This window comes from Mobula hypostoma, chromosome 2 (genome assembly GCF_963921235.1).
Source record: "Mobula hypostoma chromosome 2, sMobHyp1.1, whole genome shotgun sequence".
NCBI lineage: Eukaryota > Metazoa > Chordata > Chondrichthyes > Myliobatiformes > Myliobatidae > Mobula > Mobula hypostoma.
Window position 1 is genome coordinate 235,473,379 of NC_086098.1, and position 236,844 is coordinate 235,710,222.

Sequence of the window (236,844 nt, forward strand, 5' to 3'; positions counted from 1 at the left end):
GGGAGATTTTCCCTGTGTCTGACCCTGGTTGTGTGTGATGGGATAGTGCAGAGGGAGCTTCACTCTCTGTCTGACCCTGGTTGTGTGTGATGGGATGGTGTAGAGGGAGATTATCTCTGTGTCTGACCCTGGTTGTGTGTGACGGGATGGTGTAGAGGGCGATTATCTCTGTGTCTGACCCTGATTGTGTGTGACGGGATGGTGTAGAGGGAGATTTTCCCTGTGTCTGACCCTGGTTGTGTGTGATGGGATGGTGTAGAGGGAGATTTTTCCCTGTGTCTGACCCTGGTTGTGTGTGACGGGATGGTGTAGAGGGAGATTTTCCCTGTGTCTGATCCTGGTTGTGTGTGATGGGATGGTGTAGAGGGAGATTTTTCCCTGTGTCTGACCCTGGTTGTGTGTGACGGGATGGTGTAGAGGGAGATTTTTCCCTGTGTCTGACCCTGATTGTGTGTGACGGGATGGTGCAGAGGGAGATTTTCCCTGTGTCTGACCCTGGTTGTGTGTGACGAGATGGTGTAGAGGGAGATTTTTCCCTGTGTCTGACCCTGGTTGTGTGTGACGGGATGGTGTAGAGGGAGGTTTTTCTCTGTGCCTGACCCTGGTTGTGTGTGACAGGATGGTGTAGAGGGAGTTTTTCTCTGTGTCTGACTCATTCTCTCCTTGAGAGAAGATTCCAAGTTCTGGGGAGTTTGTATCTTCAGGACCTGACATCTTTAATAAATCTGTTTAATTTTCACACTTAGATATTTATCTCAGATTCTTTAGCACTACCCTAAGAGGGGCCCTAGAATTCTAATGGTAAACAGCCTGCGAATAGCTTTACTGCACCACTCCCTGACTATCTGTTCTTTGGAACAAAATCTGTCAACGCTCCATTCCCATAATTCTGTTGCCTGATTGTGGTGTTGCCGTTTCTCGTGTCGTTGCCAAGACACAGTTTCCTTTTGAGCATTTGCCAGGGTGTCCCTGTGACGGTTGGCGTCCTGTAGTCCAGGTCAGCCTTCTGTTTCCTGCCGCAGATTTAACCCCCGGTGTCTCCCCCGCACCCCTGGGTGGCAGGTGTTAGAGGGAGCCTCCCTCTGGTGACTTGTTGCTAAAGCGACTCTCCCCCCCCCATACCCCCCCCTCAGATGCCGCACAGTCCGAGGTGGTGTCATTTGGCAGGACGCTCGGGGCAGAGGCCCTGCCCGCCCTCGTCAGATCCCAGCCACCATCACTCCTCAGGAAGGGGGCGTGGGAGGAGGAATAGGTGACTGTGAGGGGGTTGGCGGGGCGGGTGCAGGGAGATCATTGGGGAGATTGCAACCACACGGGCCACAGATGCGGTTTGTATGTTATTGTGATCTTCCCCCTCCCCCTTTCGTCAGGCAAAAGATACAAAGGCCTGAAAGCACATACCACCAGGCCCAAGGTCACCTCCTATCTCGCTGTTATCAGACCCTTGAATGGGCCTTTTGTACAAAAAGGTGGACTCTTAACTTCATCCACCTTGTTGTGACCTTTCCCTGCTCACACCACACTTTCTCTAACTGTAACACATTATTCTGCATTTTATAATTCTCTTCTACTTCCTCAGTGTACTTCTGTTTTGAAATGGTATTTTTGCACTTTGAGCACAAGAATCCTTCTGGCCCAATGAGTCAGTGCTGTCTGGTTACCTCCCTGTGACCAGTTAAGCTATTAACCTCAACGTCTTTGGAATGTGGGAGGAGACCAGAGCAGGTGGAGGAAACCCCTGCTGTCAGGGGGAGGAAGTACAAACTTCTTAGAGACAGGGGCGGGAATCGAACCGGGGTCCCCGGCGACGTAACGGTGTTAAACTGCTGAGCCACTGTGATGCCCTGAACTGTGAGGACGGCTTAGAAATCAAACTATTCTCCACTGTCTCTCAGTACTTGACATTAATAAACCAATTCAAATTCATGTGGACCGAGACACAAAAGCTCTTGTCTGCGTACACTGAGTTAGTGGAAGGGAAAAGCAACAATCTCGTGTTACAATTACAGAGAGAGTGCGGGGCAAACTGCAAGAGCTGTGGCGAGGCGCATGGGAGAACTGGAGCTCAGCTTCAGTGCGTGAGCAGTTCATTCAGGGGTCTGATAACAATGGCGCAGAAGTTGTCCAAAGAGGGGGTCCTGGAGCCTGAAGACACACAGTCAATGCTTCTTCCCCTCCACCATCAGATTTCTCAATGGACGATGAACTCGTGAACACTACCTCATTACTTCCCTCTCTTTTTGCACCACGTATTTGAGTTTTTAAAAATATTTACTTCCTATTGGAGTTTATAATTTTTATTACTGCGAACTGCAGTGAACTGCTGACACGAAACAACAAAGTTTGCAACAGATGCCAGAGATATTAAACGTGATTCTGACTTGGTGGCACATGCTGATTTCATTCTTTGCCTTCTTCACTCAGGGGATGGAGCAGTTAAGGAACGAGCTGCCAGAAAATGTGGTTCAGGTCAGTATAATTACACTTGGACAGATACATGGATAGGAAATTCAGTGGAGGGACCAGCCTGTCTGAGAGAGAGAGAGAGAGAGAGAGAGAGAGAGACAGAATGAGAACACAGAGGAGAGATTTCCTCACTTAGAGGGCAGTGAATCTGTGTGGCTCTCTCCCCACCCAGGCAGGAAGGTTGGTGTGAACACGCTGGGACAAAGGGCCTGTTTCTACACTGTCCAGCTCTATGATTTGGTAACTTCAAGCCCTGGACCAAAACTTTCTTGGACACAAAGGGAATCAAGAGAGCGATCTTAAGAGGTAACATACGCATGACAGGGAGAATGTGGAGGCTTTGGGGAAGATGCTACCTGGATTAGAGGGTATGAGCTGCCAGACCTGCACAGGCAGGCACCTCCCAGTCTCCACCCAGCTAACAGGAATCACCTGCCACTCATCACCTGCAGCCTATTGAAACCCCAGCTCTCACCCAGAGTGCTTGTTCACTCATCGAACTAGACAGCCTCAACCGGTTGCTCCTAGCACTCAGTTATCTTGCTGCCTATGTGTATTTAGTATCTGTTCTCTCTTGTTTTGTGGCCCCTCATGGCGTGTAATTTTGCAGTTGATTATTAAAGTTATCAGCTACCGCTACATCGCCTCCGCTGCTCTGTGCTTGGGTCCTCGACAATCCCTGACATGTGCTATCAGGAGAGGCTGGACAAACTTGGGCTGTTTTCTCTGGAGTGTGGAGGCTGAGGGGAGATCCCTTAGGAGTTTATAAAACTATGAAAGGCAGAGATCTGGTGGGCGGACAGAATCATATCCCCAGGGTAGACACGGCAAACACCAGAAGACATGCTTTTACAGTTAGAGGGAAAAATTTAAAGGAGACGTTGAGGGGCAAGTTCTTTGGTACATAGAGAGTGGTAAGTGGGTTACCAGGGCTGGAGGGAATGGAGGGAGGGGGATGAGACACAGGAGGAGGACATGGCATAAAGATTGGCTTAGCATCATGGCCAGAATTGCCTGTCCAGCACTGTGCTGTTCTGTGGAGAAGGTGGATCAGTCTGACTGTAATCACAGATAGAGCTACCTTAAAGAATCCCTTTGCCTTCCCCTCGTCCCCCTCATTCACAAACCCCTCCTACCCCTATATCCTCCCTCCCCCATCTCCTCCAGCCTCGCGTCCCCCCTCCCAACCACCACCCCTGCCTGAAGGTTCCAGTCACCCACCAATCTCTGTTCAAAAATAATCTGCCCCGGACATGTCCTTTAAACTTTGCCTCTCTCAACTTGAATGCTTTTTTTCTAGTATTAGACATTTCCATCCTGTCAGAAAGATACGGCTATCTACTCTGTCTGTGCCTCTTATAACCTTAGAGTCTTGTATTTGAGATGCTTTCTAGAGCAATACGCAAACACAATGCTATTAAAGCTCCAGGCATCAGAGTTCAAAGTTCAATTCTGATGCCGTCTGTAAGCAGCTTGTACGTTCTCCCCGCGACCGCGTTGGTTTCCTCCGGTTGCTTGGGTTTCCTCCCACATTCCAAAGACGTACTGATTAGTTGGTTAATTGGTCATTGTAAATTGTCCTGTGATTAGGCTGGGGTTAAGTAAGTGGGTACTGGGTGGTGTAGCTTGTTGGACCTGAAGCTCCCGTTCCGTGCTGTATCTTTCAGTAATAAATAATTAAAAATTGAAACGTAGTTTGGGAAAAGGTCTTTTGGATCTTGCTTTGTACAATGAGGAGGGGTTGCTGCCAAGCAGCCTTTGGGGAAGAGTGATCACAACGTGACAGACTTTGACAGAGTTCGAGAGGGACGCAGTTCAATGTGAGACCTGTGCCTTTGAATGCATGGAGCTCTGCGAGGAGTGGCGGCTGGGTGGGAAGGTAAGGCACTGGACAGGCAATGGTTAGCACGCAGTACTGCAGAGGTTGCAAAGAAGCAATTCCAGAAACTCAACAGGAAACATGATTCATTGGTGGGTGACGAGATATTGAAGATAATGTTAAATCAAAGGAAGAGGTTTTTAAAGTTGCCAGAAGTTTCAGTGTGATCCAAAGATTAGAAGTATTTTAAAACCCGGCAAAGAACGACCAACGAATTGGAGATAGATTGTGAGAACTGACTGGGAGAACACATGAAAAATAGACCATAAGAGATTTTATATGAATATAAAAAGGAGTGACTAAAAAGGGTGAATATACTGCCCTCACAGAGATAGAACTTTTCTCAGGGGATGAGGAAATTGCATAGCCAAAGTACGTTTATTATCCAACTATTTATATGTCAGTACAATACTATCTTTAGATTCATTTGCTTGCAGGCATTTACAGGAAAATAAATGCAATAGAATTTATGAAAAACTCTGCATGAGGGAAGACTGACAAAGAACCGATGTGCGAAAGAAGACAAATTGTTCAAATGAAAGATATATCAATGATACTGAGAAGATGAATTGTAGAGTCCTTGAAAGTGCGTCTGTGGGTTGTGGGAGCAGTTCAGTGTTAAGGTGAGTGACGTTATCCACGCCAGTTCAGGAGCCTGATGGTTGTAGGGTGATAACTGCTCCTTAAGCTGGTGGTATGGGATCTGAAGCTCCTGTAACCCCCACCCCCGCTTGATGGCTGTTATGGGAAGAGATGTTGACTCCCCGATGACGGATGCTGATTTTTTGTGGCAGCGCTCCATGTAAATGTGCTCGGTGCTGTGGAGGGCTTTGTCTGTGATGAGCTGCGTTGCATCCTCCATTTTCTGTAGGCCCTTCCATTCCTGAGCATTGGGTGTTCCATTCCAGGTCATGACGCAACCTGTCAATATCCGCTCCATCACACACCTGCAGAAGTTTGTCAGAGTTTTGGACGACGTGCCAAATCTGCGCAAAATTCTAGGAAAGTAGATGCTCTGCAGCGTTTTCTTTCATGACTTTGCATTTGCCTTAACAGAATCTGTGGCAGTTGCCAGGGAACTGGGTGCCTGACGAGGGAGGGGCTGAGCGACGGTCAATAGATGGTACTGGAGAGTGTGAAATCCGCTGTCCCAGGGATCTGCAGGAACAGCAGACGCTTGTGATAATTTCAAAGTCAAAGTCAGGTTTATTGTCACATGCATACACACATGCACAGATACTGCTGCAAGATTCTCATTACACCTGAGCATGCAAATATGTGATGATAAGCTCAACTTTGTAATTTTCCAAAGTTCTATAAATTCTGGAATTGTTCGAACAGGGGGTTTGAATGTGAGGGAAAGTAAACAGTTGGGATCATGTGCGCCTCGAGTCGGTGGGCAGGAAGGTGCAGGCATCGACAGTGAACGGCGGAAGAACAGAACACCCTGAGTAATTATGGGCCTCTGCAGACGGTGACAGGTTTATGAAGGATAATCAGGTTTGACTAATCTTTTATGAGCAGAACGAAGAACCTGAGCCAGTCAATGTGGAAGCCACTCACTGTGACGGTATGAGAAGCGGAGCTCTGTGGGTAACACTGGCCAGTGTGCAGAGTGGGACAAAGCGCTGACTCTCAAGAGGGAGGCTGGCACTGTGCCTGTCGTATAGATCAGTACTCAGAGTTTCTCATCACCCATTAGCCTGATGTTGTATTTCCAAGCAGTGAACTGGGCTGAATTCTCAGTAGAGCCATAAATACATACTGCACATAATCAGACCCTTCGACCCACCACATACATCCTGGCCTTTTTGCCCATCTGTACTCATCCCTTGAGGTCCTTGGCCATCTCTGCCTTGTCAGTTCCACACGTACCTCACACACGCAGGCTCCACCACCATCCCTGACGGTTCCTGCTTCTGCATGTGTTCTTTGTAAAGAAAGTTATCCACCCCCTACCAATCCTCTTCAAACTCCTCCTCACTCACCTTAAACAGTACCCTCTTGTTTAGACAATAGACAATAGACAATAGGTGCAGGAGTAGGCCATTTGGCCCTTCGAGCCAGCACCGCCATTCACTGTGATCATGGCTGATCATCCACAATCAGTATCCAGTTCCTGCCTTATCCTCATAACCTTTGATTCCGCTATCTTTAAGAGCTCTATCCATCTCTTTCTTGAAAGCATCCAGAGACTTGGCCTCCACAGCCTTCTGGGGCAGAGCATTCCATACATCCACCACTCTCTGGGTGAAAAACTCCATTCTAAATGGCCTACCCCTAATTCTTAAACTGTGGCCTCTGGTTCTGGACTCACCCATCAGCGGGAACATGCTTCCTGCCTCCAGCGTGTCCAATCCCTTGATAATCTTATATGTTTCAATAAGATCCCCTCTCAGCCTTCTAAATTCCAGAGTATACAAGCCCAGTCCCTCCAATCTTTCAACATATGACAGTCCCGCCATCCCGGGAATTAACCTTGTGAACCGACGCTGCACTCCCTCAATAGCAAGAATGTCCTTCCTCAAATCTGGAGACCAAAACTGCACACAGTACTCCAGGTGTGGTCTCACCAGGGCCCTGTACAGCTGCAGAAGGACCTCTTTGCTCTTGTACTCAATTCCCCTTGTTATGAAGGCCAGCATGCCATTAGCTTTCTTCACTGCCTGCTGTACTTGCATGCTTGCTTTCAGTGCCTGATGTAACTGATGTTACCACAGAACATAGAATGTTACAGCTCAGTACAGGCCCTTTGGCCCACGACGCTGTGTCGACCTTATAATCAATCTAGCCCCTCCCTCCCACATAACCCTCCATTTTTCTATCATCCACACGCTTATCTAAGAGTTCCCTTAAATGTCCCTAAAGTTTCTGCCTCTACCACCATCACTGGCAGGGCACCCAGCACTCTCTGTGTGAAAAAAAACTACCCCTGACATCCCCCCTATACTTTCTTACAATCACTTTAAAACGATGCTTTCTCATATTAGCCATTTCCACCCTGGGAAAAGTCTCTAGCTCTCCGCTTGACCTTCTGCCCTGTCTATGCCCCTCGTGATTTTAGACACCCCTATAGGGTCGCCCCTCAACTTCGTTCCTCGGTAGAGGGTTCAAGCCTCTGCTATCACTCCTCATAACTGAAGTTCTCCTCTGATTGAACCTCCTCTGCATCTCCTCAACATGACCACATCCTTCCCTACAGTATGGTCAGCAAAATTGCACACAGTACACAGGCAGATGGGGCTTTGCAGCTCATCTAGGAGAAAGAAGGAATACTCTTGCTCTCAAACCTCTGCTCCTTTATGGCTAGACCCACTTCACGGGCAAACCTTTGGGAGTAAACACCGAGAGAGACATCTGAAGCTGGAGTTCCGAAGACAGTCTTGCATTGAGTTCAACGCTGACTGACAACTCCTGCGGAGCCGCTGGTGTCAAACTGTATCGGTCCCTGCTGTTCCCTTTGTACTCATCAGTGGAAAGGGGGTGCCTGATGCTTTCTCTCTGGTTCGTGCTGCCCTGGTTTGTGTGCTGGCTTGTGTAGACAGTGCTAACGTAGACAGCCAGGACGCAAAATCCATAGTTTGATGACCAGAGAGCCTCACCATGAGTCTGGTCAGAACAATATTTTGTAAAGTTATAATGTTACATCCCAGTGTTTATACTAGTCCATAAGATCGTAAAAGGTAGAAGCAGAATTAGGCCATTCATCCTATTGAATCCGCTCCACCATTCAATCATGGCTGATTTATTACTCCTCTCAACTCCATTCTCCTGCTTTCGCCCTGTAACCTTTGACAACCCTATTAATCAAAAACCTATCACACTCTGCCTTAAGGATACCCAATGAACTGGCCTGCACAACTGTTTGTCGCAATGAATTCCACAAATTCACCACCCTCTGGCTAAAGAAATTCCTCCTCACCTCTGCGCGCCAGCCAACGAAAGCTTTCTTTAACGCCCTGTCCAGCTGTGTTGCCACATTCAGAGAAGTTCTTCTCTTTATCAACATTCCTGAATACCCAACCTTTTTTACTGTATATGGCCTGGCCCGATTTCATTTCCCTTTCTTTCTCTTTCACTCTTCTGTAGTTCTCTTTTCCTCCTGACCCGGCCGCACTCTCCCATACGGCGTTGCTCAGTCCCCCTCGTTCATTCTGACCAGGTCCCTCTCTCTTCACCATCACCCTAATCCAGAGACCTGCTCGTTCTCTGACATCATGCCCCAGTTGGTCTCTCTTGTCCTCTCTGCATCTCTTTATCTCATCTCTCTCTCCGTGTACTCGGTCTCTCGCTGTCTCCTTCTGTCTGCTCTGCCTCTCTCTCCTTCTCCCTCTCTCTCACCCTGTCTCTCTCTACCCCTTCTCTCTTTATTTCTCTCTCCCTCACTGTCTCTCTCTCTTTCCCTCTCTCTTCCTATCACTCTGTCTCCCTCTGTCTCCTCCCTCTCTCTCTCTCTGCCCCTCTCTCCCTTCCCCTCCCTCCTCCTTCCCCCACCCTGCAGTCGTTGTGTGAATGATCTCTCCCTGTCTCCCTGTTTCTCCTTCTGCCTCTCTCTCCCTCCCTCCCCCTCCCTCTCTCCCTCCTCCCCCCACCCTGCAGTCGCTGTGTGAACGACCTGTCCTGTCCCTCTCTTTGCTGAGCTGCGTTGCTCAGCTCCTGACGTCAGAGAGTGCTGAGGTTAATATGTGCTGAGAGTGGGCGGCGAGGCTGCTGCCGGGCAGACAGTCCCTGCCTGTGGAATGTTTCCTCGGCGTTTGGGTGGGAAGGTGATGTTAATGGGTGCACTTGGCAGCTCAGGGCTGGTCGGGATTGTGAATCTTCTCACACTGACGACCAGTGACAGACTATGCAACTGATATCCCCGGTTCACCACGGGAACTCTGCATTTCTATAGCATCCTTCTTGCAGTACGGCGCTGCAGGGTGCCACACGGGGGTTGAGATTGCCAGACTGTGCCCCACTGGCATATCAGAGCCAGAGACAAGGAGGGAATTCCAGAGCATTGGCTCCTGCGCATGAAGACACAACCACCGATGGTGAAGAGCTCCTTCCCTGAGAAGAGGAACTCCCTCTGGACCCGATACCCCTCCTCGTTTCTGTGACCTCCCTCTCCTCATTTCCCTCCCCTACACCCTGCCTGTCTATTTTACCCCCCCCAGCCCCCACACCCCTCCCTTTCCCCATTCCCATTCTGATCCCGCTGGCGGCCATGCCTGCAGCTGCTGTCAGAGGGTGGGAGAGGGGAGAGGTTCTGGCGAGAGAGGGAGGTGGTGAAGGGGTGAATCACACTTGGGATCTTGTTATCCTGGCTATTTACATTTCTGATGTTCCAGGGCATTGTTTCAGTCTAAATAAATAGCTCCAAATGTTGCTGGGAGAGTTCCAAGACAGATTCCAAAGGAGAAATCTGTCCTGGCAGAATAGAACATAAAACATTACATTACAGTACAGGCCCTTTGGCCGAGGAACCTACTCCTAGATCAATCTAACCCTTTCCGCCCTCCATTTTTCTATCATCCATGTTCCTGTCTAAGAGTCTTTTAGATGTCCCTGAGGTATGCGTTTCTACCACCACCCCCGACAGTGTGCTCCATACACCAATGACCATCTGTAAAAAATCTACCTCTGACAATCCCCCCCATACTTTCCTCCAATCACATTAAAATTTATCCCCTTGTCGTAGCCATTTCTGCCCTTGGGCAAACTCTCTGGCTGTCCGCTCGAGGTATGCCTTTCATCGCCTTGTAGTAGTGCGAACACTCGAGTCGAGCATGATGTTGTCCTAAGGGGTTGTCTGTTGGTGCGTGCTCGTAGGGGACCGACCCGGGACCCACATATTCTGCTGCAGTGTGGGCGAGATTTCCTCCACTGCATCTGTTGAGGACAATGTCTTCCCAGTTTTTAGATGTAATCACGAGGAAATCTGCAGATGCTGGAAATTCAAGCAACACACATAAAAGTTGCTGGTGGTTGCAATTTTAATGTGTGTTGCTTTCAGATGTAATGTTGAATTTCTCCAGGTTGATTGCGATGTTTATCTTTGAAGTGTTTCCTTTGCCCACTGGGACCTCACTGACCTTCCTTCAAAAGGCAGTAAAGGATCTGTCCGGGGAGACATGATTTAGGCATCCAGGTAACCTGACCTGTCCATCGGACTTTGTGTTGCTTTATCACGGTGGAGATGCTGTTCATGTTGGTCTCCTCCAGTACGCCTGTGTTAGTTCGTCTATCCTTCCAGCTGATCCTCAAAATCTTTCGTAAGACTCCTTGGTGGTATTGTTCCAGAATCGGTGAGTGGAATTCATTAGAAAGGGCGAATAGAAATAAGAGAGGGGCAAGCTGAGTGGCTATTGTGTGAGTGGGCCGGTGTTAGAGTTGGGAGTTGGCTCATCAGGCTTGGGCAAGGTAAGTATCTGGTAAGTTTCCTCTTCATCTTCTTTATTCTTAATTCCTCGTCTGTTAGGGCGCAGCCAGTGTCAGGAGAACGGCTCCAGCGGCTCTGTTGGGTTCCGAGTGTGAGATGCGGGAATTCTGGGAGACCTCCAGCCTCCGGGATAACCACATCTGCACCGAGTTGCAGCTCTTCAGAGAATATGTTGGGGAACTGGAGCTGAGGCTTGATGGCCTTTGGCTCATACGGGAGATCGAAGAGGCGATAGCCAGGAGCTACAGGGAGGTAGTCACCCTTAAGTTCCAGGAGCAGGTAACCGGTGACTGTCAGGAGAAGGAAATGGGCAGCCAGTGCAGGGTACCGCTGTGGACATTCCCCTCAATAATAAGTGTGGATACCGTTGAGGGGAACAGCCTACCTGGGGGGATGATTTGGCAGATGAGTGCATGGATGAGGATCTTGTGCAGGGGGCAGGGTTTCAGATTTCTGGATCACTGGGATCTCTTTTGGGTGAGGTATAACCTGTACAAATGCGACCAGTTATCGCTGAACCCGAGGGGGACCCAGTAATCTTGTGGGAAGGTTGAGGAGGGTTCAAACTAACTCAGCAGGTGGATGGGAACCGGAGTGGGGATGGGGCAGCTGGTATACAAACAGAGGCAGTGTGTAGCGAGACCACGAGTAAGGAGAGACTGACGACAGGGCAAAATTGCAGTCAACGGGATAAGTTGCAATGTAAAAGGGGACAAAACTGAAAAGGGTGATGAATCCCAGACTGAAGGTGTTATATTTGAATGCACACAGTATGCGGAATAAGGTGGATGAATTTGTAGCACAGTTAGAGATTAACATGTATGACATCGTGGGCATTATGGCCGAAATAAGATTATACTGGGAGCTTAACGTTCAAGGATACGCATTATATCAGAAGGACAGGCAGGTAGGCAGAGGGGGTGGGGTGGCTCCGTTGGTAAAAATGAAATCAAATCATTGGAGAACGGTGACATAGGGTCGGAATGGTTGTGCTAGAGCTAAAGAACCGTAAGGATACAAAGACCCTGATCGGAGTTATACACAGAACCCCCAAACAGTAGTAAAGATGTGGTTTACAGTGGGTGCAATTCGGAAGGCGCAGGGTAGCTACGTCCCAAAGAAGAAGAAGAACTTTAATGGCAAGATGACACAACTGTGGATAAAAAGAGGAGTCAAAGCCACCTTAAAGGCCAAAGAGAGGGCACATAATAGAGCAAAAATTAGGAAAGGTTAGAGGATTGGGAAGCTTTTAAATACCAACAGAAGGCAACTAAAAATGTCATAAAGAAAGAAAAGATGGAGTATGAAAGTGAGCTGGGCAACAATATTAAAGGGGGTACCAAAAGTTCCTTCAGATATATAAAGTGTAAAAGAGAGGTGAGGGTGGATATCGGACCACTGGAAAATGACACTGGAGAGGTAGTAATGGGGGACAAGGAAATTGCAGATGAACTGAGTAAGTATTTTGCATTAGTGTCCACGACATAAAGCACTTCTACAATGCACTTAAGGCTGTATACGGACCCCAGTCCTCCGGCAGTGCTCACTGTAGAAGACACGAACGGTGTGTTGGAGGTCCGAGAGTGTCGGTGGTGGGGGGAGGCAGAAGTGTGTGAAGTTGCCATTACTAGGGAGAAGGTGCTTGGGAAACTGAAAGGTCTGAAGGTAGATAAGTCACCTGGACCAGATGGTGTGCACCCCGAGGTTTGGAACAAGGTGGCTGATGAGTTTGTAGAGGCATTAGTAATGGTCCTTCAAGAATCACTAGATTCTGAAATGGTTCCAGAGGACTGGAAAATTGTAAATGTCACTCCACTCTTCAAGAGGAGAGAAGCAGAAGAAGGGAAATTATAGGCTAGTTAGTCTGATCTCAGTCAGCATGGTTTCATTTAGGGAAAATCTTGCCTGACAAATGTGTTGGAATTCTTTGAAGAAATAATAAGCAGGAAAGACAAGCAGTGGATGTTGTGTACTTGGATTTTATGAAGACCTTTGACAAGGTGTCACACATGAGGCTGCTTAACAAGTTGCAGAAAAGATATTAACATGGATAGAGCATTGGCTGATGGGCAGGAGGCAAAGAGTGTGAATAAAGGGAGTCTGTTCCAGTTGGCTGCCAGTGACTAGTGGTGTTCCGCAGGTGTCGGTATTGGGACCGCTTTTTTTTTACATTATTTATCAACGATTTGGGTGGCTTTGTGGCCAAGATGTGGATGATACGAAAACATGAGGAAATCTGCAGGTGCTGGAATTTCAAGCAGCACGCATAAAAGTTGCTGGTGAACGCAGCAGGTCATGACGAAGGGTTTCGGCCCGAAACGTCGACTGTACCTCTTCCTCGAGATACTGCCTGACTTTTATGTGTGTTGTGTGGATGATACGAATATGGGTGGAGGGCCAGGTTTGAGGAAACAGAAGCTACAGGAGGACTTAGATAGATTAGGAGAATGGGTAAAAGGTGGCAGATGGAATACAGTACTGGGAAGTGTAAGGTCATGCACTTTGGTAGAAAATTCAAAAACCTGAGGAGCGAGGGGACTTTGGAGTCATCGCACAGCATTCCTTAAAGGTTAATTTGCAGGTTGAGTCTGCGGTAAGGAAGGCAAATGTGATGTTAGCATTCATTTCAAGAGGACTAGAATATAAAAGCACAGATGTAATGTTGAGACTTTATAAAGCACTGGTGAGGCCTCACTTGGAGTATTGTGAGCAGCTTTGGGAACCTTATCTTAGAAAGGATGTACTTACATTGGAGAGGTTTCAAAGGAGGTACACAAAAAATGATTCTGGGATTGAAAGACTTATCATATGAGGGGTAGCTGCATGGAGCCATAGGTCCCACAATTTACAGGGAAGATTGAAGATTGAACAGGTTAGGACTTTATTCCTTGGAGCGTAGAAGAATGAGGAGAGATTTGATAGAGGTTTACAAAATTATGAGGGGTATAGACAGAGTAAATGTGAATAGGCTCTTCCCACTTAGATTAGGAGAGATAAATATAAGAGGACATGGCTTTAGGGTGAAAGGGGAAACGTTTAGGGGAACATTAGGGGGAACGTCTTCACTCAGAGAGTGGTGAGAGTGTGGAACAAGCTGCCATCTGACGTGGTAAATGCGGGCTCACTCTTAAGTTTTAAGAGTAAATTGGATAGGTGCATGGATGGGAGAGGTCTGGAGGGTTATGGACTGGATACCGGTCAATGGGACTAGCAGAATAATGTTTCGGCACAGCCTAGAAGGGCCGAATGGCCTGTTTTCCGTGCCGTAGTGTTGTATGGTTCTATTTGATAGCTCTGGGCCCATACTCACTGGAGTTTAGAGAATGAGGCGGGATCTCATTGAAACCTATCGAACATTGAAAGGCCTTGATAGAGTGGATGTGGAGAGGATGTTTCCTATGGTGGGAGAGTCTAAAGCTAGAAGTCACAGCCTCAGAATAGGGCGATGCCGACGCCCATTTAGAATAGAGTTGAGGAGGAAAGCCAGAGAGGTGAATCTGTGGAATTCGTTGCCACAGGTGGCTGTGGAGGCCATTCAAAAGTTCAAAGGTCCAATTTAATATCAGTGAAATGTATACAATATACATCCTGAAATGCTTTTTCTTCACAAACATCCACGAAAACAGAGACGAGCCCCAAAGAATGAATGACATTTAAACGTGAGAACCCCAAAAACCCCCAGCTCCCCCCTCCCTCATGTAAGTGGCAGCAAGCAACGATCTCCCCTCCCCCCCCACAGCAATTGGGTATATTTAAGGCAGAGATTGATAGATTCTTGACTAGTCAAGGTATGAAGGGATTCAGGGAGAAAGCAGGAGACTGGGACTGCGAAGGAAATGGATCAGCCCATGATTGAATGATGGAACAGACTCGATGGGCCGAATGGCCTAATTCTGCTCCTACATTTTATGGTCTTATGGCTTTCAGGTGCCTACTGTAGGTGGTCCATGATTCAGCTCCACACAGTAGTGTAGGAGGAACAATCACTCTATAGTCTAAAAGTTTTGTTTGGACATGTTCGTCATGGTCTTCAAAGATTCTTTCCCCTAATGTTTCAAAGGCTCCACTAGCACTGCTCAGACGGTGGCTGATCCCTGAGCCGATGCCGGCTTTTGAGTTGAGAAAGCTGCCAACGTTGGGTGATATCATCAACTTTTACGGCGGGCTGGTTGGGCAATGGCTGATTTAGGGTCTGCGTCTTTTATATGTTCAAAACAAGACCCAGGGCACTAATGCCTTGGCAAAGGCAGACAGGATACATTGGGGGTCTTCTCCCGAGCATGCTGCGATGGCATTGTCGTCAGCAATCTGAAACCCCCTGGTGCTGACCTTGTGCTTGGTCTTGAACCGGTTGAGGTTGAGAAGCCTGTTGTCCATTCTACACACGACTGGGATGTCCTGTAGCAGGTCTTGACCAATGAGATGAAGAGTGGCTGCAATAAAGATGACACATCGGGTGGGCACAATGTGTGACTCCTGCCTAGACAGTGAAGGGCCACTTTTGCTGAGTACTGAAGCTGCCATGCCTTCATGTAGCGGTCCCACCTTTTGGTAGTAATCACCTCTGGCTGTCCACTCAGTCCATGCCCATTATCATCTTGTGCATTGCTAACAAGTTACCTCTCATCCTCCTCCACTCTAAGTTGAAAAGCCCTTGCTCACTCAACATCTGTGCCAACGCTATCGCAGGAAAGCAGCATCCTTCGTCAGGGACCCCAGCACCCACGTCATGCTCTCTTCACCCTGCTGCCAATCAGGATGAAGGCACAGGAGCCTCAGGATCCACACCACCAGGATCAGGAACCGTTTTTACCCCTCAGCCAATCGGCTCCTGAACCAGAGGGGATAACTTCACTCACCCCAACACTGAACTGTTCCCATAGCCCGTGGACTCTTCAACTCCTGTTCTCCATATGTATTGTTCATTTACTAATTATTATTGTTTTTTCTTTTGTAGTTAGTTTGTTGTCTTTTGCATAATGGTTGTCAGTCCTGTAGGGTGCAGCCTTTCTTTGATTCTATTAGGGCTCTGGGGTTTACCGAGTATGCCCGCAAGAAAATGAATGCCAGGGTTGTATGTGGTGACATTAATGCACTTTGATAATAAATTTACTTTGAACTTTGATATTGTCATAAGATTCAGGATGTAAATGTGGGGCAGAAGGACTGTACTGGAATGGCTGAGGGCTCAGTCCATATCTGAGTGGACCTGGGCCAGGCTGAAACAGGAGAGTCAGGGGGTGTTGCTGGGTTGTTGTGGGTTACTCATGGGACGCAGTGTTCGGCTGAGGAGTGGCAGATGGATTTCAATCAGGAAAAGTGTGAAGTGATTCCCTTTGGAAGGTCGAATTTAAAGGCAGAGTGCAGGGTTAATGATAGGATTTTTAGCAGCGTGGAGGACCAGTGGGAGCTTGGTGTCCACTTCCACAGATCCCTCAAAGTTGTTGTGCAAGATAATAGGGTTGTTAATAAAGTGTTTGGTGTGTCAGCCTCCATTAGTCAGGGGAATGAGTTCAAGATCCCCGAGGTAATGTTGCAGCCGTATAAAACCCTGGTTAGACCACACTTGGAGTACTCTGTTCAGTTCTGCCCATCTCGTTATAGGGAGGATGCAGATGCCTTGAAGACGGTGCAGATGCTGTCTGGCTTAGAGAGCCTGTTTTATGAAGATAGGTTGTGCGAGCTTGGGCTTTGCTCTTTGGAGTGAAGGAGGATGAGGGAAGACTTGAAAGAGGTGTACAAGATGGTTAGAAGCATTGATCCCAGTGCACAGCCAGAGACTTTCCCCCAGGGCAGAAATGGCTAATACGACGGGGCATAGTTTTAAGGCGATTGCAGGAAGGTATGTCAGAGGTAAGTCCTTTACACAGAGATGGGTGGTGCCAGAGAAGGTGGGGGCAGATACACTCGGGACGTTAAAGAGACCCTTATACAGGCACCTGGGTGGAAGAGAAATGGAGGGCTATGTAGGACGCAATGGTTAGGTTGATCTAGGAGTAAATTATAAGTTCGGCACAGCATTGTGGGCCGAAGGGCCTGTACGGTGCAGTACGGTTGCACGTTCTGTGTATCTGTGCCAGGCTGAACCAGGACAGTCGGGGGATGAATCCCGACCAATCTGCAGCTGAGCAGCAAACAAGAAGTGGGAGGAACTCACTGAGCCTGCCAATGGGTCTCGTCCGGGAACGCCTACTGTCCATCTCCCTCCACAGACGCTGGCTGGCCCGCGAAGTAGTTCCTACAGCTTCTCGTCTCAGGTGTCAGGGTCGAGAATTATCCCGGACCCCTCTGACCCAGGACAAACACGGGAGAAACAGAACTGGGCGAGGCGCGGTTAATCCCTCCTCAGAGTGCAGGAAGATGAGGCAAAAGCGCTGAAGACTGGAGGGCTGACCCGGGTGGAAGCGCCTGACCGCACACTGACACCGTCTGATCCCGGACACTGCCGCGGTCTGATCCGGGTCAGACAGAGTGAGAATACTGTAAGGGGAACCCTCGTTAATCCGGTTCGAAGTGGGCCGAGCCAGTTCGCGAGAAGAGCAGTCCGGAATACTGGGGGTTCACGGCGGCGGAGCGGCCCGGAACACAGGGGGTTAACGCCGGGGAGCGGCGGCGGAGCGGCCCGGAACATAGGGGGTTAAGGCAGTCTCGGACTGGGGCTGGTAGTCGGCGAGGGGACGGACAGGGAGAGAGTGGCTCCGCGCAAAATCGGTAAGAAACACTAAAGAATTTTTTTCTGTGATTTTTGTCAAAGACAAACGGAACGGTGGGGTCGTGCTGACGAGGGAGTGGGGAGCGATTTGTAGCCGGCCGTCGGGTCCCCTGTAGCCGATTGAACGTGCCTGCGGAGTTCGATTTAAAAACTTCTTTCCTGCAGTTTTGAAGGTTACTTCTCTCTGCAGAATCACCTTCGATTAATGTGGGGGTGCGGAACGCGCGGCAGCAAAACTCAGCCAAGTTCAGTGTAAACTTTTTCTGAAAATTTTCAAAGACCCCACACTCTCAGTAGAGGGAGATGGGGGTTCTGTGTGTTAGTGTGTATGTTAGAGAGCGGAGCTGCGGCTCTCGGGGTTACCAGCAGTGGAGACGGCTCAGAGCGGAGCTGGACCCCTGCAACCGGCCGTGTGTTGGGGATCGGTGCGAGATACAACTCTTCCCCCGTCCGGGGTACCCGCAGTAACTGCAATCTGACAACCAGGCGCTTTGTAAACGTGCGGAAGTTGTTCTTCCTTTCTCCCTCCATCTCTCTCTCCCTCCCTCCCTCCTTCTCCCTCCCTCCCTCCCTCCCTCCTCCCCCCTCCCCCTCCCTCCCTCCCTCCCTCCCCCTCCCTCCCTCCCTCCCTCCCTCCCTCCCTCCCTCCCTCCCTCCCTCCCTCCCTCCTCCTCCTCCCTCCCTCCCTCCTCCTCCTCCCTCCCTCCCTCCTCCTCCCTCCCTCCCTCCCTCCTCCTCCCTCCCTCCCTCCCTCCCCCCTCCCTCCCTCCTCCCTCCCTCCCTCCCTCCCCCCTCCCTCCCTCCCTCCTCCCCCTCCCTCCCTCCCTCCTCCCCCTCCCTCCCTCCCTCCTCCCCTTCCTCCCTCCCTCCCTCCTCCCCCCTTCCTCCCTCCCTCCCTCCTCCCCCTCCTCCCTCCCTCCTCCCCCCTTCCTCCCTCCCTCCTCCCCCCTTCCTCCCTCCCTCCTTCCTCCCTCCCTCCTCCCCCCTTCCTCCCTCCCTCCTCCCCCCTTCCTCCCTCCCTCCTCCCCCCTTCCTCCCTCCCTCCTCCCCCTCCCTCCCTCCCTCCCTCCTCCCCCTTCCCCCTTCTTCCCCCTCCCCCCTTCTTCCCCCTCCTTTCCCCTCCCCCTTCTTTCCCCTCCTTTCCCCTCCCCCTTCTTCCCCCTCCTTTCCCCTCCCCCTTCTTCCCCCTCCTTTCCCCTCCCCCTTCTTCCCCCTCCTTTCCCCTCCCCCTTCTTCCCCCTCCTTTCCCCTCCCCCTTCTTCCCCCTCCTTCCCCCTCCCCCCTTCTTCCCCCTCCCCCCTTCTTCCCCCTCCCCCCTTCTTCCCCCTCCTTCCCCCTCCCTCCCTCCCTCCTCCCCTCCCTCCCTCCCTCCTCCCTCCTCCCTTCCCCCCTCCCCCCTTCCCTTCCCCCTCCCCCCTTCCCTTCCCCCTTCCCTCCTTCCTTTGCCCCAACCTCCTACCATTTCTCATTCCCCTTCCTGGACTCACTTCCCATTCCCCCCTTCCACCCTTCCATTTCCTGGAACCTCTTTCCCTCCTCCCCCCTCTTTCCCTCCTCCCCCCTCTTTCCCTCCTCCCCCCTCTTTCCCTCCTCCCCCCCTCCTTCCCTCCTCCCCCCCTCCTTCCCTCCTCCCCCCCTCCTTCCCTCCTCCCCCCCTCCTTCCCTCCTCCCCCTCTCCTTCCCTCCTCCCCCTCTCCTTCCCCCACTCCCTCATTCCAATTCCCTCTACTCTTCCCCTTCCCCCCTCTTCCCCCTCCCCTCCTTCCTTCTCCCATCCCACTCCCCCTCTCCACCCTTTCCCCTCCCTGTCACTCCTCCACCACTCCCTCTCTGCACTTTCCCCCCTCCCCCTCCTACCCTCCCCTCCCTCCCTTCCCTGTCCATCACTCCCTCTCCTTCCCCACCTTCTGCTCGAATGGGGTAGAGGGGGCCAATGAGTCAGCCATGATGGATTTGTGTCTTATGGTCTTATGGTTTTATCAGTTCTCCCCTCAGCCTCTGGCAAGCCAGAGGAGACAACCCAAACTCTTCTAGCACGTGGCCTCTACTCCAGGGAGGATGCCAGGGAACCTCTTCCTCACCTTCTGCAGAGGGTCCTGGCTCCCCTGGAGAGGTTTCACAGGGTGTTCCAATGGAAGGGAAAAGTTTGTCCCGGTGTTGGGGAGATGCGAACGGACTTGGGCAGTGAGTTTGGATGGGAGAAGGGGAAGAAGGCAGGTGGAGGGGAGTGGGAAGAGATCTCCATGTGAGGGGTGTATCAGTCCCTGCGCTCTGGGAGGGAGGGTCGTGCGCTCACCAACTGACTCGGCACTCACGACCAGAAGTCCTCAGGAACAGGAGCAGGACTTCAGGCTGAATGGCCTGCCTCACCCCTGCCCTCCAGGTTGTGGTGGGTGCAGAAGAGAAGCTGTAGGTGTGTCCAGCTCCTGAGATTGGAGCCGGGATTAGGATGGGAAAGGCCCCTCGGCATCCCCCACCCATCTCCACAGGTCCAACCACAGCCCCGCCTAACAACAAGGCCTTTATTTTTATGTTATTTTCATGTTCCTAAAGTGCTCAAAAGCACTTTGAGCTGTATCATCTGTCTGAAAAGTGCTGTACAAATAAAGTTGTCATTATTATTATGGTGAATGAGGCTGGTCTCATCTCCTCTCTGATGTCAGACTCGTCGCTGCCCCCGACCATTTGTCAGCACTGTAGTGATTCATCCCGTACAGCCCTCCGTGGGTGTGAGAATGTCCCCAACAACTCGTTCCCCCGCCCCCAGGAGAGGAGATAGGCCAATTAACCCACTCATTCACACTTGTTGTTGGGATGTGGGATGGAACTCGTGGTCACAGAGAGAAGATACACACACGTGTGCACGTGCATACACACACACGCCCACACACGTGCATACACATACACACACGCACAGCCAGAAGCTGGGTTTGAACCCAGATCTCTAGCACTGTGAGGTAGCAGCTCTCCCCTCTGCACCACTGCTACCCCAGGCTCACGCTGAATTCCCGTGTCAGCTGTGTACTGCTGGAGTCCCAGTGGGGTGAGGTATCAGACCCTATTCTCCCCGGACATTCTCACCTCTCCCAATGTACAGAAGCCTGAAAGCACATCCCACCATGGCTCAAAGACAGCTTCTATCCCACTGATATCAAATCCCTGGTGCAATAATCCGGGCCCCCCGCTTCACTCTTCAATTGCCCTCTCTGATCTCTCACCTGCCCCTGGTGCCCCTCCTCCTTCCCGTTCTCCCATGATCCACTCTCCTCTCCAATCAGCTTCCTCCTTCTCCAAACTTTACCTCCTCCACCGTTCACCTCCCAGCTTCTTACTTCATCCCCCTTTCCCCCACCCACCGGGTTTCACCTGTCACCTTCTAGCCTGCACCCTCCCTCTCCACTCACCAAGTTATTCCGGCATTTTTCCCCTTCCTTTCCAGTCCTGATAAAGAGTCTCAGCCGGAAACGTTTATCCCCCTTTGTCGATGCCACCTGACCAGCTGAGTTCCTCCAGCGTTTAGTGAGCATTACTCTTGACCTCACAATCTGCCTCGGTGTGTCCTTAGTTGTCTGTCTGCATTGCACTTTCTCTGTTACTGTAACACTCTATTCTGCCTTCTCTTATTGTACTACCTCAATGAACTGCTGTCACGAACTGATCTGTATGGAGAGTCTACAAGACAAGTTTTTCACCGTCTCGCTGCATGTAACAGCAAGAAACCACTTTGGCAGACTCGCTGGCTCTTCGAGCAGAGCTGAAGATGCCCACAATCAGTATCGAGGCCCTCTGTTACTCAGGGTTGACCGTGGACGTTGCGTCGCAGCTGTCCATGTGATACGCAAACCAGGGCGGTACGATATGGAGAGGAAGCTGTTGCCCGTGCTGCAGGCTCCCCCTCTGCACGCGGCTGAATCCAGAGGAACAGCAGAGACCAATGCGGCTTAGCACCTGCGTTGCCGTGGGAGTTGGCGCCTGTGTTGATGCTGGAGTTGCCGGTCAGCGTTGAACTCCAGCTTTGGGTTTTCCCTCAGGGCTCACTCCCGAGGCCGTCCCCGTGAGTGGGTATGCCCGCAAGGCAGCAGAGTTTTGAGACCTGAGTTTTCCTTCTCCTAGACGAGCTGCCAGCCGTGGCTGAGGAGTCCCATCTGCTCGAAGTGACAGTACCCTGCCTTCGCCCCTTCTCCCGTCAGTAGAAATGGTTCCACCGGCTTCGAAGCTAAGCCACACGCCAAGGCCGGGAGCTGGACTTGGTTGTCAATTTGCGACGCGTGCCATTGGGAGCATTTAGTAGGTGGTGGGATCTTATCCCCACTAATGAGCACCCCCCCCCCACAGTATGACAAACTTAAGGAAACGTGGAGTATCACTGAAGCAGTTTTCCCCAGCCTACATTCAGCTGTTGTGCTGCTGTGTTGGGGAGCTGAGTGCCAGGTGAGCAAGGAACACTGACACTACATAATACTCAAAGCCCTAACAGGATGTGAGCGTATACACACCTCATAGATGACAGCAGTTCAAGAAGGCAGCTGCCCCCCACCCAGCTTCCCAAAGGATGGGAAATTAAATGCTGGCTCAGCCTCTGAAGCCCACGTCCCCTGAGCTAATATCAAAAGAAATAATTGGCTGAAAGTGCACTGGGACTTTGCTTTGGAGATGAAGGGGAAGGTGGCCCAGGGACCAGAGCCCAGGCTGAGAAACAGCTCTTTAGTGCCCGCTAGACTGCAGGGTGCTGGGCACGGTGGCGGGGTGGGGAGGGAGGCGTGAATGAAAGGCGAAGATGGTGCTGTCAGTGACAGGCCCAAACTGAAGCTCTTTCCACACCCCCCCCCCCCCAGCAGAGCCAGGGATAAGCTTCACCAGAGCAGGAACCTCACCCTGTAATTACAGCCGGATAGGGATCAGACCAATGAAATTCCAAGCTGGTGGTGGGTATCGGAGAGGGGAGGGTCTGCAAAAGAAATTGAAGACTGGGGAAGGGGACCTGTGGGTAGTCCAGAGGCAGTGGCTCTCCAGCAGCGAGAGCTTTCTGAGAGGACTGCGTCACCACGTGACAGAAAATTAGAAGTTTTTTTGGCTCCAGATGGACGACTTCTCCCAGCTGGGACACTCCACCAGGGGAATCTGTACATCTGCTTGTTGCTGTCTACAGTAGAAACTTGCTCAGAGTTCCCTGATGCATCTCTTCCTCTTGGGCAATTTTAGTTCCGCTGGCTTTGCGAAGACAGTGACCTAGAGGCTGATTGTGGGGCTCTGAAATCACTCCCTCCTTGTTCATGTTCGCTCCCGCTCCCACTCCCAGCCGAGATTCATGTCCAGACTTCCCACTGCTGGTGGGATAAGTCACACAGCATACAAACAGGCCCTTCAGCCCACTCTTCCGTACTGGCCCAGATGTCCACCCAGAACGTTCATCCACCGGTCAGCTCTCTGGGCCTGTACTTGCTGGAGCTTAGAAGCATGAGGGAGATCTCACTGAATATTGAAAGGCCTAAATAGAGTGAATGTGACTCAGGGAGTCTAGATAGAGTGGATGTGACTCCATGGTGGGGGAGTCTGGGACCAGAGACGCCCATTTAGAGCAAAGAAGTGGAGGAATTTCTTTAGCCAGAGGGTGAATCTGTGGGCTTCATTGCCTCAGAGGTCAGTGGAGGTCAAGTAATTGGGTATATTTAAAGCAGAGATCGATAGATTCTGGATTAGTCAGAGCGTTCAAGGTTACGGAGAGAAGGCAGGAGAATGGGATTGAGGGATAATAAATCAGCCATGATGGAATAGTGAATATTCGATGGGCTGAATGGCCTAATTCTGCTCCTAGGTCTTGTGGTGTTATGGTCGCCCAGCTTCGGATACCATTCTCACTCTCTCATCTCTGTCCCCCCACCCCTCTTTATTCTAACCGTCATCTCTCAGTCCTGGCGAAGAGAATCAGCCTGCAGTGCTGGCTATCCGTTTCACATCTGGCCGTGTGCCCAAAGAGCAGGAGGGTCAGGCGGCATCTGCAGAGAGAAGTGAATGGCTGAGACCCTTCGCCAGGACTGAGAGGTGGAGGTGGTTAGTACATTCAGTGCCGTAAGCACTGTTTAGAAATCTGGCCCCGGAGATCTCGGCCAACCTGATGGGACTTCCCGGGATCACAAGTGGGCACTTTGGATCGTCGGCTTTGTTTTGAGGTTCATATTGGAACTGTCACCTTACCAAGATGCAGTGAAAAGCCTGTTCTGTTTACACAGATCATTGAGCTCGAACAAGGTAAAACAATAACAGGTATAAAAGCTACAGGAAAAAATGCAGTGCAGGTAAATGATAAAGTGAGGTAGGTTGTGAGGCCAGGACATCTTCATTGTACAAGATGTCAGTTCAAGAGTCTGATAACACTGGGGTATGATCTGGCTTCGAGCCTGGTGGTCTGTGCTTTCAGGCTTCTGTATCCTCTGCCTGATGGGAGAGGGGAGAAGAGAGAATGTCGGGGTTGGTGGGGTCTTTGATTATGCCGGCTACTTTCCTGGGAAGTGTAGACAAACTCCATGGAGGGGAGGCTGGTTCTGGTGATGTGTCCACGACTCTCTGCTGTTCCTTGCGGCCACATGCAGAGCAGTTGCCGTACTAAGCCGTGATGCATCCGGACAGAATGCTTTCTCTGGTGCATTGATAAAAATCGGTAAAGGGCTGACAGGGACATGCTGAATTTTTTTTTAGCCTCATGAGGAAGTAGAGGTAAGCTTTCTTGCTTTCTCACACCGGCCATGTTTGATCAGGGCAGAGGGAGAGGCCTTGAGAGGTAGTACTGGTGGAGCCCCATACACCAGATGTCGGTGGCTGAGAGTCTGGGGCCGAGGACTAAGGGGCCCCAGAGGTGGCCTGTCCTTGGGGGTTGTAAGCCTGTCTGTGTGTGTGAGTGGGTGGGAAAGGGGCTTGCTTTGCTGTTGTTCTGCCGAGCATGGTGAACGTGCAATATTAGCACTGGAATGTGGGGTGACACTTGAAGACCGTCCCCAGCACATCCTTAGCTGCGTTGGTCCTTAACGCAAACGATGCATTTCACTGGTTTCTAGGTCTGTTGCCAAGGAGACCGATTCTGATCTGGTGTCTGGCCAGTCGGAGTGAACTGGGCTCCAGTGCAGAGGGGCCTGGTGTCAGGGGAAAGGGCTTTTGCTGGACTGGACGACGGGAATTGGGCAAGACCGTTGGACCCTAGTGGACCCATGTCACGCACAGGCACTCTGCCAGTGGTAGGTCCCTGAGCAGATAGGGTTGCTGTCATCCCAATCTCCCCCGTCTCTTCGTCTCCGAAGTGGGTCAGGGCCTGAGTGCTCTCTCTCCCTGTGGTCTACACAGTTTATGTTGAAATCTCCTGAGCTGCTGAGCAGCTGGGGGATGGCGTAGACCTCAACCTGGGCATGGTGGGATTGAGAGTCCTGGCACCTGCCAGCCTTCTCCTTCCCACCCTCCCCCCACCTTCTTTATAGGGCTTCTGCCCCTTCCCTCTACAGTCCTGACGAAGGGTTCCGGCCTGAAATGTTGACCGATTTTTTTTTCCATGGATGCTGCCTGACCTGCTGAGTTTCTCCAGCGTGTTGTGAGGATTTTTGACTTTTCTCCCCATTTAGAAAATAGTTTCCGCTTTTGGTCCTTCGACCGAAGTGCATGACCAGACATTTCCCTGCACTTTATTCCATCTGCCACCTCTTTGCCCATTGTCCTAATCTGTCTCAGTCCTTCTGCAGCCTCCCTGCTTCCTCAACACTACCTGCCCCTCCACCTATCATCATATCATCTTCCTCAACACTACCTGCCCCTCCACCTGTCATCATATCATCTTCCTCAACACTACCTGCCCCTCCACCTATCATCATATCATCTTCCTCAACACTACCTGCCCCTCCACCTGTCATCATATCATCTTCCTCAACACTACCTGCCCCTCCACCTGTCTCTGTATCGTCCACAAACTTGGCCATAAAACCATCAATTCCATCATCCGAATTATTGACATGTAACCGAAAAAGAAGCGGTCCCAACACAGACCCCTGTGGAACACCACTGGTTACCAGCAGCCAATCAGAAAAAGGCCCGCTTTATTCCCACTCCTTGCCTCCTCCCAGTCAGCCAATTTTCTATCCATGCTGGTACGTTTCCTGTAATACTATGGGCTCTTATCTTGTTAAGTAGCCTCATGTGCAACATCTTGTCAAAAGCTTTCTGAAAATCCAAGTAAACAACATCCACTGACTCTCCTTTGTCTATGCCTGTTACTTCCTCAAAGAATTTCAACATTTTGAAAATCGTTGACTTTGGCCTATTTTTTTTCCATGGGTCTCCAAGAACCCTGAAACCTCATCCTTAACAATCAACTCCAACATTTTCCCAGCCACTGAGGTCAGGCTAACTGGCCCATGATTTCCTTTCTTCTGCCTCTCTCTCTTTTTGAAGAGTGGAGCGACATTTGCAATTAACCAGTTGGAGGTAGTGTTAGGTTCTTCAGGCCAGTTCAGGAGCCAGATGGCAGTGGGGAAGGAGCTGTTGTTCAACCTCGAGATGTGGGTCTTCAGCCTCCTGTATCTCCTGCCTGAGGGCGGCATTGAGAAGAGGGCATGGGTTGGATGGCGAAGGGTCCCTGATGATTTATGCCCTCCTGTAGGTGTTCCTTGAGGATGGGGGGAGCTGTACCTGGGCTGGAACTGGCTGCGTTCCATCGCCCTTTTGATCCTGCGCGTTGGAGTTCCCATGCAGCCGGTTAGACTGGATGCCTGTGCAGTTGCCACTGTGGGAACAAATGCCACTTTCCCTCTGGGAATACGGACAGAAGTTCATGCTAAATTCCTAACTGGATTTGTTTGGGACTGCTTTAGAACTTTGGTGCATGTGATCCGGTCTGGCCCACAAGGGACCATCCCCTCCCTGCATTTGAATGGTCTAACATATTCAGTGTTTGCAGCCGCAGTGTCCCGATGGAAAACAGCCCAGTCTATATCGAGCGACCTGTATCACTCCTGGTGAATCTTCTCTCACAGTCTCTGTGGCCTGTTCATTGTTATGTGGAGAGAAGCCTCACTTAAATGTGGTCTAGTGGGAGGAAACGCACCACTTAACTGTACCTTGGTAACACCCCATGGCAGAGGGTGTGGTCAGCAGTGAAATTCTCCATTGCACCAACACGGTATTCAGTCACTCGAGGAAAGGGCTGGTTCAAGGCCTTAACGTGAGGAAAATGTTTGCATTGTGACCCTCCCCCAACCTCTTTGCGTCACTGGGGCCTAGAATGTCTACACCAGCATCACCTCTTCCAAACCCTCGGTCTGTGTCTCCTCCCAGCCCAGTATCCTGGCACTGGATCCCTGCTCTGGGCCAGATGACACATTGTTCACGTCCCAGACGTCCGTCTGCTGATGCAGACGCTCTGTTGAGCTTCCTCGTGGCTGGAGGTCAGCAGGCCAACAGAGAATAGAGTTCGTGGATGGTGCTCGAAGCCTCCTTCAAGAAATACAACACTCTCATTGTCTCCTGACAGCCCCTCACGGTGGCAGAGAAGCGTTCAGGATGGATCTGAGAAGTTTGAGCTCCCAGTGTTAGCATTGTAAGGATGGTGCCCACACCCAAACTACCACCAGATGTTCTGTGAAAGTTTCTGTGCTCCAGCCTTGGCCTCATCAGATAAATTTGAACTCGCCGAAACAGGGTGGATGCAAATCTACTGTGAGCCTGAGTAACTTCTGGAGAGAACTGAGTGATCAGAGCCGTGCATGGTTGGTCTGACTTGGGGATAGTGATACAGAAACTACGCACGGTGATCCTGGTGTGTGTGACTGACCCAGGGATATGGCGATGGGAACTGTTCATAGTGCTGTTGATGTGGGTCTGACTGGGATACGGAGACGGGAACTGTACACGGTGTTCCCCATATGGGCCTGACCCAGGTATATGGAGATGTGAACTGTATACTGTGCTTCTGGTGTGGGTCTGACCCAGGGATATGGAGACAGAAACTGTACACAGTGCTCCCAGTGTTGGTCTGACCCAGGGATACGGAGACGGGAACTGTGCACGGTGCTCCCAGTGTGGGTCTGACCCAGAGATAGAGATAGGAACTGTGCACGGTGCTCCTGGTGTGGGTCTGACCCAGGGGTATGGAGATGGGAACTGTGCACGGTGCTCCCGGTGTGGGTCTGACCCAGGGGTATGGAGGTGGGAACTGTGCACGGTGCTCCCGGTGTGGGTCTGACCCAGGGGTATGGAGATAGGAACTGTGCACGGTGCTCCCGGTGTGGGTCTGACCCAGGGGTATGGAGGTGGGAACTGTACACGGTGCTCCCAGTGTGGGTCTGACCCAGGTATATGGAGACGGGAACTGTGCACGGTGCTCCCAGTGTGGGTCTGACCCAGAGATAGAGATAGGAACTGTGCACGGTGCTCCTGGTGTGGGTCTGACCCAGGGGTATGGAGATGGGAACTGTGCACGGTGCTCCCGGTGTGGGTCTGACCCAGGGATACGGAGACGGGAACTGTACACGGTGCTCCCAGTGTGGGTCTGACCCAGGGATACGGAGACGGGAACTGTACACGGTGCTCCCAGTGTGGGTCTGACCCAGGTATATGGAGACGGGAACTGTGCATGGTGCTCCCGGTGTGGGTTTGACCCAGGTATATGGAGACGGGAACTGTGCACGGTGCTCCCGGTGTGGGTTTGACCCAGGTATATGGAGACGGGAACTGTGCACAGTGCTGTTGGTGTGGGTCTGAAGCAGATACAGAGATTCTGACCACCTCCCTCTGCCTGGCCTTTTCTTGTCACCTTTGATGCCCTTCACTGTATTTTCTATCAATCTCAACTTCTCTTCCTCCCTATCCCCATGCCCCACCCTTACCCACCCCTCCATTCTCCAGCTCTCAAGTGATCTGGGGAACAGAGATGCACTGGGAATTTGGGAATTTCTGTGCCGATACCAGAGCTGGCCCTAATCACGGGATGCTGACCTGGTGATCTGGTGTGCGGGTGAGGTTACCAAGAGCCGGAACAGACACAGGATGGGGCGGCAGAGACCACAACCCCCCTACCCCCACCCCCCCAATCCCATCCTAACGTCCCAATTAAGTGAACGGAAGGAATCAACCCAACACTGTGGTTTTAGCTGATCCCTCCCTCTCGACTTCTTCCTCCAGGGTGGTCCCAGGCGGGACAGCAGTGATTCCAGTTCCGACGCTCCCTGCTCCCGATCTACATGTAGACAGGAAGTGAAGGCGGTGCCTTGCCACAGTCGGGATCCAGGCTGAGCCTTCACGGGAGTATGAAGGACGGGCAGCGATGGACGTGTAGGTGAGGACATCTCCATCTCCACGACCTTGTTTTAAATTGTAGCCGCTTCTCCTGAGGCACCTGTGCTAACCGGTCTGCGCGATCTTAACTTAACATTGGACTGGCAATTTATCATAAAATCATGTCCTTACTCTGTGTCTGACCCCGGGACTGTGTGATGGGACAGTGTAGAGGGAGCTTCACTCTGTGTCTGACCTCGGGATTGTGTGAAGGGATGGTCTGGAGGAAACTTCACTCTGTGTCTGATCTCGGGATTGTGTGATGGGACAGTGTAGAGGGAGCTTCACTCTGTGTCTGACCCCGGGATTGTGTGAAGGGATGGTCTGGAGGGAGCTTCACTCTGTGTCTGACCCTGGGAGTGTGTGACGGGACGGTGTGGAGGCAGCTTCTGATCCCGGTAGTGTGTGATGGATGTTGTGGAGGGAGCTTCAATCTACGTCTGACCCAGGAGTGTGTGATGAGAGTGTGCAGAGAGACCTTCACTCTGTGTAAGGGTTATGGCTACCCCCCCTAAACTTTACAGAACCCCCTCTTGCCCTCACAAGCTCAGTAGGTCGGGTAGCATCAATGGGGAGGAATAAAGAGATGGCATTTTGGGCTGAGACCTTCATCGGGATTAGTGTAGAATTAGTGTAGCCCTGTTCCTGTCCTTCTGTGAACTATGCAAAATTCTCGTTAATAAAGCCTTTAACCTGCCTCCAGGACAGCGCCTGAATCACACTGATCTTATCTGCACTTTTGACTCCCTTCCCAGAACCATGGGCAAATATCCTAGCGGGAAGAAGGTTTGTTAATGCCGCACGGGGTGGGGGGGGAGAGTTTAAACTAGATCTGCAGTAGGATGGGAACCAGAGTGTCAGAACAGATTGTGGGAGGTTGTGGAGACACGCTGTCAAGACCGCAGCCAAAGTCTGGGAGCAAAAGGTTGAGCATGGTGGGGCTAACGTTCTGAGTTGCGTATATTTCAATAGGTATTTAGATTATGAGGACATGCAGTCCTCTTTTATTGTCATTTAGTAATGCATGCATTAAGAAATGATACGATGTTTTTCCAGAATGATATCACAGAAACACATGACAAACCGACCTAAAAACTAACAAAAACCACATATATAGTTACAACAGTGCAAAACAATACTGTAATTTGATAAGAACAGACCATGGCACAGTAAAAGTCTCAGAGTCTCTCAAAGCCCCATCGTCTCACGCAGACGGTAAACCTCCAGCACTGCAAACTTGCCGATGCAGCATCCTGGAAGCATCCGACCACAGTCCGACTCCGAGTCCGTCTGAAAACTCCCAGCCTCCCACCAGCTCTCTGACACCGAGCACCATCTCTGCTGAGCGCTTTGACCCCATCCCCGGCAACAGGCAAAGCCAAGGATTTGGGGCCTTCCCCTCCGGAGATTCTCGATCACACTGTAGCAGCGGCAGCGAAGCGGGCATTTCAGAAGTTTCTCCAGGTGTTCCTCCGTGCTTCTCACAGCTGTCTCCATCAAATCCAGATTGTGCACGGCCCCCTAGTTAACACATACGATATTCATTCAGAACGGCCGCGCGCGCTGCGTCGCGCCGCCATCTTCTCCTCCCTCCTATTGTAGATGTTCTCAGGGCATAGATCAGCTCATGGAATTATGATACTGTAGCCATTGTGAGTCTTGGTTGCAGGAGGGGCAGGACTGGCTGCTCGATATTCCGGGGTTCAGTTTTAGACACAACAGAGCAGGAGGGATTAAAGGAGGAGGGTGTGTTACTAGTCAGGGAAAATGTCACGGCAATGTTCAGTCAGGATAGACTGTAGAATTTGCCTTGAGAGGCTTTATGGGTGGAACTGAGGAATAAGAAATACATCACGTTAATGGGATTATATTACAGACCAACCGACAGTCCACGGATTTAGAGGAACAAATTTACAGAGAGATCGCAGACTGTTGCAAGAAACGTAAGGTTGTTGTAGAAGGTGATTTTAACTGTCTAAGAATCCCATACTATAAAAGGACTAGATGAAATGGAGGTTTTCAAATGTGTTCAGAAAAGTTTCCTTAATCAGTACGTAGAAGTCTCAATGAGAGAATGTGTAATACTAGATCTCCCGTTAAGGAACGAGACAGGGCAGGTGACAAAAAGTTTGGGTACGGGAACACTTTGCATCTCACAATCATAAGGCCATTAGTTTCAAGGTAATTATGGATAGATCTGGTTCTTGGAAGAGATTTTAAATTGGAGAAAGGCCAATTTTGATGTCATCAGAAAGATCTGGCAAGTGTGGATCGGGACAGGCTGTTTTCTGGGGAAGGTAGTTGAAATTTTGAGAGTACAAAGCTTGTATGTGCCTGCCAGAATAAAAGGTAAGGATAGGGGAGAACCAGTGGATGTGGTATATTTGGATTTTCAAAAGGCTTTTGACAAGGTCCCACACAGGAGATTAGTGTGCAAACTTAAAGCACACGGATTGGAGGTAAGGTATTGATGTGGATAGAGAATTGGTTAGCAGACAGGAAGCAAAGAGTGGGAATAAACGGGACCTTTTCAGAATGGCAGGCAGTGACTAGTGGGGTACCGCAAGGCTCAGTGCTGGGACCCCAGTTGTTTACAATATATATTAGTGACTTGGATGGGGGAATTAAATGCAGCATCTCCAAGTTTGCGGATGACACGAAGCTGGGTGGAAGTGTTAGCTGTGAGGAGGATGCTAAGAGGATGCAGAGTGACTTGGATAGGTTGGGTGAGTGGGCAAATTCATGGCAGATGCAATTTAATATGGATAAATGTGAAGTTATCCACTTTGGTGGCAAAAATAGGAAAACAGATTATTATCTGAATGGTGGCCGATTAGGAAAAGGGGAGGTGCAACGAGACCTGGGTGTCATTATACACCAGTCATTGAAAGTGGGCATGCAGGTACAGCAGGCGGTGAAAAAGGCAAATGGTATGCTGGCAATTATAGCGAGAGGATTCGAGTACAGGAGCAGGGAGGTACTACTGCAGTTGTACAAGGCCTTGGTGAGACCACACCTGGAGTATTGTGTGCAGTTTTGGTCCCCTAATCTGAGGAAAGACATCCTTGCCATAGAGGGAGTACAAAGAAGGTTCACCAGATTGATTCCTGGGATGGCAGGACTTTCATATGAAGAAAGACTGGATGAACTGGGCTTGTACTCGTTGGAATTTAGAAGATTGAGGGCGGATCTGATTGAAACGTATAAAATCCTAAAGGGATTGGACAGGCTAGATGCAGGAAGATTGTTCCCGATGTTGGGGAAGTCCAGAACGAGGGGTCACAGTTTGAGGATAAAGGGGAAGCCTTTTAGGACCGAGATTAGGAAAAACTTCTTCACACAGAGAGTGGTGAATCTGTGGAATTCTCTGCCACAGGAAACAGTTGAGGCCAGTTCATTGGCTATATTTAAGAGGGAGTTAGATATGGCCCTTGTGGCTACGGGGATCAGGCGGTATGGAGGGAAGGCTGGTGCAGGGTTCTGAGTTGGATAATCAGCCATGATGATAATAAATGGCGGTGCAGGCTTGAAGGGCCGAATGGCCTACTCCTGCACCTATTTTCTATGTTTCTATGTTTCTATAACAGGTTTAGGTAATGTTTTTTGAGAGATATTGAGGCCCCTAGTTCAGAAAAAGAAGGAGGTGTATGGCAGGTATAGGCAGGTAGGAACAAATGAGGTGCTTATGGAGTATAAGAAATGCAAGAGAACACTTAAGAAAGAAATCAGGAAGGCTAAAAAAAAAATGGTATGAGGTTGCCCTAGCAGACAAGGTGCTAAGAGATTCTACAGATATGATAAGAGCAAAAGGATTGCAAGGACAAAAATACCATTCCGATCTCTGGAAGATCAGGATGGTATTATACGCATGGAGTCAAAAGAGATGGGAAGACCTTAAATGGATTTTTTGCATCTGTATTTACTTAGGAGACGGATGCTGAGTCTATAGAAGTGAGGCAAAGCAGTATCAACTTCATGGACCCTGTATGGAATACAGACGAGGAAGTGTTTGCTGTCTTGAGGCAGATCAGGGTGGACAAATCCCCAGGGCCTGGTTGGAGGATAGCTAACGTTGATCAGCTGTTTAAGACAGGCTCTGAGAATAAGTCAGGAAATTATAGGCTGGTGAGCCTTTCGTCAGTCGTGGGAAAGTTACTGGAAGGTATTCCAAAAGACTGGATATCTAAGCATTTGGACAGACAGGGACTGATTAGGGATTGTCAACACGGCTTTGTGCATGGTAGGTCATTAATGACTGGTCTTAGAATTTTTTCAGGATGTTACTAGGAAAGTCGATGGAGGTAAGGCAGTGCATGTTGAACCTCAGCACTTAACAAGGTTCCGTATGGGACATTGGTCAGGAAGTTTCAGTCTTTGACATTCAAGATGAGGTAGTAAATTGGATTAGAGTCGACATTGGCTTTGTGGGAGAAGCCAGAGAGTGGTAGTAGATGGTTCCCTCTTTGAATGGAGGCCTGTGACCAGTGGAGTGCCACAGGGAACAGTGCTGGGTCCATTGTTGTTTGTCATCTATGTTAACAGTCTGGCTGATAATGTGACTAGCTGGATCGGCAGATTTGCAGATGACACCAAGATTGGGGATGTAATGGACAGCAAGGAAGGTGGAAGATTATCAAATCTTGCAGGACCATCTAGAAAAATGGCAGATGGAATTTAATGTAGATAAGTGCGAGGTTTTGCACTTCAGTAGGACCAACCAAGGTAGGTCAAGGTACCACACAGAGCAGTGTGGTAGAACAACGGGATTTAGGATGCAGGCCCATAATTCATTGAACGTGATGCCACAGGGAGACAGAGTCATAAAGAAAGCTTTTGGCACATTGGCCCTCATAAATCAATGTTTTGAGTCCAGGAAATTGGATGTTTAAGTTGTGTAAGAGGTTAGGGAGGCATAATTTGGAGTATTGTGTGCAGTTTTGGCCACCTCCCTACAGGAAAAATGTAAATAAGATTGAAAGAGCACAGAGAAAGTTTACAAGGCCGTTGCCAGGACTGGAGGATCTGAGCCATAAGGAAAGATTGAATAGATTAGAAGTTTATTTCCTAGACTGTAGAAGATTGAGAAGAGATTTGATCACGATATACAAAATTGAAGTGTTTAGATAGGGCAAGCAGACTTACTCCACTGAGGTTGGGTGAGACTACAACTGGAAGTCATGGCTTAAGAGTGAAAGGTGAAATGTTTAAGGGCAACATGAGGGGAGACTTCACTCAGAGGATGGTGAGAGTGTGGGATGAGTTGCCAGCGAAAGTTGTGCATGCGAGTTTGATTTCAATTTTTAGGAGAAGTTTGGATAGGTACATGCATGGAAGGGGGTATGGAGAGATATGGTGCAGGTCAATGTGATGAGGCAGTTTACATGAATTGGCATGGATTAAATGGGCCGAACAGTCAGTTTTCTGAGCTGCAGTGCTCAATGACTCTATGACAACAGAGAAACTTGTTGCTGTGGTCTTCTTGGGGTCCCATGGTGGATCTGACAGTCTACAGCATAGGGTTGGCAGTAGTTACCCATGTGTTTCTATTATTAGTTGGACTCCCCAGGGAACTGAGCAGGAATATCGGTGAGCAGACTTGGACGATGGGCAGTCAATGGGCTGAATGGCCTAATTCTGCTCCTATCTCTTTAGCCAGAGGGTGGTGAATCTGTGCAATTCATTTCCACCGTCGGCTGTGGACACCAAGTCACTGAGTATATTTAAAGATGAGTTTGATAGTTTCTTGGTTAGTCAGGACGTCAAAAATTCTGGGACGAATGGAACTGAGAGGGAAAATAAATCAGCCATGATGGAATAGCAGAGCAGATTTGATGGGCCAAATGGCCGAATCCTGCTCCTGTGACAGCGTACTGATGAAGGGTCCTGGCCAAAACATCGACAGGGTCCTGACGAAGGGTCTCGGCCCAAGATGTCGACTGTTCACTCTTTTCCTTTTTTTTTAATTTTATTTTTATTTGGATAAGGAATTCACAAATATCATGTACTTTTTTCACACATATAACCTTTTCCATTTTTTAATATGTATAAAACTATAATTATTTATACATTCTTAAGTACACATTGAGATGATATAAAAGGAAAATAAACACTTAAATAGATAATTATGTACTGTGGTAATTCTAACCTATTAGGCTAAGTAATGGTATTAGTTGTTAAGAAAAATGGTAATAATAGTTTCCATATAACCCTTCTGGACCATTTCCACTGGTCCAAAATGTTGTATATAAGCCTATGTAACAACCATTGTCGGTGTTTATATCCTAATTTGTTCATGCTTGCTCCTGCCCGCAGACATAATTATACAATCCCTATGTACTTATTTACTTAATTTTTTCATTTTTTTTTATCCCTTTCCCAAATCTTTCCCTTTACTAGTGTTAATTCTCTATTTTCCAAAAGAAAACAAAAAAAAAGACATTTAGACTAGGGGTGCTGACGTTAGCAATATTACTGTGTTGATGAGAAGAGCAGTATAAATCATTAGGAGAGTCATCTAAAGTCTGCTCGCATTGGGGTTATATATTCAATCCATTTAATCCAGATTTGATAAAATTTTTCTTTTTGAATTCTCAGGGAGTAAGTCAACTTTTCCATTTTAAATATTTCCAAGATAATTTCGTACCAATCTTCTAATGTAGGTGGTATTGGATTTAGCCATTTTCTAGTGATTGATTTCTTACTTGCCGCTAAGAGGGCCTGCAGCAACTTTATATCTTCCTTCTGTTCAAGAAACAATACATGCCCCAAATAGAGCGTCTCAAAGTTCAGAGGTATCTGGGACCTAAGTACCTTAACTAATGTTCTATGAATACTTTCCCAATATAGACTTAATTTAGGGCAATCCCAGAAAATATGAAAATGATTTGCCTCCTTGGAGCCGCACCTTCTCCAACACGTCACGTTTCTATCTTTATATTTTTCCTGATATGGGGTCTTGAAGTATCTTATAATATTTTTCCAACAATGTTCTCTCCAAGTCAAAGAATTAGTCGAGGACCATGGAAAGCTGCAGATTTTCCCCTAAGCCTCCTCTGAAAGTACCAACCCCGCTTCTTTCTCCCACTTCTCTTTAATATACAGTGTATTTACATTTTAAGCATGGGAGAGTGCATTATATAATCGAGAAACTGATTTACAAGGTATTGAACTGCAAGCCGAATTCAGAATCTTGAAAAATTCTAATTCTACTGTTGATAGGTCTGTATATCTACAACTCTGGTTAACATAGTTTCGTACTTGAAGGTACCTAAAAAAGTCATTATGTTCTAGGCCATGTTTGTCCTGCAGGATTTGGAAACTTTGTAATACTTTTTTATCTATAAATGAGAGGTAGGTTGTAAGACCTTTCTTTATCCATAGCTCAAATTTTTTATCTCCTCTGTTGGGAAGGAATTCGGTATCATATGCACACCATCTAAAGAGTTTTAACATGTTATTAATTCCACATGAATTAACCAGTTTCTGCCATACTTTTAATGTAAGATTTATGCAACTGTTTTAAAATTTTTCCAACTGGGCCATCAATCCTTTGTCAGCTATTGAGGCCTGTAGAGGAAAACTGTCAACTAATCCAAATTCTATTTCCTTCCATCTAGCCTTATATTCCCTATTACACCAATATAACAGAGGGGTTATCTGTGAGGCATAAAAATAATTTCTCAGGCAAGGAAGAACCATACCTCCTCGTTCCTTCCCTAACTGTAAGGTGTTATATCAAATTCTAGGTTTCTTTCCTTGCCAAATGAAGCGGAAAATCCATTTGTCCCATTCCCTGAATTGATTATCATCCATCTCCACCGGCAAAGTACGGAAAAGATACAATAACCGAGGAGGAATATTCATTTTGTTCACTCTTTTCCATTGATGCTGAGTTCCTCCAGCATTTTGTGTGTGTTGCTTGGGTTTCCAGCACCCACAGAACTTCTCATCTTTGTTCCTGCGTCCTGTGGTTGGTTGTAGACAGTCTGCTGGAGGAACTGGGTGATTAACCGGCAGCCTTGAGGGGGTAGGGTTGGTGTGTCTGGTTGAAGTCCTGCATCAGACGCGGATAGTTCCTGCCCCTCCACCCTCCCACCAATTCCCCACACGGTAGCGCGGTGCGACGCTATTACAGCTCGGGCGTCCTCTGTAAGGAGTCTATACGTCCTCCCTGCGGAACGCTTGGGGTTTCTCCCGGTGCTCCGGTCTCCTTCCACAGTCCAAAGACGTACCGAGCAGGTTAATTAGTCATTGTAGATTGTCCCGTGATCAGCTTAGGGTTAAATTGGGCGCTGCGGCGAGGGACTGGAAGAGCCAACTCTGTGCCGTATCTCTAAATAAATGAAGTGAAATAGAATAATCTACACACTGCTTGACGTGCTGAGACCCTGCGGCAGGCTGCCCAGTCTCCCTCGTCTCTGAGAGCGGACGTGTGTCCGCGGGGAGGAACCGTGGTACTCTGGATCCCAGGTGGCGGAAGGCCGGGCCGCTGCGGACATGATGAGTGAGTGGCCGGCCAGGGGAAGCGCTGAAGCTGCTGGAAGGAAACCCCTCCGCTCGCCCCGCGGGTGCCTCTCGTCTGCCAACCTCGCCGGGCAACCTGCCCGTTATCCTGAACACACTGAGAGTTAACGAAGCTTTCACATGGTGGTGGAATATTTGTCAGGATTGATTTATCTTTGGCCGTGTCACAGAGCCTGAGCGACTTGGACAGTAGGTCGGGTGGTGGGGGTGGTGAGGAAGACAGAGAAAGAAAGGAGTGAGATAAACAGCCCATGGCCAGCACACACACCAGAACTGTGTTCCGAATCAATAAACAATGGACCAAAGTTATTTTCCAGTGGAAAACAGAAACGGGCATTCATTATTTTTAAATGAAGGATGTAACTTATTTATAGAATTGGGAGCAGCAAACTGTAGTGCGCGAAAGGTCACTTTACTGTCAGGTTCATGCGGAAGGTCAGTTAGACTGTCTTTATTCTCTGTGGGTGAGACAGTGTGGTTGCATAACACATACTCTGTAGTCCCTCAGAGTGGTAACCTGGAGATGGCAAACACACGAGATTCCGCAGCAGTGCACACACAAAACGCTGGAGGAACTCAGCAGGTCGAGCGGCATCTATGGAGGGGAAGAAACATTTGATGTTTCAGGCTGAGGCCCTTCATCAGGACTGGAGAGGGAGAGGGGGAGGAGGGCGAGCTGGAAGGTGATGGGTAAAGCCAGGTGGGTGCGGGAGGGGGAGAACGAAGTAAGAGCCAGTCTGGGTGAGCAGAGGTCACAGAGGAGAAGAGGTGAGAGGATTCCCGTTGAAGAGGAGATTTAAACCTCTTCATCCCTCAAAGGGACTTCATAGTGGAGCAGCAAATCAGAAATGGAAAAGATGGCCTGAATCATCGACTGTTTGATCCCCTCTGTAGATGCTGTCTGACTTGTTGTGTTCATCCAGCATTCTGTGTGCGTTTCTCTGGAAAAGGTGCTAGGATGCTGCAGGACTTGAGGGACTGATTCTAGGGGGAGGCTGGACAGTCTAGGGGTTTATTCCTTGGAACATGAGAGGTGACATTATACAGTAGAGGGGTATGAAATCACAGGGGTGTAGATAGTGTGACCAAGGTCAAATTACGTATATGTCACCATATACAACCCCGAGATTCATTTTCTTGTGGGAATTCACAGGAAATATGAGAAACACAATAGAATCGATGAAAGATCACACTCAGGGTTGGGGAATCAAGAACCAGAGGGCATAGGTTTAAGATGAGAAAGGATGGATGTAATAGGAAGTTGAAGGACATTGTTTTTACGCATTGGATGGTATCTATGTGGAACGAGCTGCCAGAAGAAGTGCTTGGGGCAGGTACGATTTTGACACTCGGATAGACATGTGGATTGGAAAGGTTCAGAAGGTTTTGGGCTGAACACTGGCAAATGGGATCAGCTTAGATGGGTATTTTGGTTGACATAGACTAGATCCATGAACTGGAACTGGACTCTCTGACGGTGGTGTCTGAAAAGAGGATGCTGTCTAAGTTGCATGCCATCTTGGACAATGTCTCCCATCCACTACATAATGTACTGGGTGGGCACAGGAGTGCATTCAGCCAGAGACTCATTCCACCGAGATGCAACACTGAGCGTCGTAGGAAGTCATTCCTGCCTGTAGCCATCAAACTTTACAACTCCTCCCTTGGAGGGTCAGACACCCTGAGCCAATAGGCTGGTCCTGGACTTATTTCCTGGCATAATTTACATATTACTATTTAACTATTTATTACTATTTTCTATTACTATTTATTATTTCTATGACTATTACTATTTACTAATAGTAATATTACTATTACTATTTCTGTTACTATTTATTATTAATGGTGCAACTGTAACGGAAACCAATTTCCCCCGGGATCAATAAAGTCTGACTATGACTAGATGGGTCGAAGGGACTGTTCTGTGTGACTCTGTTGAGAGGGCTGTGTACACGTACGTACACAGACACACACACACACACACACACACACACTCTCTTTCTCTCTCTGTGACTCTGTCTCTCTCTCTCTCTCTCTCTCTCTCTCTCTCTCTCTCTGTGACTCTCTCTGTCTCTCTATCTCCAATAAAATGGGTGTGCAGATCTATCTGTTGGCCACACGCGAAGTCTTTACGGTGGCATGTGCTGGTCTCGGGGACATACACAATCCTGGCTGGGGCGCGCAGTCCCAAATCTGCTCCTCCTCTCCCTGGGGTGCTGTGTCTATCACTCTGTGCCCTTTGCCAACCTCTACCCCCACCTCCCCCCCCCCCCACCCGGACCTCCCAGTGTTCAGTGCTGTCCTCTGGGGCTAGTCAGCTTTCTCTGCAGACCATTTAAGTGGGACAGTTGCATTCCACGTTAATGGGCTCTTTTGTACGTCTGCCAGGCCATCGGGGACTGTATTACAACCCATTAACAGAGTGGACAAAGGAACTGCTTGGCCCATTGTCTCCGGTACCTAACACTGCAATATGAATGCCAATCAGGTTTAATAACACCAGCATTTGTCGTGAAATTAGTTATTTTATGGCAACAGTACAGAGCAATAAAAAACTATACACTAGGTGTATATTTAAGTAGTGTAAGAAGAGAGGAACAAAATCCTGACGTCGTGTTCACGTTCATGGGTCGAGGGTGGATAGTCCTGTGGCTTGAAACAGCCCAAACCCGACCGGGAGAATCCGAATCAGGTTTGTTGTCACCGGCATACATTGTGAAAGTCGATGTTTTGTGGCGGCAGTGCAGTGTACAATGCATAAATTATAATAAAAAGTATAAATTATAATAAATATATATCAAAAAGTTAAATAAGTATTGAGTGGACGTGCAGGCTGACACTCCCAATGTGTGGGGCCCCGACTCGGAGGGGTTGCTGGGGAAGAGGGGGGCGTGTTTAGGGAGGGGAGGACCTTTACTCAGAGGGTTTGGCGGGGAGGGGGTCTGATTGGAAGGGTTGGGGAAGGGCCAGTTAGCGGTGGGGGTGGACCCAATGTAGGAGTTGGGGGGGGCTCCGGACAGAGGGGTTGTTGGGGAGGGGGTGTCCCCAGCTCAGAGGGGTTGGTGGGGAGGGGAGGTCCTGACTCAGACCGATTGTTGGGAGGTCCCCAATTAAGAGGGGTTGGCGTGGGGGAAGTGTTTCGCAGGGGAGAGAGGTCGAGTCAGATTCGGTGGGGATGGCAGAGAGCGAGTTTGGGGGTGAGAGAGAGTGGGTGGACTGATTCAGAGAGTGCCTGTACGCAGGAAGGGTCGGTGCCCGGGGTGCACTACTCAAATTGGTCCCACGTGGCAGTGTTTTTGTACGCTTCCTCACATTGGCACGTCGAGGTTGTACAAGGTGCGACAATCACAGATCATTTTAGAGATTAGCTTTCATGTGCAGCGAAATGTGACGTTAGAGTCAACGGCCAGCACAGTCTGAGGGTGTGCTGGGGGCGGCCGGCAAGTGTTGCCACGCTTCCCGTGCCAACGTACCATGACCACAGCTCACTAACCCTATCCGGTACGTCCCGGGGTTGTGGGAGGGAACCAGAGCATCTGGAGGAAACCCCAGTGGTCACATGGAGAATGTAGAAACAGTGGCAGGGATTGGAGCCTCTGTGCTACTCTTTCTGCAGCAACTCTGCAGAATGAAGTCTCTCAATTTCAGAGAAGGTGCTGTGCAGGTGGACAGATGATAGGGTGCAAGCTGACGACGAGGTGGACTGTGAGGTCAAGAGTCATTCTTATTGCACTGGGGAGCCGTTCGATCATCTTGTAACAGCAGGATAGATGTTGTCCTTGATCCTGTGCGTGTTTAGGTTTCATTCTGCCTAAGGGACCGCGTTACGGAACTGGAGCTGCAGCTCGATGACCTTCGTCTGGTCAGGGAGAGCGAGGAGGTGATAGAGAGGAGTGGAAGGCAGGTGGTCACGCCGGGGCCACGGGAGGCAGACAAGTGGGTCACGGTTAGGAGGGGGAAGGGGAAAAGGCAGGTGATGGGGAGTACCCCGGCGGCTGTGCCCCTTAACAACAGGTACTCCTGTTTGAGTACTGTTGGGGGGGACAGCTTACCCGGGGGAAGCGACAGTGGCCCTGCCTCCGGCACAGAGTCTGGCCCTGTAGCTCAGAAGGGTAGGGCAAGGAAGAGGAGGGCAGTTGTGATAGGGGACTCGATAGTAAGGGGGTCAGATAGGCGATTCTGTGGACGCAGTCCAGAGACTCGGATGGTAGTTTGCCTCCCTGGTGCCAGGGTCCGGGATATTTCTGATCGTGTCCAAGATATCCTGAAGTGGGAGGGTGAAGAGCCAGAGGTCCTGGTACATATAGGTACCAATGACATAGGTAGGAAAAGGGATGAGGTCCTGAAAGAAGAATATAGGGAGCTAGGAAGGGAGTTGAGAAAAAGGACCGCAAAGGTAGTAATCTCGGGATTACTGCCTGTGCCACGCGACAGTGAGAGTAGGAATGCGATGAGGTGGTGGAGGATAAATGCGTGGCTGAGGGATTGGAGCAGGGGGCAGGGATTCAAGTTTTTGGATCATTGGGACCTCTTTTGGCGCAGGTGTGACCTGTACAAAAAGGACGGGTTACACTTAAATCCTAGGGGGACCAATATCCTGGCAGGGAGATTAGCGGGGGCTACTGAGGTGACTTTAAACTAGAATGGTTGGGGGGTGGGAATCAAATTAAAGCGGCTAGGTGTGAGGAGGTTAGTTCACAACAGAGGGATGGGAACCAGTGCAGAGAGACAGAGGGGTGTAAAGTGAGCGTAGAAGCAAAAAGTACAAAGGGGAAAAATAAAAGTGGCAGGCCGACAAATCCAGGGCAAGCATTAAAAAGGGCTAAGAGAGTTGTAAAAGAGCGCCTGAAGGCTTTATGTGTCAATGCAAGGAGCATTCGTAATAAGGTGGATGAATTGAAAGTGCAGATTGTTATTAATGATTATGATATAGTTGGGATCACAGAGACATGGCTCCAGGGTGACCAGGGATGGGAGCTCAACGTTCAGGGATATTCAATATTCAGGAGGGATAGACATGAAGGAAGGGGAGGTGGGGTGGCGTTGCTGGTTAAAAAAGAGATTAACGCAATAGAAAGGAAGGACATAAGCCGGGAAGATGTGGAATCGATATGGGTAGAGCTGCGTAACACTAAGGGGCAGAAGACGCTGGTGGGAGTTGTGTACAGGCCACCTAACAGTAGCAGTGAGGTCGGAGATGGTATTAAACAGGAAATTAGAAATGTGTGCAATAAAGGAACAGCAGTTATAATGGGTGACTTCAATCTACATGTAGACTGGGTGAACCAAATTGGTAAAGGTGCTGAGGAAGAGGATTTCTTGGAATGTATGCGGGATGGTTTTTTGAACCAACATGTCGAGGAACCGACTAGAGAGCAGGCTATTCTGGACTGGGTTTTGAGCAATGAGGAAGGGTTAATCAGCGATCTTGTCGTGAGAGGCCCCTTGGGTAAGAGTGACCATAATATGGTGGAATTCTTCATTAACATGGAGAGTGACGTAGTTAATTCAGAAACAAAGGTTCTGAACTTAAAGAGGGGTAACTTTGAAGGTATGAGACGTGAATTAGCTAAGATAGACTGGCAAATGACACTTCAAGGATTGACGGTGGATATGCAATGGCAAGCATTTAAAGGTTGCATGGATGACCTGCAACAATTGTTCATCCCAGTTTGGCAAAAGAATAAATCAAGGAAGGTAGTGCACCCGTGGCTGACAAGAGAAATTAGGGATAGTATCAATTCCAAAGAAGTAGCATACAAATTAGCCAGAGAAAGTGGCTCACCTGAGGACTGGGAGAAATTCAGAGTTCAGCAGAGGAGGACAAAGGGCTTAATTAGGAAGGGGAAAAAAGATTATGAGAGAAAACTGGCAGAGAACATAAAAACGGACTGTAAAAGCTTTTATAGATATGTAAAAAGGAAAAGACTGATAAAGACAAATGTAGGTCCCCTGCAAACAGAAACAGGTGAATTGATTATGGGGAGCAAGGACATGGCAGACCAATTGAATAATTACTTTGGTTCTGTCTTCACTAAGGAGGACATAAATAATCTTCCAGAAATAGTAAGGGACAGAGGGTCCAGTGAGATGGAGGAACTGAGCGAAATACATGTTAGTAGGGAAGTGGTGTTAGGTAAATTGAAGGGATTGAAGGCAGATAAATCCCCAGGGCCAGATGGTCTGCATCCCAGAGTGCTTAAGGAAGTGGCCCAAGAAATAGTGGATGCATTAGTGATAATTTTTCAAAACTCGTTAGATTCTGGACTAGTTCCTGAGGATTGGAGGGTGGCTAATGTAACTCCACTTTTTAAAAAAGGAGGGAGAGAGAAACCGGGGAATTATAGGCCGGTTAGCCTAACGTCGGTGGTGGGGAAACTGCTGGAGTCAGTTATCAAGGATGTGATAACAGCACATTTGGAAAGCGGTGAAATGATCGGACAAAGTCAGCATGGATTTGTGAAAGGAAAATCATGTCTGACGAATCTCATAGAATTTTTTGAGGATGTAACTAGTAGAGTGGATAGGGGAGAACCAGTGGATGTGGTATATTTGGATTTTCAAAAGGCTTTTGACAAGGTCCCACACAGGAGATTAGTGTGCAAACTTAAAGCACACGGTATTGGGGGTAAGGTATTGGTGTGGGTGGAGAATTGGTTAGCAGACAGGAAGCAAAGAGTGGGAATAAATGGGACCTTTTCAGAATGGCAGGCGGTGACTAGTGGGGTACCGCAAGGCTCAGTGCTGGGACCCCAGTTGTTTACAATATATATTAATGACTTGGATGAGGGAATTAAATGCAGCATCTCCAAGTTTGCGGATGACACGAAGCTGGGTGGCAGTGTTAGCAGTGAGGAGGATGCTAAGAGGATGCAGGGTGACTTGGATAGGTTGGGTGAGTGGGCAAACTCATGGCAGATGCAATTTAATGTGGATAAATGTGAAGTTATCCACTTTGGTGGCAAAAATAGGAAAACAGATTATTATCTGAATGGTGGCCGATTAGGAAAAGGGGAGGTGCAACGAGACCTGGGTGTCATTATACACCAGTCATTGAAAGTGGGCATGCAGGTACAGCAGGCGGTGAAAAAGGCGAACGGTATGCTGGCATTTATAGCGAGAGGATTCGAGTACAGGAGCAGGGAGGTACTACTGCAGTTGTACAAGGCCTTGGTGAGACCACACCTGGAGTATTGTGTGCAGTTTTGGTCCCCTAATCTGAGGAAAGACATCTTTGCCATAGAGGGAGTACAAAGAAGGTTCACCAGATTGATTCCTGGGATGGCAGGTCTTTCATATGAAGAAAGACTGGATGAACTGGGCTTGTACTCGTTGGAATTTAGAAGATTGAGGGGGGATCTGATTGAAACGTATAAGATCCTAAAGGGATTGGACAGGCTAGATGCGGGAAGATTGTTCCCGATGTTGGGGAGGTCTAGAACGAGGGGTCACAGTTTGAGGATAGAGGGGAAGCCTTTTAGGACCGAGGTTAGGAAAAACTTCTTCACACAGAGAGTGGTGAATCTGTGGAATTCTCTGCCACAGCAAACTGTTGAGGCCAGTTCATTAGCTATGTTTAAAAGGAAGTTAGATATGGCCCTTGTGGCTACAGGGGTCAGGGGGTATGGAGGGAAGGCTGGGTTCTGAGTTGGATGATCAGCCATGATCATAATAAATGGCGGTGCTGGCTCGAAGGGCCGAATGGCCTACTCCTGCACCTATTTTCTATGTATTCTATGTATTCTATGTGGCGGGGGGGGGAGAAGAGAGTATGGGGTCTTTGATTCCGCTACCCACCTTGCTGAGGCAGTGAGAAGTGTCGACAGGATCCGCGGAGGAGAGGCTGGCTGCACCAACAGGAAGGAAGGGTTGCTGTTAAATTGAGCAGCTCACCAGGGGTGGGACACATGGCAGAGGATTCCCTCACCCCCGCCGTCCCCGCACTGTGTGATACCCTCCCAGTCTCTGACCCCACGGTGAACCCTCCATCGCCACGTCCTGTTGTGTTCTGGGTTTGGGTGTACTGTATACATTAGACTGGTGGATACTGTCCAGTCGCCCCTCCACAGTCTACACTTCCTGATGCTTCAGTAAACCAGCCAGCAGAATCAAAGGCACCACTTGCCCCAGACGTACTCTGTCTCTCCCGTCAGGCAGAAGATACAAAAGCACTAAAGACCAGACCACCGGGCTCACAGACAGCTTATACCCCGATGTTATCAGACCCTTGAACAGACCTATTGTATGACGATCTTTGTGTAACTTACAGTTCTTTCGACTTGTCAGCACTGCTTATCTGATGCTGTGTGTCTGCGCGGCTGCTGCAAGTTTTCTTTATTGCACCTGTGCACGCACGGACTTGAGCAGATGAGGGTAAACTTTACTTCGGCTCCTCTAAAGGTCAACCGTTGACGTCCAAACATGCCCAGCTGGAGGAAGCCAGCAGGTCAGGCATTATCTACGGAGGCAGGAAATATTTGTTTACTGTGCCGTACAACAGCCACCTCTCGCTCAGCATTGGCTGAACCAAAGAGCTGATTATTGACCATAAGAGGACATTGGAATTCCATGAGCCAGTTCTCATTGAGGGGTTAGAGGTGTGGAGGGTCAGTAACCCTAAACACCTCAGTATTCTCATTTCGGAGGACCTGTACTGGATCCAGCGCATAATTGCAATTACAAAGAAAGCACGGCGGGTCTCAACTTTCTTAGAAGTTCGGAAAGATTCAGTGAGTCATCTAAAACTTTGACAAACTTTTATAGATGTGTGGTGGAGAGTATAGTGACTGGTATGGAAACACCAATGCCCTTGAACAGAAACTCCTATGAACAAGTGGTGGGTACGGCCCAGTCCATCGCAGGTAAAAGCCCTCCTCACCGGGGGGGTCTCAGAAACTGCTGTTCTCCTGGGATTTTTACGCACAGACTCTGGAGTTTACAAAGAATGGTGACAAAAACAAAAAATCCAGCGAGTGGCTGTTCTGTGAGCGAAAACATCGTGTTAAATCCACTCGCCGGATTTTTATTTTTGTTTTCGGCACCATTCTTTGTAAATTCCAGAGTATGTTGTGTGTAAAAATCCCGGGAGATCAGCAGTTTCTGAGAGACTCAAAACACAAAATACTCTGCAGGTGCTGGGGTCAAAGCAACACTCACAACACACTGGAGGAGCTCAGCAGGTCGGGCAGCATCCGTGGAAACGATCAGTCAACGTTTCGGGCCGGAACCGAGCTGAGTTCCTCCAGCGTGTTAAGTGTGTTGCTCTGAAAGACTGAGGGTACGTCCACACTACACCAGATAATTTTGAAAACGAAGCCTTTTCTCTTCGTTTTGACCTTCTGTCCACACTGACACGGAGTTTTCATCCCCCGAAAACGGAGATTTTCAGAAACGATCTCCAGAGTGAATAAATCTGAAAACACCTAATATCCGTTGTAGTGTGTACGGAGTAACCGGAGAGATTTAAAAACGCTGTCATGACAACACCAGAACAACAATGCTTTTTCTGCTTCTGCTCGGTACTGCGCAAGCACTGTCGTACGGCTGTTATAACGCACAGTCGGTGTGAACAGCGTGAGAGTTAAATTGTAAAATGAGCTCCTTTGACTATTTAAAAACGCTGTCATGACGTGCCGGAACAGATGGCAACAGCGCGGCATTTCATTATTGAACACAACCCCCCACACAACCTAACAATTTCAGAACAGACAGCAACGAGACTGAAGCCAGAAGGGTTAGAAATGTACTCACCAAATACTTTGACGCATAGCTTACTGAGTAAGTAAGTGTACTCACTTTGCCCTGTTTTCTGTCCTTGCTTGTATGAAGGTGGTTTACCTATTTATGCAAGTACTTCTCTGACAATAGATGTGTAACAGCCTAATGTAACGTTGTGTAGAAATACGAGATAACTCTGATGCAGACATGTTTTATACATTTAACAAGGTGCTTTATTAATGCAACAGAGTTAGTCAGTTTTTCAATGTTCGTTGTCAGCCGGGTCATACTGTCCGTGAGCTCCCTGTCGGTTGCCTCCAGACGCTCCAGTATTTGTTTTTTTAGTTTTAAGTCCTCCTGCGCGAGAGCCAACAGCAATTCCTTTTAAGTTTTTCTGCTCTGTAACTGGACAAACGCGCACCAAGTATACCGTTTCCTCTTCGCTTGTTTTCGGTGTGTCCTGCGCATGCCCAGTAGGAGGAGATTTGCCAAATATCCGCCTAATGTGGACGGAGATATTTTGAAAAACGCTTAGTGTGGACGCCTGTCGTTTTTACTCGAAACCGGCGTTTTCAAAATTATCTGGCGTAGTGTGGACGTAGCCTCAAATCACCCTGGGCGGCACCTAATCAATTAGCTTGTTTATTTCTGCTTTTTTCTTAAAGAGGTGCCGAACGCGTTTCAGAGTGCTCTGACCACCACTGCACCCCTGCTCCTCGCCACTGAGCATATCTACACAGAGTGCTGTCACAGGGAAGCAGCGTCCATCATCACAGATTCCACCACCCAAGCCATGACCCCTTCTTGCTGCTCCACCAGGAAGAAGGCACAGGAGCCTCAGGACCAGTTATTACCCCTCAACCGTCAGGCTCATGAACGAAAGTGAATAACTTCACTCGTCCCATCACTGAACTGCTCCCACAGCCTATGGACTCAACTTCAAAGACTCTTCATCTCACATGCTCGATATTTATTGCTTATTTATCATTATTTCATGTTTTGTTTTCTTTTTGTATTTGCAGTTTATTGCCTTTTGCACGTCTTGCGTGTAGTTTTTCATTGGTTCTATTGTTTCTTGTATTTATTGTGAATGCCTGCGAGAAATTGATCTCAGGGTTGTGCACAACGACATATATGTACTTTGATAATAAATTTCCTTTGAACTTCGGGACTAAGAGCCCGAAATGCCATCTGTTTATTTCCCTCCATAGATGCTGCCTGATCTGCTGAGTTCCTCCAGCATTGTGTGTATGTTGCTCTGGATCTCCAGCATCACCAAATCTCTTGTGTCTCTCGATCTCCCATTCTTCCTCTTAGTAGCTCTGCCTGCCCTGCACTTTCTCTGTGACCCTGCATTCTGACATCGCTATACCCTTTGTACTACCTTGATGTACTGATGTTTGGGATGATCTGTCTGGATGGTGTTGCAAGATAAGCTTTTTCCACTGTATCTTGGTACGTATGGTGTGGCGTGAGGCCAAGAGTTTAAGTCGTTCGACTAGCGATCTGAAGGTCATGAGTTCGAGCCCCAGCCTAGGCAGCGTGTTGTGTCCTTGAGCAAGGCACTTAACCACACAATGCTGAAAGTGGGTACTGGCAAAATGCTGGGGGTTAACCTCGCGATAGACTGGTGTCCTATCTGGGTGGGGGGTGGGTGGGTTAGTCTCAGCCGCTTCACGCCATGGAAACCAGCGTAAGCACCGGACAGGACAGGACAGACTTTAACTAACTAACTTGGTATGTATGACCATAATTCCCCGATTCCAGTCCTTTTACTGGCCCGTACATACGTTTTTAGGAGGTGACGAGGCCTCCGTCTCTTCCCACAGGTTCTGCTGGGTGTCTGCTATTGTTGGATTTCAGCTCCTGACCACCCTCCAGTGCTCCTGGGGACACAGAAAGGTGAGTCCAGGACTCCCCCTCCCACTGCTTGTCTGCCTGTCAGGCCACGGGCGGATGTATCTGCTGATGGGGGTATCAGTGAGCAGTGGGGGGCGGGTGGGGGGGGCAGTCGTCCACACCAGCCGCGCTCGGAGAATGGCAGACGGGAGGTTTCTGCGCTTCGCCACTCTGTGGCGAGATGCTTGGCGTTGGGGGCGAGGGGGAGGAGCACGGCGATGTGGGAACAGATTCAGCTGCCTGTCCGACCCGCAGCATGGTTGGTTGGGGCGGGGGGGAGGATGAGGGGAGGAATGCAAATGCAATGTTAGCATTCAGTTCGAAAGAACTAGAATATAAAAGCAAGGATGTCCTGCTGAGGCTTTATAAGGCAATGGTCAGACTGCACTGGGTGGGTTGTGTGCTGCCTGTGCTCCTTATCTAAGAAAGGATGTGCTGGTATTGGAGAGGGTCCAGAGGAGGTTCACGGGAACGAGCCCAGGATTGAAAGGATTAACATATGAGAAAGTAAGAAAGCCATTAGGAAAGAAAAGATGAATTATGAAAGGAAGTTGGCAATTAACATAAAAAAGGATACTAAGAGTTTTTTTAAATATATGAAGACTAAAAGAGTGACACTAGTAGATATAGGACGGACTGAAAATGATGCTGGAGAAATTGTAAACAACAGGAATTCTGCAGATGCTGGAAATTCAAGCAACACACATCAAAGTTGCTGGTGAACACAGCTGGCCAGGCAGCATCTCTAGGAAGAGGTACAGTCGACGTTTCGGGCCGAGACCCTTCGTCAGGACTAACTGAAGGAAGAGCTAGTAAGAGATTTGAGAGGGGGAGGGGGAGATCCAAAATGATAGGAGAAGACAGGAGGGGGAGGGATGGAGCCAAGAGCTGGACAGGTGATTGGCAAAGGGGATATGAGAGGATCATGGGACAGGAGGCCCGGGGAGAAAGACAAGTGGGGGGGGGGACCCAGAGGATGGGCAAGGGGTATAGTCAGAGGGACAGAGGGAGAAAAAGGAGAGAGAGAGAGAAAGAATGTGTGTATAAAAAATATATAACGGATGGGGTACGAGGGGGAGGTGGGGCATCAGGTTGGAGGAACAACACCTTATATTCCATCTGGGTAGCCTCCAACCTGATGGCATGAACATTGACTTCTCTAACTTCCGTTAAGGCCCCACCTCCCCCTCGTACCCCATCCGTTATTTATTTTTATACACACATTCTTTCTCTCTCTCTCCTTTTTCTCCCTCTGTCCCTCTGACTATACCACTTGCCCATCCTCTGGGTTCCCCCCGCCCCCTCCCCGGCTTGTCTTTCTCCCCGGGCCTCCTGTCCCATGATCCTCTCATATCCCCTTTGCCAATCACCTGTCCAGTTCTTGGCTCCATCCCTCCCCCTCCTGTTTTCTCCTATCATTTTGGATCTCCCCCTCCCCCTCCCACTTTCAAATCTCTTACTAACTCTTCCTTCAGTTAGTCCTGACGAAGGGTCTCGGCCTGAAACGTCGACTGTACCTCTTCCTAGAGATGCTGCCTGGCCTGCTGCGTTCACCAGCAAATTTGATGTGTGTTGCTGGAGAAATTGTAATGGGTAATAAAGAGATGGCAGAGGAACTAAATGAGTATTTTGCATCAGTCTTCACAGTGGAAGACACTAGCAACATACCTGATAGCCAGCAGTCTCAGGGAATAGAATTAGGTACAGTCAAGATTACTAGAGAGAAAGTGCTTGGGAAGCTAAATGGACTAAGATTAGATAAGTCTCCCGGACCGGATGAGGTGTACCCATGGGTTCTGAAGGAGGTGGCTTTGGAGATTGTGCAGGCATTGGAAATGATCTTCCAAGAATCAACAGACTCTGGTATGGTTCTGGAGGACTGGAAGGTCGCAAATGTAGTTCCGCTGTTTAAGAAAGGAGTGAGGCAGCAAAAAGAAAATTACAGACCTATTAGTCTGACATCGGTAGTTGGAAAGTTATTGGAGTCAATCCTCAAGGACGAGGTTATGAAATACCTCGAGGTGCATGACAAGATAGGCCCAAGCCAGCATGGTTTCATGAAGGGAAGATCCTGCCTCACCAACCTATTGGAATTTTTTGAGGTAATCTCAAATAAGATTGATAAGGGAGAGGGTGAGGATGTGTGTTTGGATTTTCAAAAGGCCTTCGATAAGGTGCCGCATAAGAGGCTGCTTAATAAGATGAGAGCCCATGGAATTACAGGAAAGATATTGGAATGGGTGGAGCATTGGCTGATATGGCAGAAAGCAAATGGTGGGAATAAAGGGATCCTGTTCTGATTGGTTGCCAGTTACTAGTGATGTTCCGCAGGGGTCGGTGTTGGGGCCGCTTCTTTTTACAATGTATATCTATGATTTAGATTAAGGATTAAATGGTTTTGTGGCCAAGTTTGCGGATGACACCAAGATAGGTGGAGGAGCAGGAAGTGTTGAAGAAACGGAAAGGTTGCTGAGAGACTTGGTCAGTTTAGGAGAGTGGGCAAAGAAATGGCAGATGAGGTACAATGTTGAGAAATGTACGGTTGTACGTTTTGGAAGAAGAAATAATTGGGCAGATTATTATTTAGATAGGGAGAAAATTCAAAAATCAGAAATGCAAAGGGACTTGGGGGTCCTCGTGCAGGATACCTAAAGGTTAACCGCCAGTTTGGATCAGCAGTAAGGAAAGCAAATGCTATGTTGGCATTCATTTCTAGAGGAATAGTGTATAAGAGTAAGGAGGTGTTGTTGAGGCTCTAAGGGGCACTGGTGAGACCTCATTTGGAATACTGTGTGCAGTTTTGGGCTCCTTATCTTAGAAGGGATGTTCTGATGCTGGAGAGAGTTCAGAGAAGAGTTCAGAGAAGATTTACGAGGATGATTCCTGGAATGCAGGGCTAACATATGAGGAGCATTTGTCGGCTCTTGGACTGTATTCTTTAGAGTATAGAAGAATGAGAGGGGATCTCATAGAAATATTTTGAATGTTGAAAGGGTTGGACAGAGTAGATGTAGGCTGTTTCCCTTGGTGGGTGAGTTCAGGACAAGAGGCCATAGTCTTAGAATTAGAGGGTACCCATTTAAAACAGAGATGAGGAGAAATTTTTTTAGCCAGAGGGTTGTGGATTTATGGAATTCATTGTCACATACAGCTGAGGAGGCCTGATCATTGAGGGTGTTTAAGGAGGAGATTGATAGGTATCTAATTAGTCAGGGTATCAAGGGATATGGGGAAAAAGCCAGAAATTGGAACTAGATGGGAGAATAGTTTAGCTCATGGTGGAGTGGCGGAGCGGACTTGATGGGCCGAATGGCCTACTTCTGCTCCTTTGTCTTGTCATCTTGTGATCATTTGATGCTCTGAGCCTGTACTCTCTGGAGTTTAGGAGAATGAGAGGGGTTGAAACCTCATTGAAACCCTTGAATATTGAAAGGCCAAGATAGAATGGGCGTGGAGAGGGTGTTTCCTATAGTGGGGGAGTCTAGGACCAGAGGGCACAACCTTAGAATAGGGGGACACTCATTTAGAACAAAATGTGGAATTTCTTTAGCCAGAGGGTGGTGAATCTGTGGAATTCATTGCCATAGACAGCTGTAGAGATCAAGTCATTTGGTATATTTAAAGTGGAGCTTGATAGATTGATGGATTACAGGGAGAAGGCAGGAGAATGGGGTTGAGAGAGATAAAAAATCGGCCATGATGGAATGGCAGAGCAGAATTGATGGGCCAAATGGCCTAATTCTGTTCCTATGTCTTGTGGTGGTATGGAGATCTCTCTCTGCCTCCTCCCCCCAACCCCTCCCTCGCCCTTACTCACACACCCCTCTCCCTCCCTCCACTCCCCTCTCTAGGAAGAGCAGCTGTCCCTACCATCAAGGGGACGGGGAGAACAGTAATTTGAATTTGTATAGTGCCCTAAAGGTGCAGAAGCATGATTACACTCTGGTCTGGAATGCTTTTCCTGTAGACATGTTAAACCTGTTGTTTTCAACGGAGAGCAGTTTCAAACAGTTTTAAAGGGAGGGGGTGGGGAGGAATTTCAGAGCTCGGAGCGACTGCATCTGAAGGCAGGTCACCCAATGTAGGGAGGCGTGTGGAGACCAGGACTGGGGGTGGGGGGGGGATCACAGACATAGAACAGGAACAATACAACACATTTTGGCCCACTATGACCAACCTTGGCAGTTCATTCTCTGCACCTACCACTCTCTGTGAAAAAAATCTGCCCCTTTAAACCTTCCACCAACCACCTTAAAGTTATGAGAGACCATTTCGCTGAACACCTACGCTCTGTCCGCCAGAGAAAGCAGGATCTCCCAGTGGCCACTCATTTTAATTCCACATCCCATTCCCATTCTGATATGTCTATCCACGGCCTCCTCTACTGTAAAGATGAAGCCACACTCAGGTTGGAGGAACAACACCTTATATTCCGTCTGGGTAGCCTCCAACCTGATGGCATGAACTTTGACTTCTCAAACTTCCATTAATGCCCCTCCTCCCCTTCTTACCCCATCCCTTATTTATTTATTTATTATTTTTTATTTTTCCCCTTTCTCTTTTTCTCCCTCTGTCCCTCTCACTATATCTTCCTCTGGTGCTCCCTCCCCCTTTCTTTCTCCCTAGGCCTCCCGTCCCATGATCCTCTCCCTTCTCCAGCCTGGTATCCCTTTTGCCAATCAACTGTCCAGCTCTTAGCTCCATCCCTCCCCCTCCTGTCTTCTCCTATCATTTCCGATCTCCCCCTCTCCCTCCCACTTTCAAATCTCTGACTATCTCTTCTTTCAGTTAGTCCTGACGAAGGGTCTCGGCCCGAAACGTTGACTGTACCTCTTCCTATAGATGCTGCCTGGCCTGCTGCGTTCACCAGCATTTTGTGTGTGTTACCTTAAAGTTATGTCCCTTCGTATTCGCCATTTCCAACTGAGGAAAAAGTCTCTGGCTATCTGGCTGTCCACTTGACCTATGCCTCTTATCATCTTGCACACCTCTATCAAGTCATCTCTCATCCTCCACTATAAAGAGAAAAAGCTCTAGTTCATTCAGCCTATACTCGTACTCTGTAATCCATGTAGCATCCTAGCCAATTCTCTCTGCGCCCTCCCTAAAGCTTCCACATCCTTCCTGTAATGAGGCAACCAGACCTGGGCACAATTTAAAGCTCCAAGTAGCTTAAAGTTTAGTTTTATAAGTGTAAACTCGTGTGCTGTGAAGTGGGAATGGGACAGTGACACAGTGTCAGTGATCTGATCGGGTTTCAATTCCACCGCTGCCACGTGGGCTTCCCCCCGCATTCCAAAGATGTATGGGTGAGTTCTGGACATGCTGTGTTGGCACGAGAAGTGTGGCAGCACTTTGTGGGCACAATCCTCGTTGGTTAAATTTGTTGCAAACAACGCATTTCACTGTGTGTCCTGATGCATGCAACGAATAAAGCTAATCTTTAATTACCCTGCGGCTCCTGAATTCAAAAAGTTGCCCAACTAATGAAGGCCAACGCACTGTACACCACCTTAATATCCCCATCAACTTGCGTGAGAACTTTGAGGGACCCCAAGATCCCTCTGTTCCTCCACACTGCTAAGAATCCTGACATTAACCATGAATTCTACCTTTCAATTTGATCTTCCAAAGTGAATCTCTTCACGTTTTTCCAGATGAAACTCTATCTGCCATTCCACAGCTTAGCTCTGCGTTCTATCAATGTCCTGTTGTGACCTATGACAATCTTCTGCACTCTCCACAACTCCACCACCCTTAGTGTCATCGGCAAACTTTCTAACCCAGCCTCCCACTTCCACCCATGTCATTAATAAAAGTAACACACAGCAGAGGTCCTTGAACAGGCACCTGTGGAACATCACTGGTCACTGACTTCCAGGCAGAATACCCTCCTTCCACAACCACCCTCTGCCTCCTGTTGAAAAGCCAGTTCTGAGTCCACACAGCCAGGTTTCCCAGGTTTCCCAGGATCCCATGCCTCCTGACTTTCTGAATGAGCCTGCCATGGCGGATTTATGGAGTTTAGTAAGACGTTTTGACAAAATACCCCCCAAAAAAAGGCCTTATTAAAATGTATATACACCACATCCAATGGTCTGCCTTCAAGACAACGCAATCAGGCTCCTTAGATATGACCTGCCCCTCACTACCCCTAATGAGATTATGCCCCTCAAAAACAGTAGAGGTGTGTGTGAGCTACGTGAGGGATCACGCAGACAGGCAGGGGCGTGTGGGGTAGGGGTAGGGGAAGGGACGGGTCAGAGTGATTAGGGTTGTTTGAGAGTCTGAGGGACAGGACCTGTGGCTCAGCGATGGCAAAGAGTGCAACACCACATCCCACTAACTTTCCCTCCTCTTTCTCTCTCTCTCCCTTTTCCATTTCCAATTTCCCCTCCCCTCCATTCCCTTTCACCCTGCTCCCTCCCCTCCCCCTTACCCCTCTCCCATCCCCTCCTTCCCCTCCCCCTCTTCCCACACCTCATCCTCTTGCCCTCTTCCCACTTTTCCAATCCCTTTCCTTCCCTCTTCCCCTTCACCTCACACCTCTTACCCCTGCCACTCATTCGCCCCTCCTCCCACTCTTTCCCATTATCGCTCTTTCACCCCACCCCTGGCCCCTTGCCCGTCCCTCTCCCACGCCCAACTCTTCTGCCTCCCACTTCCCCATTACTCTCACTTTCTCCCACTCCACCTCTCCCTCCTCCCTCCTCTCCTCCCCTCCTCCCCTCCTCCCCTCCTCCCCTCCTCCCCTCCTCCCCTCCTCCCCTCCTCCCCTCCCCCCTCCCCCCTCCCACCTCCCCCTCCCCCCTCCCCCCTCCCCCCTCCCCCTCCCCCCTCCCCCCTCCCCCCTCCCCCCTCCCCCCTCCCCCCTCCCCCCTCCCCCCTCCCCCCTTCCCCCTTCCCCCTTCCCCCTTCCCCCTTCCCCCTTCCCCCTTCCCCCTTCCCCCTTCCCCCTTCCCCCTTCCCCCTTCCCCCTTCCCCCTTCCCCCTTCCCCCTTCCCCCTTCCCTCCTCCCTCCTCCCTCTTCCCCCTTCCCCCTTCCCTCCTCCCTCCTCCCTCTTCCCTCTTCCCTCTTCCCCCCTCCCCTCCTCCCCCTCCCCCTCCCCTCCTCCCCTCCCCCTCCCCCCTCCCCTCCTCCCCCTCCCCCCTTTCCTCCTCCCCCCTCCTCCTCCCCCCCCGTACAGGTGCCGCAGCGGAAACCGCGGCAGGCAGCAGGTGGGCAGGAGCCGGGCGATGGTGCCCCGGGCGTGTGGAGCTCCTGGGGCCCGTGGTCAGCGTGCTCGGCCAACTGCGGGCCTGGAGTGGCGAAGCAGAGCCGGAGCTGCCTGCCCCGGGAGCCGGTGGTGCCCGGCTGGGCGCTGCGGGAGTCGTCGGCAGCCAGCCCGCGCCAGTGGCTGCCCTACGCCAGCCGCTCCGTCTCGGCTTTGATGCCCAGCTATCCACTGCACGTTGACAGCCAACCCCCTGCTTTTGCCCGAGGGAGGCCCCCGGCATCCAGTGCGCAGCAAGTTCCCGCCAGAGGCCGGCTGTCCAATCACATCTCGCTGCCGCTCTACGGTGATGGCCTGGCCAGCGGTTGGCCGGAGAGCCAGGCGTCCCAGGGCCCGGCCAATGAAGGACAGAGCTACGGGCAGCTGACCAATCGAGGCTACGTACCCCTCTACCGGCAGGGTCAAGCGTCCAATCAGCAGAGACAGCGGCTCCCAGCCAGTCGGAACCTGAACCCCTCCTACGGGGCTGTGGCCCTGACCAATCGGGAAACCAGGCCACGCCACGCCCCGGGGGCTCTGTCCAATCAGGGAGTGGGATCAGGCTCCCAGCCCAGGCAGAGGAGCGCTCCGTTCTGGAGAGGGTCGACAGAGAACAGTGGGCACTCCTGGGTGAGGCAGGAGCATCGTCCTGCTAACAGGTAGGGTGGCATGCCCACCTCTGTCTCTGTGTCTAGCCCTTCACCCCTCCAGCTTCATTTTTTGTCAGGTGGGTGTAGGGGAAGCAAGAGGGTGGATGGGGTCTGTCGTGGGGTGTGAGGGTGGCAAGGTTTGTAAACTGTAACCTATGGAGGAGTAGGCGGGGCATGAGGTTTTGGGCAGGGCATGAGATGAGGATGGACGGGGTTTGTGGGCAAGGTCTTGGAAAGGGTGGGAGGGTTGGAGTTTGCAGAAGGGAAATGTGAAGGTATGGGTGGGCCTTGTGGTTTGTAGACAGGGTCTGGGAAGGTGTAGGCAGGGCTTGTGGGCTGTAGGCGTAGTTTACCCGCAGGGCACCCCTGTGGGTGTGGATCTGTCAGATATTAGTTGGGGGGGTGATGGGTAGTTACTGTCACCCCCCCCAACTGTCCATGTTAACTGTCCATGTTAACTGTAATCTTCCTCTTTTACTCCCGTCCTCACCCCTCACTCACGCCTCACCCTTCTCCCCCCCCATTGACCACTCTCTCCCCTCCCTCATTCACCACCCTCTCCCCTCCCTCATTCACCACCCTCTCCCCTCCCTCATTCACCACCCTCTCCCCTCCCCCATTCACCACCCTCTCCCCCTCCCATTCACCACCCTCTCCCCCTCCCCCATTGACCACCCTCTCCCCCGCTCCCATTCACCACCCTCTCCCCTCCCTCATTCACCACCCTCTCCCCCTCGCCCGTGTTCATCAATCCCATTCCTATTCAACCCCCCACACTCAACCAACCGGTCCACCCCTCTCACAACCCCCATCCCCACCCTTCCCTTACCCCTCTCGTCCCCCAGGAGCCGCAGCCGGGCTGAGATCCGCCCAGGTCTGTATGGCTATGGTAAAATCCCTGCTGACTTCCAGCTGCGAAGCCCCCTCCAGCCCTCCGCCCACCAACGGTCCCGCCCCAGAGGGTCGGGTGCCCCCCCGCCCGCCGAGTCCCCGTTGGGGCAGCAGAGACGGCAGCGGAGGGGGCTGCCGTCAGCGGATCGGAGGCGGGACGATGGCCTGGCCCTCTGGGGTCCGCCGGAGACGCCGTCCCACCACAAGCCCCGGGAGTACCGGGGGCCCCCACGGCGCCAGAAAGCCCAGCTGAGCCGGGGGCGAGAGGAGGCGGCGGGTCGGGAGGGGCGCGACCCCAGCAGCCGCAGCCGCAGCCGCAGACCTCGAAGGCAGGACCATAGAGCCGCAGCTCAAGCCAGCGGGCAGGAGTGGGGTCCGTACCCTGCACCGTTGGCCAGATGCCCAGGAGCCAGTACCCAGTACAAGATCTGCTCCCCCACGGTGAGTTTTGTGTGTTATTGTTACAGCATATAGTGACAAGCAATGTCACAGGACAGACAGTACTGACACACAGAAATCAGGTTCGCGGGTTCCGTTAGGGACAGAAGACGTTTCTGCTGACTATTTACAGACCCTAAACTTTCAGTAAACCCTGTCAAGCTACATTCGGTTACAAACTGTTTCAGGATGTATATTGTATACATTTCTCTGACATTAAATTTGGTCTTTGAGCTTTGAAACACTCATCTAAACTGAGCACCCAAAATGGTGAGGCAAAGCAGATACCTATCCAGGCTCTCTTTACAACAGTACACCCCCACGTCTACCTCAACTACCTTGTCCATGGCGACCCAGGGACCCAAAATAGGCCGCCTGGTTACCGCGCACTAGATTTAAACTCTACCAGCGCTGTGACTTCACCAGCTAAACGTGGGTAGTGGGAGGGGCTGCACTGCTTCTTAAGGGGGCAAATCCCGGCCCTGGGGTAGAGGCTTTTGAGTGGGTAAGTTACTGCAACAGGGATCTTGGGGTCCAAGTCCATGGCACCCTGAAAGTGGCTCCAAAGGTCGGTGAGGTGGTAAGGGTACGGTACGCTTGCCTTTGTTCGTCGAGGCATTGGGTTCAAAGGTCAGGCAGTTGGTGAGCAGCTTTATAAAACTCCAGTTCAGGAAGGATGTGGACGCTTTGGAGAGGGTGCAGAAGAGGTTCACCTGGACTAGAGGGTATGTGTTATGATGAGAGGTTGGACAAACTTGGCTTTTTTTCTCTGGAGCGGTGGAGAGTGAGGGGGAGATCTGATAGCTAATGAGAGTCATAGATAGAATAGACAGACAGCATCTTCTCCCAAGGGGTGAAGTATTTAATTCCAGAGGGAGTTAGGGTCAGGGCATTGAAGGTGAAAGGAGTGAAGTTCATAGGAGAGGTGTGCAGCAAGTATTTTGTGCCTGGATTGCATTGCCTAGGGAGGCGGTGGAGGTAGATTGTCGAGGTGTTTTTACGTAGCCCAGGGGTGGAGAGAGACAGAGACTGTGAGGGCAGATGGGATGAGTACAGTGGGTGTTTGATTACTAATTTAGTTGTGGGTCAAAGAGCCAGCTCCTTGCTGCGCTGTTGGACGTTCTGTGTTCTTAACGGTGAGGGGCGTACAACTTGCACAGGGTGTGTTACTGGGTGTGAAGTGTGAAGCCCTTCAGGTAACCCAGTCACCTCGCGGGTTGGGACTGCACCCACCGACCAGCAGAAGCTGAGACTGAAAGGGGAGTTGACGAATTGGGGTCAGAAACGGAGAGCTTAATGTCCAAGGACACACACTGTGTTGAAAGGACAGAAGAGGAAAGCAGACGAGGTGCGTGGCTCTGTTGGTAAAAAAAAAATGAAATTAAATCATTAGAAAGAGGTGACATAGGGTCAGAAGGTGCTGAATCATTGTGAATAGAGCTAAGGAACTGCAAGGGTAAGAAGATCCTGATGGGAATGGTATACAGACCCCCAAACAGCAGTAAGGATGTGGTCTACAAATTACAACGGGAGGTAGAACATGCATGTCAAAAGGACAATGGGGGATTCAATATGCAGGGAGTTTGGGAAATTTACCTTGGTGCAGGAGTCCAGGAGGGGGATTTCCCAAGGTGCATACCAGATGGGTTTTTGGAACAGCTGATGGATCAGCTACTCTGCATTGGGTCTTGTGTAACGAGCCAGAATTGATTAGAGAGCTTCAGGTAAAAGAACCCTAAGGGGCAAGTGATCATAATATGATCAAATTCACCCTGAAGTTTGAGAAGGAGAAGCTAAAGTCAGATGTGTAGTATTTCAGTGGAGTAAAGGGAATTACAGAGGCACGAGAGAGGAGTTGGCCAGAATTGTCTGGAAAAGAATAATGGCAGAGCAGCAATGGCTGGAATTTCTGGAAGTAATCCCAAAGAGGAAGAAGTGTTCTAAAGGCAAAATAATACAACTGCGGCTGACAATGTTTCAATGGGTACATTTAATTTCAGAGAAATGTATACAATATACATCCTGATTTTTTTTTTTCTTCACAGACAATGAAAGCAGAGGAGTGCCCCAAAGAATGAATGAGAGTTAAACGTTAGAACGCCAAACCACCCCCCAGCTCCCCCCCCACACACAAGCAGCAGCAAGGCAATGATCCCCCCGACCCCTACCAGCAAAAAAAATCAGCACCCTCCACCGAGCACTCAAGTGTGTAACAAGCATCAATAAAGACACAGACTTGCAGTACCCCAAAAGCTACTTGTTCACCCAGTATTCAACATACCACAGGCTCTCTCTCTCCCTAATCAGGGAAAAAGAGGTGTCTCCATTTCGCAGCGAGAGGGGAGACATAACAAACAACTCGCTGATTTGTGATGTTAAAAGTCTGTTGCGTTGCTTTTTCCGAGCTCTGTGCCCAGAGAGTCGGCACCAAAAGGGCACAGTTCTCTGGACACACAACCTCTGGCAGCTAACCGGCTGCTCCCGAAGTTCCGTGTTCTCCCGCGACGCTTCAGTCAGGGGCATCGGCCTAGAATCAGCACGTCTCCAGAGCCACGAAAATCAGGAACCCTGAAGGCATGCTCGTCTTCCAGGCCGCGTCCTTGGGATATCAAAAAGCGGCCGGTCATGTGGCCCTGAGAGCGGGTGCCATTCCCGCAAAGAAACTAAGTCAAAGTGTAACTCTGGGTCAGGGTCTTCGAAAGAACCTCAAAAAGGTTAAAAAAAAAAGCGATATCAAAGATAGAAATAAAGCTGCTTTCCAAGATACAAGCAAAGGAGTCGCTGTTAGGCGCCATCTTAACTTGGCCCCGCTTTTAATGTGAAGTTAAAGCCAACATAAAAGCCAAAGAGAGGGCAGATAATAGAGCAAAAATTAGTGGGAAGTAAGAGAATGGGGGAGCTTATAAATACCAATCGAAAGCAAATAAAAGTCATTGAGAAGGTAAAGATGGAATACAAAAGTAAGCTAGCCAATAAAATTAAAGAAGATACCAAAAATTTCTTCAGATACATAAAGTGGAAAAGGGAGGTGAGAGTGAATATCAGATCACTGGAAAATGAGGTAGTAATGGAGGTCAAGGAAATGGCGGATGAACTGAATAAGTATTTTGCATCGGTCTTCACTGTGGGAGACGCTAGCAGTGTGGTGGGATTTCCAGGTGTCAGGGAGCATGAAGTGTGTGAAGTTACCATAACTAGAGAGAATGTCTTGGAAAACTGTAAAGTCGAAAGGTAGATAAGTCACCTGGACCAGATGGTGTACACCCCAGGGTTCTGAAAGAGGTAACTGAAGAGATCGTGGAGGCATTAACAATGATTTTTCAAGAATCACTAGATTCTGGAATGGTTCTGGAAGACTGGAAAATTGTAAATGTCACTCCACTCTTCAAGAAGGGAGAGAGACAGAAGAAAGGAAATCATAGGGCAATTCATCTGACTTCAGTGGTTAGAAGGATGTTGGAGTCGATTGTTAAGGATGTGGTTTCAGGGTACTTGTAGGCACATGTCAGAATAGGCCATAGTCAGCATGGTTTCCTCAAGGGAAAATCTTGCCTAACAAATCTGTTGGAATTTTTTGAAGAAGTAACAAGCAGGATAGACAAAGAAGAATTGGTTGATGTTGTGTACTTGGATTTTCGGAAGGCGTTTGACAAGGTGCCACACATGGGGCTGCTTACAGGAAAGGTTCTCGCATAGATAAAGCAGTGGCTGATTGGTAGGAGGCAGAGGGTGAGAATAAAGGGAGTCTTTTCTGGTTGCCTGCTGGAGACTACTGGTGTTCCACAAGGATTCGTGTTGGGACTGATCTTTTCCTTACGTTACATGTCCATGATTTGGATGATGCAATTGATGGCTTTGTTGCAAAGTTTGAAGATGATAGGTGGAGGGGCAGGTAGTTTTGAGGAAACAGAGAGCAGATGGAATAGTGTTGGGAAGTGTATGGTCATGCACTTTGGAAGAAAAAAATGAAAGGGTTGACTATTTTCTGAAAGAAATGAAAATACAAAAATCTGAGGCGCTAAGTGATTTCAGAGTCCTTGTGTAGTATTCCCTAAAGGTTAATTTGCTGGTTGAGTCTGTTGTTAGGAAGGCAAATGTGATGTGAACATTCACTTCAAGAGGACTGGAATATAAAAGGAAAGATGTAATGTTGAGGCTTTATGAAGCTCTGGTGAGGCCTCACTTGGAGTATCGTGAGCAGTTCTGGGCCTCGGATGTGCTGAAACTGGAGAGGGTTCAAAGGAGGTTCACGAAATTGATTCCAGGATTAGACTGCTTGTTATGTGAAGAGCGTTTGATGGCTCTGGGCCTGAATTCACTGGAATTCAGAAGAATGAGGGGTGACCTAATTGAAACCTATCGAATGGTAAAAGGAGTCAATAGTGTGGATGCGGAGAGGATGTTTCCTATGGTGGGAGAGTCTAAGACCAGAGAACACAGCCTCAGAATAGAGGGGTGTCCATTTAGAATGGAGATGAAAAGGAATTTCTTTAGCCAGAGAGAGGCAAATCTGTGGAATTTGTTGCCACAGGCAGCTGTGGAGGCCAAATCTTTATGTATATTTAAGGCGGAGGTTGATAGATTCTTGAATAGTCAGGACATGAAGGGTTATGGGGAGAGGGCAGGAGATTGGAACTGAGAGGAAGAATTGGTCAGCCACGATGAAATGCTGGAACAGACCTGATGGGCCACATAGCCTAGTTCTGCTCCTAGGTAAGAGCAGGGGCCTGAGACTGGTGGGCCAGTTCTTCTGAGAAACAACAGGGATGATGGGCCGAACGTCTTCCCTGAGTGCTTTTATGACACGACCGGGAGCTGAAGTCACCTTGAGAAGGCATGGAGAGAACATTGTGGAGAGCTGTGGGAAATATCAGTGGATGCAGCGTTCCCCAAACATCACCATCAGCTCTCACTGTGGGACTGCACACAACGCTCCTGTCTGTGTTTATACAATACAATAACAACTTGGCTCTACCACTAACTCCGCTGTATATTCTATCATCATTCTTCGAAGCTGATATTTGTGTGTGGCTTAGTCTCCTGTTTAATAGCCTTGGCCTGTCTATATTGCAAATACTGCTGACTGGCTCAGAGCTCAGTGAGAATGATGTGAATCAGCGTGTTTACTCTCAATGTTCCTTCACAGTAATCTCGTGGGTATTGTTGTAACAAAACCATTGCAGCTCGAGAAACTCTCCCCGAGTTCAAACCTCAGGGGGCAGAACGATGGAGTGTCTCTCGTCAGAGGCAGTTAATGAGGGAGGGTCTCACTGTAGGGGGGACAGTAATGAGGGAGGGTCTCACTGTAGGGGGGACAGTAATGAGGGAGGGTCTCACTTTAAGGAGGGGCGGTACTGAGGGAGGGTCTCACTATAGGAGGGGCAGTAGTGAGGGAGGGTCCCACTGCAGGAGAGGGAGCATGTCACAATGGGTACAGTGGGGGATGTCCAGGAGCGGTGGGCCCCCTGGGGTATTGACTGTTTTATAGACGGTTGTAACCATATTTTAATCTGAGTACTGTCTGGTAAATACTGAATATTGAAAAAAAAGTGATGTAAATAAACTTTTATAGTTTTGTTTAAAAAGAAGGGGTGATACTGAGGGAAGGGCAGTACTGAGGGTGACCTCCCCTGCCTCCTCAGGTGACACAATATCCTGTGGTCAGAGCTTTGGAAACTGTCCATATAACCATATAACGATTACAGCACGGAAACAGGCCATCTTGGCCCTTCTAGTCCATGCCGAACGCCTACTCTCATCTAGTCCCACCGACCTGCACTCAGCCCATAACCCTCCATTCCTTTCCTGTCCATATACCTATCCAATTTTTCTTTAAATGACAATATCGAACCTGCCTCAACCAGTTCTACTGGAAGCTTGTTCCACACAGCCACCACTCTGAGTAAAGAAGTTCCCCCTTGTGTTACTCCTAAACTTTTGGCCCCTAACTCTCAACTCATGTCCTCTTGGAAAAAGACTCTTAACGGAAAAAGCCTACCCACGTCAACTCTATCCATCCCCCTCATAATTTTAAATACTTCTATCAAGTCCCCCCTCAACCTTCTAGCTCCAAAGAATAAAGACCCAACTTGTTCAACCTTTCTCTGTAACTTAGGTGCTGAAACCCAGGTAACATTCTAGTAAATCTTCTCTGTACTCTCTATTTTGTTGACATCTTTCCTATAATTTGGTGACCAGAACTGTACACAATACTCCAAATTTGGCCTTACCAATGCCTTGTACATGTAAGCATCCATTAGTCTCGTGAGACCATGGATTTGCACCTTGGAAGGTTTCCAGGGCGCAGGCCAGGGCAAGGTTGTATGGAAGACCAGCAGTTGCCCATGCTGCAAGTCTCCCCTCTCCAAGGGAAGGGCAATAGGGCCGATACAGCTTTTCACCAGTGTCGTTGCAGAACAATGTGTGGTTAAGTGCCTTGCTCAAGGATACAACATGCTGCCTAAGCTGAGGCTCGAACTAGTGGCCTCCAGATCACTAGTCCGACGCCTTAACCACTTGGCCATGGTACAATTTCAACATTACATCCCAACTCCTATACTCAATGCTCTGATTTATAAAGGCCAGCATCCCAAAAGCTTTCTTCACCACCCTATCCACATGAGATTCCACCTTCAGGGAACTGTCACACTGAGGCACGATGTTGCCAGTCCAGGACGAAATGCTTAACTGTTCACCCTTGTCTGTTTTCGCAGGCTTGTCCCTCTGGGATATCGGACCCTCGGAGAGAGCAGTGTGCTAGCTTCAACGCGCAACCGTTCATGGGGCGTTACTACGAGTGGGAGCCGTTCACTGAAGGTGAGAGTGCCGGCGGTGGGGGAAAAGGGTTGTGGGGACAGGGCTGGTGGAGTCTGTCATAGTGACCGACGAGCTCAGGTTGGCATGGATGGGTCAGAATCCTCTCCCTAAGCTACTTCTAAAGGCGCAATGAGCCTTTGATGTCTGGCCTGGCACAGTGTGTTTACACAGTGGTTCACATCTTAAACAGTTCAAAGTTCATTTACTGTCAAAGTACATATACCACATACAACCTTCAGTTTCATCTCCTTGTATGCAGCCACAAAACAAAGAAACGCAATAGAATTCATGAAAAACCCCAAGCACAAAGACAGATATGCATCCAATGTGTGGGAAAAAAAATGAATACATTGTGCAGACAATAATAAAAAATACATCCACAGGACATGAGCCGCACATGAGCCGCAGAGTTCCCGAAACGGAGACGATGGCCACGGGTCGTTCAGCGCTGAGCGAGTAAAGTGTCGTGGAGTAGTGGGTTCATCCTTCACCCTCGGCCTCAATGCCTCCACCTCCTTCATCAGGATTGGTGGTTAAATCGGTTTGGTTCAGTGTTCGAGTTCCCTCTGATTCCAGTCCGGAGAACCTCCCAGCCTGGAGCATCTGGCACCAGCAAGTTGGGAGAAATATTTTAGATGCAGCGTTCAGGATCCGGGGATGAAGGGGTGGGGGTTTGTGTCCAGGGTCGGGGAGTGAAGGGGTGGCCTGAGTTTATCACTGTGCCACTACTGTGCATAGCTGAATCATCCTCCTCTGAGCGGAAGGGGTTAATAGGGTTTGGAGGTGTGTTAATTGCACAGTTGCTCTCTGACCTTAGTGATTAACAATAGGCCAGTAACAAGTGAATGGAATTAGAGTGGATACACTCCAGGTACACCTCCCAGCCCCACCGTTCCATTGTCAGTCCAGGGCTTCTGTGACACAGGCACCCAGTCCCTGGGCATCGTGCCAGCACCTGGGCTGAGAGAACCAACCACCCCACCACAGGATAATGGGATGGATACTCCCTGGAGAGGGTTATAGGGAAATGAGGGGAGTGAGGCTTAGACAGGTTTAATGGGGTAAGAACTGTATCCCAGAGTCTCCCCCCCCTTCCCCCCCTCTGCCCCCTTTCCCCACCCCTCCATCCCTCCCCCTCCCATCTCTCCCCTCTTTTCCCCCTCCTCCCTCTCCCCAAACCTCCATTCCTCCCCCACTCTAACTCCTCCCCTCCCCTCTCTCCTCCCCTCCCCTCTCTCCTCCCCCTCCCCTCTCTCCTCCCCCTCCCCTCTCTCCTCCCCCTCCCCTCTCTCCTCCCCTCCCCCCTCTCTTCCCCTTTCCCCCCCCTCTCCCCCCCTCCCCTCCCTCTCTCCCCTCCTCCCAGTCTCTCCCTTGTGGGTACATTTATCAGCTGCCTCTCCCTCCCTGACAGCCCCCTCCTGCCCACCCGATGGCCCCCTCACTGCTGGGCGGTGTGAGCCTGTCTCCCCGCTGTGTACCCCAGCCTGTACGCGATCCATGTTTCTGTCCGGCTCCGTGCTGAGGCTCAGGGCTGTGATGAATGGCTCCACTTGTTCGCTGCTCCACTGAAGAGAAATATTTTTACTGAAGTGAGATATTAAGGCCATGTGTTTCCCTGAACCCAACACTTGTAACTACTCTGTGGGGGTGGGGAGGTTTGTCTGCAACAGGCCTGGACGCGAATCAGAGAATTGCTGAGTTCAGAACCTCCTCTGTTTCCATCAGAGGGCCGTTTGGAAAAACGTGGGATTGATTCTGACATAAAACACCTTTCACAAGTGTGCATTAGTTTAATTTTACATGGCACCGGCGCCTACACCCCTCCCCATCTCTGTGACCCCCTCCAGCCCCTAAACCCCTCCCCGTCTTTGTAACCCCCTCTGGTCCCTGCACCCCTCCCCAGCTCTGTGACCCCCTCGGCCCCAATATCCCACCCCATCTCTGTGACCCCTTCCAGCCCCTAAACTCCTCCCTGTCTCTGTAACCCCCTCTGGCCTCTAAACCCCTCCCCATCTCTGTAACCCCTTCCGACCCCTACACCCCTCCCCATCTCTGTGACCCCCTCCGGCCCCTACACCCCTCCCTATCTCTGTGAACCCCTCTGGCCCCTAAACTCCTCCCCATCTCTGTGATTCCCTCTGGTCCCTAAACCCCTCCCCATCTCTGTGACCCCCTCTGGCCTCTATACCCCTCCCTTTCCTTGTGACCCTCCCCGTCCCCTGCACCCCTCACCATACCTGTGATCCCCTTTGGTCCCCGTCTCTGCGACTTTACGGTATTGGACAAACTGCCGGGGGTGGTTCTCGACGCGGAAACAGAAGGGACATTTAAAAGGAGGCTTAACAAAGTGTTCTGAAGATTAGTATTGGTTTATTGCTGTCACATGTACAGGGATACAGTGTGGCTTGTAAACTGTTTATACAGATCAAGTGATTACCCAGTGCATTGAGCTGGAACAAGGTAAAACAATTACAATGCAGAATGAAGACCATAAAACCATAAGACAAAGGAGCGGAAGTAGGCCATTTGGCCCATCGAGTCTGCTCCGCCATTTTATCATGAGCTGATCCATTTTCTCCTATTTAGTCCCACTCCCCCGCCTTCTCACCATAACCTTTGATGCCCTGGCTACTCAGATATCTATCAATCTCTGCCTTAAATACACCCAATGACTTGGCCTCCACTGCTGCCCGTGGCAACAAGTTCCATAGATTCACCACCCTCTGACTAAAAAAATGTCTTCGCATTTCTGTTCTGAAAGGGCACCCTTCAATCCTTAAGTCATGCCCTCTCGTACTAGACTCCCCCATCATGGGAAACAACTTTGCCACATCCACTCTGTCCATGCCTTTTAACATTCGAACTGTTTCTATGAGGTCTCCCCTCATTCTTCTAAACTCCAAGGAATACAGTCCAAGAGCGGACAAACGTTCCTCATATGTTAACCCTCTCATTCCCGGAATCATTCTAGTCAATCTTCTCTGTACCCTCTCCAACGTCAGCACAGTGTAAAAGTTACTGGAAAAAGTGCAGTGCAGACAAACGACAAAGTGAGGTAGATTGTGAGATTTATTGTACAAGACTCTGATAACACTGGGGCACAATCTGTCCCTTGAGTCTGGTGGTCTGTGCTTTCAAGCTTTTGTGTCTTCTGTCCGATGGGAGAGGGGAGAAGAGAGAATGTCGGGGTGGGTGGGGTCTTTGATTCTGCTGGCTGCTTTACTGAGACAGTGAGAACTGTAGACAGAGTCTGTGGAGGGGAGGCTGGTTCCAGTGATGTGTCCACGACTCTCAGCAGTGTCCTGAGGTCACGGGCAGGGCAGTCACTGCGTCAAGCTGTTATGCATCTAAACATCGTTTTGCCCCGTATCTATCCACGGTAACATAGAGGTTAGCGTGACGCTGTTACAGCTTGGTGTGTCGAAGTTCAGAGTTCCGTTCCATCGTCATCTGTAAGGCATTCGTATGTTCTCCCCGTGGAGTGTGTGGGTTTTCTCCTGGCGCCCTGGTTTCCGCCCACAGTCCATAGATGTAGGTTAATTGTCATTGTAAATTGCCCTGTGATTAGACATAGGTTAATTGTCATTGTAAATTGCCCTGTGATTAGACATAGGTTAATTGTCATTGTAAATTGCCCTGTGATTAGACGTAGGTTAATTGGTCATTGTAAATTGCCCTGTGATTAGGCTCGGGTTAGATCAGGGGTTGGTGTGCAGAGTGGCTCGAAGGGCAGAAGGGCCTGTTTCTCTAGATAAATAAACCCCGATAAATTGTCCTCTCTGATTCACCCGTTGGGACTCTTCTTTTTAAAAACAGAATTCTTTATTACAAATATCGGTGCTATACAATATGTACAAAAACAGTGACTAACAGATTTACTTCACTACAAACAGACAATACATGTTAAACCAAAATATTACCATCTTCATCAATGATGGCATTTACACGCCGTGGAGCCCAACAGTCCCGGAACACCCCAATGGTCGCCGTGGACTGCACGTGTTCCTTTTCAATATTCACCCGAGCACAAATGTACCCCCTAAACATAGCCTGGCAGTCCGCCCGGGGAGATCCTCCTCCCACCCTTTTCCAGGAGCCACGGATGGCAGTTTTCGCCAGCCCCAGGAGCAAGTTGACAAGGACATCCTCATCCCTCCATGCCCCCCCCTCCTTACTGGATGACCATATGTGAATAGGGTGGGACTGAAATGCAACCAGAAGGCGAGAAACAGCCCACGCAAATATGCAGAAAGGGGCTACAGTCTCACACACTCCATGTACATGTGGTACACGGACTCCTCCAGCCCGCAGAAGTGACATGCGGCTGGGAGATCTGAGTACAAACTGAAGAACTTATTGCAGGGCACCGCTCTGTGGGACTGTCTGGGGTCTCGGCCCTTCGACAGAATGCCATCTCAGCGGCTCAGCACCGGGCCGTCATGCTGTGGACAGCAGTTGTTCAGTGGCGGGTCCCCGGAGTGACGCTGTGTGTCCCCTTGCCCCCTCCCCTACCCCTGCAGTGCGGAAGGAACAGCGCTGTGAGCTGAACTGTCGTCCGGTCGGTTATCGCTTCTACGTCCGGCACGCGGACCGAGTGTCGGACGGGACTCCGTGTGAGGCCAACTCCAGCCTTGTGTGTGTAGCTGGGCAGTGTCTGGTGAGTCAGTGGAATCCACCCACTTCCCCCACCCAAACCCCTCCCAGGCCGTATGCACCTTCCTGTCTCTGATAGCCCTCCCCGTCTCTCTGACCCTCCTTCAGCCCCTACACCCCTCCCTGTCCCTGCGACACCCCTCTGGCCCCTACACCCCTCCCTAACTCTGTAACCCCCTCTGGCTCCTACACCCCTCCCTAACTCTGTAACCCCCTCTGGCCCCTACATCCCTCCCTGTCTCTGTGACACCCCTCTGGCCCCTACACCCCACCCTGTCTCTGTGACACCCCTCTGGCCCCTACACCCCACCCTGTCTCTGTGACACCCCTCTGGCCCCTACACCCCTCCCTGTCTCTGACCCCTGCAGTCTCTGTGAGCCTCCGTGGCTCCTCGACCCTTCACTATCTCTGTGATTCCCGGCCCCCCCCCCCCCAACCCCCCCCGGCCTCTTGCGATCTGAATCTGTGTCTCCTCTTTTCTGGCTGGTTTTCTGCCGCCAAATTCACCCCTCAACTCCGCCCATAAATTTGTGATTTCCCCCTTACTCTGGCGAGTGCCTCTGACCCGCCCTTCGCTGATTCTCCCCCCCCCCCAGACTGCGGGCTGCGATGGGTTGCTGGGCTCTGAGACGAAGCCGGACAAATGTGGAGTGTGCGGTGGCGACGAATCCACCTGCCGTGTGGTATTTGGCACCTTCGAGGACCCCAAAGTCCCCGTGGGTTACCACAAGATCCTCGAGATCCCCAGGGGAGCGAAGAAGATCAACGTGACTGAAATGGGCCGGAGCCACAACTACCTGGGTGAGTTGGTGAGACGGTGGGTGTGGGTGGTTGGGGCTTTCTGGCCGAGCACAGACGTCTGACCTCTTCCAGCCCACTGGCTCACCCAGCACCACGGGGTTCCAGGGGTCCCGGGGTTTTTCCTGTCCTGGGTGGGGGCTGGCGTTCAGTCGGCTCGGGTGGAACTCAGGACAGTAGCTGGCAGCCACCGTGAGGAGGTGCTGTTGAGCCGGTTCCGCTCAGTGTAACGCTGTCTCTGATCCTGCAGCCCTCAGGAGCCAATCCGGTGAATCGATCATTAATGGGAACTGGGCGATTGATCGGCCTGGGACGTACGAGGCAGCCGGGACCACGTTCACGTACGTGCGGCCCGTGGAGACCAATGGCGAGTCCTTCTATGCCGAGGGACCCACCAGCGAGGGCCTGGACGTATATGTAAGTTGAGAAAGCTCAAAGTTTATTATAAAAGAACATGTACGTCACCATATACAACTCTGAGGTTTGTTTTCTTGTGGGCATTCTCAGTGAATCCAAGAAACATTATAGAATCAACCAAAGACTGCAACCAACAGGGCAGACGAACAACCAAAGTGCAAAAGGCAACAAACTGCAAATACAAAAAGAAAAAACAAGGAGCGATTTTTAAAAAAAAAACCTAAATAATAAATATTAAGAACATGAGATGGAGAGTACACTCCATTCCAGGGTCAAACGCAGAGTGAAGCTCCCTCCACACCGTCCCATCACACACTCCCAGGGTCAGACACAGAGTGAAACTCCCTCCACACCGTCCCATCACACACTCCCAGGGTCAGACACAGAGTGAAACTCCCTCCACACTGTCCCATCACACACTCCCAGGGTCAGACACAGAGTGAAACTCCCTCCACACCGTCCCATCACACACTCCCAGGGTCAGACACAGAGTGAAACTCCCTCCACACCATCCCATCACACACTCCTGGGGTCAGACACAGAGTGAAGCTCCCTCCACACTCTCCCATCACACACTCCTGGGGTCAGACACAGAGAGAAGCTCCCTCCACACCGTCCCATCACACACTCCTGGGTCACACACAGAGTGAAGCTCCCACTACACCGTCCCATCACACACTCCCAGGGTCAGACACAGAGTGAAGCTCCCTCCACACCGTCCCATCACACACTCCCAGGGTCAGACACAGAGTGAAGCTCCCACTACACCGTCCCATCACACACTCCTGGGGTCAGACACAGAGTGAAGTTCCCTCCACACCGTCCCATCACACACTCCTGGGTCACACACAGAGCGATGCTCCATCCCATCACACTGTGAAGGAGAAGGACCTGCCTCTCTGCCCGGGATACCTTGGTACCCCGGCCTAACCAGAGCGAAAGCATGTGGTGTCAGTCGGCTCTGTGAAGCCTCTCACGGCGAGTGGGTGTCACAGGGCTGGTGTGTGTCCAGGGGAAAGGAGGACCGTGTTTAACTGTACATTTTGTTGGCAAAAGCGGATACAAAATCATCAGAGGGTGTGTGAAGATGGCCCTCCTAACAGTGCACATGAATTAATTATCGTTTGTTTAAAAGTCCTCCATGAATTATTTACTTTAGGTAAGCTGTGCTTTGTGTTGGATGGATGTAACTGGGTTCTAACTCATGATTAACTCTTTGTGCTTCCTGAACATGTTGGATAGATGTAACTGGTGTATAATTCATGTTATTAATGGTGTGGCGCTATCTGTAAGGAAAATATCGAGAAGGTTTAGGGAGTTGGGAGTGTTTTCTCACATGTATTTGGCAATACAGGTCAGACAGAGAGTGCAGCTCCCTGCTGCTGTGGCCACTGTCTGTGGTTTCTGGAGTCTTGCCACATTCCAGTTTTAATTCTCCGAATCCCTGCCTCTTTTCCAGATGATCTTTCAGCAGGACAATCCTGGGATTCATTACCAATTTATTCTTCCCGTGGAAAATCCCCTGCCCTCGGTGCAGAATCCCCTACCCTCGGTGCAGAATCCCCTGCCTCCCCATCGTGGCTACGGTGAGTATCCGAAACAGGCCGCACGGGGCCTGCCTGTTTCCTCAGAGCGCACTCGGACTCCTGGGAACACTGAGAGAGGGTCACACAGGGCCGTGGGGGGGGGGGCGGTACCGAGGGAGGGGCGGTATTGGGGAGGGCCGCACTGAGGAAGGCGTAGCACCGGGGGAGGGGTGATATTGGGGAAGGCTGCACTGATGGAGGGGTGATATTGAGGGAGGGGCAATGTTGGAGGAGGGTCATGCTGAGAAAGAGGCAGCACCAAGGGAGGGGTGATATTGGGGGAGGGCCACACTATGGGGGAGGCTGTGTCTTCACCGCCTGGTGCTATGGGAATGCAGGTTGCATCCTTGCTGCTTGGCAATGTGTTCCGAGTGGTCCTCGAGCCCACCCCCTCTCTGTCTCCACTCACCTCCTCCCTACCTCACTGCAGGATCCCGGACACCGGTGGATCGGAGAGAGGTGTCAGCCTTGGGCAGCGGGCCCACCCTGAGCCACCAGCCGAGCGTCCACTCCCCCAGAGTCCGCGGGGCGCAGCGAGATCGCCGTCTCCAGGTCTACCACCCGCCTGCACAGGAAGATCCCACCAGGGTCCAGTCTGGCTACCACTGGAAGTCTCTGAGTTCAACCGAGTGCTCAGTCACCTGTGGGAAAGGTTAGCGGTGGGGGAATGATATCGGTGCTGAAATTTGGAGTGCAGTGGGAGGGGTGTGTTGAAATGTGGGAATGTAGGAGGAGAAAGGTTATGGCGGGGGGGGGGAAGAGTCTTCCTCCCGCTCCCATGGTCCTGAGACCCAAGAAATTGCATTGGCATTCATTTTGACAGGACTAGAATGGGTGAGTGAGGGAGAGGGTGGGGGTGTATCCTGGGTGGTGTCGAGTTTTAGATGTTGATCGAGGTGAGGGAACTGTCCTGTCCTGAGCTGAGCCGAGGGGTGGGCTTTGCTGATGAAAGATTCTCTCCGTTTGAAACATCCAGTAGCGTGTGCTGTTTGCGCCGGTGACCGATGCAGTCCGAGGACGTGCTTGGCGCTGCCCGCAAGCGTCGCCACGCTTCTGGTATGGCCTACGTAGCTTGCCCTAACCAAGAACGTCTTTGGACTGTGGGAGGAAGGCGGAGCACCCGGAGGAAACCCCTTCGGTTGTGGGGAGAACGTAGCAAACCGCTGGACTTGAACGCTGATCGCTGGCGGTATGACAGCGTTACGCTGTTGTGCCGCTGTGAGGTCAGCCCAGCCGTTCCTTTATTTAATTAGAGATACTGTGTGGAACAGGCCTTTCTGGCCCAGTGAGCTGTGCTATCCGGCAATCACTTACCGTATTTAACACTAGTCTCATCACAGTGACATTGTCCAATTAACCTACTAATTGGTCCACCTTTGGTCTGGCGGACAAAACCAGAGCACCCGGAGGAGACCCTTGCGACCACGTACAAACCCCTTGCAGACAGCAGCGGGATTGGACTCCAACGTCACGATGCCCCGCGCTGTAATAGGGCCGTAACTAGCCGTCTGCGCCCTGCTGTGTTGCTTTACCACGTACGAGTCTCCTCCAGCGAGGTTTCCGGCCCCGGTGCCCCGGGCTGGGTACAGCATCAGCGAGGAGCTGGTCGAATCCCCTTTGGAGAGGAGGAGGAGGGGGCGAAGGGTGGGGGCTGCAGCCTGTGGGTTCGGGGGAGGGTGTGGGAAGCCAGGACCCCGTCCTCACCCCCCGCCCCGACCTTGTCTGCCCGCAGGCGTCCGGTTGCCGGTCTACAGTTGTGTGAGCATCAGCACGCAGGAGGTGGTGGACGACACGCTGTGCGACAGGGCGACAAAGCCTGATAGGGTGGAGCAGCTGTGTAACACTCAGCCCTGCCCTGCGTTGTGAGTAGCCCACCCACACCCGCACCCGCACAGCGTCCCGCACCCGTAACACCACCAGTGTGCACACATACACAGAACTTCGCTACGTTACCCCCTCCCTCCCGCCCGCTGTCCCCATCAACGTCAGCTCGTGGGAGCAGCGAACTACAACACACTGCAGTGCCCTTCAGAACTGATCCCAGGAGTGGGATACCGGCTGGGAGATCGCCCAGCGGTTTGGGGGTCAGTGGAGAATAACAGATCCCTGGGATTGTAGGGGGGCATGTACGTCTCTGTCACTTCCTGTAGACCCCGGGCCGTGAGGGGTGACGGAACCTGGTGGTGAGATTGTGTGTAGGAACAGTTATCTCTGACCTCTCACTGACTGGGCTATTTGTGTGTGTGTGTATATGACTGTGTGTTTGTTTATGTGTGTGTCTGCCTTTGCATATGTCTGTGTGTGTGTGTACGTCTGTGTGTTTGTGTGTGTGTGTCTGTGTGTTTGTGTGTGTATGACTGTATTTGTGTGTATTTCTGTGTGTGTGTGTGTGTATGTATGACTGTGTGTTTGTGTCTCTGTGTGTGTGTGTCTGTGTGTGTATGTGTGTTTCTATTTCTGTCTGTCTGTTTGTGTGTGTGCCTGTGTATGACTGTGTGTGTCCCTGTCTCTGTGTGTCTGTTTGTCTGTCTGTCTGCCTCGCCATCCCCAGTTGGAGTGTCGGAGGCTGGTCGGAGTGCAGCCGCACATGTGGAGCGGGGACGCAGCATCGCCAGGTTCTCTGTCGACAGTCGTACGCCAACCGGACGGTGGCCGTTCACCCCCACCGGTGCCGGGACCTGGACAAGCCCAACGCAACCCAGCCGTGCCAGAACCGTGCGTGTACCCACTGGCAGATACAGACCGACTGGGAATCGGTGAGTCCTCTGAGACAGAGCATCTGCCTCCCTCCGGTCCCGACACCCGTCCTTGTATCTGTCACCCCTTCTAGTTCTTACACCCCCACCTCGTCTCTGTAACCGCTTCCGGCACCTACACCCCCTCCAGTTCTTACACACCCACCCCCGTCTCAGTAACCCCCTCTGGCACCTACACCCCCACCTCGTCTCTATAACCCCCTCCAGTTCCTACAACCCCACCTCGTCTCTGTAACCCCCTCCAGCACCTACACCCCCTCCAGTTCTTACACACCCACCCCCGTCTCAGTAACCCCCTCTGGCATCTACACCCCCACCTCGTCTCTATAACCCCCTCCAGTTCCTACACCCCCACCTCGTCTCTGTAACCCCCTCCAGTTCCTACAACCCCACCTCGTCTCTGTAACCCCCTCCGGCACCTACACCCCCACCTCGTCTCTGTAACCCCCTCCGGCACCTACACCCCCACCTCGTCTCTGTAACCCCCTCCAGCACCTACACCCCCACCTCGTCTCTGTAACCCCCTCCAGCACCTACACCCCCACCCCCATCTCTGTAACCCCCTCCGGCACCTACACCCCCTCCAGTTCCTACACCCCCACCCATCTCAGTAACCCCCTCCAGTTCCTACAAACCCCACCCTGTCTCTGTAACCCCCTTCAGTTCCTACAAATCCCACCTTGTCTCTGTAACCCCCTCCAGTTCCTACACCCCCACCCCCTCTCTGTAACCCCCTCCAGTTCCTACACCCCCACCCCCTCTCTGTAACCCCCTCCAGTTCCTACACCCCCACCCCTATCTCTGTAACCCCCTCCAGCACCTACACCCCCACCTCGTCTCTGTAACCTGCTCCTGCTCCTACACCCCCTCCAGTTCCGACACCCCCTCCCCGGCTCTGTAACGCCCTCCAGTTCCTACAACCCCACTCCATCTCTGTAACCCCCTCCAGTTCGAACACCCCCACCCTGTCTCTGTAACCCTCTCCAGTTCCTACACCCCCACCCATCTCAGTAACCCCCTCCAGTTCCTACACCCCCACCCATCTCAGTAACCCCCTCCAGTTCCTACAAACCCCACCCTGTCTCTGTAACCCCCTTCAGTTCCTACAAATCCCACCGTCTCTGTAACCCCCTCCAGTTCCTACACCCCCACCCCCTCTCTGTAACCCCCTCCAGTTCCTACACCCCCACCCCCTCTCTGTAACCCCCTCCAGTTCCTACACCCCCACCCCCTCTCTGTAACCCCCTCCAGTTCCTACACCCCCACCCCCTCTCTGTAACCCCCTCCAGTTCCTACACCCCCACCCCCTCTCTGTAACCCCCTCCAGTTCCTACACCCCCACCCCGTCTCTGTAACCCCCTCCAGTTCTTACACCCCCCCACCCCTGTCTATGCAATTCAGTCCAGCGCCTACCTCTCTAGCCCCTACTCCCTCCCAGTCTCGTAATCCCCCTGTGGTCACTATACTGCCTGCTGACTGACTCCCTCCCCACATCGGCCCCTGCACCCCTCTCCATCTCTGTCGAGCCCCTACACCACTCCTCGACTGTGACTCCACACTCCGGCCCCTACAACCCTCCCTCCCTGACCCTCCAGCCCCTATATTCCTCCTCACCTCCGGCCTCTACTCCCATCCCAATCTCTTTAACCCCTTTAGCCCCTTCATCCTTCCTTTCTCTGCAACCTCCTCCTCTGATTCGGGGACACAGAGTTGGGAACCGTTCATGATACTCCCGGTGTGGGTCTGATCCAGGGATACAGAGACGGGAACTGTGCACGGTGCTCCTGGTGTGGATCTGACCCAGGGAAACGGAGACGGGAACTGTGCACAGTGCTCCCGGTGTGGTCTGTCCTGTCCCTTGGTGCTTACCTGTGGTTAACGCTGCCTCCTTGTTGCCAGTGCTCTGTGCCCTGTGGTGTCGGACAGCGAAGACGGCGTATCCGTTGTGTCAGTAACCAGGGCGACGTGGTGGGTGAGGACGAGTGCAGTGGGAAGCAGAAACCTACAGAGAGCGAGGCCTGCGACATGGGTCCCTGTGTCAGCGCCTGGTTCCACACCAACTGGGGCAGCCAGGTACGTGGCTTAGGGGGGGTGTGTGGTATGTGGGGTGGAGCCGTGGGGGGCGGTGTGGTGTGGGCTGTCTGCTGACCCTGTTTCTCCCCTCCACCCAGCAGCGATGATCTTCCCCATAAACCATTGCCTGGTGAGGGTAGGCTCAGTCTCCACTGCAAAGTTTGGACCCTCAGGACTTTTGCACATCCCTTCAGCCCGTCACATCCCTGCTGACCCACTGCACTAAACCCTCCCCATGTAGCCAATCCATGACATTCCCTGTCCTGGTGAGTCAAGTGTTCATCCAGGTGACCCCTGACTGCTGTGAAGGTCTCCTCCACTTCCCTCAGTATGTGCATCTGGGTTCTCAAGTGTTGTTTTAGATTGTTTAAAGCAGGTATCCTGTATGTCTGCCTCACCATCTGTGCTTATCTCCTGAGGCTTGTATACTGAGGTCCCTCTGTTCCTCAGGACACCCCACGACTCCAGTGTTTGCCAGGAGCTCTTACCCTTCCTCACCCGCCAACTTCAGACACTTCCCAGCGTTCCCTACCTCACCCACCAACTCCTCACACTTCCCAGCATTCCTTACCTCACGCCAACTCCTCACACTTCCCAGCATTCCCAAACTCACACGCCAACTCCTCACTTCCCAGCATTCCGTAACTCACACGCCAACTCCTCACTTCCCAGCATTCCCTAACTCACACGCCAACTCCTCACACTTCCCAGCATTCCCTAACTCACACGCCAACTCCTCACACTTCCCAGCATTCCCTAACTCACACGCCAACTCCTCACACTTCCCAGCATTCCCTACCTCACCCACCAACTCCTCACACTTCCCAGCATTCCCTACCTCACCCGCCAACTTCAGACACTTCCCAGTGTTCCCTACCTCACCCGCCAACTCCTCACACTTCCCGGTGTTCCCCCCCACCCCCCACGGGAGCATGGTGGTTAGCCCAACATTTACGGTTTAGGTGCTGGATTTCAGAGTTCAATTTCACTGCCCCACACCCACGAACATCATTTACAGACTTGCAGGCATTGCTGCCCCAGAGATCCGAAGACACACTACAATAAAAATTGAAAAGGGTAAACAGAACTCGGATCCATGGCACCCACTACATCATCATGTGCCAGTTTCCAACCAGCTAAAATCGAGGAAAAGCTTGGCCACAGTGGAGGAACTACCGCATGGAACATCCCCCCAAACATACAGGATTGACCACAAAATAATCTGCAGGTGCTGGGGTCAAAGCAACACTCATAACACGCTGGAGGAACCCAGCAGGTCGGGCAGCATCCGTGGAAAAGATCGGTCGACGTTTCGGGTCGGAACCCTTCCTGACGCTGCCTGACCTGCTGAGTTCCTCCAACGTGTTGTGAGTGATACAGGATTGACCTCTGGCAACAAACAGAAGCCAGAACCCACCGAACAATACAGTGCAAGACCCCACAGAAATGTTGCCAGACGGGGCACTGCTTGACAGACGGAAGTGGTGCACTCTCACCAGAGCGAGAGCGGGAGTTTGTAGGACGGGAGACAATATAGTGAAGTGGGGTTTAAAGACCAGTGGATCCTGTGAGTGTGGTGAAAGGGTGCAGAACATTGAATGCGTTCTGTGCAACTGCCCACTCTCACCTGATTTAGCTGACACTGACCTGCTCAGTATCAACCAAACGAGACTAGAGTGGCTGGCTGTCTGGTGTGACAAGCTATGATGATGATTTCACGGCTGCCTTTAAGGAGTTTGTACGTTCTCCCTGTGACCACAAAGGTTTCTTCTGGGTGCCCTGGTCTCCTCCTGCAGTCTAAAGATGCACAGGTCTGTACCTTAATCGGTCATTGCAAATTGTCCCAGGATGAAGTTAGGGTTAAATTGGGCGTTGCTAGGCAACGTGTCTTGAAGGGCCGGAAAGGCCTGTTCCACACTGTATCTCAATGAGGAAATAGGAGTAACACCCCTGTTGGTCTTTTTCAGTGCTCGGTGGCGTGTGGGGTCGGTGTGCAGAAACGGACGGTGCTGTGCTTGGCCGACGGTGTGAAGGAGCAGAAGCCAGGGAACTGCGAGGGCCCGCGGCCCGCCGACACCCGGGCGTGCACCCGCGAGAACTGCCACAGCCAGGTCCGCTGGTTCACCAGCCCCTGGGGCCAGGTGGGTGCAGGAAGGGGGAATGTTTCCCCCCCCCAACCCAAGGACAGGGAGAGGTGGAAGGGAGGGGGACGTTTCTACTGTCTTGAAGCAGGGGGATACAGCCCAGGGCATTGCTGGGGGTGGGTAACAGAGTTGAGGAGTGGTTTTGGAGTTGTAGTGGTCACAGAGATGGGGAGGGGTGTAGGGGTCAGAGAGGGTCACAGAGATGGGGAAGGGTGTAGGGGCCAGAGAGGGTTACAGAGATGGAGAGGGGTGTAGGGGTCAGAGAGGGTCACACAGATGGGGAGGGGTGTAGGGGTCAGAGAGGGTCACAGAGATAGGAGGGGTGTTACAGAGATGGGGAGGGGTGTAGGGACCAGGGAGGGTCACAGATGGGGAGGGGTGTGGGTGTCAGAGAGGGTCACAGAGATGGGGAGGGGTGTCACAGAGATAGGGAGGGGTGTAAGGGTCAGAGAAGGTCACAGAGATGGGGAGGGGTGTAGGGGTCAGAGAGGGTCACAGAGATGGGGAAAGGTGCAGGGGCCAGAGGGGGTTACAGAGATGGGGAGGGGCGTAGGGGTCAGAGAACGTCACAGAGATGGGAAGGGGTGTAGGGGTCAGAGAGGGTCACAGAGATGGGGAGGGGTGTCACAGAGATGGGGAGGGGCGTAGGGGTTAGAGAGGGGTCACAGAGATAGGGGGGTGTCACAGAGATGGGGAGGGGTGTAGGGGTCAGAGAGGGTCACAGAGATGGGGAAAGGTGTAGGGGCCAGAGGGGGTTACAGAGATGGGGAGGGGCGTAGGGGTCAGAGAACGTCACAGAGATGGGAAGGGGTGTAGGGGTCAGAGGGTCACAGAGATGGGGAAGGGGTGTAGGGACCAGAGAGGGTCACAGATGGGGAGGGGTGTAGGTGTCAGAGAGGGTCACAGAGATGGGAAGGGGTGTCACAGAGACTGGGAGGGGTGTAGGGGTCAGAGAAGGTCACAGAGATAGGGAGAGGTGTAGGGTCGGAGAGGGTCACAGAGATGGGAAGGGGTGTAGGGGTCAGAGGGTCACAGAGATGGGGAGGGGTGTAGGGGTTAGAGAGGGGTCACAGAGATGGGGAGGGGTGTCACAGAGATGGGGAGGGGCATAGGGGTCAGAGAGGGTCACAGAGATGGGGAGGGGTGTCACAGAGATAGGGAGGGGCGTAGGGGTTAGAGAGGGGTCACAGAGATGGGGAGGGGTGTCACAGAGATGGGGAGGGGCGTAGGGGTTAGAGAGGCGTCACAGATGGGGAGGGGCGTAGGGGTCAGAGAGGGTCACAGAGATGGGGAGCGGTGTCACAGAGATGGGGAGGGGCGTAGAGGTCAGAGGGGGTTACGGAGATGGGGAGGGGTGTAGGGGCCAGAGACGGTTACGGAGACAGAGGGGGATATAAATATCAGAGGGGGTTACACAAATGGGGAGGGGTGTAAAAACCAGGGGGGGGTCACGGAGACGGGGAAAGGGGGTAAAAGAGATGGGTGTGACACTCCTTGTGGTCCTTCCTGCAGTGCGCTGTGGAGTGTGGGAATGGAACACAGAGCCGGGACCTGATCTGTGTCACCAAGTCGGGGAGTGATTTCATGGTGATGCAGCCGTCGGACTGCGCCCACCTGAACAAACCAGCCACGGTGCAGGCGTGCAGTTCCGGACCCTGCGGAGCCCGCTGGTTCACCACCGGCTGGGGTGAGGTGAGTACGAGGGAGGCTCTCTCGTTGGGGATCCGTTGGGGCTCTCTCTCCTAAAGCTGAAAAATTGCTGCAAGAATCACCAAGAACAGGTTTGGAGACTGCCAGGGGACTTTGGGAGTGTGGAGTATCGTCTGGGTAGCGGACTGAAGCAGTTTCCTTTCCTGGAAGGATTCTGTTTGGGGAAATTTTTCAGTCTGCGTCTCTTCAGTCGGGTGTGGCTGGAGGATTGCCTAAGTTTGGAGTCTAACTCTGCCGGGAGCAGGGGTGGGTTTATTCCGTTTGTGACAGCGGAAACCCTCTCCCGTCCGGAGTGCCTAGTCCAGGCGACTGGGCGAGGAGGACTTTGGTCTTCGTAGCAGTCGACGAAGAATGGGCTGGCCCGGGGAGACACCTTTATTTCCACTGGTGCACGCAGTGTTGAGGCTTTTAATAGTGCACTGACTTCCCCTGCCTATCGACTTCCTTTTCCTCTCCCGTCCCATCCCGTCCCGTCCGTCTCGTCTCTGATCTGTTTCGTTTTGACTGTTTGCTGGTGTTCCGCTGGTCTGGACTGTGTAACACCCCAGCGGTGGTGTTGAACTTGACCGCGCCAGGGTGGTTTGCAGATCCATCGTACGCGGAGGCCGCGGGGTCAGGAGTTGCAGCTCGCGAAGAGGAGCCACCCGTTCAAATGACTGACTTTAAAGGATGTTGTACAGTGTGCTGTGTCACCATAAAACCATGGTGGAGACTGTGAGGGAAGCCATTGTGGCGTCAGCGGTTTCGAGAGGGAAGACTATTTTCTATGTGAGGTTGGCGTGGGGTGTGTTTTTGGCCCTGAGTCAGGGGTTAAAGGTGGGGAAGGTTTTTATGTAGATGGAGCCGGTGTTGCCCCCACCCTCATGCAGGTGGTAGTAGTCTCAGACGTCCACCCCTATATCCCCGATGAAGCCCTTTTTCCCTACCTGTGCTCCACCGGCGATCTGCAATCCCAGATAACCCGGGTACAGTACAGGGCACCTCCGCAGGGTTGCGAGCACCGATTCTCATTTCAGCGCTGTCTGCTTATGCGGCTGGAGCGGGGTGGGGAGGCCGAGGGGCGGGTTCGGGCACATGTCGAGAGATATTATTATCCCATCCCGTGGGGCCATTCCTGTGGAGGGCTTGGGCATATTCGAAAGAATTGCCCGAACCGTCAGGCTGCCAACTGTGCCTCGGAGGCACAGGATGACACTGCTGGGCCTCCCCCCTCTCCCGCTGTCAGATAACGGTGAGGGCTAGGTTCAGTTGGAGGACAGGTAGGCAAAGAAAAAGCATCTGAAGGCTTCTCCCTCGGAGAAGGAGTGAACTGAGCCCGGAGGGGCCTGTGGCTCCTGATATCCTGGGGAAGTGGTGCCCGAAACTGAGGGCACCTCTGAAATGGAGGTCAGCACACCTCAGCTTATCTGCGACCTGAAACGATGGACGGAGGGATAGATCCCCTGAGCCCCGAGAGCAGGGTCACAAGGGGAGGAGGATTTACCGCCGGTAAAGGCTGTATGTGTGGAATATGCCCCCTCGGAGCTGCAGGATAGGCCTGTTGTACAGGGGCCCTCTGCTAGAGTGGCATCTCCAGATAAGGTTGCCAACTTTCTCACTCCCAAATAAGGGACAAAAGTAGCAGTCAAATACGGGACACTTGTGTTTACCCCGAGAAGGACTACCATGACCACGAAGCCTTGCGCGGGCACCTGTGTGACGTGCGCATGTGTGCACGTGCCGATTTTTTTTCTACAAATCGATTTTGGCTTAATCTTCCCATTCTGTTAAGTGAAACTACACTGTACATACATTAGTTCTACTTTATATAGGCTGGGTATTATATCATTCCTGCTTTTACTGTATGTTAGTGTTATTTGGTATGATTTGGTAGGTTATTTTTTGGGTCTGGGAATGCTCAAAAATTTTCCCCATGTAAATTAATAGTAATTTCTTCTTCGCTTTACACCATTTCGGCTTACGAACGGTTTCATAGGAACGCTCTACCTTAGTGGGGGAAATATGGGACAAGGGCGGTCCCGTATGGGACAAACCAATTTAGCCCAATTTATGGGATGTCCTGGCTAATACGGGACAGTTGGCAGCCCTATCTCCAGAACATGTGCCCTCCAGGCTGGTGAGTGGTACCACTGCCAAGGGGCCGTGTGGGGAGACAGACTTGCCTTTGTTTGAGACTCTCCTAGTGCACTCAGGGTGCGTATTCCCTGGGGAGGGGTGAAGCCCTGAAGAACAGGGGTCGCCTGTGGGATTAGTTTCCAGATTGTCGCCTCAGTCGAGGGCAAGTGTTCGGCTGTGGGGTATTTAGTCCAGGAGAGGCACCAGAGCAAGCCCTGGACTGCCGTCCCGCGCAGCTAATGAGAGGGAGTGTGTCCCAAAGGGTGAGGAGGGAGGAGACTCTCCTACTGCTGATTCCGGGGAGTGTGACAAGGGTGTGGAGATGGGCAAGGCACAGCGAGCTCGCATCCTGGTCCTGGGAGGGACTCTGGAGCCAGGCGAGGCAGGGCCTCCTTCTGTCGATAGTCCTGGGGATGGGGTAGTGCCCATGATGGGGTCATGGCAAGGACTGAGGTAGACACGTTGGGTGTAGACGGTGACTGCTTGGAGGGGTGACGAGACTGTGGGATGCAGCGAAGGGGCAGAGGAGGACCCCGCCACAGGCACAGGCACACAGGAGGACCCTTTTCAAGCAGAGATGACAGACTTCCTCAACTCCAGCACTGAGTCACACAGCCCAGCTCTGTGGAGGAGATCCGGCAGTTTGTGAGGAACTGCTAGAGGGAAGCTTCCAAGGCCAAGTTGGTCACTGGCCGATGGTCGGGTTTCGTAAGGGGCCGTTCATTCTATTCGCCCTGTCCTCCCAAAGAAGAGAAAGGGAGCTGAAATGGCCCGTAAGGAGAGGCCAATTTAAGAGACTCCTGGAGTCCCTGGAGAAGGGTTGCAGGGTGAAGATGGGAGACGGCTCGAAGGAGAGCTCAGCTCCTTCCTCGGGCTCTGGTGAGGGGTCTCAATAAGATGCGTCAAGAAGTTAAGTGTTGCGTCCATGGCAATAGGAGGGCTCTTCGCAGATTCCATCATCTCTCTGTCCTCTGGGATGGGAGATATACAGTGAGCTTCTAGCAGGAAACCTGCACCATTCCAGGAGATGAATCCTCCTGGCTCCTGGATTGGCGAGGTGGGGTCCTGCAGGGTGGTCATCTTGTTGACCCCTTTTTTTCCAGCCTGACATATTGCAGGCTGAATTGAATTGAATTGACTTTATAACTTACATCCTTCATATACAGGAGGAGTAAAAATCTTTACATTACGCCTCCATCTAAATGTGCAATGTGCAATTTAAGGTAATTTATAATAAATAGTATGTACAACAGGAAAGTCAATATAACATAGAAATACAATTGTAACAGCATTAATCAATCTGATGGCCTGGCAGAGGAAGCTGTCCTGGAGCCTGTTGGTCCTGGCTTTTATGCTGCGGTACCGTTTCCCGGATGGTAGTAACTGGAACAGTTTGTGGTTGGGGTGACGCGGGTCCCCAATGATCCTTCAGGCCTTTTTTATGCACCTGTCACTGTAAATATCCTGAATAGTGGAAAGTTCACATCTACAGATGCGCTGGGCTGTCCGCACCACTCTCTGCAGGGTCCTGCGATTGAGGGAAGTACAGTTCCCATACCAGGCAGTGATGCAGCCAGTCAGGATGCTCTCAACTGTGCCCCTGTAGAAAGTTTTTAGGATTTGGGGGCCCATACCAAACTTACTCAACCATCTGATGTGAAAGAGGCATGGTTGTCCCTTTTTCGGCACACAGCCAATATGTACAGACCACGTGAGATCCTCGGTGATGTTTGTGCCGAGGAACTTAAAGCTGTTCACCCTCTCAACCCCAGATCTATTGATCTCGTGAAACTTGTGCCAAGCCATCTGCGTCACCTCGCTCTGTGCCAGGTTGGTGCACTGATGGATTTTGTGAATGTGTACCTCCTGTGCTCAGCCCCAGCCCCACGCAGGCACTCCAGTTCCAAAATGTGTCCATGTTGTTGGGATCCATAGATCACTGCGAGTGCATTATCCTGGGAGGTGATTTCAATTGCATTCTCGGAGAGGGATTGCACTGGTCTGCAGAATAGTCGAGCATCGGTAAGAAAGTTAAGGGAGTTGGTTGTATCCTCTGACTTGGTTGAAGTCTGGTGGAGCCTTTACTCTGACCTCTGCTTTCTCAAGGAGGTACAGAGGGGCTGGAGGCTCACAGGTCGATCAACTATACACCTCCAAGGGCACACGTCTCCCGGGTGTTGGCCGCCTCCATGTGTCCGGTTGCGTGCTCGGACCAGCACCCGGTGTGGGCAGAGCGCAATGCGCTGTCTGCATGGGTGGGGTCCCCACTCTGGCATTTTCAACAACCGGCTGCTGGGGGACGGCTGGTTCTGGGATTGTTCCATCAGATTTGGAGGACTTGGCAGGAAGAATGGGATTTTTCCTTCCCTGAGACTCTGGTGGGATGTGGGCAAGGCTGTTCTGCCAGGAGTATGCTGGTGGGTTGACTAAGCGGTGGTCTCTGGATCGATCAGCTTGAGAAGGAGCTGATCGACTTGGAGTCCCGGCTAGGGCCGACCCATGGATAATCCACCCCTCCGGGATGTGTACCAGAGGAAGAAGGAGGCGCTGAAGTACCTACAGCTTCAGAGGCCCCGAGGTTCTTGTGTGAGGCCGCAGGTCCAGATGCTGCTGGATCCAGACCATGCCTCACCCTTCTACTCTCTCGAGAAGAGGAGTGGTGTCCGCAGGCAGCTCGAGGAGTTGCTGGCTCCTGCGTCACGGATCCGATGAGAATTATTACAGAAGCCCATTCCTTTTATGAGGCTCCATTCTCACCGGACCTGTGAAGTGAAATTGCCGCCGGGCTCTGTGGGAGGACTCGCCAAAGGTTAGCCAGCCAGATGCTCTGGTATCTTAGAAGGAGCTGACCTGTGCTGTAGAGAGGCAGTCTCCTAGACTGGACGGTTTGTTGAATTCCTCCGGACCTCCAGGGTCATCCTAGGGGCTGAATGTGCAGGGGTATCGGGGGAGAGCATTGCGATGGGAGAGATGCCCCTCCCTTGGTGCAGAGCAGTTTCAACCCTGCTGCCAAAGAACAGGGATCTCCATTGCCTAAGGAATTGGCGCCCAGTGTCTTTCTTCAGAGCAGGGTATCACATCTTTGCCCGGGCAATGGCCAGCTGTCTGGGGTCTGTGCCGGCTCAAGTTGTCCACCCTGATCAGTTCTACACGGTCCCAGGACAGTATCCAGCTCATTTGGAATCTGATTTACAAGCGCAGAGAAGCTGGTCTGTCAGTCGCCTTTCTCTCCCTCGACTAGGAGAAGATGTTTGACAGGGTGGACCACCAGTACCTTCTTGGGACTGTGCAAGAGTCAGGATTTGGGCCACACTTTGTGGCCTGTATCTGACAGTTGTTCATTGCTGTGGAGTGCCTAGTGAAGGTGAACGGGTACTTGACAGTGCCCCTGTGCTTTGGGGGGGGGTGTTGCATCGGGGGGTGCCCCATATCAGCGCGGATGTACTCTCTTTGCGGGAAGCCATTCCTGTGCCTTCTCCGTAAGAGGTGAACTGGTTTGGTTCTATGTGAACCAGACACGGAGGTCGTTCTCTCAGCTTACACCGACAACATTCTCCCCGTGGTCACTCACCCAGCTGACTTGCAGAGGATGTGATCTTCTGGGCCGTGTCCTCTGCAAGGGTCAACTGGGAGGAGTTTGCAGGCCTTTTGGTGGGTCAGTGGCAGCTGGACTCCCTACCTGTGGGGTTGAGACCCTATGTGTGAGGCGCCATGCACCTCCTCTACCTAAGATCGGCAGGGAGGCTTGACTGGTGAACTGGCAGGACGGAGAGAGATATCTCTGCCCGGCTGGGATGCAGGTCAGGGCTCCTTCGTGCAGTCTTATACCAGATTAGGGCACTGGTAATAACTCAGCCTCCATGATATGGTTACTTTAGTCCCACCCACCGCTTTTGTCTCCAGGACCCAGCAGGGGCTGGTGGACTTCCTCAGGGGCAACTGGAAGCATTGGGTCTCCGCTGCAGTCCTGAGTCTTCCGACCCTGCAGGGATACCTGCACGGTGACCACCCTCGAGATGGCATGTGCTGGTGACATTCTTTCCCCGCCGGGGACACCGCCTGCAGAAGACACGGGGCATCCAGCAGACAGCATCAGCTGAGCGATCTGCCTGGCTTTTACCGGGGGCTGTTGAGGGTATGGGGTTGAGTCTCATCCAGGCAGGGTGCCCCTGCGCTGGTGGGGGTCGGTGCTCTGGCTGCGAGGGGGACTGGTCCCCATCCTATCACGGTGGTCGTCGAGGGGGCTCGGGGGTGTGTGGGGTTGTCCTGGCTGTGCGAATGCTTGGTCAGCTGGAATGGCTCACTGGACCCAGGCCTCGGGATACCTCGACTGGAGAGGGTCCCACATAACATGAACCGCTTCGCGGGGTGCCCGCTGTGCCCCTCTTTCCATGACACACCAAGACAATTCTTGTACAGACTGCTCCTGCTCATCGTTCACTTCCTCGCCCTTGTCTGCCGCCCAGACTCGCCGTGGCGGTCTGTGTTCCGATCTGGTACCAGGGGATATCTCTCTATGCAAGGGTCCTTCCTCTGGACATTGGGGACTTGGGGTGGAAGGTGTGGGGCAGCACTGTGCAATAGGACTTTAAGCAGGTTCGGTGACATCCCGTCCACCTGTCCATTCTGTGGCCGGGAGGAGTCAGGCACGAGACTTCTCAGGAACACGGGAGCTTGCAGCCCTTGTTTGATGACCGGAAGGGGCTGCTTCTCAGGTTTGGGTTGGGCTTCAACCCCGCGCTCCGGATATACAGACCCCCAGTCTGGAGGAGGATGGGTCATGAGGGGGATCTGCTGGTGGGCTTGACCCTGGGCCTGGCCAAGGTGGCCATTCACGTGTCTAGGGCTCTGCCAGGGCCGACTGCCTGCCCCTCTTCTAAAGATATGTTTGTGCCCGGCTGTCCGGGGAGAAGGGACATGTGGTCACAATGGTACTGTTCCCCCCCTCCCCCACACACAGGACATTGACTGTTTTATAATAATAAGCGCATTTTAATTTGAATTTATTTCACTATCGAGTAAATACTTAATGTTGTGCATCGTTGTGTAAATAAACTTTAGTAGTTTTATTCATATAAAAACAGGGCGATACTGAGGGAGGGTCGTGCCGAGGGAGGGAACTGATGGCCATCTCCTGTGTTCCGCAGTGCTCCAAGTCATGCCAAGGGGGAGTGCAGACGCGGGAGGTGCGGTGCCTGGACGATGCCAGTTACCCGAGCAGCCAGTGCCCGGAGCAGGAGAGGCCACTGGAACAGCGGGTGTGTCACACTCACCCCTGCCTGCCCGAACTTGGTGAGTCAACATCTGGCCAGCTGTCCCCTGCATAACTGGAGTGCCAGGGGAGGGGGGCGGTGGGGCAACATGATCCTAGTAATTAGTGGGGCTTTGTGTGATTGATGGTTGGGACAACCAATGATTCCAGCCTCTGCCATGACCAAAGACCCAACCTCCCCCAACCCACTGACTTCTCTGACACTTTCTGAACTGTCATCACTGGTCGTTTGCCGATGGTCAAGCCTTCCTGCTGGGACATTCAGACGGGTGCAGACTGCTGGGGGTAGGTCACTCGGCCCCTGAGGCTGGGCCTCATCCCTGCTCTTGGCCCTATTCCTGGTCTTAACGCACCCTGAGGCCTTCACACTCGTGCCAGCCTTCACCCATAGTACAGCCGTCTCCACGGCAACCCCCAGCATCTTCACACTGCCCACCCCACCTCCAGTATTAACCCCATCACCTCCCTCACTGCCCACCTCCAGTATTAACCCCATCACCTCCCTCACTGCCCACCTCCGGTATTAACCCCATCACCTCCCTCACTGCCCACCCACCTCCAGTATTAACCCCATCACCTCCCTCACTGCCCACCCACCTCCAGTATTAACCCCCATCACCTCCCTCACTGCCCACCTCCAGTATTAACCCCATCACCTCTCTCACTGCCCACCTCCAGCATTAACCCCATCACCTCCCTCACTGCCCACCCCACCTCCAGTATTAACCCCCATCACCTCCCTCACTGCCCACCTCCAGTATTAACCCCATCACCTCCCCCACTGCCCACCTCCAGTATTAACCCCCATCACCTCCCTCACTGCCCACCTCCAGTATTAACCCCATCACCTCCCTCACTGCCCACCTCCGGTATTAACCCCATCACCTCCCTCACTGCCCACCTCCAGTATTAACCCCCATCACCTCCCTCACTGCCCACCTCCAGCATTAACCCCCATCACCTCCCTCACTGCCCACCTCCAGCATTAACCCCCATCACCTCCCTCACTGCCCACCTCCGGTATTAACCCCATCACCTCCCTCACTGCCCACCCACCTCCAGTATTAACCCCATCACCTCCCTCACTGCCCACCCACCTCCAGTATTAACCCCATCACCTCCCTCACTGCCCACCTCCAGCATTAACCCCATCACCTCCCTCACTGCCCACCTCCAGTATTAACCCCATCACCTCCCTCACTGCCCACCTCCAGTATTAACCCCATCACCTCCCTCACTGCCCACCTCCAGTATTAACCCCCATCACCTCCCTCACTGCCCACCCACCTCCAGCATTAACCCCCATCACCACCCTCACTGCCCACCCACCTCCAGTATTAACCCCATTACCTCCCTCACTGCCCACCTCCAGCATTAACCCCATCACCTCCCTCACAGCCCACCTCCAGTATTAACCCCATCACCTCCCTCACTGCCCACCTCCAGTATTAACCCCATCACCTCCCTCACTGCCCACCTCCAGTATTAACCCCCATCACTGCCGTCACTGCCCACCCCACCTCCAGCATTAACCCCCATCACCTCCCTCACTGCCCACCTCCAGTATTAACCCTATCACCTCCCTCACTGCTCACCCACCTCCAGTATTAACCCCATCACCTCCCTCACTGCCCACCTCCAGTATTAACCCTATCACCTCCCTCACTGCCCACCCACCTCCAGTATTAACCCCATCACCTCCCTCACTGCCCACCCCACCTCCAGCATTAACCCCCATCACCTCCCTCACTGCCCACCCACCTCCAGTATTAACCCCAGCACCTCCCTCACTGCCCACCCACCTCCAGTATTAACCCCATCACCTCCCTCACTGTCCACCTCCAGCATTAACCCCATCACCTCCCTAAATGCCCACCCACCTCCAGCATTAACCCCATCACCTCCCTCCCTGCCAGTCCCCACCTCCATATTAACCCCATCACCGCCCTCACTGCCAACTCCACCTCCAGCATTAACCTCATCACCTCCCTCACTGCCCACCCACCTCCAGTATTAACCCCATCACCTCCCTCACTGCCCACCCACCTCCAGCATTAACCCCATCACCTCCCTCACTGCCCACCCACCTCCAGTATTAACCCCATCACCTCCCTCACTGCCCACCCACCTCCAGCATTAACCCCATCACCTCCCTCACTGCCGGTCCCCACATCCAGCATTAACCCCATCACCTCCCTCACTGCCGGTCCCCACATCCAGCATTAACCCCATCACCTCCCTCACTGCTAGTCCCCACATCCAGCATTAACCCCATCACCGCCCTCACTGCCCACCCCACCTCCAGTATTAACCCCCATCACCTCCCTCACTGCCCACCCACCTCCAGTATTAACCTCACCTCCCTCACTGCCCACCCACCTCCAGTATTAACCCCCATCACCTCCCTCACTGCCCACCCACCTCCAGCATTAACCCCATCACCTCCCTCACTGCCCACCTCCAGTATTAACCCCATCACCTCCCTCACTGCCCACCTCCAGCATTAACCCCATCACCTCCCTCACTGCCCACCTCCAGTATTAACCCCATCACCTCCCTCACTGCCCACCTCCAGTATTAACCCCATTACCTCCCTCACTGCCCACCCACCTCCAGTATTAACCCCCATCACCTCCCTCACTGCCCACCCACCTCCAGTATTAACCCCATCACCTCCCTCACTGCCCACCTCCAGCATTAACCCCATCACCTCCCTCACTGCCCACCCCACCTCCAGCATTAACCCCCATCACCTCCCTCACTGCCCACCCACCTCCAGTATTAACCCCATCACCTCCCTCAGTGCCAGTCCCACCTCCAGCATTAACCCCATCACCTCCCTCACTGCCCACCCCACCTCCAGCATTAACCCCCATCACCTCCCTCACTGCCCACCCACCTCCAGTATTAACCCCATCACCTCCCTCACTGCCGGTCCCCACATCCAGCATTATCCCCATCACCTCCCTCACTGCCAGTCCCCACATCCAGCATTAACCCCATCACCGCCCTCACTGCCCACCCCACCTCCAGTATTAACCCCCATCACCTCCCTCACTGCCCACCCACCTCCAGTATTAACCTCATCACCTCCCTCACTGCCCACCCACCTCCAGTATTAACCCCCATCACATCCCTCACTGCCCACCCACCTCCAGCATTAACCCCATCACCTCCCTCACTGCCCACCTCCAGTATTAACCCCATCACCTCCCTCACTGCCCACCTCCAGTATTAACCCTATCACCTCCCTCACTGCCCACCCACCTCCAGTATTAACCCCATCACCTCCCTCACTGCCCACCCCACCTCCAGCATTAACCCCCATCACCTCCCTCACTGCCCACCCACCTCCAGTATTAACCCCAGCACCTCCCTCACTGCCCACCCACCTCCAGTATTAACCCCATCACCTCCCTCACTGTCCACCTCCAGCATTAACCCCATCACCTCCCTAAATGCCCACCCACCTCCAGCATTAACCCCATCACCTCCCTCCCTGCCAGTCCCCACCTCCATATTAACCCCATCACCGCCCTCACTGCCAACTCCACCTCCAGCATTAACCTCATCACCTCCCTCACTGCCCACCCACCTCCAGTATTAACCCCATCACCTCCCTCACTGCCCACCCACCTCCAGCATTAACCCCATCACCTCCCTCACTGCCCACCCACCTCCAGTATTAACCCCATCACCTCCCTCACTGCCCACCCACCTCCAGCATTAACCCCATCACCTCCCTCACTGCCGGTCCCCACATCCAGCATTAACCCCATCACCTCCCTCACTGCCGGTCCCCACATCCAGCATTAACCCCATCACCTCCCTCACTGCTAGTCCCCACATCCAGCATTAACCCCATCACCGCCCTCACTGCCCACCCCACCTCCAGTATTAACCCCCATCACCTCCCTCACTGCCCACCCACCTCCAGTATTAACCTCACCTCCCTCACTGCCCACCCACCTCCAGTATTAACCCCCATCACCTCCCTCACTGCCCACCCACCTCCAGCATTAACCCCATCACCTCCCTCACTGCCCACCTCCAGTATTAACCCCATCACCTCCCTCACTGCCCACCTCCAGCATTAACCCCATCACCTCCCTCACTGCCCACCTCCAGTATTAACCCCATCACCTCCCTCACTGCCCACCTCCAGTATTAACCCCATTACCTCCCTCACTGCCCACCCACCTCCAGTATTAACCCCCATCACCTCCCTCACTGCCCACCCACCTCCAGTATTAACCCCATCACCTCCCTCACTGCCCACCTCCAGCATTAACCCCATCACCTCCCTCACTGCCCACCCCACCTCCAGCATTAACCCCCATCACCTCCCTCACTGCCCACCCACCTCCAGTATTAACCCCATCACCTCCCTCAGTGCCAGTCCCACCTCCAGCATTAACCCCATCACCTCCCTCACTGCCCACCCCACCTCCAGCATTAACCCCCATCACCTCCCTCACTGCCCACCCACCTCCAGTATTAACCCCATCACCTCCCTCACTGCCGGTCCCCACATCCAGCATTATCCCCATCACCTCCCTCACTGCCAGTCCCCACATCCAGCATTAACCCCATCACCGCCCTCACTGCCCACCCCACCTCCAGTATTAACCCCCATCACCTCCCTCACTGCCCACCCACCTCCAGTATTAACCTCATCACCTCCCTCACTGCCCACCCACCTCCAGTATTAACCCCCATCACATCCCTCACTGCCCACCCACCTCCAGCATTAACCCCATCACCTCCCTCACTGCCCACCTCCAGTATTAACCCCATCACCTCCCTCACTGCCCACCTCCAGTATTAACCCCATCACCTCCCTCACTGCCCACCCACCTCCAGTATTAACCCCATCACCTCCCTCACTGCCCACCTCCAGCATTAACCCCATCACCTCCCTCACTGCCCACCTCCAGTATTAACCCCATCACCTCCCTCACTGCCCACCCACCTCCAGTATTAACCCCATCACCTCCCTCACTGCCCACCTCCAGCATTAACCCCATCACCTCCCTCACTGCCCACCTCCAGTATTAACCCCATCACCTCTCTCACTGCCCACCCACCTCCAACATTAACCCCCATCACCTCCCTCACTGCCCACCCACCTCCAGCATTAACCCCATCACCTCCCTCACTGCCCACCCACCTCCAGCATTAACCCCATCACCTCCCTCACTGCCCACCTCCAGCATTAACCCCATCAACTCCCTCACTGCCCACCCACCTCTGCTATTAACCCCCATCACCTCCCTCACTGCCCAACCCACCTCCAGCATTAACCCCATCACCTCCCTCACTGCCCACCTCCAGCATTAACCCCATCACCTCCCTCACTGCCCACCTCCAGCATTAACCCCATCACCTCCCTCACTGCCCACCTCCAGCATTAACCCCATCACCTCCCTCACTGCCCTACCCACCTCCAGCATTAACCCCATCACCTCCCTCACTGCCCACCCACCTCCAGCATTAACCCCATTCCCTCCCTCACTGCCCGCCCCACCTCCAGCATTAACCCCATCACCTCCCTCACTGCCGGTCCCCACATCCAGCATTAACCGCATCACCTCCCTCACTGCCCACCCACCTCCAGCATTAACCCCATTCCCTCCCTCAATGCCGGTCCCCACCTCCAGCATTAACTCCATCACCTCCCTCACTGCCCACCTCCAGTATTAACCCCATCACCTCTCTCACTGCCCACCCACCTCCAGCATTAACCCCATCACCTCCCTCACTGCCCAACCACCTCCAGCATTAACCCCATCACCTCCCTCACTGCCGGTCCCCACATCCAGCATTAACCCCATCACCTCCCTCACTGCCAGTCCCCACATCCAGCATTAACCCCATCACCTCCCTCACTGCCGGTCTCCACCTCCAGCATTAACCCCATCACCTCCCTCACTGCTGGTCCCCACCTCCAGCATTAACCCCATCACCTCCCTCACTGCTGGTCCCCACCTCCAGCATTAACCCCATCACCTCCCTCACTGCCCACCCACCTCCAGCATTAACCCTATCACCTCCCTCACTGCCCACCCACCTCCAGCATTAACCCCATCACCTCCCTCACTGCCCACCCACCTCCAGTATTAACCCCATCACCTCCCTCACTGCCCACCCACCTCCAGTATTAACCCCATCACCTCCCTCACTGCCCACCTCACCTCCAGCATTAACCCCATCACCTCCCTCACTGCCCACCCACCTCCAGTATTAACCTCATCACCACCCTCACCGCCCACCTCCAGTATTAACCCCATAACCTCCCTCAGTGCCAGTCCCCACCTCGAACATTAACCCCATCACCGCCCTCACTGCCCACCCCACCTCCGGCATTAACCCCATCACCTCCCTCAATGTCCACCTCCAGCATTAACCCCATCACCTCCCTCACTGCCCACCTCCAGTATTAACCCCATCACTTCCCTCAGTGCCAGTCCCACCTCCAGTATTAACCCCCATCACCTCCCTCACTACCCACCTCCAGCATTAACCCCATCACCGCCCTCACTGCCCACCCCACCACCGGCATTGACCCCATCACCTCCCTCACTGCCCACTTCAAGCTTTAACCCCATCACCTCCCTCACTGCCCACCCACCTCTGCTATAAACCCCCATCACCTCCCTCACTGCCCACCTACCTCCAGCATTAACTCCATCACCTCCCTCACTGCCAGTCCCCACATCCAGCATTAACCCCATCAACTCCGTCACTGCCCACCCACCTCCAGCATTAACCCCATCACCTCTCTCACTGCCCACCCACCTCCAGCATTAACTCCATCACCTCCCTCACTGCCCACCCACCTCCAGCATTAACCCCATTCCCTCCCTCACTGCCGGTCCCCACCTCCAGCATTAACTCCATCACCTCCCTCACTGCCCACCCACCTCCAGCATTAACCCCATCACCTCTCTCACTGCCCACCCACCTCCAGCATTAACCCCATCACCTCCCTCACTGCCCAACCACCTCTGCTATAAACCCCCATCACCTCCCTCACTGCCCAACCACCTCTGCTATAAACCCCCATCACCTCCCTCACTGCTGGTCCCCACCTCCAGCAATAACCCCATCACCTCCCTCACTGCCCACCCACCTCCAGCATTAACCCCATCACCTCCCTCACTGCCCACCCACCTCCAGCATTAACCCCATCACCTCCCTCACTGCTGGTCCCCACCTCCAGCATTAACCCCATCACCTCCCTCACTGCCCACCCACCTCCAGCATTAACCCTATCACCTCCCTCACTGCCCACCCACCTCCAGCATTAACCCCATCACCTCCCTCACTGCCCACCCACCTCCAGTATTAACCCCATCACCTCCCTCACTGCCCACCCACCTCCAGCATTAACCCCATCACCTCCCTCACTGCCCACCTCACCTCCAGTATTAACCCTCATCATCTCCCTCACTACCCACCTCCAGCATTAACCCCATCACCTCCCTCACTGCCCACCTCACCTCCAGCATTAACCCCATCACCTCCCTCACTGCCCACCCACATCCAGCATTAACCCCATCACCTCCCTCACTGCCCACCCACCTCCTGCATTAACCTCATCACCACCCTCACTGCACATCTCCAGCATTAACCCCATCACCTCCCTCACTGCCCACTTCCAGCTTTAACCCCATCACCTCCCTCACTGCCCACCCCACCACCGGCATTGACCCCATCACCTCCCTCACTGCCCACTTCAAGCTTTAACCCCATCACCTCCCTCACTGCCCACCCACCTCTGCTATAAACCCCCATCACCTCCCTCACTGCCCACCTACCTCCAGCATTAACTCCATCACCTCCCACACTGCCCACCCACCTCCAGCATTAACTCCATCTCCTCCCTCACTGCCCACCTCCAGTATTAACCCCATCACCTCTCTCACTGCCCACCCACCTCTGCTATAAACCCCCATCACCTCCCTCACTGCTGGTCCCCACCTCCAGCAATAACCCCATCACCTCCCTCACTGCCCACCCACCTCCAGCATTAACTCCATCACCTCCCTCACTGCCCACCCCACCTCCAGTGTTAACCCCATCACCTCCCTCACTGCTGGTCCCCACCTCCAGTATTAACCCCATCACCTCCCTCACTGCCCACCCGCCTCCAGCATTAACCCCATCACCTCCTTCACTGCCCTCCCACCTCCAACATTAACCCCATCACCTCCCTCACTGCTGGTCCCCACCTCCAACATTAACCCCATCACCTCCCTCACTGCTGGTTCCCACCTCCAGCATTAACCCCATCACCTCCCGCACTGCCCACCCACCTTCAGCATTAACCCCATCACCTCCCGCACTGCCCACCCACCTCCAGCATTAACCCCATCACCTCCCTCACTGCCCACCCACCTCCAGCATTAACCCCATCACCTCCCTCACTGCCAGTCCCCGCCTCCAGCATTAACCCCATCACCTCCCTCACTGCCCACCCACCTCCAGCATAAACCCCATCACCTCCTTCACTGCCCTCCCACCTCCAACTAACCCCCATTACCTCCCTCACTGCCCACCTCCAGTGTTAACCCCATCACCTCCCTCAGTGCCAGTCCCCACCTTGAACATTAACCCCATCACCTCCCTCACTGCCCACCCCACCTCTGGCATTAACCCCATCACCTCCCTCACTGCCCACCCACCTCTGCTATTAACCCCCATCACCTCCCTCACTGCCCACCCACCTCCAGCATTAACCCCATCACCTCCCTCACTGCCCACCTACCTCCAGCATTAACCCCCATCACCTCCCTCACTGCCCACCCCACCTCCAGCATTAACCCCATCACCTCCCTCAGTGCCAGTCCCCACCTCCAGCATTAACCCATCACCTCCCTCACTGCCCACCCCACCTCCGGTATTAACCCCATCACCTACCTCACTGCCCACCCACCTCCAGCATTAACCCCATCACCTCCCTCACTGCCCACCTCCAGTATTAACCCCATCACCTCCCTCACTGCCCACCCCACCTCCGGCATGAACCCCATCACCTCCCTCACAGCCCACCTCCAGCATTAACCCCATCATCTCGCTCACTGCCCACGTCCAGCAGTAACCTCATCGCCTTCCTCACTACTCACCTCCAGCATTAACCCCATCACCTCCCACAGTGCCAGTCCCCACCTCGAACATTAAACCCATCACCTCCCTCACTGCCCACCCCACCTCCAGTATTAACCCCATCACCTCCCTCACTGCCCACTTCCAGCATTAACCCCATCACTTCCCTCACTACCCACCCACCTCCAGCATTAACCCCATCACCTCCTCACTGCCCACCCACCTCCGGCATGAACCCCATCACCTCCCTCACAGCCCACCTCCAGCATTAACCCCATCATCTCCCTCACTGCCCACGTCCAGCAGTAACCTCATCGCCTCCCTCACTACTCACCTCCAGCATTAACCCCATCACCTCCCTCAGTGCCAGTCCCCACCTCCAGCATTAACCCATCACCTCCCTCACTGGTCACCCACCTCCAGCATTAACCCCATCACCTCCCTTACTGCCCACCCACCTCCAGAATTAACCCCATCACCTCCCTCACTGCCGGTCCCCACCTCCAGCATTAACCCTATCATCTCCCTCACTGCCTACCTCCAGCATTAACCCCATCACCTCCCTCACTGCCCACCTCCAGTATTAACCCCATCACCTCCCTCAGTGCCAGTCCCACCTCCAGCATTAACCCCATCATCTCCCTCACTGCCCACCCACCTCCAGCATTAACCCTATAACCTCCCTCACTGCCAGTCCCCACCTCCAGCATTAACCCTATCACCTCCCTCATTGCCAGTCCCTACCTGCAGCATTAACCCCATCACCTCCCTCATTGCCCACCCACCTCCAGCATTAACCCCATCACCTCCCTCACTGCCCACCCCACCTCCAGTATTAACCCTCATCACCTCCCTCACTGCCCACACATCTCCAGCATTAATCCCATCACCTCCCTCCCTGCCCACCCATCTCCAGCATTAACCCCATCACCTCCCTCACTGCCCACCCACCTCCAGCATTAACCCCATCACCTCCCTCACTGCCCACCCACCTCCAGCATTAACCCCATCACCTCTCCCTCCTACAGCCCCCACCTTTTTCACCCACAACTCAGAATCAGGTTCAATATCACTGGCATATGTCAAGAAATGTCTATTTATAAAATAAATAGTACAAAAATGGGATAAATAGTGAGGCAGTGTACATGGGTTCGTTGTCCATTCAGAAATGCTCCACCACCCCCGCACTCCTCACGCTCCCCACCCTCGCACTCCCCACCCTCGCACTCCCCACCCTCGCACTCCCCACCCTCGCACTCCCCACCCTCGCACTCCTCACACTCGCACTCCTCACACTCCCCACCCCCACACTCCTCGCACTCCCTGCCCTCCCCACCCTCTCACACCTCACCCTCACACTCCTCACACTCCCCGCCCCCGCACTCCCCACCCTCCCCACCCTCACACTCCCCACCTTCCCACACTCCCCACCTTCCCACACTCCCCACCCTCACACTCCCCACCTTCCCACACTCCCCACCTTCCCACACTCCCCACCCTCACACTCCCCACCCTCACACTCCCCACCCTCACACTCCCCACCTTCCCACACTCCCCACCTTCCCACACTCCCCACCTTCCCACACTCCCCACCCTCACACTCCCCACCTTCACACTCCCCACCTTCCCACACTCATCCCCACCCTCACACTCCCCACCCTCACACTCCCCACCTTCCCACACTCCTCACCCTCCCCCCAGTCCACACTCCCCACCCTCCCCCAGACAACATTCCCCACTTACACTCCCCACCCTCACACTCCCCACCCTCTCTCTCCCCACCCCCACACTCCCCACCAGGGGGAAGGGGAGGAGGGATGGGGAGAGGGGATGTGGGAGTGCTGGAGGGAATGGAGGTGAGGTCATGGAAGAGAGGTGAGAGGGGTTGGGGAATGGGTAGATGTGGGTGTGGGGGGAAGGGGATGGAGGTGGAATGCAGAGAGGAGGTTATTTAGGGAGGTGGGGGGAGAGAGTTTGAATGAGGTAGCCCCCTCCCTGCCTGACTGCCCCTCGCTTTCCCGCAGACGCCAGCTGCAAGGACACGTACTACAACTGTGCACTGGTGGTGCAGGCCCGTCTGTGTGTCTATTCCTACTACAAGATGATGTGCTGTGCCTCGTGTACCCACGCCGAGCGGCGAATGAACGGCCAGCGACCGAGAGCAGCGGGCCGCAGGGCGGGTGCCTGAACCCGTGGACGGGGGCCAGTCTTCTCACGGGTCTTTATTTCACCCAGATCTGTCCACTCGTCTGCTCGATCCCTGGCCTCATCCTCGGGTGAGCGAACTTTCAGCATAACCACAGCTAAACTCTAACAGACGCAATGATAGTTCCTCTATAAGACCAAGCACCCGGATCAGGAATGTGCTCAAAACTATTTATTTATTTATTATATTCAATGGCAGAGGTTGCGGCTCTTGGTCACCGGCCTTCCCTAGGCAATCTCCAGGGCAACGGTTCATCACACCCTGGTCCTTGTCCTGGGCAACGGTCTTCACTGGAGTCTGGCAACTTCCTCCGGACTTTATCGCGCCCTCCCTCTCTGCAGGCTTCTCAGTTCCGCACCCTTCACCGTCCTCTCTTCAGACTCCCTCACCACGCTCTCCACTCTGTTTCAGTAACCTCGGCAGCCACCCCTTCCCACTCTCCCCCTCATCACTCCCCTCTGCCCCTCATCACTCCCCTCTGCCCCTCCTTCCCACTCTCCCCCTCATTACTCCCCTCTGCCACCCCTTCCCACCCTCTCCCTCATCACACCACTCTGCCCCTCCTTCCCACTCTCCCCCTCATTACTCCCCTCTGCCCCTCATTACTCCCCTCTGCCACCCCTTCCCACTCTCCCCCTCATCACTCCCCTCTGCCCCTCATTACTCCCCTCTGCCACCTCTTCCCCTCATCACTCCCCTCTGCTCCTCATTACTCCCCTCTGCCCCTCCTTCCCACTCTGCCCCTCATCACACTCCTCTGCCCCTCATCACACCCCTCTGCCCCTCCTTCCCACTCTGCCCCTCATCACTCTCCTCTGCCCCTCCTTCCCACTCTCCCTCCATCACACCCCTCTGCTCCTCCTTCCCACTCTCCCCCTCATCACACCCCTCTGCTCCTCCTTCCCACTCTCCCCCTCATCACATCCCTCTGCTCCTCCTTCCCACCCTCCCTCTCATCACTCCCCTCTGCTCCTCCTTCCCACCCTCCCTCTCATCACTCCCCTCTGCCCCTCCTTCCCACTCTCCCCCTCATCACACCCCTCTACCCCTCCTTCCCACTCTCCCCCTCATCACACCCCTCTGCTCCTCCTTCCCACTTTCCCCTTCATCACACCCCTCTACCCCTCATCACTCCCCTCTACCCCTCATCACTCCCCTCTACCCCTCCTTCCCACTCTCCCCCTCATCACACTCCTCTACCCCTCATCACTCCCCTCTACCCCTCCTTCCCACTCTCCCCCTCATCACACCTCTCTGCCCCTCCTTCCCACTCTCCCCCTCATCACTCCCCTCTGCTCCTCCTTCCCACTCTCCCCCTCATCACACCTCTCTGCCCCTCCTTCCCACTCTCCCCCTCATCATACCCCTCTGCTCCTCCTTCCCACTCTCCCCTCATCACACCCCTCTACCCCCATCACACCCCTCTACCCCCATCACACCCCTCTACCCCTCCTTCCCACTCTCCCCCTCATCACACCCCTCTACCCCTCCTTCCCACTCTCCCCCTCATCACACCCCTCTACCCCTCCTTCCCATTCTCCCCCTCATCACACCCCTCTGCCTCTCCTTCCCACTCTCCCCCTCATCACTCCCCTCTGCCCCTCCTTCCCATCCTCCCCCTCATCACACCCCTGTCCCCCTCATCACTCCCCTCCCCATCACTCCCCTCTGCCCCTCCTTCCCACTCTCCCCCTCATCACTCCCCTCATCACTCCCTCCTCTTTCCCTCCTCCCTCCTCTTTCCCTCCTCCCTCCTCTTTCCCTCCTCCCTCCTCTTTCCCTCCTCCCTCCTCTTTCCCTCCTCCCTCCTCTTTCCCTCCTCCCTCCTCTTTCCCTCCTCCCTCTCCTCCCTCCTCTCCTCCCTCCTCTCCTCCCTCCTCTCCTCCCTCCTCTCCTCCCTCCTCTCCTCCCTCCTCTCCTCCCTCCTCTCCTCCCTCCCCTCCTCCCCTCCCTCCTCCCCTCCCTCCTCCCCTCCCTCCTCTCCTCCCTCCCCTCCTCCCTCCTCCTTTCCTTCCCCCCCTCCCTCCCCCTCCCCCTCCCCCCTCCCTCCCCCCTCCCTCCCCCCTCTCTCCCCCCTCCCTCCCCCCTCCCTCCCCCCTCCCTCCCCTCTCCCTCCCCCCTCCCTCCCCCTCTCCCTCCCCCTCCCTCCCCCTCTCCCTCCCCCTCTCCCTCCCCCTCTCCCTCCCCCCTCCCTCCCCCTCTCCCTCCCCCTCTCCCCCCCTCTCCCCCCCCCCCCCCTCCCCCCCTCCTCCCTCCCCCTCCTCCCTTCCCCTCCAACCTGTTCCTCCACTGCCAACACCCTCTTCCCTCCCCTCCCCTCTCCTTGCTCCCTCTTCCTCCACGCTCCCCTAGCCTTTCCTCCACTTCCCCTGCCTCTCCCTCCTCCTCTCCCTCCTCCTCTCCCTCCTCCTCTCCCTCCTCCTCTCCCTCCTCCTCTCCCTCCTCCTCTCCCTCCTCCCCTCCCTCCTTCCTTCCTCCTCCTCCCTCCCTTCCCCTCCCCTACCCTACCCCTCCAACCTGTTCCTCCACTGCCAACACCCTCTCCCCTCCCCTCTCCTCCATTTCTTCCCCTCTCCCTGCTCCCTCTTCCTCCACACTCCCCTCCCCTTTCCTCCATTCCCCTGCCTCTCCCTCCCACTCTCCCTTCCTCTCCTTCCCCATGACTACCTACCCTCTCCTCCCTTGAAGTAGAACGTCTGTGGGGATGCTTCTCCTCACATTTCCAACCTGATGACTCTCGTGAACATTTACCACCAGACCTGCCCCGCCGTGGCCCCCGGTTCGAGTGTGGGCCCTCAGGGCAGGGCACAGTGGGAGGAGAGGGACACAGGTCAGACAGTCGAGTGGCCAGATCACTTTCACTGTCCCGCACCCTTGCCCACCTCAATGTCTCATATCCTGGTCAATCAGCTTCCTCAGTCACTGTTCGCTCAGCAAAACCTCTCTGCTTCCCTTGTTCTTCTGCCATAAAATACAAATCAGTGGCTTCTGTTACCCGTTGCTGGGAACTATTTCAAAGGAATTGCAGCATGGAAATCATTAATTTGTAAACTTTCCCTTCAGTTAAACACCTCAGGGTCTCTGCTTGGTGCATCGCCATCCCGAGCAGGTTAGACCCACCCTTGGGTGGTGATCAGATGCAGGAAGCTCCCCACCTGCAACCCACTCGTGGTGTGGTACAGAGGTCCCTTCAGTCATTCCAAAATAGTTTTGCTTTCAGGAGGTTGTTCTCACCGTTAATAACTCCTTCTCGGTAAGTGGCTGTTGTTGGTAAGATTGCCTTTTTGAGGTTGTTTCTGAGGGCAGGTGAGTCTCAGTTGGGGCCAGCTGCATATTTAACCACTGAAACTCTCCGGTCGCTGAGAGTGTCAGGTAGTGAGACTACCTCTGCCCCTCAGGAGTGTGTGAAGGCACAGTGCAGGCCAGGGGCTTCCCAGCCTTTTGTTTTAATACCATCGACTCCAGGTCGGGAACCCCTGCTATGCAGGGAGACTCGCTCCGTGTCTGACCCTGGGACCTTGTGATGGGATGGCGGGGAGGGAGCTTCGCCCTGACCCGTGCTGTACCTTCCCTGGGTCTGTGTGTGTGTGTGTGTGTGTGTGAGAGAGACAGCCTTTTCCTACCACTGGACACGTTAAACTGGTGCTCTGTGTTGATGGCCTTGCCTACTGATGATACTACACGGAATGGGGTTTGTCATTGAAGATACTGGTACTGGTATGGCAGCTGGTTCCCAGGGGTGTGGTGGAGATGAGGGTGGGGATGGCCCTTACCCCTGTGCCCTTTCCAAACGCTGAGCTCAAGTGGAAGGTGGGGGCTCTGGAGGTCTTAAACAAAGGAATATTTGAAGAGGAGGTTGTTGTCAACACCACAAAATAATGAATGTTCCTGTCTCTGTGTGAACTGGTATAAGCAAGCGGTGTATGTAATCAGCTCTGGGCGTCTTTCACCTGTGGGTCTTGTTTATGTGAACGTATTTCAAACTTGTGAGTGGGACCTTCACTGCAGAAACGTTCCCCCCATAAGGCCCAAAGTTGACTGCCGGCCTGCACACATTATTAACCCTGTATTATTACTATTTCCCTCTGGTATAATTTATTTTTTACAAGAAGGAAAGCTGGCAAGCAATTTAAAAGATATATATTTTACACACAAGTCTCGTTTTATGAAAAATAAATTTGGTTGAAGTTACCCTGGCGTCTTTGTAGTGATCTTCCTGTGTAAAATGCCTGAGGGGAGCCGGGGGTGGTGGTGTGGGGAGCTGCAAAGCTCCGGGTTGGACGCACATTAAAAAGTAGGTTAGGTTTTTGGAAATTCTTTATTGAATACAATTAAAAGAGCAAAAAACAAAATTGCCTTTGTCGATTTTAAATAAAAGAGAATAAATTAACAATAAATTAAGACCTTAAAATCAGAACCCGATTCCAGATTTATTAAACCCTGAAATTTTTCTAAACCTGTTCCGTTTGAAAAGGCATTGCACGTAGAGAGGTCTGGATACAACGCCTGAGTGACACACTCTGCTAACATAACAGAAGGTGTATACATGGTGGATACTGTGGGGTTTTGATTTGCCACCCCTGTGTAAATACAAGCCTCTCGCTCATACATTCTCGGCGCCACCATCTGGCAACATGGAATTAGTTAGATTCAGGCTGGAATTAATTTAATCCATTTGATTATGTACAATAAATATTAAATAGGTTCCAGAAAGAGGGTGAAGAGCAGACTGTTTTTCCAGCAGATGCCGACGCCCCGTCGGTGAATGTGAAGCCGGGTTGTTGTATACTTGCCCAGTCTCCCTCCCACAACTTCCCCTTTACACCCACCCTGTCTGGTTGGAAGGTGCGTGTCCGAGCGTGCAGGCGGTCCGCTCCCTGGGGTGGAAAGGGGAAACGCTCCAGCCTTGCATTCCCGGCAGGGTCTCGATATCCCGTGACAGTGGTGATGAACTCCCCGGTCAGGTCCTGGGGAACCGGATCCGGGGCAGTCGCTGTAGCCTCTCCCCGTCCACTTTGCTCTAGGGAGGGAGAGGGAGTGTCTCCCCTCACCCCCAGCCCCCCCACCACCTCACGGACTGTTGATGTCTGAAGCAGTAGCAGGGTGGGGGGAGTGGGCAGCTGTTCCCCACACACACGCACGCACAAAGGGGCTACAGTGGGGAGGGAGGGGGTGAGATGCTAAGACCCCTCGGAGAGAGGGAGATTGTTGACCACGTCCTTAAGGTTAGAACGCTTTGCTGTCTCTCTCTCTCTCTTTCTCTCTCTCTCTCTCACACCATGACTCCTGTGTGTGACCTCTCTGTCCCAGGCAGTGCGTTGGGACCCCAGGTCACGGTACCACCCCCATGTGATAATGCCTGGGTGAGGGGGGTGGGGGGGAGATGGTGGCTCATCTGCTCCGTTCTGGCACTGGGCGCTCGCCCGTGGAATCCGCTGGGCTCTCCAGCGAGGAGTCTCCGTTGATCTGTCGTCATGCCAGGAACCGGTTCGGGGGGTGGGGGAGGGTGGGGGTGGCAGAACCTGCTATGGGAAGGGTGGGGTGGGGACAAAGTTGGCTTCTTCAGTCTGCAGTGAGTTCAGCCCTGGAGCGAAGGCAGGGGAGAGAAAGGGAAAACAGAAGGAAGAGAGCCGGTGGGGGGGGGGGGGTGGATGGACAAAGGGGTGAAGAGAGCAGTGGGGAGATGGAGAAAGAAGGGAGCAGTGAGTACGGATGGACAGCCAGATGCTCCCCATTCAGCTACAGGTAAAACATGCTGCCATCAGCTGCACCGCAATGGATTATGGGTAAGGTGCCCCTCCAACAACTGGCTGCAGATCCAATTCTGGGTGATATCCTGCTGGGAGCTTGGGAACAGTAAAGGAATGAACCCCCCCCCCTCCCACCACTATCCTCTCCCCACAGATGGTAGAAGGTTTACAGCCTGCTCAGGATGGCGTGAAACCTGTGGCCAAGGTCTGGGTCACAGGGCAATTACCCATGGTCCATTGCTGTGCCGTCACCTAGCACGGGCGCTCATGGCTGCTGCAAGCACTGGGCACACACACACAACACACTGCAAATACAGGCCATACGTGTGCAGAATACAGATGTGGATACCAATATATCAACTTAAAACACACAGGCACAAATAAAACACACTGGTTACTGGAAATGCCCTGTGAGCTTCGTCATTCCCGCGCCCTCCCCATCCCACCATCTTTGGCTACTGAGGAGTGACCAAGGTGGATTTCCCAGCTCGCAGAAGGACGAGGCTGGTGAGTGGGACAGAGTTCTCCGTCCTGGGCTTTACTGACCTTCCTGTTGGTGGAGGAGTGGAGCAGTTGCACATGGGGGTTTATTCCCGGCTGGGGAATCTTGCCACGTTCGGCCAATGAAAGGGGTAATTAATTGGCTCCAACCTCTCGCTCTGATGGTCCCACCTTGTTGTGAATCCTCAGCCCAACTTGGTGCCCCCAGCCAACTCCCGGCCACGGATGTTGGGCTCTGCACCGAGCCCCGGCAGCCCACAGGAAGATGAGTTACTCTCACCTCTTCACCCTCCCTCGTGATTAGATCTCCATCAATACAGGGACATCACCCCTAGTCTGTCTGTTGTGATCTTGTTGACCAACCTCCCAGGTTCTGGAGCTCCATCTACTGGTCAACACCCCCGCATATCCATAAAGTGCAAGATCAGAATGCGGCCATTCAGCCCATCAAGTACGCCCCACCATTCAAACCCATTCTCCGGCTTTCGCCCTATAAACCTTAACCCCCTTATCAATCAATCTCTGCCTTAAATACACCCAGTGACCTAATCTCCAGGCAACAAATTCCACATATTCACCACGAAGAAATTCCTCCTTAGTTCTGAGACTGTGGCCTCAGATCCTACAGCCAGAGACAAGCCCTTCAGTAGAGTCAGAGGCATACAGCACGAGGCAAGACCCTTCACTGCATCTTGTCCATGGTGATTGTGTTGCCCAGTGAGTGAGTCCTCACTGCCTGTGGTTGGTCCACAGACCTCGATCCTTGTACTTATCTTGATGGTTGTTAATGCGCCCACTTCAATCTCTCGCCTGTAATCTTAAACCTGTGCCCTCTTGTGTTTTAGAACTTCCTCCTCAGGGGAAAAAAGGCTGTGTGCTTTTACCCTGTCAATGCCCCTCATGATCTTGTATACCTCTATCAGGTCTCCCCTCAATCTCCTAAATTCCACTCTACACAGCCTCTCCTTGTAACTCAGGCCCATGAGTCTAGGCAACATCCCGGTAAATCTCTTCTGCACTCTTTCGAGTTTCGTGACATCTTTCCTAATACAGGCTGACCGAGACTGTACCCTACAGGCTCACCTGCAACACCCCAGCTCCTGTACTCAGTGCCCCGACTGCCGAAGGCAAAACTCAGCTACTAATGGAGACATCCCCTCCGCATCCACTCTATTCAGCTCTTTTCAGTATTCGGTGGGTCTCAATGAGTTCTCCCTCAATCAAACAGGAGTTGCTTTTGATAAATCCTCGCCGACTCTGCTCAGTGCTGTTCATCTCCTGGCTGCTCTGGAGAAGGAATTGGACCAGGTCACCACCCGGGCAATGCCTTGACCCGATGCCCAGCTCTGACGTTAGAGCTGCTTGGAATCAGTGGGCACTAGGTGAGCGGGCGGAGTAGAAATGGGGAGCAGATTGGGCACCACATAACATGACACTATTACAGAGTTCGGAGTTCAATTCCGGCGTCCTCTGTAAGGAGTCTGTACGCCCTCCACGTGGGGCGCGAGGGTTTTCCCCAGGTCTTCTGTATCCCTCACACACTCCAAAGACCTACTGGGTAGGTTAAATGATATTGGTAAATTAGGTGAGGGCTAAATTGGGGTTGTCAGAGGTTGCTGGTCTGTGCGGCTTGGTAGGCCAGAAGGCCCACTCTGCGCTGTACCTCTCAGAGTGGCAGACAGAGAGAGAGCAGGTCAAAGTTCAGTTACCGCTGGCACTGAGACAAGTAAGACGTGAGCTACACTGTAACGAGAGAATTCGATTCTCTGAAAGGCAGCAGAAGGAGATGATTGAAAATAAAACCAACCAGAACATAAAATCCAATGAAACAACATCTATGCAACTGGAACCACGGTCAAAGAAAGAAAATACACGGCACAATTGCAATAAAATACTGGGCACACGTCATGCAATGCAGCGAGACTGTGACGTGACAGCTTTCAGATATCTTTACTGTTTGCGAAAAAAACACCACAGTTCCAGCGATGCAACTTACAAGGCGGGACCTACGAGCCTCCAGCGACACCCACGGGCCTGCTGGGCACCGGCCGAGAGGGGTGTTGAGTGCGGGTCCCCTCTTGTCCCCAATACGCTTTTGTGTTTAAAGGAACAGATTGGTTTGTGTGGAGAGTGACTTTCCTCCCACCCCCCTCTCGGGCACCACCCTTGGGTTTGGGGGCTTTACTGGTGGGGTTAGGTTTGTTTTTGTCCAAATGAAATTTAAACAAAGGAGGCCAGGGGCAGGAAGGAGGAAAAGAGGGAGAGAGGGAAGAAAGAAGGAGGGGCGGGGAGGAAGAGAGGGAGGGAAGGAGGAAGGGAAAGAAGGTGGGCAGGAAGAAAGGAGGGAGGGTAGGGAGGGATGGAGTGAGTAGGGGAGGGCAGAGGTGTTGGTGAAGAAGGGATAGATTCAAATAATAAAAAACAAAGAAAAAAGGAAAAGAAAAGTCAGCATCAGATTTTGTTTATAACACAATAGTTTTGTTTTCTAATAAAAGGGTCTATAAAGGAGAAAGTGAAAGGGGCGGGGTCCACACACAGGGTACGACACAAAGACGGAACAAGGGTAGGAGGGTGAAATCAGCTCAGCTGAAAGGTCAGGCACACAAACAACAACACAGATCCACACCAATCCCACACCGTTTGACCTCCTGGTTTCCTCACCGCCCAAAGGCTTAGCCCGCTCCACCCCAGGTGGCAAGGTCCTCTCTGTTCCACCCCGGCACAGTGTAAACCCTCCAGTGGTGAGGGTCTTCTCTGGGCAGCGGCGGGGTGGGGGTGTGGGGTCAGAGTCCACCTTCCCCGCAGTTTGAACGTACCCTCCTCTGGGTGAGGGGCGCTGGTTTCTGATGCGAGTCACACCGGATGGATGGGAGAGCATGTGTGTGACTCTGCTCCTACTCTCACCGGGTCAGGCCTCAGCCGACAGGGGAGGTGCTGGGATGGAAGCGTTGGGCCTGAGTGGAAGGTATTGGAGGTGTAGCGGACAGTGAGGACAACCATCAGAGCTTACAGCAGGATCTGGGCCAACTCGAAAAATGGCAGATGGAATTTGATGTATAAAAGTGTGAGGTGTTGCACTTTGGAGGGATAGATGGTGATATCATTTCTTATAGTCACATGTACCAATATACAGTGAGAAGCTTGTCTTGCGGTTTATTGCAGTAGGACACTGAGGACTGCGGTAGAACAGAGTGATCTGGGAATACAGATCCATAATTCCTTGAAAGTGGCATCACAGGTAGATAGGATCACAAAGAATTCACCCTGTAGTACGAGAAGGAGAAGATAAAATCGAGTGTATCAGTAATACAGTGGAGTAGAGGGAAATACAGGTGTGTGGAATGCACTGCCAGCCATGGTGGTAGAGGCGGATACAATAAGGTCTTTTAAGAGATCTTAAGTACATGGAGCTCAGAAAAATAGAGGGCAATGCGGTAGGGTAATTCCAGGCAGTTTCTAGAGTAGGTTACATGGTCAGCACAACGTTATGGGCCGAAGGGTCTGTAATGTGCTGTAGATTTTTAAAAAATGAGAGAAGAGATGGCAAAGTTAATTGGAAGGGAATACTGGCGGGGATGACGGCAGACAGCAATGGCTGGTAGTTATGGGGAGGTATTAATGGGGGATTAAAGAAACGGAGTATTTTGCATCAGTCTTCACTGTGGAAGACACTTTGCAGAATGCTGGAAATTCGAGAGGGTCGGGGGCAGAAGTGAGCGTTCTGGCTGTTACTTGAGAGAAGGTGCTTGGGAAGCTGAAAAGTGTGAATGTAGGTAAATCACCTGGATCAGATGGAGCACACCCCAGGGTTCTGTAAGAGGTGGCTGAAGAAATTGTGGAGGCATCTGTAATGTTCTTTCAAAAATCATTAGATTCTCGAATAGTTCCTGAGGACTGTAAATGGCACTCCACTCTTTAAGAATGGAGGAAGGCAGAAGAAAGGAAATTATAGGCCAGTCAGCCTGTCCTTAGTAGTTGGAGAGTTGTTGGAGTCCATTATGAAGGATGAGGTTTCGAGATTCTTGGAGTACATGATAAAATAGGCCAAAGTCAGCATTGTTTTTTAAAGGGGAAATCTTGCCCCTTCTTATCAGGAAATTTTGAGGAAATAACAGGCAGAATAGACAAAGGAGAGTCGGTGGATGCTACTTACTTGGATTTTCAAAGTGCTGCACATGAGGCTGCTTAACAAAGAGCCCAAAGTATTACAGGAAAGATGCTAGCATGAATAGACAATTGGCTGATGGCAGGATGCTAAGACTCAGAATATTCAGGTTGACTGACATCGACAAATGGTGTTCCACAGGGTCTGGCATTGGGACCGCTTCTTTTCACATTATGTGTCAATGACTTGGTTTTGTGGCCAAGTTTGCAGATGATCTAAAGATAGGTTGAGGGGCAGGCAATGTTGAGGAAACGGGTGGTCTGCAGAAGGATTTGGACAGGTTGGAAGATTGGGCAAAGAAGTGGCAAATGGCATATAGTGTAGGGACATGTATGGTCATGCACTTTAGTAGAAGAAATAAATGTTTAGACTATTTTCTAAACTGGGAGAAAATTCAAAAATCTCAAGCGCTAAGGGATTCCCTAAAGGTTAATTTGCAGGTTGAGCTGGTGATAAGGAAGGCAAATGTCTTGGTTTGTCTTGTGTTTCTGTGATATCATATTGGAGGAACATTGTATCATTTCTTAATGCATGCATACTAAATGACAATAAAAGAGGACTGCGTGTCCTCATAATCTAATCTAAAATGCAATGTTAGCACTCATTCTGAGGCGACTTATATATATAAGTGCAAGGACGTAATGCTGAGGCTTTATAAGGCAGTGATCAGACCGCACTTGGAGTATTGTGAGCAGTTTGGGGCTCCTTATCCACGAAAGTTTCTGCTAGCATTGGAGAAGGTCCAGAGGAGGTTAGTGAGAATGATATTGAGAATGAAAGGGTTAACATATGAGGAACATTTGATGGCTCTGGGATTTAGAAGAACGAGAGGGGAACTGATTGAAAGCTATGGAATAGTGAAAGGCCTGGACAAAGTGGATGTGGAGAGGGTGTTTCTTATAGTGGGGGAGTCTAGGACTAGAGGAAACAGCCTCAGAATAGAAGGATGTCCATTTAAAACAGAGAAGAGAAGGAGTTTCTTTAGCCAGAGGGTGGTGAATCTGTGGAATTCATTACCATGGACGACCAAGTCACGGAATATATTTTAAAGCAGAGATTGGTTAGTCAGGGCATCAAAGGTTACTGGAAGGAGGTAGGAGAATGGGGTAGAGACGCATAGTAAATCAGCCATGATGGAATATAGGAGTAGACTCGATGGGCTGAGTGACCTAATTCTGCTCCGATGTCTTATCAACTTTATTGTGTACAGTTCTGGTCACCTACCTAGGAAAGATGTAAATAAGACTGAAAGAATGCAGAGATAATCTATAAGGATGTTGCTGGAACTAGAGGATCTCAGTTATAGGGAAAGGCTGAAACGGTTAGGACTTTATTGCCTGGAGCATAGGAGAATGAGGGGAGACTTGGTAGAGATATACAGAATTATGAAGTATAGATAGATAGAATGGAAGCAGACTTCTTCCACTGAGGTGGGTGAGACTATAACCAGAGATCATGGGTTAAGGGTGAAGGGTAAAATGTTTAAGGGGAACACGAGGGGTAACTTCTTCACCCGGAGGGTGGTGTGTGTGTGTGGAATGAACTGCCAGGGTGAAGGGTAGATGTGGGTTTGATTGCAACATTTAACCAAGTTTGGCTATTGTATGGACAGGAGGGGTATGGAGGGCTATGGTCCAGGTAAGGGTCAATGGGGTCTGACAGAGAATCAGGTTGGCATGGACTGGACAGGCCAAAGGTCATGTTTTTGCACCGTAGTGCTCTGTGACTGTATATCAAAAGAGGATTTCATAACTTGGCTTCCAAGTGAAATAGGAAAGCAGTATGGGCGGCGGGGGGGGGGAGGGGAGAGGGGAGAACGTTGGTGGAAAGAGGTGTAGACGTCACCATTGCTACTTTGGATGGTGGAAAGTGGGATTAAAATCCCGGCTTCTTTTGGGAATTCAGAACTGGCTTGTGCTGGGAACTGAGCGAATGAGAGAGAAGCAGGAAATTGAAGGGTGGCAGTGTTTGGTATTTGTGCTCTGATTGTTTGAGGTAGACAAGTGATCATAGACCTGCAAAGTTGTTAAGCAGCCTCATTGTACATTACTGAAGAAACTTGTATAAGTCTACAAAATGAACAAAGTACTTGTATACTCCTGGTGAAACTGGAGTTCACTTAGAACTTGATTGTTCTACTACCAAAACAAAAAGCTTTGCGTGTCAGGTCGTTAATGGAATCTGTACCCCAATGTTGAACAATGTTCGGATAAGAGAAATAGAGGAACCCGGTCTCCATGGCAACAGCCATCACAGAGAGGTTTGTTAAACCCTTTTTCATGGCGAGACTGAACGTTAATAACATTCTAATCACACCAAGCGGTTCTGAAAATATTATCTCAGAAGCTGGTGATGCCACTGAGACACAAAGAAGGCTGGGGAACTCATCACTGGCGTGTTTGGTGAAGTTATTTCACGTATTTCAAAAAAAAAAGCCTGAAGACTTTTCTTCTTGTTTGATTTGATCACAGGGCGGAAAGGGTTCTGTTACGTTAACCAGCTGGGACGAAGACCATTCTCCATCCACACCTCCTCCTTCACCGCAACTTCCCACATCCTAGACCCCCTCTCCCTCACCCCCCACACCCCCTATCGTCTTCCCAGTCCCACACATTTTAACATCCCACACTAGTACCCTTCAATATCCCACCCTCCTTGAAAGTCCCATCCAGTCTGACTCCACTGTCTAACATTGGTCTTTCTCTGGCTCAGCACTGGAACAGAAGGCAGAATGCCCAGAAAACTCAGCGGGTCAGGCAGCATTTGCGAAGGCTGAAGGCGCAAGTCAACATCTCAGGTCCAGACTGAGAGGGAATATTGCTGTTATATGAGGCAGAGGCGCTGGTAGGTGATGGGTGGAATGAGGTTGGGAGAGGTGAACAAAGAGCAAGGTAACCAGGTGAACGGGTGAGTGTGGGGGCTCACCTGACACTGGAAAGTTCAATGTCAATACCATTGGGTTGCAAACCCCAAGTGAGAGATCAGGTTCCAATTTACTCTTGTCCTCACCCTGGCCATGGAGCAAGCCAAGGACAGAGAGCCCAGTGTCCCTGATCAACCAGAAGCTCAAGATGATTGCTGTGGGCTGTGGGCAGCGGGCAGAAGCTCCACAAAGCAGTTGCACAGTCTGTGCCAGGTCTCGCCGAAGTAGAGGAGGCCACATCGTGAGCACTGAATGCAGTTGGCCAGGTTGGAAGAGCTGCCTCACATGGAAGGGTTCTTTAGGTCCTTGGCTGGTGGCGAGGGAAGAGGTAGCGAGACAGGGAATACAACTCCTATGGTTGCAGGGCAAGGTGCCAAAGGGGGCGAGGGCAGGGCGAGGATGGATGAGATGAATGGGGAGGCGTGTAGAGAGTGGTCCCTGCGCAGAGCAGAAGGGAGGTGGCAGGGAGGAGGGGAAGATACGACTATTGTTGTTCCACCTGCGGAAAGGGGCTGTTGGGGCCGGTGGGGATGGATAAGATGACCAAGGAGTTGTGAAGAGAGTGGTCCACAAAGCAGAAGTAGGGGGTGGGGAAGAGAGGTGTGACTGGTGGTGGGATCACAGTAGAACTGGGGGGAGGGTGGCCGTTGGGGTGAGGGGTTGAGAGGTGAGAAACAAGAGGCTCTGTTGCTGTTTCATCTGGGGGGAAGGCTTGTTGGGGATGGTGGGAGCAGGTGTGTGGGAAATGGAGAGGAGCGTGAGTGTTCTGTCAGCGAGGACAGGGCAGTCATGTTTCCGGGACATTTTGGAAGCTGCGGAGCAGCAGGCTTCATCTTGAGAGCAGATGTGAGTGAGCTGGAAAAATGGAGGAAAAGGGACAGTATTCCTTTAAGAGGCGGAGGAGGGGGACTGGGAGGAGGTGCAGTCGAGGTAGCTGTGGGAGTCAGTGGGTTTACAGGAGATACAGGTAATCCTGTAAACCCAAGTGCTGGCCAAGTGGTTAAGGCGTCAGTCTAGTGATTTGAAGGTTGCGAGTTTGAGCCTCAGCTGAGGCAGCGTGTTGTGTCCTTGAGCAAGGCACTTAACCACACATTGCTCTGCGACGACACTGGTGCCAAGCTGTATGGGTCCTAATGCCCTTCCCTTGGACAACATTGGTGTCGTGGAGAGGGGAGACTTGCAGCATGGGCAACTGCTGGTCTTCCATACAACCTTGCCCTGGCCTGCGCCCTGGAAACCTTCCAAGGCGCAAATCCATGATCTCACGGGACTAACAGATGCCTAAATACATATATCCTGTCTTCTATGATGGAGAACGAGAGATCCAGAAAAGGAAGGGGCGCATTCGAAGCTGTGCAGGAGAGCTGGAGCGAAGGGGTGTCTGGTGACAACGTGTTCCATACGGCTGCAGCAGCTGACGTACTGGCGTGGCGGGATGCCTGAATACGCTGGGAAGAAGAACTGTTCCATGTAGCTGGGGGCCAGAGATACCCCTTTCATCGGAAAGTGGGAAGAATAGGAAGGAGACGCTTGAGGGCCTGGACAAATTCTGCCCAGCCAGTGGGTGTGCTGATGGAGGGGTTCCCACTGGATATTTGTTCAGGATGGAGAGAGAGCTTCCTGACTGGTGATGGACGAGTGTTACAGACGAGCCTGTCAGGGCCATGACGTTGGTATCAGGAGTTATTGAAATGGTGGAGATCCTGGATGTAGCTGGGAAGGGACTGGACCAAGGGATTCAGGGTGGAGTCTCGGTATGAAGGACCCAGCCCGCCAGGGATGAGCACGCAGAAGCATGGGTTAGTCCTGTTTACGGATCTTGGGTAAGAGACAGAGGTGGGCAGCACAGGATTGGGGCACTACCGGGCTGGGGCTGGGGATGGGAGATAGGCTGATGTGATGAGACGTGGAAGATGGTGGCCTGGTTTTGGACAGCGGGCACCAGAAAGTTGGTGTTGGCCTCTGCCAGACAACAACAGCAGGCTTGACGACGAGGACAGGATCGGGGTGAGTCTACAGAGGGGGTGAGGTTGGACTGGGTGAGTGGAGTCAAGGCGGCCAAAGTCATCTCAGTCACCGAGAAGCTCAAGAGATGCAACAGGGCCTGAGGGGAGGGGGGTGGAGACACAAGAATGGGGTTAATCAGTGGGGTTGAGGATTCTCAGCTAACGTCCTATGTGGTGTTGGGCCCGTAACGCGCTGCAGTGCGGGCAGGCGGTACGTGGCTGAACGAGAACGCTCAGAGTAGGAGGCAGGGTTCCCGAGGATGTGGGGCTGACTGATAGTCAAACTGTTCGGAGAAGGACGGAGCAGGGGGTGTGATTTGGGATCAGCAGAGGGGGAGGGAAGAGAGGGGCCCATGAGGAAAGTGACAGCTGAACTAATGGCTTTCATTTCAGCCCTGGTTTTAGACAACACGTGGCTTGGCCTTTAGTTGATTTGGGGAGTATTTAAAGCCTTCCTTCTCTCACACACAAGCTCAGTGCTGATCTGGCTATAACGGAGTGCAGAAACCTCACACCCCAGGTCACTCTTTAACGCTGCAGTCCTCTGGTCTGTTCCTGGAGATGCTCAGCTCTAAACTGAGTGAGCACCCGCGAACCCCTGCTGCCCGCTCCCCAACTTCAGAGTGACCTCAAGATCAACCCCCCTCCCCACCAGTGGCTTCACTGCGTCAACAGCCAATTCACTTGCAGCTCCCAGAAACAGGGCAGCACCCATGGGAAGGTATGAGTATAACACATCGCTGCCCTCAGGGACGCGGGGGTGGGGGGCGGAAATGTGTGGGGAGAGCAGATGTTCCGATCCAGTCCAGGGAACAGTCAATGCCAGAAGATTTTTTTTCTTCACTAGAGGGCGGTGAATCTGTGGAATTCATTGTTCAGTGTTCGTGTGGAGTACTGAAAGGTCTAGACAGAGTGGATGTGGAGAGGGGCGGATTCTCGGACCAGAGGGCACAGCCTCATACTAGAAGGATGAGGAGGGACCTCTTTATCCAGAGGATGGTGAATCTGTGGAATTCATCGCCACAGATGGCTGTTGAGGCCAAGTTGTTGGATTTATTTAAAGCAGAGTTTGATCGTCAGTGTGTCAAAGGTTACGGGGAGAAGGCAGGAAAATAGGGTTGAGAGGGATAATAAATCAGCCACAATGGGCCAAGCAGACTCGATGGGCCAAATGGCCTAATTCTGTCCCTTTGTCCAGTGGAGCCTGAACACTCGGGGATGTTAATCTCAGGTCAGTGGAGGGTGGGTTTATTCCGTGCCTGGACACGTGGAGCACGTAGCCACATACCTGCTGCTCTAGTACGGCCTGTTGGCGTCCTTCGGCCTCTTCAGCTGCACTTTTAACCTTTTCATGCCGATCTGGAAGCCGTTCATGGCCTGGATGGAGGTCTGAGCACTGGCTGGGTGGTCGAAGCTGACGAACCCTGCCCGGGGGTTGCAGGAGTAAACAGGGTAAAGAGACGTGGACTTACCCCACACCCCTCCCAGCCCAAACACTTCGCCGCCTGACTCCCCCCTCCCAGGCTCTCAGTGCTCTGTGAATAGAGAGGCCATTCAGTGTGCTGAATGGTTGGGGGATGTGGTGGTCAGTTTATGCACAGTAAGATCCCATTACTGTGGCAATAACCACTTCCAGTGAAGTGTATTGATGGACGAAGAGAGGCTTCAGACTGGAGCTCCCTCACCATCCTTTCCTGCAGTGCAGAGCTCCCTCACTGCCCCTCCAACAGCTGTGGTGCTCCCTCACTACCTCCCCACAGAGTGGTGCTCCCTCACTGCCCCTCCCCACAGTGTGGTGCTCCCTCACAGTCCTTCCACAGTGTGGTGCTCCCTCACCGCCCCTCCCACAGTGTGGTGCTCCCTCACCGTCCCTCCCCACAGTGTGGTGCTCCCTCACCGTCCCTCCCCACAGTGTGGTGCTCCCTCACAGTCCTTCCACAGTGTGGTGCTCCCTCACCGCCCCTCCCCACAGTGTGGTGCTCCCTCACAGTCCTTCCACAGTGTGGTGCTCCCTCACCGCCCCTCCCACAGTGTGGTGCTCCCTCACCGCCCCTCCCCACAGTGTGGTGCTCCCTCACAGCCCCTCCCACAGTGTGGTGCTCCCTCACTGCCCCTCCCCACAGTGTGGTGCTCCCTCACTGCCCCTTGGTAATACAGAGTTTCTCTGTGACCCCAGTGCACACTATGCCAGTACTGTGTTGTGCTGAGGGACACCTTGATATACAGGTGTGTCCTTATATTCCACAATTTCACCGTCACTATACACTGAGGGTCCGGTAACAACACGGGTTAAACCACAAGCTGTGGTACGACCCCCGCTCCCCAACTACCCCGGGCACCACTCACCGAAACATTTACTCTGATTGGTGGCGCGGTCGACAAACACCTTGGCGGAAATGACATTGCCGAATGGCAGGAACATCTGCAGCAACTCGAAGTCGGTGAATTCCTGGGGCAGGTGGTAGATGAAGATGTTGCAGCCCTCTGGGCCTGGCGTCGGACAGGGACAGAGAGCAGATCACAAAGGGCAGTGGTGGGACCAACGCCCCCTCCCCGATTCCACACCGACCCATCCCACCCAAATAAGACATTGTTTTATCGGTGCCACACTGTCACAGTGCAGATCGGGACAGCAACACCTCTCATTCTGTCTGGGTAGCCTCCAACCTGATGGCACAAACATCGATTTCTCCAACTTCCAGTCATTTTTCCCCACTCCTTCCTTCCTTTCCCACTGTGGCCTCTTACTTTTCCTCACCTACCTATCTATCACCTCTCCCTCGTTCTCCTTCTCCTCCCCTTTCTCCCATGGTCCACTCTCCTCTCTGATCAGATTCCCTCTTTTCCAGCCCTTTAGTTTTTCCACCTCTCACCTCCCAGCTTCTTACTTCATCCCCTCCCCCACCCACCTGGCTTCACCTATCACCTTTTAGCTTGTGTTCCTTCCCCACTCCCCTCTACCCTCTTATTCTGTCTTCCACCCCCTCCATTTACAGTCCTAATGAAGGGTCTCGGCCCAAAACGTCAACTGTTTACTCATTTCCGTAGATGCTGCCTGATCTCCTGAGTTCCTCCAGCATTTTGTGTGCACCAAGGGGCTTCATGAGGGTGTTACTGAGTCTCGAGGGTCTGAATTATGGGGAGGGGTTTGGACTTCACCCATGGAGTGAAGGAGGGTGCGATGGTAGTGTAGCATGACTCTACTACGGCTCGGGGCGCTGGAGTTCAGAGTTCAGTTCTGACATTATCCGTAAGGAGTCTGTATGTGGGGCTTTTCTCCGGGTGCCCCTGTTTCCTCCCACAGTCCAAAGACGTACCAGTTAGGAGGCTAATCGGTCGTTGTAAATTGTCCCGCGATTAGGTTGGGGTTAAATCGGGGGTTGCTGGGCAGCACGGTTTGCGGGTCAGAATGTCCTACTCCACACTGTATCTCACTAGGTAAATAAGTAAATAAAAGAGGGTTGATTTTATAGTATACAATCAGGAGGGGCAGAGAAAGGGTGAGAACGCTCACTACGTTTCCCAGGGTTGGACAATCAGGAACTGGGGCACAGGTTTCACACAGGAGAGGAGAGAGATCTTTCTCACCCAGAGGCTGGCCGGTTTAAGAAATGAGCTGATGGAGAAAGTGGTTGGGACAGGTACAATAACAACATTTTACAAGGTACTTGGATAAGCAGGCTTGAGAGGGATATGGACCAAAAGTGCAAATGTGACGAGCTTGTACGGACGTCTTGGTCTGTTTAGACCAGATGAGTCCAAGGACCTGCTTCCGTACTATATGACGCTGCACCAAGATACAGTGAAAAGCTTTTGTTTGCATGTTATGTTGAAGTTGTATAAGATGTTCCCATACTGTAAAAGGACTAGATGGGATTGAGTTTGTCAAGTGTGTTCAGGAAAGTTTCCTTCATCAGTACATCAAAATCCCAAAGAGAAAGCATGCGATACTGGATTACCGGATTAAGGAAAAGGGCAGAACAGGTGACAGAAGTTTGCATCACTTTGCATCTAATGACCACAATGCCGTTAGTTACAAAGTAAATATGCAAAGAGATAGGTCTGGTTCTCGGGCGGAGATTCTAAACTGGAGGAAGGCCAATTTTGATGGTATCAGAAATGATCTGGCAAGTGCGGATTGTGACAGGCGGTTTTCTAGCAAAGGTGTACTTGTAAAGTGGGAAACCTACAAAAACAAAATTTTGAGAGTACAAAGCTTGTATGTGCTTGTAGGAATAAAAGCTAGAGATATCAAGTGTAGGAAAACTTGGTTTTCAAGAGATATTGAGGCCCTGGTTAAGAGAAAAAAGGAGGTGCGTGATAGCTATAGGCACATACCTGAGGAGTACAAGAAATGCAAGAGAACACTTAGGAAGGAAATCAGGAGGGCTAAATGAAGGCATGAAGTTGCTCTACCAGACAAGGTGAAGGAGAATCCTAAGGGATTCTACAGATATGTTAAGAGCAAAAGGATTGCAAGGGACAAAATTGGTCCTCTGGAAGACCAGAATGGTAACCCATGCATGAAGCCAAAAGAGATGGGTGAGATCGTAAATTATTTCTTTGCATCTGTATCTACTCAGGAGACAAATATAGTGTCTATAGAGGTGAGGCAAAGTGGCATCATGGAACCTGTACAGATTACAGAGGAGGAGGTGTTTGCTACCCTAAGGCAAATCAGGGTGGATAAATCCACAGGACCTGACAAGCTGTTCCCTCAGACCCTAAGGGAGGCAACTGTAGAAATTGCTGGGGCCCTAACAGAGATATTTAGAACATCCTTAGTGACAGGAGAGGTACCAGAGGATTGAAGGATAGCCAGCATTGTTCTGCTGTTTAAAACAGGCTCTAAACAGAAACGAGGAAATTATAAGCCGGTGAGTCTGACATCAGTTGTGAGAAAGTTATTGGAATGTATTCTAAAGAACCAGATATAACTATTTGGATAGACATGGACTGATTAAGAATAGTCAGCATGGCTTTGTGTGTGGGAGGTCTTACAGAGTTTTTCGAGGATGTTTCTAGGAAAGTTGACGAAGGCGAGGCAGTGGATGTTATCTACATGGACTTCAGTAGGCATTTGACAAGGTCACACGGCAGGTTGATCAAGAAGGTTCAGACGCTCAGCATTCAGAATGAGGTAGTAATTTGGATTAGACATTGGCTTTGTGGAAGAAGCCAAAGACTCATAGTAAAAGGTTACCTCGCTGACTGGAGACCTGAGGAGTTCGGCAGAATACAGGGATCTGGGAATATCGATCCATAATCCCTTGAAAGTGGTGTCACAGGTCGATAGGACCGTGAAGAAAACCTTTGGCACATTGACCTTCATAAATCATGGGGGTGTAGTGGACAGTGAGGAAGGCTATCATGGCTTACAGAGGGATCTGCATCGGCTGGAAGATTGAGCTGAAAATAGCAGATGGAATTTAATGCAGACAAGGACAAGGTTTTGCACGTAGGTAGGACCAGCCCGGGTAGCTCTTACGCAGTGAATGACAGGGCAATAAGGAGTGTGGTGGAACAAGGGGATCTGGGAATACAGGTACATAATTTGTTGAAAGTGGCGTTACAGGTAGATAGGGTCCTAAAGAAAGATTTATGAAAGGCCTTCATAAATCAACGTATTGAGTGCAGAAGAACGGATGTTATGTTGAAGTTGTATAAAACATTGGTGACGCCAGGTCTGGTCACCCACCTACAGGAAAGATGTAAACAAGGGTTGAAAGGGAGCAGAGAAAATTTACAAGGATGTTGCCAGGTCTGGAAGACCTGAGTTATAAGGAAAGATTGAATAGATTTGGACTGTATTCTTTGGAACATAGAAGACTGAGAGAAGATTTGATAGAGGTTTTCAAAATTATGAGGGGTACAGATAGGGGAAATGCAAGCAAGCTTTTCCCACTGAGGTTGTTTGAGACTAGATCTACGGGTCATTGGTTAAGGGTAAGGGCTGAAATATTTAGGGGGCACACGAGGGAGGACTTTTTTACTCAGAGTGTGGTGAGAGTGTGAACAAGTAGTGGATGTGGGTTCAATTTCAACATATAGAGAAATTCGGATAGGTATATGGATGTGAGGGGTCTGGAGGGTCATGGTCCAGGTGCAGCTCAATGGGACTAGGCAGATTAATAGTTTGGCATGGATTAGATGGGCCGAAGAACGTGTTTTTGTGCTGTAGTGTTCCAGGACTCTACGCCATCCAGACAGCTTATTCTATACACCAGTCCATTGAGGCCACACAAAGGAAAATAATCAAAGCACAACAGACTGTGTATCACCTACAGAGGAAGTTCAGTGCAATAGACAAAGCAAACACAAGGCCAAAGTAAACTCAGAGATCAAGCGTTCATCTGAATTGTATGAAGTTTGTTTAATTCTGTCGTAACAGTGGCATAGAAGCTTTTTTGGGGCCTGGTAGCACGCACTTTCTGCCTGATTAGGGGTGGAGGGAGCACCAAGGATTGTCCAGGGTTGGTCGGCCCTACACTTCCAGAGGCAGCGGGAAGTGTAGACGGAATCAATGGAGGTGAGGCTGGTTTTCCATCCCCAGGCCAAACCTTTTCCCGATTCCACCACCCCTCCTCTGTTCCTTTACTGTCTGTCTGTATGTGTGAGAGACTGTGTGACTGTGTCAGTGTGTCTGTATGGGTGTCTGCATGTGTGTGTGTGTGTGTGTGTGTGTGTGTGTGTGTGTCTACGTGTGATGTCCGTGCGTGTCAGACAGACTAGTGTTTAAATCAGAATCACTGGGTCAGCACTGTATAACCAAAGGTGGCTGCTCAGTGCAGTGTTACCACCCGTGGATCTGAATCCCTGGGGACTCATCCCGTATCACTGCCACACAGCTGGGACGTTACCACTTACCCTCCCGCTGCTGCTGAGATACAAGAGCCGGCTGCGGAAACGATTGACTGACAACGCCGTAGGTGGCTGGGTAGGCTGGGTAGGCTGCTGTAAATAGTTGGAGATGAACAAAGGGTTAAACAGTCTCTGATCCTCTCCCATGGAGGGGGCCTTCAGCCTTTCATTCAGGCAGGGACAGAATAGGTCAGACACAAAAGGGGAGTGAAGTTCCCTTTTAACGGTCCCATCGCACGCTCCCAGGGTCAGGCACAGGGTGAAGCTCTCTCCACACTGTTCCCATCCCATCACACACTCCCAGGGTCAGGCACAGGGTGAAGCTCTCTCCACACCGTCCCATCACACACTCCCAGGGTTAGACACAGGGTGAAGCTCCCTCCACACCGTCCCATCACGCACTCCCAGGGTCAGGCCCAGGGTGAAGCTCTCTCCACACTGTTCCCATCCCATCACACACTCCCAGGGTTAGACACAGGGTGAAGCTCCCTCCACACTCTTCCATCACACACTCCCAGGGTTAGACACAGGGTGAAGCTCCCTCCACACCGTCCCATCACACACTTCCAGGGTCAGACACAGGGTGAAGTTCCATTTTAACCATTCTATCTCACACTCCTGGGATTAGACAAAGAATGAAGCTCCCTCCACACCATCCCATTACACACTCCCGGGGTCATAATGCCAAGAGGCACAGGAGCAGAGTCAGACCATTTGGCCCGTTGAGACTACTCTGCCATCTCATCAAAACTGATCCATTTCCCTCTTAACCCCATTCTCTTGCCTCCTCCCTTTCACACCCTGATTTATCACCAGTGACCTGGCTTCCACAGACTCAGCATTACATCTTTGCTTTTATATTCTAGACCTCTCAAAATGAATGCTAACATCGCCTTCACCTTCCTCACCACTGACTCAACCTGCAAACTAACCTTTAGAGAACCCTGCACAAAGACTTCCAAATCCCTTTACACCTCGGAGTTTTGAATTTTCTTCCTGTTTAGGAAATAGTCCACGCTTTCATGCCTCCTACCAAAGTACTTTGCGACATTGTATTCCGTCTGCCACTTATTTACCCATTCTCTTCATCTGCTTTCATCATTCTGGAAGCTTTCTGCTTCCTCAACACTACCTGTCCCTTCACCTATCTTAGTATCATCCGCAAACCTGGCTACAGAACTATCAATTCTGTCATCCAAATCAGTGACCTATCATGTTAAAGGAATCTATCCCAATACAGACCCCTGTGGAACACCACTAGTCACTGGCAGCCAACCAGAAAAGGATCCCTTTATTCCCACTCTTTGTCTCCTGCCAATCAGCCACTGCTTTATCCATGCTAGGATCGGTCCTGCAATAGCCGAGGCTCTTTTCTTGTTTAGTGGCCTCACGTGCAGCACATTGTCAAAGGCCTTCTGAAAATCCAAATACACAACATCAGCTGATTCTCCTTTCTCTGTAATGAGTGTTTTTTTTTCAAAGAATTCCCTTCAGACAACCATGCAGACTTTGGCCTCTTTATCATGTGTCTCCAAGTACACTGAAACTACATCGTTAACGGTCAACTCCAACATCTTTCCAACCAATGAGATCAGGCTAACTGACTGATAATTTCCTTCTTTCTTCCTCCCTCTGTTCTTAAAGAGCAGAATGACATTTGCAATTTCCCAGTCCTCTGGAACCATGCAGAAAAGATCATAACTAATGCTTCCAAGATCTCTTCAGCCACCTCCTTCCGAAACCACCTTGTCCAGGTGACTTATCTACCTTCAGACCTTTCAGTTTCCCAAGCACCTTCTCCCTAGTAAAAGTAACTGCACTCGTTTCTACCTCTAGACTCTCTGAACTTCTGGTCTCCCCTTACAGTCTCTCCAGCATCATTTTCTAGCAGTCCAATATCTACTCTCATCTCTCTTTTACACTTTATATATCTGAAAAAGCTTTTGGATTCACTTTTATATTATTGGCTAGCTTACCTTCATATTTCATCTTCTTTTCCCCTTATGTTTTATTTTAGTTACCTTCTGTTTGTTTTTAAACGTTTCCCAATCCTTCATCTTCCCACTCATTTTGATCTATTATTTGCCCTCTCATTTGCTTTGATGTTGGCTTTGACTTCTCTTGTCAACCACAGTTGTCTCATCCTGCTTTTAAAATACTTTCTCTTCTTTGGGATGTGTCTATCCTGCGCCTTCTGAATTGCCCAGACACAGAGTGAAGTTCCCTCTACACTGTCCCATCACACACTCCCAGGTCAGATACAGAGTGACACTCCCTCTACACTGTCCCATCAGACTCTCCTGGGTCAGACACAGAGTGAAGCTCCCACTACACCATCCCATCACACACTCCCTGGGTCAGACACAGAGTGAAGCTCCCTCTACACTGTCCCATCAGATATTCTTGGGTCAGACACAGAGTGAAGCTCCCTCTACCGTCCCTTCACACACTCCTGGGTCAGACACAGAAGCCGTGTACCTCTGTACTGTTCCAGCTATCCAGGCAGTCTCTCACTCTATTAGAATATAATTAAGCATGCTATTCCCACTGGGATCCCTCAGTTAGGATCCTTCATTACCTGTGTTTGTAGTCCAGTTAAACAGAGCTGCCAAGTTTACCTCTGTCCCTGGAGAAGGCTCCAGGACGTATGGCTTCTGTGATCCCTGCCTCAGGCAGTGGGTCCCGGGGGCCCAGGAAGCCACAAGGCTGACAGTTCCCACCCCCTGAATGGTCTCGAGCAGTGGCTCTGTTGGGCTGGGGAGCGCACAGTTACCTGTGTAGTGCTGCATGCCCGCGTACGCCTGTTGTAGGGGATCCATGGCAGTCGGGCCAGACGCTTGGCTTTGTGCTGTGGGAGGAAGTGTCCGCATGTAGTCAGTGCCACAGGGAACCACGGCGCCCACCTTCCCCAAACGACCCTCTGATAGCATTACCGGCCCCGAGGGAGGCTGGAGATGTGGCCCCTGCCTACAGTGAGAGCCCACAACTGGCGCAGAAGTGAAAAAAACACCGGATGGTCGGCAGCGAATGAATCGGAAAATCTCGGGGTCTCCCAGCAGTGTGCAGGGCTAATGGACGTCTCATTGCAATGACAATTTGTGCACTCCGCTTGGCACTGCCCTTCCTGTAGCACGACGCTCTTTCCCCACCAACCCTCCCACAGTGTGGCGCTCCCTCCTCACCGCCCCCACCCGCTGCATGCCCGTCCCTTCTCAGTGACCCGGTGCTGGTCATCGCCACCCCTGTTATTTGTAGAAAGGCTGAGTGAGCCAGGGCTTTTCTCTTGGGAGTGAAGGAGGATGTGAGGTGACTTGGTCGGGCTGTAAAAGATGTTAAGAAGCCTAGACAGAGACCTTTTCCCTGCGTGAAAATGACTGAAATGAGAGGACACAATGTTAAGATGACTGGAGGAAAGTATGGGGGTGGGGGAAGATGTCAGACGTGGGTTTTTTTTTACGCAGAGAGTGGTGAGTGCATTGAATGTACTGCCGGGGTGGGGGTAGAAGCAGATACAAGACGGACACTTTGGAGAATTTTAGATAGGCGCGTGGATAAAAGAAAAAATGCAGGACTATGTGGGAGGGAAGGGTGGGATTGATCTTAGGGTAGGTCAGCAGAACATTGTGGGTCGAACGGCTTGTACTGTACAGCAATGTCCTGTGTTATGTGAAATCTCCCCGGCCTGACCCCAGGTTTATTCAGGATAAGAGGCGAGAGAAGAAATGACAGGAGCCATGGCTAAGATATTTGTATCATTATTAGCCACAGGAGAGGTGCTGGTAGACTGGAGGCTGGGGAATTTCATGCCTTTATTTCAGAAGGGAAGCTAAGAAAACATGGGAACTATAGTCTGGTAAGTATAACATCTGACGTAGGTCAGTTACGGCAGAGAATTCCAAGAGATATATGTATATATGTAAAGATGGGGGTTAATTGGGGTAGTCAGCACGGCTTTGTGAATGGGACATCATGTCTTATAAACTTGACTGAGTTTTTTTGATAATGTAACCAAGTGTGTTGATGAGGGAAGGGCTGTTGGAGTGGTATAGGATATCCCGTGGAGAGCATTCTGACTGGTTGCACCACTGTCCGGCCTGGAGGGACAACTGAACAGCACTGGAAAAAACTGCAGTAAGTTGTAAACTCAGCCAGCTCCTTCATGGGCACTAACCTACCCAACATCCAGAACATCTTTAAAAGATGATGCCACAGGAAGGCGGCATGCAGCACTGAGGACCCACATCACCCAGGACACGCCCTCTTCTCATTGCTACCATCGAGGAGGAGGTACAGGAGCCTGAAGATACAGGCTCAATATTTCAAGAACAGCTCTTCCTCTCCACCATCAGATTTCTGAATGGACAATGAACCCATGAACACTATCTTGCTAATTTTTGCTCTCTTTTGGTACAATTTACTCAATTTCATTTTCTATATATATAAGACCATAAGACACAGGAATAGAATTAGACTCTTCTCCCCATCAACTCTACTCCACCATCTGATCATGTTAATCCATTACTCTCTCAACCCCGTTCTCCTGCCTTCTCCCCGTAACTTGCAACACTGACTAATCAAGAACCTATCAACCTCTGCCTTAGATACGCCAAGTGACCTGACCTCCAGCTGCCTGTGGCAATGAATTCCACAGATTTACCACCCTCTGGCTAAAGAAATTCCTCCTCATCTCCATTATAAATGAATGTCCTTCTGTTCTGAAACTGTTGCCTCTGGTCCTAGACTCCCCCACCATAGGAAACATCCTCTCCTCGTTCACTCTATCTCAGCCCTTTCGCCATTTGATAGGTTTCAATGAGATCACTGCTCTTTCTCTTAATTTCCTGTCAGTACAGGCCTAAAGCTATCAAATGATCCTTATTCCCAGAATCATACACATGAACCTCCTTTGAACCCTCCCCAATGTCAGTACATCCTTTCTTAAGGGGCCCAAAACTTCACACAATACTCCTTATGCAGTCTGCCAATGTTTTATAAAGCCTTAGCATTACATCCCTGCTTTTATATTCTAGTCTTTTCAAATGAATGCTAACATTGTATTTGCCTTCCTCACTATCAACTCAAACTAAAAATTAATAGACAATAGACAATAGGTGCAGGAGTTGGCCATTCGGCCCTTCTAGCCAGCACTGCCATTCACTGTGATCATGGCTGATCATCCACAATCAGTACCCCGTTCCTGCCTTCTCCCCATATCCCTTCACTCCGCTTTACAAAACCTTTACAAAATCTGGCACGAGGACTTCAATTCCCTCTGCAACTCAGATCTTTGTATTTTCTCCCTGTTTAGAAAATAGTCTACCCTTTTATTCCTTCTACCAAGGTGCATGGTCGTACTCTTCCCAGCAGTGTATTCCAGTTGCTGCTTCTTTGCCCATTCTTCTAACCTGCAGCCTCTCTGCTTCCTTAAAACTACCTGCCCCTCCATCTATCTTCATATCATCTGCAAAGTTCGCCACAAAGCCCTCAATTCTGCCATCCAAATCATTGACTTACAAAGTCAAAAGAAATGGTTCAAACACAGACTCCTGTGGAATACTACCAATCAGAAAAGGCTCCCTTTATTCTCGCTCTTTGCCTCCTGCCAATCAGCCAACGCTCCATCCATGCTGGTATCTCTCCTGTAATACCCTGGGCTTTAATCTTGTTAAGCAGCCTCATGTGCGGCACCTTATCAATGGCCTTCTGAAAATCCAAGTACTGTACACAACATCAATTGATTCTCCTTCGTTTATCCTAGTTGTTATTTCCTCAAAGAATTCCAACATAGTTGTCAGGCAGGATTTTCCCTTAAGGAAACAATGCTGACTTAGGCCCTACTTTAATATGTGCGTCCAAGTATCCTGAAATCACATCCTTAATAATTGACTCCACCATCTTCTCAACCACTGAGGTCAGGCTAAGTGACCTATAATTTCCTTTCTTCTGCCTCCCTCCCTTTTTGAATAGTAGAGTGACATTTACAATTTTCCAGTCCTCTGGAACTATGCTAGAGTCTATGGATTCTTGAAAGATCATTAATAATGCCTCTACAATATCTTTAGCCACCTTTTTCAGAACCCTGGGGTGTAGTCCATTGGTCCAGGTGACTTATCTACCTCCAAACCTTTCAGTTTCCCAAACACCTTCTCCCTAGGAGCTGCACTCACTCCAGCCCCCGGCACTCCCGAACTTCCAGCACATTTCTAGTGTCTTCCACGGTGAAGACTGATGAAAAATACTTGCAGCACACATCAAAGTTGCTGGTGAACGCAGCAGGCCAGGCAGCATCTCTAGGAAGAGGTACAGTCGACGTTTCGGGCCGAGACCCTTCATCAGGACTAACTGAAGGAAGAGCTAGTAAGAGATTTGAAAGTGGGAGGGGGAGGGGGAGATCCAAAATGATAGGAGAAGACAGGAGGGGGAGGGATGGAGCCAAGAGCTGGACAGGTGATTGGCAAAGGGGATATGAGAGGATCATGGGACAGGAGGCCCAGGGAGAAGGAAAGGGGGGAGGGGGGAAAACCCAGAGGATGGGCAAGGGGTATAGTCAGAGGGACAGAGGGAGAAAAAGGAGAGAGAGAGAAAGAATGTGTGTATATAAATAAATAACGGATGGGGTACGAGAGAGAGGTGGGGTATTAGCGAAAGTTTGATATGAGGGGGAGGTGGCAACTTTGATGTGTGTTGCTTGAATTTCCAGCATCTGCAGATTTCCTTGTGTTTGCGTTGAAAAATACTTATTCAGTTGGTCCGCCATTTCCTTGCCCCCCCATTTCTTCCTCTCCAGCGTCATTTTTTTCAGCAGTCCAATATCTACCTTGGCCTCTCTTTATACACCTGAACAATATTTCTTGTTGTAATTGATATAGTTTTTATGATTATGTATTGTAATGTACTGCTACTACAGAACAACAAAGTTCATGACATATGGTAGTGATACTAAACCTGATTCTGATCTGGAGGCTGTGGACTTTAGGAAAGCCTCTGATAAAGTTGTCCATGCAGGGCCGCTGTGGAAGTTGAGATCACACGGAATCTGGGAAGAGCTGTCTAATTGGACGTGCAGTTGTCTCAAGTAAGCAGAGGTGATGCTAGAAGGTTGTTTTAGGCCTGTGACTAGTGGTGTACCTCAGGGTCATCTAGTTCAACAATTTACATAAGGTTTAGTTTGACACTAAAATACGTTGTATAGTGGACAATGATGAAGGTTGTCAGAAATTACAGGGGGGTTTTGATCAGCTGAGTCAGTGGGCCAAGGAATGGCAGAGGTTGGTTCAGATAAGCGTGAGGTGTTGCATTTTGGAAAGTCAAGCCCAGGTAGGACTTTCACAGTGAATGGCAGAGCCTTGCAGAGTGCTGTTGAACAGGGGGACTTAGGAGGACAAGTACATGGTTCCCTGAAAGTGGAGTGAGTGAAAAAGGCTTTTGGCAAGAAGGCCTTTTAAAGTCAGGGTGTTGAGTATAAAACTAGGGAGGTCACGTTGTGGCTGTGCAGGATACTGGCCTAAGCACTTGGAGTGTCATGTTCGGTTCTGATCGCCCTGGTAAGAGAAGCATGCTGTGGAATTGCAAAGAGTGCAGAAAACGTTTTACAAGGATTCTGCCAGGACTTGACGGTCCGAGTTTCAGGGAAGGCTTGACAGGCTAGGACTTGAGAGGTGACCTTAGGGAGGTGTGTAAAATTAACAGTGTGAATTCAGTTTTTTCCGCAGAGTTGGCTTTCGGGAATTTGAGAGCAGAGGTTTAAGCTGAGAGGAAAAGTCTTAAGAGGAACTTTAGGGGCAACTTTTCTTTTTACACAGATGATGGTACCCCCGTGAAATCAGCTGTCCGAGGAAGTGGTTGCAGTAGGTACAGTAACAGCCTTGAAAGACAGTTGGACAGGTACGTGGATAGCAAAGGTTTAAGGGGACTGGCAAACGAGACTATGCTTAAATGGGCATCTTGGTCAGCATCGGTGAGTAGGGCTGAAGGGCCTGTCCCCATGCCTTTGGCTCTTTGATCTATGCTGGTTGGCGCGAGTACCTGTGGTTACCTGGATAAGAATGAACACCGTTGGTGTAGATGGCTTCGGAGGGTGTCTGACCGTTAGTCTGCGCGGTGATCTGGCTGTAACCGTTGATGGCGAGGGGGGCGGCAATGGCAGGGACCTGGGCCGCTGAAATTCCTGGGGGAGTGCTGCTTCCTGGGCGGGGGCAGAAAGGCCACAACACAATGAATGCTGGTGCAGCTTGGCCTCAGAGGTGAGGCCCCTGCCTCATGAGGGATCTCCTTCCCTCTCAGACCCTCTTTACACCCTTTTCCAAAAGAGTGAAGCAGAGGGGTAGAGGGCAGGAGGAATGGGGGGATGGAGGGAGCGAGAAACGGTGGGGGGAGGGTGGGAGAGGACAGGAGGAACAGGGAAACGGAGAGAGAGGGCAGGAGAATGGGGAGATGGACAGAGAGGCAAAGGAGAGAGGAAAGGTGGGGGAGAGGGCAGGTTACGGAGACAGGAGGGAGAGAGGAATAGTGGGGGATGGAAAAGGTGCAAGAGGAACAGGGGAGGAGGGAGGGAGGTGGGAGAGAGAGAGGCGGGGAGAGGGAGAGGAAGAAAGAAAGGCGAAGGAAGGAGGGGGAACAGAGTGGGAGGGTGAGAGAGGGGCACGGAGGTAGAAAGGCTACATATCAAACCCGCCGATGGCTTTCTGACATAGCTGACATGGAAACAGCTCAAAGGAACTTTAAAATATTAAGAATACTGGAAAAATACAATTTACTTAAAGCAGATTTAAATAATTCAATTAATAAAAAACAATAAAATAGAAAAATTGTGCCTTTACCTTTTGAATATATACTACGTGAGTGGTGGGGGAAAGGGGGAGATGGAGGGAGGGATGAGGAATGAGTGGTGGGGAAAGGGGGAGACGGAGGGAGTGATGAGAACTGAGTGGTGGGGAAAGGGGGAGACGGAGGGAGGGAAGGAGCTGGGAGGGATGAGGACTGAGTGGGGGGGATTATGCTGGGGTCAGCCCTGAGCCCAGGATATCAGCCACTGGGAGAAGGAGTACGTTGTGAGCTGGTCCACCCTCTCTTACCCGAGGCTGGCGTCAGCGAGCTGGCGATCAGGCTGCTGGCGTTGATGGCTGCTACCTGCTGCATCTGGACGGCAGTGGCCATGGGGTTAAGGTAGGTGGACTGCGTGGCAGCCATCAGCGCTGCCTGCTGTTGCATCAGCTGCTGGCGGAGAGCAAGAGTTAGAGGAGCTGACACACCCAGAGGTCCTCGGGCATCAAAGCGCATCGCCCCCCACCAGAAATCCACGCCCCCCACCAGAAATCCACGCTCCCCACCAGAAATCCACGCCCCCCCACCAGAAATCCACACCCCCCACCCCCACACACTGGAGAGCAACTCCCTCCAACCCACCCACTCCCGGAATCCCACCCTCTCCAACCCCACACCTGCCCCCCCAGTGATAAAATGTTCCCAGCCAAGAGGAGTGACTCGTCCAGAAGACATGGGGTTGTTTTCTCTGGACTAGCAGACATTGAGGGGAGCTCTGATAAAACCATAAGACCATAAGACATAGGTGCATATAGACCATTTGGCCCATCGAGACAGATCTGCCATTCTATCACGGCTGATTCCTTATCCCTCTCAAACCTATTCCCCCGCCTTCTGTCTGTAACCTTTGACACGCTGACTAATCAAGAATTTATCAACCTCAGTCCGATTTCTAAATGGACATTGAACCCGTCAACACTACCTCAATACTTTTTCCATTTCTGTTTTTTTTGGCACTACTTATTTTTAACTTAACCATTTAATAGACATACATTATTGTTTCTCTAAATTTATTTATCACGTTTGGCTTTGTACTGCTGCCCTCAAGTTAAAGAATTTCACGACATCTGCTGGTGATATTAAACCTGATTCTGGAATATAGTCAGCATAGCCTCCAAAGCCGTCTGTGACAATGACTTCCATATATTCACCACCACCAATTCTAAACGGACATCCTCTATAGTGAGACAGTGCCCTGTGGCCCGAGACCCATACACTATACGAAACATTGTCTCCACATCCACTATGTTTAGGCCTTTCTATATTTGACAGGTTTCAAAGAGATCCCCCTCCCATCCTTCTAACATCCAGCGAGCCCATCCTGAGACAATGATATGGAAGGGAGATGCACCCAGAGTCCCTCACACAGACATCAGAATGTAACCCGCCCTACCATAAATCCACCCTCCCCAAAACCCTCCACCGTGACTGAATAATTCGGTGGGTTAGGGGGTCCATTCCCAGGGGTGGGCACCACGCCGCTTCGCCCACTGACCGCTTGCGTGTAAGCGCCGTATGCACCGAATTGTATGGCCATGGGGGCGAAGACCCCCAGCTGCCCGGCCAGCTGCTGCATCCGCCGGAGGCCGCGCTCCTTGTCCGTGTCCGCAAACTTGACCACTAGGCTCGATGACGCTCCCTGCCCATGAAACAAACACACACAGTCAAGAGGGAGGGCTGCAAGCTGGCCTGAAGATGCTGGCCAAGTTCACCACATCCTCCACCATCTCCCTATGCTGTGACCCAGGCAGGTCCAACCTCCTCAGTGATCCAAATGAAGGTTAGAGTTAGTGACACCACACACAATGGACCCAGCCCCTCCCCATTCACAATCCCAATGGAACCACCCCTCCCCATTCACAATCCCAACGGATCAACCCCTCTTCATTCACAATCCCAATGGATCCACCCCCCCCATTCACAATCCCAACAGATCCACCCCTCCCCATTCACAATCCCAATGGACCCACCCCTCTTCATTCACAATCCCAACGGATCCACCCCTCCCCATTCACAATCCCAATGGAACCACCCCTCCCCATTCACAATCCCAATGGAACCACCCCTCCCATTCACAATCCCAATGGAACCACGCCTCCCCATTCACAAACCCAATGGAACCACGCCTCCCCATTCATAATCCCAATGGATCCACCCCCCCATTCACAATCCCAACAGATCCACCCCTCCCCATTCACAATCCCAATGGATCCACCTCCCCATTCACGATCTCAATGGAACCACCTCTCCCCAGTCACAATCCCAACAGATCCACCCCTCCCCATTCACAATCCCAATGGATCAACCCCTCCCCATTCACAATCCCAACGGATCCACCCCTCCCCATTCACAATCCCAATGGATCCACCTCTCCCAAGTCACAATCCCAATGGATCCAACCCTCCCCATTCACAATCCCAACAGATCCACCCCTCTCCATTCACAATCCCAACGGATACACCCCTCCCCATTTACAATCCCAATGGATCCAACCCTCCCAATTCACAATCCTAATGCATCCACCTCCCCATTCATAATCCCAATAGACCCTCCCCTCCCAATTCACAATCCCAACGGATCCACCCCTCCCCATTCACAATCCAAATGGACCCAATCCTCCCCATTCACAATCCCAATGGACCCACTCCTCCCCATTCATAACCCAATGGATCCACCCTCCCCATTCACAACCTGAATGGACCCACAAACCCAATGGATCCACCCCCTCCCCATTCACAATCCCAATGGACCCACCCCTCCCCATTCACAAACCCAATAGACCCACCCCTCCCCATTCACAATCCCTATGGACCCACCCTCCCCATTCACAATCCCAATGGACCCACCCCTCCCCATTCACAACCTGAATGGACCCACCACTCCCCATTCACAATCCCAATGGAGCCACCCCTCCCCATTCCCAGACTGAATGGACCCACTCCTCCCCATTCTCAAACCCAATGGACCGACTCAAACCCAATGGATCCACCCCCGCCCCATTCACAATTCGAATGGTCCCACCCCTCCCCATTCGCAATCCTAATGGACCCAACCCTCCCCATTCACAATCTCAATAGACCCACCCCTCCCCATTCACAATCCCAATGGATCCACCGCTCCACATTCACAATCCCAATGGATCCAACCCTCCCCATTCACAATCCCAACAGATCCACCCCTCCCCATTCACAATCCCAACGGATACACCCCTCCCCATTTACAATCCCAATGGATCCAACCCTCCCAATTCACAATCCTAATGCATCCACCTCCCCATTCATAATCCCAATAGACCCTCCCCTCCCAATTCACAATCCCAACGGATCCACCCCTCCCCATTCACAATCCAAATGGACCCAATCCTCCCCATTCACAATCCCAATGGACCCACTCCTCCCCATTCATAACCCAATGGATCCACCCTCCCCATTCACAACCTGAATGGACCCACTCTTCCGCATTCTCAAACCCAATGGATCCACCCCCTCCCCATTCACAATCCCAATGGACCCACCCCTCCCCATTCACAAACCCAATAGACCCACCCCTCCCCATTCACAATCCCTATGGACCCACCCTCCCCATTCACAATCCCAATGGACCCACCCCTCCCCATTCACAACCTGAATGGACCCACCACTATCCCAATGGAGCCACCCCTCCCCATTCCCAGACTGAATGGACCCACTCCTCCCCATTCTCAAACCCAATGGACCGACTCCTCCCCATTCTCAAACCCAATGGATCCACCCCCTCCCCATTCACAATTCGAATGGACCCACCCCTCCCCATTCGCAATCCTAATGGACCCAACCCTCCCCATTCACAATCTCAATAGACCCACCCCTCCCCATTCACAATCCCAATGGACTCACCCCTCCACATTCACAACCGGAATGGATGCACTCCTCCCCATTCACAAACTGAATGGACCCACTCCTCCCCATTCACAAACCCAATGGACCCACTCCTCCCCATTCACAAACCCAATGGACCCAATCCTCCCCATTCACAAACCCAATGGACCCACTCCTCCCCATTCACAATCCCAATGGACCCACCCCTCCCCATTCACAAACTGAATGGACCCACTCCTCCCCATTCACAATCCCAATGGACCCACCCCTCCCTATTCACAATCCCAATTGTCCCACCCCTCCCCATTCACAAACTGAATGGACCCACTTCTCCCCATTCACAATCCCAATGGATCCAGCCCTCCCCATTCGCAATCCAGGCAACATCCTGGTAAACCTCTTTTGCACCTCCTCCACAGCCTCCACATCCTTCTTATAACAGAGTGACCAGAAGTGTATACAATTCTCCAGATGCTGCATAACCAGAGTTTTATAAAGCTGCGTAATTTCCTGACTATTGAACTCAGTGCCTTGACCAATAAGATTGAGCTAGCCACCATCATCATTATGTGCCATGTCGAATGACGTGGGTGATAATGGTCCTAGACCATGATTGTTCTTGGCAAATTTTTCTACAGAACTGGTTTGCTATTGCCTTCATCTGTGCGGTGTCTTTACAAGATGGGTGATCCCAGTCATCAATACTCTTCAGAGATTGTCTGCCTGGCGTCAGTGGTCGCATAGCCAGGACTTGTGATGTGCACTGGCTGCTCACACGACCATCCACCACCTGGTCCCATGGCTTCATGTGACCCTGATTGGGGGGGGCTAAGCAGGTGCTACACCTCCCCCAAGGGTGACCTACAGGCTAGCAGAGGGAAGAAGCACCTTGCACCTCCTTTTGTAGAGACGTATTTCCACTGAGTGACCCCAAAGCAAGCTATACACCTTCTTTACCACTCTGACAACCTGTGTAGCATGGACCTTGCCACAATGGCTAGTTGTGGTTAGTTGCCACAATTCCTTCAACAGCAATGCTGAACTGCCAGTTGCTAGGAAGGGTTTCACATGTCTTGAGACCAAGAAAAAACAGCAAGTCTATCTGCACCTTCCCTTGAGGTCCAGCTTGCTTCACCAGGGCCTGTGGCACGTGAGACAGTGCGGCTGTCTTACCTGCAACATTCGGCTCCCATGCAGAGCAACGATTGCCGCCTGCGCTTCTGCATGCGTCTGGAACTTCACAAAGGCACAACCTGCAGCAACGGGAAGAGGATAATTCAATGATCCGAGGACAAAAATGGTGTTCCTATCAAAATAAGGCACAACTCTTCCCACTGCACACACTCAAGCTCCCATCACATGTCCAGGGTAGGGTCAGGAAAGGTCATGTATACAGCAAAGCTCCTTCCACTGTCCCATCACACACTGCCGGGGTCAGACACAGAGTGAAACTCCCTCCACACCGTCCCATCACACACTGCCGGGGTCAGACACAGAGTGAAACTCCTTTACACTGTCCCATCACACACTGCCAGGGTCAGACACGGAGTGAAACTCCCTCCACACTGTCCCATCACACACTCCTGGGGTCAGACACAGAGTGAAACTCCATCCACTCCGTCCCATCACACACTGCCGGGGTCAGACACAGAGTGAAACTCCTTTACACTGTCCCATCACACACTCCCGGGGTCAGACACAGAGTGAAACTCCCTCCACACTGTCCCATCACACACTCCCGGGGTCAGACAGAGAGTGAAACTCCTTTACACTGTCCCATCACACACTGCCAGAGTCAGACACGGAGTGAAACTCCCTCCACACTGTCCCATCACACACTCCTGGGGTCAGACACAGAGTGAAACTCCATCCACTCCGTCCCATCACACACTGCCGGGGTCAGACACAGAGTGAAACTCCTTTACACTGTCCCATCACACACTCCCGGGGTCAGACACAGAGTGAAACTCCCTCCACACTGTCCCATCACACACTCCCGGGGTCAGACAGAGAGTGAAACTCCTTTACACTGTCCCATCACACACTGCCAGAGTCAGACACGGAGTGAAACTCCCTCCACACTGTCCCATCACACACTCCTGGGGTCAGACACAGGGTGAATCTCCCTCCACTCCATCTGATCACACTCTTCACTGTCCCATCATACCTCAGGGTCAGACACAGGTAGAAGCTCTCTCTAGTCTGTCCCATCACACACTCCTGGTACAGAAACAATTCTAAGCTGCAACATTATTTGCCTTGTACATATCAGCACTACTATAGAACAATGAATGTTTCTCAGAGGTCATCAAAATAAGAAATGAGTTATTCTGAGCCAGTGACAGGCCTGAAATCCAAGAGTCGTAGACATCGGGTAGACAGCACTGAAACAGGCTGTTTGTCCACGGTGAACACACCCACCATCAGCAACCATTTACACTCACCTAATTCTGCCACCTAACTGCATGGATACCAGTTGTCCTACCAGCTGCATGCCTTTGGAATGTGGGAGGAAACCAGAGCCCACAGTGGAAACGTAGTCACAGCTGAACGTGCGAACTCCACGCCGACAGCAAGGGAGACCAGCTTTGAACCTGGCCTCCGGTATCACTGTGCCACCTTAAAGCTGGCCAAAGAGATCGGCCCTGAGGGTGATCCTTCGAGAGGAGAGAGCCGAGGGGAGTCAAGGGAAGAACCGGGGTTCACACTGAGGCAGGAGCTGCAGATGGATGGGAAGTGGAGACCCTGGAGATTTTGAAGAGATCTGGTAGGGGGACATGAAGGGATGGTAGGGAGTGAAGAGCCCAACGCTGGGGTGAAATACGGCTTCAGATAGTTGGTAAACACAAGAGATTCTGCAGATGTTGGAACCCTAGAGCAATACACATAAAATGCTGGAGAAACTCAGCAGGTCAGGTAGCATCTGTGGAGGAGAATTAAGGTTTCAGGCTGAGAACCTTCCTCGGGACTCTCGATAAAGGGTCTCGGCCTGAAACATCAACTGCTTATTCATTTCCATAGATGCTGCCTGACCTGCTGAGTTCCTCCAGCATTTTGGTGCGTCTTGGTTCAGACTCTTGATCTAGGTTGGGCAGCCACTTACAAGAAAGCGAAGACTGATAGTGAGGGGGTCTTGGTTCACGGTGGGATTCGGTGGCTAAGAGAGTGGACTGATGTTCAGACAGATTGGGTGACGCAGCGAGCAGGTTGAACTCAACCAGTCTCATAACTCGTCTCCTCTGTATACAAACACACACACACACACACACACACACACAAACAAATCCTTTTCTACTTCCTAATCTGTAAGGGAGCCTCGGGCTCTTGTGTCCTTCCTGCAGAGAGTGGAATGGGATGAGATGTGCTGGGATGGTGCGAGGGTGAGACAGCACAGAAAAGGTAAAGGAGATGCTGAAAGTCATGAGGAAGTTTGCAGAGAGTTGTGGACACACCTTATTCCATCATGAAGACTAAATGCTCCTCCACTCACTCAATCTACACTTCCTGTTCCCTGACATAATCAAAGACCCCAAATCTATCCCCTTCTTGCCCCTTCCGTCAGGAAGAAGGTATCACCAGGCTCGAGGAAAGTTCCTACCCCGCTATAATACGACCCATATAATGGAGCCTCTGGTACGGTAAAGTTGAGCTCTTGCCATCAACCTGCCGTGCCGTGGCCCCTTGTGCATTTCTGTCAACCTGCACTGCTCTTCCTCTGTAACTGCAAGCTGCGATTACGTTCTGCAGACCGATTGCTTTCGCCTTTGTACTGCCTCACAGTTTTGAAAAGTACTTTATGTATGGCATGCAAAACAATGATTTTCATCGTAGCTCAGTACGTGGTTTATTTATTGAGAGATTCAGTGTGGAGTAGGCCCTGCTAGTCATGTCACCCAGAAACCCCCAATTTAGCCCCAACCATTTTACAATGACCTTTAACCCACTACCTTTGGACTGTGGAAGGGCCTGGAGAAAACCCACACGTTCCACAGGGGAGAAGTACAGAGGACGCTGAACTTGAACTCCACACTCCGATGCCCCGAGCTGTAATCGCGTCACGCTAACTGCCGGCCGACCACGGCGCTCTTTGAGCTTTGCCGTGTAATCTCACCTCCCAGCGCTGAGTCCTCTGCTCTTCTGGTATACATCAGGCACACACCTCATAAATCCCCTCTGCACCTCCCTGCCCAGAACAATCTGCACAGCCCTTCAGCCGGTCAATTCCAAACTGACCATTTACACTAATCTCATTTTATCCACCCCAGCGTTTCAACTCATTCCCCTCCAACAGACGCTGTTCGACCCACTGATTTCCTCCAGCTGATTGTGTTGCTCCAGATTCAAAGTTCAAAGAAACTTCATTATCAACGTATGTACATACTACCTTGAGATTCACTTTCTTGCAGGCATTTACAGGACAAATAAAGAAATACAATAGCAGTTATGAAAAACTATACATAAACAAAGTCAATCAATGTACAAAAGCCAAATTGTGCAAATAAAGCTAATACAAAGAACATGAGTGGAGAATCCTTGAATGTGAGTGGGTGGTTGTTGAATTAGTTTAGGGTTGCAAATTCCAGCACCTGCAGTCTCCTGTGTCTGCATAGATAAGACTATTTCCTCCACAAGCCTCTCCAATACCATTCTAATCCAATACAATATCACTGATAGCATTGTGTACACACCATGACATCGTCAGTGATTCCCCAACACCCCTTCCATCCTACAATCACTTTGACCCCCTTTGACCCCCGTCAGGCAGGAGGTAACGTAGCATTAGGACGAGGACTGTTCGGATGGGAAACAGCTTTCTCCCCCAGGCCGTGAGACTGCTGAACTCTCTGCCACCATCCCGGTCTCATCACTTTCGAAGAGCCAGACGTGTTAGACTGCTTAATCTTTAACTTAGTGTTGTGAATGCACCCCCCTACTAGTAGTAATATTACTTTATGTGTGTGAGTTATCTGGTCCAGAGGAATGGTGGTAAATATTTGTACGGCTGAAAATGGCAATAAACTGAACTCGAACTTGATTCCTCTCACTAATCTTCCCCGAAACCCATTCTTTCCTTATTCTTGTCCCACCTGCACACTGCTACCAACCTACAGTGGTCAGTTACCTACTAACCCACGTGCCCTTGAGACCCGGGAGGAAACCGGAGTGCCTGAGGAAACACACACAGTCCCAGAGAGAGTGTGCAAACTCCACACAGACAGCGCCGGAGGCCGAGGTTGAACCTGTGTCGCTGGAGCTGGGAAGGAGTGGCACTACTAGCTCACATGGCCATGGTCAGAAAGGCAAACAAAGGTCAACTAGTCACAGCTCCAATGAGCCTTGCTGGAAAATACACCATCTCCATCAAAACTGGTGCTTCTCAACGACCATATTCAGCAAAAGACCACAAGATATAGGAGCAGAATGAGGTAATTCAACCCATCTGCGCCCCCATTCAATCAAGGATGCTTTTGTTTTCCTCCTCCCCATTCTCTTACTTCCTCGCCACTACCCTTAACTCCTCGTACCTATCAAGAACCGGTCAACCTCTGCCTTAAATGCACCTGATGACTTATCTTCCCCAGCCCTCTTGGCAACAACGGAACTTTGTCTCTTGTCCTCTTCTCATTGATACCATCAGGCAGCGGATACACACACTCAGAAACATGCCATCAGATTTTTCAACGGTCCATGAACCTTGTTTATTCTGTTTATTTAGAGAAACAGCACGGCAACTGGCTCTTTGGGCCGAATGAGTCCACGCCGCCCAGTTGTACCATGTGACCAACTCACCTACTAACCTAAACACGAGGAATTCTGCAGATGCTGGAAATTCAAGCAACACACATCAAAGTTGCTGGTGAACGCAGCAGGCCAGGCAGCATCTCTAAGAAGAGTTCCAGACCCTTCAGGACGAAGGGTCTCGGCCCGAAACGTCGACTGTACCTCTTCCCAGAGATGCTGCCTGGCCTGCTGCGTTCACCAGCAACTTTGATGTGTGTCACCTACCAACCTGTGTGTTTGGAAGGCGCGAGGAAAGCAGAGCTCCTAAAGGAAATTTACGCAGTCACGGGGAGAACGAACAAACTCGTTACATACAGCAGCAGGATTTGAACCCGTGTCACTGACGCTGTAACAGCATTACGCTACAGAGCCATTGTTACTCCTATTTCCGCACTTTAATTTGGTGCCACGATAGCGTAGCAGTTCGGGTGACGCTAGTTCAGCTTGGGGCTTCGGAGTTTAGAGTTCAATTCTGATATCATCTGTAAGGAGTCTGAATGCCCTCTCGGTGGAATAAGTGGGTTTTCTCCAGGTGCTCCGGTTTCTTCCCATAGTCCAAAGGGTATAAATTGTCCCCTGATTAGGCTAGGGTTAAATTGGGGTTTGCTGGGCAACCTGTCTTGAAGTTTACAGTAATTTTAATGTCTGTGCTCTGTACTGCCACTGCAAAAGAACACATTTCCCATCATTTAAGTCAGAGATAATAGATCTGATTCTGACCTGCTGAATACAATTTCACTCAAAGAATGAAGATTGCAACTTGGGAAGCAACCCAATCTTCCATTGAGTTTAAAACACACAGTGGGGTTTTGTGCAGTGCGAGGGGATCGAGGGTTAATCTTGGTGCAGTGAGGGCAGAGGTTTGTGTCAAGAGGACAATTACCCATCTGCCCCTTTTTCCAGGGTAGAACACAGAACTCAGACCAGTACATTACAGGAACACGCCCTTCGGCACAACTAATTCACCCAATGCAGCCCGTTACCTTTACTGACGCCGTCTGGTCCTCGCAGGATCGTGCACTCCTCAATGGTCCCAAAACCCTCAAACATTTTCCGGACGTCCTCGTCGGTCTGTTGCCTCCCCAGCATTCCCACAAAGAGCTTCCGGTCCTCTGGGGAACACAGACAAGAAGTTTGAGATCTGGGAAACGGGTTTGGGGTGGAGGGCACCTCCAAAAGGCGAAGCCTCAAGAGGGTGGCATCCATGGTTAAAGACCCTCACCCCAGGACATGCTGTCTTCTTGTTACTACCATTAGGGAGCAAGTATAGCAGCAGTGTAATTTTTTTGTCTTGTACCATACTGCTGCCACAAAACAACAAATTTCACAACATATGTCAGTGATTATAAGCAACACACATAAAAGTTGCTGGTGAACGCAGCAGGCCAGGCAGCATCTCTAGGAAAAGGTGCAGTCGACGTTTCAGGCCGAGACCCTTCGTCAGGACTAACTGAAGCAAGATTATAAACCTGAATCTGAATGGGCTATTCGGCCCCTCAAGCCTGCTCCTCCGTTCAATTCAATGAGTATCAGGCCTGCACAAGCAGGCACCTCCCACCCTCCACACAGCTAACGGGACTCAGCTGCCCCTTGTTTCCAAATCATCGCCGGCAGCCTATTTAAACCCACAGTCCTTGTTCACCCACTGAACCAGCCAGCCTCAACCGTTCCCTCCTAGCCTTCAGTTACCATGTTGCTTGTGGTGTTTAGTATCTGCTCTTTTTCATTTTGTGGCCCCTTGTGACTTGCTAGTTTTGCAGCCTGTTATTAAAATTATTGTTCATTGCTCAGTTGTCCCCTCAGCTCTGTGGTTTGAGTCAGGCCTCCTCTACATTCCCTAATATTTAGAGATGTCCTGCCTCAGACTTCTGCTCCTCCCCTGCACCAGGCCCTTCCACAGTCCTCAATCCCCTGATCTCTCCAAACAGTGTCTAACTCCACTTTAAATAGTAATGACACAACCTCCACAGTATTCTGTGGCAGAGAATTTCAGATTCACTGACTTTCCTCAGTTATGTGATTTGCAGGTGTTTATTTAAAACCTTGTCCCCTTGTCTGACTCTCCCACTAGTGAGAAAATCTCTCCTATCATGTCCCTTTAGAAGCTTATGTTTAAGCATATGGCAAAGACATGATTCCTGTCAGGGCCACCTCATCTGTGCTAACAATGACGCCCTGTCTAATGCCAGTCCCATTCTAGATAGTCAGCCCTCCAGCTCCCTCTATCTGTAATGCCAGTCACTGCACTGCAATGCACCTTAACTCACTTTTAATAATTTTGTTTACGTTGTAAATATATGCTGCTATTTATGTATTTGTGCATGTTTTATTTCACATTCGTAATTTAACTTTATATTTCATAAAGACATAAGACATAGGAACAGAATTAGGCCATTCAGCCCATCGAGTCACTGCTGCCATTCCATCGTGGCTGATTTACTATTCCTCTCAACCCCATTCTCCTGTCTTCTCCCTGTCACCTTTGGTAGCCCAACTAATCACAAACCTATCAACCTCCACTTTCAATATACTCAATAACTTGGCCTCCACTGCTGTCTGTGGCAAAGAATTCCACGCATTCACTAAAGAAATTCCTCCTCATCTCTGTTCTAAATGGATAAAAAAATGGAACTTATTCCTTATAATTATTGAATGTCGTGCCAATACGCCACAACAAATTCCTAATACATGAATAAAGCTGATCCTTGATCCTTGATTTGCAATCATTGTGCTCGTATCCCTCCATGCCTCCCACATCCAAGTAGCTGCCTCCACTACCTCCTTTGGCAGCTCCCTCCAGACATTCAGCATCCTCTCAGCGAAAACGTCACCTCTTTGATCCCTTTTATATTTCTCTCCTCACACTTGAAGCCCGTGCCGGCCAGTTCCAGCAGTTTCACTCCGTCAGTGAGATCTCCTGGTGGCCAGCCGGTTGAATTCACTTCTCACTCCCACACTGAGCTGTCTGTCTGCAGCCGCGTCCAGGACAAGGCTGGACACAGATTAGAGAAACACCATCCCATATTTCACCTTGATAGTCTCCGACCTGGTGGCCTGAGCAGTGAATTTTCTAACTTCTGGTAACTGCTCCTCCTCTATCCCTTCCCCATTATTCCCATTCTGATCCTACTGGCCCCCTGTTGCCCTATTATCCTCCCCCATCGGCCTATTGCCTACTTATTCCTCCTACTGTTCCCTTCCCAAACTCCTTCTGTTTATTCCACAGTCCACTGTCCTATCAGATTCAGGCCTTTGTTATTTCCACCTATCGCCTCACAGCTTCTGACATCATTCCCATTTCCCCTCCTCCCTCACCTCCTCTCCGGGATCCTCGCTCACTCACCCTTTTATATTGCTTATCACCCCTCTTCCTTTCCTGTCCAGATGGCCTGTCTATTTCTCCTCCACAGATGCAGCCTGACCTGCTGAGTTCCTCCAGCTCCTCTGTGTGGGTTCAGCATCTGCAGTCTCTTATGTCTCCACTCTGGCCATCCCCTATACCAGATCACCCCTCAACCTCCTGCATTGCAGTGAGGACAAACCCAATCTCTCCTTATAACCACAGCCCTCCATTCCAGGCAACATCCTGCTGTATCTCTTCTGCACCCTCTCTACTGCTACCATACCCAGCCTTGTAGGTTGTTCTGCAGAAATGTGGTTCCAGAACGATATCCATGTACCATCCATCTACAGCCTTTGACACTCGGGAACCTGGGCTATATTATTATTTGTTTTAATAATTGTTTTTGTGTTTTTCTCTACTATCATAACTCTATGTGCCATATGTGCTTTTACACCTTGCCCCAGGAGAACGCCGTTTTCTTTGGCTGTACTCAGGTGTCTGGTTGAATGACAATTAAACTTGAACTTGAACTAGACGTGATCCATTCAGAGCTTCGACGAGTCCACTCCAGGGAATGTAGACCCAACCCATTCCGTGGTCCTGGCACTGACTGCTGCTTCCTGCTGAAGTCAGTTGAATGAGTGGGCAGTCCAGTCCTGGGAATGGGAGTGGCACCTCCTCACTGATGTACTGCACCTCACCCAGAGGGTGGGTGGGTGGGGTTCCAGCACGCTGATGATTCACCGAGACGGAGCTGTCTGAGATAAAAGAAGACAATGATGGCTCTTACCTCCTCGACTTTCACTGTCCGCTGGCTTCACCTGGATGGGCCGATTCATCTGCAAGAAGCCAAGGAGAGTTTGCAGTGACCACACTGTAAAACAGGGAGACCCAGGGCTACAGATACATAAACAGGAGAAAATCTGCGGATGCTGGAGAGCCGAACAACACACACAAGACACTGGAGGAACTCAGCAGGCCAGGCAGCATCTATGGAATAAAGTACAGTCGATGTCTCGGGCTGAAACCCTTCGACAGTCAACTGTACTTTTTTCCATAGATGCTGCCTGGCCTGCTGAGTTCCTCCAGCATTCTGTGTGTGTTTCTGCAGCTATATACCTCCCTGTAGGTGGTAACGCAGGTAGGCAGGGTGGTAGAGAAGGCTGGCCTTCATTGGTCAGGACACTGAGTACAAGAGTTGAGAAGCCATGTTACAGCTGTATAAGACACTGGTAAATACACATACAACAACAGGCCCTTTGGATAACTTACTCCAAAGTCAGTCTAATGCTTCCCTCACGTAGAGCCCTCCTGTTTTTTTTATCCGTGTGCCACCCTAAGAGTCCCTTCTCAAATGTCCCTAATGTATCTGTCTCCACCACCACCCTGACAGCACATGTGTGGAAGCCACCACTCTCTGTGTAAAAAACTTATCTCTAATATCCCCTTACTTTCTTCCAGTTACCTTAAGATTATTCCTCTTGTAATAGTCATTTCCTGCCTAGGAAAAATCTCTGGCTGTCCACTCAATCTATGCCACTTATAATCTTATACACCTCAAAAAGGTAGCGTCCATTATTAAAGACCTCCAGCACCCAGGGCATGCCCTTTCCTCACTGTTACCATCAGGCTGGAGATACAGAAGCCTGGAGACACACACTCAGCGATTCAGGAACAGCTTCTTCCCCTCTGCCATCTGATTCCGAAATGAACATTGAATCTTTGGACACTACCTCACTTTTTTAAATGTACAGTATTTTTGTTTTTGCATGTTTTTAAAAATCTATTTAATATACGTAATTGATTTACTTGATTATTTATTATTATGTTTTATTTTATTTATTTATTTTTTCTCTCTCCCTGTTAGATTATGTATTGCATTGAACTGCTGCTGCTAAGTTAACAAATTTCACGTCACATGCTGGTGATAATAAACCTGATTCTGATTCTCTATCAAGTTACTTCTCACCTTCCTCTCTAAAGAAAAAAAGCCAGCGAACGATCTGCCCTCCACTCCCTCCGCACCAATCCTAACCTTACTATAAAACCCGCTGATGGGGGGGGGGCACTGTTTTAGTCTGGCGTATGACCTCTACCTTGCTGAAGCACAGCGACAACTCGCTGATACCTCCTCTTATTTATCCCTCGATCATGACCCCACTAAGGAGCACCAGGCCATTGTCTCCCACACCATCACCAGCTCTGGGGATCTCCCATCCACTGCCACCAACTTCATAGTTCCCACACCCCGCACTTCCCGTTTCTACCTCCTACCCAAGATCCACAAACCTGCCTGTCCTGGCCAACCTATTGTCTCAGCTTGCTCCTGCCCCACCGAACTCGTTTCTGCATACCTCGACACTGTTTTATCACCCCTTGTTCAATCCCTTCTCGCGCTTTGAATTTTTTCAATGTTTTTAAGTTCCCTGGCCCCCACCGCTTCATTTTCACCATGGATGTCCGGTCCCTATATACTTCCATCCCCCACCAGGAAGGTCTCAAAGCTCTCTGCTTCTTTTTGGATTCCAGACCTAACCAGTTCCCCTCTACCACCACTCTGCTCTGTCTAGCGGAATTAGTCCTTACTCTTAATAATTTCTCCTTTGGCTCCTCCCACTTCCTCCAAACTAAAGGTGTAGCCATGGGCAACCGTATGGGTCCCAGCTATGCCTGCCTTTTTGTTGGCTTTGTGGAACAATCCATGTTCCAAACCTCTAGTGGTATTCGTCCCCCACTTTTCCTTTGCTACATCGACAACTGCATTGGCGCTGCTTCCTGCACGCATGCTGAGCTCGTTGACTTTATTCACTTTGCCTCCAACTTTCACCCTGCTCTCAAATTTACCTGGTCCATTTCCGACACCTCCCTCCCCTTTCTTGATCTTTCTGTCTCTATGTCTGGAGACAGCTTATCTACTGATGTCTACTATAAGCCTACAGACTCACACAGCTACCTGGACTATTCCTCTTCCTACCTTGTCTCTTGCAAAAGTACCATCCCCTTCTCGCAATTCCTCCGTCTCCGCCGCATCTGCTCTCAGGATGAGGCTTTTCATTCCAGGATGAAGGAAATGTCTTCCTTTTTTAAAGAAAGGGGCTTCCCTTCCTTCACCATCTACTCTGCTCTCAAACGCATCTCTTCCATTTCACACACATCTGCTCTCACTCCATCCTCCCGCCACCCCACTAGGAATAGGGTTCCCCGGTCCTCACCTACCACCCCACCAGCCTCCGGGTCCAACATATTATTCTCCGTAACTTCCGCCACCTCCAACGGGATCCCACTACTAAGCACATCTTTCCCTCCCCCTCCTGCTTTCCGCAGGGATCACTCCCTACGCGACTCCCTTGTCCATTCGTCCCCCCCATCCCTCCCCACTGATCTCCCTCCTGGCACTTATCCTTGTAAGCGGAACAAATGTTACACATGCCCTTACACTTCCTCCCTCACCACCATTCAGGGCCCCAGACAGTCCTTCCAGGTGAGGCGACACTTCACCTGTGAGTCGGCTGGGGTGATGTACTGCGTCCTGTGCTCCCGGTGCGGCCTTCTATATATTGGCGAGACCCGACGCAGACTGGGAGACCATTTCGTTGAACACCTACGCTCTGTCTGCCAGAGAAAGCAGGATCTCCCAGTGGCCACACATATTAATTCCACGTCCCACTCCCATTCTGATATGTGAATCCATGGCCTCCTCTACTGTCAAGATGAAGCCACACTCAGGTTGGAAGAACAACACCTTATATTCTGTCTGGGTAGCCTCCAACCTGATGGCATGAACATTGACTTCTCTAACTTCTGCTAATGCCCCACCTCCCCCTCGTACCCCATCTGTTATTTATTTATTTATTTCTCTCTCTCTCTCTCTCTCTCTCTCTCTCTCTCTCTCTCCCCCCCCCCCCTCTTTTTTCTCTCTCTGTCCCTCTGACAATAACTCCTTGCCTGCTCTCCATTTTCCTCTGGTGCTCCCCTCCGCCTTTCTTTCTCCCTAGGCCTCCTGTCCCATGATCTTCTCCCATCTCCACCCTTGTATCCCTTTCACCAATCACCTGTCCAGCTCTTGGCTCCATCCCTCCCCCTCCTGAATTCTCCTATCATTTTGGATCTCCCCCTCCCCCTCTCACTTTCAAATGGGGGATTGATTTGTTTTGTAGGTTGAATGCTACCCCGTTATAGGAAGAATGTGGAGGGTTTGGAGAGGGTCCTGGAATAGAGAGCATGTGCTCCCAGGAGAGGATGGACAACCTTTGGTTGTTTCCACAGGAGCCACAGAGTTATACAGCAAAGAAACAGGCCGTTCGGCCCAACTGATCCATGCTGACCAAAATCCTATGTGCTAGTTTCATTTGCCAGCGTTCGGCCCGTAACCTTCTAACCACTTAGAACACAGTACAGGCCCCTTGGCCCACAAAGTAGTGCCGATGATTAATCTAACCCTTCCCTCCCACACGTCCGTTAACCCTCCATTTTTCTTACTTCCACGTGCCCATCTTAGAATCTCTTATTAGAAAATAGAAGAGTACAGCACAGGTTCCAATCATGTACCTGTGACATTACTAAATGTCGTTATTGTACTTGACTCAAATACTCCTTCTATATATGGACCGCTCTTTGTGTAAAAAAAACCCTCAAGTTCTTATTAAATCACTTCCCTCTCACCTCAAACCCACACCTCTAGATTTGATTCCCCAACCCTGGGAAAAAGACTGTGCACACTCACCCTACCATTACCCCTCGTGATTTTATGCACATCTCAATGAATTCCCAGCCCATCCAACCTCTCCATATAACACAACCCCTCGAGACCAGGCAACATCCTTGTAAACATTTTCTGAACCCTCTCCAGTTTTTTTCTGGAGGTCCTGGCCAGTCCACGCCAGAACAACCAAACACAAAAATGTTACTTTTCCCAAGCAGTAAGGCTGACCAACACCTCCACCCACTAATTCCACCACTACTTTATTATTTCCTATCAGTCACCATATGTACAGCCTAGGGTCACCTTATGGACAAACAGTCAATCTATATACATTTGTTATCTTAGATATTTATATTTATTGTGTTTTTATTATTATTGTGCCTTATTGTTTTTATTGTTTTATTATTATTCATCTAATTGTGCTTTTTTGAGCTGCATCAGATCCGGAGTAACAATTACTTAATTCTCCTTTACAGTTGTTTACAGGAAATGACATTAAGCAATCTTGAATCTTTAATGTAATTTTTCCTGTAGCGGGGTTGCCATTTCATCTACCAGCACGTCTCGGCAATGTAGGAAGTTAGTGGGGAGCGAAATGCAGACAGGTAGAGGGCTGGGGTGCGAAGTGGGGCTGGGCACGAGCCGCGGCTGGATGTGAACTCGGAGTGTTTGGAGCTGTGAAACAGCAGCACCAAAGATCTCCTGGAAGTCTGACCCTTTCACAGCCAATTAGTGTGGAATTAGTGTCGGCCTAACCCTCGCAATTCCTTTTAAGCTGATCACAGGGCTGCAGAGAGAGATTAAAGAAGAAATGCACAAGAGTTTGTTCAAAGCCTTAAACTGGGAGATGAGTGAGTGAGCTTGGATTTTCTCCAGTCTCCGCACCTCTTGGCAGATTCTTCCTGAGCAGCAATGCATCCTACAAATAGGGATAGCAGCTGAGAAATGCCAGGAGACAATTCGGCCCGTTTTGCCGGTGCTGTTGCAAATAGTGGATCTGTAGCCCTGCAGGTCTCAGCTCTTCGTGTGTGGGGAGAGTGTCTGCCCTCCCATCCTCATCACCCTCTGACCGGAAATGTTTCCCTCTCATCACTGCCATCCGTTACTTTAATTCAGATGATAGCATGTACAGCTCCGGACAGGCCATTTGGCCCACAATACTGTACTGATCTTGATGCCAATTTATACAAAATGCCCTCCCTCTGTGTATCATATTCATGTGTCTCTAAAACCTTCTCAAACTCTGCCAGACTCTGATCTCACCTGTTCCAGTGTCTCAGTGAAAAGATTTGCCCCTCACATCAACTTTAAACATCCTCCCTCTAGCCTTAAAAGCATGTCCTCCTTGGGTGTATCATCCATCTCCATTCCCTTCATGTTCACCTTCGACGTTTCTACCCTAAGGAAAAGATTCCGACCTCCTACCCTATCTCTGCCTCTCATAGTTTTAAACACATCCATCAATCTCTCCCCAGACTCCAGTGGCCAAGGTGGAACAACCCAAAGCTTGTCCGGCCTATACCCTCTAATCCAGGCAGCATCGAGGTGAAGCCTGTCTACACCCTCTCCTAAACCTCCACATCAATCTCTTCCTGTAATAATCTGTCATCATTTTAAGTGATGTTAGGGATATGTATTGACCCCAGGACAGGAAGGAGTGTTCTCTGTTTCTCCTGGTCATCATGGCATGGGGAAGTTGCTGGGGCCTCATATTTTCTTATATAAGAGACCATTCAGCCCATCGATTCTACATGACTTCAAAGCAATCTAATTAGACCCATCTGTGTATATTTCCCTGAAACCCATTCTCTCTCACAGGGCAATTAATAAGCTGCCACCCTCAACTCCCCTGCCACCCACCTCCCACTCACCTCCACTCAGGGGTGGTGTGTTACAGCCAGTCAAGCTACGTGCCCCTCCAGCGGGACATGGGAGAACAGCAGAACATTTGGGGTGAGAGAGAATGTGTGCAATTGATTAAGAGTTCAGCACGGACTCATCCATGCTGTTTCCGTGCTGTAATTGTTATATGGTTATATGGTTATATGGACCCAGACATGCTCACACATAAACACAGGAACACACACACACAGACACACTCATACACACACAGTCAAACACACACATACGCACACACACACTGACACATACATACTCGCACCACACACTCTCTCACACACACTCACACACACACCAGACACAGAACATCTGTGTGGTCATAAATGAGGCCCACTGCAGGTACTCAGTTATACAGAATGGAACCAGGCCCTTCGGCCCAACTTCTCCATGCTGCCCAATCGCCCAACTGAACTAGTCCGGTATGCCTGCGTCTGGCCTGTATCAGCGTAAGATATAGGAGCAGAATTAACTATTCAGCCTATCAAGTCTGCTCCACCATTCAATTAAAGCTCCTTTTTTATATATCCATTGTCCCAGCTTCACCCCGTAACCTTTAACCCCCTCTCCCAATCAAAAACCCGCCTTAATGACGGCCTACACAGCCGTCTGTGGTTACGAATTCTACAGATTCACCGGCCTCCGGCTACTGAAATTCCTCCTCAGCTCCGATCTAAAGGGATGTGCCTCTGAGACTGTGCCCTCTGGCCCTAGACTTCCCCACTACAGGAAACACTTTCGATATGTCCATCTATCCAGGGCTTTTAGTATTCAGTGGATTGCCACCCCCACAACTCCCCCCACTTCAGCGAGTTCAGGCTCGGAGACATCAAACTCGTCTCATACATTAACCCTTTCATTCCAGGGATCGTTCCCCTGGAGGCCTCTCCAGGGTCAGCACATCCCTCTGGCCCATGTACCATTGCGGAGGAGGCGATGTATCGGGGGGGATGAGAGCCGCTGCCACCATCCTCGGCAGTGACGGTTCGAGCACAGTCACAGACTCTGAACCTGGGTTTAGTTGGGGAGCACCGACACGGCTGGCTTTCTGAGTCACCAATCCTCTTGCGGCTTCGCATCTCACTAAGCTGCTGTAGCTGGAAGCCCATTACACTTTACTGCAAATTCATCCACACTTAACCCGGCTGCACGCCAGAGGCTTAATCCCTCCTGCCCCCGTGTGTGACAACGAAACGGGAGAGCTAAATCAGATGACTTCTCCCTTAACAGCAGCTGGCAGCAGCGCAGGAGGGGCAGAGTGGGTGCGAGGGGCACACAGACAGACAAAGGGGAGGGGGGAGGGAGAGGAAGAGAAGGGGAGAGAGGGTCACAGAGAGAGTAAGAGGGCAAGAGAGAGAAACAGATCCATACACAGAGAGTGAAAAAGAGAGAGGGGTCACACTGACAGAGAGATGCAAAGGAGTAAGATAAAGAGAGAGAGACATTTCGAGACACAGAGACAAAGCGAGACAGAGAGAGTATGGAGATAAAGAGAAAGAGGGAGAGAAATACAGAGAGACAGAGACAGAGAGAGACAGTATGGAGAGACAGACAGAGAGAGAGTGAAGGAGAGGTTCAGAGGGTCACAGACAAAAAGGGAGTGAACGAGATACAGAGACATACATGGCGAGAGTAAGAGAGAGAGAACGAATGGGGGAGAGGGACAGACAAAGAAACACATTCAGAGGAGGGAGTGGACTGAGAGATGAGACAACATGCTACAAAATAAAGTGGAGGCTCATGACCCCCAAGGTCCTGACAGCGACTGACCTCCTTTAAATGTAGTCACTTTGGTTAAAAGAAGAAATGTGAGGGGGAACGTGACAGGACGATAGCACAGCGGTCAGGAACAGACCATGCGAACATTTCTGTAATACCAGGAAAGTGACAAACGCGGGGAGTACTGGAAAGAGATGAGGTCGTTACTGGAGCGTCCCACAGCAGTTACAGCCAAAGAATGAGTTCAGACTTGTAAACATGCCTTTAATGTTGGACATCTAGTCCCCAATGACCCTGTGGTGAGGACAGCTGTGTCTCACTGCTCCCTTTTATTTAAGGAAAATATTTATTTAAATATTGACAATATTTTTATTCTTTTCAATCCAATATGTCAAGATTAAAACACTACCACCCCTCTCCTGGACACAGCCAACCCCTATGATACCCGCTAGCCTCGAGAGACTCTGGCGAGCCAGTTGACACCACATGCTCCTGCTTCCGTGAGGCCTGAGCACTGACGTATCCAGGGTAGAGAGGTAGGCACTCGGCCCAGACAGCCTACTCATTTTACTAAGCTTATCACCCCTGCTGGGGAATAGGCCGCTGACAGCGGCTAGCCAGAGACCTCGGTCTTGGGCCGAATGAAGGTTGATTGTCCCTGTGGCCTCTGCTTTCATCACATGACTTGGTCCAGCTTCCAGGCGAAGATCTTTCTGCTCACAGGGATGAGGATTTCGGTGCTTCTGTGGCTGTGGGTTTTCACACGATGGGGTTGTTAGCTCCGTACCCAACCCTCCTGCTTTTGCAGCTGGACTGGAGGCATTCCATAGCAGAGATGGATGGCCTATTCCCCGGACGGGAATGCAGACCGATAGGGGTGGTCTCCCAGCAGGCTCTCTCCAGGTCCACACCAGGTGGCTGGAGATCAGGAAGGTGGGGTGGGTGGGTTCTGAGAGGCAGCCCCTACAAATACTCCACAGGGGCTATAACGCCTCACACGGGGTCTCCTCCTGGCCACAGGAAGTCCAGATGGTGGGAAGTCTGCCAGCCAGCTTAAACAACTGCGGCACAGCACCCTCCAGCCTGGTTCCTGATGTACAGGGGGACAACTCCCAAGCAGAGAGACCTGCCGTTTACTTATGGCAGAATGAGCCACCATGACAAATGCAGAGCACAAGGGCGAGGAAGTGGTAAATGCACAGGGAATGCCTCCACTGTCTGTGCTTTTGTGGAAGGTCACGGGGGGCATTACTGTGAGATGGTGCTGCCCTTGAGGGCGAGGAGATTATTTTGGCCAGGCGGGGGTGCCCAGATGGGATCGCCCTGCACTCAGGAACCTGTAGCTGGGGGGCTTTGGTCACCCACCCCAGAGGCATGCAGCTCACTGCCCCACTGAATGGTCTACCCTCTGCATTAATTCTCCACACCCAGCTCATCGAGGGATCGACAGTGGATAGGGCAAGCAGTTTCAAGTTGTTGGGTGTCAACATCTCTGAAGATCTATCCTGGTTCCAACATATTGATGCAATTACAAAGAAGGCACAACAGTGAGTATATTTCATTAGGAGTTTGAGGGGACTTGGTATGTCACTAAAGACACTGCAAATTTCTACAGATGTACTATGGAGAGAAAGAGGTGACATGGATCAGAAGATGTAGAATCTATGTGGCTAGAGTTAAGAAACAGCAAAGGTTAAAAGACCCTGATGGGAGCTATGCACAAACCTCCAAATGGTACCCAGGACGTGGGGTACAAATTATAATTGGAGATAGAAAAGGCATGTCAAAAGGGCAATGTTATGATAGTTTCAATATGAAGGTAGATTGGGAAAATCAGGCTGAATTTCAAGAAAGGGAATTTGAAGAATGCCAACAAGATAGCTTTTTAGAGCAGCCTGTGGTTGAGCCCACTAGGGGAAAGGCAATTCTGGTTTGGGTGTGTGTAATAAACTGGATTTGATTTAGGAGGAGGCAGTAATCATAATATGATAGAATTCACCCTGCAATTTGAGAGGGAGAAGCTAAAGTCAGATGGATCAGTATTACGGTGGAGTAAAGGGAATTACAGAAGCATAAGAGGTGGAGTTGGTTGGAGTTGGTCGAAGTTGATTGGAAGGGAACACTAGCAGGGATGATGGCAAGAGAGCAACGGCTGGAGTTTCTGGGAGCAATCTGGAAGGTGCAGAACAGATACATCCCAAAGGATATTTTACCTTTATTTTTCTAAAGGCAAAATAATGCAATCCTGACACCGAGGAAAGTCAAAGCCAACATAAATGTAAAATTGAGGGCATAGGATAAAGCAAAAATTTGTGGGAAATTCGGGGATTGAGAAGTTTTTAAAAACCAACAGAAGGCAACTAAAAAAACCATAAGGAGGGAAAAGATGAAATATGTAGCTAAGCTAGCCAGTAATATCAAAGAGGATACCAAAAGTTTATATATAGAGAGGCGAGTGTAGATAATGGAACACTGGAAAATGTCACTGGAGAGGTAGTAATGGGGAACAACAAAGTAAATAGGTATTTTGCATCAGTCTTCACTGTAGAAGACACTAGCAGTATGCTGGAAGTTCAAGACTGCCAGGGGCAGAAATGAATGCAGTTGCTATTACTAGGGAGAAGGCGCTTGGGAAGATGAAAGGTCTGAAGGTTGATACATAAGTCAGTTGGACCAGATGGACTACATCCCAAGGTTGTGAAAGAGGTAGCTGAAGATATTATAAAGGCATTAGTAATGATCTTACATGAATCACTAGATTCCGGCTTGGTTCTGGAGGACTGGAAAATTGTAAATGTCACTCCACTCTTTAAGAAGGTAGGGAGGCAGAAGAAAGGAAATTTTAGTTGGTCTGACTTCAGCAGTTGGGAAACTGATGGAGTTGATCATTAAGGTTGTGGTTTTGGAGTACTGGGAGACACATAATAAAAAAGGCCAAAGTCAGCATGGTTTCCTTAAGAGAAAATCTTGACTGTCAAATCTGTTGGAATTCTTTGAGGAAATAACAAGCAGGATAGACAAAGGAGAATTGGTAGGTATTGTGCACTTGGATTTTCAGAAGGTCTTTGAGAAGGTGCCATCATACATGAGGATGCTTAACAAGATAAGAGCCCATGATATTACAGGAAAGATACCAGCATGAACAGAGCATTGGCAAATTGGCAAGAGAAAATAGTGGGAATAAAGGAAGCCTTTTCTGGTTGGCTGCCGGTGAATAATAGTGTTTTGTAAGGATCAGTGTTGGGACCGCTTTATTTTACGTAATACTTCAGTGATTTGGAAGACAGAGTTGATGGTTTTGTGGCCAAGTTTGCTGACAATACAAAGATAGGAGGAGAGCCAGGTAGGGTTGAGAAAACAGGGTGGCTGCAGAAGGACTTAGGCAGATGAGGAGAATGGGTAAAGAAGTGGCAGATAGAATACAGTGTCGGGAAGCGTATTGTCATGCACTTTGGTAGAAGGAATAGAAGCGTAGACTAGATTCTAAACAGGGAGAAAATTGAGTGACCCAAGGCATAAAGGGTCTTGGGAGTCCTCCTGCAGGATTTGCCTCAGGTTAACCTGCAGGTTGAGTTGGTGGTGAGGAAGGCAAATGGAATGTTAGCATTCATTTCAAGAGGAGTAGAATATAAAAGCAAGGACTTAATGCTGGGGCTTTATAAGTTTCAGAGGATGTCCATGAGAATGATTCTGGGAATGAAAGTGTTAACATATGAGAAGTGTTTATACTCTGGAATTTATAAGGTTGGGAGGGGATCTCATTGAAACCTATCGAATATTGAAAGGTCCAGATAGAGCGGATGTGGAGAGGATGTTTCCTCTGTCAGGGAAGTCTAGGACCTGAGGGCACAGCCTCAGAATTGAGGGACATTAAATTAGGATGGAGATGAGGGAGAAGTTCTTTAGACAGAGGGGGGTGAATCTGTGGAACTGATTGCCATAGATAGTTGTGGAGACCAGATCATTTGATGTACTTAAGGTGTAGGTTGTCGGGTTATTGATTAGTCAGGGTGTGAAAGGTTACGGGGAAAAGGCGGGAGAATGGGGTTGATGGATCAGTCTTGATGAAATGGCAAAGCAGACTCAATGGGCTGAATGGCCCCATTCTGCTCCTATGTCTTTTGGTCTTACGTTTTATGAAAAAAGAGCAGGATTCATCCAGCGTCCTGGCCTATCAACTTTACTAAACCTGGTCATATTTACACAGCTGCCCTGAATGGGAGTTTGTCCTGTGAGAATTTCCTTCAGTGTTCCATATTGTTAGGTTAGTGTTTGAATTATCATTTTTCTTGCAGTTTAACTTGCTTTTTGTTTGCTTATGTATTCACCTGTCTGTCTGTAAATGTTCAGTATTTGGAGTATAGCTGGTTTGTGATTTTTTTTGTCGTTTGTCACAGCCATAAATTGAACCTTCTCATCCGCTGTTGTTATCAAGGAATTTCTTTATCTATCTAGTTTGAGCTAGTTTTCAGTACAAGATGATCACAAATTCTTTCCCTTTTCTTTGTCTTCTTCCTTCAGCTCACACTTACAGTTCAGGAAGTTGGTTACTGTTATTTCTTTGTAATGAACACTGTAACCACAAGATTTATGCCTCATCATTGACTTCTGAAGAACCTACTAGACTGTGCAGGCTCCCGTTCAGAGCAGATGTGTAAACATGACCAGATTTAGTCAGACTTGGCAGCTGCATTGATCACTGTGTTTGTCTTGAGAGTTTCAGGAAGCTAGATCTTACCAGCCAAAGAAGGGGCAGCTTTAAAGATACTGCTCTGATCACTTAGCTTACGTGACCTGGGGACATTTGCTTTGCCTCCTGGTGAAAATCGTTATGTTTTATGACATTAAGGGTTGTAATGATTAATTTAACTTTAATCCCTCGAACTGGCCTTGGATCACAGACAGAAGTGAAACCAGCAGTCGATCTGCACTAATACTAAGCTGTCTTTGAGGCAGGACAGATACCAATCTTAAGGCTCAATGAACTAGATACTCAAGATTCAAGATAGTTAAATGTTGTTTCCTGTACACAAGTGTAAACGAGAACATAATAATTGGTACTTTGGATCTGACGCAGAACAAAAAAACCCACAAAAGATAAATAAATAATAGATTAATAATAATAATAAACACAATAAACATAAAATACATTGCAACACACACAAGATGCTAGAGGAACTCAGCATGTCAGGCAGCATCTGTGGAAATGAACATTTGATGTCTTAGGTTGAGACCTTTCTTCAGGATTGAGAAGGAGGGGGGGAAAAGTGAAGGGAGGGGAAGGAGGCGATCGGCGAAGCCAGGCGAGTGGAAAAGGTCAATGGCAGGAGAAGAAGGTATCTGATAGGAGAGGAGAGTGGACCATAGGAGAAAGAGTGGCTTCATCTTGGCACAAGAGGAGGCCATGGACTGACATGTCTGAATTGGAATGGGAATGGGAATTAAAATATTTGGCCATTGGGAAGTTTCGCTTGTGGTGGATGGAAGTGGAGGTGCTCGATGAAGCAGTCCCCTAATTTACAATGGCAGATGAATGCGTGCCTCTGGATGGAGGGGCAACACTTTATATTCCATCTGGGTAGCCTCCAACCTGATGGCATGAATATCGATTTCTCCTTCCGGTAAAAAAAATTTCCTCCCCCTTCCCCTCTTCCCCTATTCTCCACTCTCACCTTTTACATCTTCTCAGTTGCCTATCACTTCTCCTGGCCCCCTCCTCCTTCCCCCAGTCCTGAATAAGGGTCTCGGCCTGAAATGTAGACTGCTTATTCATTTCCGTAGATGCTGCCTGACCAGCTGAGTTCCTCCAGCATTTTGTATGCATTTCTTTGGATTTCAGCATTTGCAAACTTCCTTGTGTATATAAATACATAAGATAGCTTATATATGTACATATGTAACCTTCTCGCTGGAACTTGTATACCAAATTGGCTCATTAGCTAACTCTGCTAACAGCTACGTGACTCTGCAATGAGAAGGCCACATTTCATAAACAACATATGTCTAGGATCAGTATGATTTGGGGTTCAACCAAACAGGAAAATTAAGATGTTCCAATTAAACAACACAGGTTGTAAGGAATGCTGTATAAGTATTGCTCATATGCAGTTATCAGTAGCCCAGAAATGACAGATCGTACACCAACATAAAATTATAGAGAAAGTGTATTTAACAAACTTTCAGCTTTAACAAACAGTTACAGAAAAAGAAAAGGAAAATAAATGGGCCCATTACAGTTAAACCAATCCAAGATGCACATAAACGTTGGAGCTCATTCTGGAGTAGTCGGGGGTGTATCTCTTCACTCACGTGCAAGACCCACGGACTGTGTGAAAGCACCTGCCACATTCCAAACTTCCCTTAAAGACCATCTCAAATGAACTGGCTCTCTCTTTTGGGAGTATGGCCCTTCCTCCCTGGAGCCATTTGTCAGCACAAAGCACTTCTTGCAACGGGGACTCTCCTTCCAGCGGCACTCTGCAGCCAATTCCTTTGTCCTGCGCTCCGCAGCTCCCCCCAAAAGACCCGAAACGAGACCACTGTCCTTCAGAAAACTCTTCCCCACAGCTCTCTCGCACATTCCATAATCCTCATTCGCTGACGCACATTCCTAAGTTGGACAAGATGGCTCCTTTTCTTTAGCCAAAGTCAAAACACTCCTTCCAGCAGGTCACACTGCCTTTACAGAAACCTGCTAACGTAGATGACATCATAGCGTAGCAGTAGAAGTCTTAACTGGGGCATTACACATAGATAGATTGTATGTCTGTATGTCTATGTAATGGCACAGCGCTTTTACACCTCGGGGTGTTCTGGAGTGTGGGGTTCAATTCTGGCGCTGTCTGTACATCCTCCCTGTGGAATGTGTGGGCTTTCTCTGGCTGCTCCTGTATCCTTCCACAGTCCAAAGATGTACCGGGTAGGTTAACTGGTTATTGTAAACTGTCCCAAGATTAGGCACAATTAATCAGGTTTGCCGGGTCATCGTGGCTCGAAGGGCCGGAAGAACATAGAACATACATAGAACATAGAATAGTACAGCACAGTACAGGCCCTTTGGCCCACAATGTTGTGCCGACCCTCAAACCCTGCCTCCCATATAAGCCCCCACCTTAAATTCCTCCATATACCTGTCCAGTAGTCTCTTAAATTTCACTGGTGTATCTGCCTCCACCACCGACTCAGGCAGTGCATTCCACGCACCAACCACTCTCTGAGTAAAAAACCTTCCTCTAATGGCCCCCTTAAACTTCCCACCCCTTACCTTAAAGCCATGTCCTCTTGTACTGATCAGTGGTGCCCTGGGGAAGAGGCGCTGGCTATCCACTCTATCTATTCCTCTTATTATCTTGTACACCTCTATCATGTCTCCTCTCATCCTCCTTCTCTCCAGAGAGTAAAGCCCTAGCTCCCTTAATCTCTGATCATAATGCATACTCTCTAAACCAGGCAGCATCCTGCTAAATCTCCTCTGTACCCTTTCCAATGCTTCCACATCCTTCCTATAGTGAGGCGACCAGAACTGGACACAGTATTCCAAGTGTGGCCTAACCAGAGTTTTATAGAGCTGTATCATTACATCGCGACTCTTAAACTCTATCCCTCGACTTATGAAAACTAACATTCCATAAGCTTTCTTAACTACCCTATCCACCTGTGGAAGGGTCTATTCTGTGCTGTATCGCCATATAAATAAAAATTAAGTGACAGTCAGCATAGTTGCTGAGGTGACTGACAGGAACTGAGAGTGATGGGGAGTGTGGTGGGGTGGGTTAGTGGCTGGAGATGTTCATCAGCTTTACTGCCTTACTGTTCTGAGCCTGCTGGTCTGGCATGGATGCTACATAGCCTCTTCACCGATGGGAGTGAGACAAGCAGTGCGTAAGATACCCATCTCAAGGGTCAACAAAGCAGATATGGAATCTTTGTAATCTGACCCCTGTTCACACTTGAATTAAAGCTCATTTGTTTTTACCAGTGAGCTTCCGAGTGCAGCTGGCAGCCGATCCCACACAACTTGTTTGTTTGCTCTTCCGACCCTGCCATCTGTCTCCGAGAGGGAGTGAGAAACCAGTTACCATGCAAACTGGGGTTACTTAGAAACCAGAGCCAACATCATCATCATTCCCCATAGAAACAAGCAAACAATAGCAAGCAGCACAGGGCAAAGGTGGGGGAGGAAAACAGGGAAGGGGGGAAGGGAAGGTGGCGGAGTGGGAGAGGACAGAGCTGGGAGTGGGTAAAGGAGAAGGGGGGTTATAAAGGAGAGAGGCAAGATATAGCAGAGGTTTAGACGGAGATAGTGCTGAGGTTTGTAAGCAGAATTGGTAAATTGTTTTTTTATTGTCAGGTGAATCATGTACAGTGAAAAACTGCTTTGCATGCCACCTTATTCTTATTTCCACCTTTTCCCATCCTGTCTCCTGTAAACATGCCATTCCCTGTTCTCAGTTGCTTTGTCTCCACTGCATCTGTTCAGAGGATGAAGCTTTCCTTTCCAGGACATCAGAGATGGTCTTCTTCCTCCATTAGTGATGCCCTCACCCGCATCTCCTCCATTTTCCGCACATCCATCCTCACCCCGTCTTACCGCCACCTTACAGGGATAGAATGCCTCTTGTCCCTATGTACCAGCCCATGACCCTCTGCATCTTGTACATTATATTTTATACTTTATTGTCGCCAAACAATTGATACTAGAACGTACAATCATCACAGCGATATCTGATTCTGCGCTTCGCCAATCTCCACCATTTTCAATGGGACCCTATCATCAAACACATCCTTACCTCCCTCCCACTCTCCGCTTTCCGCAGGGATCATTCCCTGTGCGATTCCTTTGTCCACATCTCTCCCCACTAACGTATAGCTCCAGGGTTGTGCTCCCAATCCTCGCACTTACCCCTGCAGCAGAAATGCCGCACCTGCCAATTCATTTCCTCCCTCGCCTCCATTCAGGGCCCCAAACAGACGGTCCTGGTGAGGCGACACTGTTGATATTGTCTACTGTATCCGCTGCTCCCAATGTGGCCTCCTTTACATTGATCAGACCCACGTTGTCTGGGGGACTGCATTGTTGAGCATCTTTGATCCATCCACAAAAGCAGGATTTCACGTGGCCAACCATTTTAATACCTATCCCCACTGCCATTCCGACATGACTGTCCACGACATCCTTTATTGCCACAATGAGTCTGCTCTCGGAGTGGAGAAGCAACACCTCATATTCTGTTAGTGTAGCCTCCACCCAGGTGACGCGAACATTGATTTCTCCAACGTCCAATAATTTTTCCCTCTCCTTCTTCCCTCTTCTCAGTTCCCTACTCTGGCCCCCCTCTTATTTTTTAAAATCTTTTTTATTAATTATTATTAAAGATAAACAAAAAATACATTAAGGTAATCAAATCAACATGTCAATATGTACAATGAAGAATTAAATTAGCAAATAACTGATTAACAAAGCTAAGCAATATATCAATAATAACAAGAAAAAAGTGTTAAGAATATTTTTTTGAAAGAGAAAAAGAAAGGAAAAAAAAGAACCCCTACTAACTAAGAGAAAAAAGTGCTACTAACTAAAAAAACAGGAAAAAAACCCCATTGGGAGCACAACCCTGGAGCTATACGTCATACAAGCTTCCATAAAAGAAAAACATCAATCCGCCAACTCAATTCCATTTAAACAAAAATCGGAAGGAAACCATATTAAGTAACTCAAATCAGATGATAGTAGCGGGCAAATGAACCCCACCTTATTCTCGAAATCAAATTGAGGATCAAAAGTTCGACTTCTGATTTTCTCCAAACTAAGACATAGCATCACCTGAGAGAACCATTGTATCAAAGTGGGAGCAGAAACATCTTTCCATTTCAACAAAATAGCCCTTCTGGCCAATAATGTAACGAATGCAATTACGTGTTGGTCTGATCGAGAAATACCATGAATATATTACATAGAAACATAGAAACATAGAAAATAGGTGCAGGAGTAGGCCATTCGGCCCTTCGAGCCTGCACCGCCATTTATTATGATCATGGCTGATCATCCAACTCAGAACCCAGCCTTCCCTCCATACCCCGTGACCCCTGTAGCCACAAGGGCCATATCTAACTTCCTTTTAAACATAGCTAATGAACTGGCCTCAACAGTTTGCTGTGGCAGAGAATTCCACAGATTCACCACTCTCTGTGTGAAGAAGTTTTTCCTAACCTCGGTCCTAAAAGGCTTCCCCTCTATCCTCAAACTGTGACCCCTCGTTCTAGACCTCCCCAACATCGGGAACAATCTTCCCGCATCTAGCCTGTCCAATCCCTTTAGGATCTTATACGTTTCAATCAGATCCCCCCTCAATCTTCTAAATTCCAACGAGTACAAGCCCAGTTCATCCAGTCTTTCTTCATATGAAAGACCTGCCATCCCAGGAATGAGGATATTGAGGGATTATACCAAACAGAACTGTCAATTTATTTCTTGTCTTCTCTTCACTTCCCCCTGGTGTCCCTCCTCCTTCCCTTTCTCCCATGGTCCACTCTCCTCCCCTATCAGATTCCTTCTTCTTCAGCTTTTGCCTTCCCACCTAACACCTTCCAGTTTCTTACTTCATCCCCATCCCTCACTGACCAGACCACCTCAGGTCTCAAGACTTGCATCACCAGGTACAAGAAAAGTTACTACCCTTCAGACATCAGGCTCCTGAACAAAAGAGGATAACTACACCCATCTATCGAGAGTTCCCACAACCAATGATCTCACTTTAAGGTCTCTTTATCTTGTTATTTCATGCTCTCGTTATTTATTTATATTTGCATTTGCATAGTATGTTGTCCTCTATGCTCTTACTCTTTGATTGATCCTGTTTACAGTTACCACTCTATAGGTTTTCTAAGTGTATCCCGCAGGAAAAAGCATCTCAGGGTAATATGTGGTGACATGTATGTACTTTGATAATTAAATTTACTTTGAACTTTGAACCTATCACCTTCTAGCTTATTCTCCTCCCCCCACCCCCCACATCTTCTAATTCTGGCTTCTTCCCCCTTCCTTTCCAGCCCCGATGAAGGATCTTGGCCCGAAGTGTCAATTGTTCATTCATTTCTATAGATGCTGCCTGACCTGCTGAGTTCCTCCAGCATTTTGTGTGCATTACTCTGGATTTCCAGCATATAGAATATTGTATTTATGATTTGCATGTCACCTGCACATAATAGGCATCCGTTAGTCTCATGAGACCATGGATTTGCGCCTTGGAAGGTTTCCAGGGCGCAGGCCTGGGCAAGGTTTTATGGAAGACCAGCAGTTGCTCATGCTGCAAGTCTCCCCTCTCCACGCCACCGATGTTGTCCAAGGGAAGGACATTAGGACCCATACAGCTTGACACCAGTGTCGTCGCAGAGCAATGTGTGGTTTAGTGCCTTGCTCAAGGACACACACGCTACCTCAGCCAAGGCTCGAACTAGCGACCTTCAAATCACTAGATGAACACCTTAACCACTTGGCCATGCGCCAACACTGTCACCTGTACAGATTATTTATTCACATTGATGCATTCAGGTATTACAAAGGGAAAAAGAATAATAAAAAACAATAAAGTGTTAGAGTTACAGAGAGAATAGAGTGCATACAGACAGTAAGGTGCAAGGGCCATGACAAGGTCAATTTAATAGAATGATAACCATAAGACTATAAGACATAGGAGCAGAATTAAGCCATTCAGCCCATCAAGTTGGCTCTGCCATTGCATCATGGCTGACTTATTAACTCTCTAAATCCCACTCTCCTATTTTCTCCTTATAACCTTTGATACTTTTACTAATCAGGAACCTATCAACCTCTGGATTAAATATACAGTGCCCAATGACTTGGCCTCTACAGGCATCTGTGGTAATGAATTCCATACTTTCACAACCCTCTGGTTAAAGAAATTCCTCCTCATCTCTGTTCTAAATGGACATCCTTCTATTCTGAGGCTGTGCCCTCTGGTCTTACTGTAGACTGTAAATATATAATTTATCCTTGATATTCCCCGGTATGAGATAACAGCAGGGTAGAAGCTGTCCTTCAGCCTGCTGGTATGTGCTCTCAGTCTTTGTATGGAGACTTGTTAAGGACCTGACAAGAGTTTATTTTTCCCCTAAAGGTGCCTTCACAGCTAAAGTCCCAATAAATCGAAGAAGTAATTTAGTGAATGAGACTCCTGCCCACTCAGGTGAGTCCATTTCCTGAAGCTCATCATTCTCCCAGCAGCCGTTCCTCCTCCCTAGGCCCTACACCTCTGAACTGCTCCACGCTATCCCTGATGGGCCCTGATGAAGCGCATAGGCCCGAACATCGACGTGTGATAAATAAATCTGAACTGAATCTGTTTATTCCCTCCATAGATGCTGCCTGACCTGCTGAGTTCCTCCAGCACTTTGTGTTGTATTGTTCTGGATTTCCGTCATCTGCAGAACCTCTTGTGTGCCTGTACTACTTGTCTTTGGGACCCACAGGGCACAGTTGCCGCAGTACGACGAAGCCTCTTCAACAAGTATCTCCCACCTGTTGAGCCACGTGGATGCAGTGGAGGCTCTGCACTCTACCACTGCTGGTGGCTCATCTAGATCAGGAGAGATAAGATTACTGTAGCTTGTATACACTCCTTTGTCCAACCATCTTCCCTCCTCCCTGACACTGCCCTCCTGCAATCTCTCAAAAACCACAGCTATCACACCAGCCTGCACTGCCCAGTAGGAACGAGTTGCTGGAGTGTATATAGTGTCTGGGGGAGGGTTAGCACCTCTGGCGAAGGGACTTGTCGTGTTCATTCCGGGGCCTCTCACTTACTTTTGGTCCCCCCTGGATACTCAGCTATCACCTGTGTCTGCAGCTAGCTGTTTGCATGTGACACCAGTACACTGTTTCAAGAGGCGGACTAGAGCAGACGAGGGTAGCCGGTGAGCCTCATACCCTGTTGAGATACGGACATGCCTGTCCTGGCAAGTCACGTCAACTCAAGCAGACTGGGCGGGTGAGATCAACAGCCAGGAGGAACGTTCTGCATCACTATGAGAAGAGTGAAGAGTCAGAAGAAGTCATGATCAAGGAGAAAGGAGGATCCCAACAGTAACGACTACTCATACTACTGGACCTGGACCGAGGCTGAGAGAGTGGAACTACCCAAGTGCAGCAGCTTTTCCTCTTCAAAACAGGTTTTCTCAGTCATTGTGGGATGTGGCGGATAACCAATCTAACAATGACTTGCTAGCTAACTCCACCAACTCATCTCATCAGTTCATCTGCAACAAGGACGCACTTGTGGTCCACAGTCTTCCCCTCTTTCTGAGCAAGAGAATTTGTTCCCTCTTTATCTCCAATTATCCATACTCCAAACCTTGTTATCTTAAGGAAAACCACACTTTTCACATTCTGGAGGCTAACTCTGAACACGACCCTATTCTGGTCAGCAGTGACTTCTAATCTACGTCCACTGATATACCTTCTCTCCTCTCCCAATGTACTTGAGCAATACTGAGTAATGGAATTCACAGAATGATACGGCACAGCATTTGGCCCATCTGCCTGTTCTAGCTCTTACTGGTCTCAGGCCTCTCTCCTCTCGCTCCATAATTTTGCTAATTTTCTTTCGCTTCAAGTATCTATCCATTCTTACGAAAACACCCTTGAGTATGCTCCAGTAGCCCTCTGGGCAGCGTGTCACAAGTCAGAACATCCAAGTTGAAAAGCAAAAAACTGGATCTGCTGAAAACCTGGAAACACTCAATGGGTCAGGTAACATCTGCAGAGAAACAGTTTGCATTACAGATCAACAACCGTCAGTTTGAAACACAAACTCTGCTCCTTTCCCCTCAGTTGCTGCCTGGACAGGTGAGGATTGCCAGCATTTACTGATGTCATCCCATACAGATTTTCTCAAGGTTAACAACAGGGTTCCATTCTTGTGAGTCGTTCATAATCTGAGTAGAACATAAGAGTTGGAGCAGGAGATGGCCTCTGTCCCGTCAACCCTGCTCTGGCTTTCAATAAGATCATGACTGATTTCTCCATAGACTCAGCTCCACCTACCTCCTTCAATTCCCCTGCTATGAAAAATTGACCTAACTGCATCTTTAAATATATTTATAAAGTAGTCTCTACTGCTTTCCTGGGCAGAGAATTCCACAGATTCAAAACTCTTTGGGAAAAACAGTTTTTTATTAATCTCTGTTTTAAACCTATTCTCCAGACATAGCCTCTAGTTCTAATCTTACCTACCACTGGAAGCACTTTCCTGCCTCTATCTTATCTATCCCTAAATTCCTTTAACTCTTCTGAATTCTAGTGAGTACAGTCTCAGGTGACTCGATCTCTCCTCATAGGCTAACTCCCTGTATCAGACCTCAAAGTTCAAAGTAAATTTATTATCAAAGTACATATATGTCACCACGTACAACTCTGAGATTCATTTCCTTGTGGGCATATTCAATAAATCTATGGAAAAATAACCATAACATAAGCATTGAAAGACCTCACCAACTTGTACAAAAGTCAACACATTGAGCAAATACAAAAAAAAAAGAAAATAATAAATAAATGAACAATAGATATTGAGAACATGAGGTGAAAGAGTCCTCGAAAGTGGTCCATAGGTTGTGGGGCTAGGGAAGCTAAGTGAAGTTATGTCCTTTGGTTCAAGAACCTGATGGTCGAGGGGTAGTAATTGTTCCTGAACTTGGTGGTGTGAGTCCTGAGGCTCCTGTACCTTTGAAAAGAGATCGTGGCAGGGGTGGTGGGGGTCCCTGATGATGAATGTTGCTCTTCTGCAAAAGCATTTCATGTAGATGTGCTCAATAGTGGGGAGGGCTTTACCCATGATGGACTGGACTGTATCTACCAATTTTTGTAGGATTTTTCATGCAAAAAGGCATTGGTGTTTCCATTCTAGGACCAACATGGCCAGTATGTCTTTTATTTTTAGAAATGTGGCCATGAGATAAATTCCAAAACAGCATTGAATGCCTACAGCCCTGCACCAGCCAATAAATCCCACATCCCTTCCCCACCCATTAGTCTCACATATAGTTACATTTAGTGGCCACTTTATTAGGTACTGCTGTACACCAGCTCGTTAAAGCAAACATCTAGTCAACCAAACATGTGGCAGCAACTCAATTCATAAAAGCATGCAGAGGTGTTGAAAAAGTTCAATTTTTGTTCGAACCACACCTCAGAATGGCGGAGCAATATACTCTCTGTGACTTTGTCTGTGGAATGATTGCTGGTGCCAGGCAGGGTGGTTTAACTCAGAATTTGCTGTTCTCCTGGGATTTTCACATACAACAGTCTCAGAGTTTACAGAGAATGGAGCGATGAACAAGAATCATCCAGTGAGTGGCAGTTCTGTGGGCAGAGATGTCTTGCTAATGAGAGAGGTCGGAGGAGAATGGCCGGACTGGTTCAAGCTGACAGAAAGGCAACGGTAACACAAGTAACAACTTGTTACAACAGCGTTGTGCAGAAGAGCGTCTCTGAACACGCATGTTGGACCTCGAAATCGATGGGCTACAGCAACAGAAGACCAGGGACATACAGGAGGTACTTAATAAAGTGTTTACCGAGCGTACATGGAAGAGGTTGAGGCAGAGGCAAAGTACAATAACATTTAACAGTTACTCGGACAGATACATGGATAGGAAAGGTATATAGGCAATGGGAATCTTGGTCAGCAAGGATTAGTCAGTCCAAAGGTCCTGCTTCTGTACTGTGTGACTCTGACCTGTATGAAGGTCCTTCTCATTTCACCCTTTGATTCTTGTCCTGATTAATTTAAGTGTATTTCCTCTGATCACTCCTGAAAAGAAATCTCTTGATTTGTGCTCCTCAATCCCTTGCAATTTCAAGCAACACTTTTAAGTCTCTACTTCACCTTTTCTGTTCTTCTACAGCCTCTCCTTGTGAACCATGGGACCATTCCAAACCTCATCTACTTGCTCCAAAAGGCCATGATCTCTTCCCTGAAATGTGGGTCCCAAAAGTTGTTATTATATTCTTGTCTACGCTTGTCCATTGGTAATATCTACAGGAGGCGCTGTCTCTAAAGAGCATCATCAAAGATCCCCACCATCCGGGCAACACCATCATCTCAAAGCTCCCATCAGGCAGGAGGTACAGAAGCCTTAAGTCCCACACGACCAGGTTCAGGAACAGTTACTTCCCTTCAACCATTCGGTTCCTGAAACAACTGGCACAATGGTGGCAGAGACAGATGCATTAGGAACATTTAAGAGACTTTTAGATAGACACATGGATAATAGGGAAACAGAGGGAAGGATTAGATTGATCTTAGAGTAGGTTAACAGGTCGGCATAACATCGAGGGTCGAAGGGCCTTCACTGTGCTGTACTGTTCTATGTAACGCTAATTACTATAGTTTAGCAATACTATGACCACTTCGATCATTTTGCACTAAAACAGAGTTTTATATATTCTAATTGTATTTTTCATGTAAAATTGTGTATAAATTATGCTTAAATTATGTTTTCCTTGTGAATACTGCTTATATGTTTTGTGCCTGTGATGGCTGTTGCAATTAAGATTTTCATTGTAACTGTGCATATTACAATGAACTCAACTTTGTCATAGCTGAACTTGGAGACAGAGTCCTTTATATATTGTTCACTATAAGACTAGTATTAGACTCCCTACTCTGGGAAGAGCAATCCCAAATTTTCCGTTCTTTCCACACTGACAGTCCCGTTTATTTGATTAAGCATCTTTGTAAAGGCAACTCTCACTTACCCCAGGCAGTGTCTTCTGTTCATGTAGCGCCATCTGTGCTTTCAACGCAGACTCCCTTGCACAATACGTCAGGAAGGCGCAACCTTTGTGGAGTAGAAATCACAAAGTCACCATGGTAATCTCAGAACAGTCACTGGTGGGCATGGCAGGTAACCCCAGGGCTCAAGTTTAGCCTGCAGGACTTCCCTGAAGTTGTCAGGAACTTAAGATCAATTTGACACTGTTGCAGTACATCTACATCTTCTACAGGAGGCACTGCTTCATGTAGACAACATCCATTATAAGAGATCCCCAACTTCTCACAGCTGTCATCAGCAGGAGGTACAGAAACCTGAAGTCCCACAGCACCAGGTTCAGGAACAGCTACTTCCCTTCACCATTCAAGTCAAGTCAAGTCGCTTTTTATTGTCATTTTGACCATAAACTGCTGGTACACTACACAGTAAAAATGAAATTGAAAATGAAATGAAATTTCGTTGGAATTTAGAAGATTGAGGGGGGATCTGATTGAAACGTATAAGATCCTAAAGGGATTGGACAGGCTAGATGCAGGAAGATTGTTCCCGATGTTGGGGAAGTCCAGAACGAGGGGTCACAGTTTGAGGATAGAGGGGAAGCCTTTTAGGACCGAGATTAGGAAAAACTTCTTCACACAGAGAGTGGTGAATCTGTGGAATTCTCTGCAACAGGAAACTGTTGAGGCCAGTTCATTGGCTATATTTAAGAGGGAGTTAGATATGACCCTTGTGGCTACGGGGGTCAGGGGGTATGGAGGGAAGGCTAGGGCGGGGTTCTGAGTTGGATGATCAGCCATGATCATAATAAATGGCGGTGCAGGCTCGAAGGGCCGAATGGCCTACTCCTGCACCTATTTTCTATGTTTCTATGAAACAACGTTCCTCCAGGACCATGGTGCTACATGAAACAACACAAAACTACACTATACTAAGTGAGACCACACAAGGCTACACTAGACTACAAAAAACAACACAAAAACTACACTGGACTACAGACCTACACAGGACTACATAAAGTACACAAAACAGTGCAGGGCAGTACAATAAATAATAAACAAGACTATAGGCACAGTAGAGGACAAATTACAATATAATAATAAATGATTTAGATGTCAGTCTAGTCTCTGGGTATTAAGCAGTCTGATGGCTTGGGGGAAGAAACTGTTGCCCAGACTGGTCATGAGATCCCGAATGCTTCGGTACCTTTTGCCAGACGGCAGGAGGGAGAAGAGTTTGTGTGAGGGGTGTGTGGGGTCCTTCGCAATGCTGTTTGCTTTACGGATGCAGCGTGTGGTGTAAATGTCTGTAATGGTGGGATGAGAGACTCCGATGATCTTCTTAGCTGACCTCACTATCCACTGCAGGGTCTTGCAATCTGAGATGGTGTAATTTCCGAACCAGGCAGTGATGCAGCTGCTCAGGATACTCTCGATATATCCTCTGTAGAATGTGGTGAGGATGGGGGGTGGGAGATGGACTTTTCTCAGCCTTCACAGAAAGTAGAGACGCTGTTGGGCTTTCTTGGCTATGGAGCTGGTGTTGAGGGACCAGGTAAGATTCTCCACCAGGTGAACACCAAGAAATTTGGTGCTCTTCACGATCTCTACGGAGGAGTCGTCGATGTTCAGCGGAGAGTGGTCGCTCCATGTCCTCCTGAAGTCAACGACCATCTCTTTTGTTTTGTTCACATTCAGAGACAGGTTGTTGGCTCTGCACCAGTCCGTTAGCCCCTGCACCTCCTCTCTGTATGCTGACTCATTGTTCTTGTTGATGAGACCCACCACGGTCATGTCATCGGCGAACTTGATGATGTGGTTCGAGCTGTGTGTTGCAGCACAGTTGTGGGTCAGCAGAGTGAACAGCAGTGGACTGAGCACACAGCCCTGGGGGGCCCCCCGTGCTCAGTGTGATGGTGTTGGAGATGCAGCTCCTGGTCCGAGCTGACTGAGGTCTCCCAGTCAGGAAGACTAGGATCCAGTTGCAGAGGGAGGTGTTCAGGCCCAGCAGTTTCAGCTTTCCAATCAGGTTCTGAGGAATGATTGTGTTGAATGCTGAACTGAAGTCTATGAACAGCATTCGAACATACGAGTCTCTTTTGTCCAGGTGGGTGAGGGCCAGGTGGAGGGTGGTGGTGATGGCGTCGTCTGTTGAATGGTTGGGACGATACGTGAACTGCAGGGGGTTCAGTGAGGGGGGCAGCAGGGTCTTGATGTGCCTCATGATGAGCCTCTCGAAACACTTCATGATGTTCTTGAATCTTGAATCAATCAATGCAACCCCAATCATTACAGTTTAGCACCACTATGACCACTTTGATCACTAAAATGGACACAATTTTGTTCTCATCGTGTTCTCTGTAAAAATCTGTTTAAATTGATCTTTTTCTTTTGGCCGTTGCTTACATTTCGGGCAGATGGGGCTTGTCAGCTTGTGGTTAGCAGCTCATTTAGGAGAAGGAAATCTCTGATATCAAACCTCTACTGCCTTGTGGCTACACCTACTAATGGGGGAGGCTTCGGGAGTAAACCCTGAGGAAAAATCCGGAATGGAGCTGGAGTCCCAAAGGCAGTCCTTCGTTGAGTTCAACTCTGACTGGCAACTGCTGGTGCCAAACTCTATCGGTCTCTGCCATTGATTTGGATTCATCAGCTGCACGGACAACAGCTTGCTCTCTATATCCTACCACCTTGGCTTGCGTACTGGCTGTGCATCACGTAGTCAGTTGGGGCGCGACATCTATAGTTGACTTCGACCAATGCAGGGGCTCGCTGCTTCTGTGATGCCATGTGCCGGTGGAACTGCCACACCTGCGCATGGACGTGTATACGTGACAATAAACTCGACTTCACCAGATTTACAGAGTATTGACAGGCGCAAGGACATGGAAGGAGCGGAGGGATATGAGCCTGATGCAGGTCAGTGGGACTAGCAGAGATTGGCATCGCAGTCATATGGAGAAGTTGTGTGAGAGGCCCATTTCTCAGCTGTACAGCTCTATGACTCTATATTCACTATCAGGTTTATTATCAGAAATATTGTTCGCTTATTAGTTTTCCAAAATAGATTTATCATCATTGAATCATATATCATGAAATGTGTTATTTTGTGGCAGCAGTACAGTGTAAAGACATAAAGTTACCGTAAAGAAAGAAAAAGAATTTCAGGATGTATATTGTATACGTTTCTCTGACAATAAATGTACCTATTGAAACTACAAAATGAATACGTAGTGCAAAAATATAATGAGGTAGTGTTCATGGGTTCATAACACAAAGAAGATAGTTCAAACCATAAGACATATACTGTATGTCTGAGCAATTTTGTTAATTATAAAAAAACCAAGGGGAGAAAAGCGACCTCTCAAAGATCAGTGGGAACATTTATGAAACAATAAACTTTACACCGTATGGGTCCCAGTAACTCTGGAAAATGATACAAACCGAGACTGAGGTATATAGAGCTGTTGGTTCCTTCTTTGTGATCGAATGAGGTACATTTTGATAAAAAGCAGGAGAAGCGACAATATAAACCAATGGGCACAAAACCATGCAATGGTAAGATCTGTGGCAGAAGTAGAAAACAGGAAGTTGTTGTGTTGGCAAGTGTACAGGATTTTCTGAATATTTATTAATGGACTTGGGTGAATAGGATACCCTTCCAAGTTGCAGACAAAAGCAGACTTAGAGGTTAAGTGAATTGTGAGGAGGGCGGCAACAGATTACAACAAGATATTGACATCTTTATCCTCTGAACCCCCACCCTGCTATTAATCCTCCTGGCAATGGAAACAGTTCTCTTTCTATAACCTATAAATACTGAATCAGATTTCCTTCATGACCATTTATTTTCCAAGGGAATAAACCCAACCCCTCTAGTCTTCCTTCACAATTCCTTCCGGTAAATCTGATGAAGACTTAAATTTGCGCAAAGTTGAACAGTTAGGACAGCAACCTGAAGTCCAAGAGTGCAGGAAGATCAAGTAACAGGGAAGGCTGGGGTAACCTCTGGCTTGCAAGAGAAAACTGAATGAGCCAGAGGAAACCTGCATGGGTCACAGAGAGCATACAAACTCCACACAGAGAGCACCAAGGCCAGGACTGGAACACAGGACTCTAGTACTGTGAAGCAGCTTTTCCAGTGTGCTGAGCTAATCCTTTGAACCGGGAGGCAACATAGAGTGGTCATGGTGCCTCCTGCAACATTTGCTACCCCTTTAATCTACCCTTTCTGGGTTCTCCTGCCCTGGGTGAGCATAGTCCTGGCTAATTAGCCACATAACCTCTTCCATGATGCCTCGTTACAGTCTGGCACTTTTTCATTTACCTGCATTGCACATTTAGAAACATAGAAAGTCTACAGCACAATACAGGCCCTTCGGCCCACAAAGTTGTGCTGAACACGTCCCTACCTTAGAAATTACTAGGGTTACCCATAGCCCTCTATTTTCCTAAGCTCCATGTACCTATCCAAAGGTCTCTTCCCCAGTCTCTTTCAGTTCGGTTCCCACCCCCCAACAATTCTAGTTTAAACTCTCCCCAGTGGCCTTAGCAAACCTCCCCGCCGGGATATTCGTCCCCCTGGGATTCAAGTGCAACCCGTCCTTTTTGTACAGGTCACACCTGCCCCAAAAGAGGTCCCAATGATCCAGAAAATTGGATCCCTGCCCCCTGCTCCAATCCCTCAGCCACGCATTTATCCTGCACCTCATTCTATTCCTATACTCACTGTCATGTGGCACAGGCAGTAATCCCAAGATTACTACCTTTGAAGTCCTGCTTCTCAACTTCCTTCCTAACTCCCTGTAGTCTGTCTTCAGGACCTCTTCCCTTTTCCTACCTATGTCGTTGGTACCGATATGTACCACGACCTCTGGCTGTTCTCCCTCCCACTGCAGGATTTCTGGTAGCTTTTACACTGCACTTTTATTGTTTATCTTATTCTCGCTCAACACCTTGTGTAATGATTTGATCTGTATCGAGATTACGCAAGAAAAGCTTTTCGCTGTATCCCGGTACACGTGACAATGATAAGCCAACGCCAAAGCTGAGAAAGAAAGGAGGATGAAAGCAACGGACAATTTTGTTTGAAACCCCCAAGGATTCTCCCTGCTGCTGCTGCTCACAGCTGTCCTGGAGATGGGAGATCCCAGGAGAGCTGGCAAATGTGTACCTATCCCTGCCCCCTTGTCTCAGCCCTGGCAAGAGCTGCTACACCTCTGCACACACTTACACGCCCTGCGGTGAGGGATTACAACGAGAGCAGAGAGCATTTTCAATCCTGAAAAGCAACAAGCAAAACCGACTTAGTGATCATTTGAACCAGGTTTTGAGGTATATTGAATAGCAGAATTAAAGTATTTTATTGGGGTTTAATCACTGGATTGATGGCAGGAGGGGAGTTTCTACTCAGATGCCAGGGCAGAATCTGTCAGCCTCCAAGCTACATACGATTTATGACCCAGCAATAGACTATTGAGCCCAGCAGATGCAAGCTTCACACCACCTTCCTCTCACCACTGACTAATCCTGTCAGCACAACCTTCCATTCTTTCCACTCCCATTGTTTGTGGAGTTTCCCTTTAAAGCCAGCTCTGCTGTCCATGTCTCTGCCTTTCCTTTGAGAAAAAAGCTTCAGCCTGTTCAGGCTTTTGAAGTACATGTAATCCCTCATCTAGCAATCATTTTCCTCACCTTTCTTTGTGTCCCAGTGTGCTTCCAGTTACGAGGCCAGAACTCTTAAATAACTTGATATGTCTGCCCTTGCACATTGCTCCAAGAGTAACTAAGGTATATAAGAGATCAGAAATATCCATGGTGTTCGTGGTGTGGTCTAATGTAAGTACGTGGGAACTGTCTGTGCATGAGCTTCGAGTGTAGTCAAATGCAGTGGAGTGTAGGAGAGTGGGTGTGGTGTGGTCCAATGTAAGCACATGGGAACTGTCTCTGTATGTGTTCTGAGAGTAGACTAACACAATAGAGTGTAGGAGACTGCGTGCAGTGTAGTCTAATGTAAGCATATGGAAACTGGTCTCTGCATGTACTCTGAGTATAGTCTAACGCAGTGGAACTTGGGAGACTGAGAGGTGATCTTGTTGAGGTGTATAATCTCCTTTGTGGTTAACGTGTAGATAAAACTGTGGGTTGACTGGTTAACAAGGACAAGTAGGGAGGGAGGACATGTCAAAGCTGTATTCTCTACAAGCAGTGCTGGTGGAGAGAGACAGACAGATCCAATAATGTAGGTGGGAGACTACAGCAGAAGTGGACAGCCCCACATAACCATCTCTTATTTGGAACTGCTACACCCCACAGATGGATACCAGTATAACGTTCAAAAGTTCAAAGTAAATTTGCTATCAAAGAATGTATATATCACCATTTACAACTCTGAGAGAGATTCATTTTCTTGTGGGCATTCAGGGTAAACACAAAGAAACACACCAGAATCAATGAAAAACTGCATGCAATAGGACAAACAGCCTCTGTGCAAAAGGCAACAAACTGTGCAAATACAATAAACAAACAAACAAAAAAATAAATAAATAAACAATAAATATTGAGAACATGAGGTCAAGAGTCCTTGAAATTGAGTCCAAAGGTTACAGGAACAGTTCAATGTTGGGGTGAAAGAAGTTGAAGTTATCTCCTCTGATTCAAGAGCCTGATGGTTGAGGGTGATAACCGTTCCTGAACATGGTGCTGTGGGTCCCAAGACTCCTGTACCTCTTTCCTGTTGTTGTTTGATTATATTTAAGGTCTTTTCACTGTCCTGACTGAAGTACTAGCCCACAGTCTGCACAGCAGGTCACATCACTGAGATATGAAGTCCTTTGGCGGTCTATCCAAATGACGACAGGTTCACTGGTAAGGTAATCTCACAATCATTCAGTCTCCCCCCAACCAGAAGCCCTAGATGAACCATGAGAATCGCAGACTGCTGAGGACCAGATCTCTGGTCACCAAGGAAGTTACAAGAGGTCCAGGTATGATCTCTGGAAAGCCATCTCACAGGAAAAGTGGCAATTCTGGACTAAACTTGAATCAATGAAGGATCTTCGATAGTAGTGGCAGGGTCTGAATATTATCAACTCATGAAGTTAAATCAGCTGACATAGATGACAGCAGGGCTTTGCTTCCAGATGATTTCTATGCCTTCTATGCTTGCTTTGCCCCTCAAAACATGGAGGAATCATCACGAACTCCTACAGCCCCTGAAGATCCTGTGATTTCATTCTCTGAGGTTGACATGTAAGCATCCTTCAGGAGGGTGAGCTCACGTGAAGCATTCAGCCCAGGTGGGGTACCTGGCCAAGTACTAAAAATCTGTGCTTATCAACTGGCTGCAGTGTTCACTGAGATCTTTAACCTCTTGCTTCAGCAGTCTGAAGTACCCCCCTGCTTCAAGCAGGCTTCAATTATACCGGTGCCTGAGCAGAATGTCACAAACTACTTCAATGACTCTGGTCCAGTAGCACTTACATCCACCGTGATGAAGTGTTTTGAGAAGTTCATAATGAAATATGTCAACTTCTGCTTGAGAAGCAACTCCAATTTGCCTGCCAACACAGAAGTTCACAGCAGATGCCATCTCATTGGCTCTTCATTCAACCTTGGAACATCTGGACTGTAAAGATATTCTTTATCAACTATAGCTCAGCATTCAATATCATCATTCCCGTAAAACTGATCAATAACCTCCAAGACCTTAGTCTCAACACTTCCTTGTGCAATTGGAATCTGGATTTCCTCATTTGCAGACCCTAGTCAGTTCGGATTGGCAACATCTCCTCCACGATCTCTATCAGTACAGGTGCACCGCAAGGATGTGTGCTTAGCTCCTGCTCTACTCGGTTTATATTTATGACAGTGGGGCTAAGCACAGCTCCAATGCCATATTCAAGTTTGCTGATGATACCACTGTCTTAGGCTGAGTGAAGGGAGCTGATGCATCAGCATATAGGAGGGAGACTGAAAATCTGGATGAGTGGTGCCATAATAACAATCTCTTACTTAATGCCAGCAAGACCAAGGAGCTGATTGTTGACTTCAGGAGTTGGAAACCGGAGGTCCATGAGCCAGTCCTCCTCAGAGGATCAGAGGTGGAGAGGCTCAGCAACTTTAAATTCCTCCGTATTATTATTTTGGAGGACCTGTCTTGGGCCTAGCAAAGCATGCAATAATGAAGAGAGCTCAGCAGAGCTTCTATTCCCTGAGTAGTTAGTGAAGATTCAGCATGATATCTAAAACTTTTGACAAACTTCTAGCGATATGTAGTGTAGAGTATATTGACTGGCTGCATCGCAGCCTGGTAGGGAAATGCCAATGCCCTTGAATGGAAATTCCTAAGAAAAGTAGAGTATATGGTCCAGTCTATCACGGCCAAGCCCTTCCCACCCCCGAGCACATCTGCACGAAACTTTGTCATAGGAAAGCAGCATTGATCAAGAGGGACCACCACCATCCAGGATATGCTCTCTTCTCACTGCTGCCTTCAGGAAGAACGTGAGCATCTGCTCCCACACCACCAGGTTCAGGAATAATTATTACCCCTCAACCATCAGGCTCCTGAACCCAAGGGGATAAGCACTCAATTTCACTTACCCCATTACTGAAATGTTCCCGCTAACTTTCAAGGACTCTTCATAGAGTCATAGAAAAATACAGCATGGTACAAACTCTTCAGCCCATCTAGTCTGTGCTGAACAATTTAAACTGCCTACTCCCATCAATCTGCACCCGGACCATAGTCCTCCATAATCCTGCCATACATGGACCTATTCAAACTTCTCTTAAACGATGAAATAGAGCTCACACGCACCACTTGCACTGATAACTTGTTCCGCACTCTCACGACCTTCTGAGTGAAGAAATTTCCCCTCACATTCTCCTTCAACTTATCACCTTTCACCCTTAAATCATGACCTCTAGCTGTAGTTCCAACCAACCACAGTGGAAAAAGCTTGCTTACGTTTACCCTATCTATACCCCTCCCAATTTTGCATACCTCTATCAAATATTCTCTCAATCATCTATGCTCCGAGGAATAAAGTCCTAACCTATTCAATCTTTCCTTATAACTTAGGACCTCCAATCCAGGCAACATCCTTGTAACTTTTCTCTGTGCTCTTTAAACCTTATTTACAGTACATCTTTCCTGCACACAACTGACCTCACCAATGTCTTATACAACTTCAATGTAATATCCCATCTCCTGTAATCAATACTATGATTTAGGAAGGCCAATGTACTAAAAGTTTTCTTTACGACCCTATCTACCTTTGCCACCACTTTCAACATAGCATTGCGGAATCTCATTCACATCCACAAAAACTGCTTTTCTGTTCCCCTAACTAATGAATCTCCTGCTACCACAGCTCAACTCTTCTCCTCACTTTTCTTCTGAGTCACAGAGCCAGACTCAGTGCCAAAAACCTGACTGTTGTGACTTTCCTCTGCTAGGTCATTCTCCTGAACAGTATCCAAAGTGTTATATATGTTGTAGAGGGGGGACTTGGCCGCACTGAGTACTGGCTGTTTAACCCTTTCCCCTTCCTATCACCCATTCTCCTGTGTCCTGCACCTTGGGTGTAACTACCTCTCCACTATCATCCCTCAGCCTCCTGAATGATCTGGAGTTCATCCAGTTCCAGCTCCAACTTCTTAATGCAGCATGTTAGAAGCTGGATGCACTTTTTACAGGAGAAGTCAACAGGGACACTGTAAGTCTCTCTGCCTTTCCAGATCTGGCAAGAGGAGCCTTCAACTATCCTGACTGGCACTCCTACTGGTTGATTTTATTGCTTATTTATTTATAACTATAAATAACCAATTGTTAACCAATTTATAACTAATTGTTATATAACCAAATTACAGCATGGAAATAGGCCATCTCGGCCCTTCTAGTCCATGCCAAACTCTTACTCTCACCTAGTTCCACCGATCTGCACTGAGCCCATAACCCTCCATTCCTTTCCTGTCCATATAGCTGTCCAATTTAACTTTAAATGACAACATCGAACCTGCCTCAACCACTTCTGCTGGAAACTTGTTCCACACAGCCACCACTCTCTGAGTAAAAGAAATTCCCCCTCATGTTACCCCTAAACTTTTGCCCTTTAACTCTCAACTCATGTCCTCTTGCTTGAATCTCCCCCACTCTCAAAGGAAAAAGCCTATCCACGTCAACTCTATCTATCCCCCTCATAATTTTAAATACCTCTATCAAGTCTCCCCTCAAGCTTCTACACTCCAAAGAGTAAAGACCCAACTTGTTTAACCTTTCTCTGTAACTCAGGTGATGAAAGCCAGGTAACATCTGGTAAATCTTCTCTGTACTCTCTCTATTTTGTTGACATCTTTCCTATAATTCGGTGACCAGAACTGTACACAATACTCCAAATTTGGCCTTACCAATGCCTTGTACAATTTCTACATTACATCCCAACTCCTATACTCAATGCTCTGATTTATAAAGGCCAGCATACCAAAAGCTTTCTTCACCACCCTATCCACATGAGTTCCACCTTCAGGGAACTATGCACCATTATTCCTAGATCCCTCCGTTCTACTGCATTCTTCAATGCCCTACCATTTACCATGTATGTCCTAACGAGAGTGTCTTGGACCTCCAGGTGGTCCACAACAGGAGTGATTGATAAGTTCATAGCCTTAGGTAGAAGAAGATGAGTTATACAGCTCTCATTACATGCACATGCAGTTCGACTCTTTGAATGATTATGCAGGAAGTTTGAAGTTAATAACTCATCTCCTTCTACCTTAGGCCACAAACTTATCAATCACCCCTGCTGTGGACCACTTCTGGAGGTCCAAGACGCCGACTTCTACAAAGAAGGGATCCGTATGCTCCACCACCGCTGGACCAAGTGTGTAAATGTAGGAAAAATAAATGTGCTAGGGTTTCTAAAATTGACTCCTTCTATCTTTAGGCCACAAACTTATCAATCACCCCTTGTATATCTACTTTGATAATAAATTTACTTTGAACTTTTGAGGGTGGGAGCCACCCAGCACTTTTGTAGGTCTATCTGAATGAAGGCAGTCTCGCTGGTAAGGAGATTCCATATTGGAGGGCAGGATCATCAAACACTTTTTAATGAAGACAGTCTCACTGGTAAGGTGACTTCAGTGAGACCATCCAACACTTGAATCTATTCTGACACTTAATGAGATGGTGACCTGATGCCATTTTGCCATTTAGTTCACCTCACTCCATTCTCCTTCACTTCACTTGGGGGCAATTGGGTTGTCAATTCCAATTGGACACATCCCTGAAGATGATCACATTGGAAAACTGCATTGAAAAACTCCAGATGGTGAAACAGCTTTTGTTACTAACTCCCACACCTCAACGTTCAACACCAGCTTCTTCCACACTGCCGTCGGGTTCTTCAACCCACCTGAAAACCCCAAATACGATCTCAGACTACGTACTTTCTCTCTCTCTCTCTCTCCCCCACTTTCCCTCCCTCTTGCACTAGTATCACTGTCATTTACTGTGCACACGTTTAAGTTACAGTATGTGTAATTTATGTTAACTTGTTGTGTAACGTACTGCGCTGCTGCTGTAGAAAGCTCATCCTCATGGCTTTTAGACCCTGTGTCTAGGATAACTATAAACCTGAACAACATCTTAAGAAAAACAAATGTTGAAATGAAATCAGAACAGCACCACGATCTCACTAGCTCTCCATCTACTTTGGAACACCTGGACAACAACAAAACATATGTCATTTATTGATTACAGCTCTGTGTTCAATACCATAATCCCCTCAGTACTAATCGCCAAGCTTCTAAACCAGGGCCTCTGTACATTCCTCTGCAAATGGATCCTTGACTTTCTCATCAGGAGACCACAGGCAGCGCAGATCTGTGATAATGTCTCGACCTTGTTGACAGTCGCCTCCTGCACACATCAAGGCTGTGTGCTTAGCACACTTCTCCTGCTCTTTATGCATTCAAGACTGTGTGACTAAGCGCTGATCAAACACCATTTATAAATTCACAGATGTCACCAATATTGTTGGTAAAATATCAGATGGTGATGTGGAGGTGTACAGGAGTGAGATAGATTCACTGGTTTCGTGGTGTCACGACAGCAATGTCACACTCAGCATCAGTAAGATCAAGGGATTGATAGTGGACTTCAGGAATGGGAAGTCAGAAAAACATGCCCCAGTCCTTATCAAGGGATCAGCAGGGATAGGGTGAGCAACTTCACGTTCAGACCATAAGAGCATAAAACAGAGGGGCAGAATTAGGCCACTTGGCCCATCGAGTCTGCTCCACCATTTCATCATAGCTGATTTATAATCCCTCTCAATCCCTGATTAGTCAAGAACCTTTCAACCTCCACTTTAAATGTACCAAATGACTTGGCCTCAGCAGCCATCCGTAGCAATATATTCCAGATTCACTGCCCATTTGCTAAAGAAATTCTTCCGCATCACTGTTCTAAATGGATGTTCTTCTATTCTGAGGCTGTGTCATCTGGTCCTAGACTGAACTGTTATTAGAAACATCCTCTCCACATCCACTATATCTAGACAATTCAATATCTGACAGGCTTCAATGAAATCCGCCTTCATTCTTCTGAACTTCCAGTGAGTACAGGCCCAGAACCATCAAGTGTTCCTTACGTGTTAACCCTTTCATTCTCGGAATCATTCCTGTGAACCTCCTCTGGACCCTCTCCAATGCCAGCATGTCCTTTCTTAGATGGGGGGCTCAAAGCAGCTCACACTACTTCAAGTGTGGTCTAACCAATGTCTTATAAAACCTCAGCATGATATCCTTGCTTTTATATTGTAGTCCTCTTGAAATGAATCCTAGCATTGCATTTGCCTTCCTTAATGCCAACTCAACCTGCAAGTTAACCTTTAGGGAATCCTGCACAAGGGGCTCTGATTTTTGAATTATCTCCCCATTTAGAAAATAGTCTACACTTTTATTCCTTCTACTAAAGTGCATGACAATATACTTCCCTACACAATATTGCATCTGCCACTTCTTTGCCAATTCTCCCAGTCCATCTGAGTCCTTCTGCAGATTCTGTTTCCTTAACACTACCAGCCTCTCCACATACCTTCGTATCATCCACAAACTTGGCCACAAAGTCATCAATGCCATCATCCAAATCACTGACATATAACATGAAAATAAATGTTCCCACTATTGACTTTTTTAGTTGTATTCTGCTGGCTTTTAAAAGCTTCCAAATCTTCTTCCTGCCCAATAGTTTTGCAATATTATATGCCCTCTCTTTCGCTTTTATGCTGCCTTTGACTTCCATTGTTAGCTACAGTTGCCTCATCCTCCCTTTAGAATACTACTTCATCATTGGGATGTATTTTTCCTGCACTTTACAAATTCCCCCAGGAACACCAGCCATCGCTCTTTTACCATCATCTTTGCTAATGTCCCCTTCAAATGAACTTTGGCCAGCTCCTCTCTCCAGCCTCCGCAATTTCCTTTATTCCACTGTAATACTGATACATTTCACTTTAGCTTCTCCTTCTCAAACTGCAGGGTCAATTCTATGATATTATGATCACTGCCTCCTAAGGGCTCCTTTACCTTAATTTCCCTAACCAAACCTAGGTCATTAAACAACACCTAATCTGGAACTTCCGTTCCCCATGTAAGCTCAAACACAAGCTGTTCTAAAAAGCCATCTTATAGGCATTCTACAAATTTGCTCCCTTGAGGTCTAGCATCTACCTGATTTTCCCAAGCTACCTGCATTTTGAAATCCCCACCACTATTGTAACATTGCCCTTTTTATATGCTTTTTTCTATCTTCCATTGTAATTTGTAGCCCACATCCTGGTTAGTCTTTGGAGGCCTGAATATAACTCCCATCAGGGTCTTTCTACCCTTACAATTTCTTAACTCTACCCACAAGGATCCACATTTTCCGATCCTATGTCACCAATTTCTAAGGATCTGAATTCATTTTTATCAGCGGAGCCACCCACTCCCTCCAGCTTCCTACATGTCCTTTCGATTCAAGGTGTACCCTTGGATATTGAGCTCTCAAGTATGATTTATCAGCCATGACTCAGAGATTCTCACAACATCATACATGCCAAGCTGTAACTGTGCTATAAGTCCATCGACCTTATTTTTTATTCTGCGTGCATTCAAATATAACAACTTCAATCCAGTATTCATCACTCATTTTCATTTTGCCCCTATGTTACACTTCAACCTGTCCCACTAACTTAAATTTTGCCCTATCACCTGCCTATCCTTCCGCACAGTCTCACTATACACTGTATATAGTTGCATACCAATTGCTTCATCCTCAGCCCTATCATTTTGGTTCCCATTCCCTGCCAAATTATTTTAAACCCTTCCCAAAAGCTCTAGCAAACATGCCTGCAAGGGATATTGGTCCCCTTTGGGTTCAGGTGTAACCCGTCCTGTTTCTATAGGCCTGCCTTCCCCAGAAAGGATCAGAGTGATCAACAAATCTGAAACCCAGCTCCCTGCTCCAGTTCATCTACCAAATCATCCTATTCTTACCCTCACCGGCACGTGGCACAGGCAGCAAATCAAAGATTACTACAATGGAGGTTCTGCTTTTCAGCTTTCTGCTTAAATCCCTATAGTCTCTCTTCAGGACCTCCTCCCTTTTCCAATGTCGATGGCACCATTATGTAACACAACTTCGGGCTCTTCACCCTCACCCTTTAGAATGCTGTGAACCCAGTCTGAGATATCCCTGACCCTGGCACCTGCGAAGCACCATACCATCCGGGTGACTCTTTCACGTCCACAGAATCTGCACTCTGCTCCTATAGTTACGAAGTCCCCTATCAACACCGGACTTCTCTTCTCCCCCCTTCCCTTCTGAGCCACAGAGCCAGACTCAGTGCCAGAGACCTGGTCATTGTGGCTTCCACCAGTAGGCCATTCCCCCAAACAGTATCTAATGTAGTATGCTTATTACTGTCTTTTGTATATATGATTTCTGGGTATCAACATATCTAAGCATCTGTCCCAGGTGCAACACCTTGATGCAGACTCAAAGAAGGTGCATCAGAAGTTCTACTTCATTTATGAGGAGACTTGCTATGTCACAAAAGACTTACAAATTTCTCTCGTTTTAAGGTAGAGAGCATTCTGACTGATTGCATCATACTCTGGTCTGCACAGGGTCGGAAAAAGCTAAAGAAAGCTGCAAACTTAGCAGGCTCCACCATGGACACCAGCCTCCCCAGCACTGACCACATTTTCGAGAGATGACGCCTCGAGAAGGCGGCGTCCATCATTAAGGACCCCCACCACCCAGGACGTGCCCTCTTCTCATTGCCACCATTAAGGAAAAAGTACAGGAGCCTGAAGACACACACTCAACATGAGAGGAGCAGCTTGTTCCTTTATTCCATCAGATTTCTGAATGGTCAATGAACCCTTGTACACTACTTCATTAATTTTTTCTCATCTTTTATTTAATTTAGTCATAGACTCATAGAACAGGTTAGAATAAAAACAGATCTGTTGGCCCATCTAGTCCTTCTGAACCACTAATCTGCCTAATTCCATCAACCCGCACCTGAAACATAGCCCTCCGTACCCTTTTCATTCATGTACCGATTCAAATTTCTCTTAAATGCTGAAATTAACCCCACATCCACCTGGCAGTTTATTCCACACTCTCACCATCCTCTGAGTGAAGAACTTCTCCCTCATGTTCCCCTTAAAGATTTCACTTTTCACTCTTAACCCATGGCATCTAGTTGTAGTCTCACCCAAACTCAGTGGAAAAAGCCTACTTGTATTTACCCCCACATAATTTTCTATACCTCTATCAAATCTCCCCTCAATCTTCTACATCCTAGGGGATAAAGTCCCAACTTATTCAACTTATAACTCAGGTCCTCAAGTCCTGGCAACATCCTTGTAAATTTTGTCTGTACTCTTCCAATCTTATTTACATATTTCCTGTAGGTTGGTGAAGAAAACTGCACACAGTATTCCAAGTTAGGCTTCACCAACGTCTTGTACAACTTCAACATAACGTCCCAGCTCCTTGTACTCAGTACATTGACTTATAAAGGTCAGTGTGCCAAAAGCCTTCCTTATGACCCTATTTACCTGTGATACCACTTTCAAGAAATTGTGGATCTGTATTCCCAGATCTATCTGTTCTACTGCACTCTTTAGAGCTCTACTACTCATCATGTCCTGGGTGGTCCTCCTAAGGTGCAAAACCTCACACTTGATTGAATTAAATTCCATCTGCCATTTTCCAGTTGGTCCAGATGCTGCTGCAAGCTTTGATAGTCTTCTTCACTGCCCACTGCACCCCCCAAACTTGGTGTCATGTGCAAATTTGCTGATCCAGTTTACCACATTATCATAGATCATTGACACAGATGACAAACAACAATAGACCCAGGGCTGATCCCTGTGGCATCCCACTAGTCACAATCCTCCAGACAGAGGGGCAACCATCTACTGCCACTCTCTGGCTTATCCTATAAAGCCAACGTCCGATCCAATTCGCTACCTCATTCTGAATGCCAAGTGATCGAACCTTCCTGACCAATCACCCATGTGGAACCTTGCCAGAGGCCTTACTAAAATCCCTGTAGACATCATCCACTGCCCTGCCTTCATCAATTTTCCTGGTAACTTCCTCAAAACGCTCTACAAGAATGATTATGTGTGACTTATCATGCATAAAGCCTTGCTGACTATACTTAATCAATTCCTGACTATCCAAATATCTAAATATCCAACCCCATAGAAGACCTTCCAATAGCTTTCCTACTACTGATGTCAGGCTCACCAGTCTACAATTTCCTGGCTTATTCTTAAAACATTTCTTAAACAACGGAAATGAGTGCAGTGGATAGAGGGGAACAGGTGGATGTCGTATACTTGGACTTCCAGAAGGTGTTCGATAAGGTGCCGCACAAGAAACTTATAAATAAGATACGGATGCATGGAGTTGGAGGAAGTGTATTGGCATGGATAGTGGATTGGTTAACTGATAGAAGGCAGAGAGTTGGTATAAATGGGTATTTCTCCAGTTGGAAGTCAGTGGTGAGTGGGGTGCCACAGGAGTCGGTGCTGGGCCTGCAGCTGTTTACCATTTACATTGATGATTTGGAAGAGGGGACTGAGTGTAGCGTAGCAAAGTTTGCTGATGACACTAAACTGAGTGGAAAAGCAAATTGTACAGAGGATGTGGAGAGTCTGCAGAGGGATATAGATAGGTTAAGTGAATGGGCCAAGGTCTGGCAGATGGAATACAACATTGGTAAATGCGAGATCATGCACTTTGGAAGGAATAATAGAAGAGCAGATTATTATTTAAATGGTGAAAGATTGCAACATGCTGTTGTGCAGAGGGACTTGGGAGTGCTTGTTCATGAATCACAAAAAGTTGGCTTGCAGGTACAACAGGATATTAAGAAGGCAAATGGGATGTTGGCCTTCATTGCTAGAGGGATTGAATTCAAGAGCAGGGAGGTTATGCTGCAACTATACTGGTGAGGCCGCACCTGGAGTACTGTGTGCAGTTCTGGTCTCCATACTTGAGGAAGGATATATTGGCTTTGGAGGCAGTGCAGAGGAGGTTCACCAGGTTGATTCTAGGGATGAAGGGATTAACCTATGAGGAGAGATTGAGTCGCCTGGGACTATACTCTCTGGAATTCAGAAGAATGAGAGGGGATCTTATAGAAACAATCAAAATTTTGAAAGGGCTAGATAAGATAGAAGTAGGAAACTTGTTTCCGTTGGTAGGTGAGACTAGAACTAGGGGACATTGCCTCAAGATTCAGGGAAGAAGATTTAAGACAGAGATGAGGAGAAACTGTTTCTCCCAGAGAGTGGTGAATCTGTGGAATTCTCTGCCCAGGGAAGCAGTTGAGGCTTCTTCACGAAATATATTTAAGATACAGTTAGATAGGTTTTTACATAGGAGGGGAATTAAGGATAAGGCAGGTAGATGGAGCTGAGTTTACAGATCAGCCATGATCTTATTGAATGGCGGGGCAGGCTCAATGGGCCGGATGGCCTACTCCTGCTCCTATTTCTTATGTTCTTATGTTCTATTCTCCAATCATCTGGCTCCTCATCTGTGGCAAAGGATGTTTTAAACATCTCTGATAGGGCTCTTGCAGTTTCTTCACTAGCCTCTCACAGGGTCCGAGGGAAGATCTTGTCAGTCCCTGGGGATTTATCCACCCTAATTTGGCTCAAGACAGCAAGCACCTGCTCCTCTATAATCTGTATAGGGTCCACCACCATGCTGTTGCACTGTCTCACATCTATAGACTCTGTGTCCATCTTTCAAGTAAATACAGGTGCAAAAAGTCTGTTTAAGATCTCTCGCACCTCTTTTGGCTCCAGGCATACATTACTACTCTGATCTTCCAGAGGATCAATTTTGTCCCTTGCTATCCCTTTGCTCTTAATATATCTGTAGAAGCCCATAGGATTCTCCTTCACCTTGTCTGCTAAAGCAACCTCATGACTTTTAGCTCTCTTGATTTCTAACTTAAGTATTCTCTTGTATTTCTTATATTCCTCAAGGACCTCATTATTTCCTACCTGCCTATACCCACTATGCACCTCTATTTTCTTTACCAGGGTCTCAATATCTCTCAAAAGCCAAGGATTCCTAAACCTGTTATCTTTGCCTTTTTTTCTGACAGGAATATACAAACTCTGTACTCTCAAAATTTTACTCTTGAAGGCCTCCCACTTACCAAGTACACTTTAACCAGAAAACAATCTGTCCCAATCCACACTTACCAGATCCTTTCTGATACCATCGAAATTGGCATTTCTCCAATTTGGAATCTCAACCCGAGGACCAGGCCTATCCTTTTCCATAATTGCCTTGAAACTGTTGGAATTATGATGACTAGACGCAAAATGTTCCCCTACATAAATGTCTGACACCTGCCGTATTTCATTCCGTAATAGGAGATCTAGTAGTACACTCTCTCTCTAGTTGGGACTTCTATCTGCTGATTAAAGAAACTTTTCTGAACACATTTGACGACCTCTTTCCTATCCAGCCCAGTCCCAGTCAATGTGCAAAGTTAAAATAATCTACTATCACAACCTTATCTTTCAACCTCTACAAATTTTCTCCTCAAAATCCCGCAGAACATTGGGTGATCTGTAATATAATCCCATTAACATGGTCGTATCTTTCTTTTTCCTCAGTTTTACCCATAAAGCCAAATGAGAAGAGCTCTCCAGTCTGTCCTGACAGAACACTGGTGTGACTTATTTATCGAGCTACTGCACAGAATAGACCCTCCAAGCCACACTGGCCAGCAGTCCCATGATTTAATCTTAGCCTAATCACAGGACAATTTACAATGACCAATTAACTCACCACGTGTATGTCTTTGGACTGTGGGAGGAAACTGGAGCACCTGGAGGAAACCCATATAGTCACGGGGGGTAACATATAAAATCCTTACAGGCAGTGGTGGGAATTGAACCTTGGTTGCCGGTACCGTAAAGTGTTGGGCTAACCACTACACTACCGGGCTGCCCCTGCCTGTAATGCCCTCTCCCCAATTTAACTCCTCCCGCTCTATCACTTCTAAAACAATGGAACCCCTGAACAGAGAGCTGTCAGTCCTGCCCTCCCGCAACCAAGTCTCACTAATGGCTACAATGTCATAATTCCACCTGTTGATGCATGCTCTAAGCTTATCCATCTGTCCTACAATACTCCTTGTATTGAAATATACACAGCTTAGAACATTAGTCCCACTATGCTCGAACTTTTGATTCCTCACTTTGAACATAACCTTAACATTTTCTCCACAACCACTCCACAATCTGCTCTGGCATTCTGGTTCCCATCCCCCGGAAACTCTAATTTAATGCCCCCCCCCCCCCACCACCTCGCAAACCTTCCTACTAGGATTTTAGTCCCCTTCCAGTTCAGGGTCAGGTGCGACTTCTGTATAGGTCCCACTTGCCCTGGAACAGAGCTCAAAGATACAAAAATCTGAAGTCCTCCCTCCTGCACCAACTGCTTAGCCACGTGTTAAGCTGTAAGCTCTTCCTGTGTTTTGCCTCAGTAGCACATGACATGGGGAGCAATCCTGAGATCACAACCCTGGAGATTCTGTCCTTTAAGTTAACAACTATATCCCAAACTCACTTTGTAGGATCTCATCACCCCTCCGACCCAGGTCATTGGTACAGGTGTGAACCAATTTCATTTCATATCTATGTTTATTGTTTTTTAAATTATGTATTGCAATATACTGCTGCCACAAAACAACATATTTCACGACATATGCCAGTGATATTAAACCTGATTCTCATTCTGATTCAAACACTTTGGGGAGTGGGATAAAACTGGTGCACCCAGAGGGAACCCACAGAGTCACAGGGGGAACTTGCAGACTCCACACAGACAGTGCCGGAGATCAGGATTAAACCCAGGTCACAGGTGTTCTTATCCAATGCCATTCCATGCCGACAGCCACCACCAAAATAAGCACCCCACGCGCTATGTGCAATACGTCTGATGGCAGCCAGGCGATTAAGCTGCGGCTCTAAGGGCAGCTCCCTTGGCTATGCCAGTAGCTTATTGGTTCAAGCCATTTACCAGCAGACTGGGACTGAGGAAATGCTGTACTGTCCGAGGGACTGCCCTGGGGTTGGGATCTTAAACCAAGGTCATACATGTCCTGTCTAGTAGACTTTAAGGACCTCATTAGGTTACTTGAAGAGCAGAATTGTTCCATTCTCCTGACACACAATGAAACCCATTCCTCTTTCACCCTAAGACCCAAACGTCTCTCTCATCTCCTTTCCCCAAACTGCCTACAACCTTTCATCCTCCTCCAAACCATACCCCAACTTCCAAATCACCTTCCTTTAACATTTTCCAAAGCTCCTCCTACTCATAATCCAACCTCCTATATTATTCCCTGAAGTTATTTCCTCAATCCACTTCCTCAGATCTTGTCCCAAAAATCCCTCCCTCATTCCTTAACTCTCAGAGCCCTTATGATATCCCTACTCCCACAATCTCCAGTATTAGATTTCCCAGTCCTCTCTCTCATATCCTAAATCTAAAATCCATTCAGAAATATCCACGATATTGTTTGAAACCTCTCCATCCAATGCCTGTAGTATGCCCACACTCTTTAAAACCACCAGCCTGGATGTATAAGAGGGAGGGAAGGATTTTGAATGGGGTTGGAGATGGGTCACACTGATTGAGAGGTCTTCTACAGCACAAGAGATCTGCAGATGCTGGAAATCCCGAGTAACACACGCTAAATTCTGGAGGAACTGAGCAGGTGTGGAAGCATCTATGGAGAGGAATGTTGGATTAGACTGTTTATTTGTCATTAACTTGACAGTTTCACAATTTATGCCAGCTGGCATTTCTTATAACTACTTATACAAATGTAACTGTTTCCTCGTGGCCACTGTATAGAAATGCAATATTTCAGTGTGTCCCCTAGTTCTTTGTAACATTCTGGAAGCTTTTCTAATTTTATTTGAATAGGGACTATCTGATTGGTTGACTCTTATCTACAAATTTGAATGGACTGTTTCTTATCTATGGGGTATAAAAAGAATTGACCATGAGGCCTCACAATCTCTTTTGCTTCCACTCTCCCTTCACTTACTAGAGCTCTATCATTATCCACTTTCAATTCCCTTTGTTCTACAAACACTGAATAAAACAAAGACAACAGGAATTCTGCAGATGCTGGAAATTCAAGCAACACATATAAAAGTTGCTGGTGAACGCAGCAGGCCAGGCAGCATCTCTAGGAAGAGGTACAGTCGACGTTTCAGGCCGAGACCCTTCATCAGGACTAACTGAAGGAAGAGTGAGTAAGGGATTTGAAAGTGGGAGGGGGAGGGGGAGATCCAAAATGATAGGAGAAGACAGGAGGGGGAGAGATGGAGCCAAGAGCTGGACAGGTGATAGGCAAAAGGGATACGAGAGGATCATGGCCCCTCTTGTCTTTCTTCACGGACCTCCTGTGCCATGATCCTCTCGTATCCCTTTTGCCTATCACCTGTCCAGCTCTTGGCTCCATCCCTCCCCCTCCTGTCTTCTCCTATCATTTTGGATCTCCCCCTCCCCCTCCAACTTTCAAATCCCTTACTCACTCTTCCTTCAGTTAGTCCTGACGAAGGGTCTCGGCCTGAAACGTCGACTGCACCTCTTCCTAGAGATGCTGCCTGGCCTGCTGCGTTCACCAGCAACTTTTATGTGTGTTGACTGAATAAAACAATTGTGAAACAACACGTTTTATGCCTTCTTCCTGGCTTCTGAAAGAACCTGGATTAAAAACAGCAGAATCCAACAGGAATAAAGAGTGAACTTTTCGGTCCAAAATCTTTCATCAGGACTGCAGAAGGGTCTTGGCTCGAAACATCGACTGCTTATTCCTCTTCATAGGTGCTGCCTGGCCTGCTGAGTTCCTCCAGCAGTTTGTGTGTGTCAGGAGGTGTTGTGCCTTCTTTGTTTACAGCTGTGGATCTCTCCTCTTAGTTACTATGCCAGCAAACTCACAGTTCGATAAGCATGGAGACTCCTGAAACTCTCCTGGGAGACCTGGGCATTGCCAAAACTGGCATCAGCTGGGGTATTTTTTAAAAAATTATTTGCTCTCTCTCTCTCTCTCACTCAACTCTAAATTCAATCACCTTTCAACTTGATTCCATTTTACTGATACACTCATACAGAGGAGAAGTCATGGAATGGATGCACCTGACTGAAGTTCACAACTGGACAAAAATTCAGAGTCGGGGAAAGCACGAGAGACTGAAAAAAACGGGCATCAGTCCTCAATTCCCAGTGATGCCACAGAGGAGCAGAAGGCTGACAGAGTAAAGATGAAGCATGGCTCCAGGTGGCTTACTATTGATGTGTGTAAAATTATACAAAACACACGATATAATTCACAATGCCGTGTGAGACTGTGGCATGGTTTTGCAATTGAACTTTGATTCCCTTCCTCCATCACCTTCTACAGTCCAAACCCTCTGCCTATCCATTAATCCTCCCCCATTTCCTGTATCACACTCTAAACCTGGCATTCAATGGCATGCACGAGGAAATCTGCAGATGCTGGAATTTCAAACAACATACATAAACATTGCTGGTGAACGCAGCAGGTCTCAGGGTCTCGGCCTGAAACGTCGACTGTACCTTCTTAGAGATGCTGCCTGGCCTGCTGTGTTCACCAGCAACTTTTATATCCAATGGCATTGCTATCTCTGCATCCCCAACATCAGCACGGTAGTGTTCAATACTGTCCAGAAACTCGACTGGACCTCCTCTAAAAACTGGCTCCAAGATCAGGTCAAGAATATCCAGAGACAAATAACTCACCAACCAACTCCCCACAGCCTTTCCACTGTCAACAAGGGACAGGTCAGAGGTCATTGACAAGGTACAGGTCAGGGGTCATCGACAAGGTACAGGTCAGCAGTGTTGCTGCACAGACAAGTGGTTGACTTCAGTCCATCAATACTCAAGGCAAAGCAGCCAAACTTATTAGCAATATGTAACAGTCCAGAGATGCATTCTCACCATACTGTCCATAAGGCTACAGCATGGTGGTGTAGGGGTGGTATGGTAGTTTAGAGGTGGCATGGTAGCCACCAGATACTACTAACTGCATTTGGCCTTGGACCTACATCTAAGTTATTGCCACATATCACAAACAGCTGCTAGCTTTGAACTGTTACAGAGAAATACAGCACGGAAGGAGGTCCTTTGATCCAACTTGTCAATGCCAATGAAGACGCACATCTAAGCTTTTGTCTGCATTTGGCCCATACCCGCCTAAACCTTTCCTGTTCATGTACTTACTCCAGCAATTGTGCCAGAGTTCACTGTATACTAATATTCTTACTGGCCTTTCTCCTTGCTCTTCTGTGTCAGTGTTTAATCCAGTTTGCCACTTCCCCTAGGATCCCATTCAAAGTTCAAAGTAAATTTTATGTCACCATATACAACCCTGAGATTCATTTTCTCGTGGGCTTTCACAATAAGTACAACGAAACCACAGCAAACAAACAAATTAATAATAGTAAATAAATAGAGATAAATATGGAGAACATGAGATGAAGAGTCCTTGAAAGTGAATCCATAGGCAATGAGAACTGCTCAGTGATGGAGGTGAGTGAAGTTATCCCCTCTGATTCAAGATCCTGGTGGTTGAGGGGTCATAACTGTTCCTGAGCTGGTGGCGTGGGTACCCCTTTCCTGATTCTGAGAGCAGTGAGAAGAGAGCATTGCCTGGTTGGGATGATGGGTTCTCTGATGATGATGCTGCAACAACACTCCTTGTAGATGTGCTCAAACGTGAGGACGGCTTTACCCGTGATGGACTGGACCCTACCACTAGTCTTCATAGGCTTTTCCATTCATTACACAGTATACCACACATACTGACTGCCCGAGAATAACTCAAGTCATTTTTGAATAATTACCTGTGTAACTAAGATTTTTACTGCTATACTGTAGGTATTTCAGTTTAGCAGTTCTGTAAGAGCAGTCTGTTCTGCTTTCAGCGTGTTTGGGTTTGAACTGAGATAAGAGGCTTGTTATTCAACTTAGTGATGTGCTGTCAGCCGGTCAGGATAGTGGAATTGGTAGAAGGTTCTGGAGAACGCTGGGTTGAAGGTCTTTGTTGGCGTGAGCTGAGAAAAGGAGGGAAGATGGCTGAGGGTGCCGTCCCTGTTGATCAAGGTGCTTTGTGTAGATGAATGACTTCAAGGAGGAAGGACTAATACTCCCGTGGGAGACCTGTTTGTTTGAGATGGATTTGGAGTGACAGTCAGAAGGTGTTGTGCAGACTGAGGGCCAGTGCGAAAGTGACATACAAGTAGACAAGTTCAAGATGAGTTCCAACTTAAGTGCACATCGGACTGTTTATGCATAATGGGCCCTTTTGTTTTTTTTCCCTTTCTTTCATTTAATGACAGTTTGCTTAATTTAACATTCTTAAATATACTTCTTTATAATTGTATGCAGTGTATGATCTGTTATTTCTTACTGGGGCAGTAACTCACACAGCATTCACACAAACCGGGGTTTGGGTGGGTGAGACACCCAAATCACAGATTTGGCTGAGGCAATGTTGTGTGAAGCTTGGGAAAGGTGGGTTTATCGCCACGGAATCCAGTGGCTGTCAGAGAGGGGCTAACGAGCCGGTTTTCCAGAGACACCCAGTACAAGGGGGTCTCACTTACGCTGTCCCTCAAATTCTGCCAGTAAATTTTCTCTGCACCAAGGCTGGACTGACTGACCTGTAATTACGCAGTTTTTAAACCATGCCAGCACATTAGCAATTTTCCAGTCTTGTGGTACCACACCTGTAGTGGAAGATGATGGCTGAAGACTTTTGAGGTTTCATCCCTCATTCCTTTCCCAGAGCTTGGGATATATTTTCTTGAAGTCTACTTTTAGAGATACCAGCCCTGTTTTATTTTCACGCTGTGTCAATCATATTTAATTTCATACTCTTTCCCTTTGCCATCATAGACTTAAAAGCATGGAAACTCAACCATTTGGCCCAACTCTTCCATACTGACCTAGTCCTACTTGCTTTAATTTGACCCATAGCTCTCTAAATGCTTCCAGTCCATATACCTGTCCAAATGTTTTTTAAATATTACCCAAACTCCACCATGTTTGCTCCCAAGCCTGACTGCAAAGGGAGGAGGGCTGGGCATAGGGCTACCAATACCTTCTCATCAAAACCCAGTGCTGCAGAAATAGCAACAGACCCTCCAAAGTCCCTCCTCGGGACAGAAAGGATCTTCAATGGGCTACACCTTGAAAATCTGAAAAACTGCCCTGTGCCCTTTATGCTTAGATTCTCCTACAATACGGAACATGACTCACAGTATCCCTTCCATCGTTGTTTGATCTTCTCAGATTCATTGAGCGTGGCACCTTGTGCATCTTTCAGCATTCCCATGTGAGGCTGGAATTTTCTCTTTCGTTCTCGTTGGTTTAAGAAGACTGATCCTGTCCTTCCTTTCTTATTTTCCATTTCTGCTTCTTCACACATTATTGTGGTAGTTTTCTTTGTCTCACCTCGCGGAACATTGGAAAACTCGAACAAGGAATATGACTGCTACCCTTTTCCCCTTAGCTTCGGCTTCTTTTCTTTCCTGTGTGATTTTCAGAGTTCCTTCACCCATCCATTTCAGTCTCTTCTGTGTTTTTGCCTTAGGCTGAGTCTTTTTACACACCATGTACAATGTTCTTGATACTTCCCCACAATCCCTCTGGTGTCCTATTGGTTGTGTTTAGAGCAGCAAAACAATTGTTCAGGCCATCTTTGAGTTCCAGTGGAATGGTTTGAAGATCATATTTTGGTGCTTTGGTGAAAGACCTGCGCTTCCTCAATTTTACTTTGAGCTTGCATTTAGTAGTTGGTGGTCTGAGCCACAGTCAGCTCCAGATTTTGTTTTTGTCAACATCATAAAACTTTTCCATTGCTGACTTCTGCAGATATAATCTATTTGGTTTCTGTGTGATCCATTGGGAGAGGTCCAAGTGTATCATCTTCACTTGTGTCATTGGAAAAACGTGTTTGAGATGAACAAGTTGCTGGTTTTTCAGAAGTTGACTAAACTTGTCTAGCCTCATTTCTGATACCCAGTCTATACTTCCCAACTTCTTGACCATCCTTTCCACTTCCAACTTTTGCATTCCAATCTCCCATAATTATCAATATATTTGCATGTTCCATCAAGTTCAGCCTGCACTTGCTGAAGTAGAAGTGATCTACTTCATCTTCCTCTGCATCTGTTGTCTGTGCACATATTTGCAGGATGGTAACATTGATAGGTCTTCCTTGTAGATGAATTGAGATTAGGTGATTGCTGACTGCATTGCATTTTAATACAGCTCCAGCCAGTTTCTTCGTGACTATGAATGTGACCCTGTTTCTCCTGTATTTGTCATTTTTGACATAGTACATCCAGTGTAGATCAGATTGAAACTGTCCCATACGAGTCCACTTCAGCTCACTGATTCCAAGTAGGTCAATTTGCAAGCATTTCACTTCATCTTTCACTGCCTCCAGCTTTCCTTGAGTCATACTGCGTACATTCCATGTCGCTAAAATCAACATATTTTTGCAGCTTCATTTTGTGCCCAAGAACACCAGCAATGGAAGGTCTTGAAGGCTTTACTTCAACCTCAGCGTTACTCTCAAGGGTCATCAGCTTGTTGAGTGTCTTCCAACCCGGGGGGTCTCACCTTCCAGCACGACATCAGATTTTATTTTTGTTTTACTGTAGTTATCCATAGTGTTTCCGTGGCAAGATGTGGGAGCAGAATGCTAGGCCTTTCTTCTGCACAGATACTGCTGCTGCCCAGGTGGGTGGTGTGTCATAGTCTGACACCTCACCTCACCTGTCCATCATGGGAGATACTGCCAGTAGATGAACTACCGATGGCTTAGCTAACAGCATTATTGATGCACTCAGGCCCTCATGGCACGACAAGCCAAAAGCCGTGCACAAAGTGCCGTGCTCAACGAATCTGAGAAGAGCAAACAATGGAAGGAATACTGTGAGTCATTATACCAGAAAGATCAACTGGATCGGGAGTATCATCCAATATCTTACAATCAGGAGCCGACAGTGATGAAGGAAGAAGTTGAAGCAGCTTTGAAAGCTCTAGCAAAGGACAAAGCACCTGGCATTGATGGAATTCCAAATGAAATACTACAGCAATCAGACGTGGCTGTTGTGGTACCGACGGCACTTTGCCAGCTGATCTGGAAAACAACGGCATGGACAAGTGAATGGAGGAAATCAGTGTTTTTACCAATATTGAAGAAAGGTGATCCAACAAAGTGTGAAAATTATCGTACAATTGCCTTCATTCCTCATGTCAGCAAGAAGACTTATTTACAGCGGGAGCTTTGTAAGATGCAAGCAGGTTTCAGGAAAGGAAGGGGAACAAGAGACATTGTTGCACCTGTTAGATGTATTCTTGAGAAGACAAAAGAATACCAGAAGGACATCTATATGTGCTTTATTGACTACAGCTCGGCCTTCGTCTGCGTTGATCATGACAAGCTATGGATCACATTAAGACACATGGCTGAACCAGAACATTCCATTGTCCTTATGTGCAATCTTTATATCCATCAAGAAGCAGCAATTCGAACAAAACAAGGAGGAACATAATGGTTCAGCATCCGTAAAAGGGTACAACGAGGCTGCATTCTCTCCCCCTGCCCATTTAATTTGGATGCTGAACAAATCTTCAGAGAAGTAGGAGTATACGAGGAGATTCAAGGGCTGAGAATGGTGGCAGAATCATCAATAACCTTCGTTATACTGATGACATGACAATACTGGCTGAAAACGAAGAAGACCTGAAGCAACTGCTAACCAGCATCAAGGAGCAGAGCCTCAAGATGGGTCAGCACCTCATCCTGAAGAAGACTAGGTTTGTGACTGCTGGCAGCACAATCAAGTTCAATCTCCATGGAGAGGAAATTGAAGTGCTTGACAGTTGCAACTAACTTGGGTCAATGATTAACACCAAAGTGGTAGTCAGTCAAGAAATCCAATGAAGAATCGCCCTTGGCAGAGCAGCCATGAAGGATTTAGAGAAGGTTCTTGGGAACAGGGATCGATCTCCATACACAAAGATTCGACTTGTGCAGGCGATGGTGTTCTCAACAATATTATATGGATGCAAAAGCTGGACGGCAAAGACGAAGCGTATCAATGCCTCTGAACTGTGGTGCTGGAGAAAAATACTACGCATCGCATGGACCTCTCACAGAACAAATGAACCAGTCCTCAACGAGATCAAACCAAGTCTCTCTTGACAAGGCTCTGCCTATTGTGCTTTGGGCATATCATGGGAAGAAGCAGCTTTCTGGAAAAAGATACCACGCTTGGCAAGGTGGAAGGACAGCGGAAGAGAGAATCAGATGGATGGACACAACAAGGACAGCTATGAACACAACGTTATCAACAATGAACCACCTTTGTGAGGATTGAAACTCATTTAGGGGAATCATCCATAGAGTCACCATGAGTCAACATTGACTCGATGGTATTTAACAACGCTGGGGAAAAAGACTGTGACCATTCATATAACCGATGTCCCTTGTGATTTTGTAAACTTCCATAAGGTCACCCCTCTGCTTCCTTTGCTCCAGGGAAAACAGTCCCAGCCTATCCAGAGCAACACAACCAAAGTGCTGGAGGAACTCAGCAGGTCAGGCAGCATCTATGGAAAGGAATAAACAGTTAACATTTCAGGCCGAACCCCATCATCAGAACTAGGAAGGAAGGGGGAAGGTGCCAGAATAAGAAGCTGGAGGTGGGCGAGGAAGGAGGACAAGCTGAAAGGTGATAGTTGAAACCAGGAGGCTGGAAAAGCTAAGGGGCTGGAGAAGGAGTCTGATAAGAGAGGAGAGTGGACCATGGGAGAAAGGGAGGGAGGAGGGGCAGCAGGGGGAAGTGATAGGAAAGTGAGGAGAAGAGGCCAAATTGGGGAATTGAAGAAGAGAGGAGTGGGGAAAGATGACCATAAGTTGGGAGAAATTGATGCTCATGCCATCAGGTTGGAGGATGCCTAGCTTATCCAGTTCGCAAGTATGGTTTCACCAGTGTCTTGTCCATCTGTAACACGATATCCCAATTTTTGTACTCATTGCTGCATCCATTGAAGGCAAGCACACCAAAAACACCTTCATCAGCACCTTGTCTACCTGCATCACCACTGTCAGCAATCAATGTACTCATACCCCAGGTCTCCATTCCACAACACTTCCCAGCACCACGAGAAGTGTCACTAACTGATTTAATTCCCCAAAATGCATCACTTCACACTTAGCCGAGTTAAATTCCATCTGCCATTCCTTGTCCACTTTCCCAATTTACCTAGATCCCGCTTCAATCTTAAACAACCTTCTTCACAGTCCACCACATCATCAATCGGCAAACATTAATTTTGCCATCTAATAAAGGCATTATCAAAGGGAAAAGGTGGGTTACTGGCACCTAAAAACCAGCATTGGGCTGATGTGGCTCATCAGCTGTGGTTGGCAGCTCATCTAGAAGGAAAACTCCGATCTCAAACCTCCACTGCCTTGCAGTTATACCCACTCATGGGGAAAGCTTAAGGAGTAAAACCCAAGGAAACATCTGGAGTTTGAGTCCCTGTGATGAGTTCAGCAGTGACTGGCAACTCCTGCAATGCCACTGGTGCCAAACTGCATTGATTTCTGCTGTTCCTTTGGATTCATCAGCTGTGTGGAGCGGAGGAGACTGTTGCATGGGCAACAGCTTACTATCTACATCATACTGCCCTGGCTTTTGTATATGTAGACAGCTAGGATGCAACATTAATTATGCCACCTATATTCTCATTGAAACTGCTTACCTTTATGACAAATGACAGGGAAGGCAGCCCAAATCCCTTTGGTACATCACTTGCCACAGGCCTCCAATTTTACAAACCCCCTACTAGAAGCTTCTGCCTCCTTCCACCATGGCAACTCCAGTCAACAATCTCACCCCAGATCTCACAGCCCTCTGTCCCTTCCACCATGGCAACTCCAGTCAACAATCTCACCCCAGATCCCACATCCCTCTGTCCCCATCCACCACAGCAACTCCAGTCAACAATCTCACCCCAGATCTCACAGCCCTCTGTCCCTTCCACCATGGCAACTCCAGTCAACAATCTCACCCCAGATCCCACATCCCTCTGTCCCCATCCACCACAGCAACTCCAGTCAACAAACTCACCCTGGGTCCCAGAACCCTCTGTCCCTTCCACCACAGCAATTCAAATCAACAAACTCACCCCAGAACCCACATCCCTCTGTCCCTTCCACCATAGCAACTCCAGTCAACAAACTCACCGCAGATCCCACACAATCTCACCTTTCACACTGGTCTGCCAACAAGTGAACTCATCAAGCCCTTGCGAAAGTACATGTGGACAATGCCTACCACCCTGTCCTTAGTTCTTCATAAAACTCAATTAGACGTGAAATGTTTTTCTCATGCACAATCTACCCCCCTCCCTTATTGGTCAGACTGTACTTGGAGAATTGTGAACAGTTTTGGGCCCCTTGTCTAAGAAAGGTGATGCTGGCATTGGAGATGGGCCAGAAGAGGTTCACGCAAATGATCCCAGGAATGAAACGGTTAACATAGAAGACACCTGCTGGAATTTAGAAGACTTAGGGGGCATCACATTGAAACATATTGCATATTGAAAGGTCTAGACAGAATGGATGTGCAGAAGATGTTTTGAATAGTGGGGCAGTCTAGGACCAGAGGCACAGCCTTAGAATACAAGGATGCCCATTGAGAACAGAGATGAGGAGAAATTGCTTTAGTAGGAGGATGTTGGGTCTGTGGAATTCATTGCCACAGACGGCTGTGGCGATTAATAGGTTCTTGATTAGTGAGAGTCTCAAAGGTTAGGGAGAGAAGACAGGAGAAGGAGGTTGAGAGGGATCATTCATCAGCCATGATGGAGTGGTGGAGAAAACTCAATGGGCTGAATGGGGTAATTCTGTTCGTACGTTTTATGGTCTTTAGTGAAGGCAGGTACAAAGTATCCACTTGATCCCATGTCCTCCACACTGGGTCTGCCACTTGCCTTATTGACAGTACTGCGTGTACGATGGTGTTGACTGCTGATCTGTAGTCAATAAACAGCAGCCTGACGTAGGTATAGGTATAGCTATTGTCCAGGTGACCCAAGACACAGTGAAGAGGCACTGAGACTGCATCTGCCTTTAGACCTACTGTGGCAATGAGGAAGTTTCTGTGGGCCCAGGTCCTTGCTTAGGCAAGACTTCATTCTGGCCACGACCAACCTCTCAAAGCATTTCACCGCAGAAGATGATACATCACTGTCTGGTGTCACAGCACAGGGTTGCAAAAAGCTGCAGAAAGTTGCAAAACTCAGCCAGCTCCATCATGGGCACTCGTCCCCCCAGCATCCATACCACCAGTCTCTCCCGCATCCAGATCACCTTCAAAAGGCAATGTATCATGAAGGCAGCATCCATCATATAGAACCCTATCACCCAGGACATGCCCTCTTCTCATTGCTACCATTAAGGAGGACATAGGAAGAGAAAATTCTTTAGCCAGAGAGTGGTGAATTTGTGGAATTCATTGCCACAGGCAGCTGTGGAGGCCAAGTCTTCATGCATATTCAAGGTTGATAGATTCTTGATTGGTCAGGACATGAAGGGATACGGGGAGAAGACAGGAGACTGGGGCTGAGATGAAAATTGGATCAATCATGATGAAATGCCAGAGCAGACTTGATGGGCCAAATGGCCTACTTCTGCTCCTATATTTTATGATCTTACGGTCTTATGGTATTGGAGCCTGAAGACACACACTCAATGATTCAGGAACAGCTTCTCCTCTCTGCCGTCAGAATTTTGAATGGACAATGAACCCCATGTATACTACCTCATTATATTTTTCTCTGTTTTTGCATTACTTACTTAACTTAATTATTTTATATATTTCTTTTTGCAATGTTTAGTTATTTATCATTATGTTTTGCTGTTGCTGCAACACAACAAATTTCATGACATTTTTTGTATATTAAACCTGATTCTCATTCTCTAATACCACTTCTGTTAGTGCCTTCCTCAGAGACCTACAAATCATGTCAATGTTTACCTGCATCTTACCAGCCAGAGCGATTCCTATCAACTCTCTTCCTAATTTCCTTCAGAATTTCACTCCTGCACTTTGCAACTCCACTGTGTTTTCTGTGATGTCCAAGAGCTGGGGAGAGAAGTGGACTCTGGGGAATGGAGGTGTAGATTCTTGGGGAGGGGGGAGATAGAGATATGAATTTGCATCATGGGGTTGGGGCAGACAAGCATGGCTTTGAGGGGGAAGGAGGTGAAGATTTGTGATGGTGGGGGATGGATGTGTGGATTCAGGAAGTGAGGTGGCTGTGAATTCAAATGGCAGAGGAAAGAAGACATGAATTCAGAGGGAGAGAGTGAATTGAGAATTCAGAGGGATGAGGGGATGAGGATTCAGAGAGAGAGAGAGAGTGAAATGAGGATTCAAAGGGAGAGCGTGTGAATGAGGATTCAGAGGGAGAAAGGAAGGGGTGGATTCAGAAGAAAAGAAGAAGGTGAGGATTCAAAGGAAGGGAGGGAAGCAAGGATTCAGAGGGAGAGAGGGAGGTGAAGATTCAGAGGGAGATAAGGATTCAGTGGGAGAGAGGGGAAACAAGAATTCAGAAGGGGGCAGAGGGGGAATTCAGAGGGAGAGAGGGAGATGAGGATTCAGTGGGAGAGTGAAATGAGGATCGGGGAGAGAGTGAAGGGAAGATCAGAGGGAGAGAGTGAAGTGAGGATTTAGAGAGGGCAAATAAGGATTCAGACAGAGAGAGAGTGGTGGATTCAGAAGGAAAGACGGAGGTGAGGATTCAGAAGAAAGAAGTGAGGATTCAGAGGGAGAGAAGAAAGAGGGAGAAAAGCAAGGATTCAGAGGGAGAGATGGAGGTGAGGATTCAGAGGGAGAGAAGAAAGAGGGAGAAAAGCAAGGATTCAGAGGGAGAGATGGAGGTGAGGATACAGAGGGAGAGAGGGATGATGGTTTCAGAAGGAGGAGGTGAATATTCATACAAATGGAGAGAAGAAAGCAGAGATTCAGTGCAGAGGGGGCGCCTGGATCCAGAGGTGAAGTTGAGGATAGGGAAGGGAGGAGGAATGCAATGTGATAGATGGACTTGCTGGGGCAGAAGTTATGAATCTGAAGGCAGGTGATGGATTCATATTAATAGTTAACGGAGATTTTGGATTGTGAGAAGATGGACTGAGGGGAGGATAGGCCAAAGTGACCTGGCCTAAGTGTGGTTGCAGACCATCAAACTGTCTGTCATCACTGGGTCAGTGTGCGGACCATGGGAGGTCATTGTGTGACTGGGTCAATCTGCAGACCACAGGAGGTCCCTGTGTGACTGGGTGAATCTGCAGACCACAGGAGGTCCCTGTGTGACAGGGTCAATCTGCAGACTGGAGGTTGTCCCTGTGTGACTGAGTCAGTGTGCAGACCGCAGGAAGTCATTGTGTGACTGGGTCAATGTGCAGACCACAGGAGGTCTCTGTGTGACTGGGTCAATGTGCAGACCACAGGAGGTCCCTGTGTGACTGGGTCACTCTGCAGACCACAGGAGGTGCCTGTGTGACTGGGTCAATCTGCAGAACACCAGAGGTCCCTACAGGCACTGGGTTCATGTCCAGACCACAGGAGGTCCCTGTGTGACTAGAAATGTGTATGGGAACATGGGAGGCCCCGTCACCACTGGGTCAGTGTGCAGACCATGGAAAGTCTCTGTTGCCACTCAGACCACAAGAGATCCCTATATGACTGGGTCAGGATGCTGAACACAGGAGGTTTTGTAGGTACTGGGTCTGCGTGTGGACCACAGGAGGTCCTTGTGTCACTCGTAAGGTGTACAGACTATAGGAGACCCTTATCACCACTGTGTCAGTATGCAGACCACGGGAGGTTCCTGTGTGACCAGGTAAACAGGCAGACCACAGGAGGTCTCTGTCACCACTGGGTCAGTGTGTGGACCACCGGAGGTCCCTACAGGCACTGGGTTCACTTGCAGACCACAGGAAGTCCCTGTGTCACTAGTAAAGTGTACGGAACATAGGAGGCCCCTGTGACCACCAGGTCTGTGTACAGACCGTGGGAGGTCCCTACAAGCACTGGGTCAGTGTGCAGATCATGGGAGGCTCCTACAGGCACTAGGTCAGTGTGCGGATCATAGGAAGTTCCTCTGTGACCAGGTAAACATGCGGATCGCAGGAGGTCTCTGTTGCCACTAGGTCAGTGCGCAGACCACAAGAGGTCCCCACGTCACTAGTAAAGTGTACGGACCATGGGAGGCCCCTATCACTACTAGGTCTGTGTACAGATCATAGAAGGTCCCTATGTTACTAAATCAGTGTACGGACCACGGGAGGTCTCTGTAGCCACTGTGTCAGTGTGTGGACCACAGAAAGTTTTTGTCCGCACTGGGTCAGTCTGCAGAGCACCGGGAGGTCCATGTTGCGTTCAGTTAGGGTGCCCGTGGGAGGTCCTTGTGTAACTGGGTGAGTGTGCAGACCACGGGAGGTCCCTGTAGGACTGGATCGATCTGCAGACCATGAGAGATCCCTGTTACTGCTGGGGCAGTGTGTGGAGCATGGGTCGTCCCTTTCACCATTGGGTCAGTGCACAGACCATGGGAGGTCCCCGTACCACTTTATCAGTGAGCAGACCATGGGAGGTTCCTGTAGCCACTGGTTCGGTGTGAAGACCACAGGAAGTCTCTTTCACCACTGGGTCAGTGTGCAGACCACGAGAGCTCTCCGTATGACTGGGTCAGTGCATGGTCTACGGGAAGCCCCTGTGTGACGGTCAGTGTGTGGACCACAGGAGGACTCTGTGCCACTAGATGAGTGTACGGGCCATGGTTGGTCCCTGTTGTCACTGGTTTGGTGTGCAGAGCATGAGAGATCGCCACATGATTCGGTCAGTGTGCGGACCACAGGAGGTCATTGTGTGACTCGGTCAGTGTGCGGACCACAGGAGGTCATTGTGTGACTCGGTCAGTGTGTGGACCACGGGAGGTCATTGTGTGACTCGGTCAGTGTGTGGACCACGGGAGGTCCCCGTATGACTGGGTCAGTGTGTGGACCACGGGAGGTTTCTGTCACCTCTGGGTCAGAGTGCAGATTATGGGAGGCTCATGCCACCACTGGGTGAGTGTACAGACCATGGGAGGTCCCGGTGAGACTTGATCAGTGTACAGACCACAAGAGGTCCCTGTCACCACTTCTTTTTAGTCACATTTGTCTTATTAGAGATTATTTTTATTCTAACTTCATTTTAAACTCAGCAACAACCAAATGTAAAGTTCAATTATTTTCAAAGCTTTCTTTGTGGTCATACAGAGGAGATAGATAGTGACTCTGTTCTAAATGACTCCATCTCAATGATAATGCTTTTGTTCAAACTGAAGTCCATAATAACCACATGTTCCAACTTTTGTCTCTGTATCCAAAATTATGTACACCTTAGGATGCCCTCGAACTCCACCACCACCATCACATGAAACCACTCTGTCTGTTACTTCAGTTATTGGTTCCTCAGCAACTAAGTCAATAGCAAAAATTTCATTTACTTCTTTTTGTCAACCAATAAATCTGACTCTCCTATAATCATCCTTTTCATAAACCTGTCCAGTGTGTGTTACTTGCTCCACCGCCTGCAAGACTGTGGCTGGGGAGCTGCCAATATGAGCAGTCAGTGTGCGGACCATGGTAAGGTCTCTATCAGTACTGGGTCAGTGGGAAGAGCACAGGCTGTCCCTGTCACATTAGATCAGGGTGCAGACCATGTGGGAGGTCCCTGAGTGATGGGATCAGTGTGCAGACCATAGGGGTCCCTTTCACCACTGGGACAGTGTGCGGACACAGGAGGCCCCTGTGTCACTGGGTCAGTATGCAGACCAGAGGAGGTCCCTGTCTCCAGTGTGTCAGTGTGCGGACCATGGGAGGTTTCCTGTTTGACCTGGTCGATGTGCAGACCTGACAGACCCCTGTCGACACTGGGTCAGAGTGCAGACCACAGGATGTTCCTGTGTGACTGGTCAGTGTGTGGGCCATGGGAGGTCTCTGTCACCATTATGTCAGTGTGTGGATCATGGGAGGTTCCTGTCACCACTGGGTCAGTACGCAGTCGATAGGATTTCTCTGTAGACACTGGGCCAGTGTGCGGTCTACGGGAAGTTCCTGTCACCACTGTATCAGTGTGTGGACCTCAGGAGGCCTCTGTATTACTATATCAGTGTACAGACTACAGGAGGTTCCTGCAGGCACTGGGCCAGTATGAGGATCACAGGAGGTTCCTGGGTAATCAGGTCAACTTTCAGACCATGGGAGCTCCCTGCATGACTGGGTTAATGTGAGCATCATGGGTGTTCCCTGTCACTACTGGGTCAGTGTGCGGCCTGCAGTAGCTTCCTGTGTGACTGGGTCAACGTACGGACCATGGGAAGCCTCAGTCCCCATGTTGTCTAGGTTACACAGGAACCTCCCATAGTCCGCACATTGATCTGGTGGTAACATGGATCTCCTGTGGTCCACACATCGATCTGGTCACAAAGGAACCTGCTATGGTCTGCACACTGACCTACTGGTGACAGGGACCTCTCGTGGTCTGCACACTGACCCAGTGACTACAGGGATCCCGTGGTCCATGCGTTGCCCTGGTCACACAAGAACCTCCAATGGTCCACACACTGATCTGGTGGTGATAGGGACCTCTCATGGTCTGCACACTGCCCCGGTGGTGACAGGGGCTCCGGTGGTCTGCACATTGACACCTGAGGCCTCTGCCACCACTGGGTCAGTGTGGGGACTATGGGAGGTTCTTTTTCCCACTGGGACAGCGTATGGACTATGGGAGAGCCTTGTGCGACTGGGTCAGTGTGCGGACACGGGAAGCCCTTGTCTCTGCTGGAGCAGTGTATGGACTGCGGGAGGTTCCTGTCACCAGTGGGCCAGTGTACAGACTATTGAAGGTCCCCCGTGTAGCCGTGTCAGTGTGCAGACCGTAGAAGATCCCTGTTGCCACTGGGTCAGCGTATGGACCAAGGGATGACTATACACTGTATAACTGGGTCAGTGTATGGACAACGGGAGGTCTCTGTATGACTGGGGCAGTGTACGACCATGAGAGGTTCCTATGTGACTGGGTCAATATGCCCACCATGGGAGATCCCTTGTATGACTGGGTCAGTGTCCAGACCACGGGAGAACCTTGTTGTCATTGGGTCAGTGTGTGGACAACTGGAGTTCACTGCCATCCCTGGGTTAGTGTACGGACCACGGAAAGTCCCTGTGTGACTGGGTCAGTGTGCAGACCATGGGAGTTCCCCGTGTGACTGGGTCAGTGTGCAGACCATGGGAGTTCCCTATGTGCCTGGCGTGGTCCGAAGTTGATTTTTGATCATTTCAGTTATGTGTCAGGTTTGACAAAGTCCAATCAGCGACTTTGTACTCTTTGCAGCTTTAGTGACACAAGGCATTTATTAGGTCAAGGAGGGAAGGGTGGGGATTGGGGGAGGGGAATGGTCGTGCTCCTCGAAACCTTGTAAATCCAGAGTAACCCAATCCTCCTCACACATTAGTCTAATACACTCCCTTTGAAGGCTTGTGAATATCACTGTTATATCGTCCAATTAATATCTGAAAGCACTGCATGAATTGCCTAATTTATGTGCAGTAAAAGGAACCTTCCTCTGTTTCAACCCGCTTAACTGTTGGCCCATCCCGCTCTCTTTCGCTCTGCTGAAACACGGTTCCCCCAGCTGGGCCTAAGCTGACCCTGGATACCTTGCCTCTTCCCCTCGCCTCCTGTTTAATCTGCCTCTCAATACCCTCCCCACCCTGTAGAGGCTGTAAATGCGTGATCCTCTGAAGCTGATTACACCCAGTGGACTCAGAAAGGAAAACCATTCCTCTCAGGAATATGAAGCATATAATGGGGAAGTGTCCTGGCCGTGTCCTTCTCTCTCATTGTGCTGTCTATTGTCTTGGTATAATTTACCAACGTTGCAGATTTTTAACTCAGCAGCGATGTAACTCTATATTTGATCAAACTCGCTCGTTCTTCACCCCCCCCCCACTATGTGTACTCTTACGATTTCAGAGTACAGGGGAGATAGAGGAGCCAACGACACGACTGTCACAAATATATTGGTTCCAGTTCTCGCTTGTTTTAAAGTCTCATCTATTGTGTTCTCGTGTTTTGATTTAATAAGGATATTTTGTGCCCATGCACTAAATATTTGTTCCTGCTCTTGCTTTTATTTTTTTTTAAAGCCTAATCCATTGCGTTTATTGTTTCATAAAGATATTTTATGCCAATGCACTAGCAGCGTGCCTGATGTGTTGGCTTTAGTTGATTAACCATACACATTTGGGGGAGTCTTGTTCCCAGCCAGCCGAATCACCCACAGGCGTCCCATCCCTTTGTTCCCAGTCTCCTTCCTCCAGCCCTCTCTCCCAATCCTGAACCACATTCTCTCAGCTCCCCCAACACTGGATCATTTGTTCTCTTTGTCTATTTCTTGCTTTTAAAATATAAAGTGATTGCTCTCTTTAGTGTCGGCTTCTCTTTGTAAGGGAAAACATTACCCCTCTCCACCAGATCTGCAGTTTAAAAATAGGGTTACATGGCAATAATAAGCAGTTGCACCTGCTCTCTCTGCGTGGACATTGTTGTTGATGCTCTCCGCTCACCTTTGTGCATCCCGGTGTATCTGTCTTTCAGCACCGTAAGCTCATAAATTTTCCCAAACTCCTCGAATAAAGGCTTCAGGTCTTTCTCTTCGAGGTTCCTGGGAATCTGCCCGATGAAGAGTTTAATCGCGTCCTGGTCCTTCATTCGGATGAAAGGAGTGCTGGCCAGTGGGAAGGTGGATTTGGCAACGGCGCTGGGAGCGTGGCTATTGATCGGGTTACTGGTCGCGCCGGCGGTGCAGTTATTGGTGGCTTTGATGGGCAGGTCTTTGCTGATCGTGGCAGAGCTCGGAGTCTGGATGAAGTCCCTTCTCTCGTCTGCGGCCATTTCAACATTAGACCCGGATACCGGCGTGCGAGGGAGGGGAGAGAAAGAGAGAAAAAAACACTGACATCACCCGTAACCCTTTCATCACCAAGAGCGACAGCTAGAAACAGAACACTCCCACCTTCTCATACTCACCGCGTTTATTTCTAAAGCGACTTTAGGGCAAGTCAATTTCCGGGAACGTCAATTAAAATGTTTCAATCTTAACACAGCGGTTTCAGAGTGCATTAACTCCAATCCTCCCCAATACAAGCGGGACAACGTCAAAGGAAAGCATTGAAATCTAATGCAACATGTTCAAAAGTTTTACAGAATGCAATATCTAGCAATTTTGATTTGTACTTTGGCTGGGTATCTAGCAGGATGAGACATAAAGGCAGGGGGTAGTGCCGCTCAAAGCTCCAGCGACCCCGGGTGCTGGCTGTGTGGAGTTTGCACGCTCTCCCAGTGACTTCCGCATCCCGAAAGATACTGAGCTTGTAGATTGACTGGACCGGGGTGTGTGGAGTTCGATTGTTCTGAGGACTTGCATGGATTAGATGGGCCGGATCGATAGGAGAAGGTCTGCGCGCAATTGAGGGAGGAGATTCGGGCACAGAAGGGGTTAAGCGGGGTCGGAAGAGCGGTGGAGCGGAAGATCAGACTCTAAGCCTTCAGAGCGCTGACACCTGAGGCACACTGCCGCCCGGCTCCGAGCCAGCTGCACGGATTTCGCTCTGAGGCGGCATCTGGCATTAAAAAAAAATTCTAATTGTATTTTACCGTTAATTCTTTCCGCACGCAATCATTGTCAAAACAGTACGCCACTCCGCTGTAATAAATGCATTATTACAATTTACAGGACCTGGTTGCTGTGTTACATTACACACGTGCCCGAAACATTATCAAACTCTGTTAATAAGTACCTACTTAACCAATGCACCATAATGAAGAGGGACCACCAGACTCAAAAACAGTTCCTTCCCCCAAGCCGCCAGGCTGATCAACACCTCCACCCATTAATTTATCATTTCCTGCCAGTCACCTTATGTACAGTCACTTTATGTACGTGTAATCAACGTATGTATATGACCATAAGACAAAGGAGCAGAATTAGGCCATTCGGCCCATCGAGTCTGCTCCTTCATTCCATCATGGCTGTTTTATTATCCCTCTCAACCCCATTCTCTTGCCTTCTCTCCGAAACATTTTGCGCCCTGAATAGCCAAGAACCCATCAACCTCCGTTTTAAATATACCAAATGACTTGGCCTCCACAGCCGTGTGTGACCATGAATTCCACAGATTCACTTCCTTCTGGCTAAAGAAATTCCTCCTCACCGCTGTTCTAAACGGGCGTCCCTCGACAATAGGGTCCTTACAGACTCTTAGATAGGTAGATGGAGCTTAGCAAAATAGGGGGCTATGCGATTGGGAAATTCTAGGCAGCTGCTAAAATAGGTTACATGGTCGGCACAACAGTGTGGCAGAAGGGCCTGTAATGCGTGCTTAGATTTCTATGTTTCTATATTTCTTCTAAGGCTATGCCCTCTGGTCCTAGACGGTCTCACCGTTAGTCGGGGTAGACCACAAATGTTGCATCCTAGCTGTTTTGATACGCAAACCAGGGCAGTACGATATGGAGAGCAAGCTGTTGCCCATGTAGACAAGTTTGGCACCAGCGACGCCACAGGAGTTGCCAGTCAGCGTTGAACTCAACGTAGGGACTCCAGCCCCGGATTTTCCCCCTGGGTTTACTCCCGAAGCTCTTCCCGTGAGTGGGTGTAGCCGCAAGGCAGCGGAAATTTGAGGTCAGAGTCTTCCTTCTCCTAGATGAGCTGACAACCCACGGCTGACAAGCCCCATATGTCCGAAGCGACTGGTTTCAAGCCGCCAGTATCCCGCTTTTGCCCCTTCTCCTGGCAGTAGAAACGGTTCCGCCGGCTTAGTAGCTAAGCCACCGGTGAAGGCCAGGGGCTGTTAGAGGCTATTTGAGGCGTACGCCATTGGGAGCATTTAATAGGTAGTGGGAGCTTATCCCCTTCACCGCCTCCACTATTGGAAACATATGAGCCAATCTTATGTAGTTATATTTATTGTTTTTATGCTAAATCACATCCAGAGTAACAACCACTTCGTTCTCCTTTACACTTGTGTTTTGAAGATTGACAATAAACAATCTTGAAGCAGAATATTAATAGAGTATAGAAATAGGTCCATAATGGCCCCCTTCCAACTCCCTGCACCTAACATTGTTTATGTTACATTCCATATCTTATTGCACGTTAATGCTTACAAGCCTGTACTGTTACCGGACCGTGTGAGTTCATTGTGGTTAGAGATGGAGAGGGGCCGGAGCGCGGGCGGGACCTGTGCCAACACATGTATTCGCAATTCATTCTCACCTGTCCCATAAGTACAGTGACAGAAAGTCTCTGTAAGCTTCACTTTGCAACTGCACCTGTCTGCAGGCGGCGGTGTTGCACTACCACCCCACCCCTTCTCTCCGGGTTGACACAGCAATGAAAGCGAGCCCTGGATTCCAGTAGCTCCATCTACGTCCCTGAATGCCGCGGAGTCGAGGAAGCGCCATCCCTGTATCAGGCAGTCTAGCTTGAGCTGGGCGTCTCTCACCAACCAGCGTCTCTCAGACTGCAGAGAGCCAGTGCAGAAAACATTACTGAACCCTGTGAGAATTTTAAAATTCTGCAACACACAGGCAGACAAAATGCAGCAAGAACCCAGCAGGCCAGGAAGCATCCGAGGAGAAAAATAAACAGTCTTGAAGAATCTCATGAATCTTGCCTGAAACGTTGGCTGTTTATTCCTCTCCAGAGATGCTGTCTGACTGGCTGAGTTCCTCCAACAATTTGCGTGTGTGGCTCTGGATTTTTAGCATCTGCAGAATCTCGTGTTTGGATTTGTACGAGTGGAATTGTTAGGTCCATCCAAGAGAGCCGATCTCTTATGTTTAATGTGTCATCCAAAAGGTTATCAGTCCTGATGCGGGATCTTGAACTGACACATTGATTACCCCTCTGCTTCCACAGATCTGACCCGCTGGGTTCCTTCAGCAGTCTGTTTATTTTTGCTCCAGGTTCAAGCATCTGCAGTTTCTTCTGTATCCATCTAAAAGATATGCTTTCCAGGAGTGAAGTACAACCTCCACGCTACCCATCTGGGAGTGTGCTGCTCTCCCCCAGTGCTGGGTGGAAGAGGGCATTAATGTTAGGTTGCCTGTCCTTCCCCTGAATTTGTAGGATTTAGTGGGTGGATTTAGTTCCAGTGCCTTGAGGTGCCTGCTGTGTTGGTTGGCCATCATGACAAGAGACCTGTGCAGGAGAACTTTTAAAGTGGACAAGCCATTGCACCTGGTCAGTTCCACTCTCGTGACCTCTGAAGTCAGGGCTTTGTGGTACGAACAAGCATCACAACTGGGATTTTCCTTGGTAGCAGTGGATGACCATAACTTGCCATGTCCTTCACTCTCCATCAAGCATTGAGCACTGCCTTTCTGTCCATTGGATCTCACTGTTGATCTCAACTGCCCAGTCTGCCAGAGCTGACTTCACAGGTATGACCCTATCTCACCAGGGTATGAGGCAGTTTGCTATTCTAACCTGGTTTAGCCTGCCTGTTGAGGCGTTGTTGTGGGCACATGGCCAAGTGGTTAAGGCATTCGACTAGCGATCTGAAGGTCGTGAGTTCGAACCCCAGCCGAGGCAGCATGTTGGCTCCTTGAGCAAGGCACTTAATCACACAGTGCTCTGCGACAACACTGGTGCCAAGCTGTATCGGCCCTTGCCCTTCCCTTGGACAACATCGGTGTCGTGGAGAGGGGAGACTTGCAGCATGGGCAACTGCCGGCCTTCCATACAACCTTGCCCAGGCCTGCGCCCTGGAGAGTGAAGACTTTCCAGGTGCAGATCCATGGTCTTGCAAGACTAACGGATGCCTTAAATAAATGAGGCATTGTAATGGTGTGTGCATGCAAAGAGCTACTTGGAGCCACAGGTGAGAGCTCTGGTTGGGACCAAAGATGAGTGAGCTGCCCCAGAACATATACAACAAGCCCCTTCATCAGAGGTATGATTCCTCCCTGGTAGTCAGGTTTACAGGGCAGGATCCCTGCTGATGGTAGACCATGTATTTTCTGCCATGTTTGAGTTCCTATGTCTTCAGTTGACCAAGGCCGTATTGTAGATGATGTCAAACACGTATAAAATTTTGAGTTCCGTTATGGTAAGAGATTGACAGGCAGATAGAAGTAGTCCAAGAAACCACATTATCTCTTCAAAATCCACACATCTCTGTTCAGACTGTTAGAAGGAGCAATCATGATGACATTGAGAACCTCAAAGTGCAGTGAAGGAAGCTCACAAGCCACCCTACCTCTAACAGTTCTAAACACTGCAGGGATGGACATCTTTGAGCACTCGAAGTACTGGAGGAACTCAGCAGGTCAGGCAGCATCTATGGAGTGGAATAAACAGTCAATGTTTTGGACCAAGGCCTTTTATCAGGACTGGAAAGGAAAGGGGTGGGGTAAGCCTCTGACAATTACCAGAAAAGCCATACCGTGCTTTCTTTTCACAGCTGCCATCAGGAAGAAGGTACAGAAGCTTCAGGACCTATACCACCAGGTTCAGGAACAGTTATCGTAAACACAAAATAATCTGCAGATGCTGGGGTCAAAGCAACACTCACAACACGCTGGAGGAACTCAGCAGGTCGGGCAGCATCCGTGGAAAAGATCAGTCGACGCTTCGGTCCTGACAAAGGGTTCCGGCCCGAAACGTCGACCGATCTTTTCCACTGATGCTGCCCGATCTGCTGAGTTACTCCAGTGTGCTGTGAGTGTTGCTCAGGAACAGTTATTACCCCTCAACGATCAAGCTGTTGAACCAAAGTGGATAACTTCACTTGCCCTGTCACTGAACTGTTCCCACAACTTAGGCTCACTTTCAAGGACTCTTCATAACATGTTCTCGATATTTGTTGCTTGTTTGCTTGTTTGTTTGTTTATTTATTTACCCTTTCTTTTTGCATGTGCACACTAGTTGTCCACCCTGTTTTGTACAGTCTTTCATTGATTCTATTATGGTCATTGAGAATGCCTGCAAGGAAATGAATCAGGATTGTATATGGTGACATATATATATCTCTCGCGTAATAAATTTCCTTTGAACTTTGTTCCCTCACAATTGTACCTCTGATAGAACATATTAATTAAATGTTAAAACAATACCTACAGAAATATTAGGCACATTGCTGCAAGATACACTGCATTTCACGTAATGTACTATGCAGGCTAAATGTAATGTTGATTATACAGTACATTGTTATTACACTCCGTGGTCAATTTATTCAGTACATTTGCACACCTCCTCACTAATGCAAGTATCTAACCAGCTAATCATGTTGCAGCAACTCAACACAAAAGCATGCAGACATGGTCAAGAGGTTCAGTTGTTGTTCAGATCAAACATCAAAATGGGGAAGAAATGTAGGATGATTGTTAGTGCCAGATGGGGATGGTTTGAGTATCTCAGAGACTCTGGGATTTTCATGCACAGTTCTCTCATTTACAGAGAATGGCATGAAGAACAAGCAGCTCTGTTGTGAAAGTGCTTTGTGAATGAGGGAGGTCAGAGGAGAATGGCCAGACTGGTTCAAGCTGACAGGAAGGCGACAGTAACTTGAATAACCACAGATTACAACAGTGGTGTGCAGAAGAGCATCTCTGAACGTACAACGCATCACAGTCTGAAGATGGATGGGCTACAGCAGCAGAAAAAGACCACACCAGGTTCCACTCCTGTGGTCAATTTATTAGGTGCACTCCTGTACCTAATAAACAGGCCATGAGTGTATATCTAATGTTATTAGTTATATCTACAATGTAGTGCATATAATATTAGTTATCATTGATGATACTTAATTTGGGAAATAATATTTAAATATTTAATAGTCTGCATTATTACTTATGTTAATGTACAATAGAATATGTATTACACAACATCTGTCAATATCTATGACAAAGTATAAAAGCACAGCAAGATAGATAACTGTGGTAAACATGCATTAGCTAGATAATTAGAACATATACCATGATCGTAAAATGTATCTACAAATGTATATGACAGCAATAACTTTTGGGCAAAATGCATTTTGTAGTATTATAATTGTAAGTATGCATGGTGGTGTACTGAGTGACTAGTCAGTAGGCATCTCCAGTAAGGCACGTTTTCTCTCTCTCTCTCCCTCTCTCTTATTACCCTCTGCTCCCACTCACTCTCTGGATCCATGCTTGTTCTACTACAACCTGCTATTTGATCTCTCGCTATCTTTTTCCAGCTTTTATTACTGACTGAGCCAAGGCAGCAGCTCTTGTGCCTTGTGTCTCCAGGGCTCCTCTGTTATCAGTAACACCAATTCTTCTAGCTACTGATATTCGGGCTATTGATTTCTGCCCCCTTTATCCTGTGCTGTTACCTGCCCCTGTCCATTGAGTTGTGGTTCTGAGTCCTCAGTCTTCACTGAGGTGGCATGTTTGATCTCACCAGCCCCTCCCAAGACAGAAGGGCAACAGATCCACTTGTTTCTCATCTTTCACCCCATCAGCCCCTGCATCCAATGCACCTTCCTCCTGCTCCAACATGATCCAACTTCCCCTCCTCCTTGCCCTTTCCCCTTTCTGGTTTGTTTAGGGACCGCCGTCCTTGTGACTCTCTTGTCATCTCATCCATCCTCACCCACTTCCCCCAGTCAAAGAGCAATTGATCTACTGGTTCCTCACCTTTCACCCCGTTAGCCTCTGCATTCAACACTCCTTCCTCCTCCATCCACCAGCTCCAACGTGATCCCACCACCAGTCACATCTTCTCCTCCACCCCCATCTGGTTTGTGCGGGCCCACTCTCTTTCTGACTCCCCGATCATCTCATCTATCCCCACCTCCTGGCATTTTCCTCTACAACCATAGGAGGTGTAACCCCTGCCTCTCTATCCCCTCTCTCACCAGCATCCAAGGACCTAAATAGCCCTTGCAGGTGAGGCGGAGGTGCATATATATCTTCTACGGCATGGCCGACTGCTTCCAGTTCAGTGCTCGAGATGTGGCCTTCCCTGCGTTGGTGAGACCGAGCATAGACTGGGCAACTGCTTTATGGAGCTTTTGCAGTGGTCATTCTGAGCTTCTGGTTGCTAATCATTTTAATTCCCTTTGCCTGTGTGTCTTCCGCCTTCTCTGTGGCCAGGGTGAGGACAAGTGAGAATTAGGAAAACAACATCTGATATTATCACTTGGGGCTTGTAACCCAATGGAGTGGACATTTAACTTTCAGTTTGGTATCGGTTTATTATAAGATGCAGTGAAAAGTTTGTCTTGCATCCTGTTCATACAGATCAAATCATTACACAGTGCTTTGAGATAGAACAAGGTAAAACAACTACAATGCCGAATAAAGTGTAAAAGCTACTGGAAAAAAGTGCGGTGCTGGTGTATGATAATGAGGTAGATTGTGAGCCCAAGAGAGTTCGATAACCCATACTCCTGGTGTTCCACACATACTCGTCTGTGCCCCTTTGTATACCACTCCCATCTCCTCCCCATCTGGTTCCACCAATCACCTTCTAGCCTCTATTCAAACCTCTCTTCACTGCCTCATACTGCTATATACTCAAAGACACTGGGATAGAGGAATATGGCCAAAATGTAGGCAAATGAGACTAGCTTAGATGAGCAACACACACAAAATCCTGTATGAACAGCAGGTTAACTATAAGACCATAAGACATAGGAGCCAAATTAGGCCATTCGGCCCATTGAGTCTGCTCCTTCATTCCATCATGGCTGATTTATTATCCCTCTCAACCCCATTCTCCTGCCTTCTCTCCGAAATATTCTGCGCCCTGAATAATCAAGAACCTATCAACCTCTGCTCTAAAAACACCCAGTGACTTGGCCTCCACAGCCAAGTGTGGCAATGAATTCCACAGATTTACTACCTTCAGTGAAAGAAATTCCCCCTTAACTCTGTTCTAAATCGGCGAGCATTTATGGAGGAGAATAAACAGTTGCTGTTTCAGGCCAAGACCCTTCATTGAGACTGGAAAGAAAAGGGGAAGATGCTAGAATAAGAAAGTTGGTGGTGGTGGGGCGGGGGGGTGGGGGTGGTTTAGGAAGAAGGTGGAGACTGGACCGTGGGAGAAAGGGAAGGAGGAAGAGCTCCAGGGGGATAATAAGAGGTGAGGCCAGAGTGGGGAAATGAAGAGGAAAAGGGGAGGGAGGGAAAGATTATCATAAATTAGAGAAATCGAGGTTCATACCATCAGTTTGGAGATTACTTAGACGGAACATGAGGTGTTGCTCCCCTAACCTGGGAGTGACCTCATCATGGCAGAAGAGGAGGCCATGGGAGAATGGGAATGGGGAATTAAAATGGTTAGGTGGATATCTGGGTTGACATGGATGAGTTGGGCCAAAGCGCTTGTTTCCATGCTCTATTACCTTAATCTTTCCTCTTCCCTCCTTATTCTAATTCAGGGTCTCAACCCAAAATACTGACTTACACCTTCTCCTTCACAGACGCTGCTATGATCCTATGGTGACAAAGGATCAGAAGACAGAGTCTAGAGGGTAGAGTTGAGAAACTTCAAGGGTAAAAAGACTCTGATAGGATCGTATGCAGGCTTTTGAACAGCAGCCATAGTGTGGGCTACAAATTACAATGAGAGATAGAAATGGGCTGTCAAAAGTGCAATGTTATGACAATCATGTGGGATTTCAATATGCAGGTAGAATGCCATGAGATGGCTTTTAAGAGCAGTTTGTGGTTGAGCCCACTAGGGGAATGGCAATTCTGGATCGGGTGTTATGTAATGACGCAGATTTGATTAGGAAGCTTAAAGTAAAAGAACCCATAGGAGGCAGTGATCATAATTTGATAGAATTCACCCTGCAGTTTGAGAAAGAGAAGGTAAAATCTAATGGATTCTACAGCAGATTAAAGGGAATTACAGAGGCATGAGAGAGGGGTTAGAAAGGGGTTAGAAGGGGATTGGAAGGGGATATGAGCAGGGATGACAACGGAACAGCAACGGCTGGTACTTATGGGGTAAATTCGAAAGATGCAGGAAAGATACATCCCAAATATCAAGAAGTGTTCTAAAGGGAGGAGGAGGCAACCATGGCTGACAAGGAAAGTCAAGGACAGCATAAAGAGAGAAAAGATGAAATATTAAGATAGGCTAGCTAATATCATAGAGGATACCAAAAGTTTTTTTAGATATATAAAGACTGAAATTGAATTGAATTGACTTTATTACTTATATCCTTTCTTTACACGAGGAGTAGAAACCTTTATATTATGTCTCCATCTAAATGTGCAATTTATAGTAATTTATAATAAATAGTATGTACAACAGGAGAGTCAACATAAAGAAATACAGTTGTATCAGCATGAATTAATCAGTCTGATGGCCTGATGGAAGAAGCTGTCCCAGAACCTGTTAGTCTTGGCTTTAATGCTGTGGTACCATTTCCTGGATGGTAGCAGCTGGAACAGTTTGTGGTTGGGGTAACTTGGGTCTCCAATGATCCTTTGGGCCTTTTTTACCCATCTATCTTTGTAAATATTCTGAATAGTGGGAAGTTCACCACTACAGATGTGCTGGGCTGTCCGCACCACTCTCTGCAGAGTCCTGCGATTGAGGGGGGTACAGTTCCCATATCAGGCAGTGATGCAGCCAGTCAGGATGCTCCCAATTGTGCCCCTATAGAAAGTTCTTAGGATTTGGGTGCCCGTACCAAACTTCTTCAATCGTCTGAGGTGAAAGAGGTGCGGTTGTGCCTTTTTCATCACACAGCAGTATGTACAGACCACGTGAGGTCTGTTCACCCACTCATCCCCAGATCCATTGATGTCAATAGGGGTTAGCCTGTCTCCATTCCTCCTATAGTCTACAACCAGCTCCTTTGTTTTTGTGACATTTGAGGGAGAGGTTGTTTTCTTGACACCACTGTGTCAGAGAGATGACATCTTCACTGTAGGCTGCCTCATTATTATTTGAGATTAGACCAATCAATGTAGCGTCGTCAGCAAATTTAATTAGCAGATTGGAGTTGTGGATGGTGACACAGTCATGGTTATACAGAGAGTAAAGGAGGGGGCTTAGTACACAGCCCTGAGGGGCACCTGAGTTGAGGGTCAGAGTGGCAGAGGTGAGGGAACCCACTCTTACCACCTACCGGTGATCTGAAGAGAAGTCCAGGATCCAGCTGCACAAGGCGGGGTGAAGGCCGAGGTCCCTGAGCTCCTTGTTGAGCCTGGAGGGAACTATGGTGTTGAATGCTGAACTGTAGTCCAAGAACAGCATTCTCACATAAGTATCCTTCTTCTCCAGATGTGTAAGGACAGTGTGTAGAGCTGTGGCTATTGCATCGTCTGTTGATCGGTTGTGTTGGTAGGTGATTTGTAGGGGGTCCAATGTGGGTGGTAGCATGCTGCAAATGTAGTCCTTGACCAGCCTCTCAAAGCATTTGCTTATTATTAAGCACATTTTATTATTAAGCAAATAATAATGCGTGACAGGACGCCAGCCATTCAGACATGTTACCTTGTTACATTGCCAAAGAGAGACAAGAGTGGATATCAGACAGCAGGAAAATGATGGAGAAGTAGTAATGGTGGACAAAGACATAGCAGACGAACTTAATAAGTATTTTAACTCAGTCTTCACTGTGGAAGACACTAGCAGAATGCCAGAAATGTATGAGTGTCAAGGGGGTGGGGGCAGAAATGAGTGTCTTTGCTCTTCGAAGGAGAAGGTGCTTGGGATGCTGAAAAGCCTGAAGTTAGATAAGTCACCTGGAACAAATGGACTACACCCCAGGGTTCTGAAGAGGTGGTTGAAAAGATTGTGGGACATTAGTATTGATCTTTCAAGAATCATTAGATTCTGGAATGGTTCTGGAGGGCTGGAAAATTGCAAGTGCTTCTGCACACTTTAAGAAGGGAAGGAGGCAGACGAGAGAAAATTATAGGCCAGTTATCCTGTCTTCAGTGGTTGGTAAGCTGCTGGAGTCAATAGTATTGATTAAGGATGAGGTTTCAGGATACTTGGAGGTGCATGATAAAATAAGCCAAAGTCAGCAAGGTGTTCTAAACGGGAAATCTTGTCTGACAAATCTGTTGGAATTTTTGAGAATGTAACAGGCAGGATAGACAAAGGAGAGTCAGTGGATGTTTACATGGATTTTCAGAAGGCCTTTGATAAGGAGTTGTATTTGAGGCTGCTTAACAAGACCCCATGGTGTTACAGGAAGTGTACCAGCATGGACAGAAGATTGGCTGACTGGCAGGAGGTGAAGAGTGGGTATAAAGGGAGCCTTTTCTGGTTGGCTGCCAGTGACTAGTGGTGTTCTGCAATGGTTGGTGTTGGGACCGCTTCTTTTCATGTTGCATATAAATGTTTTGAATGAAGGAACTAATGGCCTTGAGGCCAAGTTTGTAGAAGATAAGAAGATACGTAGTGTTGAGGAAGCAGTGAGACTGCAGAAGGACTTACACGGATTGGGGCAATGGGCAAAATAGTGGTAGATGGAATATAATGTAGCGAAGTGCATGGTTATGCGCTTTGGCAGAAGTAATAAAGGTGTGGACTATTTTCTAAATGAGGAGAAAATTCCAAAATCAGAGTTGCAGAGGGACTTGGGAGTCCTCTTGCAAGATTACCTAAAGGTTAACTTGCAGGTTGAATTGGTGATAAGGAAGGCAAATGGAATGTAAGCACTTATTTCAAGAGGACTAGAATATAAACGCAAGAATGTAATGCTGATGGTTTAAGGCATTGGTCAAACCGCTTGGAGCATTGTGAGACATTTTGAAGACCATCTAAGAAAAGATGTGCTGGCATTGGAAAGGGTCCAGAGGAGATTCATGAGAATGATTCCAGGAATGAAAGGGTTAACATTTGAGGAGCGTTTGATGGCTCTGGACCTGTACTAGCTAGCATTCAGGGGAATGAGGTGAGATCTCATGACCACCTATCGAATAGTCAAAGGTCTGGATAAAGTGGATGAGGAGAGGATGTTTCCTGTAGTGGTCCTATATTTGTCGGATGATTCCTGTAGTGTTTTCTACATCTGGTCGAGGACCAGAGGGCACTGACTCAGAATTGAGTGACGTCCATGAAGAAGAGTGATGAGAAAAAATTTCTTTATCCAGAGAGTGGTGAATCTGTGGAATTCATTGCCACAGACCACTATGCAGGCCAAGTCCGTGGGTATATTTAAGGCAGAGGTTGTTATGTTCCTGAGTGTCAAAGGTTATGGGAGAAGGCACAGAATAGAATTGAGAGGGATAATAAATCAGCCATGATGGAATGGGGAACAAACTTGATGGGCCGAATGACCTAATTCTACTATACTTTTCATTCTTATGGTCTGCTTGAACAACTGAGCTCTTCCGGTGCTTTCCTTTTGTTCAATAAAGGCTCAGTTCTTGAGGGCAGTGATTCACAAATTTGATCCTGATGTAATTTGCGACCACTTCAACTTCCATCTGTAAAGCATCTAATTTATTATTTTTATTGGTTTAATTGTCTCTACATTAAGCCTCATGAGTGGAGATTTTGAATTCCTTTTCCACCCCTACCTCTAGAGAGAACATAGAGACCGATGACCACGTGAAGTCTGAAACAGATCGATCCTTTCTGGGTAAGAGGGCTGGGGTATAAAAATTCAAGGAAAATTGAAAAAAGGATTGTGACTGGAGTGATGGTGCTGTTCATCCCATGATCTACCTGGGAGGCCTGAGTCGGGGAGGGGGTCATGGATATATTTAGAACGGCAGCACGACACAGTCAGAATCAATATCCCAGGATATATCTTCCGTTCTCTACTTCCCCAGGATATTTTTTAAACCCAATGTACTTCATAACGTGGACAGAAGGAAATCTACAAGATTAATCAAAAGTAAAATTGGTAACAAGGCTTGGCAACTGTCTGCTACTCTGATTTTACTCAGTCCCAAATTGCAAAGGTCTGGCAGTAATTAAATCTCCTTTTGGTACTTAATTCAGCTTGAACTCTCTCTCCACTGTTCACCATCTGTCCTTCTGTGAGACAGACACTGCACAGCAGCCCATGAGAAACTCCAGCAGATCCAATTACAGATGCTGCCAAACAAGGAGCCCCTTTTCAAATGGAGACATCTCTGGATGTGCCCCCGCCCCCTCCCTCGCATATTCCTGGTTTTGGGATTCCCAGTCTTAATGCAGCTCCAATGACAGCAGAGAAGAACTAGTTAACAGTAAGCAGGAACGACCCTAGAGTGCCTTAAAGTGGAGTGGGTGTAGCGAGACTGATTTTTCTCCTCCAACATCTGTCAATCACTGAGCTTTTCCCAATCATGCTTTCAATCTATCCCACTATCTACCTGTCATATTACCTTCCTCAAGCTCACCTACTTTCCAGCTTTCCAATTATTCCTTTACCCACCAGCCCCGCCATTTTCTCTCATATTTCCCAGCTGTCACTATTCCTGCCCGATCTCACTCATGGAAGAGTACAGCGCAGTACTGGCCATTTGGCCCACAATGTTGTGCTGATCTTTTAACCTACTCTCAGATCAATTTCACCCTTCCCTCCTACATAGCCCCTACGTATTCTTCTATAATCCATGAGCCTAAGTTTTTAAAATATCCCTAATGTATCTGCATCTGCTACTTCCCCTGGCACTCACCACTGTTTCTGTAAAAACCCTTCCTCTGACATTACCCCCAGATTTTCTTCCAATCACCTTAAAATGATGCCCCCTGGTATAGGCTATTTCTGCTCTGGGAAAAAGTCTCTGGCTAACCACACAATCTATACCTCTTTTCACCTCTGTCAAGTCAAATCTTATCTTCAATTTCTCACTCACTTCTTTCTCTCAGTCTATGTTGTGCTATTTATCTACATGACATGTTACCGTAGAAAAACAGCATCCATCATCAAAGATCCTCACCACCCAGGCTATGCTCTTTTCTCGCCGCTGCCATCAGGTAGAAAGTAACAATGCCTTAGGACTCTCACCACCAGATTTAAGAACAGTTTCTACCTCTCAACCACAAGGCTCTTGAACAAAACTATATTCATTCTATTTCTCTAGGAAGAGGTACCTGGCCTGTTGCATTCGCCAGCAATTTTGATGTGTGTTGCTTGAATTTCCAGCATCTGCAGAATTCCTCGTGTTTGCGTTCATTCTATTTCTGGTGTTCTCACAACTGATGGTCTCACTTTCAGGATTTTTTATCTTGTTATTCCATGCTTTGTTATTTATTGCTATTTATTTATATCTGCATTTGCAGTTTGTTGTTCATTGATCCTGTTTACAGTTACTGTTTGATAGATTTGCTAAGTGGGGCCAATGGATAAAGAATTTCAGGGTTGTATGTGGTGACATGTATGTACTCTGATAATAAATTTTACTTTGAACTTTGAACTATTATCTCTCTCACTTGTTCTGTCTTTCTTCACTCTCACAGTGGTCAGAAAGCGATGAACTTTCCTCTCGTGCATCTGCCCTCTCCACTCCACCACCCTTCCCAAGCCACTGCATAGCTATCCTTTAAACCCTGAATTCTGCCGACCTGACTTCAGTGCCTCTGACTGGATGATGATTCATTTCCATTCATTGATAATACAAGGGAGACATGTTATGCTAAACACACCCCACGTATTTCTGAGCAGATGGCGGAGTGATGCAATTCACGCCACCTTGCACAAAGTGCCACGCATCACCAGAGAGGCAGCACCATTCACCTCCCCGCTTACCTTTGACAGATTTTGATTTGCTGCTCCTTTTCCGTGTAGCAGAGTGGCACTGATACACTGGACAGGGGTCAAATATTTACCCTTCCTCTGGTAAAAGCACTGAGAAAGTAGATTACTGTATTGTTTCTGAGATTCAATTTCAATAAGAAAACCATTCAGAATCACGTTTATTATCACATATGTCATGAAATTTATTGTTTTATAGTAGCACTACAGGGCAAAGACATAAAAAATTACTCTGTTACAGTAAGAAATATATATATATAAATATACGTAAATAAAATAAATTGATAGTGTAAAAAGAGAGCAAAAAGTGAGGTAGTGTTCATGGTCTATTGAGAAATCTTGTGGCCGAGGGGAAGAAGCTGGTCCTAAAATGTTGTGTGGGGAAGTGTGGCTCTTCAAGTTCTTGTACCACCTCCTTAATGGTAGTAATGAGGAGAGGGAATGTCCTGGATGGTGAGGATGCTGCCTTCTTGAGGCATGAAGATGTCCTCAGTGGTGGGGGAGGTTATGCTTGTGATGCTCACATTATGAAAGATAGATTCACAGAGAAATACAACATGGATACAGGCCCTTCACCCATCCAGTCCATGCCGACCACAGTACCCACCCAGCTAGTCCCAATTTCCTGCATTCAGCCTGTATCCCTCCAAGACACACCTCTTTATGTACCAATCTAACTGTGTCTTAAATGATACTGTTGTATCTGTCTCAACCACTTCATGTGGCAGCTCATTCCGTATACTGCATGAAAATGTTGCCCCCTTAGGTGCCTTTTAAATTTTTCCCTGCTCAAATTAAACTTATGCCCTCTAGATTTGGTTCTTCTGCCCCCTCCCCGCATCATGGGGAAAAGACTCTTACAGCCACCTTATCTATACCTCTACTAATTTTAAACACTTTCATATGTTTAACCCTCATTCTCCAGTGACAAATACTGTACACGGTTCTCCAGTTGTAGCCTCACTAACTACTGGTGATAAAAGGAAGAATGCACAAACCAGAATACAGAAAATATGTCTGAATTAACTGATTCCAAATGCTCGATTGAAAGTAGTGATCTAGTGAAGTGCATTATTTCCAAAGGCTACTTATCACATTTAGGACACAGAAGTTGACCTGTTCATGAGAGTGCTCAACCAGGGTTTGTTCTGCTGCAGCAACAACTTTAAATTTCAGCTCCCTGGATTTTGGAGCATCTTGGAGATAGTGATCACAATTTTATCCTCTTTACCATAGCATTGGAGATGGATAGGAACAGACAAGTTAGGGAAACGTTTAATTGGAGTAAGAGGAAACATGAGGCTATCAAGCAGGAACTTGGAAGCATAAATTGGAAACAGATGTTCTCAGGGAAATGTATGGAAGAAATGTGGCAAATATTCAAGGGATATTTGTGTGGGGTTCTGCATAGGTATGTTCCAATGAGACAAGGAAAGGATGGTAGGGTACAGAAACTGTGGTGTACAAAGGCTATTGTAAATCTAGTCAGGAAGAAAAGAAGAGCTTACGAAAGGTTCAAAAAACTAGATAATGATAGAGACCATGAAGATTATAAGGCTAGCAGGAAGGAGTTTAAGAATGAAATTAGGAGAGCCAGAAGGGGCCATGAGAAAGCCTTGGCAGACAGGATTAAGGAAAACCCCAAGGCATTCTACAAGTACACAAAGAGCAAGAGGATAAGACGTGAGAGAATAGGACCAATCAAGTGTGGCAGTGGAAAAGTGCGTATGAAACTGGAGGAGATAGCAGAGGAACTTAATGAATACTTTGCTTCAGTATTCACTATGGAAAAGGATCTTGGCGATTGTAGGGATGACTCGCAGCTTCAGCATGTAGATATTAAGGAAGAGGATGTGCTGCAGCTTTTGGAAAGCATCAAGTTGGGTAAGTCACTGGGACTGGATGGAATGTACCCCAGGCTACTGTGGGAGGCGAGAGAGAAGATTGCTGAGCCTCTGGCAATAATCTTTGTATCATCAGTGAGGATGGAAGAGGTTCTGGAGGATTGGAGGGTTGCGGAAGTGGTTCCCTTATTCAAGAAAGGGAGTAGAGATAGCCCAGGAAATTATAGACCAGTGAGTCTTACTTCAGTGGTTGGCAAATTGATGGAGAAGATCCTGAGAGGCAGGATTTATGAACATTTGGAGAGGCATAATATGATTAGGAATAGTCAGCATGGCTTTGCCAAAGGCAGGTCGTGCCCTACGAGCCTGATTGAATTTTTTGAGGATGTGACTAAATACACTGATGAAGGTAGAGCCATAGATGTAGTGTATATGGATTTTGGCAAGGCATTTGATAAGGTACCCTATGCAAGGCTTATTGAGAAAGTAAGGAGGCATGGGATCCAACAGACATTGCTTTGTGGATCCAGAACTGGCTTGCCCACAGAAGGCAAAGAGTGGTTGTAGACAGGTCATATTCTGCTTGGAGGTCGGTGACAAGTGGTGTGCCTCAGGGATCTGTTCTGGGAACCCTACTCTTTGTGATTTTTATAAATGACCTGGATGAGGAAGTGGAGGGATGGGTTAGTAAATTTGCTGATGACACAAAGGTTGGGAGTGTTGTGGACAGTGTGGAGTGCTGTCAGAGGTTACAGTGGGACATTGGTAGGATGCAAAACTGGGGTGAGAAGTGGCAGATGGAGTTCAACCCAGATAAGTGTGAGGTGGTTCATTTTGGTAGGTCAAATATGATGGCGGAATATAGTATTAATGGTAAGACTCTTGGCAGTGTGGAGGATCAGAGGAATCTTAGGGTCTGAGTCCATAGGACAATCAAAGCTGCTATGCAGGTTGACTCTGGTTAAGAAGGTATACAGTGCGTTGGCCTTCATCAATCGTGGGATTGAGTTTAAGAGCCGAGAGGTAATGTTGCAGCTATATAAGACCCTGACTTGGAGTACTGCGCTCAATTCTGGTCGACTCACTACAAGAAGGACGTGGAAACCATAGAAAGGGGGAAGAGGAGATTTACAAGGATGTTGCCTGGATTGGAGAGCATGCCTTATGAGAATAGGTTGAATGTACTTGGCCTTTTCTCCTTGGAGCAATGGAGGATGAGAGGTGACCTGATAGAGGTGTACAAGATAATAAGAGGCATTGATTGTATGGATAGTCAGAGGCTTTTTCCCAGGGCTGACATGGCTAGCATGAGAGGGCATAGTTTTAAGGTGTTTGGAAGTAGGTACAGAGATGTCAGGGTAAGTTTTTTTATGCAGAGAGTGGTGAGTGTGTGGAATTGGCTGCCGGTGGCAGTGGTGGAGTCAGAAACGATAGGGTTTTTTAAGAGACTCCTGGATGGGTACATGGAGCTTAGAAAAATAGAGGGCTGTGGGTAAGCCTAGGTAGTTCTAAGGTAAGGACATGTTCGGCACAGCTTTGTGGGCTGAAGGACCTGTATTGTGCTGTAGGTTTTCTATGTTTCTATGGATAATGATTCCTTAGGGCTCAGTGATAATTTTGAGGTACATGGCCTTCAGCTGACATTAGTCATGGAACTGACTCAATTCAGTGATAGAGTAACACAAACCAGCACTGAGTTTCTGGAGGAGGGGTTGTGGCAGTGTGTCGAGACCTAGAGACCCTTACATGGACAAAATCTGTATCTGTTATAGTTAATAGATAAGCATGATGTGTACCAGACTTGGTTGACTTGAATGGTGAAGCTGTCAGTGAATGATAAACTATAAGAAAATTTTCACACAGTTAAATAAATGTATTACATTTCTTTGGCAGTACTATGTCACCTCTGCCTTGATGTCCTTCACTTCTTGGCTTCCTTAACAGCATGGATCCAAGCTATTGGCTTGATTCCAACCACAAACTTTCTTTTATATAAAAAAGGTGCCGGAAAAGGGCGAGTTGCATCATGAAGGATCCCACCCAGCCAATCTGCTCATGGACTGTTTGTTCCAATCCCAACAGAGAGGAGGCTACTTAGCATCTATGCCAGGACCATCAAACAATAACTTTCCCCAAGCCGTAAGACTGATCAACACCTCCACCCACTAACTCCACCACTACTTTATTATTTCTTGTTAGTCACTTCGTATAGTGTCAAGAATCACTTTATTGACATACAATCAATCTATCTCTCTGTCTTTATATATATGAAACCTCATGTATTTATATTTATTATGTTTTTGTATTATTATATTCTTTTTCTGCTGCATCAGATCTGTAGTAACAATTATTTTATTCCCCTTTACACTTGTGTACAGGAAATGACCTGAACGAGGGGTCACAGTTTGAAGATAAAGGGGAAGCCTTTTAGGACCGAGATTAGGAAAAGCTTCTTCACACAGAGAGTGGTGAATCTGTGGAATTCTCTGCCACGGGAAACAGTTGAGGCCAGTTCATTGGCTATATTTAAGAGGGAGTTAGATATGGCTCTTGTGGCTAAAGGGATCAGGGGGTATGGAGGGTACAGGGTTCTGAGTTGATCAGCCATGATCATACTGAATGGTGGTGCAGGCTCGAAAGGCCAAATGGCCTACTCCTGCACCTATTTTCTATGTTTCTATGACATTAAACAATCTTCAATCTTTTGTTTCTTGCTTGTCCACCAGAACATTAATGGAAAAGGGGATGAATAAGGTGGAATATTTACATTGTTAGAACCTAAGTGGAACAACTGTACACCTCTGAAAAGTTCTGTCTCATAAATCGCAGGCACAGTTTTCTGTAGTGTGGGACAACATTCGTTATCTCAGCCTGTGGGTCACATAGGCAAAGTGGTTATCAGCTGCTACTCAATAGATCACAGTTTTGTCTCCAGGTCAAAGGGCTTTGGGTGTACTCCTGTTGCAGAGATTCAAGGGCAGAACCTAAACCAATATTTCGCTGTGTTCTTGAGAGAATGCTATAGTGCAGGAGGTGTGGTCTTTCAGATGTGATATTAAGCTGTTGCTAACAACTGTTGTTGGCAGAATCTCAGATGGCAATGAGGAGGTGTACAGGAGTGAAATAGTTCAGCTGGTTGAGTGCTGTTGCATCAACAACCTTGCACTCAAAGTCAGTAAGACCAATAAATTGTTTGTGGACTTCAGGAAGCAGAAGTTGGTAAAACACAAACCTGAAATTTAAAAACAGCTTCAACTTCCTGGGTGTCAACATCTCAGAGAATCTATATTGGGCTCAACATATTGATGTTATCATGAAGAAGGCACACTAATGGATCTACTTCATTTGGAGATTGCGGCGATGCCACCAAAGACTCTTGCAAATTTCTACAGCTGTACGATGGAGAGCTTTCTGACTGGCTGCATCCCATGGAAGCTCCAATGCACAGAATCGAAAAAGCTGCAGAAGGTTGTATATTCAGCCAGCTCCATCACAGGCACTAGCCTCCCCAACATGAAGGACATCTTCAATAGGCAATGCCTCAAGAAGCCCAAATCCATCATGAACGACCTGCACCATCCAGTATAGGCCATCTTCTCACTGCTACCATTAGGGAGGAGGTACAGGAGCCAGAAGACCCACACTCAATGTTTCAGGAACAGCTTCTTCCCCTCCACCATCGGATTTCTGAATGAATCCATGAACACTACCTCAGTATTTATTTATTTTTATATTTCCTGTTCAAGATGGTTCACTGTCATTCTTCAGTATACGATTGTAAAGGAATGTTACTCCAAATACAATGCAGCATAGAGAACAAAAATACAAATAAAAGTATAAAAGCACCCCATAAAACACAATGTACAAGTGACCATTATATACAGAGACTGATTGTGTGTACATAAAGTGATGCTGGGTGATATGTATGTAGTGGTGCTGGGGGAGTGATAGGGTGGGTTCATGGGTGGTGTTGTAACCTAGAGTAATTTTTAAAATGTATTACAGTGCACCACCACTGCCAAACTAATTTCACAACAGTGATAATAATCCTGATTCTGAAGCACAGATCCTGGCTGTTCTCTTAGGTCAAGGAGGAGGAGGAGGCCTGAAGACACACTCGATGTTTCAGGAACGGCTTCTTCCCTTCCGCCTTCAGATTTTTGAATGGACAATGAACCCATGAACACTACCTCACTATTTTTTTTTGCTCTTTTTGTGCCACTTACTTATTTTTTTATATGTACAGTACTTCTTAGTGTAATTTATAGTTTATTATTGTGTGTTTCAATGTACTCCTGCTGTAAAACAACAAATTTCACAACATATGCCAGTGATATTAAACCTATTTTTGATAGGCGGACAAGAAAGATTCCACCGCACTATTTCACAGAGGTCAAGGGAATCCTGACCAACATTTATCTTCAGACCACTGATCCCAAAACAGGAGTCTGAATCTTATCATAGGCCACAGAAATTTTAAATAAATCTGAAATTTGAAAACAACTGGTCTCAGGTACAGTGATTACAATAAAAACAGGTTTAGTTCAATACCTTGAAGGGTATTTACTGTCCTAGCTTCCAGACTCCAATGACTCTTACTTGTCCACAGTTCAGAGGCTTGACGTATCTAAATTGGCTGCAATGTTTTCACCACACTTCAACAGCTTGGCGTCGCAGCGGTTAGTGCTGCAGCTTCACAGCTCTTGGGACTTCAGGTACTGTCTGTGCGGAGTTTGCACGTTCTCCTTCCTACTGTGTGGGTTGTCTGCCAGGTGCTCTGGTTTCCTTCCACAACCCAAAGACACGGCTCAGATGGTCATTGGCTGCTGTGAATTACTCCCCAGTTTATATTCATGGTAAAACAAACCAAAATGGGAGGTGGGAAAGAACGCATTGCTAGGGATGTAAGGAGGGTAAGCGGGAATGATGGAATTGCTCTGTTAGCATAGGCTGATGGATCAAATGGCCTACTTCTGTGTGGTAATAAGTCACAAAAAGCTTCATATCATATTTTCAGGATTAAATTGCACCAACCATTTACCTGCCTACCTTCTTCTTCTTCTTGGGCCCTTAGCTCGCAGTGGAGCATAGGCCATTGATGACCTCCCATCTCCATCGTCCAAAGTTAACGGATTTGTTGGAGTTCAGCAATGTTTCTGTAATCCATTACATGCACTGTAGAGGGGATTGGCCTATTGGCCTAACCAGCTTCACCAGAGTCCCACTGGCCAGTCTTACCCGTTTCCATCTCTCACGACAGGGATGCAGGGTTGGATTTGAGGCAACTGCCTACCTTACCAAACCAGTATTATTCTGCAGCCAACAACTCATTATCAATAGTACCATAAATGTTTGATTCATGTACCATAGCTCCTATACTTACATCCGGATTGATAACATAATTACGACCCTCCATTGTGTTTGCCCATTGATGTTGCATCCTAGCTGTCTGCGTAAATGCAAGTCAGGGCGGTACAATTTAGAGAGCAAGTTGTTGCCCGTGCAGCAGGCTCCCCCTCTCTACACAGCCGATGAATCCAAAGGAACAGCAGAGACCGATAGAGTTTGGCACTAGAAGTGTCGCAGAAGTCGCCAGTCAGTGTTGAACTCAACCTAAGACTGTCTAGGGCAGGGGTCCCCAACCTTTTTTGCACCGTGGACCGGTTTGATATTGACAATATTCTTGTGGACTGGCCGACTGGGGGGGGGGGGGGCGGGGGGGTGGAGGTGTTAATCACGACCAGAATATAGGTGATAAGTCAACTATAAGTCACTTATAAGTGGCTAATACACTCAATTTTGTTTCTAAAAGGGTTTATCTAACGAATTTACTATTAAACACACAGTGCATACTTTCCTCCCATGAATATAATGATAAGTCGATTATAAATCACTTATAAGTCAATAGCATCATAACATTTTGAGTAACGTTTGGATACTAAACACACAGGGCATATTTTCCTGATATGAACATATAAGGTCATTGCAATACACCAGTATCGCTGAGTCAGTGGGAGCCCTGGGCTTGTTTCCCTGCAACAAGACAGTCCCATCGAGGGGTGATGGGAGACAGCGATATTCGAAGGGAGTTCCTTATGTCCAGACTATTCCACAATTTAGTTTTTGTTGCATTCGTTGCAGAAAACCTCGCTTCGCAGATATGATGTTGGAAATGGAAGCAACATTTTCAGTGCTTTCGTGGCTATCTCAGGATATTCAGCCTTGACTTTGATCCAGAATGCCGGCAGAGATGTGTCAAACATACGTTTCCGCCCACCGTCATTTGCAAGCTCGAGGAGTTGATCTTCTTCCCGTGCTGACATGGATGATTCACCGGGGACATTCACAAATGGGTCACGGACCCATTGCTTTGCACGTCTTGGGTCATTTGCGATTGGGAAGTAACGCTCGATTCTGTTGACAGTGAAGTTAGGTGATCACGCACCAGCTGTGAGAAAGACGGTGCAGCCTCAGTCTCTCCCAAAATCCCAGCTAATGTTGGGAACAAGTCAAATATGCCCCCGTCCACTCGCCGTCCCCACAGTTCCAATTTGGCTTTGAAAGCAGACACTTTATCTGCCAACTTGAAGACAGTTGTCATTCTCCCCTGAAGTGACAAATTGAGTTCACTGAGCAGGTTGAAGGTGTCACACAGATAAGCGAGTTTTGCTATCCACTCCTCGTCACTGAAGTGTGCTGTCAGTGGTGACTTTTTTTCCTGAAAGAAACCTCTGTAGCTGCTCTCTTAACTCAAAAACCGTGGCCAGGGTTCTCCCCCTTGATAGCCACCTGACTTCAGTGTGTAAGAGAAGGCGTTTGTGCCCTGCATCCATTTCCTCGCAAAGCTGCTCAAACAGACGTGAGTTAAGGGCTTTTGCTTTGATGTGATTGATAACTTCAACAACGTCGCTCAATACGCTGTTAAGATCAGGCGACATTTTTCGGCTAGCCAGTATTTCCCTGTGTAGGACACAGTGTGTAGACTGGCATTCAGGAACAACCTCTTTGACTCAGGTAGTGAAACCAGACAGCCGTCCATTCATAGCTGCAGCCCCGTCTATGCATATTCCAACACAGAATGACCAGAATAGTTCTGTCCCAGTTGTGTTAGTTGGTTGCTGCAGTGCACACAACATATCCTCGTGCACATCGTCTTGAAATATATATCACATATAAACCAGCAGTATTGCCTTGTTGTCGACATCAGTAGACTCGTCGACCTGGATAGCATACCATGGTGACTCGTTAAGCCGTTCCAACAGCTGTGCTTCGATGTCCTCTGCTATGTCATCGATTCTCCTTGAAACTGTGGTAGCTGAAAGAGAAACCTGTGCCATCTTGTTAGCTGTAGCTTCTCCCAACAGTTCACGGCACATGTCCTTGGCAGCAGGCAGAATCAATTCTTCACCAACAGTGAAAGGCTTCTTAGCCTTAGCAATGCGGCTAGCCACTAAGTACGACGCTCTCAGAGCAGCAGCATTTGTGGAGGTGGTGACTCTCAGTACTTGCTTCTTTCCCGCTTGCTCACGTTTTTTCCGCTCAAAACTCAACGGGTTTGTCTTTAAGTGCAGGGTGCTGGGACTCAAGGTGCCAAAGCAGTTTTGAGGGCTTCATTGCCTCATTAGACAGCTTTTCCCCACATATCACACACAGGGGGCTTGGAGCGTGTGAGTCACCGATCGCAATAAAGCCATATTTTATGTACGACTCGTCGTATTTTTCTGTTGAAGGAAACTTTTTTTTTTGAAGTCTCGGCCTCAGCTGTCTCTGCGTTATCATCATCATTAGGCCTTTTATGTCCCCTACCACCTCTTCCAAAGAAACTATCGAGCGACGTTTGTTTTTCACTCGAGTAGTTGTAGGTTATACGAACTGACGACCTCGCGTGCGTTCAAGTTCAACAGTGGGCGTGACAGGGAACAAGGAAAGGTGCAGCTGACTCATATCGTTTCATATCACCAAATCATATCGTCTCCTCGTGGCCCTGAAGCACATGCTTTGCGGCCCGGTGGTTGGGGACCACTGGTCTCGGGAACTTAGGCTCTGGATTTTCTTCAGGGTTTACTCCCAAAGCCTTCTCCATGAGTGGGTATATCCGCAAGGCTGCAGAGATTTGAGATCCGTTTTCCTTCTCCTAGATGAACTGCCAACCATGGCTGTCTGGAATGACGATCCCTGCGATACACCTCTTACCACAATAAAATCCCAGTCACAGAATCAACCCTCGATCATCACACTCTGCCTCCTACATTAACCATTTCTGTATCCAGTTTGAAAAATTGATCACTATCCCATGGGCTTTCACCAGTCTCCCATCTGGGAGCTTCTCAAAGGCCTTACTCAAGTCCAAGTAGAGTACATCAACTGCACTACCCTCATCGATATGCTTAGTTGCCTCCTCGAAAAATTCAATCAACTTAGTCAGATGGAAACTCTCTTTAAACCCCTGCTGACTATCCTTGATTAATTTCTGCCTCTCTAAATGTAGATTAAGGCTCTCTGTCATTTTTATTCCAGTGATTTCATTAAAATTGATATTAGTCTTATAATTATACAGCTTATTCTTGCTGACCTTCTTAAATAAAGATATTATATTCACTGTCCTCAAGTTATCTGGCACCTCCAGTGTTCAGAGAAGATTGCCCTATCCTTTTATGTTTGAATGATGTAGATAGATTTACCAGTAAATAGGTGTTCTCAGTCACACCCCATCAAACCTTCCTCCAATCCAGGATATTATATTAAGTCCATAATAAACCTAAAACTTGAGTTATGATCATTATTTCGGAATTGTTTTTCAAATGACACCTCCTTCTACCATCTATCTACACTGCCAAAGATGTCGAATGTTTATTCATTTCCATTGGTGCTGCTTGACCTGCTGAGTTCCTCCAGCATTTTGTGTGTGTTGCTATTTCTGCAGTCCCCTATCGACATACTGAATCAGAAAGACTCTCCTGGACACAAGTTAAGAATTCACCCCCTCTAAGCCGTTCGCAACAAGTTCAATACTTCATTAAGAAGTCTTTAGTTGCAAATGCTTTCGGTCATCTTCAAAGAGACCCCACTTGGAGTACTGTGTTCAGTTCTGGTCACCTCACCACAGAAAGGATGTGGAAACCATAGAAAGGGTGCAGAGGAGATTTGCAAGGATGTTGCCTGTACTGAGCAGCCTTATGAGAATAGGTAGGTTGAGTGAACTCGGTCAGCCTTTTCTCCTTGGAGTGACAAAGGATGAGCGGTAACCTGATAGAGGTGACCTGATGATGAGAGGCATTGATCGTGTGGATAGTCAGAGGCTTTTTCCCCCAAGGCTGAAATGGCTAACATGAGAAGGCACCGTTTTAAGGTGCTTGGAAGTATAGAGGAGATGTCAGGGGTAAGTGTTTTTTTTTACGCAGAGAGTGGTGAGTGCGTGGAAAGGGCTGCCAGCGATGGTGGTGGAGGCAGATATGATAGGGTCTCTTTAAGAGACTCCTGGATGAGCACATGGATCTTAGAAAAATAGGCGGCTATGGGTAACCCTAGGTAATTTCTAAGGTAAGGACATGTTTGGCACAGCTTTGTGGGCCAAAGGGCCTGTATTGTGCTGTAGGTTTTCTGTGTTTCTAACTGTTAAAACAGATGTCTTTTTCTTTCAATCACAACGCCAAGCTCTGAGACTGTTGCCTGAGGGGAACATCCAGATGGGCTAATAAATGGAGGAGATGAAAGGGTGGCAGAAACTGGTAGAAGAGTTGCCCTAATGAGACAGGTGAGACAGGTTTGGGTTTGTATTACTTGGAGCTTAGAAGATTAGGGATGATCTTATTCAAACATTTCAGATCTTAGGAGGGATCAACTATGTAAATCTGTTTCCACTAGTGGGAGAGTCACAAACAAGGAGGCATAGTTTAAAAAGACATAAGAGCAGAATTAGGCCATTCAGCCCATCAAGTCTTCTCCCCATTCCATCATGGCCGATTTATTATCCCCCTCAATCCCATTGTCCTGCTTTTTCCCTGTAACTTTTGACACCCTGACTAGGCAAGAACCCATTAACCTCTACTTTAAATATACTCAATGACTTGGCCTCATCAACTTGTGGCAATGAATTCCATAGATTCACCACCCTCTGGTTAAAGAAATTCCTCATCTCCGCCCTTGTATTCCAAGACTGTGGTCCCTGGTCCCAGACTCATCCACTGCAGGAAGCATCCTCTCCATACCCACTTGATCTAGGCCTTAACAAGGGGAATTGAGTACAAGAGCAAAGAGGTCCTTCTGCAGCTGTACAAGGCCCTGGTGAGACCACACCTGGAGTATTGTGTGCAGTTTTGCTCTCCAAATTTGAGGAAGGACATTCTTGCTATCGAGGGAGTGCAGCATAGGTTCACAAGGTTAATTCCCGGGATGGCGGGACTGTCATATGTCGAAAGATTGGAGCGACTAGGCTTGTATACTCTGGAATTTAGAAGGCTGAGAGGGGATCTTATTGAAACATATAAGATTATTAAGGGATTGGGATGCTGGAGGCAGGAAGCATGTTCCCGCTGATGGGTGAGTCCAGAACCAGAGGCCACGGTTTAAAAATAAGGGGTAGGCCATTTAGAACGGAGTTGAGGAAAAACTTTTTCACCCAGAGAGTGGTGGATATATGGAATGCTCTGCCCCAGAAGGCTGCGGAGGCCAAGTCTCTGGATGCTTTCAAGAAAGAGATGGATAGAGCTCTTAAAGATAGCAGAATCAAAGGTTATGGGGATAAGGCAGGAACTGGATACTGATTGTGGATGATCAGCCATGATCACAGTGAATGGTGGTGCTGGCTCGAAGGGCCGAATGGCCTACTCCTGCACCTATTGTCTATTGCCTTACAATATTCGACATGTCTCATTGAGATCCTCCCTCATTCTTCTAAACTCGTGAGGTCTCCTCATATGTTAACCCTTTCATTTGTGGGATCATTCTTGTGACCTCCTTTAGACCCTTTCCAAAGCCAGCACATATCTTCTTAGGTAAGGGACCCAAAATTGCTCATGACACTCCAAGTGCAGTCTGACCAATGTCTTATAAAGCCTCAGCATTACATGCTTGGTTTTATATTCTAGTCCTGTCAAAATGAATGCTAACATTGCATTTGCCTTCCTCAACACCAGCTCAACCTGCAAGTTAAGTGAGGAAGGCAATCGTTTAAAACTCAGGTGCATAGAAATCAATAAGATACAATGGTGGAAACCAGATCATTGCTTCTTCCACTGCACCTATTAGGGTTTATGAGGATCTGGCACAAAAAGGGTGTTGAGGCCAGCAAAGAATTGCCACGATCTAAGTGCAGGTTTGAGGGGCCGAGTGACCTATCCCAGCTCTTGTTTGCTCGTTGAGCTCTAGTGAAATATATAGAAAACAAAAGCCGCAGAAGTCGGAGATCTAATCACAGAAAACTCAGCGGACCATGGAAGGAAGATTTGGGGTCGTAGACTCTGCGGCAGTATCCCCCATACGTGACGGAGGGAGTTAGAGGGTGAGTTACAGACTGGAGTCCGGAGACGGTTCACGGTACTGGGATCTTGCTTTGCACACAACGGCCTTCCACCTGGTAGTGTCGACCT

The 236,844-nt window shown here is 49.0% G+C and overlaps 2 protein-coding genes and 1 long non-coding RNA gene across 6 annotated transcripts; 1 reads left to right on the forward strand and 2 right to left on the reverse strand.

Annotated features, from left to right (window-relative positions):
* The first annotated feature begins 16,995 nt into the window (after positions 1 to 16,995).
* adamtsl4 (ADAMTS-like 4) lies at positions 16,996 to 100,036 on the forward strand. The gene is made up of 18 exons (XM_063041648.1): positions 16,996 to 17,480; positions 28,639 to 28,792; positions 48,861 to 48,933; positions 56,118 to 56,842; positions 57,679 to 58,165; positions 64,876 to 64,978; positions 69,499 to 69,635; positions 70,228 to 70,432; positions 70,680 to 70,846; positions 72,306 to 72,432; positions 72,863 to 73,084; positions 74,165 to 74,294; positions 74,984 to 75,188; positions 77,088 to 77,261; positions 79,229 to 79,402; positions 80,918 to 81,097; positions 88,378 to 88,522; positions 99,635 to 100,036. The coding sequence occupies exons 2-18, from the start codon at positions 28,764 to 28,766 to the stop codon at positions 99,796 to 99,798; spliced, it is 3,447 nt and encodes a 1,148-aa protein (XP_062897718.1). The 5' UTR covers positions 16,996 to 17,480; positions 28,639 to 28,763; the 3' UTR covers positions 99,799 to 100,036.
* LOC134342939 (uncharacterized) lies at positions 65,136 to 67,310 on the reverse strand. Its single transcript, XR_010017138.1, has 3 exons — positions 67,216 to 67,310; positions 66,457 to 66,543; positions 65,136 to 65,581 (listed from the first exon to the last, which is right to left on the reverse strand). It is a non-coding gene; the product is annotated as an uncharacterized LOC134342939 (long non-coding RNA).
* Positions 100,037 to 102,118: 2,082 nt separating the features above from the next.
* LOC134342940 (CUGBP Elav-like family member 3) lies at positions 102,119 to 208,585 on the reverse strand. 4 transcript variants are annotated; one of them, XR_010017140.1, is made up of 14 exons: positions 208,281 to 208,585; positions 168,918 to 169,000; positions 144,617 to 144,665; positions 141,467 to 141,595; positions 135,876 to 135,955; positions 132,341 to 132,484; positions 131,097 to 131,235; positions 130,058 to 130,207; positions 124,796 to 124,870; positions 122,029 to 122,112; positions 117,508 to 117,651; positions 116,450 to 116,585; positions 108,064 to 108,251; positions 102,119 to 105,400 (listed from the first exon to the last, which is right to left on the reverse strand). XR_010017140.1 is itself a non-coding variant. In XM_063041650.1 (13 exons), exons 1-12 carry the CDS (start codon positions 208,423 to 208,425, stop codon positions 116,458 to 116,460), a joined length of 1,353 nt encoding a protein of 450 aa, XP_062897720.1. In that variant the 5' UTR covers positions 208,426 to 208,585; the 3' UTR covers positions 102,119 to 105,400; positions 116,450 to 116,457. The 4 variants fall into 4 exon arrangements, 2 of the variants coding, with proteins under 2 accessions (XP_062897720.1, XP_062897719.1); XR_010017139.1 differs by having other exon boundaries at positions 122,029 to 122,115; XM_063041650.1 differs by lacking the exon at positions 108,064 to 108,251 and having other exon boundaries at positions 122,029 to 122,115.
* Positions 208,586 to 236,844: the final 28,259 nt, after the last annotated feature.

Bases quoted from the DNA above. Each gene is read 5' to 3' on its own strand.
- adamtsl4 (XM_063041648.1), top strand. From the start codon at position 28,764: ATGAAGGACGGGCAGCGATGGACGTGTAG. The intron at 70,433-70,679 runs GTGAGTTGGTGA...CTGATCCTGCAG, and splicing joins CCGGAGCCACAACTACCTGG to CCCTCAGGAGCCAATCCGGT. The intron at 73,085-74,164 runs GTTAGCGGTGGG...GTCTGCCCGCAG, and splicing joins CTCAGTCACCTGTGGGAAAG to GCGTCCGGTTGCCGGTCTAC.
- LOC134342940 (XM_063041650.1), bottom strand. From the start codon at position 208,425: ATGAAGGACCAGGACGCGATTAAACTCTTCATCGGGCAGATTCCCAGG. The intron at 131,236-132,340 runs GTCAGTGGGCGA...CTCCGCCAGCAG, and splicing joins ACGGCGCTTACACGCAAGCG to CTGATGCAACAGCAGGCAGC. The intron at 116,586-117,507 runs GTGAGTGGTGCC...ACCCCCGGGCAG, and splicing joins CAATCAGAGTAAATGTTTCG to GGTTCGTCAGCTTCGACCAC.